We start from the raw sequence: 252,736 nt of genomic DNA, 5'->3' as shown, positions 1-252,736 counted from the left end.
CCCATAGACTCAACACTGCCCATAGACTCAACACTACCCATAGACTCAGCACTGCACCATAGACTCAACACTCTCCATAGACTCAGCACTGCCCCATAGACTCAACACTGCCCATAGACTCAACACTACCCATAGACTCAACACTGCACCATAGACTCAACACTACCCATAGACTCAACACTGCCCATAGACTCAACACTCTCCATAGACGAACACTGCCCATAGACTCAACACTGCACCTCCGATTAGCATGGTTAGCTACGTACGGCGCGAAAGAAGTTCAACAGACACGCGTGCCGGTGTGTTGGAGAGTAAATCGGGCGGTGTGTTGGAGAGTAAATCCACAACATTTACAATTTGAGTAGTACGACGTTTCGCTTGTAATTACATCAAACAGCATCATCGGGCGATTTGCCAGAATCACCAACTAAGTGGTGTTTTGTTTACGTGTCAAATTCTTTACTAATTGGCTGTGTCGGGTGGTGGAGGGTTACGACACATTTATACTTACGCGATCTAACCCAACAACCTTTATTATCAATATTGGTCGCGAAATATCCCCACGTGTTAATCGATTTTGAGTCAACCCGCAGTATGGATAAACACAAAGACAAATATCCCCCGTATAGCCTTAACAGGCTGTTGCGACAAGTGCTGTTAGCGAGTAGCACCTGTGAAGGCCCGAACGGCACACGAGGGGGTAGGTGGGCCAACACCACGCCCGGCCGCCTTTGTCTTCCCAGTGGCGATGTTTACTACATACTGCACCAGGTACTCATTTGAGGCTGAGTCGACCTAGGTGAGGCCCCATAACCGGTTCACATAATCGTCACTGGGTGTTTGTGGCCGTGAGCGGGAATCGAACTCGGGACGCCTGTTTCATAGCGCAGCATAGCGCTAACCACTACAACAACAACCGCCATTCGCCACTAAGTGGCGGTGACGTCACCACGACGCTTGTGCCAGGCCATGTGCACCTTGAGGCCACGTGAAGTGTCGAACGTCCGCTGGCAGGAGGTCACGGGCCAGACCCAGGTGCCACGGGTCGACTGACTGAGATGACCGAGATGACTGGCTGATGCACCACCTGTGCCCCCTACTGTATCAACTTGCTGTGCTTTAGTCACCCGGCGCTCGGCTCGTTGTTGTGAGCATCGCTCCACCGCCCTCCGTTGTTGTTGGAGGGCGACTGCCTCCAACTGCCCAGTAGCGTCCTTCACGAGCCTCCTCCACTGAGGCCGATCTTGACACCGCTGGTACCAGTCATCGACAAGTCCACTCAGCTCCACGTCCTCCTGTACCACATCACTCCATCTCTTCTCTAGCCCGTGCCGCGCCCGTTTAGCCCCCTCGATCCGGCCGAACAAAAGCTGTTTAGGCATGCGGTGGCTGGGCATGCGGGCTACATGACCCAGCCAACGCAGCCTTGCCTACCGGAGGAGCTCACCGATGGGACTTTGCCCAGACACACTCAGACAGACACACACAGACACACAGACAGACACGCACATAAACACAGACAGACACACAGAGACACACAGACACATACAGACACAGACAGACACACAGAGACACACAGACACACAGAGACACACACAGAGACACACACAGACACACACAGACAGCCACACACAGACACACAGACATACACAGACACACAGACAGAGACACAGACAGACACACAGACACGTACAGACACACACAGACAGACACACACAGACACGTACAGACACACACACAGACACACACAGACACGTACAGACACACACACACAGACACAGACAGACAGACACAGAGACACACAGACAGACACACACAGACAGACACACACAGACACACAGACATACACACACACAGACACACAGACAGAGACACAGACAGACACACGCACAGACAGATACAGACACACGCGCAACTCCGTCCAGGTTGGCACGGTAATAGATCAATAAAATCGTACGCCCGACAAAATCACCGATCAGAGATTTGCCCACATATGGTCATTGTGGATCGTTCATCCAAATCAATGGTATCGATCCCGCTCAGTCGATTTATAATAAACGAACATCAAAACATACCGGGGTCAATCGTAATTTGCGGGTTAATCGCTCTGTTCATTAAATTGCCCATCGATCGGTGGATCGAGTAATGATGTGACGCGTCCCCCACCCCTCCGCCCCCCTTCATTTGATTGTCTAATATCAGCAGCAAGATCGACGATCCCGTGGGCTTCGATTGTGACCACGGCGCTCCACGTTGATTGCAGCACGTGGCTCGATAAGGGGTCGTCCATAAATGACGTCACGCGATTTTGGACGTTTTTTGGCCCCCCCCCCTTCGTCACACGGCGTCACAAAAAGTCAGACCCCCCCCCTCAAATATGACGTCACAAAGCTCTTCCGCCCCCCCCCCCCCCCAAAATAAAACATGCTTCAAATCGCTTTAAACTATTGTCACTGTAGTGCGTATTTAATGTGGCGCTGCACTCTGATGTTGTAGGAGAAAACATTTATTAAGAAGTCTGTTTAATAAAGTAGAACGTGTTGTCTATATTTATTTAAAGTTGCGCATTTTGATGTGACGTCACATTTCTCACACCCCCCCCCTCGTCACAAATGTCTGACCCCCCCCCTAGGTGTGTGACGTCATTTATGGACGGCCCCTTGCCCCACGGTCACAGGAATGTGGTGAAAGTTTCCAGAACTTGGATGATCTGAACCGGTCCTGGGCCTCTCCTATGTCGACTCAGCCTCAAATGAGTACCTGGTGCGGTGGGTAAACGTCGCCACTGGGGAGACAAAGGCGGTCGGGCGTGGTGCTGGCCACCCAACCCCCTCGTGTGCCGGCTCTGGAGACCACCTGGAGAAGATTCCGGGCACGCGTTGACATTGACGGCGAAACACATTCCTGCGGAGGGAGCTGGTAGGAACGTTGGTCAATGACCAGGGTCAACGGCGGCGTGGTGTATTCCGCAAATATGGCCGACTGTGAGGGCGGGCACAAGTTGGCATGAGTAGGTTAAACGTTGAGTTTTATAAGGGCATCACGGGGTGACCAGCCCCTCCCCACCCAGCCACACCCCTCCCACCCCACCCAGCCCCTCCCCACCCAGCCCCTCCCCACCCTCCCCTACCCACCCCTCCCATTTTTGGATGCACAACGGACGGACGGACACAATAATCCCATGTGGGCTGGTGGCACCAGGTGGTTCCTACCAGTATAAGTGGGCGACTATTTTAAATTTTTAAGCTATTAACATTTACATTTGTTATCACCTTACCGTCTATTATTTCCATCCGTTATTTTCCCATTAAAAACGATAGCCCCGTATAAATGTTCCAAAAAATTCTAAGCACCCTGTCTGTACAAAGGGTACGGCGGCGCGTCATCGCGTCTTTGTTGTCGGCGGTGGTTGAAGGTTGTTGTTGTTGTTGCTGCTGTCACAGACCTTGTGCGCGCGTTCTCTCCCGCGCGCGCGTCGCACGGACGTGTTTAATTGCCACGTGACACCTCCGCGCGACACTTAGTGCGCGCGCACTCAAGCTGTCAGATAATTGATCAGTTTATGGGGTGTTGTTTTTTCTTTTCTTTTTACGGGAAATTGATGCGGTTAGCCTGACACTAATTTAACCCGTGAGCCTCGCCTCGCCTCGCTGTTCAGAAATGTTACAATTATTCAGGACAAATGAAAGCATTTTTAAAACGGCACAAAGACAAAGATCCCTCGTGTAGCCTTGATAGACTGCTGGGGCAAGTGCTGTTAGCAAGTAGCACCTGTGAAGGCTGGCACGGCACACGAGGGGGGTGGGTGGCCAGCAACCACGCCCGACCGCCTTTGTCTCCCCAGTGGCGATGTTTACTACACAGCGCAGCCTCAAAAGATACACACGAGGATAAATGAATGAATGACTTAAAATCGAATCTTACACTCAAAAATTATATGAACAATTTACAACCCTTTGTCAATGTACTGCACTCGTGGTTGAGGGTGGGAGTGGTGGGGGGGGGTGTTGACCATACTTCACCACGCCGGTTCGCGAAGGGATTGAGGGGGCAGCCGGTTTGAGATATCGCTCAAAGCCAATGTTGACAGTGACCCGATTCGAAGCCCACAGTGTGCCAACCTTTCGATTTAAAGCTTTCGTGACTGCAGGGATTCATCTTCTTGGTTCTTTCGGTAAAGTCACGTAGAAGGGAAGTAATAAAATAATACAAATAAAAAGTAATAAAATAATTATCTGGTGAGAATCATTTTATTATGTTTTATTATTTTATTAGTTCCCTTCTACGTGACTTTACCGTAAGAACCAAGAAGAAAAAGTGTGCCAACCGTTGCGCCACCGCTCCGCCCGATGCTCACAGACACGCGCAAGTCGCGTCGCGAGTGAGAGTCGATCGCTGTTCACCAAAGTTGGAAGCAATGGACGTGCGCTGGTGGTTCACTTCACGCCAGCGAAGTGAACCAACAGCAGCCTTTGCAGAACGAGGTACAAACAAGGCAGTAGAAATAGGACAAAATGTAGACCGTGTCCATGTTTAGAGCTGTGACCCCCCCACGTGGATTGTGGCGATCCAGCAGGGACGGGTAAAGGTTGACGAGAGAGAGGGCACGAGGTAACGTGTCTCGTACGGCTGATGCCGACGCAGATGAACAACCACATCGAAGCTTTGTCGTTCGTGGCAGCTTTGCCAATGGGGTTTAGGACGAGCACCTCTGACCTTGTTTGGCACAGGGCGCAATTATACCATCACCACCATCCCACCACCATGTTTGTTTGTTGTAGTACAGAGTTAGACTGATGGCCTTAATCTAAGTTGTCTTGTGGTTGTTGTTGTTGTTTGACTTGCATCCCACTGGGATTTTTGCACACAGCGTTGGTGTACGGTTTTTTTTCTGCAATATGTTGCTGTCTTTTCTTGGATTTTCTGTTTGCACTTAGTCACATATTCACTTTAAGATGTTTTTTGTTCATGTTTTTGTTTTTTGTTTGTTGCGGTTGCACCCGATTCAAGAGCCGAATGGCTCACAGGGCTATACCTAATAAATGAACTTGAATTTGAACCCCACCCTATCCATCAGCCCCGGTGTTGATGCGCGTGAACACATCGCGTTTGCGGTCGGGAATTGTATTGTCCCGTTGGGGGGGCGGGGGTGTGGCACTGTTGTCAAGCAGCAAATTGTCATCCATCGTAGAGGTTTTTTTGGGGGGTTAGATCGCGTAAAAATATAAATGTGTCGTTAAACCCACCACCACCCGACACAGCCAACTAGTAGGGGTTGTCACGTAAACAGAACGTGGCCAATTCGTTACTGGCACAGCAGCACCGGTGTGTTGGAGAGCAAATCCACAACATTTACCATCGGAGTACTCGGATTATATATTTACGCGATCTAACCCAACAAGAACCTGTACCACGGATGATATTGGGTCGCGAAAACCCCCACTTACGTGTTCAACCGTGGGAGTGGCAGTCTCTTTCTCTCTCTCTCCCCGTGGTCGCGTGGATTTTTCTCCGGGGCCTCCGGTTTCCCCCCTCCACATTTAGAAGCATACATTTCCGTTACATTTCCACGCAATAAGCCACTTCGTGAGCTATCATTTGTGGCCAGGTTGCTTCTGAAAAAACAGAGCTATCTGCAGAGCTCAATGGGTCTGACCTGATGAAATAAAAATTGTTTAATTTAGTTGTAGATAGCCTCCACTGGTGTTGGCTGTGAGGAGCAGCAGCTTTGTGGCATCACACAGCAGCAACAGCAGCAGCATCGCACCTCCGATTAGCACTGTTGGCTACGTACGGTGCGAAAGAAGTTCAACATACATACTACATTTTTTATTTAAAGCTTTCGTGACTGCAGGGATTCATATTTTTGGTTCTTTTGGTAAAGTCACGTAGAAGGGATTTCACACCTGATGATGATCGCTTGTGTTGCAGTCGAAACGTCGTGAGAATTTGTATTGTTTAATATTGATATTATTTTATTATTTCCCTTCTACGTGACTTTACCGAAAGAACCAAGAATATACATACTACACTATACACTAAATACACTACGCCATACACTACACTACTATACACGACACCGCTGTACTAGATTGAACACTCATTTCTTTACAACTGCTTCTTGTATTTAGTTTGTTGTCCTTCCCCCGCACGTCCGACTAATTAGCGCTGTTGACTACGTACGGTACGAAAGAAATTCAACATACCGTACACACACACACAGCAGCGGACAGGCAGATATGGCAGTAGGGACCTCGTGAATAATTTAGGCGCGTTCATGAGCACGGCGGCTCGTGAATTATTCATGCGCCATCGGATATAAAACGCTCCCCCTTATTATCTTCCAGAGCATCTTAGAGATGTATGGTTTTTTTGTGTGTTAATTAGCTATTTCAGAAGAAAAAATACAAACTGTTGGTGCGTGATTTGCTAGGGGAGTTTCAAGTATGGAATTGCAGCTTTAGTTGATTGTTGTTATGGAGAGAATATAGGCACAGCAGTTGGGGGCAAGCGGTGGCACATCGGTTAGCACACTGGCATCTCCACACGCTGTGTGGGTGTCTCTTAGTCACATCTAGACACGCTGTGGGTGTCTCTTATTCACATCTAGACACTCTGTAGGTGTCTCTTAGTCACATCTAGACACTCTGTGGGTGTCTCTTAGTCACATCTAGACACTCTGTGGGTGTCTCTAAGCTACATCTAGACACGCTATGGGTGTCTCTAAGCTACATCTAGACACGCTGTGGGTGTCTCTTATTCACATCTATACACTCTGTGGGTGTCTCTTAGCTACATCTAGACATGTTATTGGTGTCTCTAAGCTACATCTAGACACGCTGTTTGGGTGTTCAGTCGCCTTGGGACTTCCACAGTGGCCGCTATCCGCGTGCCGTCTCCGCTATTCTCGGTGACTTCTTCAATTCCCCTCCCTCCCTCCCCCCTGGTGTGCCGGGTGTGAGCTTGGCCGCCGCTGGGGTTGGTGATCAATACGCGGCTGCTGAGCCATTTCTCACCGTCTCAGCATCACGTATCACCTGTGACCCCAATCCCCCCTCCCCAACCCCCCCCCCCCCCCGCGAAAAAGTGAGCCCACAAGATGTGCAGGTCTCCCTCTTTTCGCGGAGCGTAACATCACAAAGGTTTTTTTTGGGGGGTTTAGATCGCGTGAATATATTAATGTGTCGTTAAACCCGCCACCACCCGACACAGCAAATCAGTAAGGGTTGTCACGTAAACAGACCGTGGCCAATTCGTCACTAGTACAGCAACACCGGTGTGTGTTGGAGAGCAAATACACAAATTTCACAATCTGAGCACGACGTTTCGCCAGTAATTACAACTAGCTCCAAATCAGGAGGATTTCTCCACAAATCTGGCTGTGGCCTGGTGAAGCTGGTTGGTAATTGCTGGCGAAACGTCGTATTCAAGATAGTTACGTCCATCGGCACACACTGAAGCGTTTGTGCTTTCGCTACGTTGTCCCCACCTGAAGAAGGACGCTTGTGTTGCGCCCGAAACGTCGTGATTTAATTTATTTGTTTTGTTTTTTAACCTACGTGACTTTAACAAAGAGTTTGTACTGTAATCTCCAATTTGTTCGCCATCATTGTCAACGCGTGCCTGGCATCTTCTCCTTGTGGTCTCCAGAGCTCGGAGGAGGCAGCGCATTTCTCAACGGTATTGTTGCAAATTCTCTGAAGTGTACAAAACATTTTTTCGAAGCAACACCATGAATTTGCGACGCTGCGGGCCTGGATGGACGTAACAACCCTGGGCCCTCTCGCGGAAATCACGTCGAGTCGCTGGGGGTGTGGGGGGGGGGTCCTTCGTTACGTTTCTGCAATGAGGCTCCCGACAATGTCCCTGGCTCTTAATGAGCATGCGGGCGGTAGTCACCTGCTGTGCGTGCAGGGCTTGGAGCAGGCGTGGGAAATGCCACGTCCCGATGGCGGGGACGCGAGTCTACTCCAGAGGACAAGCACTCCGTTTAAAAAAAAAATATCGAGACAATGTGTGGGCCCGTTACATCACTTTGTAACGCACGTGTACACACACACACTGTCAACGTTAGCCAAACCGGTTATGAAAAGCAGAGGAAGGGGGGGGGTTATAGAAAGATGTGGGGGGTGGGCTCGCTGCCCCAAACCATACGGGGGGGGGGGTCCCACCCAAGGGGGAAAAGGTGACTTTTTTTTAAAGGGGAAGTGATGACAATGGGGAGAGAGGGGATAGAACCGAAACAGACATTGACGTAAAGAAAATAATAAAAACATAAGAGGCGACCTAAACGACCATTTTTTCTATCCACCCCTCCGAATCCGGCCCCTCGCCCTCGGTCCCTGTCCCAGGAGCAAGCACTCTTGACGTCCGCACAAATTGGTGCTCCGGTTTATTGACCCCCGGAGGGAGGGAGGTTTGATGGGCTGAGGTGAATCTATGTAGGCTACTGGTTGGATAACGTGGCCTTAAATTAAATGCAAAACCCATTTTTTTTATTCCATACGGGGATATTTATTTTGTGTGTTGCAGGGTGAAAATTGTGCTGAGACCGCCGCGCGAGCCCAGTTGGGTTACTTTTTTGTTGTTGTTGCAATTATCTCAGCAGAGCTGCGTCGTGGGTCGTGTGGCTCTGCACGTGACGCTCTGCTTTTCTGGGCACCCACGTGATCATTCCCACCCGGCAACCTCCCCACGTGATCATTCCCACCCGGCAAACCCACCCACGTGATCATTCCCACCCGGCAACTCCCCCACGTGATGATTCCCACCCGGCAAACCCACCCACGTGATCATTCCCACCCGGCAAACCCACCCACGTGATCATTCCCACCCGGCACCCCCCCCCCCCCACGTGATCATTCCCACCCGGCAACCCCCCCACGTGATCGTTCCCACCCGGCAAACCCACCCACGTGATCATTCCCACCCGGCAACTCCCCCACGTGATCATTCCCACCCGGCAAACCCACCCACGTGATCATTCCCACCCGGCACCCCCCCCCCCCCCACGTGCTCATTCCCGCCCGGCAACCCCCCCACGTGATCATTCCCACCCGGCAAACCCACCCACGTGATCATTCCCACCCGGCACCCCCCCCCCCCCACGTGCTCATTCCCACCCGGCAACCCACCCACGTGATCATTCCCACCCGGCACCCCCCCCCCCCACGTGCTCATTCCCACCCGGCAAACCCACCCACGTGATCATTCCCACCCGGCACCCCCCCCCCCCACGTGCTCATTCCCACCCGGCAACCCACCCACGTGATCATTCCCACCCGGCAACCCACCCACGTGCTCATTCCCGCCCGGCAACCCCCCCACGTGCTCATTCCCACCCGGCAACCCCCCCACGTGCTCATTCCCACCCGGCAACCCACCCACGTGCTCATTCCCGCCCGGCAACCCACCCACGTGCTCATTCCCGCCCGGCAACCCCCCCACGTGCTCATTCCCACCCGGCACCCCCCCCCCCCACGTGCTCATTCCCACCCGGCAACCCACCCACGTGATCATTCCCACCCGGCAACCCACCCACGTGCTCATTCCCGCCCGGCAACCCCCCCACGTGCTCATTCCCACCCGGCAACCCCCCCACGTGCTCATTCCCACCCGGCAACCCACCCACGTGCTCATTCCCGCCCGGCAACCCACCCACGTGCTCATTCCCGCCCGGCAACCCCCCCACGTGCTCATTCCCACCCGGCAACCCACCCACGTGATCATTCCCACCCGGCAACCCACCCACGTGATCATTCCCACCCGGCAACCCACCCACGTGCTCATTCCCGCCCGGCAACCCCCCCACGTGCTCATTCCCGCCCGGCAACCCACCCACGTGCTCATTCCCACCCGGCAACCCCCCCACGTGATCATTCCCACCCGGCAACCCCCCCACGTGCTCATTCCCGCCCGGCAACCCCCCCACGTGCTCATTCCCGCCCGGCAACCCCCCCACGTGCTCATTCCCGCCCGGCAACCCCCCCACGTGATCATTCCCACCCGGCAACCCCCCCACGTGCTCATTCCCGCCCGGCAACCCCCCCACGTGCTCATTCCCGCCCGGCAAACCACCCACGTGCCCATTCCCACCCGGCAACCCCCCCACGTGCGGCTCGCGCTCTCCACGGGCTCGTTAGGAGCCACCCCCCTCCACCCCTCCGCACCCCCCCCCCCCCCCGGTGTCCCTCGTGTGTGGCGGTGTTGTGGTCGCGTTAATTAGCACGGCGCTCAGCAGGGGCGCATTTCGTTGCACGTTACCGCGATGGAGTGTGGTCGGCTCCAGGAGGAATGAGCAAACTAAAGCGAAGGTTTAAGAGCCCCAAGAGGCAGCTCAAGGAAGGGGGGGGGGGGTGAGGGGGGGGTTGGGAGGAGGGGGGGCGGGGATCCGAGATCCGTGTAATAAAAAGGGTAGCACCAAATTACTGTATCCGCTCAAACTCAGATGCTAATTAGCATTCAATATTCTTTTTTTAACAACCAGAAATGATCGTAATTGGTATGTTTAACTCCATTATTTCACACGGCTCTGATACACAGTATATTTATACATCTACCGTCATTCTGCGGATTAAAAGACGAGCTCAATATTTGTGCCCGGGGTCAAAAAAAACGTTACACAAAGACAAAGATCCCCCGAATAGCCTTAACCGACTGTTGGGGCAAGTGCTGTTAGCGAGCACCTATGAAGGCCGGAACGGCACACGAGGGGGTGGGTGGCCAGAACCACGCCCGGCCGCTTTTGTCTCCCCAGTGGCGATGTTTACACAACACTAATGGTTATAACAACACTCCTACACCATCATAGTGCAGCGCCACATTAAATACGCACTAAAATGACAATAGTTTAAAGCGATTTGAAGCATGTTTTATTTTCAAAATGGAAATATGCTTTTGGGGGGTGGGTGGGGGCAGATCTTTGTGACGTCATATTTGAGGGGGGGGTCTAACTTTTGTGACGCCGTGTGACGAGGGGGGGGGGTCAAAAATCGTCCAAAATCGCGTGACGTCATTTATGGACGCCCCCTTAAGAGGAGGGCGTTCTCCTGTCTGTGGGTGGTTTACGTACACACGTGGTCCGCACAAACGTGGTCATAGATACCGCATTCGTTGTTGTTGTCGTTGCTCAAATGCAATATTTTAAAAGCAAAGCATGGGCCACACACTCAGCGACTGTACGTACGCACTCCCGTCAGCTGTTCTCGCGGCGCGCCCTGCACATTTTCCCTCGATTTCCTTTGCTCTAAACCAGACAGTTCTCAGCGATATTCTTGGTTCTTTCGGTAAAGTCACGTAGAATGGAAATAATAAAATAATAATAATTAAAACATAATAAAATAATTCTCGCGACGTTTCGGCCACAACGCAAGCAGCCGTCCTCAGGTGAAGAACAGGTCCGTCGATAAGACAGTCTCTGTCTTATCGACGGACAGAGTTTCTGTCTTATCGACGGACCTGTTTTTCACCTGAGGACGGCTGCTTGCGTTGTGGCCGAAACGTCGTGAGAATTATTTTATTATGTTTTATTTTTATTATTTTATTATTTCCATTCTACGTGACTTTACCGAAAGAACCAAGAAGATGAATCCCTGCAGTCACGAAAGCTTCAAATCGAAAGTTCTCAGCGATGTTTAAAAACGCAAATCATTAATTTGCCAGATGAGGGATTGTCAAAAGACACATGATGTGAAACATTTCTTTAAATTAAACTTCCGTGAGGGCCCCATCGTGCATAGCGCAGTCCCCATCCACATCGCTCTCGCTCCCGTTCGAACTCTCTATTCTCTGTGCATGAGGGCCATTGCCCGGAACGTTGCCTCTTGTGTACACCGTGAGGCTGTGTTATCGAACATAGAATGTCTCTGGTTGTGTTGTTCATTGTGTAGTGACAGGGTGCCATCTGTTGACCAGGAGGGGTAATTACGGGTATGGGTGCGTTATATAACAGCCAACCATAAGGGGAGGGGGGTGTAACTGGGTTAAAGGTCAGAGGCGGGGTTCAGTCGGGAAGCTACTGGAACCTGCAAGAGAGTTCTAGAAGGGGGCGTGACCAGAGGCGTGGCTTGGCCACGCCGAGGGGGTATATAAGCGGGACGTGACTGGAGGTTCGGGTCCCGGCTGCTATCGCCCTCTTCGCCGTCATCTCTTCTTCATCGTCCGGCCGTACGGTCGATCCGCTGTGCGGCTCCCATCGTCGTCGTCGTCGCTGTATAAAAGTCAACCAGCTAGAAAGTTAGACGCCGGCGATGGGGCTGTATGAGTGGATCAGCTCGACGTAGCCCAGTGCGTATGTCGCTCAGTGATTCTGCCTGTCAAGTGCGAGAAATTAAACAAGAAGCCTTCAACACGTCTCACTACAATTGTGCTTGTGCACGCCACTGCCAACGCAGCAGCATCAGCATCGCGCGTGTTCTTCCTTCAAGGGATGTTATTTCGTGTATAATTCCCCATTCGTTTAAAAAAAAACATGTTCAGCACTTACCAGAATTTCCAATTATTTAGCCGCGCGAAGCTGCAAGCAATGCGTTTACTTTAATCACTAAATGTTCAAACGGACTGCAATATTCCTCGACGCGCTGAAAAATTCCACGTTGGCAATTTACGCGACCGATCTCGCAGGGAGAGCGGTTGGGATTTTTCTCCTCCTTCTGCTTCCCCAACACGAAATTCTACAAACGATCGCGGCCAGAGACGTCTGTGACATCGTGCGAACTCCGGTCACCACCCTCGCTGCGGCAGTAGCAGCAGCGGATTTTGGCTCACCTTCGAGCAAAGACGGTAGTCACCGCATCGCCGCGCTTTTCAGGTGCGCTTCTCTGCGGCCGTCTGGAACGCTCTTCCTTCCGACGTTAGGAAGCAACTGGGAGCGATGCAATTTTCAATCGTCTCGATTGAAAAGTGCATAGCTCGTCTCGATTGCATAGCCATAGCTCGTCTCGATTGAAAAGCAATTTCACGAGAACTGCTTTTTGTGTTCAGTTACCCCCCCCCACCACCCTCACCTCCGAATAGCGCGGTCGCCTACGTAACGGTGCGAAAGAAGTTCAACATCGGGAGCCTCCGGTGACCGTGAACTATCCCGTCTCAGCGGCGGCCTGTGAATTGAATGCGGGAGCGAATAATGAAATACTCACGTTTAAAATGCGGTTTGAGGTCACGTGACGGTACGATGCGAGGTGATGGCTCTCGCTGAGCTATTCATTAACCTCACTTCCCCCACATTACCCCCCTCCCTCCTCCTCCCACAACATCCCGATGTGTTCATTGTTATATCGGTCTGCGTTTGACGGGCGCCTTCATTACGCTTCGGTGGCTTCAGATACAACAACAAATTCACACGCTGTCTTTCCGACAGACCTGTTCTTCACCTGAGGACGGCTGCTTGCGTTGTGGCCGAAACGTCGTGAGAATTGTATTTTATTATGTTTTATTATTTTATATTTCCCTTCTACGTCACTTTACCGAAAGAACCAAGAAGAAAAATGAAACAACAACGCAAAGGGCCAAGCACGGAGCCTATTCGAGGCCAAACCCTTTAACATGCTCAGGGCATTTTCTTGGTTCTTTCGGTAAAGTCACGTAGAAGGGAAATAATAAAATAATAAAAATAAAACATCATAAAATAATTTTATTATTTCTAGATTTGAAGCTTTCGTGACTGCAATGATTCATATTCTTAGGTTTTTTCGGTAAAGTCACGTAGGTAAAACATTTAAATTAATAAAAAAACATTTTTACTTTTATTAATTTTAATTTTTTACCTACGTGACTTTACCGAAAAAACCTAAGAATATTATTTTATTATATCATATTATTATATTATTTTATTATGTTTGATTTTTATTCTTTTATTATTTCCCTTGTACGTGACTTTACCGAAAGAACCAAGAAGATGAATCCCTGCAGTCACGAAAGCTTTAAATCGAAAAATATGCTCAGGGCAGTGGGGTTATAGACTCAACACGACCACTGGGGGTGAGAGATGACCTTTCTGGGGAGCGCGAGACGTGGACAGATTTTTTTTTTCGAAGCTAAATAATCGACACGCAAATTAAACACGGGCACGTAATCTACTTGGTTCTTTCGGTAAAGTCACGTAGAAGGGAAATAATAAAATAATAAAAATAAAACATAATAAAATAATTCTCACGACAGCGTCTGAATGACGCTGTCTTCCCGACAGACCTGTTCTTCACCTGAGGACGGCTGCTTGCGTTGTAGCCGAAACGTCGTGAGAATTATTTTATTATGTTTTATTTTTATTATTTTATTATTTCCCTTCTACGTGACTTTACCGAAAGAACCAAGAAGATGAATCCCTGCAGTCACGAAAGCTTTAAAACGGGCACGTAAGTTACAACTTACTTCGTTTCATCAAACCCCGATGCATTTATTGACATTCTTTCATTCTCTTAACGATTGAGTTCCACCGGGGTGCAAGGCTGTGGCAGTCGAGATTCAAGGGGTGAAGCTGTCGCTGGGGTAGCAGCCGTCTGCCTTGCAACGAGGGGGGCAGCGACTAGCAGAAACGTTCCAAAGATAAACTCCCGATTTTCGCTCTATCTTGCTCTTCATTTAAATTACACTTAATGCACATGTAGAATGTGTGATGCACGGGTGTGATGCACGAGAGGGATACATAGACGCTGGACTTCCGTGTGGGGGAAAGAGCTTCATGGCTCATCGGATTCCTCCAGTATCAATACAATTGTGATTCTGCGACGCGAGGTACGTCCCAGGCACACGCGCCCAGAATGCACTGCAGAGAGGCAACGGTGAGAGCGCACACGAGGAGATGGTGATGTCACGCGTGTGCCTGTGGGATAACCCAGTAAGCATGCAACGTTGCGTCAACGTTGCCTCAAAAGTTCCACGTTTGCTGGCAAACGTGACGACTGTTCGTGGAAGTTTATGCAAAGTCCTCACTGCGTGCCACGCTCGCTGAGTGCCAATTTGTTGAGTTTTAGCCACCCCGGTGCTCTTCTCGTTGTTGTGAGCATCAACCATCGGAGGTTGTGCGGGGGGAAATACGACAAACTAAAGGCAAAAGCTGTTCTAAAGAAGTTAGTTTTAAATCTAGGTGATTTCAAAGTGCATAATTCCAGCGGCTTCTTCATATCGGAAGGAAGAGCGTTCCAGACGGCCGCAGAAGCGCATCTGAAAGCGCGTGATGCGGTGACATCGGACGTTCCCAATAGAGGGTTTCTGGTTACAAATGTGTCGTGAAACTCACCACCACCCGACACAGCCATTTAGTAGATTTGCCGCGTAAACAAAACAAAACCTTACTAATGGGCTGTATCGGTGGTGGCGGGTTTAACGGCACATTTATATATTTACGCGATCTAACCCCCCCAAAAAACCCTGCATTATGAATGATATTGGTCGCGAAAGCCGACAACGCGTTCAACTTACGCCATCACCTTCGCTTGCCCCATGATCACCAGGCGGCGTCAGTAGGGGGCGCAACAAAACGCGTTGCCGCCGTGCGGTGGAGGAGCGGTGGCGCTGTGGTTGGCGCAGTGCATTTTGAATCCAGCGGCCTGATTTATACGTCCACTGCGCCCACGGCCAACATCAGTGGCGAGTGATGTCCGAATCGGTCACTGGAAACCCCTCTTCGCCAGCCTGCAACACTGTCCAACCAGCGTGGTAAGGTATGGTTAAACATCCACGTGGTATCGGGCCGTCCGTAAATGACGTCACGCACCTGGGGGGGGGGGGGTCAGACATTTGTGACGATGTGTGACGAGGGGGGGGGGTTGAGAAATGTGACGTCACATCAAAATGCGCAACTTTAAATAAATATAGACAACACGTTATACTTAATTAAATAGATTTTTAATAAATGTTTCTCCTACAACATCAGAGTGCAGCGCCACATTAAATACGCACTACAACGACAATAGTTTAAAGCGATTTAAAGCATGTTTTATTTTCTAAATGTAAATATGGTTTTGGGGGGTGGGGGGCAGAGCTTTGTGACGTCATATTTCAGGAGGGGTCTGACTTTTTGTGACGCCGTGTGACGAAGGGGGGGGGGGGTAAAAAATCGTCCAAAATCGCGTGACGCCATTTATGGACGGCCCCTATCATGTAGGTTGTTCAACCACGTGGTGTGGGGAGTCCATCATCCAGCAGTGGATATGTACAGGGGATAAACAAGGATTATTACTTTATCTGCTGACATACACGCTCGGTTGTCGTGGAATTATGCATGCGTTCTCGAAGACACAATTGTAACATCGTTTGTCTAAATTCCAGCACCGATAATTAAATGCATCCGTTTCATTGTCATCCAACGAAAGCGTCAATCTCATATGTAGAGTGGGTGCAAACGTGTCATGCGACTCTGTGGACCAGAGGTCACTTCGTGGGATATCGGAAGTAGCTCAGCGATATCCACTTCCGTGGGCAACTCTCTAAACACGCAGGGCAAAGCCTGCTCTGCAAGGGATCTGAACGGAATAAACACATTCCTGCGGAGGGAGCTGGTAGGAACGTTGGGTTGCTCGGTCAATGGCCAGGGTCAACGGCGGCGTGGTGTATTCCGCAAATATGCCCGACTGTGAGCGCGGGCACAAGCCGGCGTGAGTAGGCTAAACGTTGGGTTTTATAAGGGCACCACGGGGTGACCAGCCCCTCCCCACCCAGCCCCATCCCTCCCTCCCCACCCAGCCCCCAAATGGTTAAGAACATTTCATCCGACCGAGCTCAAAATAGTGGGAAAGCGCTGTATAGTTACGGAGCGTTCCAATACTCGACGCACAGAAGCAACCCCTGGACTTCTTGGAATCGTCGCCTTTACCACGACGGAAATTTTTACTCGGCGCTTAACGTCTCGCTAGAAATCCGTTTTTTTGGGGGTCACTGGTCGACTGGAGGTGGCACGTGACGAGTCGTAGACCTACAGCCATTGCAAGATGAATGTATTTTGAACTTAGTTCGCATCTTCTTGGTTCTTTCGGTAAAGTCACGTAGAAGGGAAATAATACAATAACAAAAATAAAACATGATAAAATACAATTGTTAAAAAAAAACAATTATTTTATTACTTCCCTTCTACGTGACTTTACCGAAAGAACCAAGAAGATGAATCCCTGCAGTCACGAAAGCTTTAAATCGAAATTTAGTTAGCATCGTACGTAGCAAACCGTGCTAATCGGATGTGCTGGAAATAATGGATGTGGTGTATTGGGTGTCTAAAATATATTTTTCTAGGTCGCCTTAAAGAAAAATGTTTACAGGGACTCTTCACTTACAAACATTTGACTTACGAACTTTCAGAGATACGAACAAACCCAGTCCGTATGTCCAGTTGCCCGTTCGGACCGAGAGTCGTAAGTTCAACCACCGCGCAATAGATGGCGGTGGTGGCATCTACATCTACAGAACATGAAGAACCAGTGGCATCTACATCTACAGGAGATTATACAGCTTTTAAAGCCATTCCCCGTGTTGAGTGTACACGCCGTGCAACACGTTTAGAATCGACATGAGTAAAGTTGGACTTACGGACAAATAGACTTACGAACAGATCTCTGGAACGTAACCCGTTCGTAATCAGAGGAGTCCCTGTAATAGGTGACGTTTTGCCCAACGGTCCTTCTTTTTTGCTCCGGTTTTTTTTCGGGGGCAGTGTTTTTGACATATGTGTGTGTTAAGTTCTTGTTATTTGGGCTGTGTGCATCACTGCAAATGGAGCATCACCAAACATGTTTCGAGCGAGCGATGGAATAATTTCTGTTGCAAGGCACGAAGTGGAAGTGTCGTAACTCGGGGTTCATGAGAGGTGGTGGTGGTGGATTGAGGAGGCCTTCATCCAGCAGTGGATTGACTGTGGGCAATGAAAATGAAGTCAAGATATATACAGTATAGATGTTAAAATAAATAAGCAGACTACATCGCTGCCAACCCACACGGGTTACACGTGTTCTTGTACAAAGAAATTTGGTTTTCAGGTCCATACGGCGTACAGCTTGTTTCAGTACGGGCAAAACAAGTTTTTGTCTATTTGTATTTCTCCCTTGTGATAGAACTTTGTAGGATGAACGTTGATATTTATAAGGGACGCGGGGTGACCAATCAGGTCTGAATTGGTCTGTAATAAGGTAGGGCACTGATAAGGGATTGACAGGTATGAGAATATGTATGAAGTGAACTTTAAACTCAACAATTTTACCAGCTAAGGCCCACTGAGCTATATAGACATTGCTTACTTATTTCGTTATTTTCCTACAACGACGCAAAATATTATTTTAAGTCACACTGCACTGTACATTATTTTCGTGTAACTTTACATCGCTGATAACCCGCGGAGTTCTGATAAAAGAGTTCAGTTGAAAAAAAAAATTCAGTTGAATTTTTTAGTTTTAAAAATGCTGCTCACAGCGAGCAAACCCGTTTCACTCACACGGTGGACAGATTCCTCACGAAGCTGGTGGCACGAGAGGCAACGTTGCACTTGCACCGGAAGCGTAGTTTTCCACATGTCATCGGGAGTGACTCGCAATAGGGGATTTTTTTGTTTTTAATTGCACTGCATAGACCAAGGGCAGACATTCTGCTGATAAAATAACCACGCTTACAGAAATGGTTAAATATTCCACGCCGAGTGTACGATGGGTGACTCATGGGTGAGCGCAGTCATGTGTGCGTCGATAAAGTTGAACAATTATAGCGAGGAACTCGGGAAATTTGAGCGCCACGGTGGCTAGGAGATGTTAACTACCTCGCCTGTTATGCAGGTGGCCATGGGTTCGAACCCGACCCAGACCCCGACGCCTGCTGTATATTTGGAGTTTGCGTGTCTCTCTCTTTCCCCGTGGTCGCGTGGATTTTTCTCCGGGTCCTCCGGTTTCTCCCCTCCGCATTTAGAATCAACATCACGCGTTCAGAATATTTGGCTAATGCCATAAATTTACACGTGACGATAAGCCACTTCGTCGAGCTAGTATTTGTGATAGCCAGGTCGTGATTTATTTTACTTTACCGAAAGAACCAATGAGCATAATGTACTTCATTGGGAAAACAAATGACAACATCGTCCCTCTGGCCTAGTGGCAGACCAGATGCCCACTTGGCAAGCCCGGTAAACGCGTTCATCTTGCGCCACGCAGGAAGAGCTGCTCTTGGTGGAGTTCCGGGGGCACATAGAAGTGCAGTAGAACGATAGTTTTTGGATTTCCCAAAAATTATTGCTGTACGCTCCGGATTATAAGATGGACCCCACCACCACCACCACCACCCAGATGCATTTCTTATGTTTATATTTCACACCAACATCTCTCGACTTTCCTGGGACGTCCAATGTTTCTGGAAATGTTCGAGACAGCGCCAAAGTTCCGAGTGCATCTTTACCTTGGGCGGCGTCTTATATTCCAGGGGAATACCGTGAGCAGGTTGTCAGGGGTCGATGGAGCAGCCGTTGTTGGCGTTGTATGAAAAATCTGTTCGTGTTTTTAGTTTGTTGACCATCCGCCCTCTCTGACCTCCGATTAGCACGGTCGACTACGTACGGTGCGAAAGAAGTTCAACATACATGCATGCATAGCAATATTGGCTACGTACGGTTATATCATAATCCACGGTCTGGACAGCCAGTCAGTTAGCCTGCCGCAGCAATAAAGCGATTGGGAGCCCTCAACACACAAGAGTGTGCAGTGTCCCAAGTACAGTAGACTCTCGATTATCCGCGTGTGGTTTATCCGATTTGCGGATTAACAGCACACCTGAGATTTTGACACAAGTGAATAACTGATGGATTTTCCCTCAAGTCCAAATTAATAATGTAAAAACAGTGAAACAGGGTTATTCTTGGAAATGTTGACGACAATTCACGTGCTTAAACCGAACAAATACGTGCTCCGGTTAATCCGAAATCCGCGTGATCACCTCTACAGCACAGTAGTTGCATATCTTTACAACAGCGGGGCGGAGTTTGACTGATTTTGATTGGCGTGGCTCTGCTATCATCCACTTAGTGGGCCTAGTCTTCTACACAGGAGCGGTAAAGTGCACGCACATTGATGGGTCGACCTTTAGTTTTTGGCATAGAGATCCGCGGAAAATGATTATAATTTTGGATTATATCCGCGATTTCGAATTATCCACGGCCATCCTCCCCGTCATTGGCGCGGACAATCGAGAGCCTACTAGAATGCAACAAAGCCTGTTGCCCGGGCTCCCCCCACTTGCTCCTCTGGCCCCGCGGGCCCCAATGCGGTGACACCACCCGCGTACTTCGAGGGCCGTCGGGATACACGTGGAAGGTCAACGGCAATCCATCCGGCGCCTTCTGTGCAAAAGCACTGCGGCCGCTCGCTCCCCGCCGCGGTGGATGCCAGAGCACAGCGTGGGGTTTGGCCGGTGACTGCCAAGAGCGCTCAACTTGTCACCGTCGTGTGTCACAATGCTGGCCACCAGATGCTCTGCATTGTCGGGCGTGCGAATGGGAAACAATGGACTTATTTAAAACCTCCGCAGCTAGGTCTCCCACTTGTCCGGCCCTCTCCTCGTCCTCCCGTTGACGTGAATCGGGCCTTCTGTGGGGCGGCGTTAAATGAGGTGGAAAACTGCGTGACGCCCACACGGCCCCACGGAACGGCTTTTGTGGAGCTGTTGTGAATTCCGTGGCTTGAGCGGGCAACCCGATGTTCCCATTATAAGGCGGCTCACCAGATTGTTTCGCTCTAGCGTGGCTGGCAAGTTAACACGCCCTACACAGTACGCTAACTTAATTCAGCTTGTGTACAGGTGTTGGGGTGGATATTTGTTTGCGTTGCAAGGCCTTTAGAGATGGTGATGGCCTAGGGAGGCCTTCATTCAGCAGTGGATTGATCATAGATTATGATGATTTTAAAATAAAAATTTTAGGCTGCTGTGGGTTGAGTGCTGGACTCAACGGTCACGAGAAGGTCGTGAGTTCAAATCTCGATCAGGACTCAACTCAGCCAATCCCCCTGGGGGTGAGTTAAAATAAGTACCACTTTGTGGTCGTTCAGAGGAATGTGCCATTTCCGCTATTGGCCCACATCCACCCATGTAGACGAATAACTGCCCAATGCTCATTTGACAATGGAGACATTTCAATTTCGATGATGATATTAACATTCAGTTTCAACTAACCGGGTGTGCTCGTGTGCGTGTGTGTGCTCAGTGACGGTGGTGATGTAGTGGGGAGCGGTGGTGTAGCGGTTAGCGCGCTGCGCTACAAACCCGGCGACCCGAGTTCAAATCCCGCTCGCGGCCGACACCCAGTGACGATTATCTGAACCGGTCCTGGGGCCTCTCCCCTGGGTTGACTCAGCCTCAAATGAGTACCTGGTGTAGTGTGTAAACATCGCTACTGGGGACAACAACGGTGGTCTGGGCATGCATGGTGTTGGCCACCCAGCCCCTACGTGTGCCGTGCCAGCCTTCGTAGGTGCTGCCCGCTAACAGCACTTGTCCCTGCAGTCTGTTATGCCGATACGGGGCAGTGATGTATGAAACTAGGGCTGCCACCCGTCCGGTTTTTCTCGGGACATTCCGGATATTGGCATCTGCATTCGGTTGGCAGGAATTAATTTGCACTGGTGCCGGTATTGCCGTGTTGGTTTATTATTCATTTTATGTTTTAGTGACTTGCTCACCATTTTCTCAATTTTGCACTGCTATCGCTGCTGCTGCTGCTGTTGTTGCTTGCTTGCTGTTGTAACTTTTCAGACACCGCCAATAACCGGAGGTCCGTGGAAAAATAACAAAAAAGGAAAACTTCACAGCTCATCGGATTCACCCCGCAGCCTAAATAAAAGATTCTGGACCGAACACTACCACGGCTTCCCTAGACAGACGGGCCTGGTGCTGAGTTTGAGAAGTCGCGTCTCGGTGTGTGCGGAAATGTGACGACCCCACCCCTCCATCTTCCTTACTCTCTGCCCCCCCCCTCCAGCGTTGCTTCAATTTCCTTCTTCCTCCCCCCACCCCACTGCTCCATCTACAGCCTCCACTCTCACGATTAGCACGGGTCAGTACAGCACCATAGCGCACCATCTGCTTGCGTATGCTGCCAGAGATTCAGCCACCCTCTCTCCCCGCGCCCATTATTTATCCCATTGTTTGCCAGCGTCGCGGGTCAAGTGAATCCGCCGCAATAAATATGTAATAGCCTCCGAAAGGAACACACACACAAACAAAACCCGCAGCCCACTTTGTTAACGGGCGTTTATGTGGCCAGTGAATGGCGGCGGAGACAGACATACGATTCTCGTGGAGTGACTTCTTTTTTCGGGGGGGGGGTTCGGGGTTTGGGTGTGAATAAAAAAAACAATGCATGTTGTCAACCAAATGTGTGCGAAGTGTAGGCAGCTTTACGCGAGTTACTCGCCACAGAGCAGCAGCAGCAACGTCGCCTATCCGAATCGAACATTTATTGTTTTATTTTATTTTACCCACTGAGCTGCGTAAGCTCTTTTGATCAGAAGCTGACCTGGCTATCACCAATGATGGCTCGACGAGGTGGCTTATAGCAGCCAAATACTTCAAAGCGCACGTTGATTCTAAATGCGGAGGGGAATACAACCCGAGGGTCCGGAGGGAAAGCCAAGCGGCCACGGAGAGAGACATGCACACTCCAAATATATAGCAGCAGGCGTCAGGGTCACGATTGAACCCACGACCTCCTGTAAACCAGGCGAAGTATTTAACATCTCGCCGCTGACTTGAATCTCAAGTCACTAGCTTCTGGGGAAGACGTATTTTACATAAAAGAGTGATTAGGAAATTAATTACGCTTTATTAAATACAGCAAGTAATGTAACCCACGATCTCCTTGTATACCAGGCGAGGTAGTTAACATCGCTGGGGACGGAGGTACGGGCGGTGATGTGAAAAGGTCGCATATCTGAGCATCTGTATAAAATAACAATAAAATCTCAAAAGTGCGTGCTTGCAATGAGAGGCAAAAAAGGGAATACATGGATCAGAGAATGTATGTATGTAGGACTTCTTTCGCACCGTACGTAGCCAACAGCGCTACTCGGAGGTATGTAAGTTAGGTACGTATTCATGATCAGTGGTTCTTCACATTTATTGCAGCATGCAACCCTGTGGTTCTCAATCGTACAAAAAATTATCATGATAATAAATGCATAGGGGTTTGATGAAACAAGTAGTTGTAAATTCCTGCAGTCACGAAAGCTAAAAGTCAAAGTAAGTTGTGCTTATATGTGCCCGTGCTTAATTTTTTCATGTTTTCGATTATTTACCTTCTAAAAAACATCTGGCCACGTCTCGCACCCCCCAGAAAGGACATCTCGAACCCCCAGATTAAGATGCACTGCTTTAAATAATAAGTAAGCAGGCTTGGGCAGGGTCAGTTCCAAACGCAACTTCATACCAAAATTGTATAAAGTATTATGCGAAAGTTATCCTGAGCCCCTGCTCCAGACAGATGGACAGAGCTCACGTGATTTGGTGCCTTTCGGGCACACGTGGCCAAAGAGAGTTTACGTGGAAAACCGATCCCATATTTTGTCCGCGTGTTCTCTCGTGTGAACATCCTGGGATAGACTGGACATTTTGTCCAGGGCCGGCAATGTGCAGATGCCCCCCCCACCACCACCATCACCCAGTACGCCCCCACTGTCAAGGCAGCGGTAAATATAGAAAGCGTGTGTGGCTGGATGGGGGAGGAGGGAGGGGCAATGGCTCGTGGTGTTGGAGCTCTCTACTCGGGCTTCCGATCATCGCAGATGGAAGCCTCAAAGTGGCCGCAGGCTTCTCAAAGCATTGCTGTGGAGGCAGAGGTTTATACTCTTAGGGTTTTTCGGTAAAGTCACGTAGGTAAAAATATAAATGAATAATAAAAATAATATAAATAATGGTAGAAATAAAATAATATCATTATTTCTATTGTTTGTATTATTCATTTTTATTTTAACCTACGTGGCTTTACCGAAAAAACCTAAGAGTATGAATCCTTGCAAGTCACGAAAGCTTCAAATCTAGAGGCAGAGGTTTGTTTCCCCGGGGTGCAAGCATCTCCCTGGGGGTGCGAGATGCCCTTTCTGGCGGGTGCGAAACACAACTTCAGCACGGGCACGCAAGCACAACAACTTTGTTTCATCAAATCCCTATGTATTCACATTTTTTTTGCCATTGAGAACCAACTTTACTGCAAAGCTGCAGTAAAGGAGGCAAGGCTCCCTTCCCCTACCCCCTCTCTCCCTTTGCCGCTTGCCCACCACCCTCGTAAAAAAAAGTGCCATTGTCAACAAGATGAGTGCACTCGGCTCGTTCTCTCATCAGTGACAACGACTCCCACCTCCCCGCGAGACGCGTGATCACCCATGCGATACCCCCCCGCATGAGAATCATCAGAATACGTGTTTGTTACCGGAGCAATACGATGAGCAAAAAGCTATTTTTTTCACAGATGTCAAGAATCAGAATATGTTTTTTATACTGAAGGAAACCTATGAGTTATAAGTTATTTTTGCACACATGTCTAGAAACAGAATTGTATTTATACTGGAGGAATCCGATGAGCAAAAAGCTCTTTTTCACAGATGTTCAGAATCAGAATACCTTTTATACTGGAGGAAACCTATGAGCTATAAGTTATTTTTTTGCACATATGTCCAGAAACAGAATTGTATTTATACTGGTGGAATCCGACGAGCTATAAAGCTCTGTTTCACATATATCCAGTAGGGGCACGGGGTGAGAACGTTCCAACAACAAACGATACAAAAACACGATAGGAGTGCTACGTATTAAGTAAACAAATAACTTGTTTGTGATTTTATCTTTCCGGGTAAAGCCCACTGAACTATTTATTAGCTTCTGTTTCCAGAAGCGACCTGGTGGCCATGAATGATAGCTCAACGAGAAGTGGCTTATCATCATTGTGTGGAAAAGAAAATTATAGCGGCCAAAATACTCTAAAACGCGTGGCGTTGACTCTAAACGTGGAGGGTAAGAGCGTGTGGCATGTGAGGGCATTGCATGCCAAGATTGTGTCCTAGGCACGCCGCCGGCTCTGTACAACTTTTCCAGCAGTGTCGGAACGCTGTTAGCAGCACAATTATATCGGCACGTCACATCCATCCTGCCTTATTTTGCTGCTATTTTAGGATTTGCAGGAATAATATCGAATTATGTCCCCGCGACCTCCGATTAGCACGGTTGGCTACGTACGGTGAGAAGGAAGTTCAACGTACGTACGGACGGGCGTATGTTGCAAATCTAGTGGTAGTGCCTTATGCCAACAGTCCATACTCCAAGCCAAGCGTAGCGGCATTCCGGAAAATATGGAGTGAAATTAAGCGTGGTGTCGATCAGGGTTTGTAGCCCAGAAAGTTCGCCTATTGACGCACATATTTTTAAAGAGGCACAAACAATGTCTGCCCGCATACAAATAAGATGGCACGTTCGTGAAAATACTTCTCAGGAATGTTCAAGCGGAGGTGGAGTGGCATTTGTCTCACTGCTGCTGTATCAACAACAACCGCCATTCGCCACTAAGTGGTGATGACGTCACCACAACGCTTGTGCCAGGCCATGTGCACCTAGAGGCCATGTGAAGTGTTGAACGCCCGCAGGCAGGTCACGGGGCAGACCCAGCAGGTGCCATGGGTCGACTGACTGAGATAACTGAGATGACTGGCTGATGCACCACCTGTGCCCCCTACTATGCCAACTTGTTGTGTTTTAGCCACCCGGCGCTCCGCTCGTTGTTGTGAGCATCGCTCCTCCGCCCTCCGTTGTTGTTGGAGGGTGACTGCCTCCAACTGCCCAGCAGCGTCCTTCACGAGCCTCCTCCACAGAGGCCGATCTTGACACCGCTGGTACCAGTCATCGACAAGTCCACTCAGCTCCACGTCCTCCTGTACCACATCACTCCATCTCTTCTCTAGCCCGTGCCGCGCCCGTTTAGCCCCCTCGATCCGGCCGAACAAAAGCTGCTTAGGCATGCGGTGGCTGGGCTGTATCGCCACCTCCTATATCAGCATCCTTCGCAAATTTTCCGAGGGGTGTGGGGGTCACTTTCGCCGATAGGACATCATCAGACTATGAGGCATCTCCTTTACCAGTGGCAAAATATAGTAATAGGTTTTTACCCTTTCAACTGGTACAAAAACTGACACCTTTATACAAGGCATCATGTTTGCAATAACCACAACACACGCAGTCAAAATGCAAACAAAAATAAACAACTCTGATAATGATATGCACTGTCCTCGAAGTTGATTGGTCCACACCAGAGACAGAGTTGTACGCCTTTTGGTGTCATCTGGTCCAACACCAATTGAGACTAGGCTCTAAGAAAAGCTGTCTCTTGTGTGGACCAATCAACTTCAAGGACAGTGCATATCATTATCAGAGTTGTTTCTTTGTGTTTGCATTTTGACTGCTTGTGTTGTGGTTATTGCAAACATGATGCCTTGTATAAAGGTGTCAGTTTTTGTACCAGTTGAAAGGGTAAAAACCTATTACGACATCATCAGTGAGGGCCGACACTCACTATTTGAAACCATTGGGGGGGGGGGGGGGGGTGACAGCAACACGATGATGATGGGGGGTGAGAGGGGGGGTCGAGTCCACCACGTGGGAGGGGGGGGGTCCACCACGTGGGGGGGGGGTCCACCACGTGGGTGGGGGGGGGGGGTCCACTACGTGGGAGGGGGGGTCCACCACGTGGGAGGGGGGGGGTCCACCACGTGGGAGTAAGGGGGGGGGGGCAAGGCGAGGGGGGTGGTCACCACCACGCGGGGCAAGTTTTGAATGGGCGAGCTCGCTCCCGTGATGCCCCGCGCGCTAACGGCTTCCCCCTCCCCCCTCTCCCCCCTCCTCCTCCCCTCACACTCAACGAGGATCGCGATGGCGTCGGCAGCGACGGACGCGACTCCGGCCACGCCGAGCCGGCACGAGAAGAGCCTGGGACTGCTCACCGCCAAGTTCGTGTCGCTGCTGCAAGAGGCGCCGGACGGAGTGCTCGACCTCAAAGTGGTGGGGCGCTCCTCGCAATACACGGCTCGGTTGTTGTTGTTGGTTGTTGTTGGTTGTTGTTGTTGGTGGTTGCGCGGCGGATTTGACCACTCGCAAATGACCGCCGCCACAGTCACCGCTTATGCGAGGATTTGGTTAGAATATCTTGGTGGTGGTGAGTTGAGTGAGGTGAGTGAGGCGAATCGATATTAACCAAACGCTCGCTCACCATCACCTCAAAACCCACGTCGCAACGCCATACGATTCCGGTCAATTTTGCTTTTCGAACGAATCGATAATTATCGCGTGCTCTGGATGTTGTTTTGTGTGTGGACACTGGGGAGACAAAGGCGGTCGGGCGTGGTACTGCCCCCCCCCGTGTAACCGTTCCTGCCTTCGTTAGGTGCTAATACTCGCCAACAGCACTTGCCCCAACAGTCTGTGAAGGCTACACGGGGGAGCTTTGTCTTTGTTTCGTTTCGCCGGTTGTTGTAGGCCGCGCAATCAAATGCTTGTTGTGGACTTTGTCAAACAATCAAAGATTAAATTGGTTGTGTTATATGAAGTGATCGATCCGTGGCCGTGGTGAGGATACAAGGGAGGGGTGGGGATTGTCTTGGCGTGAGGATCGCCTCGCCACCATTGTCAACATCGTTCGCTGCCGAATGACAGCCGAAGTCGCCGATTTGAGTGCAGTGGGGGTTATCGATACAGGGGGGGAGGTGGTGAGGTTTAAACCCGGAGAAGACGTAAGACACGAGGAAGCCCTTAGCTCCGTTGTTGTTGTAGTAGCCCGGACGCGTGTTAAGGTTCCACGTGCTCTCGTGATAGCGCAACGACGCTTACTTACACTCCCATTGTTCAAATTAATCGCAGTCAACTCTCTGTCTCTCTCATACTAATGTCAAACGAGGATTGCGGCCGTGGTTAAATAAACTGGGTGGGTGGTGGTGGAGGGGAGGAATTCATGCTGGGGGTAGAGGCTGGAGAGAGATCCATTTGTGTATCGTGGCCCCTCGTGTTGACTTCATCATGAGCGAGCTTCAATGGGGATTTAACTGCAGCGCCTCGCTTGTTACCAGATCGGAGGTTTTTTTTAAAATATCCTCACGCCCCTTGCAGGGCTCTCCGTGTTTTGCACATGAATTAAAGACACTAATACACGATTACCAAATTATTGGAATTTTTTTGTGGCTGAAACAATTGAGGTTTGCAATTAAGACGCGGAATTATAATTTTAAAAAAATCGGGATATTTATACTGCAGGAGGAATCCGATTAGCTATAAAGTTTTTTTTCATAGATGTCCACTAGTTGGCACGGGGTAAGAACGTTACAACGACAAACAATATACAAACAAACTCGATATGAGTGCAGAGTACAAGAAAGGTAACCAAATCACCCAAACACATAGAAATAAAACTAAAGCATCGCCATCCTACCAGGCAAAGCCCACTTCGGTATTCATTTATTTTTCAGAAGCGACCTGGCAACCACGAATTATAAGCTCAACAAAGTGGTCCCCGTCATTTGGATATTTGTAGCAGCAAATCGATCTAAATAATCTCAATGCGTGTTTCTAAATGGAGCACGTGGAGAAAAAAAGCCACGCGACCACAGGAAAGAGGGACACACGCAAACTCCAAGTATGCAGGCAGTTTCCCCAATATTTTTTACAAGGGAAATCCGTGGTGCCGAGTGAAGCAACACCGCATTTTTGGTTAAAAATATCGCCAGGAATTGATGTACTTATAGATACTTTTTGTTTTCTATTTCGTGACTTAGCTGAGCTTTCATTTACTTTGTACTCCTATCGTGTTTTTGTTTTGTTTATTGTGGTAACTTTTTGACCCGCCCCTACTGGACATGAGTGAAAAAGAGCTTCATAGTTCATCGGATTCTTCCAGTCTAAACACATTTTCCGATTCTGAACAGCAACAAAAGCGTAAATATGCCAGAGAACGAGTACTGGGTCCTTAAGGAATATCGCAACAAACGAGTTATTTGACAGTACAGTATTAAACATTGATCTTGAGGTTCATGTGGAAATGTCAGTACTTTGTTCACCCCGATCCGGTGAGCGTGAAGACGCTACCAGTCTGATTACAGCCCTGGGCCACTGTTGGAAATTCCACATTATTATGGTGAGATCGAGGACAGATGCTGTTGACTTGCACAGGTGACACTGCATTTTTAAAAAATATAATGAAATATGAAGCAGAATAGCCATCCTGTGCGTCCAACTATTAACCATCCTGTGCGTCCAACTATTAATAAAACTAGTTTTTTTGTCCTTGTCCATCCGCCTATTGTTTTTTTAAGGTCAATATTGTCAAGCTGCAGTTGTTTAAGCAAACTAACCCTGGACAGGTTTATACCTTATTGAGGGTTTCATCAGCAAAGTTAGGCTCACTGGCTGGAGGACTCCATTTCAAGTGCTGGACGTCGTACAACACAAAAAGCAATACGGTTATTAACGTGGTTTTTTTCTGCTTTGAGATATATATTGCTGTTAAAGAGTAGTTGAAATAGATGTGTAAGCCGATAATTTAACTTGTTGAAAAAATCTCTTCAAGATTTCTGGCCAGCATGGAAGAGTAGACCAATGTTCCCTTACAACGGCTCTATAGAGTTCTCCTTTGCTGAGGCCGTTCTTCTGCCAGCAGTGACGTGAGCAAGAAATTTCAGGGCTGTCCCTTTACCTTTAAAAAAAATCTAAATAGCAATGCTTGTAATAAGGGAATGAGCATGCTGGGAATTTATTGAAGGTGCTGAGATTCTATGTTAATGTCACAACAAGTGGCCACTGGACAGTTTTACCAGGTCATTGTGTATTTAGATTGGCAGAGTTTTACTTGATAGCGTATAATTCAAATGTTGTGTTCTAAACTGGACAGGCAATAGCTTTGCTGATGTCATGCCTGCCGATTAACCAATTATCGAAGTTTTATGTGTATTTATAAACGATTAATTGCTTCAGCGCTGATGTTCAGTATATACACTGAGGGGAAAATGCTAACATCACTTAATTCCTCTCCTTTGCTTGATACGAAGGGTAACAATGTTTGTGATTGTTGCTTTTGTCTTTTAAAATGTTCAGCAATTCGATTCGCAGATTCCCCTTGTTCACCGTTGGCCCGCAGCTGAACGCCTCCGTCAGCAGCGTACATCACACGTGCGCGGTCTTGACCCTGCTGAATACATTCGTGAACAACGTTGTGTGGCGATGCAAATATTTTTTTATGACACGCTTTGTATTCACTCTGTTATTGTCGTTGTTGTGTCCTCAAATCTTGTAACTCAATTTTAACCCACTTCCCAATGTGGTATCGACTGCAAACGTGGTATACTTATGTCATACTGATGACAATACTATAATATATCATTAAAAAAATCAAAAAAACATTCTAAAACATTATTTTTGATATGTTATGTTTCGGCTTGGCTCTAATTGTCCACGGTAAACTCACGTTGGCTGTAAATGACCACGGCCCCTTACGTTATGGCAAGCTTCGGGCCCACTTCCTGGAGTCTTGGAGTTCTTCCATTACAAGTACGGTACATTTCATAAAAGTGTGTTTAAAAAAAAAGTTATTTTTAATATTACTTATTTTGTTAATAGTGCAGTGGTCCAGCACTGCAGTGTATTGAAGCAGTGCGTAATTCACGGCTGTGTTAATTTATAGGACGCAAATTGTGAAACGGCTCTGCGGACGCGCGTATGCTGCACGCGTGCCCCCAGGGCTGTGGGCGTTAGGAAACCTCTGCCGCTTCACAAATGCGCATTAATCACAGCTACTTGCTATAGCCCATCTCCACAACGCAAGGAACTCGTGCGCTGTCACAGAGGAACCGTGAACAACGTTAATTAATAAACAGACAAAGGTCAGCAGCAGCTTGGGGCCTTCATCCAGCTGTGGATTGTCCATGGTTGATGGTGAGATGAGTCTATCTCCACATGAAAAAAATATTTTTGAATCCTTCAGTCTGTGGGTACTTCTGGACCATTATTTACAGGATCATCCGAAGCAGAAAACCCAGGACCAGTATTTGACTTTCTTAATATCATCTGTGGAGTCAAGCTTGTGGTTATTATGTTGCCAGATGTTATTGGCAAGAGCCATCCACCTACACCATAGAGCCCATTCAGTGCAAAACAGTTTTATACTGGTAGGAACCTCCTGGTTACACCAGCCCACAGGGGATTATTGTGTCCGTCCGTCGTGCAGGGAGAGGCTGGGTGGGGAGGGGCTGGGTGGGGAGGGTGGGGCTGGGTGGAGAGGGGATGGTGGGGAGGGGCTGGGTGGGGAGGGGCTGTTCACCCCGTGGTGCCCTTATAAAACTCAACGTTTAACCTACTCACGCCGGCTTGTGCCCACCCTCACAGTCGGCCATATTTGCGGAATACACCACGCCGCCGTTGACCCTGCCCATTGACCGAGCAACCCAACGTTCCTACCAGCTCCCTCCACAGGAATGTGTTTTCCAAGTTATCCAGGTTACAAGGTATGCGTAGTTCTATAGCTGCACAGAAAACGTGTAGAGGATGCTAATAAAACACAGATGAGTGGTGCCCCACACTTCACCATTATTATTATTCTTTATTCGCCCCAAAAACGACACGTGAAAGGCAAACAGTGCAAATAAAAACAAGTTAAAAGATGTGCAGGTGAGGTTGGAAACCCAAGAGGGCTTATATGAAAACCACAGCAAAACAAAAAGATCAACGTAAATGCAAAACAGATTGTTCAATCATGCTGTTCACTGCAGAGTTGGTGAAGACGGAAAGCCTACTGCCGCTTCTGATATCGGGAATTGAACCTCAGATCGCTGGGTTCATGTCGCAGTATGTTAACCACTGCTACAAACCGTATCTCCCTGGGCACAGTATTGCACATATCGCTTCATTGCTTTTTGACACTCGCCAGATAGATTTACTGAAATTATGATGTGGTGGATAATTGAAACAATGCAGCTGTGACCACTAATGATTGCTATTACTGCTCTTGGAAATGTGCAATTATATGCGCTGACTAGTACAGCGTGAGTGAGCATCTACAGCTTGGTGTGTAATCATTACAGAAGCCTGCAGTCATTTATCCCTGCCCCGCAGCTGATGTGTCGTCCACTTCTGTGTTCTCTGCATATTTCTCTCCTCGTGTTCCTGCAAGTCTCCTCACCTCTATCACCCCCCTTTTAAACTCTCACTGCTCACCGGTTCTGACCGCGCCTTAGGGTCTCACCTCTGAGCTCCCTAACATCAGTTTGAGATTTAAAAAAAATACAGGGCTGAACCTTTACCGTTCAAGCGGATGGAATCTACGAGCCGGAACAAATTATTACATAACATGAACAAGATGCAGTCCAAATAAGATGCTAAAAGGACAAAATATATATTTTAAATCAAATCGTACAGCCAAGTTAGACAGGTTATTACCTTTTTAGGGAGGGATGGTGGTGGGTTGAGGCTGATTCTATAGCAGTCGGTGCACTCTTGCAAATTTAAAATGTTAATGTGTAGAGTAATTACATCAAGGGGAGACATTTGTAAGATCGTATGGTATGAGATGCACAACATACGTGTTGGGTGACGCATTCATCCTTGTTGTAGGTTTCATGGGCAAATGGGGCCTACGTGAACATTATAAGACATGCTCGAGGGCAAATGTTCATCAATTAAAAAAATAATAATTCTGTGTTGGCTGGATGACATGGTGTGTTTTGTATTGTGTGTTATGTATGTGTATCCTGAAATATGTGGGGGCCTTTTTGCTAACACATAGACCACTTGTCTCTTACACCAAACTCAATATCCACTTTGATTGCAGGCAGCAGATTTTCTTGCCACGCGGCTGAAGGATAAACGTTTTACTTTTTAATCTGTATTGGCTCTCGCACAACGAGTACAAGAGGCATTCTGTTGTGTATGTGTCAACGCAAATGTGTGTGCGCGTTTGCTTACGAACAGACCACTTTGTGCCTTACACCAGGCTATGAATGTCCACTGTGTTTACAGGCAGCAGATACCCTTGCCGTACGACAGAAACGGCGAATATACGACATCACCAACGTGCTGGAGGGCATCGGCCTCATTGAGAAGAAGTCCAAGAACAGCATCCAGTGGAAGTGAGACTTCGATAGCTCTTGCTTTACCTACATTTATGTTTAAACACGTTCCTTCGGAGTGGGCAAGTAGGAACTTGGTTGGACAGCGCATTCGTGCACGACAGACAAATATGCACGACACAGACAGACAAATAATCCCTGGTGGGCAGTGTGGAACTTGTTGTTCCTACCTGTATGAATAAAACATGTAATAATTGTCCACGATAAAGGTTTTTTTTGTTGGCTTACGTCACGTTGATATACATGTTTCGTTAACCCGCCACCACCCGACAATTAGTAAGGTTTGTCACGTAAAACAAAACGCGGCAATTTGGTTACTACAGCATACTGGCGTGTTGGGGAGTAGACCCTAAACATTTACAATTCGAGTACCGTGACCTTTACGCTGGTGATTACAACCAGCTTGATCAGGTCATTTTTAGGTCTTAAATACGGTAATAATGGCTTTTGACCAAATCAAAAGCCATTATTATGTGGGGGAAAGAGCGGGGGATGTGGGGGGGAGAGTGGGGGATGTGGGGGGGGAGAGTGGGGGATGTGGGGGGGAGAGTGGGGGATGTGGGGGGGGTCTGTCTTCAACTGAGGGAGAGGGAGTGGCGATGTCAGAATCACAAAGGCGTTGAACGCCCTGCACCCACAATTGATCTTAAATCAAGCGGCATTTTTTCGTAGCACGTTTAACAATTTATTGTACGCGACTAACTGATGCATAAAATGTATAGCTTAGTCTTTTTTTTATAACATTTCAGTAATCACAATGTTGTATTGTGGGGTTTTGTAGTGAAAATTGATCTTCCGATAATGAACATTATCCGCGTGCTAGTTACTTTTCTGACAATGTGAAATTACAAAAAATAAGAAATAATTTAAGCATTATTTATAATTCATTTTGATGGTGAATTGTATACTTGGCAAAAAAAAAACAAGCGTCAATGAAATCACGAAGTTACTCCATAATTTAAATATTAATGTTAAAGTGGCTCTATTTGAGCAATTACACTTAGTCAACTCGGCACCAGACAGGCAAAACCGGTTTCTGTCGATAAAACCTACTGGTGTGAGCTACAGCCATTCACAATTCAGGATGCAGACAACCAATGAGAGCTGACCTTGCTGATGGGTGTACATTTTTCAAGCACGTGTACCAGCGGTCTGCCATCTTAGGTAGGGCATAAAGGATGCTGGATCATCTCTGGTACCCTGGTACAACAATGGTTGTCTTGTGGATAAATTGCCCCCTGCCATAGGAATGTAGAATTTCTGCTGTTGGAGATGAGCTTTGCCCCAGGCTCATCAACAACTGCAGCAACAATCGGCCATTCGCCACCAAGTGGCGGTGGCGTCACCACGGCGCTTGTGCCAGGCTACGTGCACTTTAAGGCCACGTGAAGTGTCGAACGCGCGCTGGCAGGAGGTCACAGGACAGACTCGGCAGGTTTACCTTGGGTTGACTGACTGAAATGACTGGCCGATGCACCATCTGTGCCCCCTCCTATGCCAACTTGCTGCGTTTTAGCCGCCCGGCGCTCCGCTCGTTGTCATGAGCGTCGCTCCTCTGCCCCCGTTGTTGTCAGAGGGCGACTGCCCCAGGCTCATCGAGCAGAGAGAGATTGACATTATTGTTTGATGTTCACGAAAAATAGGTAAAGTCTTTAAAAGGATCGATATTAACACATTTTTTATTATTTTTTTAAATCGTCCTTTTAAAATTTAAACTTTCAATTGATTTGCTAGGTTAACTTTATTTTATTATTTTTTCTACCTACGTGACTTTACCGAAAGAACCAAAGAGTATGGGTTCCTGCAGTCACGAAAGCTTCAAATGAAGATAGATTAACCGTTTACATTTTTCCCGTAGAGGAGCTGCAATTATGCCCATATCCTGACAACAAATATTACTCCAAATTTCCCTTTTAACTTTGTACCCATGTTCATTGTATATACTAACAGGTACAATCTGAGTACTGTCACCACCCAGCAGTTTCTATATATGGATACTCCACACTTAATTGATCACCATTGGAACCTCCTTTGCCAGTAGCAAAATATGATCATTGGTTTTTTACCCCTTTTATCTGGCAACAAAACTGACACAGCGTCTATGCTGTTTGGGTACAGGGTGGGTACTGCCACTGTGCCCAAAAATCTATGGCTGGCGTGGAAGAGTAGGCCAAAATACTCTCTACGGGTTCTCCGGCGCTCCCTCAAATGGAGGCTCTTCTGCCAGCAATGGCACGCCGCAAGAATTGCGCCCCTTTACGTTTTAAAAAGCACTCTTGTCATTGAAGGGCCCCTCACATTCGCGCAGTCCGTTTCCCCCGTCGTCTGTTGAGTGGGCAAGTGGCTGCGCAGGTGCCAGGCGTGCGTTTGCAGGTGAAGCCGCGTAGCCGTTGCCTCGAGCGTTTGAGGCGAGCGCCGCTTTTAAACGACGAGCCGTCCTCTCGAGCCGCGCCGTGGCGGCTGTGGCAGGTGCAGGTGCACACACACACGAGCACACACACGAGCACACACGCGCACGCACACGCACACACACGCACACACATGCATACGCACACACAACCGCCATTCGCCACTAAGTGGCGGCGACGTCACCACGACGCTTGTGCCAGGCCATGTGCACCTTGAGGCACGCACGCACACACGGTGGTCCGCTCTGTGAAAGCATCGCCGTCGTGGAATGTTGGCTTGTGTATGCTGACGCGGTGATGAAGCGACTTGTCCAGAGTTGTAATTGTCGAGGAAAAAAGTTAAAATATGAGATGTACATTTTTTTTAGTAAAAAAACATAAATTGTGTATGCTAAACACAATGTAAACCGAATGTATGTGCATATGTTGAGCTTCTTTCGCACCGTACGTAGCCAGCCGTGTTAATCGGAGGTGCGGGAATGAACAGTCTACAGAGGAATCCAGTTGGCATGCGTTTATTTCGTCTGACAGCATTTCTCTTGACAGCCGATAAGGCTCACATTTTTTTTAACGTCAGTGAATGTTGCTATATATATCACATCGATATTATGCGTCTGCTTGATATGAGCACGGTCGTGTGTTCTCTCCACACGTGTAAACGTGAACTTTTTATTGCATTAATCCTCAACAGACTCGCCGCCCCCCGCATGACACTCCTCTCTCAACTCGCATTTGTCTTCACCACCTGCCCTCAACTCCAGCAACCAAATATCCTTTCGTCAAAGCCCCAAGTCAAATCACTGTTCAGTGGGTTCATCACTCATTTTCTGCTGTTGATCCCACGGTCTGGAATGTGTCCTCCCTCTGGCCACCTTAACTTGCTCTCTCTCTCCTTCTCTAGCCCAGGCTTAAGTTTGACTCTCTCTCTCTCTCTTGCTTGCGACTGAACATGTCTGTGTCTCAAGAGACAGATAATTGTATTGTCTGTTAAAAAAAAAAAAGTTTTCATTAAGTGATTGTTATCATTCTTTAATCTAGTTTTGAACCTATTTCGTTTTCTGAAATTTACCAAAATTAAAGTTCACTGTTTTAATTCAAGGGGAATGGCTGGCATGGCAATTATATGACGTCATTTCGTTTGTAGGCGTTATGGATTGTAAAGTAACAAAAATAATTTGCAGGCCTTTAAGGCAACTGCAGTTGAGGTACTTTTAAGCAGTCTTTGTTCGTACTCTAAGTACATCATCGCACTTGAGCAAAGTGGGAACATTTGGAGATAAAATTACAAAGTTAAAGGAAACTGACATCACGATAATCATCACAATCGTAAAATGGAACATCGCATTGTATCATGGAAAGATTAATTTTCGCAGCAACAATTCCAATGACCCTTTTAGAAAGTTTGACCAAACTTCCAAGAACCATATATTTATTTTTGGAGCAATTACAATCTTTTAGTTGCTCTCAATTAAATGCATTGGACTGTAAAATTGCTCCGGATCATTTTACTACGACCAAAACAGTTGTGCAGCCTCCTTTGAGCTGTCTCTGGCATCGTGCTCAGAACCTTGCAATCATGTCTTCAGTTCACTCCCTACTGGATGTGAGAGACATTGCCAGTGTGTAATGACTGATAGAGGATGCATATTGGTTACAAAGGGATCATTGGACATTACTAGCGCATTAGCAAGTGTACACGCTGTATACTCATGATGCAGGCAGCCAGCCAAAGCACACCTTAACCGTCAAGGTTGGAGGGAATTGATGCATATTGTACACCGTTTAAAAGTCATTAAATGTTGATAAAGTTCTTGCTCCTAGAAATAATTATTTAAAGTACTCTATGATGGTTAGGAGTGTTGGGAGAAGCCATGTGTGGTTTATTTTTAATCTTCAGAATAATGAACGATGCCAAAATGTTGCCACAAAATGGTAGCTCAACGAAGCGGCTTACCACGTGGAAATTTAAAGCAGCCAAATACTGGAAACGAATGCTGATTCTAAATGTGGAGGGAAAAACCGGAGGACCTGGAGAAAAATCTACACGACCACAGGGAGAACATGCAAACTCCAAACATACAGGCATCAGGGTCAGGATCGAACCCACGACCTCCTACTTACCAGACGAGGGAGTTAACATCTTGCACACCGGTGGCACATTCTAAGTGTGCCTTGCCTCCCATTTTATAACAATCATAAAACTTACCCCAATGGTTAGCAACTGGAAAGATGGTGGCAAGATTTGGAAATCCTGTCGTTTTTTTATCCTTTTGTCTAGTTTCGGAAAACTTCAACCTTCACGGCAGTGAACCATATCCAGTGCAATGCTTTGTCCTGCACGCTGACAGCATTTATCGCAGGAAGGAAAACGGTTTGATGAATATGTCGGCATGGGTCTTGGATGTATCACACAAGCGCGTGAACTTTGCCCGTAGGCGCTTATTTGTGGTCTACCTTGCTTGTGGTTTGTTGACTTTGCGGTGTTGGGGTTTCAAGACAGAACCTCAGGACATTAAACACACACGCGGCGGCGTTGTGGTGTGTAAAAGTTTACTCTCGCTCCGTTTGGCTCCCCAGTGTTCCCAGTGCTCTTATCACTTTTTTTTTACAACCGCTGTTATCCGACAGTTGTTGCCCAGGTGTGGGCATTGAACTTTTTGTGAGTACGTAAAAGTGAGGCTTTGTTTGGTACACTTTTACTGCAGAGTGCACAGTCTATTTACTTCTCTCTTCGTGTGTTAACTCAAGAAAAGTGCCTATTTATTAATATCACATTTTGTGTAAGGGCACATTTGGTATTCACACATTATAGCCTGATTCGTACAAAGCCAACGTCGGTGAGAGATGGATGATGGTATTAAACAATCAATATATGTATCCATAATATATGTATGTATGTTGAACTTATTTCGCAAAGTATGTAGCCGACCGTGTTATTGTTGTCGAAGAGCAGCCTTTATAAACTTGAGCAATTGGGTCTGCTATAACGACACGCAATGTCTACCCTCGACACTTGACGTGGGGTAGAGAGGCTGGCCCCTGCTCTATTTTGGAGCTCGATTGGTGCTGGGTGAACCTCGATATAAATTGGGAGTTGAAAGCGGGCAGTGTCGGACGTGCTCCCGTCAGAAAACAAGTTGACCGTGCAGGCCTGTAACAACTGGCTCGTGCGTGGTGGTTACCCTTCCAGGCACTATCTGGGGTCAGCCCTGCTTACCTTCCTAGATCCGATTATATTGCATGCATTGCAATTGAGTTTGGCATATGCATGCAAGTTAAATACCTAAGGTTTATTGCACGTCAGTTCCACGGCAACCTTAGTCGTTACGATCGATCGTGCCGTGGCTCGTGTTTAATCTTCCAAGGTTGATTGGAAGTGCTTTCTCGTTCTTGTTGACTCATGATCCAAGGAAAGTGTGAAGATCACACTCACCACCTTGAAGATCCTTCATGGCAGCGTTCTTCACAAATTTTGAGAGGGGGGCCCACTTTCGCCGAAAAGGCATCAGTGTGAGGGCCGTCGCACATTATTTGAAACCATTTGGTGTTTGACAGCATGATGAGGTGTATTCACATTTGTGTATTGTCGGGGGCCGCACTAAAGGCCACCAGGGGCCGCCAGTGGCCCACGGGCCTTGCAATGCAGAACACTGCTCCATGGAGTCCCCTCTGCCTCGAACTATTGCCTCTCATCTCACTCGACTATCCTCTACACACTCTCGACTCCAATGTCCAAGGCGTTATTTTGTAGTTGCCATCGCTTGCTGGGATGTCACTAACTCTCCAATGCTGTTCCAATATTTTGATCTGTCTGTGCTGTCGACTCCCCTGCCTCCTGTTCAAGTCAATGCTCAATACTTTTCTTTTTGCTCTGCCTATGACTTTGCTATAGACAGAGAAAAAAAGCCCACTGAGCTATTGAGCTCTTTTTCAGAAGCCATCTGGTACACAATTGATAGTTCAACGACGCGGCTTATCACGTGGAAAATATATAGCAGCCAAATAATCTAAATGCATTTTTATTCTAAATGTGGAGGGAAAAGCCGGAGGACCCGGAGAAAAATCCACACGACCACAGGGAGAACGTGCAAACTCCAAACATTCTGGCGTCAGGGTCGGGATCGACCCCACGACCTCCTGCATACCAGGAGGGATATGTAACATGTCACCACCATGGCGCCCATATATATCATCTTCACTTGCAGTGCCCATGTAGATATGGTACGAATCCACATTGCATGTTACGGTGTTGAGACTACAGCTCAAACACGTCTATCGTGCCGTGTGTCCCCATGGTTGCCTGTGCGTCCAATTAAAAGGGGGGTGGGACCCGGAGCGAACACGCGGGAGATCTCCGATCGGCTCGTGGAGATCAAGGAAGAGCTCGAAGATCTGGAGCAACGCGAGAGGGAGCTGGATCAGCAGCGCCTGTGGGTGCAGCAGAGCATTCGCAACGTCACGGAGGACTCTGACAACAGCAAATATCCTTTGTGGACGTGCGCGCGCGTGTCTGTGTGTCTGTTTGTGTGTGTGTGTGTGCAGCCCTGTGTGGGGAGCGGTGGTGTAGCGGTTAGCGCTACACTGCGCTGCGAACCTGGCGACCCGAGTTCGATTCCCGCTCACGGCCAACACCGGTGACGATTATCTGAACCGGTCCTGGGCCTCCCCTAGGTCGACTCAGCCTCAAATGAGTACCTGGTGCGGTGTGTAAACATCGCCACTGGGGAGACAAAGGCGGTCGGGCGTGGTGCTGGCCAACCAACCCCTCGTGTACTGTTCCGGCCTTCATAGGTGCTCACTAACAGCACTTGCTGCCCCTACAGTCTGTTAAGGCTACACGGGGGATCTTTACCTTTGTGCAGCCCTGTGAGTAGTTGCCGGATGTGTGCCATCGCTTGAGGAAACGCGAAGGGGCAGTCCAGAGCCTGAGAGGAGGTGAAGCTCCGGGCAGAGATGACTTATCAAGCGAGCTGCTGAGGGGGTGGTGTCTGTGTGCAGACTGCCCTAGGTGACAGCATTTGAACCTTCTGGTCCACAGGATGGGTTTCCCGCAGGATTGGAAGGATGCTGTATGGTGCGCACCGTTTAAAAAAAGGGGAACTTTCACTGAGTGAAACGACTTCTTGGGTATCTCCCTTCCATTCCAGTTTGCCAGGAAAACTCTCGGCAAGGATTAGTCCTCGACGTCACCTCTCCAGGCATGCTGAGGAGAGAGGCTTGACTTTACGGGTGGAATTTCAATCTGGTATAGATGCAATAGGTCTGGCTCCCTATTGGTGAATCATGTTATGTATGCTGATCTGGCAATTGCTGCTTACCCTGAGAAGGAGTTTGAGATGCTACTGCTGAGCCTGAGGCATGCTACTCAAAAGATGGGGCCTAACCATCAGCACCGACAAAAACAAAGCACATGTCTGGGTATTTTATATCATCAATACTCCCCTGCCACTACCTCCGCCCGCTCTGCACGAGTGCTGGGGTAGTTGAGGATAGAGTGCAGAGGTTTCCATAACTGGGCAGTCGGCTTTTGACTAGCTCCATCTTCACAGCAGAGGTCTCATTCCGAATCAGTCGAGTGGCATCTTTTCGACAGCAGCGTGTAACCCTGTGTGGAAACTACCCGGCTTACCGCTCCATACTAAGCTGGTTTTCGAACCGTGTACCTCTGCAATACCGTTCGACCACTTGGCCTGCATCTGCCTACCTATGCCTGTCATACTTGTCAACCCATACGATTTACCTGTATTCTTGAACAGGGAAACTTGAGTTTTCAGGTCCATACAGCATACAGCCGTCTCAATATGGGTGAACATTTAAGGTCTGAATTGGTCTATCGCAAGGTAGGCACTGATAAGGGGTTTACAGGTATGGCATGTCGCCAATGACTCACAATAGTCCTCAATATGTGGCGCACGTATTCATATAATGTATTTCCTCATTAATTGTTGCCTTGTAATGGTTTCCAAGTTGATGCAGTTGTTATTAAGGGCGCAGTTGTGTAGCTTTTATTGAACCGTTGTGTTTTGCCATTGCATTGGAAGGTATTGAAGGAACTTTTGTTTCGGCGATATGGCTGTGTGCCGTGTGTAACGCTGAATGTCACACAGACATCTTAAGTTTAAAATGGATTGCTCGGGTGTTTTTTTTTTTATAAGAGTTTGATTTTGCCGATTGCTTTCCTGAACACACCCCACGTCCGCGTTCCTCACCCATGAAGATCTCTGCAAATGCTTCAAAGGTGGGGGATTGTATTTACTTTTTAAATGAACACGGTTGACACATTAAAGCAGTGGCTCTTAACCTTTACTGCAGCCTTGCACCCCTTTGGATCTCAAACGTATTTTTTTGTAATGTTCATAAATACACAGGGTTTGATGAAACAAAGTAGTTGTAACTTACGTGCCCGTGCTTAAGTTGTGTGTCGATGATTTACCTTCTAAAAAAATCTGGCCATGTCTCGCATCCCCCGTCCCCAGAAAGGGAATCTTGCACTCCCATGGGGGGGGTGCGTGCACGCCAGGTTAAGAACCACTGCTTTTAAACGATGATTGTGCTTTTCATAAGGAGTGCTTACCAATGTTACGTGAACCTAATTGGTGTCGTAACAGAATAAATAAATAAGCAGACAGTATGTCTCCTTCACATATCCATACCAAATATTTGTAGGTTTAGGAATTTTTGTTCTTGTGATTTAATGGTGTCAAAAGTACTTTTTTTTACCAAACATTAATTTAAATAATGTATACTTATGTTGGGGATTTGTAGGAGTGTAATTGTTGAACAAACTGGACTTGCAATGCTAAGGTTGCTGGTTCGAAACCCTATTCTGACACAGCAGTTGAAACACGAATGCAAATATTTTTAAATCACCCACCCTCGACGGCCAGCAAACTTTGGACCGGTTTTCGGCATTCATTGTCTCATAAGCAGTCAGGCTTGCTTGAATCGATATCGGTGAACTGCCCGTCCAGGCAAGGACTCTCCCCTTACGTTATGGGATCTTTCGCAACCGGTGTTATAAAAGAATTGCAAACAAAATATCTGTCCCAGCCCATCGTATGGATGGCGTAAACCTCATTTTCAAAACTACGAAAATGAATTATCTGAAGCATCATGCTTCGCCCTCCACTATGATTAATAATGATGCATCATGGCATCATTAATAATCATTATTTGCACTTATAAGGTGCCTTTGACACGTAGGTAGAAAATTAATTAAATCACGACGTTTCGGAAGCAACACAAGCCTCCGTCATCAGGTGTAACCGCTCCAGTAAAATTGCTGTAGCGTTCCTGATGACGGAGGCTTGTGTTGCTTCCGAAACGCTTTGATTTAATTTATTTGGAATTTTCTACCTACATGACAAAACAAAAACAAAGAGTATGAATCCTTGCAGTCACGAAAACTTCAAATCTAGAACAGCATTATCACAAGAACATTACAGCCACATGTGCCTGGGCTTCCTCTCCTGCCGTGGTGGCTACTGCTGATTTATTCCACCGCTGGTTTACTTTGAAAGTATTTTAGCAATGCTTTAACAGCTTAATTTCAGTTTAATGTGGAAATTGCTCCGTGTTAAGGGTTCAGGGTTGGTATATTATTCATTAAATTTACTGGCTATTGCCTGGTTCTTGTAATTACTGGCGAAACTTACTCGAATGGTAAATTTTCTCTGTTTACTCTCCAGCACACGTGTGCTGTACTCGTAACAAATTGGCATGTTTTATTTACGTGACAAACCTTACTAATTAGCTGTGTCGGGTGGTGGCGGGTTTACCGACACATTTACGCGATCTAACCCAAAAAAAAACCTTACAGTTAATTGACTGTTGGAATGGCTAGGATAGATTTTTTTAATACTTTTTTCGGCCACTTGGTGATCCAAAAGATAACATGCCACAGTGGATAATGGAATTCACTGATAGGGGGATGGCAGCTTAGAGTTGATGCGCTGTTGTGTAAAATATTTTTTTTGTTGCCATGGAGAAAATAACACGAGCTCTTTGAATCGATAGTACCTGCCGTTCTTGACGGAAATTGCTAAAAAAATTCACATCCAATTCCAAATTTACACTGTTGCAGTTATAAATATCCCACTGATTTCTCATTTCCCCTCTTACTCTTTGGTTCTTTCGGTAAAGTCACGTAGGTATACAATAAAATAAATCGCGACGTTTTGGGCGCAACACAAGTGTCCGTCATCAGGTGGGAAAGCGTGGCCTGCTGCTGAGGCAGACTGTTTTATTCTATACTTACGTGACTTTACCGAAAGAACCAAGGAGTATGGATTCTTGCAGTCAAGAAAGCTTCAAATCAAGATTTCCCCTCTTGTTTTATTTTCAAGAGGTCATTGACCCTGTGTGAAAGCAATGGCTCCGAGTCTTACAAAGGAGAGAGCGCATTTATTTGAATCAGTTTATTGAGATTAGATGGAGACATGTAGAGGCCATGAAATAATGTTGTTTTCTCTGTACTATCGGAATCTGAATATTTATTAAGACTGTAGGAATCCGATAACCTATGAAGCTCTATTTCACAGGTTTTCAGTCGGGGCGGGTCAGCAAGTCTACCTAGCATTACCTAGAAATAGATCGCCATGTATTTGCGATGCTTGCAAATAATAAGGTGCATTTTAACACGTGGATTTTCGCGACCAATATCCATAATACAGTTTTTTTTGGGTCAGATCGTGTAAATGTGTCGTTAAACCCGCCACCACCCGACACAACCAGTTCGTAAGGTTTGTCACGCAAACCGAACATGCTAATTCGTTACCAGTACAGCACAACGGCGCGTTGGAGAGTACACAACATTCACAATCTTGAGTACGACGTTTCGCCAGTAATTACAACGAGCATCGTCGGGCGACAGCCAAGTTTGCGGAGAAAGCCTCCTGTTTTGTTCCTTAAATAGAGGGATAGATGGTGATGGCGTCACTTGTGAGCTCCCGACGTGGGGTGCATCTCAGGTGTGATTGACTGTGACTCGAACGCCATGAGAAACGTGTTGTTCTTCGTTTAGGCGACACGCTGCTGGTGATCAAAGCTCCTGCTGGGACCCACCTGGAAGTTCCGGTCCCCGAGTCGGTAAGGAAAAGCGTTCTCCACTGTCTGACAAAACAAACTCGGTCTGGGCGCTGACGTCGGAGGCGATGCCATGGTCGGGGTGATAGCGCGTTGATGTTGCAGAAGTTCGCAATTTGTACCCAGCGGCCGCCCTGGTTAACCCTACCCCGTTCCGATGACGTACGCGTACATTCGTTCGCATCGTCAGTTTTTCTTGCGATTCCGTTCAGATGACGTACACATACATCATCCATAATAGAGGTTTTTTTTGGGTTAGATCGCGTATAAATATATAAATGTGTCGTTAAAACCCACCATCACCCGACACAGCCAACTAGTAAGGGTTGTCACGTAAACAGAACGTGGCCAATTTGTCACTAGTACAGCACGCCGGTGTGTTGGAGAGCCAAGCCACAAAATTTACAATCTTTGAGTACGACGTTTCGCCAGTAATTACAACCAGCTTCATCAGGCGACAGCCAGATTTGTGGAGAAGTCCACCTGTTTCGTTCCTTGTATAGAGGCCTAGACGATGACGTACTTGTACGGAATCGGAAGAAAAACGAAAATAACTTCATCGGTACCGAGGCTCTCACAAGGCCACGCGGTGTGGTACAGTTTGGTGCCGGCTACCATATCGAGTGTGGCGGTCATGTCGCTACGGTTCTCTATGGTCCGAGTACAATATCTTTTAAAAACAGCGGCGCTACTATGCCTCTAAATAAAATTAACGCTAACCCGCTTGCGCGTTCCGAGATTCAGCGGTGAACGGGACACCCACCCTGCAACTTGCAGACGTCTCGGCACAGGAAAGGGTTAATGCTCCGGGTGTATTTACCAACAAATACTCGCCATCGTGCTTATTTCCAGTGGATCTTGAAAGATCCTGAGAAATAATTAGAATCAAGTAGGCCGTGTGTGTCGCTGGCACGGTTACAATTTCAAAATTGCTCGCAAACCTAATTGGGTAATTTCCTGGTAATAAGGGAGCATTGCATTTTACAGTTTTAATTCAGTTAAAGTTAACTCAACACATGAATATTCGCATTTTCCCTGTCTGCAATCTGCTTTAGACAAACTAATACATTTATGCTTTAAGCTGGCATGTAATCATCTAGACATGTTTGCACGTACAGTTTTTTTACGTGTTCGTGTAACTACATGTTTGTGTTGTACACACAAATACTTTACAAATATATTGCATCACAAAAGGCATTTCACAAAGCGTCTTTAGTCCCATCGCCAGTGTCCATTGTTTTAGTCAGTAGTGCCCCTAGGTGGCACTGTGTCACAATCTCTGAATCCTGTATATGGCTTCATTACTGGCTGTCTTCTCATTGTAAAATAATACATTTCTATGGGTTTAACGAGGTCGTTAATATAAAACTGGATTTAAATCTTTCAGCAAGTTGTAAGTTGCAATCCACCTCGAGGGTACTATACATGTTTTGAAGCGATGTAAAATTTTAGGATTTTCTCACGTAAAGTCCCAGTGACAAACTTGAATGTGCAGCCATCCCACGGTCAACTCTGGGTTCAGAGGTCGGCAGTGGACACGTGAAGTGTGTGAGTGCAGCGTGCCAACAGCGAGATCCGACCGTGTCCCTCTTGTGGGCTTCAGGTTGCCAAACGAGTACATAAGAAGGTCGCACTCATTACACACAAAATGCTTGGCACAAGTGAACCACAACACCGTGCTGATCTCGTCAAGGAACATTAGCCACCATCACGTGAAATCCGGTCATCCTCGCAGCGGCGGCTTTTGGCTGGCCACCAAACGGAGAGGGTCACCCCCATCGCGCGCTTTCAGATGCGCATCTGCAGCCGTCTGGAACGTTCTTCCGATGTTAGGAAGCCACTGGAGCTTTGTATTTTTAAATGTAGATTGAAAACTCATTTCTTTAGAACTGCTTTTTGTGTTTAGTTTGTTCTTCCCCCCACACCTCCGATTGGCACGGTTGGCTACGTACAGTTCAACATACAACAACTGCACCACTATTCCCACCCCCTCCCTCACATGGCACCCAAGATAGCCGATGAGAATGCATTGGAGGTGAAACTCTTTGGGATGCGCGTCTCTCGTTTCGTGTCCGTGCCTTTGTTGTTGCAGAGCTCTAATGGCCACAGAAAGTACCAGATCCACCTGAAGAGCCAGTCTGGACCGATCAACGTTCTGCTGGTCAACAAGGAGTCGTCGTGCAGCCCGGTGGTGGTGCCCGTGCCTCCCCCGGACGACATGGCGCAACCCACACGGCACCTCCCGCCCCTCCCTCAGCGGCCCAACCCTCCCATGCCGACAGACGGGCTTCTCGGTGAGCGGACGTGCGGGCTCGCCGGTCGTGCGGCCTCGTCGGTCGTGCGGCCTCGCGTGGATTTTGTGTGTGTGGGGGGCGGCTCTCTCGCTCTTGGGGCTTCCGGGCGACGAGGCACACGCTGAGGATCTTGCGGCCAGGGACGACTGCTGCGTGTCGGCCTCGCAGGAGGACTAATTGTCCCCCCACAGCCGCACCTCCGATTAGCACGGTCGGCTATGCAACATTGCATACGTACATACGTGCACGACAAACAAACGCAAGGAAGAAAAAGCATGCGCGTGTGCGGACGGATTTTTCGGGACGCTTTTCGACGTGTGTTTGTCCTCCACATACTGTAGTTCATGAGCAGGGTTCCATCTTGGCACAAACACTATTCTTACATAAGTGATATTTCGAGGAAACGAGCGTATGGAACGCCTTGTCAATTGACATCGGGAAATCTGAGTTGGTTGATATATTTGAGTCTGCTTTCAAAATCCACCTCTTTAAAAGTGGCCTTCCCTCTTGAGTATCGGTCGGTTGCCTGCCCCTGGTCCTGTTTTTGTTTCCTGCTTTTCATGCATTGCGCATTGGAATACTAGATTGGAATGGCCATTATACATTTTAATTATTATGCGGGATGACACTTTCATCCTCCGTTCAAGTGATCACTTTTTTATATACACGCGGAGCGCGTTCTCACACACTTGAGTACGACCGTAAGTTGTGAACACTCTGCCTGACATCCTCAATAAAACGTACAGTAGAACCCCTCTTAACGACCACCCCTCTTAACGACTAACCATTTTAAAACGGGCCTCCGTAGAGCCCGATGTGTCCTGTATAGTAGTTTATTGTATAACGTTCAAGGCCGTGAGTGTAACGATCATGTGATCATCCAAGAAGAGGCCACGATATACAATAGCCTCGAGGTTATTATACAGAGTGCTTCAAGAAAATGTTAACACTTATATGGGACTATCGTTTTAATGGAAGTATGTAACATGATAATAAGTGTATGTTAATCGCTTCAAAAGGTAAGAGAGTCTCCACTTGTTCGCCATCATCGTCAACGCGTGCCTCGAATCTTCTTCAGGTGGTCTCCAGAGCCCGGAGGCACATTTCACGTGGTGTTGCAAATTCTCAGAAGTGTTAAAAACATTTGTATATCGAGACAAATAAAATCGTGGGCACCCCCCCCACCTAACCGATTTCCGCACACACCCCGAGCCGATGTCGTTACCACGCCACTGATTATGACATACGAGACGTTTGCATTGAAGCCGTGCGCGTTGTGTGTGTTGTGCGTTTTTTGTTGTTGCTGCAGCAGGGAGCCTGACGCTGAGCGACCCCCCGTCGCCGATGAGGGGGCAGGCAATGTGCACCCAGAGTCCGGAGAGTCATGCCCTCTCTGGAGAAGCGCAAGGCAAGCCGCAACCCCTGCACCTGGCGCTGGAGCCCATCAAGGCGCAGACGGTGGAAGGTGAGGGCCGTCACGTTTCCGTCACGAGAGGATTTTCCACAAAAGCTCATCCACGTTTTCCTCCCCGCCCCCCCCCACCCCGTCTCGCCGCACGCCAGAGGTCGCAACCGGGTACCCGATACCCGGCTACCCGTACCCGGCCGGGTACGGGTACGGGTAGCCGTTTACGACCCTGGTGCGGCCGGGTACGGGTACGGGTAGGCCGTGAGTCACTGGCGAGTAGCCGTTTGTCACTCATTTCGGGTAGGGTACGGGTAGGGAACGGCTACCCGTACCCGGCCGGGTACGGGTACCCATTTGCGACCCTGGTGCGGCCGGGTACGAGTACGGGTAAGGAATCAAAACCCGTTTGCGACCTCTGCCGCACGCACTGGGGCTGCCGTCGCTGCCTGAAAGGACTTGAGTTGTGCAGCATGTTCGTCGTCTGTGTCGTTGGGTACAATCCGCTGTTTGAGATGAGGGCCTCTCCCCAGGCCTTTGTGTTTTGTAGTGGTCATATGGCCACACTTTCACACGTGAACGTGGGAGCCCTAGGATCACAGTACAGCAATGGACTTTGCCGCACGACCCGATTGTATCCCGACCACCTAGCCCCGTAAGCCATATGACAATCCATTTGTGCGTTGTGGTCACCCATCCAATCACTTTGCAAGCGCAGACATTGTTAGCTTCTGTTGAGGCTTTATTGCGGATGATTTAGACTTCATTTGATGGTGTGGACGCAGTTTGGAATGCGGACAGTTCTGTTTCATGCATATATTTGAACACGAGTTTGGCACATTTTTGTTGCTTTGACCTGAAGACAGCATAGGTGCGAGTGAACTTAAAAATTCAAACATGCGTCAATTTCCGTAATTTACATTATCGTTCATGGATGCATGTTGAAGGTCTTTCGCGCACTGTACGTAGCCAATTGCGCTAATCTGAGGTGCGACATTAGACAACTGAAACATCACCTGATACGGCCCAGGTTTTTATAAACTCCATCCAAGTTATATAACTTTAAATATAATGTATCCTTTAACTCTTTGTCATTTTCATTACCTTCTGATATTCGAGTTGCAGCTTCAACGAGCACGTAAAATAAAGACGTTAGTTTTGATTTCCGATGCAAAATGCACGTTTTCCCCATGAATCTTCGCGCACACGTTGTGTTATTCAACAATGCGTTTTTATATATACGAACTCCATCGTTGGTGACCCGTGTACACAGAGGGTGGTGTTCAAGAGAACACAACGGGCAGACAGTGTTAGGCAACAGAGATGGATGGAGGTTTAGGCGTGCACGCCAGCTACACGGGGGTAACTCTTTTTAAAACGCATGATGGACCTCGACGGGGAATAAAGGTTTTGCATCTCTAAAACCCGTCGCCAATCGGGGGGGGGGGGGGGGTGCCATTGTATGCCCTTGGCACGGAATGAGTGGCTCCAGTGTTGGTAGTGCACAATGATGCACGTTGGCAGCACTTTCTCCATTTCATAAGTTGGCACTTCTTTTTCACGTTTTCATGCCACCGTGGACGAGCGACGGGCCAGCATTTCTGTTGTTGTGCGCCTTTTCAAAAGAGGGCTTTAAAAAAAAAAAGGCAGAATTCAACGTTTTGTGTCGTACATATGGACTGTGTAAATGAGTAAAAGGCGACCCTCGGCTGCGGAAACACACGGGGACGGATCTTTCGTGTAGGTTCTCCGAAATTAAGCAAGAATACTTATTGGGCATAATAGTTTTTTTTTGGGTTAGATCGTGTAAATTTGAATGTTTCGTTAAACCCGCCACCACCCGGCACAGCCAATTAGTAAGTTTAGTCACATAAACAGTACACACCAATTAATGTTTTACGTAACAACCTTACTATTCGGCTGTGTCGGGCGGTGGCGGTTTTAACGACACATTTATATTTACACGATCTCACCCAAAAAAAGCTCTGGATAATAGTGGTCGTGAAAGCCTCTGTGTTGAACAGTACTTATTGGGTTTTACAATATTTTTATCTGCATTAAATGAAATGTTCTAAAAATTATCATTATAAATTGTGGCCATTTCGAGGTCTCTCTGGGCCATTGTCTGTGGCCAACTTTTGCCGTTGTCATACTTCAATGACCGTGCGGAGCTGCACAATGGGACTGTGTGAACGTGCCAGTATTTTTGAAATGGGTAAATAGTGTACCGATTTTTTTTTTACTTTTTCTTGAATTGAGATTAAATGGCATCTAACGCTCGGCCAGTTGATGATTTTGTTTCACGTGGTTTGAGATTGACTATTATGAGATACAAAACCAAGTTATACATGCGCGCACATGTTAAATATTAATGATTTAAATGCAGTTTTAAAGTAAATTCTTACGTGTATACTGTTGTAATATTTATTTGCAATTATTTTAGCACTAACATTGTGCAGATACTAAACAGATATCCGCGTGATTTGATCCAAAATTTATATGACATGTGATATATCATCATCTGGAAGTCTAATCACGAGTAGATTCGATATCAGAATAATACAAATTTTTTTACAAGGTGCAATCTTTTCGGAGGATTATGGATTTAAGTTATAAGCACGCAAAGCCCGTAGTGCGTGAAGGATACCTATTAATGGCTTTCATTTTAACTTTCAGGTCTGCAGCTGCCGAAAGATATATTCGAGCCGTCAAAAGGTATACTCTTCAATCCTTTTCACTTGCGTGCACATTAAACATCGTCGCTTCCACCAGTTGTTGCACAGCATTGCTGAGTGGTCTGTGTGCTCTGTATAACGATAACTAATACTGGTAGGAACCTCCTGGTTACACCAGCCCACAGGGGATTATTGTGTCCGTCCGTCGTGCAGGGAGGGGCTGGGTGGGGAGGGAGGGGCTGGGTGGGGAGGGGAGGGTGGGGAGGTTGGGGCTGGGTGGAGAGGGGAGGGTGGGGAGGGGCTGGGTGGGGAGGGGCAGGGTGGGGCCGGGTGGGGAGGGGAGGGGCTGGTCACCCCGTGGTGCCCTTATAAAACTCAACGTTTAACCTACTCACGCCGGCTTGTGCCCGCCCTCACAGTCGGGCATATTTGCGGAATACACCACGCCGCCGTTGACCCTGGCCATTGACCGAGCAACCCAACGTTCCTACCAGCTCCCTCCGCAGGAATGTGTTACTTAGCTTTCCTTCGGAAGTTCCAACCTCAATAGTCCTAACGTGTATTGGTGGCAGACCTTGTTGTCCCCGTAACTTCTGTTTGTACGTTGACCCAAGGTAATTCTGCCATTGTTGCGTTTCCTTACAGCGGGAGATTTCATTGATGAGCTCATGTATTCGGACGGTGAGTTTGTCGTCATCACTCCACCCCTTTGCCATTCAGGGATCACACGAATGCAAACACTGCAAGGATTCTCTCCTTGCCTCGAGCGTAATTGAGAAAACGGCTGTGAAAAGTGATTGAGTGTTAACACGGCATTTGAGTTTTGTCGATGGGCGTACATGGGTCATGAACGACTTAAACTAGAATCGTTTTCCTGGTGCGGTGGTTGGCGGCCCACACCTGTGATCCATCCCTTGCGAGAGGTGGCCTTAGTGAGTCTTGCAAAGATATCACCTAGCCCTGTGTAGGTTGACGTGGTGGACAGCAGATGGCAGTACAGCAAAATGGGTTTGTCTACCATTAATCTCTGGAGATGTATTTTAGTGTTGCGTCATTGCTCGTGTAGTTTCTCTGATTATGCCCAGTTTCCTTTTCACATTTAATATATCCCAAATTAAGATCCTCTTTACAAATGTACGGGTAAATAAGTGATGCTGCATTACGATTAATAGATATTCTTCACCATGTTGTAAGTGAATATTTATCTCGAGACTAAAGGACATTTTCTGAGCAAGGACATTTATGAAATTGTCTCGTTATATAACCAGGCATAAAATTGCATGCCCTTTCTAGATATATATATTTTTTTACTACTTTTACTTAGTCCGTGACTCTCACGGTGTAAATCTTTGCCTGGGTGATGACGCATAACAACCTGTGCGCGGTACCCCCCCATACAGCCAGCACAAAGTATGTATTTTGAACTTCTTTTCCACCGTACTTAGCCAACCGTGCTAATCAGAGGTGCTGCGGGGGAAGGACAACAAATTTAAACACAAAAATCAGTTCTAAAGAAATTAGTTTTCAATCTAGATTTTAAAAGTTCACAGCTCCAGTGGCTTCCTAATATCGGAAGAAAAGAGCACTTCAGACGGCCACAGAGGCGCATCTGACAGCACACTGCCACACTGCTGTGGCGCCGTCTTTGTTGATGGTTGGCCAAAAGCCGCTGCTGCTGCTGCGAGGATAAGTGGAGTTTGTGCTACCCCACTAAACTTGCCGTGCTTTACATGCACACACAAACAACAAAGATCCCCCGTGTAGCCTTAACAGTCTGTTGGGGCAAGTGTTGTTAGCGAGCACCTATGAATGCTGGCACGGCACATGCGGGGATGGGTGGCCAGCACGACGCCCGGCCGCCTTTGTTTACAACATTAACGGTTCAGATAATCGTCACTGGTGTTGGCCGTGAGCAGGAATCGAACTCGGGCGGCCGGTTTCATAGCACAGCACCCTAACCGCTACACTACCACTCCCCACACTCGCACACACGTGCCCCGGTGTTCACATGTAAACCAGAGGTCGCAACAGGGTACCCGATACCCGTACCCTACCCGATACCCGGCTACCCGTACCCGGCCGGGTACGGGTAGCCGTTTGCGACCCTGGTGCGGCCGGGTACGGGTAAGGAATCAAACCCGTTTGTGACCTCTGATGTAAATTCTAACACCCGTGTGCGTGCGTGCCCCCGCTCCCATTTGGTCACTCTACCGCGCGCAGTGTTCACGCCACTGCTCCGATTGTCTCCCCCTCCTGCGGACCACGACTACTACTTCAACCTGGACGAGACTGAGGGCGTTTGTGACCTCTTTGACGTGCCTATCCTGGGAATCTGACGCTCAGTGCCGTCCACCGTTTGAAGGTTTTCCCGAGGCGCGCCATCGATCCTGATTTCCACGTGCATACGCTCTCTTCCCACCCTTCTCTCCTCTTCAAAGCGTGAGACAGGATGGACTGAGCGAAATACAACGGTGACATTGAGAGACTCGGAACAGATTCTCAGTCCTGCCAAAATGTTTTTGATCGAAGTGCCTTTACCAAGACTACTGCCCTTCCTACTGCCCTAAGCGGTCTCGGTCCACACATTATGTTATAATTTCTAAGTCCCATTTTTCAGAATGAAAAGAGGTTTCACTTGTTGCAGAGGCCTTAAAACATGGCATGGAATTGCCAGTTCCAAAGGTTTTCTTTACAGGGTACGGATTTTCAGACAGTTCTTAGAGACTGGATTTTTTTGGTCTCCGGGAATCGTAGATCAAATAAACTGTAAAGTCACCTTGGAGTGAACAGTGTGGCCAGATGTTTGAGCTCCGCTTTCACGTGCCAAATTGAAACAGAAGAAAACGGTCAGTCACAATGTTTTCTTGATTTTGTCATGTTGGTTTGATGTAACCTTGCTATAAACATTGCAGGCTTAAATTTGGAACCGCATTAAAATTAGGAACCGGGAATTGGAAATGTTTTCGCATCATTGTGATGAGATTTAACATTGTGTGCCCTTGTTGTGGATGGGACTATTCATGGCATTGAATAGACCATGGAAACTGATGTACATTTTATTATGGCAACAAAAAGTATGCTTAATTTACTGCTTACTACGGGAAATTGTGTTCTTAGAGGTCTCTGTATTTTGGTCGTTGAATATTTTTGTTTGTACATTTTGTCGACATCGGTTGCAAAAAAATAAGCGGCAGAAATATTTCACAGCAGGGATATGGGGAGGGGGGGGTAAGTACAGGGCATCTGTGAGATTATTGCGTTCATGCAATAAAAAGGTTAACCGAGTTGAGCGTGGTTAGAAGTGTTGTTCAGATGTCTTGTAGTTGCTCAGTCCTAAGTTTTGAGATCACTTATTTTCCCCCGGGACCTCCTACTGGCCCAGCGGTTTGATTGTTGGGGTGGGGGGGGGGCGGTTCTGCCTCTGTCGCACACCTTGTTTTGCGAGTCGGCAAGATCAATGTTTGAGAGCGAGTCAACAGGCACAGACCCTGTTCATTACTTGCTTGCTCATGACGCTGCTGGCAACAAGGGCCTCCGCTGCAGGCGACTAAAGAACAAATCTACATGATGGGTATATGGCCGACTCTTCCATGCTCACCTGATGTTTTGAAAGAGGAAACGCAAATCACTATTCCAATTAGACTGGCTTTTCCACAGCTATGCATAGGGCATGCCTTTTTATTTTTTACATAATTTTCACCATCCACAGGACTCTTCACGTTCATTACATTTCGCCTGATCCCCACGGGGCAACGGAACGTGCAGAGAGTAAGCCTTCGGACTGCCGTCTTTGTACACGTCGACAAATGCGATTATTACGTGGGCTGTTGTATTCCATTTAAATTGTACGTTGGGATAGTACGACCCATTTGATAGTGTCAATAATATCTCAACCGACAATATGCTGCTTGCCTCTAAAAACAAAGGACCATGACTGAGGAAGACCCATATATATATGACTATTTTATTATGATTATGTTCATCTCTTTGTTTCGAATTAATTATAGCAAAGCTTCACCTGCCAGTGGATGTGTAGACTGTACTTTAATTGGGTGGAATGTATTCGGTGTGAGATGCCTTAAAGAGAGCTGTTATAATAAGGGACGTTCGATATTGGGTCAGAAATGTTGACATTTGAAATGTGGTGACATTTGCTAGGGTGCTTGGCCTATCTATAAGTTCGGCGTTTGTATTACGTGAGTTTCGTTTTTTATTTTTATATTCACAATGGCAAGAGTAGGGAATCTAAAGCTGATAGAGCAGGCAAGGGTGTTGTTAATTGGTTGCCTTTCCAACGAGATTGGACCGGCGATTCAACGTTCAAGTGCGAGTGGTGAATCGCAAGAAGACCGAAGCACCGTACGTTTGCCACTGATACGGTGCAGTGGGGGGGGGGGGGTGGATGCCTGTTGGTTATTTTGCGAATTGAACGGATGTGTTTGTCGTCTCGGATGGCAACAACAGCCACTCCCCTGGCAGTGACGAGGTCAACTCCATTGGTCGTGCCACAACAGAGCCAAGTGGAATGTAGCAAAATGGTGAAATGTACAATTATTTAGTACCACACTTTATCCATGCCTTTATACTTTCTGTACATTTATTTTTTACTGTGACATTTTATGTGATGATGTTTTTTGTTTGCGGTTCATTGCGGTGATTATTTTTACTTTACTGTGTGTGTGTGCGCACGCGTGCGTGTGTTGTTTTTTTACTAAGATACGTTTATGTTAAGCACCCAAAGCTTGCTTTGGTCGTGCTTATTTATTAAATTTCTTTGTCAGACTTTGTTTAATCCGTCCTGATTAATCCACATGAACCTTGCAGATTTTTTTTTTTCAAAGAAAAGCACAGGTCCCTTGTCTCTGCAACCCCTGGTGAATTTATTGGTTCATCCGTGTTCAAACCTGTGTTTGAATGGACTCGGGTGGAGCGGGCTCAGTGAACTATCACAGCACACACATCGGTGTCATTGAAATTCCACCAAGTGATTGTTGTCAAAGCTGCAAATGTAGTGCTCACATTTGTACCGATATCACACTCAAAAGCGATTAAAATCAAAAAGCTTGCAGGTCCATATTATATGACCGCTAAGTCGTCATGGCAACTTTTAGTCCATGGTGTTTTCCGCATACTGGGTTCACCTAATTCAGAGGCCAGGCAATTTACCGACTGTTATATGCTAGCAGAAATTGAGAGGACCAGGTTAATTATCAGTTTGCCGACAGGTGTGATGTTGTATGTATGTTGAACTTCTTTGTCACCGTGTGTGTATCGAACCGTTGGAATCGGAGGTGCGGGTGGGATGCTTCTAAAACTGTTTTGGAAATTCACCAGAATCCAGCTGTCGATGCAGAAATATCACCTTTCATAGGCCCTCGTGGGTCACGTTTGTAAAAATTTTTATAATTTGCATCGGGACAGGAGTGGTTAGAGATCGAAAACAGAGTTGCCAACGTTCATAAGCATACTTTCTTGAAGAAGTCATTTTCGATCCGGGTCTGTTTATCTTGCAACTTGTATAAAATAAAGTATCAGTGCAGTGGCTGCACCTCTGTACGTTCGTTTACACAACAGTTCTTGTTTTTGCATTAACGTTGGTCTCTGTTCATGAGCCGTAGTCTGAAATGCCACATCCGCATTTCTGACAACATTCGTTCTCGTCTTGTTCGAATAATGAAAAACAGTTTGGAGGTTTAGAGACGTCAAACCTTTACGGCGGCGGCCGCTGCAAAATGAGCGGTACTTTGGCCTCAGTCGCATGCCACTTCTTGAACAGATCTCGTTGAATAAACTGTCGGTTAAATAAACTATTCGCCACATTACACCTTTGGCAATTCAACACAACGGTTGTGTAACTCGGTAGTGGGGGGTGGAGTGAGGACCCCTTAACCAGATAAGCTGCGTTGAGCCAAATACCGTTATAAAGTGGTGTTACCAACATACCCTGCTTGTTTATTTGCGAGTATCGAAAGCATGCACAAACGTTGACTACATAAAACCTGTGAATTTACTCCTTTTGTGAATTAAGAATGCTGTGATGTGTACGTGTGTTGCTTAGGAACTCTGCTTCTCAGACTCCCCACTTTGTTGTTGAAGTTTACATTTCAAATGCGACCCTGTGTGGTTCTGTAGCGCGTCACAAAGTAAGCGTTTTTAACAACCAAATGTTGTCCCTTCTGCTTTAAATGTGAAGGTGTGCACCGTCCGTACGAAACGTCTCGCCGTAGTGGCGAGATGTTTATTACCTCGCCTGGTATAAAGGAGCTCGTGGATTCTATCCCGACCCTGACGCCTGCTGCTGTATATTTGGAGTCTGCGTGTCTCTCCCCGTGGTCGCGTGGATTTTCCCCCGAGTCCTCCGGCTTTTCCCCTCCACATTTAAAATCAACATCACGTGTTTTAGAGACTTTGGCTGCTATCAATTTCCACACGATAAGCCGCTTTGTAGAGCCATCATTTGTGATAGCCAAGGTCGCTTATGAAAACGAGCGGAACTTACGTGACAATTTTTTTTTTTAAACACCACTTCCCAGTTCACTTTGAGCAGTTGCTTAACGTTAAGTGAAATATAATCGAGGCTACATTGTTACTTGGGATCGTTTTCATTTTTTACAATTTAGCATGTGCTACGGAAGAGTCCTCGTAATTTCAAAATGCATGATATTTTTTTATTTTACAATGTCACATCTGTGCGGAGTTTTGCAGATGTTAGTATCATTTGCAATGCGTAACGATTTTAAATAACCATCGGAAACATTGTGACGTGACCTGATGCAACTCGACATCACTGTTTGGTGGGGAAAAGCTGAAATAGTGAAGTCTCACGTTTGCGTTGTCATACGCTCGGATGAACCAGACTACCATCCCCCCCCCCAAATTAACTGAAATGTTTTATCTAGGGAGGTTTATATTTTCAGATTTTACAGATTAATCGGACAATTGGGAACACGTGTCTAACCATGTGGTGACGCTGAATGTAAACTACAAACGAAGCTATTTTATTTTACCAGGCAAGTTTCACTGAGCTCTGTAGCTCTTTTTCAGAAGCGACCTGGCCACAAATGACAGCTCAACGAAGTGGCTTATCACGTGGAAATGTACACCAGCCAAATACTCTAAACGCGTGACGTTGATTCTAAATGTGGAGGGGAAAACCGGAGAGGATCTGGAGAAAAGTCCACGCGGTCACGGGGAGAACACGCAAACGCCAAATATACAGCAGGCGTCTGGGTCGGGATTGAACCCATGACCTCCTGCACACCTGGCGAGGCAGTTATCATCTCACCTCCGTGGCGTCACAATGAGCGAATTCGCACAATTTGTAAACGATACCAATCCGTGGATTCTTCATCTATCAAGGATGAGGGGGTGGTGGGCCGCTCAGGTTATGACAATTGGCAGAACAGCAGGGCGCAGGACGTTGTTTCACGGTATTGTAAAACAGGACTACATTTTGGGACCCGGATCAACCTTTTGTGTCCTTACACTAAAATTATATACAAGTAAATGGTGACGTGTAAGTCGAGTCATGTCCTTGTAGTATAAAAATAATGGGTGTAAAATTACGTACACTTTCACACGGGAAAATTGATTGGCCAAGCTGGAACTGTGACCGCTCTTGCGTCAAACTTCCATCGTCGCGTCAAAATGATTGCCTCGTTGCGGCCCCGTCGTTTGACATCCGTCACGCACCGAAATGACAAGCGGTGGCAAGTGACTCCGGCTAAAAGAGAAAAATCCCAGACTGCCGTGCACACATCGCAAATATAAAGGTACCCTCCCCAACAGCCGTCAATCTCAAAACATCGCTTTACCAGTCGTCATCCTCGCTATCATCTGCACGACCTTGAAATCCTACGCGGTAGTACAAGGCATCTTATTGTAAAGCGAAAGCACACATGAAAGCTGCCTCGTCCGTGTTGACATAGATTGGGATACAATGGGACGTTTTTTGCTACTATCATATGGAAAATAACAATAGGTTTGACATTATTCTTAGGTTTTTTCGGTAAAGTCACGTAGGTAAAACATCAAAATTAATGAAAATAAAATAAAAACAAAAAATCACGACGTTTCGGAGGCAACACAAGTCTCCGTCATCAGGTGGGACCGTCACAGCCAGATTAGCTGCATCACTTGATGCATCACTTGATGCAGCTAATCTGGCTGTGACGGTCCCACCTGATGAAACGTGATTTTTTGTTTTTTATTTTATTTTATTTTCATTAATTTTGATGTTTTACCTACGTGACTTTACCGAAAAAAACCTAAGAATATGATTCCTTGCAGTCACGAAAGCTTCAAATCTAGAAATAGGTTTGACCCTTTATGGAAATAAAACAGGAGGTGGTAGGATGTTCAAACACTAAATAGATACCGTTTGCGAGGAATCAAGTCTGCAGTAACCGCACACGTACTTTTGGTGAACATGCAAACTAACATCGTCTGATAATATTGGCTTTGAAGCTGATTGGGCCTACACCATGCTTGCATGTTCACCACAGTCACGTGTGGTTAACGCAGACTTGATTCCTTGCGAAAGGTTTCTATTCTGTGTTTTATTGCCAGAAAGGGTAAAACATTATTTTTCAAACATGGATTTGGATGCCACTTTGTCAACTTGACTCACTCGCTTTGTGTGTCAGTCTCTGGTGTTGTGTCCATAGCGAGAGAACTGTTCGCTTTACTTGGGGGTCATGGTGAACGCAGCATCACTTAAACTTATTCTACTATAGACGGAAAAGTCTCAATATACAAACCCATCAATACGTTTATCAAGAAGGTATTGTTTTTGTTAGTTTTTACCATTTGATGCTTATGAATTGTCCACAAAATACATTGCAATTCACCACGAATACTGATTTCATTCACCTGGCCTCTTTGGAGCCGTAAAGTAGTGGCCGATTCAAGGTTTAACTGCACAGTTGTAAAGAGAATTCATTCGTGAAAAAAGATCGGCGTGTGGTTTGCAAGCTTTGCAATGTATCGTGTTCAAATTTAGAATTCTGTGCTCAGCGAAAAAAGCAAATGCACAAAATAAGATATGCTTCATTCAACAAGTGAAACGTGTCAGTGGCTGTGGATGGCTTCGGGGGCGACGGGGTCGGAGCACCGAGCCCAGCAACGCTGAGAAATCCTGGGTTCAAATCCGGGCAGCCACCTTGCGATTTAAACCAGGTTCTCAAAAGTGTGCTGAATTGGTGGTCTCAGTTGAGTCACCTATGGCTGCACAGGAACAAAAAAAGCCGATATAAAAATTATAGTTTTTTTGTTGTTTTACTTCACCTCGATGAATTACCTATAGGTAATATGTTCGGGAGTTGAATGCCAGTGTTGAAGTCTTGCTCGCCACGAGAGGGCTTCAGGAGAGAGAGTGGATATTTGGTGGCAGAACGTTCAGGGTGCCGTGCGATTTGGTGTGGTTTTCTGGTGATGATGCCGCATTGCGTTATTTAATTCTGCATCCGGTAGTTTTTGTGTACAAGTTCCCTGACCAGGCCGGAGGGCATACACACTGCCAAGCTGGTAAATCGGCGATCGAGTGCCCGTTGGTAGCACATCTGAGGAGGCGCGCTCCAGGTCATTCCTGCAAGTTTCCGGAGCAGAAGTTATTTCTTAAATACCCACAGGTTTTTATGTGGGACTTGGGAGGCCAGGCTTCTATCCATGTTAACCCCCCCCCACCACCCAGACATCTGGAGATTTTGGGGTCATAGCACACTGCTCCACCACATGACACGTAAGAAGTTGCATCTGTTGCACAAATTGTTCAGGTGGAAAGCGCTTGCGGTTTTTAGAAGGAGTTGGTCAGTCTCCAGCGATGGATATATGCCTCCGATAATATCAGATCGGCTGAGTATTTGCAATGTCCTCGAGGTTTGTGTGCCCTGTGCAGCAAGAACTATATCATCTGCTTATATTAATTAGCAAGATGATGTTCTCATGGCGGTGCACTTATACTTTGCAACGGTGATGGTGCTAGTACCCAGGCTTGATTGTGGAAGGCCGTTGTTCATAATTCTCTGGTGGCTGCCTTTGCAAGCGAGATGTATCCCAGAGGTCGCAACCGGGTACCTGAAACCCGTACCCTACCTGATACCTGGCTACCCGTACCCAGCCGGGTACGGGTACCCGTTTGCGACCCTGGTGCGGCCGGGTACGGGTTGACCGTGAGTCAAAGTAAAAAAAAGTCAAAAGTCACTTTATTGTCAAGTGTGTTACATGCATGACATACAACACAGATGAAATTACAGTCCTCTCTCTTGGTCCCACGGTGCAACCAAGCAATTAAAAAATGAATCACAATTAACAGACATAAATAAACAATAAACAATCGGCGATCAACACAAGATAAATAATCAAAAATGTAATAGACTTAACATTTAACAGTCACTGGTGAGTAACCGTTTGTCACTCATTTCCCAACGTCTTGTCTCTTCCCACAATTCAAGTTCTTAGAATCAACCCACCCGCGCCTGCAACATGGCTTCATCCCAGAGGTCGCAATCAGGTACCCGATACCCGTACCCTACCCGTACCCGGCTGGGTACGGGTAGGGTACGGGTACCCGTTTGCGACCCTGGTGCGGCCGGGTACGGGTATGGGTAAGGAATCAAAACCCGTTTGCGCGACCTCTGATGTATCCTGATTAGCACGGTTGGCTACGTTCGGTGGGAAAGTTACCATACGTTACATACGAAAGTACGGTTGGGTGTTGTGGGAGAACGGCATCTGATGATGTTGGCCAACCTCGGCAGCAGGCCATGACGACAAACCGGTGTGATGGTGCAAGCATGAGAGGGGAGAGGTCGATCTTGGGCTGTGCCAGATTCCCGTCGTCGGTGGGAACCAGTTTCCTTGTTATGAGGGCGGCGAAGGCAAACAATTTGTTGTTCCCGGCAGCCGTGGCCGGTTTTTTTGGAATCCGATATTCGGCTGGGCTGATCATTTTAGGCGGAGCTCGAATTATCGACGTCCACGTTGTTGACCGAGATGTGACGGTCTTGCGTTTGAAGGTTAACTGACGAAGACCATTGCACGGGAGAGCCACTGGAAGGCTTTTGCAGGCTTCCATCTCGGTATGATAATTAAGACGGTGAGTTGATTACCGTGCAGAAATTGCTCTCCCTGGCGTGTGTGGATGACGAGGTCACTTGGAACGAATCTCCCGCCTACTGTTGACATTTTCAGTTGCGCCGTTCCCGTATAACCCGGGGCGTGATGCATTGCTCTGGAAAAGAGTTCATAATGGATAAACTTTGTCTCGTAACATCTTCGTCAATTACATAATTGGAACAAAAATGTGGGGGGATGTGTAAAAAAAATGTATACAAATGCTGCCACGTGATGATGATGCGAATGTCCAGATGTCCATGTGCCTTTTTGGAGACTCAGGTTTCTGTGTCACTGCCTTATGTGCATCTCTGGTGTCTGACTTTTATTGGACTGTCTTCCCACACTTCAGAACTTCAATAAAGTTAATTCGTGTTTTTGCTGGTTTTGGTCTTTTGTGCTTTACTTACACACCGTCCTGCAATTCATGTATGTTTGTTTGTATGTGTGTCGAACTTATTTCGCACCCGCATGTACGTAGCCAACCGCGCTTATAGGAGGTGTGGGGTGGGGGGGAAGGACAACAAACTAAATAACTCCGTTCTAAAAATTTAGTTTTCAAAAACCGCCGCTCAGAACAGAGCAACACTTCGGTTTCTTTACTGCAAATACACGCGGCTTAAGAGTTAAATACGTGTTATATGCATTTTTCTCTCGTTATATATATAAAATCTTTGCCAAGTAGTGGGGTTTTATTTTTGTCTTATGTACAGAACTGGATAATTGATGTGCGGCGTTGTGGGATGCAATTGCATGAATGACGCTGAATAAAATGTAATTATTATCAAGGATGGAGTTCAAAATCACCATCCTGTGCCATCGAGTTCTTCAAGGTATCCCGCCATACCTCCTCCACCGCTCTCCAATAATAAGAGAATATCCATAGCGACCGTAACATCTTACAGAGCACGTTTAGCAATCTGCTCATCAAGTTCATTTATTTGGTATAGCCCTGTGAGCCATTCGGCTCTTGAATCGGGTGCAACCGCAACAAACAAAAAACATGAACAAGAAAACATCTTAAAGTGACTGTGCAAACATAAAATCCAAGAAAAGAGCAAAATATTGCAGTAGTATCTGCACACATGCGGCGGGAGGGGGGATAAGAGGACTGCTGCTGGCTGAGAGACCCTACTGCGTAGCGGCACCATCCCCTACTGCGTAGCGGCACCATCCCCTACGGCGCACCATCCCCTACTGCGTAGCGGCACCATCCCCTACGGCGCACCATCCCCTACTGCGTAGCGGCACCATCCCCTACTGCGTAGCGGCACCATCCCCTACTGCGTAGCAGCACCATCCCCTACTGCGCACCATCCCCTACTCCGTAGCGGCACCATCCCCTACGGCGCACCATCCCCTACTGCGTAGCGGCACCATCCCCTACGGCGCACCATCCCCTACTGCGTAGCGGCACCATCCCCTACTGCGTAGCAGCACCATCCCCTACTGCGTAGCAGCACCATCCCCTACTGCGTAGCAGCACCATCCCCTACTGCGTAGCAGCACCATCCCCTACTGCGTAGCAGCACCATCCCCTACTGCGTAGCAGCACCATCCCCTACTGGAACTCTGCCCATGCTGCACACGCAGCATCATAAGCGAAAACGGAACTCAATGTGCTGATGGTGCAATGTCTTTGTGCTGTGACCGCCTTTTGGCGTCCTCTGGTCTAACACCGTTTGAGACGAGGCTCTAAAGAAAGCTGTCTCTGGTGTGGACCAATCCGTTTCAAAGACTGCAGCATATGCTACCAGAGCATGTTTTTTATTTTATTTGCATGTTCACCAGTATATGTGGTTAATGTAGACATGATTCCCTGCAAAAGGTTTATGTTTGGTGTTTTAACATCTTAACACCACTGTTGTATTGCCAGAAAGGGTAAAACCTATTTTTATATTTTGAACTGTTATTTATTTGACCAGGTAAGGCCCACTGAACTGTTAAACTCTTTTTTCACAAGCGATCTGACCACGAATGATAGCTCGGCGAAGTGGCTTATGTGGAAATGTATAGCAGCCAAATACTCTAAAAGGAGTTGTGTTGATTCTAAATGTGGAAGAAAAAAACCGGAGGACCCAGAGAAAAACCCACGCGACCACGGGGAGAGAGGCACGCAAACTCCAAACACGCAGGCGGTCAGGGTTGGGATCGAACCCACGACCTCCTGTATACCAGGTGAGGGAGTTGACACCTCGCCAACAAAGCTCTGAAAATGTGTTCAAACACACACGAACCTCCTTTTGAATTATGAGACGCGCCCCCAAATATTGCTTTCAAATATAGGGAAACTGTCTTGTGATATGAAGAATACCATAACAAGTTTCGATTTAAAGCTTTCGTGACTGCAGGGATTCATCTTCTTGGTTCTTTCGGTAAAGTCACGTAGGAGGGAAATAATAAAATAATAAAAATAAAACATAATAGAATACAATTCTCACGACGTTTCGGCCACAACGCAAGCAGCCGTCCTCAGGTGAAGAACAGGTCTGTCGGAAAGACAGCGTCTGAATGAGACGCTATCTTTCCGACAGACCTGTTATTTTATTATTTCCCTTCTACGTAACTTTACCGAAAGAACCAAGAAGATGAATACCATAACATGTTTACCAAAACCAAATGTCAAACTCCACGATTCAACGCCCAATGCATTTTTTTGCATCGATATAAAACACGTTTGTACATCATGGGGTATACACTGCAATCTTCTCTTTCATTGTTTTAAAATCGTCGGTTTTAAAAGCTTTCAAAAGTGAAATTATATATTGCTCATAAGGTTGCTTCTCTGCCAGATGAGGTTCTATTCGAAGTGCACCACTCTATCAAGCACTGACGTCTCTTGGCCCTGCTGTCGTTTTTGTGCCACTCGAATTTCGACGGCTCACGGCCCCCGTAAGCCACCACCTCGTGCGGGGGACGTCTCGGCGCCTCGCCCGTCGCACTCACTGATGTCCTCTTCCCCCCCCCTCCCACCCGCATGTGTGTGCAGATACTACTGACTAATGCATGTAGGGTGTGTAGGTATATAGCAGGAGATACTATGGAGTCGGTAGATACTACTGACTAATGTATGTGGGGGTGTGTAGGCATACATGCATACAAAATAAGTATTTTTCTGGGGTGGGGGGGGTTGACCATTGTAACCCTGTTGGATCAAATTCATATTATTGGTTCTTTCGGTAAAGTAATTTAGATTGAAAATAAAAATAAAAAAAATCAAATCACAAAAATACAAACAAATAAAATAGTCAAATAAAACAACAAAAAATAAAATACAAATGAATTGAAAATAATAAAATCAAAAACCCACAATAAAAATTACAATAGTAAAATAAATTTCAAAATTAAATAAAAATCTATTGAAAATAATAAAAGCAAAAAACCAACGACGTTTCGATCGCAACATATCTCGGTGGGGGGCGGGTGGGTCCACTTTCTACAGCTTTTTGGTTCAGGCCTTCTGAAAGGCTCCCATCATTTCGTTGATGGCCAAACGGGCACACGGAAGGCCGGGCTTTCATAATTGATGTTGCTGTCCGCATTGATACACGTGCTGATGTTGGTGACGCTGCGGTGGTGAGATGTTAACTACCTCGCCTGGTATGCAGGAAGTCGTGGGTTCGATCACGACCCTGACGCCTGCTGTTGTATATTTGGAGTTTGCGTGTCTCTCTCTCTCTGTCCTTGATGAGATGTTAACTACCTCGCCTGGTATGCAGGAGGTCGTGGGTTCGATAACGACCCTGACGCCTGCTGTACATTTCGAGTTTGCGTGCCTCTTTCCTCGTGGTCGCGCGGTTTTTCCCTCCACATTTCGAATCAACATCGCGCGTTCAGAGTATTTGGCTGGTTTAAATCTCCACACGATAGGCCACTTCGTTGAGCAATCATTTGTGATGGACAGGTCGCTTCTGAAAAAGAGCAACATAGCTCAGTGGGGCCTGACCTGGTACAATAACAATCCTTTCATCTTCTTGGTTCTTTCGGTAAAGTCACGTAGAAGGGAAATAATAAAACAATTAAAATAAAACATTATAAAATACAATTCTCACGACGTTTCGGCCACAACGCAAGCAGCCGTCCTCAGGTGAAGAACAGGTCTGTCGGAAAGACAGCGTCTGAATGATTCCGACAGACCTGTTTTTACCAACACCTGCGATTCTAAATATATTCTGCGAGAATTTCTCAAAGATATTCCGTAAGATTTGGAACGACTGCTAAACGTGAAACCTTATCTGACTGTACGGTTATTGGAATTCAAACATTTATTGTTTTCCTTTTACCCCCGCACATCTTTCCATTTAGGACGTGGTTTCACGAATGTTTGCATTCACATCAGATTACACCAACACGAGAAATTATATAACCCCGGGTGTCTCAGGGGTCACAGCTTCAGGGGCTCAGAGCCTGTACATCTCAAGGCTCCTGGGTTAAATTCCAGGCACATGTCTGTGATCACGAACCGAGTTTCTCGAGGGTAGCGAGTTCACGGTCTCATCCTCGGTCGCCAACGACTACGCCTCGATGTCACGAAACGTTGGGCGTGAGAATGAAAAGTTGGTTGGCAATCGTGTGACAAACATTAAGTCTTCTGGTTTGAAGCTTTCGTGACTGCAGGAATCCATACTCTTTGGTTCTTTCTGTAAAGTCACGTAGGTAGAAAAGAAAATAAATCACGACGTTTCGTGCGCAACACAAGCGTCCGTCGGAACCAACGAGTCTTCTGGTCAGGAGTGCGTGGGAAAAGTGTCTCTTCCTAACTCGCGTGGACCTTAATGCCACTTGACGGGATCTCCGAGGGAGCTCTGTGATATCTGCTTCTGCGGGACATTCTCCAACACGGAAGTGTCGCACTGCACTGCGAGAGATCCGAATGGAATCTTCTACCTTTTTACACGTTTTCATTTAACTATCTCTGTCTGTTCTTGTCGTTGTTGTTGTATCCTCAAATCTTGTAACTCAATTTTAACCCACTTCCCAATGTGGTATCGACTGCAAAATATGATCATTGTTTTTTTACCCTTTTATCTGGCAACAAAACTGACACCTTTTTTTACAAGGAGTCATGTTTGCATTGACCACAATACCTGCGGTCGGAATGCAAACAAAAAACACAACTCTGATAATGTATGCACTGTCCTTGAAATTGATTGGTCCACACCCGAGACAGCTTTTCTTAGAGCCTAGTCTCACATGGTGTTGGACCAGATGACGCCAAAAGGCGCACTGGTAAAGGAGGTTCCAATGGTGATCGACTGCAAACTTGGTATACTTATGTCATACTGATGACAATACTATATTCTATCATAAAAATATATATATTTAAACATTATTTTTTATATGTTATGTTTCGGCTTGGGTCTAATTGTCCACGCTCAACTGACGTTGGCTGTAATTGGCCACGGCCCCTTACGTTATGGCAAGCTTCGGGGCCACTTCCTGGAGTCGTGGAGTTCTTCCATTACTAGTACATTTCATAAAAGCGTGTTTTTAAAGAAGTTTTTTTTTAAAATACTATTATCTTTACGTTTGTTGTCCCTCCTCCGCACCTCCGATTAGCACGTTTGGCTCCGTACGGGTGCGAGAGAAGTTGTACATACCGACATACATCTCATGACGCCACCCCTATACGACTATCGGCGGATACAATCTGGACGAAAAATAAATAAAAAGGATTAAAGTAAATTGCATGAGCCAAGACATTTGGTAAATACAAAAAAACTGTTTTTTTTTTTGCGATGAAAGAAGCAACAGGGATGTTGTTTAGTTTCTCTGCACGCTTGTGATGGTTCGGTTGTTGTTGTCCGACCTTTGAAGATAAAATGCCACGGGGTGCGCAGACGCTGCGTCGAATGCACGCACGCACGCACGCGCGCTGCGTAAACACGCAATCACCGAGTCGTATTGATTTGATGACTCCAATATTGGACCTTTAGTTGTGCGTACGTTGAATTTCTCTCGCACCGAACGACGCAAAACCGCGCTAATCGGCGGTGCAAATTCCAAATCTCGTGCTGATTCTGGTTCCGCTCTCGGTATTAAGGGGGCCCGCCGCGATTTTGGCATCCGTGCTGACACTGCGCAGAGGATGAGACCTGCTCGTCTGCCTCTTCGTGTTCTCGGGACCACGCTGCCAGATGGGTGAGCGCTGAACTCGAACAATCCCAATTCATCTGCTTGGTTCTTTCGGTAAAGTCACGTAGAATGGAAACAATAAAAATAATAAAATAAAGCATAATGAAATGATTCTCACGACGTTTCCGAAACGATGAATCCCTGCAGTCACGAAAGCTTTAAATCGAAACAGTCCCAATTCCTTGTGACGATCTGATCATACCCTCCCTCCTGTTGCGGCTCCAACAATGAACAAAGTATCCATAATAGAGTTAATTGTTTAATTTTTACCCTTTAATCTGGCAACAAAACTGACACCTTTTTTTACAAGGACAGTGCATACATTATCATTATCAGAGTTATGTTTTTTGTTTGCATTATGACTGCAGGTATTGTGGTCTATGCAAACATGACTCCTTGTAAAAAAAGGTGTCAGTTTTGTTGCCAGATTAAAGGGTTAAACAACCAATTATCATATTTTTTACTGGCAAATGAGGTTCCAATGGCATAATAGAGTTGTTTTTGGGTTAGATCGCCTAAATAAAAGTGCGTCGTTAAACTCGCCAACACCCAAAACAGCCAATTGGTGAAGGTTTCGATTTAAAGCTTTCGTGACTGCAGGGATTCATGTTCTTGGTTCTTTCGGTAAAGTCACGTCGAAATGCTTGTGTTGGAATCGAAACGTCGTGAGAATTTAATTGTTTTATTTTTATTATTTTATTATTTCCCTTCACAACTCCCAGGGGCTAGGGCCCTAATCTGAGTCTGGGTCCCTGCCGGCTAGCTCCGGTCTCTCTCTCTCGTGTCGGATCGTGGACTCTGCCGACTCCACCGACCGGAGAGAGAAGCACCACTACGGCTACCACCGGCTTCTCCCCAGACTCACCACTCGATCCCTCTCTCTACCCCTGGTTCCCTCTTCACCCTGCTTACTCTACCCGTTGCCACAGTGACCCCGCTTACGTCACGGGGTATCCCTTAAGTACCCAAGGAGACGTGACGTCATAGCACTGAACGGCACACCTGACGTCACGTCCCCATTTTACTCCTCTACAATTGTAACGAATTGGCACGTTTTGTCGCGAAAACAAAAAAATGCCCTCGTCGTTCAGCGGCACTGCCAACAACTGTTGACAATGCAAATTTTTCTGTCGCTACATTATAACTATCATTGAATTGCAGTGGTATGCAACGCGGCTGTAATGACTCACCAAACGAAGATGACGACGCGTTACAATCAGCCTGTGCGCTCTGCCCCCACCAAACAGCCGACGACAAATTTAAAACACAAAAAGCAGCTCTAAGGAAATGAGTTCGTCACCCGAGGTGATTTAGAAAGTGCGTAGCTCCAGTGGCTTCCTCATATCGGAAGGGAAGAGCGTTCCAGACGGCCGCAGAAGCAGCGTCTGAAAGCTTCGCGCGATGCTGTGGGCCCCGTCTTTGTTCGACAGTTCTCCGAAAGCCGCCGCTGCTGCTGCTGTGAGGATGACCCGCGTTTGTGATACTCCCCACTGTGCCAACTCGCCCTGCTTTAACGTATGCAACACACAAAATACAAAGATCCCCCGTGTAACCTTAACAGGACTTTGGGCAAGTGCTGTTAGCGAGCACCTATTCAGGGCTGGCATGGCGTACGAGGGCGGTGGTGTGGTTAGTACCATGCCCGACCGCCTTTGTCTCCCCAGTGTTGGTGGTTACACCTCGGCCAACTCATTTAGAGGACGGCTCAGAAGCGCGAGAAGGAACCACAGGCCAAGCGGGAAGGCAGCGACGCAGTGAGCCGGCGCCAAAGTTCCCTCCCAAGCTCTGCGGCCCTCTATATATCAAGGTGGTACCGGCCAATGAACATGTGGGGGGGAGGAAACCGGAGCACCCGGAGACAAGGCGCGCGTGCGAGGGGGCAACGCTCTATCCCGTGGAGTTGGCGCACGTGGAGTCCGACGACACGTCTGGCCACGTGCGCGTCGCACGCGAACTGCTGCCTCGTGATAAGACGCATCAGCAGCTTCTGACTTGAAGCACGCGGGAGTCGTTCCGTGTGACGATCCGGGAAAAAAAGAAAACACGGTGTCATTTTTTTGTGTGTTTTGCACAGAAGACCGGTGGTGTCTGAGCGCGAGTGATATTCACGCAGACGTTTGCCTTGACACCGTCAATATTGATGCGCTCTAAATAATATCCCCGACATTACATTTGTCAGAGAAGCTCTGTGCCATTCCCTTGACATTGTATCGGGGGGGGCGGGGGGAGGGAGACATGCAACGTTTATGGCATTTACCCGTCAACAAAATGATTGCCCAATTGTTGCTCATGTCATTGGCAATGGGATGAGCTTATTCGAATGCAAACTATCACATAGAGAACACCCCCCCACCACACCCGTGTGTAGCCTGCATGGTCTGTTTGGGGCAAGTGCTGTTAACGAGTAGCTCCTATGAAGACCGGCACGGCACCACACGAGGGGGTAGGTGGCCAGCACCACGCCCGGCCGCTTTTGTCTCCTTCGTGGCGATATTTTACACATCGCACCAGGTACTCATTTGAGGCTGAGTTGACCTAGGGGAGGCCCCAGGACCGGTTCAGATAATCGTCACTGGGTGTTGGTGGCCGTGAGCGGGGAATCGAACTCGGGTCGCCGGGTTCGTAGCGCAGCGTAGCGGTAACCACTACACTACCGCTCCCCACACTCAACTATAAAACACACACAAACCACACACAACAACAACAACAACAACTGCCGTTCGCCACTAAGTGGTGGTGACGGCACCACGGCGCTCGTGCCAGGCTACGTGCACGTTGAGGCCACGTGAAGTGTTGAACGCCCGCTGGCAGCAGGATGTCACGGGGCAGACCCAGCAGGTGACAGGGGTCGACTGACTGAGATGACACACGCACACATTACACACACCACACTACACACACCACACACACACCACACTACACACACCATATAAACACACCACACACTACACACACACTACACACACCACACTACACACACTACACACACCACACACACCACACTACACACACCACACTAGACACACCACACACACCACACAAACACACCACACACACTACACACACCACACACACACCACACACACCACACACTACACACACCACACTACACACACCACACACTACACACACACCACACACCACACTACACACACACAACACACCACACACTACACACACACCACACCCTACACACACTACACACACCACACTACACACTACACACACCACACCACACACGACACACACTACAAACACCACACCACACTACACTACACACACACTACACACACCACACACACCACACTACCCACACACCACACACTACACACACACGACACACACCACATTACACACACCACATTACACACACTACACTACACACACACCATATAAACACACCACACACACCACACACTACACACACCACACACACTACACACACACTACACACACCACACACCACACACACCACACTACACACACACACCACACACATTCTTACAGTGTAACACATCGCGGTCGCACGCTGTCTGTCGGTTTGCGGTATCTGCACTTTGCCTTTCCCAGCGGTCATTCATAAATTAAAGCGGTCGGCCACTCTGACAGTCTCGGCTTGCTGCCCTGGCCACGTAAGCCTCTGGGCGATGGGCCAACCCCTCCTCCTGATACGCGGCTGCAATTTACTTGAGATAATTTTAAATACGGCGTTGTGACATCGCACGGACGACGAACGTGGCAGGCGTTCAAGAAAGACACCCCTGTGGTAGGCGTAATAAACTACTAAACTGAAATAAAACTAAGTTTTATTTATAGGGGTTTTCTCCTTTTTTCTGGAAACAAAACTGTGTGTGCATTAAATCGTGTGTGCATTAACCACAATACTTGCGGTCAAAATGCAAACAAAAAACACACTCTGGTACCCACCCCCTTGGTTGCCGTTCCGGCCTTCATAGGTGCTCGCTAACAGCACTTGCCCCTACAGACTGTTAAGGCTATATGGGGGATATTTGTCTTTGTGTGTGTGTCAGAAGTCAGTGTGCGTGTGTGTGTAAGTCAGTGTGCGCGTGTGTGCGCGTGTACGCGCGTGTGCCCGCGTGTGTGCGCGTGTGTGTGTCAGACGTCAGTGTGCGTCGTAGTTGATGTGATCATAACGCCGTGCCGCTGTGTGCGTGTGCACCATTGAAAGGGGCTCGCGGGGTTAAAGTTTGTGATTGTTATTTAATTTATATTTGGCGAGACAATCTTTGGTGCGCACTGGTTCCCTTGCAGGTTTCTTTTGGGGATTTCACTCGCCACACCTGGTCCCGCAATGTCGTCACACAGCCGGTGAAATTTGTGGACACAGCACACACAACTGTGTACGCAACAACGATGACTCGTCGCGAAAATAAACAAGCGGACAATTTGTGCTACCCACATCTGTCCCGACCGCATTAACAAAAATAAAAATAAAAGTTTAAATGCGCACGCATCCCATCAGCAATCGAGTAAGCTGCAAGCCCCCCGTGGATTAGAGTGCTCATTTTACTGCCACTTACGAATAAAAAAATATAAAAAAATTTGTGAGTGAATTATTCATTGCACCTCGTTAAAAGTGACTCAAGCACAGCTAAGGGGGGGGGCACACGCGGGTGGGAAGCGCCTCGGAGCCCCCCCTTGTTCGCGACACAAACACGCGACTTTGCGTGGTTTACGAGATACACAGGCCCGGGTCGACGGAAATTGCTTCTTGAAGAATTTGTATTTGGGGCCGTCCATAAATGACGTCACGTGATTTTTGACGATTTTGGACCCCCCCTGGTCAAATCTGCCCCCCCCCCACAAAAAAGTAAAACATACTTCAAATCGCTTTAAACTATTGTCATTGTAGTGCGTATTTAATGTGGCGCTGCACTCTGATGTTGTAGGAGAAAACATTTATTAAAAAGTATATTTAGTTAAGTAGAACGTGTTGTCTATATTTATTTAAAGTTGCGCATTTTGATGTGACGACACATTTCTCAAACTCCCCCCCCCCTTCGTCACACATCGTCACAAATGTCTGATTCCCCCCCCCCCCAGGTGCGTGACGTCATTTATGGACGGCCCTTTGTGCTCGTCGGCATCTCGAGATGGTTGATCTCTAGCCACTCCGGTCCTGATCCAAATTAGAACTTTTGTTCCCCCGCACATTTCTGGATCGACAGCGAGGTTCTGGTGAATTTCCAATGCAGTTGAAGCATCCCACCCGCGCCTCCTATTCGCACCGTTGAATACGTACGGTGCAAAAGAAGTTTAACATACAGCACAAACAAAAATACTGTGCATAGTCTAACACTACCCATAGACTCACACTATACATAAACTAACACTGCCCACAGACTAACACCGCCCATAGACTCACACTATACATAAACTAACACTGCCCACAGACTAACACCGCCCATAGACTCAACACTACCCATCCGATTAGCACGGTTGGTCGACGTACGGCGCGAAAGAAGTTCAACAGACACGCGTACAAGAGGCGGCTATTAACGTGAGCGCACGCTCCAACCGTGCGGTCGTCACATTGACCCCCCCCCCCCCCCTCTAGTTAAGACCGCAACGGGAGGAGGATCTCCCACAATTCTGGCTGTCGCCTGAGGATGCCGGCTGCGAAACGTCGCGCGGCGCTCGAATCGTAAAAACGTTGCGGTGGGAGTTTTACAACCCAGCACACCGCCTGTGCTGAACCCGTAACCCATTGGCACGCTTTGTGCACCGCGAGAAAACCCTGGGTCGTGGCGGGTATTGCCGACACATTAAACCCCCTTCACTACGAACGCGTTCCGGTGCATCCGGCCGTGTCTCGTACACGGCAGACAGCAGCAGTGACAACAGCAGCAGCAGTGGCAACAGCAGCAGCAGCAGCGCCAACAGCGGCAGCAGCAGCGGCAACAGCGGCAGCAGCAGCGGCAGCAGCAGCAACAGCAGCAGCAGCAACAGCGGCAACAGCAGCGGCAGCGGCAGCAGCAGCGGCAACAGCAGCAGCAGCAACAGCAGCAGCAACAGCAGCAGCAGCAACAGCAGCAGCAGCAGCGGCAACAGCAGCAGCAGCGGCAACAGCAGCAGCAGCAGAAGCGGACGAACGGAACGCGCTTCGGGCGGGATCTGTCACGTGTGGCGACTCGGGTTCAATGCGCGTGCGTGCGCGTGCCACCCTAGACGCCTTGCGCGGTGCCGATGAAACTCGGGCCGACTCGATCGCGCAGGTCTGCGTCTTGCCGCTAACACACGACCCCAAAGGCACATCCCCCCCCCCTCCTCCAACCCCCCACTCCGTGTGCATCGTTTTACTATCTTGTTTCAGTGTCTTTATCTCTCTCTTTCTCACCTGAAGACGGTGGCTTGTGTGTTGCGATCGAAACTTCGTGAACGATTAATTTTCTATCTACGTGATTTTGGGGCCGTCCATAAATGACGTCACGCGATTTTGGACGATTTTTGGACCCCCTCCTCATCGTCACACGGCGTCACAAAAGGTCAGACCCCCCCCCCTCAAATATGACGTCACAATGCTCTGCCCCCCCCCTCCCGCAAAATAAAACATGCTTCAAATCGCTTTCAACTTTTGTCATTGTAGTGCGTATTTAATGTGGCGCTGCACTCTGATGTAGTAGGAGAAAGCATTTATTAAAACGTATATTTAATTAAGTAGAACGTGTTGTCTATATTTATTTAAAGTTGCGTATTTTGATGTGACGTCACGATTCTCAACCCCCCCCCCCCTAGGTGCGTGACGTCATTTATGGACGGCCCCTTTACCGAAAGAACCAAAGAGTATGGATTCCTGCAGTCACGAAAGCTTCAAATGAAGACTTAGACTTGTTGGGGCAAGTGCTGTGAGCGAGTTGCAACTACGTCACGCACGGCCGCCTTTGTCTCCCCGGCGGTGATGTTCACACGCCCGGGTACTCGTTTGAGGCTGAGTCGACCTAGGGGAGGCCCCAGCGCCCGCTTCAAATAATCGTCACCGGCGTTGGCCGTGAGCGGGAATCGAACTCGGCTCGCTGGGTTCGTAGCGCTAACCGCTACACCCACCGCTCCTCATACCCATACGGGGGGGGGGGGGACAAACACGTGGTACGAACGTCACAAACGTCACAAAGAGAAAGGGCAGCCGAGTCGGGAATCGAACCCAGGCGCTCTCTTGCTGTGCGGCAAACGCGTTCCGACTGCGCGACACCGCGCACCGTGCCACCACCCTAAGGCGCATCAAAGTGTCGCTTCATGGACACCACGCCACCCACAGCACGCACGTGTCCAACCCAGCGGCTCTTCACCTTTAGTCTGCGACCTTGCAACCTCGTTGTGTTCTCAATCGTAAGACAAATAATAATAATTGTACATTTTTCGATTTAAAGCTTTCGTGACTGCAGGGATTCATCTTCTTGGTTCTTTCGGTAAAGTCACGTAGAAGGGAAGTAATAAAATAAAAAAATAAAAAAAACATAATTAAATATTTTATCATGTTTTCTTTTTTATAACTTTTTATTATTTTTAAAATAAAAAAAACATAATAAAATATTTTATCATGTTTTCTTTTTTATTATTTTATTACTTCCCTTCTACGTGACTTTACCGAAAGAACCAAGAAGAATAATTGTACAATGTCAATAAATGCGTAGAGATTTAATGAAACAAAGTCGTTGGCACTCACGCACCCGTGCTCGATTTGCACGGGGGAATCTCACTCGGGTCGCGAATCTTATCACAACAACAACACCCCCACCCCCCACCATCACCACGGTGCCAGGCTAGGTACACTTTGAGGACACCTGAAGCAGCAGCAGCAGCAGGCCAGAGCTCGCTCGGTGTAGGATGTCACGAGACAGATCCAGATGCTGGCGGGTTACGGGGCGAGACGGTGGGGGGTGGTGGGGGGGCGGGGGGGGGGTTGACTTGGCAGAACGTGTCAAGGTGACAATTTCGCGGACTCTTCCGGATGAACCGAGAACCGACGATGACACGGCCGAATGTAACGTGGCCGTGTCAGTGTCACCGAAGCGTATCGTCATCAGACGCGTCGGGAAGAACTTGACGGGGTGAGGGTGTGTGTGGTGGGGGGGGGGGACGGGTTTTGATTCCTTACCCGTACCCGGCCGCACCAGGGTCGCAAACGGGTACTCGTACCCGGCCAGGTACGGGTACCCGTTCCCTACCCGTACCCTACCCGAAATGAGTGACAAACGGTTACTCACCAGTGACTCACGGCCTACCCGTACCCGGCCGCACCAGGGTCGCAAACGGCTACCCGTACCCGTACCCGGCCGGGTACGGGTAGCCGGGTATCGGGTAGGGTACGGGTATCGGGTACCCGGTTGCGACCTCTGGGATGGATGGAGCAAGCCCGTCAAGTTGTTTAAAAAAAAAATACTCCCCGAGTGGAGAGGTACACAGCGAGATGAAATCGGCCAAACTCTGCCCTGAATTCCACAAGAAAACTCCCTCCCCTCCGAAGGCCGCCGTCGTCAGCGCGAAGGCCCGAAGCCGCTGTGGCCCAGGAAGGGGTTTCGTGTCGATGTTCGAACACGAATGGAGGACGCGTCAAGGGAGTTTGGTGGCCGAATGGAGGGCGGCTCTTCGAGACGTGGACGTTCAATTGCTTACTCGATTGCTGCGTCTGAGATGCGATGCACACACGTGGTACACACAATGGGCACACGTGACGCACACAATGCACACAATGGGCACACGTGGTGCACACACTGCACACACGTGACACACACACTGCACACACGTGATACACACGTGGTACACACACTGCACACACGTGATGCACACAATGCACACACGTGGTGCACACACTGCACACACGTGACACACACACTGCACACACGTGATACACACGTGGTACACACACTGCACACACGTGATGCACACAATGCACACACGTGGTGCACACAATGCACACACGTGATACACACAATGCACACACGTGATACGCACGACGCTACTATGGTCGCTGTGGCGCAAGATCAATTGTTGTGCTGTACTTCTGCGCTCTCACGTCTACGCTCTCAGCCATTACCAACACGCAGTGACCAGCGGGGTGAAGTATGGTCGAACAACGCCCATGAGGTGGGGCGAGTTCCAATGTGTGTCGCCGTCATTTATTTATAGGCACGGCAGCACCGAGATGGCCAGAACACATTTTGAACAAAACACGCAACATTTTAAATGAGGTCAGAAATATGTAACACGAATCACGTCAATTATTAAGAACGCCGGGGCCACGGATCAAATTTGAAATGAAAGAGAACGCGCAAGGTTTATATTGATTTTAAATATTAATACGGTAACATGAATTTACTTTTGCATAGGCACAATTGCAGAGAGGCACAATCGCCAACGTTAGGCAAATTCCATGCCAACGTTGGCCCTACGTTGGCACGGGGTTTGGAAGACGTCACCCACAGCACGTGTCCAACCCAGTGGCTCATAACATTTTGTCTGCGACCTCGCACTCCTTTGGTGCTCAATTGTCAAAGCAAAACAGTAGAATTATATTGGTAGGAACCTCCTGGTTACACCAGCCCACAGGGGATTATTGTGTCCGTCCGTCTGTCTGTCGTGCATCCAAAAATGGGAGGGGTGGGGCTGGGTGGAGAGGGGAGGGTGGGGAGGGGCTGGGTGGGGAGGGTGGGGATGGGCTGGGTAGGGAGGGTGGGGGGACTAGGTGGGGGTGGGAGGGGTGGAGCTGGGTGGGGAGGGGCTGGTCACCCCGTCGTGCCCTTATAAAACTCAACGTTTAACCTACTCACGCCGGCTTGTGCCCGCCCTCACAGTCGGCCATATTTGCGGAATACACCACGCCGCCGTTGACCCTGGCCATTGACCGAGCAACCCAACGTTCCTACCAGCTTCCTCCGCAGGACAATGTGTTAATAAACACACAAAGTCGTCGGCACTCACGTGTCCGTGCTTAATTAGTGTTCTCGATGATTTACCTTCTAAAAAAATAAGTAATATTAAAAAAAATTAAAAACGCTTTTATGAAATGTACTAGTAATGGCAGAACTCCACGACTCCAGGAAGTGGCCCCGAAGCTTGCCACAACGTAAGGGGACCGTGGCCAATTACAGCCAACGTCAGTTGACCGTGGACAATTAGACCCAAGCCGAAACATAACAAATGCAAAAAAATGTTTAAAAATATATATTTTATTTCTTATGATAGAATATAGTGTTGTCATCAGTGTGACATAAGTATACCAAGTTTGCAGTCGAAACCACATTGGGAAGTGGGTTAATATTGAGTTACAAGATTTGAGGATACAACAACAACAGGCAGAGTGAGTTTAAAGAAAGCGTGGAAAAATAAATGTGGCCATGTCTCGTACCCCCCCAGAAAGGGCATCTCGCACCCCCGTGGGGGTGCAGGTGGCTACGTGCACCCCAGGTAAAGGACCACTGCTCTAATCCTTCATTGCAGTGACAAGTTGATAACCCCCGTGCCATAGAGACTCCTGCAGTCACCGCCGGAGTGAGACCCTCTCGCCTGGCTGATGGATGTCACCCATCCCCCGCCCCGTCCTTGTTTTTCCATCTATGTGTGTTTCTCTATCTCATTTGGTGACCTCCGATGACCCCACCGCCCCTGCCTTGGAACACCGCTTTCATGGTTGCAGTCCCCTGCCCGACTCGCTCCGGTTCATTTAGAGGCGAGTGCGCAAATGCCTGGCGCAGTCTCGCTCGCTCGGGTTCAATGTCGCTCCCTTTTCACTTTTCATTTGCCCCGCTCGCAGTTCCTGATTGCCCGAGCCGCGTTAGCGCAACGAGGGAGTTCTCAACCTCTTCAGTACAATGTACACAACCACCACCACCACCTCCACCTCCACCACCACCACCTCTTCCACCACCACCTCCACCACCACCTCCACCTCCACCACCACCTCCACCACCACCTCCACCACCACCACCTCCACCACCTCCTCCACCTCCACCACCACCTCCACCACCACCACCACCACCACCACCTCCACCACCTCCACCACCACCTCCACCACCACCTCCACCACCACCACCTCCACCACCTCCTCCACCTCCACCACCACCTCCACCACCACCACCACCACCACCTCCACCACCTCCACCACCACCTCCACCACCACCACCACCTCCACCACCTCCACCACCACCTCCACCACCTCCACCACCACCTCCACCACCACCACCTCCACCACCACCTCCACCACCTCCACCTCCACCACCTCCTCCACCTCCACCACCACCTCCACCACCACCTCCACCACCTCCACCACCACCTCCACCACCACCTCCACCATCACCTCCACCACCACCTCCACCACCACCTCCACCACCACCACCTCCACCACCACTACCTCCACCACCACCTCCACCACCACTATCTCCACCACCACCTTCACCACCACCTCCTCCTCCACCACCTCCTCCTCTCTCTCTCAATCAACACCACTGGTTCCTGCCAACTCAGCCAGCATGATCATCATCATCATCAACAGCAGCAGTAAAAACAACAGCCGATGTTGTTCGCCTGCTGAGGCTGGTTGTTGTTGTTGTTGTCGTGACCGGTACTCGAATTGTAAATGCTGTTGTGGGTTTACTCTCCAACGCACCGGTTAGTGCTGTGCTAGTAACCAATTGGCCTCGTTCTGTTTCCATGACAAACCTGAACTAACTGGCTGTGCCCGTCGGTGGCAGGTTTAACGACGCTACGTTAACGCGATTTAACACAACAACAAACCCCCTATCATGGACACCATTGGTCGTGAAAAGCCTCCTACCCACTACGCGTTTCGCCGACACTTGACGACGCACACAACACCGAGAAATCTAGTTATTTAAATGTATAAACATGTGTGTGCGTGTGCACGTGGACGTGAAATGTGGTCGACTCAGCCTCAGATGAGTAGCGGGAGACAAAGGTGCAGAAGAACAAGATAGAGCCGATGTGTCTTTGGTTGTCTTGACAAAGACAAAGATAAAGATCCCCCATATAACCTTAACAGACTGCAGGGGCAAGTGCTGTTAGCGAGCACCTATGAAGGCCGCAACGGTACACGAAGGGGCCAGCACCACGCCCGACCGCCTTTGTCTCCCTAGTGGCGATGTTTACACACCGCACCAGGTACTCATTTGAGGCCGAGTCGACCTAGGGGAGGCCCGCAACCGGTTCAGATAATCGTCACCGGTGTTGGCCGTGAACGGGTATCGAACCTTGACAACAACAACCGCCATTCGCCACTAAGTGGCGGTGACGTCACCACGACGCTTGTGCCAGGCCATGTGCACCTTGAGGCCACGTGAAGTGTCGAACGCCCGCTGGCAGGAGGTCACGTGGCAGACCCAGCAGGTACCACGGGTCCACTGACTGAGACACACACAAACACACACCACCACCCATTCCCTGCCATATTTAATCAATCGGCTTTACGTGAAATTATGATTTAAGTTTGTTTAATTTTATTTTTTTAACTGGCTGTCCGCATGGGGGTGGGGGGGGGGGCAGCCAAAGAGGGCCCCCAGCAGGTTACCGACACCCTGAGCACGAGGGGACTGACCGCTTGGCTTCTTACCGTTGGAAGATAAAAAAAAATGAAATTTATAAAATATAAACAACAACAATCGACTTAGCGAACAGATAAACGGGAACATTTCTACCCCCCCCCCACCGCCGAATAGGCGACTCGTGTTGTGAATAGATGACTTGTATCCGGACACGGCATGCGCGAGAACGCAGCAACATCTCTCGAAGCCGAACTAATGAACATGAGTTACAAATAACTCAACTTTTGCCATAGCTGCATCAGCAGTAGTAGTGCTAATGCCTTACGCCGATATAATCCGTACAACGCCATCCATCCCAATTTTTGCGGCGGCGTTCCGGAAAACATCGCGAGAGCGAGAGACACGCGCAAGGACCCCTCTGGGCGTCGTGCTGAGAGGTCACTTCAAAGCGGCAAGGCGAAAAGCCATCGCCACGATGCAAACGAGCACGCAACGACGCAAAGACGCACGATGATGAATGCGATACGAACGCTAAACGTGACCTCAGACTGTCGCCGAGGTCACGATATTAACTTGAGACGACCGACGCTGCGGGTGCTTGGGTTGGGGGTGGATGGAAGAAGTGGTGGGGGAGGAGGAGGAGAAGTGGGGGGAGGGGGTAGAGACGCAAGCGATGAGAGAGCGCTTCGGGGGCTTGCTGCAGCAAAAGTTGTTCCAAGGACACACGCACAAAAGAGAGCAGTCTTCCGCCAAGGGTAAAACAAACGTCCCCCATCCCGTGTAGCCTCCGAGGGGCTGTTAGGGGGCGCAAGTGCTACTCGGCGAATGATCACTCACAAAGGCAAAAACCTCCCCGTGTCGCCTCGAACGCGCGGCTGGGGCAAAGCGCTGTTTGCGAGCACCTCTGTGTTGATATTTAAAATGACGGTGATGCTGCTGCTGCTGCAGCTGTCGCAGCGTTGGCGGTGGTGCACGAGTAAACACGCCACCGTGGCTAGGAAATGTTAACTATCTCGCCTGGTCTACGGGAGGTCGTGGGTTCGATCCCGACCCTGACGCCTGCTGTATGTATGGAGTTTGCGGTGTCTCTCTCTCTCATCATCATCACTGTGGCTAGGAAATGTTAACTTTCTCGCCAGGGCTACGGGAGGTCGTGGGTTCGATCCCGACCCTGACGCCTGCTGTATGTATGGAGTTTACGGTGTCTCTCTATCATCGTAATCATCACTGTGGCTAGGAAATGTTAACTATCTCGCTTGGTATACGGAAGGTCGTGGGTTCGATCCCGACCCTGACGCTTGCTGTATGTATGGAGTTTGCGGTGTCTCTCTCTCATCATCATCACTGCGGCTATGAAATGTTAACTATCTCGCCTGGGCTACAGGAAAGTCGTGGGTTCGATCCCGACCCTGATGCTGTATAGTTTGAGTTTAATTTTTCTCCGGGTCCTCCGGGTTTCTTCCCCTCCACATTTCGAATCAACTTCACGCGTTCGGAGTATTTGGCTGCTGTGTAAAATTTCTCCACGGCGATGATAAGTTAGCCACTTCGTTGAGCTTTCATTTGTGATAGCCAGGTAGCTTTTGAAAACAAAAATAAATAGGTTCATGAAATATCTCAGTAAATGGGCCTTTAACCGGTAAATATGTTTTTGAATCCGTTACCAGCTTATAGTTTAGTTGTTGAAGGCGGCGATGCTCGTGCGCGGCACGAGGGGGTGCCCTGAGCCTGTGATGGATGCAGTCACTCTCCACGTGCACCACCGACACCACCGACACCACCACCACCACCGCCGCCACCACTACCACCGACACCACCGACACCACTACCACCACCACCACCACCACCACCGCCGCCACCACTACCACCGACACCACCGACACCACCACCACCACCGCCGCCACCACTACCACCGACACCACCGACACCACTACCACCACCACCACCACCACCGCCGCCACCACTACCACCGACACCACCGACACCACCACCACCACCACCACCGCCACCACCACCACCGCCACCACCGCCACCACCACCACCACCACCACCGCCACCACCACCACCACCACCGCCGCCACCACTACCACCGACACCACCGACACCACCACCACCACCACCACCACCGCCACCACCACCACCGCCACCACCGCCACCACCACCACCACCACCACCGCCACCACCACCACCACTACCACCACCACCACCACCGCCACCACCGCCACCACCACCACCGACACCACCGACACCACCACCACCACCACCGCCACCACCACCACCGCCACCGCCACCACCGCCACCACCACTACCACCGACACCACCACCACCACCGCCACCACCGCCACCACCCCCACCGACACCACCGACACCACCACCACCACCACCGCCACCACCACCACCGCCACCACCGCCACCACCACTACCACCGACACCACCACCACCGCCACCACCACCACCGCCGCCACCGCCACCACCACCACCGCCACCACCACCACTGCCACCGACACTACCACCACCACCGCCACCGCCACCACCACCACCGCCACCACCACCACCGCCACCACCACCACCACCACCACCACCGCCACCACCACCACCGACACCACCGCCACCACCACCACCCCCACCGCCACCACCACCACCACCGACACCACCGCCACCACCACCACCACCGCAACCACCACCACCGCAACCACCACCCCCACCACTACCACCACCACCGCCACCACCACCACCGCCACCACCACCACCACCACCACCACCGCCACCACCACCACCGACACCACCGCCACCACCACCACCCCCACCGCCACCACCACCACCACCGACACCACCGCCACCACCACCACCACCGCAACCACCACCACCGCAACCACCACCCCCACCACTACCACCACCACCGACACCACCACCACCGCCACCACCACTACCACCGCCACCACCACCACCACCGCCACCACCACCACCACCGCCACCACCACCGACACCACCACCACCACCGCCACCGCCACCACCGCCACCACCGCCACCACCACCACCACCGCCACCACCACCGCCACCACCACCACCACGACCACCGCCACCACCGCCACCACCGGCACCACCACCACGAGCCGCCCCAGTGATCCCCACGCGGCCAGCTCAGCCAGCCCTCGACTTACATCGGCAGATTCACACAACGCGATGTATTCACCAATGACTCTCACGGATGATGTAATTTCACACTCTACAAATGTGAGAAATAAAATGCACGAATAATTAACACATTTTTTTTTTTAATGTTGCTTTTACCAATTGTCAATTTTGCAAGGCATATCCCTAACTCGCTCAGCAAACTGCAAACGAATAAAAAAAATGCGCGTCACGTTATTTGTTTACGATCGATGAGTTTAGAAATGTCTTTTAAAACGTTCTAGGTTATCGCGTGGAGTTCAATTTCACCGTTGTTATTTTACATTGCCAAATTCACACAACGCGATTATTCACCGATGACTCGCGCGCGTATTATATAATTCCACACATTTATAAATCACCCCACGTACTTCCCCCCACCCCCGCCGTCCCCCTGGGACATTGCCACGCGTACCCCCACGGGGGGTCCGCCTACCCCCTGTTGACAACCCCAGGTACCCGAGGGGGTGACTAACACCCCCCCCCCACGACACAATTAAGCGCCCGTGTTTATCGAACTTCTTTTGAGCAAAACACAACGGAGGGCGAGAAGTCCAGCAGCGGCAGGGGCACGCGCGCGCGCGCCCGTGACCCCTGACCTCCGCGGAGTACGTCTTGCCGGCCACGGTGTGCTCAGAGCCGCTGCCGTCCACAGCCCCCCAGTGGAAGTGGAACTGCTTCAGCTTGTACGGGTTGGGCAGGGGCCCCCCACTCAGCACTGCAAAGACAAAGATCCCCCCTCGTGCCGTTAGCGAGTTGGCGTCTGCGAAGGCCGGCACGGCACAAGAAGGAGTAAGGGGGGGGGGGGCTGGGCAAGCAGCACCACGCCCGGCCGCCTTTGTATCCCCCGGCAGTGGCGACGTTTACCCACCGGAACCAGGCACTCGTTTTGAGGCTGAGTCGACCTAGGTGAGGCCCGGGACAGGTTTGGATAAATCGCCGTTGAACCCCCCCCCCCCTCCAAAACTCGGTGTGTAGCCTTCGACCCTTCGGGGGTCGCCGTGATGAGTTCTGTGGTGAGGAGTTGGAACTCTCCGTGAAGAGTTCTGTGGACAGGAGTTGGAACTCTCCGTGATGAGTTCTGTGGTGAGGAGTTGGAACTCTCCGTGGTGAGTCTCTCCATTGGCGATGTTTAACACGCACCGCACCGGGTACACATTTGAGGCTGAGTCGACCTAGGGGGAGGCCCAGCAGGGCCGAGTCAGATAATCGTCACTGTGTGTTGGTGGTGGCCGTGAGTGAGAATCGAACTCGGGTTCGTCGGGCTCGGAGCGCAGCGTGGCGCTAACCACTGCGCCACCACTCCCTCACTCCAAACGCAACGCACAGAGTCACCGCCTCAGTCAGTCTCACGCAGTCAGTCTCACGCAGTCAGTCTCACGCAGTCAGTCTCACGCAGTCAGTCGCAAGTCACAATGATCCAACCCAGTCTCTCGCACAGAATGATTGCGCAAGGCACCTTCCAAATTAATTCTCGCCCCGCCTCCTCCTCCCCCACCGCCCCCACCCCCGGCCCCTGTCTGTGCTCTAAAGCCGCTTGCAAAAAGCCGCCGGGACTCGAGTAGAAGAAGTTCGCTCACAAAGCCAGGGACCTCACCCTCCTCGTGTGCGTCCACGCATCAAACCTCCCCACCGCCGCCTCTTCGCGTCCCACCTCTCCCTCGCTCGCCCTCTCTGTCTTTCTCTCTGTGTCTCTCTCTGTCTCTGTGTCTCTCTGTCTCTCTGTCTCTCTGTCTGTCTGTCTGTCAGCCCAAGGGCGCTCGTGCCAACGCAGAGGTTTTGCTCGTCAGAGTTCAGTTCGCAATGTCCGGACATCACTGGGGGTATGGCGAGAAGAACGGTGAGTTTGCTCCTCTCGATCCACCGTGTGCGCTCGACGTTCATTTTGATGTCTCGTTTTGTTGTTGTTGTTCGCTGATTGTTGTTGATTTCGCTGAGAGGAAGAGCAGGAAAGATGCAAGCTCTCGAAATTACATAAGCGCCTTTTTTCTCTCTCTCTGTGGTGGTGGTGGTACTGCGTTGTCACCGGAGCACACATTCCACGTTCCCATGACGGGGAACGTCTTCTTTTATTTTCCCTTACGTGACATTATAACTGAACACTTTCGTCATTCACATTGCCCTAAAATGACAACATATAATTGGCGACGTTTCAGGCAATGGCTCTTCATCGTAGCGGAGAGGAAGCTTGTAGATGTTGTGAGTCTACTCTCAAGCTGAAGTCGTAATTAATTGGTACGGTTTGTTTCAGTGACAAAGCTCACTCATTGGCTGTGTCGGGTGGTGGTGTGTTAACGACACATTTCTATTTATCTAACGCTAACAAAAAACACTTTATTAGGGCGATTCAATTGGCGAAAACGTCGCCTATTGTTTATTTTTCCTTCGAGGGCAGAATTTTGTTCATGAGACCCAGCAAAGTGGAACCCGATTTAGAGTTTTGCTTAAATGATTGCCCGCTGCTGTTCGAGCTAAACCGACGGGCTAAATAACACCAATAGACTTCATACATCAACGTTTGTCGATGGGGGGGACGTAGGTTGATTTATTTTTTTGATGACTCAATCGCCGTCAGTTTTAACAAATGTCGCATTCACTGTGGCCCAGAGGTCGCAACCGGGTACCCGATACCCGTACCCGATACCCGGCTACCCGTACCCGGCCGGGTACGGGTAGCCGTTTCCGACCCTGGTGCGGCCGGGTACGGGTACGGGTAGGCCGTGAGTCACTGGTGAGTAGCCGTTTGTCACTCATTTCGGGTAGGGTACGGGTACTGTTAGGGAACGGGTACCCATTTGCGACCCTGGTGCGGCCGGGTACGGGTAAGGAATCAAAACCCGTTTGCGACCTCTGCTGTGGCCGGCAGCTGGGAGAACGGCAATGTGCGTGCCGGGTGGCCCAAAAGTCAGGACACATCGAGTTATTATATTCATGTTGGCAAGTGTACGTGGGGTTGCTTAATTGATTTGAACAAATGTTCACACTGACTTCCACCAACATTGATGGGTGCGTGGAATGGTCGAACGTTCATGAAACTTTGTTGCTATTTATTTCCTCAATTCATTCCCGTGTGCGCTCAGTCGATGTTTCCAAAACGACGAATTCGAGATGGTCGCCACGGGAAGGAGAAAAAAAATAGACACGAAGCATCTTCTTGGTTCTTTCGGTAAAGTCACGTAGAAGGGAAAGACAGCGTCTTTCCGACAGACCTGTTCTTCACCTGAGGACGGCTGCTTGCGTTGTGGTCGAAACGTCGTGAGAATTGTATTTTATTATGTTTTATTTTTATTATTTTATTATTTCCCTTTTACGTGACTTTACCGAAATAATCAAGAAGATGAATCCCTTCAGTCACGAAAGCTTGAAATCAAAATTTACACACGAAGCAGTGATCAAAGATAAAATATCAACTTAAACAATAATGTTTTAATGCCGGGTGTTAAAATAAATAGGGAATGCCGGGATGTCTTTGCCTGTTGGGGCCACCCGGTTCGTTTAAATCCCATAACTCCCGCGGTACGCCAGGCGGGTGTTCGTGAACCCATCTGTGCGGACCGAATTAAATGATCGACGCCTCTCGCACTGGGGCCTCTTCCTCCGCGTCTCCTCTCCGGCTTTTCCTGCCCACCAAGGCCGTAGCCATGGAGTCAACATTGGGGGGGGGGGACCAAATCTTCCAGGGCCCCCCCCCCCCCAGTAGAAACATCTAAATTTAAAAACGAATTTCCTTCCAAAAATATAGAAAAATGCACTAACACATGGGATGGACTTTTTATTTATTTTTTACAGTAATGTCTAGTAGTGTGTTGTATTACATTGCTCTGTTGTTTTACCTTTTCTTGTTTCATTGTATGTAATGGCAGAGATTAGGGCTTAATAAAGTACAACCATAACCACAATCATATCAACAGAAATCTTTATAAAAGCAATCTATTGGGGGGGGGGGGGCATTTTGAGCATTTTATAATTACGGCTTTGCTTGCCCACACGCCGACAACGATCGCCGTCCTTCCCCCCGAGTGAAAGAGCACGCCCCAGAAAGTTCACCAACAAGCAGAAAGACGCGCGCGCGCGCGCGCTCTGCCGCCTGTCAATGAGGCGATTCGAATGCGGCCGCGCGCACACGCGTGTGCATGTACGTATGTTTAACACACCTATGAAGAAGGTTAATTGCTCGAAACGTCGCCTATTCTATATATATATTTTTTATTTTTTTTTATTTAAGACCAGACCGTTTTATTGGCGAAAGTGTTGAGTTTCCTTTGTCGCATTGGAACTGCGTTGTTGTATCGTCGTGCGTATGTTGGACTTCTTTCGCACCGTACGCAGCCCAAACCCGGGTCGCGTGATCGCATTGCTCCCTCCCGGCACCCGCACGCAGCAGCTAACGCACACGCAACCAAGTCTGCGCACACGCGTGACCACACACACGCGTCTTCTCCGCACTGCGAGTGCGCTCCGGGAAGTAAGGGCGCACCCAACGTTGCGCCCGGTGGCAATCAACTTGTACAAATCTGTTCTAGATTTGAAGTTTTCGTGACTGCAAGAATCCATACTCTTTTGTTTTATTCGATAAAGTCACGTAGTTAAAAAAAAAAATAACTTGTGTTGCGCCCGAAACGTCGTGATTTAATTTAGATGTTTTTCATTTTTATTTTATTTTTTTACCTCCGTAACTTTACCGAATTATACAAATCTGGTCAAGACAACGACAAAGACCACCCCGTGTAGCCTGTAACAGACTGTAACAGACTGTAGGGGCAAGTGCTGTCAGCGAGCAGCTAATGAAGGCCGGCTCGGCACACGAGGGGGTGGGTGGGTGGCCAGCACCACGCCCGACCGCCTTCGTCTCCCCACTGGCGATGTTTTACACACCGCACCAGGTACTCATTTGAGGCTGAGTCGACCTAGGGGAGGCCCAGGACCGGTTCAGATAATCGTCGCCGGTGTTGGCCGTGAGCGGGAATTGAAATCGGGTTTGCCAGGTTCGTAGCGCAGCGTAGCGCTAACCGCTACGCTACCGCACACCCTCCGGTGTGGTCTCACACAACACACCACACCGCACGCACCGGATTATAGGAGGCGCCCTCAACTTTTGCTTAAAAATCCAGGAGAGCGGTGCGTCTTATAATCCCATCGCCGAGGCAGCAAAATGTGCGCTTATGGCCAAAGGCCGGGTGGGTGCTCTCTCCATATCCTTTCTGTCTCTTGCGTTGTCCGCGATGCAACGGTTAGAAAATTGGAATTGGGATCCAGAGGTCGCCGCGAGGTCGATCTCGCTGCACGGTAGTTGACACAGTGACTAAGTTTCCAAACTTAAATCTACCCCCCCCCCAACACCGCAACCGCACACGAAGCCACCCGTCCCTCGCACCGCGCCGTCTCTCATCCACCCATCAGCGGAACAAATAGACGGGGTCCACCAGAGTCAATCGGCGAGGTAAAGCGTGGAGTGCTCTCATCTCACCGCAGTTTCAAGAGTGGTTCGATCTGCCAGCGCAGCAATTGAAACGGAGTGGACGAGGCCGGGGGGACCTTCTAGCGAAGAGCCCCGTCTCGTGGAAGCCCTTCAGCCAGCAGTGGCATAGACAAGCAATTGCAGGGCCGCGCCTTTGTCTTTGTGCAGAATAAGTTAGAATTAAACTACGTAACGTTTTTACAATTTTATTTTATCAGGCCAGGCCCACTGAGCCATGTAGCTCTTTTTCAGAAGCGACCTGGCCACAAATGATAGCTCAACGAAGTGGCTTATCACGTGGAAATGTACAGCAGCCAAATACTCTAAACGCGTGATGTTGATTTTAAATGTAGAGGGAAAAACCGGAGGTCCCGGAGAAAAATCCACGCGATCACCCACGGGGAGGAAGAGAAAAACACGCAAACTCCAAACATACAGCAGAAGGCATCAGGGCCAGCATCGAACCCGCGACCTCCTGCACACCAGGCGAGGTAGTTAACATCTCCAAGCCACCGTGATGATGATGATGAGAGAGAGACACGCAAACTCCAAATATACAGCAGGCGTCGTCAGGGTCGGGATCGAACCCGCGACCTCCTGTATACCAGGCGAGGCAGTACCGCGGGCGAGACAAGAGGCAAAAAGTAGGGCGCTCAAACGAAACGTCGGAAGGTAGTGGCTTCCCATTCACTGGCGGTCGTGAAGCGATGGTGGAAATTCCACATTCCCAGGACGGAAGACAGTCGTGCCACACGGGTGGTTATAACTCAGCGCGTTCGTCAACAGCACGAGCCTCGGTCTCGTTTAGCGTGGCTCACGTAGATGCGTTTTCACAACTCGGTGCTCGTTTTATCGACCAGGGGGGTGGGGATGATGGGGTGAGTCTTGGCCATTTCACCACGGCGAATATTAAACGTTGAAACGAGGCAATGAGCCGCGGATGTAGGACTCAATGCCAAATTCTCCGCATTATCGTACGCACTTGCCCCCCCCACCCCCCAATTAATGTTAACGAACAAGATTTGGTGCGGATTTAAATTCTTCGCGTGCGTGCGCGCGCGTGCGTGCGCGTGCGTGCGTGAGACCAGATTTGTATAACTTTATTGACACTGTTCTTTGGTTCTTTCGGTAAAGTCACGTATAAAGATAAAATAATAAATTAAATAATTTTTTTTTTTTCATTTTATCTTTATACGTCACTTTACCGAAAGAACCAAAGAACAGTAAAGTCACGTATAAAGATAAAATAATAAATAAATAAAAATATTCTTTTATCTTTATACGTGACTTTACCGAAAGAACCAAAGAACAGTAAAGTCACGTATAAAGATAAAATAATAAATTAAATTACATTATTTTTTTTATTTTATCTTTATACGTGACTTTACCGAAAGAACCAAAGAATAATTCCTGCAGTCACGAAAGCTCCAAATTAAGTTTATTGACACTGGGCACGAGTTTGCAATGCGTCTTACTCTCCCGCGCGTACGGTCTCGTAAGGCTCAAGACGTCTTTGATTTTAACGGCAAAGCTCGGGGTAAAAGTAGAACCTCAAACAGATTGTGGGGGTGATGGTTACTGCTGCTGCACTGGCACAATTAACATAAAAAAACAAATCCATTAGTGGGCTGTCCATAAATGACGTCACGCACCTGGGGGGGGGGGGGTCAGACATTTGTGACGATGTGTGACGAGGGGGGTTGAGAAATGTGACGTCACATCAAAATGCGCAACTTTAAATGAATATATAATTGTTATAACACTAATTGTGACAACAACATTAGAGTGCAGCGCCACATTAAATACGCACTACAATGGCAATACTTTAAAGCGATTTGAAGCGTGTTTTATTTTCAAAATAGAAATATGGTTCTGTGGGGGGGGGGGGCAGAGCTTTGTGACGTCATATTTGAGGGGGGGGTCTGACTTTTTGTGACGCCGTGTGACTTAACAGAAAAAATATGTAATAAACATTTTTGGGTATTGCTCCTTTTTCATGTGCGCTATAAAAATAAGTAATTCGCCTGAAACGTCGCCAAATGTATATAATTTTTTTTGTATATATATAATTCTTGGTCATGCCACGGTGTTATTAAATGTGCTGAGGTTTCGCTTCAGCGGAGCTCGAAGTTACACATCAATGAAAGTCATCAATGAGTTCACAGCGAGGGGGAGCAAGGTTCAGGGTAAGGGGACAGTGTACCTCCTCGTCATCATCATGAACCCCGATATCCAGCGTGGAGAAGTATACATACATAATACTGGTAGGAACCTCCTGGTTACACCAGCCCACACGGGATTATTGTGTCCGTCGTGCAGGGAGGGGCTGGCTGGGGAGGGGAGGGTGGGGAGGGGCTGGGTGGGGAGGGTGGGGAGGGGCTGGGTGGGGGGTGGGAGGGGTGGGGTTGGGTGGGGAGGGGCTGGTCACCCCGTGGTGCCCTTATAAAACTCAACGTTTAACCTACTCACGCCGGCTTGTGCCCGCCCTCACAGTCGACAATATTTGCGGAATACACCACGCCGCCGTTGACCCTGGCCATTGACCGAGCAACCAAACGTTCCTACCAGCTCCCTCCGCAGGAGGAATGTGTTTAGTCGCCGTGTGAAGCGGTGGTGCAATGCGTGGTCCGAACACTTCACTTTGCATCGTCGTGACCCGAGTTCCATCACCAGGCACGGCTAACATCGTTGACAAAGACAAAGATCCCCCGTGTAGCCTTAACAGACCGTTGGGGAAAGTGCTGTTAGCGAGCAGCACCTATGGAGGCCGGCACAGCACACGAAGGAGGGTGGGTGTCCAGCATCACGCCCGACCGCCTTTGTCTCCCCGGTGGCGATGTTTGCTACAAAACGCACCAAGTACTAATTTGAGGCTGAATCGACCTAGGGGAGGCCCTGGACCGGTTCAGATAATCATCACTGGTGTTGGTGGCTGTGAGCGGGAATCGAACTCGGCTCGCCAGGTTCGTAGCGCAGCGCGCTAACCACTACACATGACACCCTCCAACCTACACTGACCAACGTGGTGAAGTATGGTTAAAAATCCACCCCTCCCCCGACCGCGCCCTCCCTCTCTCCCACACATCGTGGGGAGGCCCTCATCCAGCAGTGGATTGACACAGAAGGGACTTGACACGTACCTGTACCGTACGTCGCTGCCGATTGATCTAAACGGGGGAGGGGGGTGGGTGCAAACAACGGAGGAACCTGGAGAGAAGTCCACTTCGTCACAAGGAGAGAGAGCGAGAGAGAGAGAGGGAGAGTTCACGCAAACTGTGGGATCGCACCGACCACGACCTCCTGCGTAGCTGGCGATACAAGATGACGTCTCCTGGCGAGCACAGCGCCCCGTGATTGTCACGGTCAAATATTTGAGCAGTTTGGAATTTAGCTTTTTTGTACAATTACATTTTGTGGGAAACACACGGAGGAAACATCGCCCTGCTGCTGCTGCTGTCAGTAGCCTAATGTCCACTTTGCAGGCCCGCTGCTGCTGTGCTGAGCGTGCAAGAATGCACGTTGAACTTCTTTCGCACCGTACGTAGCCAGCCGCGTTGATCGGAGGTGCGGGAGGAAGGAAAAAAAACCGAACCAAAGCAGTTCTAAAGAAATGAGTTCGTCAAACTAGACGATTTAAAAGTGCACAGCCTCCAGTGGCCTCCTAACATCGGAAGGAAGAGCGTTCCAGACGGCCGCAAGAAGCACGTCTGAAAGTGCGCGATGAGGTGACCGTCTTTGTACGATGGCGCTATTTAAGACCTGAACAGTGAGTGTGCTTGGCACTGTGGTGGCAGAAATGGAGGGGACGGCGAGGCTTTTAGTGAGTTAAATTGAAGCCCACGTTTGGTAGGGAGAGCGTTCCAGACGGCCGCAAGAAGCTCACGTGGCAGCGCAAGCCGGCCACAAGTGACTGTCGTTGCGAGGATGCTGACCCCTGTGCCTTTGCGCACAAAGACAGCTGACAACTGGGGGAGAGGGGAGGGGGGAGGAGGGGGAGGAGGGGGGAGGGCCCCCCACCTCCCCCCGCCCCCCTAGGCAAAATAAAAACCTGCTCTCTGAGACCTTGGTCACATAGCGGATGCAATTTAAACAAACGCGAGTTATTTTCTTTTCGTCGCTCAGCTTTCAGCGCGCCGCTTTTGACCGCAACGAGGGGAGCGCAGCGTCCCCGGGTCAAACGGTTCCATCCGTTGGCTGAAGGAATCGATGCGCGGCCCTCTGTCGACAAATCCACTGCTGGATGAAGGGGCCTGCGCACACGCGCCCCTGGCACGGGTCGTGGGCAGGGCCCGGATCAAGGCGTGGGGGGCTTTAGGGGCTGGCAGCTCAGGGGCCTCCGTCAGCTGGAGGGGTCCTCCAGAGATGAAGTGAAAAGTGATTTTGTTTGTGAATGCTGAATTGTATTTATAATCAACGTTTTTGGGTTTAGATCGCGTTATTTATAAATGTGTCGTAACTCTCCACCACCCGACACGACCAATCAGTAAAAAAAGTGTCACGTTGACAAAGGACAAATAGTTCACTGGGTAAAGCACATTTATAAATAACACGATCTAAGCCCAAAAACGTAGATTATGAATAATATTGGTCGCGAAAGCCTACGTGTTAAACTGAATTTTATTTGTTAGCCTTGTAAAAAAAAAATTCTATTTTTCTTTAACTTTGTTTTCATTTTGATCAATATTACTGGGGGGGGAGGGGGGTGGTTGGCACCGTGGTGGGCGCGCGGCGCTTACGAACCTGTCACAGCTGAGTTTGACTCCCGATGTATCGTGGCTAACAGTGGCGAGCGACGTCCGAATCAATCCCAGCCCTACCACTACCTCCCCCCCCCCCTTCCTCCCCAGTGGTGAAAGATCGTCCTCCCCATTTGCGAATTAACTTTTTTGGCCAAATTTTTTTTGGGGTTTATTTGTATTTTTTTGGTGTTTGCAATCTGCACGAGGGTAAATTTCCGGGAAGACATGGGCGGTGGTAAACACGCTTCGTTTGTGCTTACTTCGCCAGCTTTAATCGGCGGCCTCATTTGCGTTCGCAAACATAAATGCACGGAGCACTGTGCACGGCTGATAAACAAAACTGCGCCCTTGCGCCGGCCGTTTCGTCGTGAAATAGACGTCGGAAAACCCCGTGACATGCTGCTGATACGGACACGTACATGCGTGTGCATGAACTGCACAGCCAGCTAGTTATTCTGACGTGCGTCAATGCTGTTACTCCCTCCTCCCCTCCCGCCGTGAAATCAGAATTTGAATTTGGGCTGGAGGAATCCTATGAGCCGTGAAGCTCTTGTTAACAGATGTCCCGTGGGTGAGTGCCATCCAGGGGTCGGCGACTAATGGGAAGACCCCAATGCCAGATAGATGGTGGTGGTGGTGGTGGTGATGGTGGTGGTGGCGATCACATTTTTTGAGAAAATCTATAAGGGTGGCGCTTGAACGTTGAGTGTTGACTGCACGAGACAGTCGAAAGATTTGGCAGAAGCAAGGAGGCTTCGCCAGGGCCCAGTGGCCTTGACATTAGCGCGGTTCGCAACGTACGGTGAGAAAGAAGTTCAACGTACACACACACACACGTACATGCCTCTTGACCATGACTTGCTTCGTGATCGTTTCCACTCTGCCGGAGCAATATTGACATCACCACGCACCGCGTTGTGTACACAAGCAGCCTCGCCCGCTCATTAATTCGCAAATGTTTGCTTAGGCCCAATCGTGGCAATGTTACGGGGAAATGCTGTTGATGTTTTTATATTTATCACAACATTTATATATATATAATCAGATATACAAATACTAAATGTTTTAGTCTCCAGTCTATTGTCTTTCAAAATCAATATTTTCCATCAGGATTTGTTCAATGAGAAAAAAAAAACTTGACCGGTTTCACCCTTTCGAGTTTCATCAGCAAAGTCAATTTTGGAAAAAAAACACAACTCATTCTGTGTATACAAAACTCATTCCGTGTGTACACAAAACTCATTCTGTATGTACACAAACTCATTCCACGCGTACACAAAACTCATTCTTTGTGTACACAAAACTCAGTCCTACGTGTACACACAACTCATTCTGTGTGTACACCAAGCTCATTCTGCGTTATTGCAGAGACGCGGCACGGCGTTTGGAATTTTGTTGCGGGACAAGCAGTGCTCTGGAACACCAATGCGCTGATGACCAAACACACACACACACTTTGTTGACACGTAATCACACGCGTATAAAGTATACATATTTACACACACACACATATACATATTCACAACAAGGAAACGTTTACACAATGCCCAGCAACCCTCAAGTTTCAATTTCACATGCTTAAGGAAAGAGAGCGATGGGTTCAAATCTGGAGTTTCAAACCGCCAAGCAGCGATTCAAATGAGGCCTTCACTCGAGGCGAGCCGGCGGTCTGAACCTGGACACCGACGAATGGGGGCTGCAAGCTGCACCTCGAGGCCACGTGAAAGTGTCGAAGGCGACTCGCTGCTGGCAGGGCAGTCACGGGACAGACCCTGCAGGTGCCATGGGTTGACTGACTGACTGACTGGCTGACTGACTGACTGGCTGGCTGGCTGACTGGCTGACTGACTGGCATGACAGACTGACTGACTGACTGGCATGATAGACTGACTGACTGGCTGGCTGGCTGACTGACTGGCATGATAGACTGACTGACTGCCATGATAGACTGACTGACTGGCATGATAGACTGACTGACTGACTGGCTGGCATGACTGACTGACTGGCTGACTGGCTGACTGGCATGATAGACTGACTGACTGCCATGATAGACTGACTGACTGGCATGATAGACTGACTGACTGGCTGGCATGACTGACTGACTGGCTGACTGGCTGACTGGCATGACTGGCAGATGCCTCACCTGTGCTCCCTACACTGTGCACAACTTGCCGCGTTTTAGCCGCCCGGCGCTCCGCTCGTTGTTGTGAGCGTCGCTCCTCCGCCCTCCGTTGCTGCCTCTGCCTCCAACTGCCCAGCGGCGTCCTTCGCGAGCCTCCTCCACGGAGGTCGATCTTGACATCGCTGGCACCCATCTTAAGAGGACACACAACGTAAATTCGCTGAACATCACCAAATTTTGCAATCGCTGGAAGCTTCGTGCCAAGTCAAAAGTTATTTCCTGCTCAAATGAGATTTTTTTAGCAAGACTTCGCACTGCTCTGCGAGATTTCTAACGGGATTCTTTATCCTGCGGGCATCACGGTGGCTAGGAGATGTTAACTACCTCGCCAGGTATACAGGATGTCGTGACTTCGATCCCAACCCCGACACCTGCTGTATATTTGGAGTTTGCGTCTCTCTCTCCGTGGTGAGATGTTAACTACCTCGCCTGGTATACAGGATGTCGTGACTTCGATCCCAACCCCGACACCTGCTGTATATTTGGAGTTTGCGTCTCTCTCTCCGTGGTGAGATGTTAACTACCTCGCCTGGTATACAGGAGGTCGTGGCTTCGATCCCGACCACGACACCTGCTGTATATTTGGAGTTTGCGTCTCTCTCTCCGTGGTGAGATGTTAACTACCTCGCCTGGTATACAGGAGGTCGTGGCTTCGATCCCGACCACGACACCTGCTGTATATTTGGAGTTTGCGTCTCTCTACGTGGTGAGATGTTAACTACCTTGCGTGGTATACAGGAGGTCGTGGCTTCGATCCCGATCGTGATGCCTGCTGTATATTTGGAGTTTGCGTGTTCGTTCTCCCCGTGGTGGCGTGGATTTTTCTCCAGGTCCTCCGTATTTTTTTCTCCACATTTAGAATCAACATCACGCCGTTTATAACAATTTGGCTGCTATACATTTCCACGCGATAAGCCACTTCCTCGATCGGTCATTTGTGACCAGGTCGCTTCTGAAAAAGAGCTGCATAGCTCAGTGGGGCCTTACCCGGCAAAATAAAATAAAAAATAGTTTAGAGTTGTATCGCACGGACAAATCTGCAGGGATTTATGTACAGGACGATTGTACTTCAACACTTGATTGACATTCCACTCTTGAAGCCTCACCGCTCCCCAATTGTCCAATCCCTCGCCCCTCCCCTCGCCCCTCCAACTCCTTCCCATCCCGCCCGTACCCTTTCGCGATCCTTAAGTACCCCCTCGATCGCTGTCCCTCCAGCACCTCCGATGAGCGCGGTCGGCTACGTACGGTGCGAAGGAAGTTCAACAGACACACGCTGATCGATCCGTAACACGCCTCCCCCCCCCCCCCTTGTCAACGGCACCATTCCGTTTTTGCGAGCGGTGTGACAAATGCCTCGAGCGAAGACGCTCTGTAAATATAAACTGGGTTATGTAATGCATTTGTTTATACTGGTAGGAACCTCCTGGTTACACCAGCCCACAGGGGATTATTGTGTCTGTCCGTCCGTCGTGCATCCAAAAATGGGAGGGGTGGGGCTGGGTGGAGAGGGGAGGGGCTGGGTGGGGAGGGGGGTTGATTTTAAATATTAATACGGTAACATGAATTTGCTTTTGCATAGGCACAATTGCAGAGAGGCACAATCGCCAACGTTAGGCCAATTCACTGGGGCATCCTGGCGAGGATGCCCCAGTGAGTCTCGGCCAGTGATGCCGAACCCTTAGAATGTCTGCGCTGACTGCACGGGGTTAATACCGTGCTGCGCTGTGAACACAGATGTCCAGTTTACAAAAGTTTGGATTTGAAACCCAGAACCCCAATGCACCGCAGCCCCACGTGCTCCCCACGCTCGAATCTACGGAGCGGTGGATTTGGTGCCCCGCTCAGCGGCTAACATCAGCGGCGGGTGACGTCTTAACCTGTCCGCAGAAAAGATCTGCACTGACCGGCGTGGTGAAGTATGGTCAAACAACTCCCATGACTTGTAATCCTGTATAGCGGATGCATTCGTGGGGGAAGTGGTGGTGGTGGGGTATCAGCGTGGAAGTTTGCCGGGAGCGGTAATTGGATTGGAGGCACCAGCCCCCCCTCCCCCGTGACATTGACCTTGCGAGCGTGAGCTACAAGTTTAACCCAGCGCCTATGCAGCCGTCAAATTATGATGAAGTAGTTTTTTGGGGGTGGGTGTGAGTGGGTGGTGGTGGCAATTATTGTGGTTTCTCGAACACCGGCTTGAGCAGAAATGGGCCGCTGTGAAATAAACCCCGAGCCGCTGCAGTTCTGTGACTTTCATCGCTAGCCGCGTGCAGGGCTGAAATAAAAAAATGTGCTATGGTGGCTGCCGTCATTAACACGTGCCCCGCTGGTGATGGGTCAAAGGGGATGAGGGCCGCGACAAGAGATGTTGACTACCTCGCCCGGTATACAGGAGGTCGTGGGTTCGATCCCGACTCTGACGACGCCTGCTGTATATTTGGAGTTTGCGCCTCTCTCTCCGTGGTGAGATGTTAACTACCTCGCCTGGTATACAGGAGGTCGTGGGTTCGATCCTGACCCTGACGACCCCTGCTCCTGTATATTTGCAGTTTGCGGCGTCTCTCTCTCATCATCATCACAGTGGCTAGGAGATGTTAACTGCCTCGCCTGGTATACAGGAGGTTGTGGGTTCGATCCCGACTCTGACGACGCCTGCTGTATATTTGGAGTTTGCGCCTCTCTCTCCGTGGTGAGATGTTAACTACCTCGCCTGGTATACAGGAGGTCGTGGGTTCGATCCTGACCCTGACGACCCCTGCTCCTGTATATTTGCAGTTTGCGGCGTCTCTCTCTCATCATCATCACAGTGGCTAGGAGATGTTAACTGCCTCGCCTGGTATACAGGAGGTTGTGGGTTCGATCCCGACCCTGGCGCCTGCTGCTGTATGTTTGGAGTTTGCGGTGTCTCTCTCTCTCTCATCATCATCACGGTGGCTAGGAGATGTCAACTACCTCGCTTGGTATACAGAAGGTCGTGGGTTCGATCCTGACCCTGACGACCCCTACTGCTGTATATTTTGAGTTTGCGTGTCTCTCTCTCTCTCTCATCATCATCACAGTGGCTAGGAGATGTTAACCACCTCGCCTGGTTTACAGGAGGTCGTGGGTTCGATCCTGACCCTGACGCCTGCTGCTGTATATTTCGTAGTTTGCGTGTTTTTCTCTCCCCGTGGTCGCGTGGATTTTTCTCCGGGTTCTTCGGTTTTTTCCCCCCTCCACATTTTAGAATCAGCGTTTGGCTGATATACATTTCCGCACGAGGGTGATAAGCCACTTCGTTGGGCCATCACTTGTGGCCAGGTCCAGGGGCGGTTTCTTCATTAGGGCGATTGGGCGACGCACCACCAATGTCATTCAACCACAGAGTCACGCTAGCCGTCACTGTGCCTCTGGATATAGTCCAATTAGCGTCATGTCACGTTCTGTGGAGTACCGCCTCTTTTTGGGCGATTTCCCTCCAGCTGAGAATCGCCCCGAGTGTTCCCATAGACTTACATTCAAAGATGTTTTTTTCGAACGGGGGGGGCGCTGCAATGCATTCTCTATGGCTTCCGGGAGGGCTCGCACTAATGTGCTTACGTCATCATACGTAAGCACGTTTCATCCAACAATATAATTTGTCGCCACCTAGTGGAATCTTTAATAAAAGAAACTTGAGTGGTTTGTTTTAATAGTGAGTATAGAAACAAACAAGATGTATTGTAAGAGTCACTTTATTTTTCATTAATATTAAATAAGTGAAGTTGCCTTCACATGCTTAAGCTGTTAATTTATCCATTGCATGGGTGGACCTTATCCTTATCAATCATCCAGACATTTGCCCCCCCTGAGAGATTTTGCAGGAGCCGCCACTGGCCAGGTCGCTTCTGAAAACGAGCAACACAGCTCTGTGGATCCTGAACTGATCCATTTTAAAAAGAATAGTTAATTAATAGTTACGTGGCGAGCTTTAAGGGCTGCAGCCCAGAGGCCTTGCCCACCCCCTCCTCCCCCATACACAGAAAACCAAAACGCATTATCGGTGCTTAATTTTAGCCAGATCGGTCTGGACTGTGGAGTCTGGAAAGCTGTTCTCTAGCAATGACGTTGAGCGCATCAACCAGACGCACCTCATCCTCCGTTGCACTCCGTTGTTCACGCTACGTTCCTACATATATACAGATACTAGCTGTACTACCTGGCTTCGCCCGGGACTTGGATCCACCACGCCCGACCGCCTTTGTCTCCCCAGTGGCGATGTTCACACACCACACCAGTTACTCGTTTTGAGGCTGAGTCGACCTAAGGGAGGCCCAGGACCGGTTCAAATAATCGTCAGCGGTGGTGGCCGTGAGCGGGAATCGAACTCGGGTCGCCGGGTTCGTAGCGCAGCGCGCTAACCACTACACTACAATGCGTAACGCTTCCACATGCGCGGGTCACGTGACAGATTTGACGTCACAGCTCACTTGCTGTGCAAAAATCTCTGCATTATTGAGCTCCCCCCCCCCCCCAAATAAAAAAACAAAAGTGTATTTTTTGTTATTTTTGCATGGTGTACAGTCTGGAAAGTACCTACATGGCAATTTCCAGTTTGTTGCATGTCGGGAAGTACGCTAAACATTTTGAACAGACACACATATTCACAACTTTGCCAATTATATGTATATATGGAGATAACAACAACAACAAACACCATTCTTTTCATAGGATTATAGGAATATGACGATCAACAGCAGAAGACGAGTGTTGCGAGTAAGTGGACCTTGTACTCTTAAGTGGCAGCGCATCATGGGACCTCCTTTGCCAGTACCAAAATGTGATAATAGGTTCGTTACAACACTGCAGCAGGAGTGCGATACGGCTTGCACGCACCTCGGATAAATCCTGTTGAAAATGTGGGTGGTGAATGCCAAAGCATCTCTCTCTCTGTGTGTTCATTACTGCCGGATTAGTGCTGAATTTCAATCTTTTTTGTTTGTTCGCGATAACCTTGATTCATCTGCACAATTCGCGTAGAGTATCTCACTTAAATAAAATAAAAACTAAATTGTCCCCCAGGAGGCTCATGTTGTTTGGGAATCAGTTGAACACGGAGTAGTCGCAGTCGGCTTTCACGACCAATATAATCCATGGTGGAGGTTTTTTTTGTGTGTGGGTTAGATCGCGTTAATAGAAATGTGTAGTTAAACCTGCCACCACCCTACACAGCCGATTAGTAAAGATTTGTCGCGTTTACAGAAGATGCCAAGTCGTTACTAGTACAGCAACACCGGCGTGTTGGAGAGTAAACCCACAACACTGATCTTCGTATGCGCTAACAGCACTTGCTCCAGCAGTCTGTTGAGGCTATACGGGAGAGGAGGGGGATCTTTGTCTTTGCTTTAATTGTGCTGTGATGCAACACCGCCGACGCAGCGGCTGCGGCGGGCATCACCAAAATCATGTTTCACATCGCTTGCGTGCTCAGTCCATGGACGCGAACACATCTGTCTCGCCGAATCGAACCGAAAACCGTAGCTGATCGATCTACCCATGGGGTCCCTTCCCCGCGTCGATGATTATGGAAGCGCCTCCAAAATCCATTTTTAGTTTTTAGTTTTTACCGACACTCGATCCCGGATCTCGGCGTCCGCAACTGAGCGATCGGCTGCTCACAACGCGTTCGGAGAAAAAGAGAAACACAGACTCAACCCGCACAGCGCCCGCCGCATGCAAATCCCCGCGTTACGCAACGCAGCCGCAGTCAACCCACGGGGAGCGGGGGGGGGGGCGGGGGGGTCGCAATTCTTGAGCCCCCCCCCCCCCACGTGCCCCCCCCCCCATCCTCCCACTCTCCGCAATACGTAACGAGGCAAGGTTGCGGTGGGGGGATGATGGAACGGAGCTGAGAAAAGCGCTTCGGAGCGACAGCGGCCACGCATACCGCAGCATTCCGAGACGCGGATCAAGGTGTCAGCGCGCCCCCCCCCCCCCCGCGTGCCCCCCCCCCATGGCAATCTTTGCTCACTCGCGCCTCCACTCGAGTGAGGTCGAGAGAGGGCCCCCTGCGTGGGGTGTTTGGCCTACTCTTCCACACGCAACAAAAAGACAGTTTTGAAGCGCTGGGCGTACCCACACTTTACCCCACCAAACCCAACCTCCCAATTAATTTACATTGCTGGGTTGACAGAGCGGGGAGGGGGGGGTGTTTAAGAAAATTTCACCGTTCTTGCAACTGCCGCGCCGAGCGATCGAACCGGTGAAGTGACTCCGACGCGCTGTCCATTCCACCACTGCGTCAACATCGCTCATGTCTGAGTGTTGTTTTAATATGATTTGAATCATTCGGGAGCCGCGGTGGCACAGACCTCAATCTACATCGGGGAGGTTGTGAATTCTAATCCAGGTTGGGGGGCCGACTCAGCTCAGCATCCCTCCGGGGCTGATAAAACTAGTTCCACTTTGTGACACTCAATTCAAACCATAAACTAAACTCTTACGAAACTAGCATTTTTATTTCACCGGGTAAGACCCCACTGAGCTTAATGATTAATCTCGTTTCCAGCAGCGACCTGGCAATTACAAATGATAGCTCAACGAAGTGGCTTATCACAGGGAAATGTCTAGCAACCTAAAACTGTAAACGCGTGATGTTGTTTCTAAATGTGGAAGGAAAACCCGGAAGACCCGGAGAAAAATCCACCCCAGCACGTGGAGGACATCCAAACTCCACATATAAAGGCGTCACGGTTAGGATCCAAGCCACGACCTCCTGTATACCAGGCGAGGTAGTTAACATCTCCTAGCCACCGTGGCGCCCGCAAGATGAAGAATCCCATCAGAAATCTCGCAGAGCAGTGCGAAGTCTTGCTCAAAAATACTCATTTGAGCAGGAAATGACTTAGCACGCAACTCACAAACTCCAAATATACAGCAGCAGGCGTCAGGGTCGGGATCGAACCCACGACCTCCTGCACACCAGGCGAGGTAGTCAACATCACGCAGCCGCGAGCCCCTTTGGAGAGACGCTGCTCACCGCGATGTCATTTTTTTCTCGAGCCGATATCACGTATCGCGATCTGGACGATCAACGCGATATCAGTTTCGCCATCACGTTCTAAACGCATTTCACAGTTTTAGAAACGTGTTCGTTGTGCGTTGCTGTCCAGCACAGTACTTGCAGCGTGTATGAACGCATGTATGTGTGTTGAACTTATTTCGCACCGTACGTAGCCAACCGTGTGTTGAACTTCTTTCGCACCGTACTCATCGGAGGTTGCTGTGGAAGTACGAACGACGATGGCTTTGGAAGGTTCTCCAATCGCGATTCATTCACTCGGAGCCTCCCGCCTTATGCCTCGCAAGTCGAATCATTGCCACTGCACAACCTCCGAGTGCTCGTAACGAACCGTGCCGTCATCATTTCCACGAAGGAAATTATGACGTCCTGTATCTGCCATGCCGCCCCAACGATCTCATCGGTGGCGTGAGGTTCAATGCGCACGATGCGAGCGAGCGAGGGAGAGAGACGGGAATTGCATGGCCGGGTGATTTTATTTTTTTCCGGAGGGGAGTTGGATGAGGAGTGGGGAAGGCTGCGAGTTGAAAGGAAATGCGCAGTGCGGTGAAGGTTGAGAGGACACATTCACTCGCGTCTTGGAAATGTAGAGAATCGCAGTCAGAGGCAGCAGAGGCAGCATCGGCAGCAGCGGAGGAGGAAGAGGAGCAGGAGGAAGAGGTGCAGGGACGTACGGAATCTGGGCGTGGGTAAGGCGAATGGACCGTGAACCTGAAAAGCGCGAGCGATGCGGCGACACGACGCCTTTGCTCGACGGCATCATTCAAATTTGACCTCAATAGTGAGTGTGCTTGGCACTGCGGTGGCAGATGGGGGCGGGGGGGGGGGCTTTTAGTGATTTCAGTTGATGTCCACGTGTTGGTAGGCAATGCCACGGACCGTAATGAGGGCGCACCGTCTGCTGCTGCTGCTGCTGCGGGGAGAAAGAGAGGGCACCAATGTCCCTGTGACGCCGGGAGGGAAGCGGAGTGACCCAATTTTTTTCACCCTCCCATTTCGCTGGAATTAGCCAAACAAAAAAAAGAGGTTTGCTTCGCAAATGAGCATCGAGGCAGGGGGGGGGGGTTCGTCGCTTGTTTACAGTGCCATGGGCCAGCGGTCGACATCCCATATTACTATGGCAGAGACAAGTCTATCCATGTTGACTTCCCCACAAAGTGGTGTCAATTTTACCGACAAGTAAGATGATGGGCTGAGTCAACCCGCCACCCCCCCCCCGCCTCCTCCAACCAGGGTTTGATCTCGTGACCTTCCGAGGCGCTGACTCTGCCGCCACACTTCACGATGAACTTCGCAACATTTACAGCCCTTCATCAATCCACTGCTGGATGAAGGGTCCACCTCCATACCGTGTTGGTCAAGAGCCGTGTTTGTCTCTCTGTTACATTGATTACTGGTAGGAACCTCCTGGTTACACCAGCCCACAGGGGATTATTGTGTCCGTCCTTCCATCTTGCAGGGAGGGGCTGGGTGGGGAGGGAGGGGCTGGGTGGGGAGGGGAGGGAGGGGAGGGTGGGGAGGGGCTGGGTGGGGCTGGGTAGGGAGGGGAGGGTTGGGAGGTGCTGGGTGGGGAGGGTGGGGTTGGGTGGGGAGGGGCTGGTCACCCCCTGGTGCCCTTATAAAACTCAACGTTTAACCTACTCACGCCGGCTTGTGCCCGCCCTCACGCCGCCGTTGACCCTGGTCATTGACCGAGCAACCCAACGTTCCTACCAGCGTTTTATGGAACGAAGCAAGTGACTCAGAGGCGTGGGGAGGAGCCAAAAACACACGCGACGGTATTCAGGTGGTGAAGTGTTAACTCCCTCGCCAGGTATGCAGGAGGTCGTGGATTCGATTTCGACCCTGACGCCTGCTGCTGTATATTTGGAGTTTGCGTGTCTCTCTCTCTCCCCGTGGTCGCGTGGATTTTTCTCCGGCTCCTCCGGTGTTTTCCCCTCCACATTTAGAATCAGCGTCACGCGTTCAGAGCATTTGGCTGCTGCTATCAATGTCCACGTGACAAGCCACTTTGTCGAGCTGTCATTTGTGATAGCCAGGTTGCTTCTGAAAAAAAGCTACGTAGCTCAGCGGGGCCTTACTTGGTACTATAAAAAAAATCGTTTAGTCCATAGAGGTAGCTCCAACGATTGCCCAAGCTCTTCCGTCCTCTACATATACAAACGCGTTATCGGCCAATTGCAAGTGGGAGGAACCCGGCAGCGCGCGGAGAAGACCCCACGCTGTGCAGGAGGGCGACGCTCTCTCGATCCCCGTCCAGTCGCACGCACGCACGACGAACTTCTTTCGCACCGTCCGTAGCCAAACATGCCCGCCGCCTTCTTCCCAGGGTACGGCGGCGCCTCCTCGACATCCCCCGGCGGGAGGGGAGTCTTTCGCGAGACGCTCGCGCGAACGAGCGATCCGCCAACCCTCCGCGATGTTTCGCCCTGCGCGCAGGCCCCGCCGAGTGGCACAAGGACTTCCAGATCGCCAAGGGGGAGCGGCAGTCGCCCATCGACATCCAGCCGGGCAAGGCGACTTACGACGCCACCCTGAAGCCCCTGGCGGTGATCTACGATCCCGCGTCCGCCCTCAGCATGGGCAACAACGGCCACTCATTCTCCGTGGAGTACGACGACTCCGGCGAGAAGTGCGGTACGTGGCCGACCGATCGGGCGGGGGTGGGGGGGGGGTCAACGGCGATTTATCGGAACCATTCCCGGGCCTCACCGAGGTCGACTCAAAATGAGTGCCTGGCTGCGGTGGGTAAACGTCGCCACTGCCGGGGGAGACAAAGGCGGCCGGGCGTGTTGTTGCTTGCCGTGCCGGCCTTCGCAGACGCCAACTCGCTAACGGCACGGGGGGTGGGGATCTTTGTCTTTGTCTTTGCAGTGCTGAGTGGGGGGCCCCTGCCCACCCCCTACAAGCTGAAGCAGTTCCACTTCCACTGGGGGGCTGTGGACGGCAGCGGCTCTGAGCACACCGTGGCCGGCAAGACGTACTCCGCGGAGGTCAGGGGTCACGGGCGCGCGCGTGCGTGCCCCTGCCGCTGCTGGACTTCTCGCCCTCCGTTGTGTTTTGCTCAAAAGAATTTAAATAAACACGGGCGCTTAATTGTATCGTGGGGGGGGGGGGTGTTAGTCACCCCCTCGGGTACCTGTGGTTGTCAACAGGGGGTAGGCAGACCCCCCGTGGGGGTACGCGTGGAAATGTCCCAGGGGGGCGGTGGGGGAGGGGAAGTACGTGGGGTGATTTATAAATGTGTGGAATTATATCATACGCGCGAGTCGTCGGTGAATAATCGCGTCGTGTGAATCTGCCAATGTAAAATAACAACGCGATAACTTAGAACGTTTTAAAGGCATTTCTAAACTCATTGATCGTAAACAATGCGGTTGCCAAAAGTCATCGGGCAGCGTTAACAAATTACGTGACGCGCATTTTTTTCATTTGCTTGCAGTTTACTGAGCTAGTTAGGGATATGCCTCTCAAAATTGACAATTGGCAAAACAAATATTGACGTTCATTATTCACACATTTATTTATGGGAATGATGTTGGGTCAGGCAAGGAGGGCGTGGGGGGGGGGTGTTTGGTTGAAATAAAATTCAACAAGGGGGGGGGGGGGGGAGGTAAGGTCGTAGCCAAACAAGGTTGAGAACCACTGCTCTAGAGACAAAGCGAATCTCGAGTGATGCTTCGTTCACATTCGATCATCCTTACCCAGCGTGCCCCCCCCCCACCCCTCGCATGCCCAAAACAATAAAACTATATAAAAATTGAAACAATTTAAAAAATAATTTTTAAATTCTACTTATATAAAAATTACAAGATGCAAATAACATGAAAATTATGATAATATAAAAATGATATCTAAATTGTATAATAAATTATTAATAATATAAAAAAATTAATATTATATATAGTAATATATAATATTAAATTCATTAAAAAATAACATAATAAAAAAAATATGAAAATTATCATATAAAAATATAATAAAATGATAATATAAAAATGATAATACCGTATAAACATAATATAAAAATTATATGACAAATTCGAATATCACATAATATAAAAATGATAATATAAAAACGATAATAGAATTGTTTAAAATAATACTATAATAATTATAACAATAATAAAGGACATTATTGTTCCCGTCCCTGCTGTTGTGCCCGCTGCAAAGCTGCACCTCGTGCACTGGAACTCGGCCAAGTACAAAAGCTTCGCCGAGGCGGCCAACAAGAGCGACGGCCTCGCCGTTCTGGGCGTCTTCCTCGAGGTGAGTTCCCTTGTGTGGAGAACTTCCCTCCAGACGGCCGCAGCACCAACATCACCACCACCACTACTATCAAAGACGAAGACCACCCGTATAGAGTCTTGCACAGTAAAGTAATTGTACTTTTTCATTTGCTATACAGCCGGATAATAAGACAAATCGCTAACCTTAAACGCCCAGTCGTTCATAAAAGTTTAAGGCAGGCAGTATAGTACTATAGTAATAGAGCAAGTACGGAATCACTGAACTAGAATTGATAGCTTGAAAGCATTTAGCGCGGGGACCTTGAGAGTGCGGGGCCCGTAGCTACTACACATGTAGTAGCTACTACATATGTAGTAGTAGCTAGTAATAACTACATATGTAGCAGCTACTACACATGTAGCTACTTTTGCCACTAGGATAATCCGGCACTGGTCATCAACGTAAACATCCCCCATGTCCTCATCATGCAGGCACCTTCCTCGACATCATTGGCATTGCCATTTAGCTCCTGAACATATTTCCGCTGCCATCGTGCGCAAGAAGAGAAAGCAACACGCTTTGAAATCCACAACGAGCCGAGCCGGGTGATGTACCAGCAGCCCGTGTCCACCACGCCGCAAGTCCATGTTGTTGTCCTTCATTCCTCCACTCTCCACCCCCTGATGTCGTTCAAATATTTTCTCACGTCCGCCGAAATTCCTGCTCATTTGTAAAATATATATATATTAAAGCCCATGCCCATTATTTTTTTAAAAATACAAATCGTTTGACCTTTGACACTCATCCCGCCAGCAAAGTCGTCTGCGGTACCCACTGTGGCTGCTGTTGATGATGAAACCTTCTTTCATAACTCGTAATACAATTTGGGAAAAATACGTGCTTGCGCGTCGTTCCCAAGTGAATTGCTAACTCGAGCATTTGCGTTTTCGCTCGCCTTCTTCTGTGATTGGTGGAGTAGGCGGGGGCAGAGAACCCTGGTCTGAAGAAGGTCACGGACACTCTGAACATCATCAGGAGCAAGGTGAGTGACCACGAATCTCGGGCTCCATCGTCGGTGCGACGGTTCAAGCGGCCTCGCTGCAACACCGCCAACCCACATGGTCTCCACTCCCCTATCCATGCACTCTCCTAGCTCTCCCCTGTCACCACTGGGGTTCGGCCGCCTCGAGCAAAGGTAGAGGCGCAGCCCTGCAATTGCTTACTCATGCCACTGCTGGTGGAAGGGCCTCCATCCAGAGGTCGCAAACGGGTTTTGATTCCTTACCCGTACCCATACCCGGCCGCACCAGGGTCGCAAACGGGTACCCTTACCCTGCCGGGTACGGGTAGCCGGGTATCGGGTAAGGTACAGGTATCGGGTACCCGATTGCGACCTCTGCCTCCAACTCCAATGAGCTCTCGAGAGCCCCTTCCAGAGGGTATTTGGCCTACTCTTCCACACTGCCCACACTTAACCTCGATCGACTTTGCTACTGCTCCCCGCAGACGGACACACAGCGCACACACTCGCACAACCATTTAAGCAATCCTGACTGCAAGGCCATCGAAACCACTTGAACGTAAACTCACAAACTCCTGCGGGGCAAATGACATTGGCTGAAGTGACGTGCTGCATGTGTGTGTGTGTTGTATGTATGTTATGTGTGTGTGTGTTATGTGTGTGTGTGCGTTATATGTGTTAGGTGTCTGTTATGTTGTGGGGAGTTGTAGTTTAGCGGTTCGTGCTAAGTTGCACTTCTAACATGACGACCCGAGTTCGATTCCCGCTCACAGCCACCGAAACCAGTGACAATTATCTGGACCGGTCCTGGGCCTCCCCTAGGTCGACTCAGCCTCAAATGAGTACCTGATGCGGTGTGTAAACATCGCCAATAGGTAGACAAAGGCGGTCGAGCGTGGTGCTGGCCACCCACCCCCTCGTGTACCGTTCAGGCCTTCATAGGTGCTCGCTAACAGCACTTGCCCCTACAGTCTGTTAAGGCTATATGGGGGATCTTGTCATGTGTGTGTTTTACGTGTGCCATGCTCTCAGGGAGCCAAGGTGGACTTCCTCGACTATGACCCCTCGGTTCTCCTGCCCAAGTCCCTGGACTTCTGGACCTACCTGGGCTCGCTCACCACCCCGCCCCTGTTCGAGAGCGTCACCTGGATCGTGCTCAAGGAGCCGATCTCCGCCAGCAAGGAGCAGGTGAGACGGCGGCGTCGCTCGCCAGAGTGTGCAGGCGGTGAAACTGCAATCGCGGTCCCCCCGTGTCTTCGACCGCCGTCGGTGTATGCGTCTCTGCCCCGTGTGCGTCTCTCTCAACCCATGCGATTTTCTTTCTTTGCCGCGAAGTAATTCCCCTCCACGCTTCTTTGGACGCTTTTCAGTTTCGTTCATATTTTTTTGTTTCGGTTAATGACCTGGGGTGTTTCTGATGTTGTGTCCTTCTCTCGGCACATTTGGGGTATGTTGCTTGTCGTTATCAAGATCGGCTTTGCGGAGGCAGGGTGGTAACGCTCAGAATCGGAACATTTATTTATAATGCAGGAGGAATCCGATGCACTATAAATCTATTTTTCAGGGGCGGGTCAAAACGTTACAACAACAAACAATACAAACGCATGATAGTAGTGAAAAGTACAAGAAAGTTAAACACGTACAAACAAAACTCAACCATCCCCATCCTACCAGGCAAAGCCCACTGAGGTATTAACTTTTCAAAAGCGACTTGGCCACAAATGATAGCTCAACAAGGTGGCCCATCATTTGAACATTTGTAGCACCAAAATAATCTGAATACCTCGCAGTACCTGGGTTCGACTCTCTGTGTGGAGTTTGTATGTTCTCTCCCCCCGCTCTTGCATGGGCTTTGCTTCGGGTTCTCCCATTTTTTTATTTTCTCCCAAATCAAAAAAAAACACACAAACCACAAGTGCCACCGGTGCTGGCCAATATGCTAATGTAGCAGGGCCCTCCTGAAAAAAATCCGTTGGACACGGTGTAGGTTTTCCTGTGTAAACAGGTAATTAATATCATGAATTGCGAACGCACTCAATGTTGCTCGTCTCCACCTATTTGTTTTTATAAAACAAAACTAAACTTTTTATACGACCAGTTAAGACCCACTGACCTGTTTTTCAGAAGCGACCTGACCAGCGATGAATGATCGCTCAACTAAGTTGCTTATCATTGTGTGGAAAAGAAAATTATAGCAGCCAAATACTCCAAACGCACGTTGATTCTAAACGTGGAGGGAAAAACCAGAGGACCCGGAGAAAAATCTACGCGACCAGGGGGAGAGAGAGGGACACGCAAACTCCAAGTATACAGGCGCCAGGGTCGGAGATCGAACCCACGACCTCCTGTATACCAGGCGAGGTAGTTAACATCTCGCCACCGGGGCGATTTGCTGCCCGCCCTCTGTCTCTCGATGTAATTGTTGGGTTTTCTTTGAGACGCGTTCCTTTTGTCGAAGAGAAATTGTACGCGAGGTCGACCGTTGTCATCGTTCCAGACGCAAACAGAAACGAGAGCGAGAGGATTAAAAAAAACTTTCCACGGCACCGCCGATTTTTTTTGTGAGCGCGGCTAATAGCCGTGGGTCGAGCAGGCGCGGGAGGCCCGGGAAAGAAAAAGCGAATCCCACCACAGATTGCATCGCCAGATTCCATCAAATTGCATCACAGTTCGTAATTGCAGCGCTTTATAAACACTTGGATTAAAGAACCTGAGCGGTTTAATTACTTCATTCTCAGCGGCAATAGTAAGAGGCTCGTAATTGGAAAGTTGCCAATTCAAATCTATGGTTGGGGGCATGGGGTTGACTCAGCCCATCATCCATCCGGGGTCGATAAAATTGCTACCACTTCGTGGGGAAGTTAACAGTGGTTGCCCTTACGAAGAGACTCGCCTCTCGCCACCATCGGAAGGTGACTTTTCCACCTCTGGCTCAGGGCTCATATGAGCGGGAAATCACTTTGACTTTAGAAACTCAAGCGGTGCCCTTAATTGCTGTGAAAGTTTTTTGTTTGTCGCCGTTCCAAGCGAGCCATCGGAAGGCGTGAGAGGTGAACGTGCGGGCGAGTGCAGGTGACCCGTGATTTATCTTTGTTTTGAATGGAGCAACAAGTCAGCCACGGCTCCTTGAGTGGTTTTCACCGCGAGTCGCTGAAAATAAGCCTCAAGTGCTTAGTCATTACCGGCCGCACGTCGCTAATAATGTTTTAGTGCCCCCCGTAAAGCCGTGCTGGGCACACTCGGGGACAATAAAGGGCACGGCCCGTGCGGTAAACCAACAGGCTAATGGGCAACACGTGAAACTCACGCAAATACAGATGTTGTCCTCCCCGCCGCACGGTTGGCTAGCTAGGGTGCGAAATAAGATCAACATACAAACGGTGCGTACAACAGGCAGGGTAGCGGTCGCACAATGCTTGGAGCACACTGCACTACGAACCCGGCAACCTGAGTTCGATTCCTTGGGGATGGCTAACATCGCAGAGCGAGTGACAGCTCTACCGGTCCTGGGCTTGATTTGAAACGCAGACAGTATGTTGCGTGTCTCTGTGTTGTCTCTGTCTGCTTGTGTGTCTGTCTGTGTGTCTCCGTGTCTGTGTTTTGTCTCTCTCTCTCTCTCTCAAATTTAGTTCTACCTGATGACGGTTGCTTGAGTTGCAATCGAAACGTCGTATTTCATTATTTATTTTATTTTATTTCTACGTGACTTTACCGAAAGAACCACGGCTCAATAAACCTCCCGCATGCCTGGTACGGCACGGATAATCCTTCGTCCACCTAAGGGGCTCGCAAAATTATTTAATGACGTTACAACAGGTAGGGAAATGTAACTGACAAAGGCACTTACGGAATAAAGAGACCAGAGCAGGTTTGTGAACAGGCCCTAACCGTCCAAGCGCAAACACCCATCAGACCTCGCAAACGATGAAAGAATGGGCACGGTTATAGCCCAATTCGGTTCGCAAAAATTGTCCAAGCAATGCCGATACGCAGGACCACTGTGCGATCGGATTTGGCCTCCGGAAGTTGCTACCGTTGAACTACTTCTGAGAGTCTCCGTTCGCGCGCCTCTTATCCGCACTCGGGGGCCGTCCATAAATGACGTCACGCACCTGGGGGGGAGGGGGGGTCAGACATTTGTGACGATGTGTGACGAGGGGGGGGGGGTTGAGAAATGTGACGTCACATCAAAATGCGCAACTTTAAATAAATATAGAAAACACGTTCTATTTAATTAAATAGACTTTTTAATAAATGTTTTCTCCTACAACATCAGAGTGCAGCGCCACATTAAAAACGCACTACGATGACAATAGTTTAAAGCGATTTGAAGCATGTTTTTTTGGGGGGGGGCAGAGCTTTGTGACGTCATATTTGAGGGGGGGGTCTGACTTTTTGTGACGCCGTGTGACGAGGGGGGCGGGGGTCAAAAATGTCTCTGTAATTAGTGTATTGTAACTCTCATAGGTGTTGAGCCTCGTGTTAAATCACTTCATTCTACTCGATAAAGGTTATTGTCACTGTGAATATGGGGTAGTTACGTCGAATGACAATACACTATAGCCCTCGTGTCATGGTGAGGTTATTCGAAGGCGGTTTAATTGCAGGAGGATCGCATTGAAGGCCGAGGTGTAAAAAAATTAACCCGTAAAAACTAAGTTTTTCACTATAAATCCTTTATATGCGTGGCGGCTAGAGTCCTCTCGTCCTCTGGCTTGAGATGGCTGCCACCTATGGGTCAGATGATTGTCTGCCAGCATTAAGCAATTGGTAATTAAATATTTAATTTTTCCCCTAAACAGTGTAAAATTTAGGAAATTTTTTTGTCGAAAATTAATTGTCACGCACAACGAGTCTGTGTGGAAAATGTCAGCTCGATTGGATCACGGGAAGTAGGTTATAAAACGACCGAAATATTTGCACGGTCGTAAGCGAGCAAGCAAGCAAGCGAACTTAATATAAAGGATTTAAAAAAACGGACCGCTGCTGGTGTAGGCCAATCAGTTGCAAGGACGATGCATGACATTGTTATCAAAGCTTGTCTGTTTATATATTTGACAACGAGGACGCGTGGTTGATGCAGACTTGATGCCTTGTGATGGGTGTCTGTTTGATGTTTGAACATCTTAACACCACCCGTTTTCTTGCCGGGACGGGTAAAGCCTATTATTGTTTCATCAATGTACAGTCATCAGTAACTGGGATGAAACTGGATTTGAACCCAGGCTCGCCGATGTTCTGGATCAGTGTCCTTACACAGGATTAGCCTTCTAACACACCCAGCCACCTCCACACACACATATATATATGAAATATACGTGGTGATTCATATATTTAAGCACATGTCAACCACTAATATACGCAAATTCCTGGACTGCATTACTCAACAATTACAGGGTGGAACAAAGTCTGCACAATTACCACGTACACCGATTAACGTACGCGTGTAGTAGTGTAATCTAAGATTAACCTACATACACTGTAAACGTGTACCTTAATACACTAAACTAAAACGTGTTTTTTTTTTATTTTACCAGCGTAAGGTAAGGCCCATTGAGCAATACAGCTCTTTTTCAGAAGCGACCTGGTCACAAGCGATAGCCCAACGAAGTGGCTTATCATTTGGAAATTTGTAGCAGCCAAAGACTCTAAACGCGTGTTTCGAAGTGTGGAGGGAAAAACCAACAGGGAGAGAGACACGCAAACTCCAAATATACAGCAGCAGGCGTCAGGGTTGGGATCGAACCCACGACCTCCTGTATAGCAGGCGAGGTAGTTAACATCTGAAATATCCATTTAGGGCGTGTGCCCTTGTGATAGCAGAGGAGTCTCCCAAGCCTCAACGTATTACGATTTAGTTTATTTATATCAATCGAATGTTGAACTTCTTTTGCGCCATACGTAGCCAACCGTACACATCTGAGGTACGGGGGAAGGACACCAAACTAAACACAAAAATCTGTTTTAAATAAACGAGCTTTGACCATACCTCACCACGCTGGTTAGTGCGGGTTGGTGAAGGGAGCAGCACATTTTGAATCGCGTCTCGCTGAGACGGTCACCGCATTGCTCGGCGCTTGTAGATGCGCTTCTGCGGCCGTCTGGAACGCTCTTCCGATATTAGGAAGCCACTGGAGTTATGCACTTTTTAATCATCTAGATTGGAAACTCATTTGTGCACAACTGCAATTTGTGTTTAGTTCTTTATCTTCCCCCCCCCCGCACCTCCGATTAGTACGGGTGGCTACGTACGGTGTGAAAGAAGTTCAACATATATACGTCCGTCCATCCGTGAGAGGGCACAGGAAGGTCGCGTGGAGAGCCGGTGCCAACCAGCCCCAGGGCAGGATGGGGGGGAGGGGGTCTGGCTCCACGATCGTTTCCGTGCCCGGAGTATCCTCTCGGCGCGGTGTGTGTGCGTGCGTGCGAGCGTGGGGGTACGAGCGACGCTTACTATAAATTGATGTAATTTCCCATGGTTTAGCGTGCGCCACATCAACCCAGATCTAAACAGCGGCGATAAATAAAGGGAGTTATGTAATCGCGCGCGGACGCTGGGTACTGCGCCGTGAGCTGGAGCTCCGCTCGGGCACAGATGGGGTCTAAGCGCCCCGTGGGATAACGTGTAAAACACGGGCGCTGTCCACGCATCGAGGCAGCGTCCTCTCTCCGTCTGAAACGTCTGCGTTCCGCCGAGAGTTGAAATCTGTAAATGACGAGGAAAACCAGGAAAATTAGCCTGGGGGGAAAAACCCCCAAAAAATCATTGTTTACCGCTGCCTGTTTGGGAAAGCCACGTTTTCCAAACTCTCTGGGGTCGGTCGGTCGGTGGGTCCAAGCGACACAGTGGTGACGCAATTCAGATATCTCAAGCCGGTGGTCTGGGGAAGGCAGTGAACATCTCTGTGTGTGTGTGTGTTGTTCAATCCAGCCGCCCAAAAAAATGTCATATTAATCTCGTAAAAGCTCGACTGGACATCTATGGAAAAGAGCTTCATAGCGCATCGGATTCCTCTAGTATAAAGATTCCGATCCTGATCAAATATTCTAATTCTGAAAGCCACAGAGTGCTGTTTATGCATTTTGCCACTCGCAATCATGATTAACATCAATGCTAGAATTTCTGCATCTCGTATATAATGCCGTGCTATAATGGTCAGCACACTGGAATTGCAATACATTGGTCGTCGCTTCGATCTCTCGGCGTGGCAGTGGGTGGCCAACACCACGCGCGGTCGCCTTTGTCTCCCTAGTGACGATGTTTACACATCGCACCAGGTACTCATTTGAGGCTGAGTCGACCCATGGGAGGCCCAGGACCGGTTCAGATAATCGTCACTGGTGTAGGGCGCGAGCTGGGATTGAACCCGGGTCGCCACGTTCCACTACTGCTCCCCAAACACACACACGCACGCAGCTAGACTGACGCCCATAAAATACTAACCCCAAAACAAAAGATTCAAGAAATAAACGGGAGGGCACCACAGCCGATCGGCAGGTTGCGTGTGGTGGGATACAGTGTGGGCACTCCCACTTCTTCCGAGGCGTCTGGCCAGCGTGGAAGAGTAGGCCAAGCACCCAATAGATGGGTTTTGCGGAGCTCCCTCTGGAATTGTCTGTGCATTGAGGCAGAGTTCCTCTAAGCTTGGAGCTCTGGGACATCGATGATTTAGAAGGACCAAGTGTGCTGAAAGCCAAGGGGATCGCTCAATGGGCTCTACCTGATAAGATAAAACATAGTCCAGTTTTATTTTGTATATGTTTTTTAAGTGATGTGTTTACCTTTCCTATACATTGCACTCCAAATTGTATTTTTGTAATGTTTGTTGTTGTAACGTTCTGACCCGCCCCGACTGGACATCCGCCAAAAAGAGCTCTATAGCTTATCGGATTCCTCCAGTGTAAGTAAATATTCTGATACTGATTCTGATTATAAAAACACACACAGCCTCACCAAGGGCCACTGATCGTGTGCGGGGTGAAAGTCAATCAGGTGAGCCGGTGCCAACACGAAATTATATATTTTATATGATAATTATTTTTGCTCCAACTTTGCTGTGTGTATAAAAGGGTAAGGTCACCGCTGACTGTGATCGCATTCCCTTCTCAAGGGCAGCTATGCAGCCCATTAATGATTCTCTCGTTGTGGTGCCACGTTGCTCACGGCGAAAGGGGGCCCCAATTCCAGCCCCAAATCCACGGTCACCAAAGACAAATACGCACTAACGTTCTCCATTACACCCTCTTACAGCCGCTTAGCGCAAATGGGATGGTGCTGTTATTGTGCTTAATCTGAACACAACCAGCGGGTGCCTGGTAGGCCCTGACAGGGAGAAGTACACTTATCGGAGGTTTATTGTATTTACGTTATAATGAGTGTTCAATCATTTACTAGCTAAGTCCTTCCAATAACCAATCGACATGGCTCGCGACCATGGTGTAAATGGTTAACGTGACACACTTGCAATTCGAAAGGAGTGATAAGATTTTTTGTATTCCCACATCCCCCCTGAATATTTTCAATTCCCACCTCCCCACCTCTGCCCACCCATCAATTTATAAATGGATAAACTCGAATAAGTCAATCGGCAGGTCACGCGTGTCGTGGGATAAAGTGTGGGCATTCCTTGCCTCGTCGAAGACGGGTTTGTTTACCGGCTTGAAAGAGGACTCCACAGGACCCTACACATTGACCACATTGAGTAAACCGCTGTGGTCTGTTTAACACGTGGCAGGCTTTCGCGAACAATATAATTCACAACAAACGTTTTCGGGTTCGATCGCGTTATTTATAAATGTGTCGTAACCCTCCACCACCCGACACGGCCAATCAGCAAAAAAGTGTCACGTTGACAAAAGACAAAATAGTTCACTACTTTAGCCCACCGGTGTGTTGAAGCGTGAAACCACAACATTTACTATTTTTTAGTACGACGTTTCGCTGGTAATTGCATCCAGAATGGTGAGGTGAGGCTCTGCTCTGGCTCCCGGTCTTAAATAGAGCAGCATCAGGGTGACGTCATCATTTAACTCATCAGGTGCAACGATTTGAGGCGGAGGGGGGGGGTTATTGTAATTATATACTAGATTAGCAATCAGGCAATTGTTACGATGTGAGTTGTAAATTAGTAATCAGTTGCAATGTGTGTTATTGTAATTATATGCTACGTTAGTAATAAGTTAATTAGTATTTGTTCAATGAAGGAGGAATAGCAAAACAACACCAACTCTCTATCTCCGGAAGACCTCTCGTCGTGATCCACCACCAGACCTCCAAATTGGCCCTTCAACTCCTGAACAATATCGCTGCCATCGTACGCAAGAATGTCATGCATGCCACGAGGCGTAAAGTTGGAGAAAAAGACGAGACATCTTTTGTTGTTACGAACTCGCCAAACGGTGTGTTCCTGAATGCTGGTGTAAGCCTCATGAGTTGCATGCAAGCGCTCATGAAGCTCTTTACAGGTAATGAGCTTTGTCGCTGACGCACGCTCTCCGCTCTATCATAAGCTGGGGGGAACCCCCCATTAACGAGCGATTGAACTCCCACTGAGAAGCCCTCTCTCTCTGCCACGGAGCTCTCGAAATGAACGCACAGGTTCGCAGATTAAACCTGTCCCACCGACCCATTTTCAGCACGACTCTCTATTTAAGCGACTATTTCACGGTCAGCTCAAATGTGTCAAGATCTCGTTCTTGACACGGGTGTCTTGACGTTTCGCTGCACGTGCTGAGAACTTGGAGCCTGTCGGAGCCCCTGGGGTTTGTTGGGAGGTGCTGAAGAAGCTCCCGGGGGCACGTGGAGCGAAACGTCGGGCATCGTGCCAAACAACGAGCGGTACAACCCGAAACCCCATCGGAAAGCTGTAGGGCACAACCACGAAAACCTATGCAGTTGTATTTCTGTTTGCTGTAACAGTACGAAGGAACATTAGAACATTGAATTTGTCTGTTCTGTTATGGATTGATTCAATGATGGAGTATTTTAAGAGTTTAGTTAACCAGGCAGAGGCCTTTATCCAACTGGGGATTGACAAAGAGCTGCAGATGATTATCTTAACCAAAGGGACTCTTGAAAATCACGTCTCAATTCCAAGGGGGTTCTGGCAAGACGGCAGTGATATATACATTCGCCATTCACTTACATAATCACATATATAACCATCTAATTATACCCCCCAAAGTAATACATGTAAAACATGTATACATTGCAAAGATGAGGACAGTAAATGTTATATATGAAGATTTCTTACAAATATATATTTAATATACGAGACATTATGGATGGGTTTTTTTCAGGTCTCTGCATTGTGATATTTGGCAATATTGGCTTCATGTGGGGTGGGAAGGAGTACAAATATAAGGGATACAGGCTCACAACTCTGCACAGATGGACACAAGAATCCATGTGCTGTGTTGGCAATCTCCTTGTCCCCACACAGCCCCACGCCTCCAAACACATGGCACATTCTCGTGGTCACCCATGCAAGTACGAACCCACTGCGCTTCTGAATGTGCCCCAACTTATCAGACCCTGGGAGCTAAGCAGGCGGGAGCCTGCTTGGCACCGGGATGGGTGACAACCATGGCTTGTAGTTGTTGTTTTTGTTTTTACAACGATTAATTGAATCGCAAGGGAGAAGTGAATGATGACAACCACGTGGTGTGCTTTGAAGCACGCACCACTCTCAATGAAGTTCACGAAGTTAAGAGTCGAGTTTTTAAAAAATGAACAAAAGTCAGATGCCTAGTCCCCGGGTTCAGTTATGGATCGTGATGAGCCGAGAGCGTCCGTCTCGTTTGTATTGTTTGTTGTTGGAACTTTCTGACCCCGTGCCCATACTGGACATGTGCGAACAAGAGCTTTATAGCTCATCGGATTCTTCCAGTCGAAATATTCTGATTCTGAATACGTAAATGCCAACATGACCCCAAGCTCCCTGTTCCCATGCGATGTATCCGTTTAACCCGGGGTTTAAAAAAATAAATGTTAATAGTTTGCAACTGTCTGCCGTAACACCGAGCTGATACATTTTGACGTTATGGGAGGCCGTGACGTTGGATGTGAGATTCATTTGGACGTTTTTAAATGCAACATAGAGGATTTCAATGCAACAAAAATTATTTCAATGCAACAAAAATGATTTCAATACAAATCTACGCGAGTAGCGAAACACAAACAGCGGGAACCAATCGAACCGACACGGCTGAGAGAGAGGAACCCGGTTACAATGCCGACGATTTACGCCAAAATCCTCAAGTACTGTTACTCCCCTCAGGATCGACAACAACGAAACAACAATAGAAATAAACTAAAGGTATTTAAATACAATATACACGAATAATGGGACGTAAATAGCGCTGATAAGAGAACAATTCAGAAGCCATACGGCTGAGGAGGTCCGGTTACAATGACGACGATTGGTGCCAAAATCCTCAAGCTCTGTTACCCCCTCCCTCCCCTCAGGATCGACAACAACACAAATAAAAAAAATTAAATAAAATCTACACGAATAGTGGGACACAATTGGCGCTGAGAAGCGGATAATTCAGAAGCATTTCACCAACGAAGGCGCATAAGTTTCAATGACAATCGGTGCGCCAAAAAGAATTATCTCAGGTTTTGACAACAACCACCACCACAACAAAATCCATAGAGGCGTTGTTACATAATCACTGCCTCAAAGCGAGCATTACTCACGCGATTACACGGGCACGACTTTGTGTGTGTGTGTGTGTGATGGCATTATGGGTGGTGGGAGGAGGGGGAGGTACAATCTTTTCTTTATATTCGAACGTTCGGCTTAAGCTAATAATTATTGTGTACGTGTGCGTGACACGGCAGCGATGGTGGGTGTTTGTGTTCAGTGGCATCTCTCCCACATTTCTTGCTGTGGTGTTCACACCTGATGATGATGATTGCTTGTGATGCAATCGAAACGTCGTGATTACATTTTATTTTTGTATCTTTTTTATTTTTTATTAGTTATTTTATTTACCTATGTTACGTGACTTTACCGACATAACGAAGAGTATGGTGTTTGTGTTGTTGTTTGGTTTGGTCACCGCATGCGGTAACTGCGCGAATATTAAAACCCCGAATGTCAATCGGCGAATTCCCTGGGACAAGAGTGTCAGTCTTTCAACCACCCAACCACAACAACCACCACTCTACCCCTTCTCCCATCCCGGTATTGAGACCACAGTGGGTTTCGTTTTTTGTAATATATCCCGAGCGTCCTCTCACATCCCCTCTATTTGTGTGGCGTCGTTCGCCAGGGCGAACGTCGCCACACGAGGACAAAAAAGGCCCCTTACGAGGACGTCCACCTTGGAGATGGAGTTGATGATGACATCGGTATCGCGTTGCGGGTAATAGCCGTGGCAGACGAGGATGCCTGATGCACAAATGGATCATTACAAAAAAAACCTCTCCAGTCAGTATACCTGTCAACCCCTTATCAGTGCCCTACCCGATTACAGACCAATTCAGATACCTTATTGATCACCCCGTGCCCCTTATGAATCTCAACTTTAATCCTACAAAATCCCATCACAAGGGAGAAACACAAATAGACAATCACCACTAGTACACTCACCACCGCTACACTCACTACATAAATGTCAACCCCTATCAGTGCCATACCTGATTACAGACCAATTCAGACCTTACTGGTCATCCCGTGCCCTTATAAATCTCAAAGTTCATTCTACAAAGTACCATCACAAGGGAAAAACACAAATAATAGACAATCACCACTAGTACACTCACCACCACTACACTCACTACATAAATGTCAACCCCTATCAGTGCCATACCTGATTACAGACCAATTCAGACCTTACTGGTCACCCCGTGCCCTTATAAATATCAACTTTCATCCTACAAACTCCCATCACAGGGGAGAAACACAAACAAATAGACAAAAAAATGTTCTGTTGCCCGTATTGAAACGGCTGTACGCCGTATGGACCTGAAAACTCAATTTCTCTGTACAAGAATACGGGCAAACCAATGGGTTGACAGCTATGATACCTGATGCAGAAATGGAACATTAAAAAAACAACTTTCCGGTTAGTTATGCGACTGTGGTCATCCAGAACAGACCATATACAACGTATTATAACGACGCAATGCCCCGATCCACAAATACGAAGGAAGGCATCACGACGATACACTCCGCTTGCTCCTGACTCGGTTATCTGAACGTGAGATTGTAGTTGTTGCGTTGCACCTACATCAGCCATACAAAAGAAGAAGACAACGCGGGTGATATTTTTTTTTAATCGAACAATCATGAGGACATAGCAATGAATTTCGATTTAAAGCTTTCGTGACTGCAGGGATTCATCTTCTTGGTTCTTTCGGTAAAGTCACGTAACTTTACCGAAATAACCAAGAAAGAACCAAGAAGATGACATAGCAATGGCTTTTGTGCGGCAAGATTTCATCCGGCAGTGGAATGATCATGGCCGTCAGGTGTAGTTACAACTCAAAAGTGCCGTCGATTTAGGGTCAGCGAGGTTCACATTCCTCGTTGCTCATCTCTTGTGCGTGGTGGTCTCCCATCCAAGTACTATCCAGGCTCAACCCTGCCTAGATTCCGAGATCTAAAACTAAACAATTTGTATTTTACCAGGTCAGGCCCACTGAGCTACATAGCTCTGATTAAATTTCGATTTAAAGCTTTCGTGACTGCAGGGATTCATCTTCTTGGTTCTTTCGGTAAAGTCACGTAGAAGGGAAGTAATAAAATAATAAAAATAAAACATAATAAAACAATTCTCACATTGTTTTATTATGTTTTATTTTTATTATTTTATTACTTCCCTTCTACGTGACTTTACCGAAAGAACCAAGAAGATGAGCTCTGATTAAATTGGGCACTTGCTGGACATCTGTGGGAAAAAAAATCTTCATAGCTCATCGGATTGTTCTAGTCGAATTAAAGTTTCTGGTCTCGGATGAATTGATCATAGACAGGTATACGAGACAAAGATTCCCTCTATAGCCTGAACAGACAGTTGGGGTAAGTTCTGCGAGCGAGCAGCAGCTATGAAGGCCAGCAAGGCACATGAGGGGGTGGGTGGCCAGCACCATGAACCGGCCTGCCTCTGCCTCCGCAGTGGCGATGTTTACACAACCCCCCCAGGTGCTAATTTGAGGCTGAGTCGACCTAGTGGAGGCCCAAGACTGGTTCAGGTAATAGTCATTGGTTTTGGTGGCCGTGAGCGGGAATTGAATTCGGGTCGCTGCGTTCGTAGCGGAGCGCGCTAACCGCTGAACTACCGCTCCCCACGGATATACATTACACACACACACAAATGGCTACGCATGTCTGTGTATACGCATATACGAGCCACATACAAATTCATGTCTGCATATTAATGCATTCTTATAGCAGGTGCAGTAATCAAAATGTACGCCGTGGAGTTGTGAAATTATTGGTAAGCAAATGGGAAATTGCAGTCTTTCTAAAATGTAATCATCTCTACAGTAACAGTTCAATCAAATGTTCTTTATTTCACTAGATAGAAGCCCATTGAGTTGTGAAACCTCAATATATCCATGCCAGTTCAAACATTGGACCCATATATAAGGGGTAAAATATTCCATCTGGCAATGGCTCTTCACATGCACGCTGGGAAAGGCGCGTTTCTGAAATACATTTTTTGAGGCAATACCAAAACACATTTTCGGTTTCATAAATGTTTTGTTAATATGTAAGGGCAAGTATTGAAGATGGACCAGGACCAAAATTATTGGGTGTGTCTTTTAAAAGTACTGTATAGCCAGGTATATTTAAAACAAATACACACCCTATATAGCAAGCTAAACTCTGACTTCAGTGCAAAAATCTCGTTACCGGGCAGGCTTAGCTACATTTCCATTCCCTGGATAGCTTTGAAATGAAATCTTTGACGAGTATGTGAATTTGTTAACGTTTGAATTTGCGAATGTTTGCCAATGTTTTCTCTCTCCACGCTGCCATTGTCCGCTGTTCGCCACGAGACGCGGTTCGTGCGACGACCACAATGCCCAATAAAATGTTACAAATAAAAGATGTGATTATTGATTACAAAAATATATATTTAAATTTGAGTGATGCAATCACAGGTCTGAATTGAAACTACTCAGCAACCCGTTTATATATATAAGGTGAAGTATCCACCCATTCTGAATGGTGTTACACTATACCATGCGGTAACCCCACATGGTATAGGGCAGGGGTCGGCAACCAAAATAACAAGAAGAGCCATTTCTTTCCAATTCGGTACAAAATTCAGTATTTCAAGAGCCGCAATGCATTGCATCTGAGTACATACGTACTCATCGTCAAGAAGCAGCCCGTAAAGAGCCGCATGCGGCTCCGGAGCCGTAGGTTGCCGACCCCTGGTATAGGGTCACACCAATAGTGACTGATGGGGTTATACTCGTAGGAACCTCCTGGTTACACCAGCCCACAGGGGATTATTGTGTCCATCGTGCAGGGTGGGGCTGAGTGGGGAGGGAGGGGCTGGGTGGGGAGGGTGGGGAGGGGCCGGGTGGGGAGGGTGGGGCTGGGTGGGGGGTGGGAGGGGTGGGGCTGGGTGGGGAGGGGCTGGTCACCCCGTGGTGCCCTTATGAAACTCAACGTTTAACCTACTCACGCCGGCTTGTGCCCGCCTTCACAGTCGGCCATATTTGCGGAATACACCACGCCGCCGTTGACCCTGGCCATTGACCGAGCAACCCAACGTTCCTACCAGCTCCCTCCGCAGGAATGTGTTTAATTCTTATTCTTTTTTTTTGTCGTTGCTGCTGCGTCTTCCCACAGTTGGCCCGCTTCCGCGAGCTGCTCTTCACATGCGAGGGGGACAACGAGACCTGCATGGTGGACAACTACCGTCCGCCACAGCCCTTGGGTGGACGCAAGGTGCGCGCCTCCTTCCAGTGAGGAGCGCAGCGTTGGGGAGCACGGAGAATCATCATCACCCACTGCCCGTGGCTTCCCAACCACCAGCGGGGAAACACAACCCTCGCGCACACGACACCTGCACCGCTCGCTCGTGTAGCCCCTCTCCTCCCTGCACCCAGTGCCGGATTACGCTAGTGCGGGGTTCTGCAGCGTATGTTATGAAGGGGCCTTAAATATAAAAAAACACGCATAAATATGAAACACACATTTTTAACTTGCATAGGAAAGTAATTGTATTTTTACATTTGCTATACCGCCGGATAATATAATACGACAAATCGCTAACCTTAAACACCCAAGCGTTCAAAAAAGTTGAAGGCGGTATAGTACTATAGTAAGAGCAAGTGCAGAATCACTGGACCGGAATCGATAGCTCGAAAGCGTTTAGCGCGGGGCCCTTGAAAGTGCGGGGCCCGTAGCTACTTATGTAGCTACTTTTGCTTCTAGGATAATCCGGCACTGCCTGTACCGCTTGTCACATGCCATGCCCGTGTGGATTATCCGCGTGTCTGCTCACGTTTAGGGGCACTTAGAAACAGGAGTGCCAGTCACTGCGGTGGGGGGGGGGGGTTCGTGGGTGATCGGACACCCGTGGAAGTGGATTGGGTATGGATGGCCAAGAGACATCCACACAAAAAATACATTTGGACGAAAAAATTGACGGATCGGTCCTACGTTGCATGTTGCCGTATGTTGAACTTCTTTCGCACCGGACGTGGCCAAACGTGCTAATCTGAGGTGCGGGAGGGGGGGGGACGGGGTTTAAGGACAATAAACTAAACGCAAAAAATGCATCGACCTAAACTAAATGCAAAAAATGTGTTGAGTTTAGGTCGTTGCATTTCGAGTCCACACATCGTTGCCCCTTTCAACAAGGTCACGTAAACGCCGATTTGTGCCGATGATGGAATTTTTTGCACAGCCAGCGCGCAGGCGGCAGGCTCGGAATGCCGCGTCAGTTGCCAGTAATTGCGTAGATTGGACGTAATAACAGTACAAGTAGAACTCCTCTCATCCGTGATGAAGTGGGGAGTGTGCACTTCACGCATCCTGTGTGTAACCTAACCAACAATCAGGGCACCCACCCCGACTCCCAAAGTGTGGCTTCGCCCCTGCTTATAAGGCCACGGATTGCCGCTCTTAAAGCACCTTTTGTGCTTAGAGCAGGCGTCTAACGATGCCATCTAGAAGCGTGCCACCGATTCACAGTTGAGTGTAAATTCGTGACACTCGCGAAACTAACATGCTCAGCATCACGCGTGTGATAACTGATGGTGTTCTATTGTAACGCACATACTATACAACTTATAATACAATAGAGGCTATCGGAGTGAGAGAGAAAACAAACATTCAAAATAGACAGTGAAAAGAAAATAACTAATAATCGATTCTTTATTCAAAATCATGACCCTCCCCCCACCACCTACACAAAATCATCGGCCGCTGGGATGGGAGATATTTACACGCCTGGTTTCTGGCCTCGGAAGCAATTTGATGACTTTCAAGCGCGGCTCAAATTGTCTCACAGCCAATGGATTCCTACATCTCAACGTTGACACATACCCCGGTAAACCTGAAAACTCTGGGCCAACATTGTTGGAAGCATCTGTGGACCAACGTTCCACGCTTACTGGGCATGGACTTCCGTACGACACAATGTGCACGTGTGTGTGTGTATATGATCGCTAACAGCACTTGCCCCCTACAGTCTGTTAAGGCTATATGGGGGATCTTTGCCTTTATCTTTGTATACACATTGCACATGTACAGCCCGATTGTCAATCATACACTGCTGTCTGCACGAGGACCTCCCAACGCCTTGCGGGCCACGAGGGGTTAAATGACCATACTTCACCACCCTCGTCAGTGTGGGTTGATGAAGGTGGTGGGGGGGGTGAAGAACAACAATGGATCTGCTACCCAACAGCGCCCACTACACATGTCTTTCATTGTGGTGGTCTCCCATCCAAAGCACTCTCCAGGCTCCAGCCTGCTTAGCTTCCGAGATCTTGATGAGATTGGGTGCACCTTGGGCGAATTGGCCATAGGCACGTATGCATTGCACACACTTAATTGGCTATGCATGTACACGTAAACGCTTAATACAGCCCACATACAAACCCACGTCTGCATATGCATGCATTATTTTAGCACGTGCAGTCATTGTAATGTAAGCCGTGTAAGTGTGAAATTAATGGTAAAGCAATGAGGACATTACGGCATTACGAATATGTAATAATCTACGCAGTAACATTTCAATTCAATGTTCTTCATTTCGCTAGGCAAGAGCCCATTGAGTTGTGTTGGACCTCCATTAGCCATATGTTGTAAGAGAGATCCTTCTGTAAATACTTTTACAATTGGACAGCTATAGTCTCATATCGGTTGGAGGCTTCAATTCAGGCTGTGACACTGAAACATAATAACTTACACTCGCCAATTACGTTACAGAGTAAACTGGCACTGGGTAATTTAGCCCCACTAATCCCAAGATAATAACCACCACACACATACAGTATGTCACGTAATAATACATAAAATACACACATACAGTATATAACATACAGTACTGTATATAACATCAGTGTAATGTGATGAACACGCTTAATTTTAAACACCTAATGTGCTTAGAGGTACAACATTACACGAAAAAATCCCAACCTGTAATCCGTCGCTAATGATGAGCGACGCTCTCTAAGCAGCTCCTAAGTAGCTTAGTGTCTTTGCTTGCTTTTAAATTGAGTTTGATTCAATGTGGTACTTATCCCCTGATGCAGCTATTAAATAAAATAAACCCCAACACATTCATATGCTTGGTTCTTTCGGTAAAGTCACGGAGAAGGGAAATAATAAAATATAAAACAATAAAATTCTCACGACGTTTCGACTGCAACACAAGCAGTCGAACCGTCGTGAGAATGTTTTTAAATATTTTCCTTATTTTATTGTTTCCCTTCTACGTGACTTTACCGAAAGAACCAAGAATAGGAATCTCTGCAGTCACGAAAGCTTTAAATCAAAACTCAACACCTTCGTCAACAACAATGTGCGGCATTCATAGTACAAATATAAAATAGGCGACGTTTCGGGCAACAGCCCTTCTGTAAAGCACAATGAATTGTACGTGCTATGAAGTAGGGACATTTTTAAAAAATGCGCCTATAATTTTTTTTTAATTTTAGAGCCACGGTGTTATTGATGAACGTGTTGGTTGTGCCTGTGCGAATAGCGTCACCAATTAACATGGCAATATTTCAAACTATCCGCAAGCTGTACATCGATGTCAAACACATACGATAGGGGGCTCAAACCCTTCAGACAGAACGGAAAACGTCGACCTGCCATTACGCTTCTCCTCCAGTCCACATCTAAGATTACCGTCACGGGCTGCCCGCGACCAAACCGCGTGAATATTTAACGCGTGGCCGCCAGCTCCATCGTTGATTTCTGGATGGAATCGCCGCTCGAGTGGTTTGCCGATGTGTGTCGTACAATCCTCCTCACCTCCACGCCGACAGCCAAGGGGTGGACGTGTCCACGCAATTTGGCAATGGTTCAAGTTCATTTATCAGGTATAGCCCTGTGAGCCATTCGGCTCTTGAACCGGGTGCAACCGCAACAAACAAAAAACAAAAACATGAACAAGAAAACATCTTAAAGTGAATATGTGACTGAGTGCAAACAGAAAATCCAAGAAAAGACAGCAACATATTGCAGAAAAAACACCATACACCAAACGGTGTGTGCAAAAATCCCAGTGGGATGCAAGTCAAACAACAACAACAACCACAAGACAACTTAGATTAAGTCCATCAGTCTTACTCCGTACTACAACAAACAAACATGGCCAAACCAGTAAACTTTTCGAAATCACCAAAATAAAGCAATGAAACAGTGATCATAGGAACTGTGACGGAATTTTCACAATAAACGACAAACAACATCTACTACCAAAACCCTGCAGCCATAGCTGGCTGCATGAGTCACTCCACAACAGCAGCAGGAGCATCAATCGGAGTATTATAATTTTTCAATGCACCTTTAAGATCAGCACACTAAATCAAAACACGGGTCATACTTTGCAGCGATCATCAATGGTACGGACAACAACACCCTCGGCTCGTGCACCACCTCCGCCGTTGCTGGTGGGCGATGCGACGCGGACGGTGTCAAAGTTTCGAAACGAACGAAATGCGTGGACCCATTGCGTAGGGCACGTGTTGTGGGTTGCAGAGGGGCATTGCGGCGATACCCATCGCTGTGCTGTACTTCGACGCTCTCACGCCGGCTCTGCCTGCCTCCGCCGATCAACGATCGAGCCACCGGTTCGGGATTTTAATCGCACACATTGGCAAAAGTAAATTGCGAATTACGCGAACGTTCTCAAAACGTTGTAACCACTCGCAAAGGTTGAACGAGCGAAAAGCAACGCAGAGTCGGATGTAGACGCGGCAAACTGTGTTCGCTGTGTGTCCACATTTTCACCTGCGAGCCTATTCATCTTTCCAGAAACAGATTTACGATGGCAAACCTGCTTCCAAAATGTGGCCTTTCTTCACGCACTTAGCTGCCATGGAGGAGGGGAGGGTGGTGCTAAAAGCACACGCACTGTTTAAACAAGCAGCATCGTGCAATCTGGTCACGTTTTATATGAGGGTGGCTTCGCATTGATGTGCGATGTCTCGTTTGTCCCAAATCAACTGCTGGAATTTTTAGTCTGGGGCTAAAGCAGATTCTCTATTAGAGTAAGGTGTACCAACAGTGACTTTGTAATTGAATGGAAACGTGTTCTTTCCCAGTGATGGACAATCATTATCAGTTTAATTAATTTGGAAGTTATGCAGAGTAAATTGCAATACGTGATTGGGCCTGCTGCTCGCATTCATTGATTCTTAATAGACTCGTGAGTGATTGTAATGCCTTGGGAAGCCTTCATCCAGATGGATTTATCGTGGCTGATTATGATCACGATCGTCATCATCGGCCACGATCTATTCAAAGAAGAACATGTGGTTTGTTCCAGGGCATCCCTGATTTATCGCACGGCATAATATTTTGTGATTTAGCAGTATGTGGTAAAGAGAATATGCTTTTGCTGTCTACTATAACACATTCCTGCGGAGGGAGCTGGTAGGAACGTTGGGTTGCTCGGTCAATGGCCAGGGTCAACGGCGGCGTGGTGTACTCCGCAAATATGGCCGACTGTGAGGGCGGGCACAAGCCGGCGTGAGTAGGTTAAACGTTGAGTTTTATAAGGGCACCACGGGGTGACCAGCCCCTCCCCACCCAGCCCCACCACTCCCACCCCCCACCCAGCCCCACCCTCCCCACCCAGCCCCTCCCCACCCTCCTCTCTCCACCCAGCCCCAACCCTCCCATTTTTGGATGCACGACGGACGGACACAATAATCCCCTGTGGGCTGGTCGAACCAGGTGGTTCCTACCAGTAAAACAAATGCATTACATGCGAATAGTTCACTGATATATTGTCGGGTTGTAGATCGTGTTTTTCTGGCCTGAGCGAACTAATCTCCCAGCACGTGGGGCAAAACGTCGGACAATCTTGGTGAGCCATCGGAGACACGGATAAACCAAGCCCGTAAAATAACACTTTGATAAAGACCACACGAAAAATACACAGCTTATGTGTGTGTGTGTGACTCCACGAAACTGCACTCTTTAAATGCTAGCTTCTTATTCTTTATTTCATATATCTATATCGAGTATATGCATCTGTGTGTGTGTGTGTTTGACTTATACGCATTCCGAAAGTTATTGCACAATTGAAGCACTAAAATTGGCAGCGGGCACGTGTAAACTGTCATGTCGAGTTGGTGTCGCGCTGGCAAAAGTTATCTTTAACGAGAGTGGCACGCACGTATGTGCATGTCCCACATGCTGCACTGACGATTCTGCACTGCCCGGTGTAGCCGTTTGGTCACTGGCTGGCAGCTGTTTTAGGGCTTCCTATTAAAAAAAATAATGTTGTTGCTGTTGCGCAGATGAGAGTTAATCGCTCATACATGCACATTAAAACACAATTTTGCGAATGTGATTCCCGGAAGGGTCTATCTATGCGTTGCGCAATGATTTCCATCGAACGATCTGTCCCGTGTTATCTTGTTAGCAATAAAAGCATCAACGAAATGGCCAACGTGTACTCGCTTGTGTCAGAGGGGGGCCACTTTGTGTTTAATGCGGCGCGGTTAAATTAATGTTGTCTGCATTTATTATGTTTTTTGTCCGGGTTTATATTCAAAATCAAATGAAATTTTAAACGTGGGCTTTCATGACCAATATAAGGATTAATAATTAAACAAATATTGGTCACAATATATCATCATAAATATAATATGCTTATTTGTCCAGGAAAGCAACACTGAGTTGTATGACTCTTTTTTTGCAGGGTCCTGCATTGGATATTGTTTTAAATATGTTTTAGCCAGAACTAAATATAAGAATAGGTGTTACCCTTTCTGGCAATACAACAGGTGTTAAGATGCTCAAACACCAGATAAATACAGTACTTGCCAGGAATCAAGACTGCAATAACCACACATACGTGTGGTGAACATGCGGAGAAACATGCTCTCATATTGTATGCATTGTCTTTAAAACTGATTGGCCTACACTAGAGACAGCTTTCTTTATGGCCTTAATGAAAATATGTTTAAGACATTTGTTTTTTGGGAACATTCTTAAGACAATTACAGTCGACAGTAGTTTCACAGTAGGGGTGGTGGTGGTGGCGGGCGATGTTGCTACGTGGTTTTACCCAATTAATTTATTTGCGAAAAATATTCAAATTCGGACCGCGACGCCAGCACACGCGGCTCACTCCTTTGATCGAATAACGTGACGGGATCTCTCACGGACATTACGATACAGACGGCGTATATTTAACATACTGCTAGTATTAACAATGGGGGTATTAACCATGGGGGTTAACACTGCCGCCTTTGTATCCCGAGTACCCGATGTGTACACGCCATACTCATTTAAGGCTGAGTAGACCTAGGAGAGGCTCAGAAGCAGTTCATATATCAGACATTCGTCACCGAGTTTGGCTTTGAGCGGCAATCGAGTTCAGGTCGCCGGGTTCGTAGTGCGGTGCGCTCACCACTACACCACCGCTCCCCTCAATAAGGAGAAGCACTGATTCACAAACGATGGGGACACGTTAATGGGCCCTCTTACCAACCCGTCAACGTTTCACTGCCTTGAGAAATTAATTTCACAATTTGCCACCGTCTAGACAATGCAGCAGCTGATTCAGCTTTATCTCGTGCGTGAAGAAATGGCACTCACTTGCAACACGGGGGGCTGGCTGCTGTGCAATGCCCTCTTTCCTAACTCTGGCCGTGTGTGACCATGGGCTTTTGGCAGTGTCCATGTGCAAAAAAAAACCCCTTGTAATGCAGTCGTTTTTGTTTTGTGAGTTAGAAGTACATTGTTAATACTGCGTGTGCGTTAAATATACGCCGTCTGTATCGTAATGTACGTGAGAGACCCCGTCACGTTATTCGATAAAAGGAGTAAGCCGCGGTCCGAATTTTAATATTTTTCGTAAATGAATTAATTGGGTGATCCCTTTCGAGATTCCCCACTGGAATGCCTTGCGTCCTTCGCGACGACTGACTGAATACGACAATACGTACTGCGAAAGCAAAGGGTTTTTTCCGTCTTGCTGAGGAACAGGGAAGGAAGGTGGCAGCATGGATGGCGATTCACAGATCTGGGACTCACACAAAGATCGACGTGACTTTACCGAAATAACCAAAGAGTAATTCCTGCAGTCACGAAAGCTCCAAATCAAGTTTGTATCCTCCGTATAGCCTGTAACAAACTGTTGGGGCCAGTGCTGTTAGCGAGCACCTATGATAGCCGGCACGGCACACAAGCGGGTGGGTGACCACCAACCACACCCGGCCACCTTTGTCTTCCTAGTGGCGATGTTTACACACCGCACCAAAGGTACTAATTTGAGGCTGAGACGACCTAGGGGAGGCCCAGGACCGGTTCAGATAATCGTCACCGGTGTTGGCCGTGAGCGGTAATCGAACTCGGGTCGCTGGGTTCGTAGCGCAGCGCGCGAACCGCTACACCACCACTCCCCCCTCCATATATACATACCCTGAGCTGTTTGAATCGGTCCCACAATTGTGCGCACAGGTCTCGTAATTTGCAAGGCGTGGCAGGGTGAAGTGGCAGCTGCGGATGTGAAACGCCAAAGCGCTTGCGACGGCTGCAATTCAGTGTGGCTGTGTACTCCCTCCTCCGCTGCAGGGATTTCCAGATTGGATGCACGTCGCATCAGTTACTCATTTGAGGCTGAGTCGACCAATTCAGATAATTGTCATGGATGTTGGCCGTGAGCAGGATTCGAACTTGGGTCTCCAGGTTCGTAGAGCAGCGTGTAAACCACTCTACACTACCGCTCCCCATGTGTCTCTCTCTCTCTCTCACACACACACACCGCGTCTCTCCCAGACATGACAGGCGTGTGCCACCGCGAAGGCAAAACGATGTACAAATTCATCTTCTTGGTTCTTTCGGTAAAGTCACGTAGAAAGGAAATAATAAAATAATATAAATAAAAAATTACGCTGTCTTTCCGACAGACCTGTTATTCACATGAGGACGGCTGCTTGCGTTGTGGCCGAAACGTCGTGAGAATTATTTTATTATGTTTTATTTTTTATTATTTTATTATTTCCCTTCTTCGCGACTTTACCGAAAGAACCAAGAAGATGAATCCCTGCAGTCACGAAAGCTTTAAATCGAGATGTACAAATTGTGTCGCAAATTCTGTGACATGAGTTCGATTGCAAAGTCGAGAAAGCCAGGGAACCACAATTGTAGGGACTGATGAGAATGTGCTGCGCATATAGGATGCTGTGGTTAACAGCCCTCAATCACAAACTACTGTATTATGAATATCATATTCTAAGGTTTTCGGTAAAGTCACGAAGGTAAAAAAATTACATTTAAATTTATTTTACTTTTATTAATTTTAATTTTTACCTACGTGACTTTACCGAAAACCTTAGAATATGAATCCTTGCAGTCACGAAAGCTTCAAATCTAGAATGTATTATGAATCTCTAATACTTTAGCGGGCAGCCTATAAATGGATCACCCTGTATAACAAGAAAGCTAAAGCAGAGGCTGTAGTTGTACATGCAACGGCTCGTAGCTGGTGGTGGCTGCATATCGTTGGTCTGTGGCAGAGCGCTCAGCTCACAGCACGAAACATCCTGGGTTCAGGTCTGCGTTTCAGTCATGCGTAATTAAAGAGGGGTCTCAAGTGAAGCGATTTTAATGGTCAAAGCCCGGTCACCTTGCAATGACTGCACACAGTAATTTTATATCATTTGTTTTTCACATAATTTGGCATAATCCAGCTCTGAGGATGAAGTTAATGGTCCTTATTGGATGAACACTCTTTTTGCAAGAATTAAAAAAATGGACACGGCCCCCTAGCATGAACGAGGCCATTGATAAAAACATCATCGTAATAGAATAACAATCCCAATGATTTCACGTGGCAAACTTACGCCCGACACAGAATGGGAAAGCTTTAATCGAGCAGTGGATTGACAAAGGGCTGTAAATTATTATTATTATTAGAAGTAATACCACATAATAACGGGCAGGTGCCTAATCCCAGTTGTGCTAAGGTAATGCTTTGGGGCACAATGTCTATGGAGGCTTATTATTTATTTAGTTTTCAATCTGCTAATTTAACACAGGTGCAATCAAACTCAGAACTCACGAATGCATTCACTCTACCGGGGGAAACACGGCTGTCAATTACCTGCGATGGGAGAGGGGGAAAAAAAGGGGGGGGGGAGAGGGAGGGAAAAAGGGGGGGGGGGAGGGGGGACTGCATCACGCCGGTAACAACCGTGTTGAAATACAGCTCCAGGTAGGGTCAAAGACCCAGTGTAACCAAATACGACGTAAGAAAAAAAAACCTACGACTCCCCGTTTCGCCTGCAACGCATGGCGGGTGAGAAGCAGGTGAAACAGCACGCAACCAAACAACAGGAAACAAAGCCCCCGTTGACATGAGACACAACGATGAGAGATTGGGTCACCTTCAACATAATCACCTTTTCCACTTTGGGAAGGCTGCGGTCGTGCGTTTAAACCTTGGCGATAAAAATCACCCTTAAGAATGCGGACAATCTTTTCCATGCATATATTTAATAGAAAATGTACGAGGTCATCTTCTTGGTTATTTCGATAAAGTCACGTAGAATGGAAATAATAAAATAATAATAAATTATTAAAATGAAACATAATAAAATATTTTATTATGTTTTATTTTTATTATTTTATTATTTCCATTCTACGTGACTTTACCGAAAGAACCAAGAAGATAAATCCATGCAGTCACGAAAGCTTTGAATCGAAATGTATGAGGTATTTTTGGGTTAGATCGTGTAAATATACAAATGTGTCGTTAAACCCGCCGCCACCCGACACAGCCAACTTAGTAAGGGTTGTCACGTAAACAGAACGTGGCCAATTTGTCACTAGTACAGCACTAGTGTGTAGTGTATAGTGTGGTGTATAGTAGTGTAGTGTATAGTGTAGTGTATAGTAGTGTAGTATATAGTAGTGTATAGTGTAGTATACTAGTACAGCACTAGTGTGTAGTGTATAGTGTAGTGTATAGTAGTGTAGTGTATAGTGTAGTGTATAGTGTAGTGTATAGTGTAGTATACTAGTACAGCACACCGGTTGTATTGGAGAGCCAAGCCACAACATTTACAATCTGAGTACAATGTTTTTGCCAGAACTTACAACTAGCTTCATCAGGCAACAGCCATATTTGTGGAGGGGTCTTACTGTTTCGTTCCTAATTTAGAGGCGTAGATGTGATGACCACGCTTCTGCGCTCTTGTGCAAAGTGGGGGGGGGGGGGATTGCTGAGTCAACGTACATTATGCATGTGCATTTTGCGAGCACTTTGATCTTGTCCTTTCGTGGTCACCACATCTACGCCTCTATATGAAAAACGAAACGGACTTCTCCACAAATCTGGCTGTCGCCTGATGAAGCTCGTTATAATTACTGACGAAACGTCGTACTCAGATTGTAGATGTTGTGGCTTGGCTCTCCAACACACCGGTTAGTGCTGTACTAGTGTACTACACTATACACTACACACTAGTGCTGTACGAGTGACGAATTGGCCACGTTCTGTTTACGTGACAACCCTTACTAGTTGGCTGTGTCGGGTGGTGGCGGGTTTAACGACACATTTATATATTTACGCGATCTAATCCAAAAAAACCTTCTATTATGGATGACATTGGTCGCAAAAGCCTACGTGTTAAACTGAGAAAATTTATCATTTCATAAAACAGGAATACTTAAAATATTGTATATTACTTACGTCCAAAGTCATTGGTTTACAGTCTCTATTGCACGTCTTTATCACTTGCGCTGAATGGCATCTTTCCAGACATCTCGACTCACTTCCACCGAGGTAAGAACGGTGTAAAAGTGTGAGAGCCTGAGTGCGGGCAGAAACACAGCGCACGGGAAAGCGGCACAGCGTGAACAGGGCGCCACGCAAAGCACCTGGAGCGGCGTGGTACGCGCACGCGGACAAACGGTCGACCACGCGTCGTTCAATTCTCTCTCACTCCCCCCCCCCCCCCAATAATTGACGTGATAAAAACAAATTCGATAAAGTGAGAATTTAACGCAATGTACATCAAATACGTTACGGCGAAAAAAATCCACATTTTGAGTTGTATAACGAGGGATGACTGTATAGTTACATGATCATGCACCCGTTTCAGCCCATTACATGCTATGCTATTGCATGCATCATAAGTCAAGGTCGTACTCATTACACACAAAGTGTTCGATACAAATGAACCACAATACCTCGCCATTCTCGTCAAGGATCATAAACCATCAAGAGAACTCCGTTCATCCTCGCAGCGGCTTTTGACTACGGTCACTACATCGCGCACTTTCAGATGCGCTTTGGCGGCCGTCTGGAACGCTCTTCCTTACGATATTAGGAAGCCACTGGAGCTATGCACTTCAAAAATTTGTAGCGTAATAGCGTCGGCTGGTGGACAGCAGCGGCAACTGTGGTGGACAGACAGCACACACGCCGGTGAGGGCGTGAGCACGGTGTTGGCAGAGCGGAGGAACTGGGGCAAGGGTCACGGAGGACCCCATCTGGAGGCCCCTGGAACCTGCTGGCGGGTTCGAGAAGGGAGGCGCGGTCAGGGCGGAGCCAGGCCGCGCTGGGAGCATAAAAGGAGTTGAGAGCGGGGGGCTCAGGGCTGCCGGTTCTGGGAGTGGACTCGGGGGGAGTGTCTGACACACCACCCTCAGTGAGGCAGATGTGATAGCGGCCTCCCCTGGTGCTTTTTCATTGCAGTTTCATAACGAGACCAGCGAGCCTAAATAGCTGTATACACATACGTGAAATTAGTTACCTGGAGTATGGAAGGCGAGGACATGAAATGAAGGGGTCTACAAACATCACATTGGTGACATACTGAGATAGTAACGGAAACGCGCTTATTGCCCGCGCTTCATCCAGTTTCTGAGGGGTTGCACAATCAGAGGGGAGGCTGAGCTCGTTGCTGCCTCACCTCTCATCTCTTCCTGTATTTATAGCGGAGCTCCGCAAATTTGGCGATTTTGATTATAAAAATTATTGGAATCGTACAGCAATGCCATTTATAACACAGATCAGTAGAAAAAAAATCTGAATTGTTTAGTTTATTATTTTTTACTTTTCGTAACAGCTATTTCTATTGGAGCATGACAGGTGGAGGCTGTGCCTCCCCTGACCGCACGCCCCTGATGGAGAGTGTGAGGACAAACCTGTGAAGTGTGGACTTGTCAAATAAAGAAGGTGCCTCCTGGAAACCCTTGTCTCAGAATCATTGACACGACACATGCATAGAACAAGTGTTGATCTGTGGTGGTGGTGGTCGTCTGAAGTCAGTGGTGAAATCGCATGTACCAATATCGGGGACCTCTCCGTAGCATGACCAAATTTTACATCCCCAAACACTGGTGCCCATTATATTATCATAATAGAATTAATCAACTTCCAAAAGTTACAAAACTGGCTGTGAGGTCAACTGAAATTTGTACAATGTTAAATTTTAATATCCTTGCTATTTATAATGCCTTTTTGAGCTGCGTTGCTTAGACACTTACCAATGCATGCCCACTGCATAATTGCCACACCACAAAACATATAAGTTAGCAGAAAAGGAGCATATCAACCAATCAGCCACTGCACGGCTTTATCACTCCAACGAATGATTTTCAAAATATTTACGATCTCAACAAGTTGCAAAAACAGATGTAAAAAGTAGTTTCACATACGCAATTGATTGCACAGCACACATCGATCAACAAGAGCACAGATGTCCAGAGTGTGTTTTATTAACGAATGGTGAGTGAGCCGATAAACACCTGGACGGATGGTTCACGGCCAAAGCAAAAACTCAACTCAAAACCCCATTAGGATAAGGAACAATAGAACCTGCCCACAGAGCCACTTGAAAACCGATCTCCATTCTGCTCACAAGCAAACGGGGGCGATTCCACCTGCTGTTTTACACAACAGAACCAACAGGCTGGTGAATCAATTGCAATTCGCACATTTGCTCACATTCAATGCGGACCTGCCATCAACAACAAATCCCTCAACTCTCAAAGGCCACCCACCCACACACACAACACACAGAACAGTGAGCACCACAACCGTATTTCTAAACTGCACATGTCAGTTATATTGCATAATGCAGGCTTTTTTGACAAAACCAAGGTGAGTTCCTGCTCAAAGTCACAAATGAACACCATAACCCCCCCACCCCCTTCCCTCTTTGAAGTCAAACGGACTATTGTTTTTTCGACGGAACACTTCAATAAGCGCTGGACTCGGAAACTGCATTTCTTCCTGGTAAGTTGGTTTTGAGAGATTAACCGTCTGATACCATGAATAACCTAACTTAGCCCCTGGCCGATTCAAGTTGAGATTTAAGCCATGCCCAGATGTAACGGTTTAGCGCAATGCACGGGTTGCCGGTTCAATCTCAACAGCGGGAAATTTTCAAACAATGCTTGCAAGTTTCCTAAATCTCCCCCATCACCCTCTGTCCACCCGGCAGTATAAATGGGTTGACCACACACAGTTAGTCAACGTAAGGGTTGCGTGGCGGAGGGTTAAAGTGTGAGTTACTCCCACCTCTTCCAAACAATTCTGGTCAGCGTGGAAGAATAGGCCACATATGGCTAGAGAGGGGGTCTCTCTCTGGTTGTTTTGTTTAGTAGAGGTCCTTCCACCAGCAAAGGTGTGAGCAACTACTGTAATTGCAGGGCTGCACCTTTACCTTGTTTGTCATTAGTCGTGGCCAGTGTGAGGAGTCCCAATTACAGGGCTCATTTACCGGACTAATGCCCGGTTGCCTGGTGGCTAAGCTCCACTCTGGCAGAAGCTTAAAAACGGCAACATGCTGCCACGTTTTTAGATTTATCCTGCTCTGCAAAAAAACAGATTTCGGTTTTAAACAAAAATTATCCCCAATGTACTTATGCCAAATATTTTTCATTGAATTTTTTTTTTTTACATTTTCTTCCTCTGGCCAATATCACACCATGATCAGTATCCATGCTTCGTCCTTTTTTCGTCAATTAGTTGACTCACATAAAAGCACTTATTTTGGATCACACTTCTGCTTTTGAAGAATTGTATATAACACCTGCTTAGATTAATTACTGTATATGAACATGAATTAATGAGCCACACTACCAGCAGTGCTCACTAGTTATTCTGATGTTGCGTCAACGCCATCAAAGAGAGCTGTGTGGGCTAACAAACCTCAAGAGCAAACCGTGTAGTCTCGAAATATATCAAGGCTGCGTGTATGTTGCCTCATCACTGCCAACAGCTATGATCAATCCAATACTGGATAAAAGCCTCCCCCACGTGGCATCTCCATTCCTCGATCTTGCGATGACAATTTATCCATCTTTGCTCCATCTAGCCGGCGGTAGTCCTGTTGGGCGCGTTCTCTATTTAGGCTGCATCACCTCATCCCCATTGGACTCCCAGTTTGCCAGAACGAGCTCCCTGGACAGAAGCTTCCTTCACTCTGCTGTCCGGACATGGAACTGCCTTCCCGAACACATTGTCGGCGAGATCACCGATTCCGGTGGTCAGCCTTCAAATACCAAGCGCATGGGCATCTCCTAACTTCACCACACACCTTGTAAGAGTGAGCATTGGAGCTGCAGTGAACCAATTAATATGCCAATTAGATGTACTACTGTCTGATATGGCTGTTGTTCACAATTGCACCCAATATAAAAAAGATGTGTACAATGCACATCACTTAAGGTGTTCATTATTTGCAATGACTACATCGTAACCAAGACTCAAGGCTGAAGCGTGTGGAAAAAAAAGTAGTAATAACTTGATGCTCACATGAGCATGGGGGCTTGCCATTCACCTTCTGTTAGAGCCGTGAACCAGTGGTATAAATTCACCATTCCTTTGGCAGGGGTGAAACTTACATCGCTCCAGTCGGGATTTTAACTCTCAAACTTTCCAACTGTACCTTCTAATTTGTGTGCCACCAGTCCAGATTGACTTAATATAACCAAACAGAATATTTACAAGTATTGCCATGGTTTGTAAATCAGCTTGCTGAGCAGCAAAACCACTCAGAAAAGTGAGAATCCTATTTACACAAAACTACAATATACACTAGACCAGAACCCAAAATAAAACTAAGATACTACACTGCATTTACAAAGAGGGAAATACGTTTCCTGGCAATACAGCACTCTTTAGTTTTATATACACACACACTTAGGACATCGTGTCTAATCCTGTCGCCGTTACCCATGGGGGCGGACACCTTTCACGAGCTCGGGCCATGCTTGCTGCACACCCAGCGCAGGTTGGATCCAGGCTCGGTGGGCTCCTGCACGGAACGCCAGCTGCACTGGCAGGCATACGCCCGCGTGCCCGTGCGCCGCACCAGCTTCGCTCGCAGCTTTTCCACGTCCGGCATGTTGTTACTGCAAAGACAAAGACCTCCCCCGTATAGCCTCCGTAGACCGTCAGGGCCAAGTGCTGTTAGCGAGCACCTGTGAAGGCCGGCACGGCACACGACGGGGTGGGTTGCCAGCACCTCGTCCGGTCGCCTTTTGTCTCCTTAGTGGCGATGTTTACACACCGCACCAGGTACTCATTTGAGGCTGAGTCAATCTAGGGGAGGCCCAGGACCCGGTTTAAATAATCATCACTGGTGTTGGCCGTAAGTGGGAATCGAACTCGGTCACTCGGTTCGTAGTGCAGCGCGCTAAGCGCATCACCACAAAAGGACAAAGTCACACAAACATTAATTCGTAAAATGTTCTGATCCGAGGCAAAATAATCTAATCCATGATGATGTCTTCCACTGCTTCTTTTAGTATCCGTACGTTCTTCCTTGTTGAACACCATCTAGCATTGACCATGGACCAGGAGAGAAATCAGTACCACGTAAGGTAGCACAATCTTAGTAGTACCAATTTGTTTAGTTGACCAATAACATTGAATTATTTCATAACCCACTCATTTCAAATGGTTATCACATAATCCATTGTTATTGGTCAGGTAAAGAAATTGGAACCTCTAAAGTTGTGCCACTTTAGTAGATACTGAGAAGTGCAATGCCTGGCCTGGGCTTATTCCTCTCAGTCTTTTGCCAAAGAATCTTCCGTCAATGGACTTTGGAAAGCCCTCTCACACCAATCGCCTCCTTCAGCTCCTTCCATCTCACTGCCATCTGCTCAATCCAGCTTGTGTTCTTATTCTTAATTGTTAAAACGAGTCCACGTACTTCTCATGTTCTTTTTTCTGTCTGGCTTTTTTCATAACTCTCCGCCAAATCCACATTTGAAAAATTCCATTCTCATTGTATTCCTTTCTAATTGGCCACGCGTCACAGGCATACATTGCCAAACACACAACCTTAATATAATATTACAGGTTGCAGGGGTAAGTGCTGTTAGCAGCTACGACGGCCAGTACGACACCTGGGGAGTGGTGAGGCCAACAACACGCCCAGTGGCCTTTTCTCCCTGGTTGCTGATGTTTACACAACATATCAGGTGCTCACTGAAGGCCGAGTGGACCTATAGGCTAGATCCACCACCGGTTTCAGCCACAAAATACAGGCCACAGCGTTCCTCATCCAGTTCATGACCCACTGTATCACTGCTCCCCCCTGCATCGTACAAGTGTAAACACACAACTGTACACAGGCACTCGCATATACAAATACACCCACACGTACACGCAAGCAATGCACGTACTTGTACAAACAATATGAATATAATGCATACAAGACACAGATCCCCCAAAAAGCCTTACCAGAATGTCGGGGCAAGTGTTGTTAGCGAGCACCTATGAAGGCCGGCACGGTACACGAGGGGGCGGGTGGCCAGCGCCACGCCCAATAGCTTTTGCCTCCCCAGTGGCGATGTTTCTACGCAATACACCGGGTACTCATTCTGAGGCTGAGTCGACATAGGGAGGCCCAGGACTGGTTCAGATAATCGTCACTGGTGTTGGCCGTGAACGGGAATTTTGCCGGGTTCGTAGTGCAGCGCGTTATCCGCTACACTACAGCTCCCCACAATGCAATGCACAAAAAAAGGATATAGATCCCCCGTATAGCCTTAACAGACTGCTGGGACAAGTGCTGTGAGTGAGCACCTATGAAGGCTGAAACGACACACGAGGGGGTGTGTGGCCAGCACCACAACCGGCCACCTTTGTCTCCCTAGTGGCGATATTTACATACCACGCCAGGTACAAATTTATGGCTGAGTCGACCTAGGGCAGGCCAAGAACCGGTTCAGATAATTGTCACTGGTGTTGGCTGTGAGCAGGAATCGAAGCGCAGCTCGTTAACTGCTATACTACCACTCCCCACAATGCAATGCGCACGCACACATACACACGCAAGCAGGAATAAGCATCCGCTTACAATTACAAAGCGACGTGTGTCATGCAGTGGGAAGGGAGTGCTCACCGAAAGAAGAGGTAGTCACACGAGTGATGCCACTCCATGTTGTCAAATGTCACCACGCGGAAATCACACACTGTGCAGTGCAGCCTGTCACATGCCCTGCACCACAGAAACAAACTCATCAGGCTGTCCAAATAATATTCCAATCAATCAGTAATTCAATCGAAACACCTCCTAGCTCCTCATTCAAGCCATCAAGCAGGCAATCAAGCAATCAACTATGACTTGGAAATCAGTTTTACACCCAGTCAGGAAGGAAATGTTTTATTCAGAAGAGCGCACGAATGACAGAACACCACCTCAACAGTTGCACCCACTCGTAAGAAGGCTGGAGGGGAAGTAATAGTAATCATGATGATGATGAATGTCAAACCCAAGTATTAATTCATTACATACAGGGAAAGATACAAACTATAGAGTGTTTACCGTGTTATTGTGGAGGATGAGGAAAGGGTTAGGGTTAAATGCAAACAGAATCTTCTAGCGATCCAATTAAATCTTTGTTAAATCGTGCAATACGGCTGCGATCAACTGTTGGCTGCCCTGAGCCAGTGGCGAGAAAATGTCACGCACATTTTACAAACACTGTTGGCTTCCCACAAACTGGTGCTCATTTTATCGATGCCAGGCAGATGATGAGCCGAGCTAATTCCCGAACAGGAGTTGAACTTGATTTGAAGCTTTCGTGACTGCAGGAATCCATACTCGTTGGTTCTTTCGGTAAAGTCACGTAGATATAAAATAAAATAGATCACGACGTTTCGGGCGCAACACAAGCGTCCCTCACCTGATGACGGATGCTTGTGTTGTGCCTGCAACGTCGTGATCTATTTTATTTTATACCTACGTGACTTTACCGAAAGAACCAAAGAGTATAGGAATTGAACTCGCAACCCTTCAAAATGCGATAACCACCGTGCCACCCAGTTGGACTGGAATAATGGCAGTCGCATTTAACTTCCAGTTGTTGGTGAATCAAGCTGCTCGTACACGGAATGAATTCCGTTTCCCAAGCGTAGTTTAATCACTGAGCAAATCAATTACAGTTCATTGGATTCTACATATACAAAAAAATTGCAATTAGCCAATCAGTCACTCAACCCAATCTCCACCACAACCTACAAATAAAGCAGCTATTTGTTCAATGTACCGGGACAATTTCTGTGCATATTGCTTCAAAATGTTAATAGTACTCTTTGATGCAACAGAAAGGCAACAGAGGGAGATGCATAGAGAGGATGGGGATAAAGGACGTACAAATGTTAAGGTTTGGGGTAAGATCAGCATATACAAAATCTTATATGAATGGCAGAATGCCGATATTTTATTCTGACATATGAGAAAGCCAAATTGCACACAATAAAATTGACAAAAACCTTAGATGTCACGAGAAAATCTAATCAATGCTTCGACATGTAATGAGGTTTTGAGAATACAAGTCATTTATGATGTTCAATATGCAATACACCGTAATATCTAAGGGGGATGTGTGATTATAAATATGCAATAGAACCTTTAAAAAATAATGTTATATATGGGTTTCCCTAAGTTCCAATAAGTAGCAGAAAGAAATGACGTGTTCAATGATTAATCTACACAGCATTGCACCAGAATATGGGGAGTTTGTTTTGGACTATGAGACCTCCTTTACCAGTGGCAAAATATAGTAATAGGTTTTTTTACCCTTTCAACTGGTACAAAACTGACACCTTTATACAAGGGATCATGTTTGCAATAACCACAACACAAGCAGTCAAAATGCAAACAAAAAGAAACAACTTGTTGTGGTTATTGCCAACATGATCCCTTGTATAAAGGTGTCAGTTTTGTACCAGTTGAAAGGGTAAAAAACCTATTACTATAGTTTGTTTTGGATTTGGGAATGCCAAACAATGATTGATCAGATGTTAAATAAGCGTTATACTACATAATTAAAACCATGCCGAGCTGTGTTATAATCTAACCCAACTTATGTTTTGTCATTTGGAATAGACTTTACACAAAGGTATTGAATATAATGGTTTCTTTGAATATACAAAGACTAAATGGGCAGACCATTTCCATCGCAAGGGAAAACTGTGAAAAATAAATAATATACACCTATAACATTGTTTAGATGCATAAGTGGGATTTAGAGAAGTAGTATGCAAATGCTTTCCATGATAACACAATTGAATATAGGTAACTTACTTAATGTATACATAGCTACATTGTTCGAAAAGACTAACTTATGCAAACGTTCATATCATATGATTAATAACATCCTTGTTAAAATATTAAGCAATAATGGAGAGAAGACACGTGTGGAGAACATCTTAACAACCAATACAGTTACATGCAAATATTATTTTGGAACATTGTGTTTTTGTTTCCTGTTCACGTACTCTTATAAAACATTTACACGCATGTGTGTCAAGCAATGAGTCATTGTAAGATAATAAATGTAACAAAGCTAGCGCAAAATAAAAGATGAAGAGAGGATTAAATTGTATTCCATGACACTGGAGCATCACGTGTATTAGATTCACTCGTAGGATATGGAAGATGGATTTTGAGTCATGTCTCAACTGGCATGTTCTATCTTGTGGACTTAGCAATTTCATAAAATGCAACTGTAAGGACTTGTAAATGTGCCTTGGAAGAGCAAGTTAAATCACCACCACAATTTTCTTTGAATGACAATGGAAGAAAACTAAAATGAGTGCAATGTTAATTGGAGACATTGGATGTAGTGGGGTATTTAAAGTTGAGATTGGGCTGAATATGATGCAATCAAGAATAGCCATTCAGGAATAAGTGGAAAACTCATAAAAATGTTGTCATGAAAACCTAACATGAATGCTTCAAAATGTAATGAGGTTTTGTGAATGCAAATTATTGTTTAAAAATGAGCATAGCCATTTTTAAATGTAGTTTTGCATTCATTCCGTACAAGGTGTTTTAGAATAGCTGAAGAAGCATTCTCAATTTGGACCCACACACTTTCTTCTCAGTACTGTTAAAAGCAAAAAACTGTATTAGAACAGCAGGAATGGGGAACAAAATATGGAATGGAATGTTATTTAGACAATGCAATAAAAAAACTAAATCGTCATAAACCGAATTGGAGAGAACAAAATGTTTTTGGAACAAAAAAGGAATATTTGCAAAAAATTCCCATTCCCCTCTTGACTTAATTGTTACGTAGCTCTGGAAATAAAACTGCCTGACAAACTATATTACATCTTTAAAATGTGCGGATCCCGCTAGGTTTGTGCAGCCCTTCGTGAAATACTAAGAGAACGTTTATATTAAATGTTGTACATTGCACGCAGAGTGCTGTGGCCAATTGGAATTTTCAAACATCATCCAATCCCTTGTAAAATTTTCTAAATTCAGACAGGTAGCAGCAGCAGGACAATTCCAATTGCATCTCACAGAAATATGCATTTGACAAGGGAGGAGTGATCGAATGCTCTGCAGCTGAAGGTTTTTACCATTATGCCTTCATATGTACAGTTATATTTTTGTTGTGCAGAATGCGTCGATGTGAGTATTGGAATGTACGGTCAGAAAATCAACATTTTATATAGAGGCATATCAACAACTGTGATTGCAGTGAAAATTGTGAATGTTTATTAACAAATTTGGACATTGAGTTGTCTTACTCGTGGACTTACATACTCAAAAGGTGCAATCATCAGCTGAGGTCTAACTTCAACAGTTCCAGACCACGCACGTGCTTGAGAGCATCGTACGTAGCCAAACGTGCTAATCGGAGGAGCGGGAAGTGTGTATGTACGTTAAACTTATTTTGCTTCATATGAAGCCAAATGTGCTAATCGGAGGAGCAGGAAGCATACAAAGCCATTGCAAAGATTAGGTGGACTCTGCTCCCCTACTCAGCCCAAAACCCAGACATGGAAAATTAATTTCAGTCCACTGAACGATAGCCCTCATGAACAAAATTCTGACAATGTAATTTCCATAAAGGAAATTAGCCAATGGTTGCATGATGCTGCCAAATATATTCCCCATAATAGCATACACGTCATTGCTTCACGAGCACAAATATATAGTAAAGTATATTATCTGGGGAAAATGAAGAAATATCTTCACATTCGAAATTAATGTCTGCACAGACATGTTTTTGAGGAATTAACTGAACATTGTAGTAGGTTTTTACCCTTTTAAACTGGTACAAAACTGACACCTTTATTTTGTACCAGTTTAAAAGGGTAAAAACCTACTACTATATTTTGCCACTGGTAAAAGAGATCTCATAGTGTAACTGAACATTCTTCAAAACCATTTAGAGTAACCGACTCAAGTAATCCTTGTACACCACTGGGTTATTATACATTACAACAAAGTAATATTTCTCATAATTCACGATGTTTCTTTCAAGTACTGCTTTGAACATACAGAGGGGTAACCCGAGCCATCACCCAAGATTGACGAGCGGACTACTACTCAGATGAGATAACAAATCTACTACAGCCAAGTGACAAATGATGAAGGTGAAACTGATGCCATTAAAATCGCGAACCATGTGTGTAAGGAAGAACCACAGCAATTGTGAATATAATGGATAAATCACACACAAAAAATCAGCAAAGTTGAGCACCTTAGACTTGAATTGAGACCTTTTTTTGATTGCCAAAGATAAGAGCTAGTTGCTTCTTTTATGTGGCAGAGTGTTTATTGGAAATTTCCTATGTTCATGATCTAGTAGTTGTGATGTGTCGTCTGGTTACCGTGCATCTACCAGTATAAGCTTGGTACCTGCATGAAATGGTAGTTCCCAGTCCACATGGAAGCTTGCTTCCCCCCAGATAAACGGGGCAGCACCTTGCATGAGCAACACACAAGACAGCAGCAGCAGGCAAGCGATCTTACAGCTCAACAGCGCCACACTCAGGAAAACATCATGCAAAGCATGGAATGCGGGCATATGTTGACGTTTAAATTGGTTTCACAGGTACTATTAAAAACTATTTTTTATCTTACCAGGTAAGGCCCACTGAACTATAGAGCTATGTTTCAGAAGTGACCTCGACGCAAATAATAGCCTTAAGAAGTGGCTTATCATGTGTAAATTTATATAGCAGCTAAATATTTTAAATTCATGTTTCTAAATGTGGAGGGGAAAGAAATGGAAGGCCGGGAGAAAAATCTACGCGACCACGGAGAGAACATGCAAACTCCAACGGTTGGGATCAAACCCAAAACCTCCTGTATACCAGGCAAAGTAGTTACCATATCGCCACCACGGCACCAGGTAATGAGACGTGCCGGAAAGAAAGATTTACAACTAAATTTATCTTTGCTGTCAATACAGTTATACAAATCTGGTCAGACACACAAACCAGTTTATGAGACGCACCACCAAACTCTTTCTTTCAAGTACAGGTGAAAAAGTGCATCTTGTAATCAGGAGAATATTGTGATCAATATAATTATTCATGTACAGTACATAGCATACTACACTGAAGGAAGTTTGAAAAACACTTTAATATACTGGAACTATTTGGATTTTATCGTAAGCGTTTTTAAAAATGATGTTTAAAGAAAACCCTTAGCCAAATGCAATTTTTAGCCCTATCCTTCAAGGATTTTCTCCATACTTCGAAGTTTCTTACGCTCCATCATCAAATTCCTACCATCCGCCACAGGCACATATGTTCATAAGCCAGAAATATAGTCAAACATTTCTATTATCTAGGATCCAGCTTTGTGGATTTTAACTAACAGTCTAAATTGTGATATATCTACTGCAGCAAATTGGGGTTAACCCCCTCTGCAAACTCATTAGTTGACAATCCATCTGCCCAATATGCTAAGGCATGTAAGCCTCTATATCCAGCTTACCTGGGTCTATTTACGTTGTTTAAATTACGCCACATATAATGATACCATAAGTTAATTAATAGGCAGCACTGCCTAACCTGCCTGATACTAGAGATTTCTGTGATTATTCCAGACATCTGTAAATATCCCATATTTTACTCCATCAAATTAATGTCACTTAACCCTGACTTCCACAACAGGTGACACAAGGTTCACAAACTCACTTTTGCAGAATCCATCGCACCCGAGTAAAATGCACACAGCTTGTATTGGTAGGAACCTCCTGGTTACACCAGCCCACAGGGGATTATTGTGTCCGTCCGTTGTGCAGGGAGGGGCTGGGTGGGGAGGGAGGGGCTGGGTGGGGAGGGGAGGGTGGACAGGGGCTGGGTGGGGAGGGTGGGGCTGGGTGGGGGGGGAGGGTGGGAAGGGGCTGGGTGGGGAGGGTGGGGAGGGGCTGGATGGAGAGGGTGGGGAGGGGCTGGGTGGGGCTGTATGGGGGGTGTGAGGGGTGGGGCTGGGTGGGGAGGGGCTGGTCACCCCGTGGTGCCCTTATAAAACTCAACGTTTAACCTACTCACGCCGGCTTGTGCCCGCCCTCACAGTCGGCCATATTTTCGGAATACACCACGCCGCCGTTGACCCTGGCCATTGACCGAGCAACCCAACGTTCCTACCAGCTCCCTCCGCAGGAATGTGTTTAACTCGGGAGACATCAGAGAAAAATGTGAGTGCTCATGTTATGGTGTGGCAGGTGATGGCTTTAAAAGGAGACTAAACATTAGATGGCCATTGGAATAATAATTTTTAAGGATTCCTTTATAATCGCATTTGTAAACTATGGCTATTACTTTCTCCATGTTTTCCTGAAGAAGGCAATCATCTTTTATTTAAACAAATCTATTAATAACTGGAATGTTTTGCCAATGGCTTTAAGAAAGTGGACCAAGAGACCGATATCTCCTTGACATTAGCTTTGAAATATAATATTCATACTATTTTATTAATGAGTTTAATCTTATAAATATTGCCACCTTTTGGACTCCTCACCTACACCATTAGAGATTATATCGCCGCAATCTTTAAATTCCTGCAATGGCTCCCAATTCAATGTTGAATTAACTACAAGGTCGACCACACTATTGTCAATATTCTTTGTGAACTCAACCCGCATGCCTCACTTAACTCATTCCACTCTATTCCCCTTACTCGACCCTTTGCTCAAACAACTAAGGCTTTCAAGCGAAACCTCCAGTCATCCTTTGCTCAATGGCAGATTACTCCTTTTCTGATGCTGCTTACGTTGTCCGAAACTTTCTTCCTCAGGTCGTCTGCACTGCCGACTGCATCCCTATTTGTCTTGTCCCAGTATCTTCATTCTTACCTACACTGGACTGTGGTCTTCTATCCCTCAACACCCCGAGCTTTCGAATTCTTAAAGCTTCTGCTTCACCCCCCTCTGAATAAAAGCATATTTCCTGATTTGTTTTAAATCATCCTCTTTCCCCAGCTCTCTCGACGTGTCGATCTCACACTTTCTTATGCCGTGTTTTGAGATGTGGCAGCATTTAGACACTTCACAAATCCCAACTTTATGGTCCTGCCGTCTTGGTAAGCTAGGGGAGTACCTGCTTGCAGAGCTCCTCGTAGCTTCTTTGGTTGGATCCACATGGGCCACCTGTGCCAGAGGAACACGGCCAGCTCCACAGGCTTTAGGCTGTGGGTTATATCATAGGGACAGAGACTTGGTGGGGGTTGTAACAGCAACGAGACATTTTAGCTTTTATCAGATAGAAATCCCCAAACAACGAATTTAAGATGTTCTTGGGTTTTTTCGGTAAAGTCACGTGACTTTACCGAAAAAACCCAAGAATATGAATCCTTGCAGTCACGAAAGCTTCAAATCTAGAACTGAAGATGCTTTGAAACATGATTGGTCTTTGAAATATGTTATGAACGGAGAATGTCCTACATGCTTTAAAAGCATCATTTGGAATATGTGCATTTCAGCAGTCTTTTGTTTAGTAACATAATTTTTGTCTATTCGTTTGTGTTTCTCCCTTGTGATGGGACATTGTAGGATGAAAGTTGAGATTTATAAGGGTACGGGGTGACCGATACGGTCTGAATTTGTCTGTAATAAGGTATGCACTGATAAGGGGTTGACAGGTATGAGCTAATGTATATATAGATCAGTCCTCATAATCCTCCATAATGTAGCTTTTCATAGCAACCTTTTCAATTTATATACACATTGAGCCAACCACTGTAGTGGAGCCACAAAGCCAGAGTTTGAGAAACATTATATTTGATAAACTAGCCTTGCCATCCAAAAGAATGTCAGTAAAACCCAATTCTACTCTAATAATGACCGTGAAGCAGTGCTTCTAATCACTTTCCCCAAGATCAGAGCGATATCAATAAAAAATCAAGCAGTGAGTCCTCATGTTGGGACTACTAGGTCACATCGCATGCTCACCAATGGCTTATCTTCCACTTCTAAGAGCTCTTCCAGGAGGGCCTCTATGTTGTCTTCATCTTTCTTCTTTTTAACCTTCCTGAGGATAACACGGTGATTACGTTACGACAAAAAGATTACTTGGGTTATGACTCGGGCAACATTTTCTCTTCTATCACACTTTAAGATCTCATTGCTCTTACCGGTATATATAACATAATTCTAAATTGTCATAACCCTGATAACATGTAGTCCTCAGGGTTATTTTTTTACACTATTCACTCTTGCGGACACACTCTTTGAATGCTATTCACATGTTACAATAATGGCTCCGTGTACCAAGAGCATTTTACCGGCTTTACGTAACATTAAGGCGTTTAAACAATTAAAATTTGTAGGAGAAAAAAGTTACACCCGATAGATTTGAAGAAATCATGTTACACTCCGAGTGACGAACAACATGTTGACGATGATCACGCAATGGTGTACAGCGTGGTACAGATATGTATTTTTACCCACAATTAATTGACCACTAACATTTTTCCCCTTTGCTTATAGATTTCTGTTTTTTTAAATAAACCTTACTTTAAAAATTATAACGGTTTAGATCATTAAATGAGCGTCACTATACATCTGGACCATCCTGTATATCTGGACCATCCTGTATATTTTAGTGCACGTTTGCAAAAATACTGATACATCTTTGCACATTGACAGCTTACATACACTTGGTTCAAACACCAGGCCAAGTGTAGAGATAGGGATGTGGACTGGAAAACTCCGTGCATGTTTTCAACTACTATAAATGTCTACAAGTTTAACAAAAATAAAATGTCGCTGATAAAAAAAATGTCGAATTATTTGAACAATCTTCAAGAACATACAACCAATACCCATCAGGAAATTGGTCAAATATCCCAATGCAACACCGGTATTGAGATATTCAGGCTTTACTCGGGATTCTGTGGATATAGTTTATTGTAGACAAATGCGTGTATATAATTGCCACCTTCCCATCGTCAATGTGACACTCCACACAAACTCCACCTCTTGAGTTAAACGGCCAAAGTAAAGTGCCTTCTTTCTGAAGGCCCCTTCATCAACGGCCCTCTAAAATATATCGACTTCTCCGAATTATAAGACGCTCGGAAATGGAACACGCACTCAAAACCTGTGCCAGGTGTCGATACAGTTAGATAAATTATGTTCTCGCACACACACACACGGACAGGATGAGCATATTCGTCAATAACATATAACTAGCGACATTTCGGATCATGGACCTGCTGCATTGCACCAGGGACCGTTTCCCGAAACGTCGCCTATTATATAGTGTTTTTACTTTGAGGGTAGTGTTATTGACAAATGTGTTGCGGGTTTGCTATATGCACAAATTCACGAGCAACGCCGTCGCTTGTCACAACAACCGGACTATGGGACGCACCCACAAGGTGCGGTCTTATAATCCGAAGAACACGGTACCATCAGGATTAAAACTAAACTATTCTAATGTTAACAGGTAAAGCCCACTGAGTTGCGTAGCTCTTTGTCAGAAGCGACCTGGCCACAAATGATAGTCCCACCACGTGGCTTATCGCGTGGAAATTTATAGCAGCCCAATACTCTAAACGCGTGTTGTTGATTCTAAATGTGGAGGGAAAATCCGGAGGACGCGAAGAAAAATCCACGCGACCACGGGGGCAGAGAGAGAGAGACACGCAGACTCGAAATGTACAGCGGGAGTCAGGGTCAGAATCTAACCCACGACCTCCTGTACAGCAGGTGAGGTAGTCAACATCTCCGAGCCACCGTGATGATGATGAGAGACACGCAAACTTCAAATATACAGCAGCAGGGGTCGCGTCAGGGTCAGCATCCAACCCACGACCTCCTGTATACCAGGCGAGGTAGTTAACATCCCCTAGCCACCGTGATGATGAGAGATGCCGCAAGTTCCAAATATACAGCAGCAGGGGTCGTCAGGGTCGGGATCGAACCCACGACCTCCTGCATACCAGGCGAGGTAGTTAACATCTCCTAGCCACCGTGATGAAGAGAGACACGCAAACTCCAAATATACAACAGCAGGGGTCGTCAGGGTCAGCATCCAACCCACGACCTCCTGCACACCAGAGGTAGTTAACATCTCATAGCCACCGTGATGATGATGAGAGACGCCGCAAACTCCAAATATACAGCAGGCGTCGTCAAGGTCGAGATCAAACCCACGACCTCCTGTACACCAGGCGAGGTAGTTAACATCTCATAGCCACCGTGATGATGAGACACGCCGCAAACTCCAAATATACAGCAGGCGTCAGGGTCGGCATGCAACCCACGACCTCCTCCATACCAAGCGAGGTAGTCAACATCCCCAAGCCCACTTAGTGGGTGTTGACTAGCGACTGTAGCCGAAAGAAGTGGGGGGTGGTGAGGGGCGGAGAGTCTCACTTGTCTGGCCCCGGCGCCGACGACGCCGCCGCGGTCTCGGCCTCGTCGAGAAGTCGGTCGAGGTCGTCCAACATCGCGCGGCCTTTGGCCTCCTCCTCCACCCCCCGTGGCCTCCTTCCCTCCGCCCAGAGAGCGCGCCGAGGCCTCCGTCTCTCGCTAGCCCGACGGGCCCTCGCCCATTGGCCCCAGCGCGCAAGCCCCGCCCCCTCCCCACCACCGCGTGACGGCGACCGACCAATCCGCGACTCGGAGGGTCCGCCCGGTGTGCAGTGGGGATTTGGAATGGCGCCGCGTCGTTGCCCCTGGTTACGGGGGGATGGGCTCGCGACGCCCGGTGTCAGATTTGCGAGGTTTTTAACCTCCAGATGCTGGGTTTACAATGTCAAAATTCTCAATCCATACCGTGTAAGGCAGTAAGGGGCCGTCCATAAATGACGTCACGCGATTTTGGACGATTTTGGACCCCCTCCACCCTTAGTCACATGGCGTCACAAAAAGTCAGACCCCCCTCTCAAATATGACGTCACAAATCTCTGCCCCTCCCTCCCAAAATAAAACATGACGTCACGCACCTGGGGGGGGGGGAGTCAGACATTTGTGACGATGTGTGACGAGGGGGGGGGTTTGAGAAATGTGACGTCGACATCAAAATGCGCAACTTTAAATAAACATAGACAACACGTTCTACTTAATTAAATAGACTTTTTGATTAAAAAAATTCTCCTACAACATCAGAGTGCAGCGCTACATTAAATACGCACTACAATGACAATAGTTTAAAGCGATTTGAAGCATGTTTTATTTTTTTTAGGGGGGGCAGAGCATTGTGACGTCATATTTGAGGTAGGGCTCTGACTTTTTGTGACGCCGTGTGACGAAGGGGGGGCGGGGTCAAAAACCGTCCAAAATCGCGTGACGTCATTTACGGACGGCCCCCATAGACGCTCGCCAAACAGCACTTGCCCCATAGGTAAAAATTTTAAATTAATAAAAGTAAAATAAAAATAAAATAAAAATCCTCTCACTTGATACAGCTATCGTGCTGTGACTGTTACACCTGAAGACGGAAGCTTGTGTTGCCTCCGAAACGTCGTGATTTTTATTTTTATTTTTTATTTAATTTTTATTTAACTTTTATAAATTTTAATTTTTTACTTACGTGACTTTACCGAAAAAACCTAAGAATATGAATCCTTGCAGTCACGAAAGCTTCAAATCTAGAAGCACTTGCCACCGCAGCCCGCCGCAGCCTATACGGGCGAGCTTTTTCTTTGCGGCGGGAACAACGGTCGTGACGAGGAGGCAGGCGCGCGTCGCGATTGGCTCTCGCGGCGGGTCAAGGGTTAAAGGCCCTCTTCGCCCCGCCCCCCGTCCCACCCGGTCCCCGCGGTGACAGGGCCGAGATGGCATCACGCGTGTTGGCCTACTGGTGCAGTGCGTCTATCGGTAATCATTCATTCGCAACGCCTTATCGATATATACCACCGCATTTGTGGGGGTTTGTTTTTAACTTTGCTTACAGTGCGTTTCGCCGACGAGGAGGTGGTGGTGGTGTTATTTGTAAGAAAGAGAGAGAGGTGGGGGTGGGTGGAGGAAACGCACCCATTGTGGTTTGTTTAACGGGGCCACAACGCTGCTGATGAGACTTAGAGAAGGCGAAACTTGGCCTGGCTTCACTGCTGCCCCCCACCACGTTATTTTGGGAAGGCGTAGAGGTTTGCGGACTGATTATAATGTTGTAACGCCTCCCCCCCCCCCTAAACACACCTTCCACGTGGTGAAAGAAAAGCAATTCCTCGTATCCTTATTCAAATGTGTCCTTTATTATTTCTCATGATTTGTTTTGTGTATCTGCCCTCCCCCATACGGCAGTGTTGGCGTTCGTGACGGAGTCCGCGGCCTTTGCCCTCGAGCTTGGAGAATCGTGAGTCGTGCACCCAACACCACACACACACAGCAACGCTGTAGTAGCAAGCCAGAACGACATGGCCTGGGACAGAATGTTGGGTCCAAGTGCTGTTTGCGACCAGCACATATGAAGGGGCGGTTGTGTTAAACATCCCCGAGCGGGCGATGTTTACTGCACACCGCAAACCGGCTACTCGTTTGAGGCCGAGTCGACCTAGGGGAGGCCCACGGATCTGTTCGGATAATCGCCACTGATGGTGTTGGTGGCCGTGAGCGGGAATCGAACTGGGGATCGCCGTGTTCGTAGGGAAACTCGCTCACCGCAACAAGGGGACAGACCACTCGCATAGACCGCTCTGACTAGCTGCCTGGCCTCTGCGAATTCGCAAGATTTGTTCGTGAGAAGGACACTGGGTAGCCCTTTGAAGTAAAGCTTCACGTTCGTAGCATTGGCATGCTTCATCAGCACCCATTGCCTGCCCACCGCTGGATGATCGAATCTCTCCCACGCCCTCGGCAAATGGAACTCTTCTTCCCCATCCTTCCTCCCGTCTCCGCAAGATGTGCAGGCGGCGACGCCGGGGTTGGTGACCTCTATTGACCGTTCTCCTTGGCCATTTTCTCTCAGTGGTCTCGTACAATTGGGCCCGTCGGAACACGTCCGTCGAGCGACGTTGTATTGCACTCGCAGCGTACGCAAGCTGGGATGATGAGCGCACACGCACGAAATTCCGGGTCACTTCTCATCTCGGGCATGGGCAGTGGTTTTATTGGCGAGTGGTCGTTGCGCATGTAGAGGTGGACCTCGCAAAGGTACGAGCTGTGTGAGCGCCGTCCCTAACACAAAGCACTTTGCCTGACATAAAGTGCGGCAGAAATACTGTGCCGCCGTGTTAAAATACGCTTGGGGTGTGTGCATTGCATGGCCGTATTTCCATTTGTACAGCATGCAGTCTGCCTTTAGTGACAGTATTGCTCTGTAAAGGAATTTCTGTATTAACAGTTGTGTGTCATAAGCGCAGAGCTCTATATTATGTACACGAACAGCCCTTTGTCAATACGGCTTAGTGAAGGCAAAGTTTGTGGGAACATAAGTATGATACTACAGAGGATTTTACTCCGCTGCCCATAACGTTACTGGATAGTGTATATTTGTACACATTAATATTAAATGCCCCTTAAAGGGGTTATTATACAAAGTACTGTTATAGTTCTTAGGGTTGAGCTATATATTAAACTAGCGGGAAGTACCCGGCGTTGCTTAAATTACTTGCATACAATATACCTTTTTATATACAGTATGAAAGAACAGCTATACTGTAAGCAGGGGATAGGATAAGTAATTTGGAAGTTAGGAATAGAACATTGCATGAGGGCATTGTATGCATAGTCCAGAAGAGGAATTGCGATGTTGTGGGGCATGTTGTGCAGGATATATGAGGTCAGGTTATCGCCACTAGCAGTGGCTTCCAACACTCGGAAAGAAAGAGGACCTACACCGGGAGAGGTGGTATACAGATGCAATAACTGGACGTCAGATTACAGTTGCACAACAGTTTCAGGATCTGGAAGAATAAGGAAGTAAAAACAAGGAGGCATGGTATAGGCATCAACGACAGTGTCCATTATGATTTCTTTATTATAAAAAAAATTAGTTAACCGAATGTTTTCCTTAAACCTCTGGAGCGAATGGTTGGGGTTGCCATGGGTGGATGGTTGATTGAGGCCACTTGGGTATGATTGAGGTAGAAAGCCAAACTCAAGCAATTTTAGGATCGATAATTGGTTTTTTACCCTTCTATCTGGCAACAAAACTGACACCTTTTACAAGGAGTCATGTTTGCATAGACCACAATACCTGCAGTCATAATGCAAACAAAAACACAACTCTGATAATGTGCACTGTCCTTGAAGTTGATTGGTCCACACCCGAGACAGCTTTCCTTAGAGCCTAGTCTCACATGGGTTGGACCAGATGACGCCAAAAGGCGCACAACTCAAAGACAATGCACCATCAGAGTATGAGAGCTCGGTGTAAGCATTTACACCATTGGAACCTCATTTGCCAGTAAAAATATGATAATAGGTGTCAGTTTTGTTGCCAGATAGAAGGGTAAAAAACCAATTATCATATTTTTACTGGCAAATGAGTTTCCAATGGTGTAAATTTTAGGATCCTTAGAATTCAGCATGGACGATTGAGAACCACTGGCTCTGATCACAGGAGAGTACAATTCGTCTTCTTTTTAGCATCGATGTACAATGTGTTACTACCACTTGCTGGCTAAGCTTGCTGGCCTAATTTAGTTGATGCTAGGTGCATAACATAGTGAATAGTCAAGTGAGATTTTCTCATGAAGAAATATGGCATTCCTACAATTGCCCCAGCAATGCATCATATCATGGTAAAAACATTGATTTGGAACTGACTGCACAGATTTTCCCGCACCTCCGATTAGCACGGTTGGCTACATGCGGTGCGAAATAAGTTCAACGTACATACATTTTCTTGGTTCTTTCGGTAAAGTCTGTCGAGAAGACAGTCTGAATCCCGACAGACCTGTTCTTCTCCTGAGGACGGCTGCTTGCGTTGTGGCCGAAACGTCGTGAGAATTATTTTGTCATGTTTTATTTTTATTATTTTATTATTTCCATTCTACGTGACTTTACCGAAAGAACCAAGAAGATGAATCCCTGCAGTCACGAAAGCTTTAAATCGAAATCCTACATACATTGTTAGCACAAGATGGAAATTGTCAGTCTGAGGGGAACTCCTCCAAGATGCCAGTTGACATACCTGCAAGAAGCAATCCTCAACAGTGATCACCAATAGCTGGGGTTTTTATTGCACTTGATGTCATTGAAAATACCCGCGTCCTGCCTTGAAACATCTTCGTGATGTAAATTGTTCAGCTTGAGAACATGCTTTTTAGTCTTGAGAAAGGGAAAATATATCAGAAAATGATTTCTGAATTCAAGGTTAAGTAATTGTAATTTGTATTTATTTTATTCTCTCCAGATTTGCGGAGCACAAAAATGACGGCGTGTGGTTGGTTGACGTAAGTATCATCTCATTTACACACACGCTGTCATTTCAAAGTCCTCTTGATGTTCCAGGACACATTAGAGAGCACAATCAATACCAGTGAGACATGCGTCCACGTTCATGTCTTGACAAAGCACAGCGTTCATATCTGCATTGTTTTAAATTGTTTTGAGAATCTCGTTCTGAAATAATTGTATGAAATGTAGCATTGACTATTGTTGTGCTTCGATGCTTCCATGGACTTCCGCACTGCATCACAGGCACAGTGTGTATTACGTACCACTTATTAAAATCGAATAACCCAAGGTGTTATTGTACGTGCTTCGGCAATGTCACCTGGGCATTGGACCCCTTCCACCATATTCAGTCCACAGGAGGTGCTAATAACACTCACTCCAGTCCATTACATTAAGGGCTGGAGGTGGGGGTTTAGTGTTTCCTGGTGTGAAGTGCTTATTCTAATGTGTGACTTGACACAGGTTTCTTTTTTTGTATGTACGTACGTACGTATGTTGAACTTCTTTCGCACCGTATGTAACCAACCATGCTAATCAGAGATGTGTGGGGGGGAGGGGAGGACCGTATAACTATACACACAAAACATGTTCTAAATAAATTAGTTTTCAATCTGAATGACTTAAAAGTGCACAGCAGCCGATGTCAACTGCCATCGACATTGTTTTGATAAAGGGAAAAGGAGCAACCGTGCAATAGCAGCTCCACCTGACTGCTGGGAGAAGGGCCTCCAATACACAGAAGTTTAGAGAGCCTCTCTGGATGGTATTTGGCCTACGCTTCCATGCCAGGCAGATATCTTTGAGGAGGTAGGAATAACTACACTTTACCTCCACCGCACGCAACCTGCTGGTGGCACTACCTGAGGTTTAACCTTTTTCTACCTCTGCCACTGGATGGACAGAGGTGAGGAGAAGATTTAAGGAACTTGCCCTTTGGTTCAACTGCCACGCCAGGAGATCGAACCTACGACCTCTTGATTGCATGTCAAGTGTGCTAACAATTGCACCAGGACAGCATACCATACGTGAAAGTACAAAGTGTTATTATTACTACTATAGGTGTATGTGGAGTAGTGTGCACCTGGAAACCGGAGAACACTTTGCTAAAATAAAGAAAACAGCAACCAGTTATGTGTTGGGTTTTAAAACTCATTTCATAAGATCTTCTTTTTGTGTTTAGTTTGTTGTCCTTCCCCACACCTACGATTATCATGGTTGGCTACGTGCGGTGCATAAGAAGCTGAATATATATTAATCGTTCCTTAATGGAACATAAGATGAGATTCATAAGATAGGACAGGACTCAGAAGGATGAGCTTTGGGGGATTGGATGATGAGCACTGTGGATTGTTGTACCAGATGCTGCTTAATTAATTCCCATTGGTGCATAGCTTGCACTGTAAGGGATTAAGCCATGGCTGGATAATGTAATCCATGTAGCTAATTTTCCATAACTTTTTGGGTATATATAAATACAGTGGCACACCTATGCGAGGGTTAATAAAATCTTTGGAATCTCTGTCGTATATTTTATCGAGTAAAGTTTAGACAATTTCTTTTTTAAACAAGCTATTGTCTTGGCAAGGCATTGACACATTGGTCAGCTGTTTATAAATATGGGAAGCGGTTGGTTATCGTTCCAATCACTTCATTATGATCTCAAGAAACGAGGTTAATTTTTATACAATGGATATTCTAAGTGGTACATGGTATCTGGACCTGCCATGGGCCTCCCCTAGGTTTACTTGGTCTTAACTAAGTATTTGGTGTGGTATGTAAGCATCATAAGAAGGCAGACAGGCATCTAGACAGGGTCCTGTCCACACCACAACTTGTGTGCCTCCTTCTTGGTTCTTTCGGTAAAGTCACGTAGAAGGAAAATAAAAAATAAAAATAAAAAAATTATTCTCACGACGTTTCGGCCACAACGCAAGCAGCCGTCTTCAGGTGGAGAACAGGTCTGTCGAGAAGGCACCTGAAGACGGCTGCTTGCGTTGTGGCCGAAACGTCGTGAGAATTATTTTATTGTTTTATTTTTATTATTTTATTATTTTCCTTCTACGTGACTTTACCGAAAGAACCAAGAAGATGAATCCCTGCAGTCACGAAAGCTTTAAATCGAAATTTTACTTGTGTGCCATTCCAGCCTTAGCAGGTGCTAGCTAAAACAACACTTGCCCCGAATATTCAATAAGGCTAAATAGGGCTCTTTGTTTTTTGTGTGTGTGTGACCGTAAATATTTCTGTTTTTGGCGTCGTGTGATGATAGTTCTATGCACCGTGGTGCGGCCACTGCAAGAAGCTGGAGCCGGTCTGGAACGAGGTGGCCCAAGAGATGAAGGCATCGGGCTCTCCCGTCCGCGTTGGAAAACTGGATGCCACTGCACATTCTGGTATTCCTGCGCGTCCAGACCTGCTGCTGTGTGAAACGTTTGACGTGGAAAATAAGACAGAATCATCATCGGAATCTTTATTTATCCAGAATATCTATTTATCCTGGAGGAATCTGACGAGCCGTGAAGCTCTTTTTCCACGCATGTCCAGTACTTTTCACAGATGTCCAGTTCAATCTTAATTTTGGAGCTTTCGTGACTGCAGGAATTATTCTTTGGTTCTTTCGGTTAAGTCACGTCTAAAAATAAAATAATAAATTAAAATAATAGCGACGTTTCGATTGCAACACATGCAATCATCATCAGGCATAAAAGAAATAGCAATAAAAATCTAACTAGAAAACTATAGACAGACATACAAGCAGACAGACATCACAAGGACACACAGAGAGAGGACACATATCGGCACAGAGAGAGGGGTCGTTTCTGTGACGGTCCCTTAAATATAGAGAGGGGGGGGGCGGGGACGGAGAGAGGGAGGGGGCAGAGAAAATTAGCATATCAATGAGTGGACGGCAACGTGTTGCTGCTGCGCAAGTAAGATGACGACGTGGCACGGCACACAAGCTTGAAAATTAGGAGAAAGGCACACTAAAATTAAATAACCTCGCAAAATATCGAAATGTGATGTAATGCAACACAGAGAGAAAGATGTCCAGTTCATATTTTTTGTGTCTTGGGAGGCAACGCTCATTTCTCATGAGCAGTTGCTGCCGCGGTGTAATGGTTGGTAAACTGGACTTCCAATCCAAAGGTCGCCAGTTCAATACCCATGCACAGAATTGGAGACAATGTGCAAGTTTATTAGACCCCCCCCCCTCTGCCCACTTCTCTCCACGCAGCAGTATAAATGGTTGATCGGTAGGCCGAGCGTGGTGGTATAAAGTGTGGGTACTCCCACTTTTTAGGAAGTCGCCCATCGTTGTTGCATGGAGAGACCGGCCTCAATCGTAAGTACGTGGAATTTTCTCCACTGGCTCTGGGCCATGGGGGCTAGTGCTTGTTTGAGCTAAAATAAAATGTTACTTGGCTTGATATATTCATATATGAGACAATAGTAGGTATTCATATTCTTGGTTCTTTCGGTAAAGTCGCGTAGAAGGGAAATAACAAAGAACCAAGAATATGAATCCCTGCAGTCACGAAAGGTTTAAATCGATATAGTAGGTATGTTGAACTTCTTTCGCACCGTACGTAGCCAACCATGTTAATTGGAGGTAGAGTCTAAATGCGGTATGTTATGTTATAAGGTCGGTGTCATCAGAAAGCATGCATATTTTCTTTTCTTGGTTCTTTCGGTAAAGTCACGTAGAAGGGAAATAATAAAATAATACAAATATTAAACAATACAAATTCTCACGACGTTTCGACTGCAACAAATATAAAACAATAAAAATTCTCACGACGTTTCGACTGCAACACAAGCAATCATCATCAGGTGAAATCATCATCACACCTCATGATGATTGCTTGTGTTGCAGTCGGAAACGTCGTGATCATTTTTATTGTTTTATATTGGTATTATTTTATTATTTCCCTTCTACATGACTTTACCGAAAGAACCAAGAATATGAATCCTTGCATTCACGAAAGCTTTCAATCAAAATATTTTCTTTTATCGCCAGATGTGTCCTGTTTGCTCTTGTTCTCACCTCCGATTAGCACGGTTGGCTACGTTCGGTGCAAAGAAGTTCAACATGCATACGTACAACTAAGGGTCCAATCATTGGCTCATCAAATTACTTGGAACAGTGATGATAATTTTCGCCCGTGACTTACGCAATGCGACTTAAACATGCACATGTTTGCGTGTTTATGCAGCGCAGTGTCATCTAAGAAAAAAATGAACTCCCTCGTGATGCTCTCTTAATATTTGTGTCCTCTAAAACTGAACTATTTAGTGGAAATATGAACTGTGAATAAATGTGCGCATTATTGCCATTCCGTAGGTATCGCTACGGAGTACGGCGTCCGTGGATACCCAACAATAAAACTGTGAGTCTGTCGTGCACTGTCGTAAGTGTTTCGGTGGATTGTGCAGTGTTCTGTTTCAACGAGGGATCATTAAATTGAAACCCCACTTGCTCATTACGATGTGGCAGGATTTGGGTAGCAGATGTCCCCAGGTTAATTTTCCCGTGTTCTTAGACCAGGGGTGGGAAACCTATGGATTGCGACTTCGCCTGCGAATAGCACGGTGGGCTCCGTGCGGTGCGAAAGAAGTTCGGCAAACTTATATACGTACAGCTGGTGGCAACAAGAGGTTTACGACTTCGAAACGTTTCAAGTTTGTAAGTTTACTTTGTGTAAAAAGGTGAGAACTCGGGAGACCAGGATAATTGTCGTTCGCCAGAGTGAGAGAGCGACCTGTTTAACACGTAGGCTTTCGCGACCAATATTATTCATAATCAACGTTTTTGGGTTAGATCGCGTTATTTATAAATGTGTCGTAACCCTCCACCACCCGACACGTTGACAAAAGACAAATAGTTCACTGCTTTAGCTATTTTTGAGTAGCACGACGTTTCGCTGGTAATTGCATCCAGCATCATCGGGCAATTCGCCAGAATGGTGAGGCTCTGCTCTGGCTCCCAGTCTTAAATAGAGCAGCAGCAGAGTGACGTCATCATTTAACTCATCAGGTGCAACCTGGCTTACCAACATGACAAAAGCAGAACAAATGAATGACGTTAATGAAGCAAATAGAAATAGGAGTAAAAAAGAATAATTAATGAATCACTGCAATAATTCTTACCCTACACCTCCGATTAGCATGGTTGGCTACGTACAGTCATACCTCGGTATACGACCGCTTTGGAATACGTCGAGTTTGGTATACGTCGTGTTTTGACGAGAGAAAAAATGTCTTGGGATACGACGTCTTGCTTGGGATACGATGCGCTTGCTAGAACTTGTATGGGTCGGGATGAGTCACCGCGTACCCGCCGCGTATACCCCGTTCACGACTCCTCCCCTTCCTCACCACCATCCTCGAAGGCTATCTACTCCTCTCAGCAAGGTAAAGTGACGTTAAATTGCATTTTTATTTAAATTTATTTTAATCTATTTATGCATTTATTTAAATTTATGTATGCATTTTAGTAATAAGTAGTGTCTACATTATTTTATACAACCCCATTAATGTATAATATGCCATATAAAATATAATTTCTTATACTCTGGAACGGATTATTTCCTTTCCGTTTATTTCTTATGGGAAAAATTTATTTGGTATATGTCATTTTCGGGAAAAGTCCTACCTTCTGGAACGAATTAACGACGTAGACCGAGGTACCACCGTACGTTGCGAAATAAGTTCAACATACATCTTAATCGAGTACACGAGAGCTATGAACTCGACCAGTTTTATTTAGCACAGTCATTCACTTCCGTCAACGCAAGGGCCCGCATCTTGCAGTGGCAGGAGTGACTGAGCTGTGTGTGTGTGTGTGTTAATGTGTGATTCATTAAAGTTATTTAAAAGTCATATTCAACCCTCGGTATAAGGAAAAGGCTTCCCCACCTATGCCTTAGGCCACAGGGCCTGCACGGACACGAAGTGGTATTTGCATATTTTTGGATAACAAGATGTTTAGCACAACCCACATAAACCGCATCGAAAGCTTTTCCTGTGCAGTGGTTTATTCAATGCAATTAATACATTCAAACCGTGCATTGCATTAAAATATATTCACACGATGCATGTATACACACTATTGAAGGGCCACGTTGGCGAGTTGTTTTTTCTGCTGCCAAATGCAGCATTTTCATTGCGTGTCTTCAATTTACATCGGGGGTTCAGTTCAGCATGAGCCTCTGGCACGCATAATGGTGTTACTTCTATCGTTTAGAATTAAGGGGGACCTGTCGTACAACTACAAGGGGCCGCGGACCAAGGATGAGATCATCGCGTTTGCCAACCGCGTGGCCGGGTGAGTGTGACCACAACTTCCCCGCACCTCCGATTAGCACGGTTGGCTACGTACGGTGCGAAAAGAAGTTCAACATACATCCGTACGTACAACCATTCAGTCCTCCTATTCGTTCTTCAGAAACGTTACATCCAAAGTCAGGGTTCGATAAGTCAAGGTGTCTCCTTGCAGGCGATGCACGTCTGAATGTGCAGTGGCAATTGCACATTCTTGTGATTTGGGTCAGTATATGCATGGAGAAGCTACAGATAACAGTAAACCCATTCCTGCGGAGGGAGCTGGTAGGAACGTTGGGTTGCTCGTTCAATGGCCAGGGTCAACGGCGGCGTGGTGTATTGCGCAAATATGCCCGACTGTGAGGGCGGGCACAAGCCGACGTGAGTAGGTTAAACGTTGAGTTTTATAAGGGCACCACGGGGTGACCAGCCCCTCCCCACCCTCCCCACCCTCCCCACCCAGCCCCTCCCCACCCTCCCCTCCCCACCCAGCCCCTCCCCACCCAGCCCCACCCTCCCCACCCAGCCCCTCCCCACCCTCCCCTCCCCACCCAGCCCCTCCCTGCACGACGGACGGACACAATAATCCCCTGTGGGCTGGTGTAACCTGGCGGTTCCTACCAGTATAATGTCCCTTATCCAGAGCATAGGAGTGGTAGGGGTACACAGGCAGGGATAGGACTCGGAGGCGGTACGTGACAATCATAACGGTTGGAATCACTGCTGTCTGCGGTGTGCCGTGTGCTGTGTGTTCGTGTAGGCCGGCCATGCGCCACCTCTCCACGCCAGCGCTCTTCGCTCACACACAGAGCCGGCATGACATCTTCTTCCTCTACGTGGGTGGAGACTCCAAGCTCAAGGTAAATCATAAGACTCCTAACTGAAGGTAAATCGTAGACTCCTATCTGAAAGTGAACCGTAAGACTCCAAACTCAAGGTGAATCGTAAGACTCCAAACTCAAGGGTCAATTGCATCACACTTGCATGGAGCTACAGACATAGAGTGTGACGGTACAATGGATCTTCTCTCGTAATTTATCTCTCAATCCTGACACTGAAGGTAACACTAAGATCAGCAATTCATACGTGTGTATGATGATCTTGAACTTCAAATGCAGATGATGTTTACGGGATGTGAATCGCCGTTGCCGTGGCGTACCGCAATGTACTACGCGATGTCCTTCGGTGACCGTGATGAGCTCCGTCGGAGACCCACGCAATCGACGGGGGTTCCCTAGCCGCTTATTCTCCAGCGTAGCTCCACGGCAAGAGTTGAAGCGACGTCAAAATCCCCATCTGATTTGCCGGCTGCATGACAACCCTGGCAATGCCATGCCAGGGCTAAGGGAGAGGACGCACGCGGGGATTGCGTTGCTGTGACAACGCGATTCCTTCGTGAGATTTTAATGTTTCCCACTCGCTTTTTCCGCAGTCCAGCACACAGGAGAGATGCGACGTGGGTCTTCATTGTGATGTTTTTTTAAATTATATTTTTTGGGTCGCGGCACGTCGCAGCTCGGGGCGATGGACTTGGCCAAACCTGGCAGGGCATTTGCTGCTTGTCGCAGAGGTTAGCGGATTCTAACCGCCACGGCCACCCCTGGTTAATAGCCGGGGGTGCGGTAAATAAACAAATTCGCGCCATCTGCTTCTTGGTGGGCGTTAAAGATCTTGTAGGGCATGTGTGCCGGCGTCGCGGTCCAAATGAGAGCGTGACGGTTGAGGGGCGCGTGACAGGTTTTGTTTTTCCTTTCCTGTTGCTGTATGCCCCCCTGTACCGTACCGGTTCCATTGTTGATGTGCGCTGATACCCACTTTATTGGGAGTGATATTGACACGTAAAATAAAGATTGATTGAAATGTGCCAAGTTTGATACATTTTCGCAAATGTATTAATTGGGAATAACCAAATTCTTGGACCTCCGATGAGCACGGTTGGCTAGATACTGTGCAAAAGAAGTTCGACTTACATGGATAGCATCGTTGGCTACGTACAGTGACAAAGAATGTCTACATACATACAAATAGCAACATCGCCCCCCTACTGTGAAGCTACTGCGTGCGATACTCATCCGTGAAACATAGCGCCTTGTATATATATTTGTGCTGTATGTTGAACTTCTTTGCCACCGTACGTAGCTAACCGTGCTAATCGGAGGTGCAGTGTTGAGTCTATGGGCAGTATTGAGTCTATGGGTAGTGTTGAGTCTATGGGTAGTGTTGAGTCTATGAGCAGTAGGTACATTTATGCTGGATATAAAATTTATTTCTCACCGTACGTAGCCAGCATGCTAATCGGAGGTGCAGTGTTGAGTCTATGGGCAGTGTTGAGTCTATGAGCAGTAGGTACATTTATGCTGGATATAAAATTTATTTCTCACCGTACGTAGACAACCGTGTTAATCGGAAGTGCGTGAAAAGGTGCCTTCACGATAACCTTGTGCTGTCAGAATAGCGCAAACACAAACGTGTGCTCATGATTTGACGTGTACGTTTAGATTGGAAACTCAACGTTATTTGAGCCGGGCGGGTCACTCGAGCAAACTCTGTAAGTTGGCAGGCTGCATTCTTATGAACAATAGCGCTGTCTTGTAACCTGTCACTGCAAGACCCATGTGAGCTACCCTGGGGCTATGTTTTACAACCACTGAGTAAACTTAGGGTTAAACGTTTCCTATTCGTTGTGTGCGTGACCCCGGTTTCTATAACTTCATTGCTGCGAAGAGGCATTCTGACGTTTCGATCTGGTGTATTTTTACAAACGCATTATGTATATTCTCCGTTCTATTACATTTTTTGTTCCCTGTAACTTGAAAAAAAATATTATAAAAGGGCAGGAGGAGATGAGTTTCTGGTGCTTCAAGTTTACACTTCAACTGGTTTGTCATGCAGTGGAAATTTACATATTTGATCGTATCTTGTATGAAACGTATTGTTTTACGGCTATCACCATTATTCTGTTATGATGGGGTTTCCTCATCACATACAGATGTTATATATTGTTGGCATTAGAGCCAATGGTGCGGATGTGGGGACCGAACTTCACGTATGGTTCCCAGAGGCAGACTTTGCATCCGTGAGCGGTTGGTCACAATACCGTGCCGATGAGTTCTAATTAGAATGAAAATTGGTCCACAGTTGTCCATCACTGCATCACTGTTGCAGTCATTAGGTAACATATTCGAACATTTATTTTGACCGTGATCTGAGACAAAAGGTCCACAATGCACATCTTCATGATATGCCGAATGGTCTTTTTGCACTTGCGCGCACAAACGACTGTGCTTATTTGTACGCATATTTATCCGTCTCATTTAAAACCTGCGGTTTATCGGGCCTGCACTGCTTTTTCTGTTTACGATGTTTCTTCTTTTTTACTCGTAATCCACACACATCCGATGCGGCGTAGTGAGTGGCGCATTTGCCCCGTGCGGTGTCGTTGTCTGCGTGCAGGAAAGCTTCACACAGGTGGCGCTGGAGATGGTTGTGAATGCGTACTTCTTCTCCACGCCGGAGGAAGTGCTCCCCACGGTAAGCGTCGCCCCCCCCCCCACACCCGTCCGCATCCTGCTGCCGAGGCTACGCCGTCATCTTGTTGCGAGTGATGGCGACAGGTTCGGAAGCTGAATCCCAATGTTGACGTCTGCCAGCCACAAGAGAGGGCTTCAGGAGAGAGAGAGAGTTCGTGTCGTTGTGCTCTTCCTCCTCCACAGTGACGAGATGTTAACTACCTCGCTCGGTATACACGAGGTCGTGGGTTCGGTCCCGACCCTGACGATGTCTGTATATTTGGAGTTGGCATGTCTCTCCCCATGGTCGCGTGGATTTTTCTCCGGGCCATCCGGTTTTTCACTTCACATTTAGAAACATGCGTTTAAGAGCATATGGCTGCTATACATCTCCACATGATAAGCGACTTTGTTAAGTTATCATCTGTGGCCAGGTCGCTTCTGAAAAAAGAGCCAAACATCTCAGTGGGCCTTACCTGGTAAAATACTAAATTGTTTAGTTTATAGTTTCGCTACATGGTGCACAATTTTGGTTGCATGGCCACAGTCACGCTACTGTGGCTTTGTCTCCAATTTTCCATTTATGAAGGCGACGTGCGCATTGGCCTGTTGATGTTTCGGTGATGGGGGGGGGGGGGGTGGACCAGGATCGGTTCGGTTCAGATATCACTTGTGACTTACGTATGTATGTTGAACTTCTTTCACACCGTGCGTCGCCAACTGTGCCAATGTGAGTCGTGGTAGGGAATACAATTGGTGGCGCTGGGTTCTCAGCAGAGGTCGCAACCGGGTACCCGATACCCGTACCCTACCCGATACCCGGCTACCCGTACCCGGCCGGGTACGGGTAGCCGTTTGCGACCCTGGTGCGGCCGGGTACGGGTAGGCCGTGAGTCACTGGTGAGTAGCCATTTGTCACTCATTTCGGGTAGGGTACGGGTAGGGAACGGCTACCCGTACCCGGCCGGTTACGGGTACCCATTTGCGACCCTGGTGCGGCCGGGTACGGGTAAGGAATCAAAACCCATTTGCGACCTCTGGTTCTCAGCGCAGTCCTCTAACCACTGCGTTGCCGCTCCACCGCGGGTACCTGTAACGCGGCCTAAACAACTTATGGGTTGAATGGTTCACTGAATTGTCACGATTCAGGGTCGTATATAATTCAAGAATCGAGTCTTGTTCAACATTGATCGGTCGCTCTTCTCATGTCCGCAGGGGTAATGTGTACTTCAACGTATACGAATGGAAACTCCAACGCGGCGGCAGCAGCAGCATCGCCAAATAATGTTTACTATTCCGAGCTAGCATTTTCCTTAACTTTTGATGACTCGGTGAGACTTTCGCCGGGTAAATACTGTACGTGAAAATAAGTTGGTACCATGCATGCTCTTATTGCACGCGCGTATGCCTACGGGATGGCATTCCGCTTCGGGGGCGTTGACGCGCACGCCGCTGACGCGCCGTTTCTCTCGCGTGTGCAGAATGTGCACGTTCACGAGGCGCCTGCTGCCTTGGTATTCAAGGATGGAACGTATTACGAGTATGATGGTGAGTAAAAACGCCCCTGATTTACGAAGACAAAGTTCCCCCGTATATACTTTATTTAACAGACTGTTAGGGCAGTGCTACTGTTGAGCACCTAATGAAGGCCGGCACGGCACACGAGGGGGTGGGTGGCCAGCACCACGCCCGGCCGCCTTTGTCTCCCTAGCGGCGATGTTTACACACCGCACCAAGGGACTCATTTGATGTTGAGTTGACCTAGGGGAGGCCCAGGACTGGTTGAGATAATCGTCACCGGTGTTGGCCGCGGGCAGGAATCAAACTCTGATCACCGGGTTCGTAGCGCAGGGTGCTAACCGCCGCTGCACTACACACACGCCGACACCTAATGACGGGTGCAATGGCCCAGCAGCAGCGCGTTTGCCGCTTGACGCCGAGGAGGTTCACGGATCGGATCAAGCGGCCGCCCTGATTAATACCGGGGGTTGTATTTACAAAACAAATACACGCCATCTGCTTGGCAGTGGACGTTAAAGATGCCGTGACGTCATTCACAAGAGTCGGCTGTTGTGTGCCGGTGTCATTGTCCGCATTTGCCTAAAAGAAATTACTGAATTGGAACCCTGAAAAAGAGTAATGAGACTCAGAGGCTTTCCTGGGTAAACAAGCATAATGTACAAAAATGTTGGAAGATACTATGTTGCCATGAAATCGTTTTTCACGGTACGATGCAATATTAAAAGTAATATTACGATGTATAAGACCGAAACAGGAGGTTTTATTCACAAATCTGGCTGTCGCCTGATGAGGTTGGTTGTAATTACCAGCGATACGTCGTACTCGAATTGTAAATGTTGTGGATTCACTCTCCAACACACTGATGTGCTGAACTAGTCACGAATTGGCATGTTTTTTTTTACATAACAAACCTTACTAATTGGCTGTGTCGGGCGGTGGGGGGTTTAACTACACATTTGTATTTACGCGATCTAACCCAAAAAACCTCCTATGGATAATATTGATCACGAAAGCCTCCTAAGTTATCGTAATATCTTGAAAATGCTGTTAACTCCGAACGATCCCTGAGATTGTGGCGTACGTGAATGCTCGGCCTAGTCATCTCGAGTAGCCCGAACGAGAGCGTGGCGCAACTTGAAGCGTGCATCGCTTTGCACGCACGGTTCAGCGGTCGGTTGGTGGTCGTGCGTCTCGTTGCCGGTGCTCAGAGTCCGACGACGGTGACCTGGCGACGTGGGTGCGGAGGGAACGCTTCCCCACGTTCCAGGCCATCGACGGCTACGCCATGTACGCCATCTCCGACACAGGTGAAGCATGGGCCTGCCCGCGCGCGCGCGTGCGTGCTGTGCTGTGTGCCCCGCACGCTCCTCTAATTAGCACGGTTGGCTACGTATGGTGCGAAAGAAGTTCAACATATAGTAATAGGTTTTTACCCTTTCAACTGGTACAAAAACTGACACCTTTATACAAGGCATCATGTTTGCAATAACACAAGTAGTCAAAATGCAAGCAAAAAGAAACAACTCTGATGATGATAATGATGATATTATCATCATCAGAGTTGTTTCTTTTTGTTTGCATTTTGACTACTTGTGTTGTGGTTATTGCAAACATGATGCCTTGTATAAAGGTGTCAGTTTTTGTACCAGTTAAAAGGGTAAAAACCTATTACTATATTTTGCCACTGGTAAAGGAGATGTCTCAAAGTTCAACATACATACTTACGTATACCTGGGTGGGTATTTTACAGATGCTTCAGTTTCCTCTCATTCGTATAAAAGCTCAATAATTGGCCGATAACTCCTTCATATTTAGAGGATCGCAGAGCTTTGGGAGGGGGGGGGGGGGGTGGAATTTGGTGCTGGCTAGCAAAAGGTGGTTGTTGTCTCTCTTGTTTGTGGTTTCTTGTACCCAAGTCACTCTCTCTCTCTCTTCGAGAGCGAGCGAATTCTGTGCAGCGTCTTAACGAGTAAAAGAAAATCAAATCGTATTTATAACTACTTGTCATTTGCTTCTGCACGTGTGCAAGTCGGTGTGTGCATTCTTGTTCAGGCGTGCGAGCGTGCACGGGTTCAGTTAGCAACCCCTTATCAACGCCTACCTTATCAGAGACCAATTCAGACCTTACTGGTCACGCCGTGACCCTTATAAATCTCAACGTTCATCCTACAAAGTCCCATCACAAGGGAGAAATGCAAACAAATACGAGAAAAACATGTTTTTGTTGTTGCCCGCATTGAAACGGCTGTACGCCGTATGGACCCGAAAGCTCAATTTCCCTGTACAAGAATACGGGGTAAAACCGTATGGGTAGACAGCTGTGCCGCTATAACATCAGCTTAACTGTGTATGCGACCAATAAACTTTGATTACAAACAAAGGAGAACCATGCGTTGCGTTGTGGAGATGTGGATATTAAAGGGCGACAACACCCCCCATTCGCCACTAAGTGACCGGTGACGTCACCACGGCACCTGTCCCAGGCTAGATGCATGTTAATGCCACCGAAAGCACCGTTATGAACACTTTGCCTGTTCGCGTCATCGCTCTCTCTCTCTGTCTGTCTTGCACAGGCAAGTTGGTGGTCCTGGCGATCGTTGACCCAATGAGCACCGAAGAAAATCACAGCAGGTGAAGTCCCACTGTGCTTTGACTTCACTCGGACTATTCATTAACGCGGCCTTTGAGAACGTTCAATCTAGATCTTACGTTCACCTTTGCAGGCTCGCCCCCGGGATGCAGTTGCATTTATTGTATGCCACGTGAATGATTGTATTGCATAGTGCCGTGCGGCACATGGGTTTGGCTCATTCCCTGTAAGCTTGTGGTGTTTAGGTTGTGCTGGTGCTGTGACCTTAATTAGCTGAGTAAGTTGTGCTTGGGCCTGGTTAGAAGAAAGTTATGGTGGTGTCGTATGAGACGGGGAAGACGAAGCATCCAGATGGTAATTGTCCTCGTGGTTAACATGAGCAGTAGGGGGGTTGTGTGATTGATTTTACGAGAGGAAGGAACCGCAGTGCCGGTAGTGTATCGGCAATAGGCGGTCAGGCCATGTGGCTGCACCGCCAATTAGCACGGTTGGCTACGTACGGAGCAAAACAAGTTCTCCATACATACGAGGGCATGTGCACGCGTGTGTGTGTGTGCGGGGAGCAGTGGTGTGGTGGCTAGCGTGTGCTGCGTTATGAGTTCGATCCCGCTCACAGCCAACCCCTGTGACAAATAACTCAAGCAGTCCTAGGCCTCCCCTGGGTAAACTCATCCTCAAATGAGTAACTGGTGTGATGTGTAAATATCACCACAAGGGAGACAAAGGCGGCTGGGCTTCATGCTGACCACCCATCCCCTCGTGTGCCGTGCCGGTTTTCATGTGCTCGCTCACAGCACTTGCCCGAACAGCCTGTTAAAGCTTCGTGGGGGATCATTGTCTTTGTTTTGCAGGCTCAAAAAGCTGGTGGAAGATGTTGCGCATGAATACCGGGAGCATTTCCATCGGTAACATTGCACGCATGGACACATCACCAGCACAGTCATTCATGTACCACGGCTGCGAGACCGCCCAGATCACCGCTACTACTTCACCACTACAGTCGAATAATACCTGCCACTGTCCGAAGTCTAAGCTGGCTTAAACACATTCCTGCGGAGGGAGCTGGTAGGAACGTTGAGTTGCTTGGTCAATGGCCAGAGTCAACGGCGGCGTGGTGTATTCTGCAAATATGCCCGACTGTGAGGGCGGGCACAAGCCGGCGTGAGTAGGTTAAACGTTGAGTTTTATAAGGGCACCACGGGGTGACCAGCCCCTCCCCACCCAGCCCCACCCCTCCCACCCCCCACCCAGCCCCACCCTCCCCACCCAGCACCTCCTCACCCTCCTCACCTAGTCCCTCCCCACCCTCCCCACCCAGCCCCTCCCCGCCCTCCCCACCCAGCCCCACCCTCCCCACCCAGCCCCTCCCCACCCTCCCCTCCCCACCCAGCCCCTCCCTCTCCACACAGCCCCTCCCTGCACAAGAATCCGCTGTGGGCTGGTGTAACCAGGAGGTTCCTACCAGCATTATCACTGATCTGTCGAGTTTGACAGCCAATACACCACGGCAGGATCCTGTTTTATCAAAGTGACTGTCATTATGTCGAAACGAGTATGACTGTGCAAATGAAGGAAACAGCTCAGGGTACCTAATATGTATGTTTGCATGTATGTTGACCTTCTTTCGCACTGTACAAAGCCAACCGTGCTAATAGGAGGTGTGGGGGAAAGACAAGAAACTAAACACAAAGAGCAGTTTATCACGGTTGACTTCATACAAAAAAACTAAGACAAAGCTCCCCCGTATAGCCTGTAACAGACTGTTGGGGCAAGTGCTGTTAGCGAGCACCTATGAAAGCCAGCACGGCACACGAGGGGGTGGGTGGCCAGCACCACGCCCGGCCGCCTTTTGTCTCCCCAGTGGCGATGTTTACACAACCGCACCAGGTACTCATTTGAGGCTGAGTTGACCCAGGGGAGACCCAGGACCAGTTCAAATATTCACCACTGGCGTTGGCCGTGAGAGTGAATTGAACTCGGGTCGCTGGGTTCGTAGCGCAGTGCACTAACTGCTACACTACCGCTCCCCATTACATACACATACACACATGCCCAGAGCTATTTAAATCGGTCCCACAATTGCGTGCACAGGTCTCGTCATTTGCAAGACGCACACACACACACAGAAGTGGATGTGAAACGCCAAAGCACCTGCGAAGGTTACGATTCACGTGTGTGGCTGTGGTACTCCCTCCTCCCTCCCCCCGCAGGGATTTCCAGTTTGGATACGTGGACGGGGCAGAGGGCTACATGAACAACCTTCTGATGAGGTGAGCCAACCCAAACTGCATCCCGTAGCATTGGCATAGGCTTTTTACTTTGACCCTTTTCTAGCAGTAAAACAGGGGTGGTGTTGAGATGCTCAAACACAAATAGACACCACATCATTAGACCTCCTTTGCCAGTATCAAAATATAAGAATAGGGTTTTTCCCCTTTTTTTCTGGCAACAAAACTGAAACCTTTTTTTACGAGGAATCGTGTGTGCATTAACCACAATACTTGTGGTCAAAATGCAAACAAAAAACACACTGATAATATATGCATTGTCCTTGAAACTGATTGGTCCACACCAGAGACAGCTTTCTTAAGAGAGCCTATTTTGGCATCAAGTCTGCGTTAACCACACTACCTGTGGCTAAAACAAGCAAACAAACATGCTCTCATAGTGCATGCATTGTCCTTAAAACTGATTGGCCTGCACCAGAGACAGCTTTCTTGATGGCCTAGTCTCACCGGTGTTAGACCAGAGAACGCCAAAAGGCGTGACCAGTACAGGTATTCCTCTACTTACGATGGAGATGCGTTACGACGACCCCATCGTAAGTCGAAAATATCGTAAGTCGAAGATGGCCTCGCCTACCCCAGGAGTCTTCAAGAATGGTGATAATTTAGCAAAACAGAGCAATTTACAGTACCGTACTGTATAAACTATATAATGTGTGTATTTACTAATTAATATACTGTGTTGCACAGTAAAATGTAAAGTAAAAAAAAACAAGGTAAATTCTTAGCCTACCTATATGAACTGCAATTTAATGGAAAGTTTTTTCAGGAAACAATCCTATCTGCTATAAAAAAAACTTTTGACATGCATTGAACGTATTGTATCGTGGTAACCCTAAAATGAAATCGCTAAAGCTACGTATCATGCATGCATTGAACGTATCGTAACGTATCATATTGTACTGTACTCACCACGATTTGTACCTCGTACGCTGCTGCGTTTGCCTGCCGCGCGAAATTTAAAATATTTTACAATTTTGTCGTTTGGCTATCGCCATCGTAAGATCGAAATATCGTAAGTCGGACCATCGTAACTCGGGGACTATCTGTACAAAGGCAATGCAAGTTTCAAAGTATGAATGGCTTGGGTTGAGCAGTTCTATCTATGGGGCCTTTTTCCCAGTATCAAAATAATGAAAAAATAACAATGGGCTTTACCCTTTCTGGCATAATTTTTGATACTAGTATCGCGCGCTTTCAGATGCGCTTCTGCGGCCGTCTGGAATGCTCTTCCTTCTAATATTAGGAAGCCGCCACTGGAGCTATGGAACTTTTTAGTTCAAGATTGATAACTCATTTCTTTAAAACTGCGTTTTGTGTTTCGTTTGTTGTCCTTCCCCCCCGCTCCTCCGATTAGCACGGTTGCCTACATACGGTGCGAAAGATGTTCAACATACATACATACTTATTGCCACTCCTAGCGGTGATGCCACGCAGAGCGTGACATTCCCTGCGTACCTCTGTTGCAGTGACGTTGAGGCCCCCAGCCTCCTGGTTTTCAACACATCGAGCCAGGAGTACTACCTGCCCACTGAGCCGCTGCTCTCCAATCAGGACCTGCTCAGCTTCATCAACAACATCCTGGACGGCTCCGTGCCCGTGAGTAGCAAATCTACGTGCGTGGCGACGCGTCCTTGTGTCGTGCAGCTGAAAAATGTAAAGTTTGGTAAACGCGGGCACTACTTGGGTCGGTTTTTTTTCACCAAATATACGTGGTAACTGCCTTCAGTAATCATATTAAGCATTATGGCATCTCAATGATGATATGGCTTTGTGTGTACGTGTGTGTGCGGTGGCGAAATTGTTAGCGCGCTGCGCTACGAAACCAGCAACCCGAGTTCGATCCCTGCTCACTACCAATAACAGTGGTGAATATTTGAACTGGTCCTGGGCCTCCCCTAGGTCGACTCAGCCTCAAATGAGTACCTGGTGCGGTGTGTAAACATCGCCACTGGGGAGACAAAGGTGGCCGGGCGAGGTGCTGGCCACCCACCCCCTCGTGTACTGTACCAGCCTTCATAGGTTACTCACTAACAGCACTTTACCCAATAGCCTCTTAAGGCTATATGGGGGATCTTTGTCTTTGTGTCTTTATACTCTCTTTGCATGAATGCATATTTAACCTCTGCTTGTACCAGGCCCATGGAGGGGATGGCCTCGGCCAGAAGATTAAGAGAATGCTGTTTGAGCTGAAGGCCACAATCACTGTGAGTGTATTAAGCAGCATTCCATATGCGCACGCACGCACACACACACACACAGCACATGTGTACTGAGCGACTTCCGCGGCACGTCGTGTAGAGGGTACTTCTTTTATTTCTCACACTGGGCACAACACAGGCCAACACTTATTCTTCTTCACACTGAGTACAACACTCTATTAACATCTCTCCTGGCTACACACAGCCGATCACTCGGCGTGGTCCCATCGCCCTCACTCGGCCACGCCGCTGACTGGCGGCATGACGATGATGACGATGGAAACCCCGCAGGAGATCTTCCACGTGACCGGACGACGGAGAGAGATGTCAGTGAGCAGCGACGTAGCCAGGACCCAAGAATCCACACATGAACCCCGAGCCCCAGGTCCGCTCCCCCTTATATCCCCCCAGGCGTGCCTAGGATCCGCCTCCGGCCACGCCCTCTCGTGGAACCTTCGAGCAGGTTCCCAGAGCATCTCGGCTAACCCCCCACCTGTTACCTTTGCCCCAGATGCACCTCCTTCTCTGATTGGATGTTACTTTAAACTTGCCCGTACCCGTGCTTGCCTTTCCCAGCCAGCAGGTGTCACCATGTCATTACACATGTTTCCAGCGGTCACCTGTGTTCGACGTGAGTGTGTGTGTGTGTGGACTTGAAAGTGACGTTGTTTGGTCTCATCCCAAACCGCCTGCGCATCATAGGGGGCTCCCCTTCATCATCTCCAGTTTGTACGAGTCGATGCTCGCTTGTATGAGAGCGCAGCCAAAGTTGTGGAGAGCCAGAGGGAACCCAGATATTTTACACCGCCTACCCCCCCCTCTCTCTCGCCTCCGATTAGCACGGTTGGCTACGCACGGTGCGAAAAAAGTTCAACATGCGTACATACCAATGCACTGCCGTCCTAGGTCCCAGCAGTTTTTTGTCCCAGTTTAAATCATGTTTGAGATGCAGCATTGGCAAGTGATGCTTAATATTTAAATCCAGTTATGCAGTACATTTCAATAACATGTATTGTTGTGTCCGATTATATGTACAGTAAAACCTTGGATTGTGAGCATAAATCGTTCCGGAAACGTGTTTGTAATCCAAAGCACTCGTATATCAAAGCACTCGTAATATCAGTTGTGATCACGTGACGCTCGGCAGACAAAGCGTATACCGTACGTACTACAGTACTCGTATTGCAAGACCTCGCTCGTTTATCAAATTAATATTTATTTAAAAATTTTGCTCATCTTGCAAAACACTCGCAGACCAAGTTACTCGCAATCCAAGGTTTTACTGTATATATTGGGGGTCGGTTTACTAAGACAGGCATTGGAGTGGGCACCCAAATGTTGGTGACCGAGAGGGAAGATGTCAAATCGGCCACAAAACTCCCCGAGCCTGGCACGTGTGTTGTGGTGATGGCACCACTACTTAGCGGTGAATGGTGGTTGCTGTTCTTCTGTGAAGCCTGTTACAGTAGTTTTGTGCAATACCCGACAGACATCGCCGCCTGGGTTTTTTGATTCCCTGTCGCAGATGACATATCGGCGCCATGTCGTATCTGAGCCTACATTGAGCCTCCCCGCTAGGTTGGCTTAACGGTAAATGAGGACCTGGTTTAGGGTGGGGAACTTCAACACTAGGTATGCAAAGACAGCAAGTGTGCTACTTAGACCAGCCACCCCGCCCCCCACGCACTATGGCAAACTTAATAGGGCACCGCCAGTGGTGAGATTTAAACTACCTCGCCTGGTATACAGGAATTTGTGGGTTCGATCCAGAACCTGACAATGCCTGTATATTTTGAGTTTGCATGTCTCTCTCCCCGTGGCCACGTGGATATTTATACTCTTAGGTTTTTTCGGTCAAGTCACGTAGGTAAAAAATAAATAAATAAAATAATAATAAATGAAAATAACTAAATTAAATCACTTGGATGTTTCTCCGGGTCGTCTGGTTTTTCCTTCCATATTTTTAGAAACGCACGTTTAGAGTTTTTGTCTGCAATACATTTTCACGTGAAAAAGCCACTTCGTTGAGCTATCATTTGTGGCCAAGTCGTGTCTCAAAGAAAGCTATGCAGCTCAGTGATCCTTACCTGGTAAAATAAGAAATATTTTACTTACTAATAATTATCTTTGTTTACCAAATAATGCCCCATTGATTCTTAGGACTTATTTTGGGGAATATCCCACATTGTGATGTTTGTCCAATTCCATTAATTCGCATTTGGCATGTGGGAGCAAACTCGCATACATGAGGGCTAACACTCAAGCACAGATTGAAGATGGACCGATAGATCGATTGTTAGATAGATCCATTGTTATCCTGCCATCTCCTCATCACCTGCTATCCCTCACCTACAACACCGCATATATTTCACGGCACTTTCCCATCCACGTGTTAACCGGGCTCGGCTCTGCTCTGCTTCTGAAGTATGACAAGATTGGGCACATTCAGGGCATTGTTCAACTGTAATGGTTCAATTTTAATAATTACATCTTAATGTGCACTTTCATTTATGGGCTGTGTGTTGTCTTGGTGTGATCTGGAACAGTTTTTGTTTCGTTTTGCTGCCTTGCCCAAGATTACATTTGGTGTTTGCATTGTTTGTTGGTGATGTTGTAACCTTCTGACCCGCCCCCCTCTACTGGACATCTTGTGAACAAAAAGGCTTCGTAGCTCATCGGCTTCTTCCAGTCTCAATAAAGATTCCGATTCGAAAGTAGCTGCCCCCTTCCAATCCACGGTGCGCAAGCGGCAGTGTGCGAGGTGGGCGCGGGGAGATTTTTTTTGTCCCGGTCTTTTCTCATCCCCTTCCCAAACACACGCCACGCCCCCTGTCCGCCCCGTGTGTGCCGGCGCGTCGTCTCTCGCAGTCCGTGTTCAGGGCGTCCCCGCTGCTGGCCTGCGTCCTCTTCGGCCTGCCACTCGGGGTCATCAGCACCATGTGCTACTGGATGTGGACGGCAGACGGCGACTACGACGAGGCGGGGGCAGGAGGCGCGGGGGGCCAGCGCAGGGCGCTTGCCGCGGACGATGACTCGAGCGACGAGAGCGGAGAGGATGAGCCCCGGGAGGAGGCAGTGCAGGAGGGGGTACGGGAGGAGGAGGAGGAGGGGGAGGCGACGAGCAAGGCCGGCGCCGATGAGAGCGACGAGGCCGAACCCGAGAAGCCGGCCGTCGAGAAAAAGACCGACTGACGTTTGCACAAAACTTTGAATCTCATCCGCTCATGTTAAATTCCAGTCTAAGATGAATTTCACCCCCCCACTCCCGCTCCCTCCCTCCTCGCCTGGGAAACGTGCAGGGACAAGAATAGAAACACATGCTAACATATATAATGATCGTGTTGTTCAGGTAAACCGACGTGGGAGAAACCACACCACTAGCTTACCGACGACACAGCGACCGACGGCCACTGCGCATCGTGGGCACGCCATCGTACGAGGGTGACGTGTGTTTCTCCTCCGGCGTTTAACAGCCTGGACTGTAATGCATTGTTTTGTGTTCTTTGATATGAACTTTTATTTCTGTAGGGCATGCTTGAGTGCTAGGATGTGGGGGGGGGGAGTGTTGGATAACATTGGTCAAGATGGTTGGATAATTCCTGTGGATAGTGTTGCTACAAGTGGGTGGTCAAAAGATATCTTGAAAAGTAGTGAAATAGTTGGACCAACTTATGTTAGGCATCAATGTGAGCAGTTGCTATATTGGGAATAACTGTGAGTGTACGTGGCTTAAATATTTCATTCTCAGAACGTTTTTGACTACCTAGCCGCGCTCTTGAGCTGCATTTTGTTTCTTGGAAGTTGAACAGGGGATTCTTCATCACACTGTAACACATTGGCAACGGGTGAGGTTTCAATTAGTAAATGCAAAATTGGATCACCATTTCCAGAATCTATAAGCGGGACTAGTCAAATGGGCTCCTGCCAAACTTTTGTTCATTAAAAATGTAATTTAAATGGAATACTTGTCAAAACAACTTGCTCATTTTGTGCACGCACTTGTATTGTGCTCGTGTGTTTACAAGAAATGACAAGTGGGAAAGCTTTATAATTCTAGATTTGAAGCTTTCGTGACTGCAAGGATTCATATTCTTGGGTTTTTTCGGTAAAGTCACGTCGGTAAAAAATTATGTGACGGTTCCACCTGAAGACGGAAGCTTGTGTTGCCTCTGAAACGTCGCGATTTTTTATTTTACTTTTATTAATTTTAATTTTTTACCTACGTGACTTTACCGAAAAAACCCAAGAATATGAAGCTTTGTAATGTTATAAACATGGGGCAGCTCCTTTGATCTGGTCTTGTTCCACGTACCCACGGAAGTCGTCTCGTGAACCCTCCTTGCAGACTGACTGCCTTCCTTTGGAGGAGCGTTAATGATTTGGCCATTTCATCTTTAACCACTCAAAAGTGAAATGCTGACCAACCTTTCCGGTTATCTTCTACTTCCCTCTTGCCATCTCGCCCAAGTTCTATATATGCAGGGTGCTTCAAAAAATGTTAACACTGATATGGGACTATCGTTTTTAATGGAAAAATGACGGATAATACACTGTAACATGATAACAAATGTGATGTTAATTTCTTCAAAAAGTCAGTCGCCCACTTCGCCATCATTGTCACCGCGTGCCTGGCATCTTCACCAGAGCCCGGAGGCGAAACATTTTTCGCGGTATTGTGGCAAATTCTCAGAAGTGTAAAAACATTTTTAAACACTCTGTATTTACACAAACTTGCTGGAAACGTATATCCAGCAGTTGCAATACTTTAGCAATTCACTCGCAAGGATGTCACCGCCCAAATGCTGTCGGAATACGATTTTGTGAAATCATGACCGAAACAACCCCTGGTTTGGTCCAAGAAAAGCCAAAGCAGTGTTTAATTTAACCAGGCGGAGTGCCCTTACGATGTTTTACCTTGTGAAAAGGAAAGGCCTGGGTGTGATCATTATAGTTTGTGGGAGACGTTAACTTTTTCTACGCAAAATATTGAACTTTTTTTTTAGATTGGGGCAAATGAGGTGGTGGCGATGGTGCTTGCGTGGTGATGAAAGATATAACGGACTTGACGGCAGGATGGGGTTAGCCTTGGCGCAGTTCCGTGCTGCTGTGCCAATCCGTTTCTCAACGCGATTACGAACTTTTTACACTGGCACTCTGCTTCAAATCTACCGCGGCACCTCAACATGTACCACTAATTATGTATACCATTGACACGTAATGAGAGATGGTATAATTTGCTATTTTTTGTTTAATGTTCATTTCATGTTTTGACCACTTCTGCATTGTTAGGCCCTTACAGCCTCTGCAATGAAAAACATCTAATAAAAAATAACTCTCCCAAAGTTTCAAAAACTGATGAGTGTTGTGCCTGACCTCGGCAGCTCGGTGAGCACAAAGGGAGCCTCTCCTGTGCCCAGTGTGGCACAGTCTAATAAGAAGGTCACTTAAATTGTAAAAACTAACTTTTCTTTTACCAGTTTAAGGCCCACTTAGCTTTGCAGATTTTTTTCAGAAGCGACCCATGGTCATCATTAAATGACAGCTCAACGTAAGTGTCTTATCATCGTGTGGAAACTTATTGCAGCCAAATACTCTTAAACACACGTTGATTCTAAATGTAGACAGAGAAGCCGGAGGGCCCGGAGAAAAAAAAATCCACCCGACCACAGGGAGAAAGACACGCGAACTCGAAATCTACAGCTGGCATCCGGGTCGGTGTTTGTACCCAGGCGAGGGAGTTAACATCTCTGCCACAGCGGCGCTCTTACTTACTCGGCCGGGCAGAGCTGAAGAACAATTCACGGACTCAATTGGCACGCGGGCGTGTGTGTATGTACACGTACAGTGGTACCCTGGAGATCGAACTTAATTCGTTCCAGGTCATTCGAACATCGCTTTGTTCGAACGCCGAAATTAATTTTCCCCATAAGAATGTAATGTAAATGACATTAATTGGTTTCCAGACTCAAGAAATCTCTCATAAAGCATTTTTACACGAAGTTTACAGTAAAATCATATAAAAAAAAAGAAACAATAAATAAATGAATAAACATGGAATAAATTAAATAAATTAACATTGAACTTCACTTTACCTGTAGTAAGGAGAGTTGATGGCTTGAGTGGAAGGTGGTGAGGAGGAGGTAGGTGGTGGTGTTATTGTTTGGAAGGGGAGTCCCCTTTGTCTGGGCAAGCGTCATGCACGCTGGGCCATACGCGTCTCAGCCGTACAGCTCCTTTCAAGATTGCCCGTTCGACCTCCGAATTTCGTTCGGTTTCCGGGGCAAAAAAAAAAAACCGTTCGGAAATATCGTTCGAACACCGATTTGTTCGAGTTCTGGTGCGTTCGATCTCCGAGGTTCTACTGTACGTTGAATTTCTCTCGCACCGTACCTCGCCCATGGTGCTCATCAGAAGCTGCGAATGAGTTCCACGAAACGAACACTCGTCCCTCGAGGGTGTTTTCGGCGCATCTTCGCGTGCGTCGTGAATTCACGCGGTCCGAACAAAAAACGGCTGCTTGCCATAGATTGCTGATCGCGTATTCAATGGCTGAGAGATGCCGAGTCAATGGGCTTTGGAACACTGCCACTGCTCAACGCGCATGAGCGCGCACCCGCTGTAGGTGTTTGTTTATGTGAGTTCTCACGCACTCCCACGCAGTTTGTTTTGTGTGTGTATAAATGTTCCTTCACGTTGCGTTATGGTGGTGTGTTTATAATGCATGTGACAGGTGCCTTCGATGATGCTAATGTACGCAGCCCCCCCCCCCATTAAAGAATCCAGTTAATTTCGTGCAAATGCAGACTCCGTTGGGGCCGCTTTCATGCAGTGTGCAATAACTTCTGTGACCGAACGCCGGGGGGCTAAAACACAGCAAGTTGGCACAGTAGGGGGCACAGGTGGTGCATCGGCCACTCATCTCAGTCAGTCAAACCGTGGCACCTGCTGGGTCTGTCCCGTGATCTGTCAGCGGGCGTTCGACACTTCACGTGGCCTTAACGTGCACGTAGCCTGGCACAAGCGCCGTGGTGATGTAACCGGTCACTTAGTGGCGAATCAAAGTTTATTGGTCGCATACACAGGTAAGCTGATTTTGATTTAAAGCTTTCGTGACGGCAGGGATTCATATTCTTGGTTCTTTCGGTAAAGTCACGTAGAAGGGAAATAATAAAATAATATAAATATTTATATTATTTTATTATTGAACACGCGCGCCCCTACAGGCGATTACATCCTAACACGCGCACACGCCACAGCTAACGCTGCAGCAGCTGCGTGAACACGCGCGCCCCTGCAGGCGATTATCTCACTCACTCTCGCCGCGCGTCTGCCCACGCAGCCGCTCCACACACAAATCGCAGACGCGGCACCAATGCCCTGTGCTAACGTTTGTTCGCGGCGTAAACCCTGCACTGCCTGGAGGGAATATTGTGCGATAGAGTATCTTTACCAGTGGTTCTTAACCTTTACTGGCAGCCTTGCACCGCTTTGGATCTCCATCGTAAATACTTTATTACAATGTTAAACGCATAGGGCTTGATGAAACAAAGTTGTACTTGCGTGCCCGTCCTAATTTATTTTTATTTACCTTAAAGGGCATCTCATACCCCCAGGGGGGTGCGTGCACGCACCCCAGTTTAAAGAACCACTGCTTGAGGCCAAATGCACTTGTCAGCCAAACATCGCATCGCTGATGCGATTTGTCCAATTATTGGCGATAATACTTCAATCGACACTATTTCACTATTTCGTCAACATGGGAATTCTTATTTTGTTGTTGGATACCTCCTCTGGGCCACATTGACAGATGGAAACGTCCCGGAACACGAATTTGTAAATGTTGTGCGTTTACTCTCCAACACACCGTTGTGCTGAACTAGTAACGAATTTAGATTTGAAGCTTTCGTGACTGCAGGGATTCATCTTCTTGGTTCTTTCGGTAGAGTCACGTAGAATGGAAATAATAAAACATAATAAAATAATTCTCACGTTTCAGCCACAACGCAAGCAGCCGTCCTCAGGTGAAGAACAGGTCTGTCGAGAAGACAGTCTGAAGTTTTCAGACGTCTTCTGAAGTTTTCAGACTGTCTTCTCGACAGACCTGTTCTTCACCTGAGGACGGCTGCTTGCGTTGTGGCAGAAACGTCGTGAGAATTATTTAATGTTTTATTTTTATTATTTCCATTCTACGTGACTTTACCGAAAGAACCAAGATAGTAACGAATTGGCATGTTCCGTTTACGTGACAACCTTTACCGATTGGCTGTCGGGTGGTGGATTTAAAGACGCATTTATACAATCCAACCACAAAAAACCCTCTTATGGAAGTAGTAACTCATTGGGCACGTTTTGGTTATGTGAACAAACCTCATTGTCTGTTGGGTGGTGGCGGGTTTAACGACACATTTACACAATCTAACCCCCCAAAAAAATCTCTTATGGATGACAGATCATGCTTATTCCTTCTCCAGTAAAAATCCTGGCTGCCGCAAATTTCATACATTCCAACTTTATCTTTATTATCAGCTCTTTGTTGTACAACACATACACACACAGGTGACAAGTTTGTAATTGGAAAAAGTTTTATTGTACACAAAAGCAGAGTCAGAGGCAACGGGTGATAATTTGAACCAAAGATTATCAAAAGGTGACAAATGTTCAACCTTTCAACGCAACCTTGCAGTGAATTTACAAACATCACGAATACCATTTCCACCCGAAAAATAAAACAATCCCCCACATTGCTGTTAACCGACTGCAAATCAAGTAAAATTCACTCGTTAAACGCTCGTTTTCACCAACACACCTCAATTGTATTCATTTAGAACAAGTGGACTTTACTTCCATAATTCACTGTGTAACAAAAAACATTCTTTGTCCCTGGGTAGTAAGTGTTATTATCTAATTGCTTACGCCTCAAAAGTACAGAAAATAGCTATTATTCCCCACAAACTTTGCTTTTGTGATCAGGACAGTGATATTTAGAAATGTACCTATTTTCAAATGGGAAATCGTGGTGTGCATTTGTGTCATTCCTTCACATTAAGTCCTGGTCACAAAAGCAATGTTTGTGGGGGAATAGTCATTTTCTATACTTTTGAGGAATAAGCAATTAGACAACAACACTTACTACCCAGGAACAAATCGTGTTACATAGCGAATGGCAGCTAAGCAACATCAGGTTCAAGAAGATGATCGCTTTAAAGAAGCCTCAACAGTTCCCATTTGAAAATTTGAGCAACGGCCACATTGTGACGACTACTTCCCAGTACGTTCGACCTTCTGCTTAGACCTACGGAAACAAACACAATAAATTCAAACTCTTTAAAACATGAAATAAGAACCTGACCCACATGGGAAGCCGACCAAAAACAATACTGCCGTTTCCTTATCTCGTTCCACAGAGTATTTCTCTCCCAAGGTTCTTTTACTGCCCCGCACCATCAACTAAAAACTCGTGCAAGTTGGTTTAAAAAGTTGTGTGATATCCAACTGCCAGCATGCTCTTCCTAACCCATGCAGCATCTGGCTGACATCGAGGCATCTATATATATAAACCATAGGTCCTATCGTACAATTTCGGGGAACGTTGCCAAAATGGGTCACAAAATCGGCTATGGTATATGTATGGAGACAGAACTTACGTTGGGGATGGTTAACCCAACTTGTTCTAGCATATCATCTTTACTACTCGACACAAAGTGAGGCATATAACGCGAGAAAAAGTGGGAAGAAACAAGCCTCTTTAAAACGTGTAAAACAATACTTGAACGGCGCTACGCTGCTCTCATTACCAAGTGCACACGGAAGCAAGTGGCACATCATGAAACCCAATGGCTTATGGGAGTTACGATTAGTTTACGCACCATTCGCTAACCAAATTGTTTTTCATGTCGGCGAATTGAACGTTTCCGTCGTTCCGTAAGACTGCGCACGACAGATGGAAGGAGGCTTTTACCATCACGCCACTGGACGTTCGGGGCCAGCCATCACAAGTCAAAGCGATCGGAGAAGCATGGCGAGCGTGGATTGGTGAGAGGACGACTGCTCTGCTGTATCACCACAGCCTTGTAGTGGCGCACTGGGTTGGCTTTGTGCACCTGAGGGAGGAGAGGGGGGGGGCAGATGAAGGCAACGAGTCATTTCTGAAAACGTGCGACTCTCAATTCAGAGAACACGGTACGACACGCGGGTTTGTAGGCAACGCATTCGCCATCTCCGCCCAGTGCTCAAGTACTGTATGTTGAACTTCTTTCGCACGGTAACGTGGCCAACCGTGCTCTTTGGAGGTGTGTTGGGACGGTGGTGCAGCGGTTAGCGTGCCGCGCCACGAACCCGGGGACCCGAGTTCGACTCCCGATAACGGCCAACGCCGGTGACGATTATCTGATCCGGTCATGGGATTCCCCTAGGTCGACTCGGCCTCAAATGAGTACCCAGTGACGATGTGTAAACATCGCCACGCGGGGACCAAGGCGACTGGGCGTGGTGCTGGCCACCCACACCCTCCCCATATGCCGTGCCAGCCTTTCGAAGGTGCGATTCGCTAACAGCACTTGCACCAACAGTCAGTCTAGACAGGGAACTGTCTTTGCGTGTGTGTCGGGGGGGGGGTAGTGTCGTGGTTAGCGCTACGCTGCACTACAAAACAGCGGCCCGAGTTTGATTCCCGCTAACGGCCAAAATCAGTGACGATTATCTCAACTGGTGCTGGGTCTCCCCTAGGTCAACTCAGCCTAAAACGAGTACCAGGTGCGGTGTGTAAACATCGCCACCGGGAAGATAAAGGTGGCGGGGCGTGGTGCTGGCCACCCAACGCCTCGTGCACCTTTCTGACCTTCATAGGTGCTTGGTAACAGCACTTGCCCCAACAGTCTGTTACAGGCTATACAGGGGATTCATATTCTTAGGTTTGTTTCGGTAAAGTCACGTAGGTAAAACATTAAAATTAATAAAAGTAAAATAAAATAAAAATCACGACGTTTCGGAGGCAACACAAGCTTCCGTCTTCAGATGGAATTGATAGACAGCCAGGCTTGTTTTACCATGTTTAGTTTCTTTTTTCACACTATTGTTATGTAGGCCAGGCTTAGTCACAAACCGTACCTCTCCATAACAAAGGCTCAGCCTCTTAAGCCTCACCTTACCATATTAATAAAAAGTGTGCCGTACTTGGCCCTTCCCCCTTTCCAACCATTATATATACGGAGTGGTAGCTCTTGTAATCTCTCATTAACTTGATACAGCTATACCTGAAGACGGAAGCTTGTGTTGCCTCCGAAACGTCGTGATTTTTATTTTATTTTACTTTTATCAATTTTAATGTTTTACCTACGTGACTTACCGAAAAAACCTAAGAATATGAATCCTTGCAGTCACGAAAGCTTCAAATCTAGAATTATACAGGGGATCTTTGGGTGGGGGGTGGTGCGTGGGGGGCAGCAGCCTTACAACTTCTTTGCGCTGCTGGAGGATCATCTGGCGCTCCGCCTCCGCCTGCTCCTGCAGCCGCAGCTCCCACGCGGCCTCGTTCTGCCGCCGCTGCTCTGCGAGCTGGGCATCGTACTCGGCACGCTCGCGCGCACGCCGCACCGTGTTCAGCTCCACGTTCTCCACACCTGCTGCGGCGCACAGGCACGCATTCGGAATGTGTCGATGCGCGCATAGCGGTTGAGTGCGCTGCGCTCCGAACCCGGCGACCAGAGTTCGATTGCCGCTCGCTGGACAACAATAATGGGACTCCCCCTAGGTCGACTCGGCCTCAAATTAGTCCTTCGTGCGGTGTGTAAACATCGCTACTAGGGGGAACAAAGGCGGCCAGGGATGGTGCTGGCCACCCACCTCAGCCTTCATTAGGTGCTCACTAACAACACTTGCTCCAACAGTCTGTTAAGGCTGTACACGGCTGGATCTTTGTCTAGAGATGCGCGATTTAACTTATTTTGCACCGTACAACGACACACCATCACTGGTCGAGAGCTTTGCAATTGGACACTTTGAAAACCCACGAATATGTTCACACTTTAACCCCGAGCAACGCAGCACAGCAATACCCCGGTTCACGTCGGGTGGGGAGGAAATGCATTCCGGAAAGATACGACGACGAATATCGGAGCGACGTTAAATCAAAGCGACGTACAGGGTAGCAGTTGGCTGGTGGCGGTTGAGGCGAACGCTGAGAGGCGACTGATAACAAGAAAGGACGGACTGGTGCCGTATCAGTGACGTGAGTGTGGGGTTGGTGCGACGCTAATCGGGCCGCGGTGTTGATAACAACGCGACAATGGTATTTGTGAAATGACGTATTAATAATAATTTAAATTCACAAAGCGTCCTTAAACAAACCATTCTCAGGGTGCTAACGGGGGAAGACGTAAATCGGGGTATGACTGCAGAGAATCAGAACACATTCCTGCGGAGGGAGCTGGTAGGAACGTTGGGTTGCTCGGTCAATGGCCAGGGACAACGGCGGCGTGGTGTATTCCGCAAATATGCCCGACTGTGAGGGCGGGCACAAGCCGGCGTGAGTAGGTTAAACGTTGAGTTTTATAAGGGCACCACGGGGTGACCAGCCCCTCCCCACCCAGCCCCACCCCTCCCACCCAGCCCTCCCCACCCAGCCCCTCCCCACCCAGCCCCTCCCCACCCAGCCCCACCCAGCCCAACCCTCCCCACCCAGCCCCTCCCTCCCCACCCAGCCCCTCCATGCACGACGGACGGACACAATCCCCTGTGGGCTGGTGTAACCAGGAGGTTCCTACCAGTATTATCACTGATCTGTTGAGTTTGACAGCCAATACACCACGGCAAAGTGACCCTCCCCACCCAGCCCCACCCCACCCTTCCCACCCAGCCCCGTCAACTCACGGGCGAGGATGCGGTTATGGCGTTGCGCCACAAAGGGCGCGGTGGTGGTCACACGGCACGGACGGGCGCGGAACGTGGCGTGCTCCTTCAATTGCTCCTCCTCCTCCTTTAACTGCTCAATTCACACACGGGTAAACACACACACACACACAGGTCCGCCAAATTAGGGCTTGATAATATATACATTATCCTTGAAACCTAATTGGTCCACACCAGAGACTTTCTTTAGAGCCTAGTCTCAAAGCATTAGACCAAGAGAACGCCAGAAAGCGAACAGCACAAGACGATGCATTATCAGAGCACTGAAAGCATGTTTTTTGTTTGCACGTTCACCACAAGCATGTTGGGGGTTAATGCAGACATGACTCCTTGCAAAAGGTGTCCCGTTTGGTGTTGTGACATCTTAACACCCGTTTTATAGCCAGGAAAAAATGGTAAAACATATTCTTATAACGTCCATCATGACCACGCACCAATGGCATGCACTTGAACAATAAACTATACAACTACCAAGATTTTTTATTTTACCAGGCAAGGCCCACTGAGCAATGTAGTAGCTCTTGTTCAGAAGCGACCTGGCCACAAATGACAGCTCAACGAAGTGGCTCATCGTCACGTGGCAAATGTATAGCAGCCAAATACTCTGAACGCACGTCGTTTCTAAAATGTGGAGGGGAAAAACCGGAGGACTCGGAGAAAAAAAAAAATCCATGCGACCACAGGGGGAGAGACAAGCAAACTCCAAATAAACAGCAGGAGTCGGGGTTGGGATCGAACCCACGACCTCCTGCATACCAGGCGAGGTAGTTAACATCTCCTAGCCACCGTGATGATGATGATGATGAGAGAGAGACGCAAACTCCAAATAAACAGGAGTCTGGGTCGGGATCGAACCCTACGACCTCCTGCATACCAGGCGAGGCAGTTAACATCTCGCCACTGTTGCAATGGAAGGGTGACCCCCATGCCATATCTAAGTGCCCGCACCCCCCAGTTATGTAAACGAGGGCTCTGTGCGTGGTGCAACTCAAACGTCCAGCGAGACATTCCCCAGATGCATTCTGGGCGTGCAGCGGCAGCGAGTCACCTTCTTGTTGAACTGCTCGGTCTTGATGGAGCCACGTTCGTCGACGCGCAGGTGGAAAGGCTCTTGCTGGGTGAGCGGTCGCAAGTGCTTTTCTGGCAGGGCCACATGTTCCAGGTCGGGCACGGGCTGCGCCTTGAACTGGGGGACCTGTCGCACAAAGATAAACGTCCCCCGTGTAGCCTTAACAGACCGTTGGGGCTAGTCCCGTTAGCGAGTAGCACCTACGAAGGACGGCACGGCACACGAGGTGGGTGGGAGGCCAACACCACGCTCGGCAGCCTGGCGATGTTTACACACCACACGAGGTATTCATTTGAGGCCAAGTCGACCTAGGGGAGGCCCAGGACCGGTTCGGATAATCGTCACTGGTTTTGACCGTGAGCGGGAATCGAACTCGGGCCGCTGGATTTGTAGTGCAGCGCTAACCGCTCCACTACTACCTCTCCCCCCAACCTGCACCAACGTCACACATGCGCGCACATGTGCGCGCACACACGCACCACATTGCCAAAACGGGTCAGAACAAAATCAGCAACACGAGCTCATTCCAATTCAAGTCATCGTCATCAGCCGTGGTCCATCCACTGCTGGACCAAGTTCTCCCCGATCCGGTCCTGCGATGCAGCAACCGCTGCCAACACAGTTAAGCCGATGTCATAGCTCCCAACAACGCCGTCTCTCTCGACGTTTCCACTCCTTGTCCGCTACTCCCGTCACCATTCCGGACCACCGGCGGGGGCGGTCATCATCTCTTCAAGCGCTGTGCCCAAGCCCATCTACTTTCCTCAACGCTTTACCCAAGCTCTTACAACCTTGCTCAGTTTTAGAAGTGTCGACGCCTTTCTATTAGAACTTAAACGGTGTTGATTTGAAGCTTTCGTGACTGCAGGAATCCATACTCTTTGGTTCTTTCGGTAAAGTCACGGAGATAGAAAATTAATAGATCACGACGTTTCGATCGCAACACAAGCGACCGTCCCACCCGAAGACGGTCGCTTGTGTTGCGATCGAAACGCCGTGATTTATTAATCTTCTATCTCCGTGACTTTACCGAAAGAACCAAAGAGTATTAAAGCATTGTTTGTCTTGTGTCATTGCCAAGCAACCATTTTCAAAATACAAACCCTATTGGTCTTTGAGGCACATTGTACATCTTGTCTGTAACCCAGTCACACTTGTACACACGTGTACCCGAGTTCGACAAGCAGTACACAGTGCCGCAAAACGAGTACACATAAAAACGGGTACCCGTGTCCATGCAATCCCACGGGCAAATCCACAGGCACATCCTCTCACATGACCGCCCACCCACCCTCCCGACCGCCCCCCCACCCACCCAACCCCCCACCCTCCCGACCAACCACCCCCCCACCCTCCCACCAACCACGGCACCTGCTCCTCCAGCTGGCGGATCTCCTGAATGCGACGCTCACGCCGCTCGGCCCGTTCCTGGTCACGAGCGTCGAAGGAGAAGGGCTCCGGCTCCAGCATGCGCATCTCTAGCCGGGGCTGAACGGGCATCCCGAAGTACGGCATCGGGTTGGCTCTGGTCACAGGCCGAGGCGCCTCCAGCTGCTTGAATTGACAACAAAGACAAAGGTCCCCCCCCCCACCGTGTAGCCTTAACAAGACTGTTGGGGCAAGTGCGGTTAGCGGCACGACCTGGAGAAAAACACAGGTCCTTCGGTGTCCAAATGCTGCTTGGATTTCTCTCCGGGTCCTTTGGTTTTTCCCTCCACATTTTAAATCAACATGCGCTTTGAGAGTATTTGGCTGCGAGACATGTCCACGTGATAAGCCACTTTCGTCGAGCAATCATTTGTAGCCAGGTTGCTTCTGAGAAACGAACTGTATAGCTCAGTGGGACCTATCTGCTAAAATACTAAATAGACCCGGAGGAAAATCCACACGACCACAGGGAGAACGTGCAGACTGCAAATTTACAGGCGTCCTCTATACCGGGCGAGGTGGTTAGCATCTCGCCACGGTGGCGACATGCGTTAGTAGCCAAGACAACTCAAAAGCATCGGTCAAAAACAAAGGGAGTACCGATAAGTCCTTGCGGGTGAGCACACGATGCTTGAGAGTAAAAGCCGGGGACTCCGGGATGGTCATGGGTAGGGTCGCCTTCTCTGGCACTCCCTGCACAAGACACGGGGGACGTAACACATCACCCGCCGCAAGGAGCCGAGCGCAAGTTCCAGCAACGGAAGACGACGACCGAGCAATCGTTCCGCAAGGAGATTTTGCGGGTGGTGTCCAGATCACAAGTCGTATCAAACGTCCTCATTTTCAGCAACACACAAGGGAGGTGAATTAACACGGCACACAAGACTACGCTTGCGAAGCTCCCCCACGGGGGATTCTGCAACTCGTGGACTAAAGCGGCTCCCGTGTGGCCCGATGGAGAAAAGTGCACCATTGCGGTACCAAGGAAACCCACAACGCTCCGTTCATAATCCGTAATGTTTAAGATGGGCCAGTGGAATCAATGGACAATCTCAAATATATATTGGCAGATTCAGGCTCCACAGAACCGTTTGATTTTACAGGAGTGATCTGTAGATACGTGTAAAAGTGTGATATGTATTTAAATTGCACAGTCCTTTCAAATTAAATTAGTACATCTGGAATTTGCGCCATTGTTCTAGCAGTTTCACAGTAGGAGGAAAAGTTGCTGTGCGTGTTTACCCAATTAGGTAATGCGAGCGATTTAAAAATTTGGACAGACGCTAGCACACGCAGCTTGCACATTTTAGAAAAATCTCAAGGGAATATTTTTTTACGTCAAACGTGACGACTGCACGCATGCAGAACTTCTTTCGCACCGTACGTAGCTAACCATGCCAAATCGGAGCTGCAGTGTTGAGTTTATGGGCAGTGTTGAGTCTACGAGGAGCACGTATTTCTAGATTTGAAGCTTTCGTGACTGCAAGGATCATACTCTTTGGTTCTTTCGGTAAAGTCACGTAGGTTAAGAAAGAAAACAAATAAATTAAATCACGACGTTTCGGAGGCAACACAAGCTTCCGTCTTCAGGTGAAACCGTCAGCAAATGATTTAATTTATTTGTTTTCTTTTTTAACCTACGTGACTTTACCGAAAAAACCAAAGAGGAGGAGTACGTATGTTTATACTGTATGTTGAACTTCTTTCTCTTAGTCAACCGTACGATAATTGTTTGGTTAATGTACCTGCAGTATAAGTCAAGGTAGCCACTGGGCCCGAACCACGATTGCCAAAAACAAGCAGCAAACACGCTACCGCTCGCCATGTCACTGTCCCACGCGGTCTTACGCCTCTTCTGTGTGGCCTACATTTTTTCTCTCAATTGTGCCTATGGAATAATCTCCGAACATTCAAATTCGTGACACCAAATGCCAAAATGCAGTGTCCTCCTGATCTCTTGAAGAAGAACAAAACACACGAGGCCGCTCCAAAACCGCATGCCGTCCCTGTAAACAAGCAGTTGCGGCGGGGTGGTTAAACATGTCAGAAAAGATTTTGTAATTTGACCGATTATTACTTTGAGCTGTGTGTGTGTGTGGTGGCAAAAATACCAAAGATCCCCCCCCCCTCCCTCTAAAGTATTCCCAGGCTGCCGAGGGGAACGGCAGTATCGTGGGGGTAGTAGCCAGCCCAGCACCATGAACCCAGAATAAATCGAAATCAATTCACCATCACGGCCAATGTCAGCGATTGGCCGTGGCCTGAAATTAAAACCTTGCGCGATGCGCAAACGTTGCAACGATGGAGACGAAGCCGACCGGGTGCGGTGCCAGAAACCCCCCCCCCCCCCCCTTTGCACCAATGCTGGCCTTCATTAGGTGCTCATCGACAGCACTTGCCCCAAACAGGTTGCGTAAAGGCTACACTGGGGGGGGATATGATCTGTCGTCTGTGGTGGCGGCGGTAGAGCGCGTGTTCCCGCACCGATACTTGCTCCAGGATGGCGACGGGCAGTGGGCGAGCGTGGAACTCGTGCATGGCGCGCTCCTTCAGGCGCTCCTCCTCCTCGAGCCGCAGACGCTCCTCCACGCGGTCGCGCACGCGCTTCTCAGTCTCCGCCGCCAGGCGGGCGCCTTCGTGCGAGCGGCAGCGGCGTCCGATGGGCACAGAGCCCGGCTCCAGCAGATGGGGGTCCAACTTATGTGCCTTGAACTGGTGCCTGCGGAGCGCACGCCATTTCCAGTTTGTACGTACGTTGGAACTTATTATTTTCGCGCCGTACGTAGCCGACCGCGCTTATCGGAGTTGAGGGGTGGACAAACACAAGGGATGATTTACAAGTGCATAGCTCAAGTGGCGGCCTAATATCGGAAGGAAGAGCGTTCCAGACGGCCGCAGAAGCGCATCTGAAAGCGCGGCAATGCAGCGACCGTCTTTTTTTGTGCAGCTCTGAACGGACGCGCGCCTCGAGTATTCCACACACACACTAGCGTCTTGCTGCGCTCAGACAAGCCGCGTGGGTGTGCACGTCGATGGTTCTTACACCACCGCGCGGTACGCCGAGGTTTACGTGGAAAGTCTGTGGCGGTGCGACAAAACTTCGCACTGAAGGTAATCAAACGCATCCAACGCAGGGCCAGTTAAACGAGTCGGCGCGCACTGCATTAAGATGCCGAGTCGCAGCGACACACTGCACCAGCAGCGCACAACTTGAAAAGCCCGCGGACACCGGCGATACACTCGGCGAGCCGTTCACCACTCCGTATTCGCAACCGTGACCGTCACGCTGGCAAAGTTTCAGTCACTCTGCCCAATGCGCCCCGCACTCTAGAAAGGTTGCACAGCCCCCTTTCCTGCACTATGTCCAGCGAGAGCCCGTGCGTTGGCTGGCCCCGGCACTCACGCTTGGATGCGCTCCAGCTCCTCCTGTTCCAGCTGCGCGCTGCTCTTGCACGTGGGGGACCGTTGGCGCATGCGCGTCACCAGGTGCGGCGTCATGGGCATCGTGCAGGAGTCTGGCCGGGCTGTTATCGGAGAAGGACCTTGGAGAGGGGGGGGGTGTGGTGGAACGGTGAAGCAACGTCCATGCCAAAGTCACGCCACATTGTACAGCATCCCACAGAATCGGTTTGTACCGTCGGCCTTCAACTGGCCCCCTTTTACTCACCGCTTTGTTATCACAGGGCTGCAATTACCACTATCGGGATGGGTAATGTTGAAGCCAACCAACTGGAGTAAAAATTAACCCGTAAAAACAAAGTTTTTCACTCTAAATCCTTTATATGCGTGGCGGCTAGAGTCCTCTCGTCCTCTGGCTTGAGATGGCTGCCACCTATGGGTCAGATGATTGCGTGCCCCCATTAAGCAATTGGTAATTAAATATAATTTATTTTTTCCTAAAAAGTGTAACATTTTGGAAAAAAAATTTCACGAAAATAAATTGTCACGCACAACGAGTCTGTGTGCAAAATGTCAGCTCGATTGGATCACGGGAAGTGGGTTAAAAACGACCAAAAGATTTGCACGGTCCTAAGCAAGCAAGTGAACTTAATATAAAGGATTTAATAAGTATAATCCGTAAAAACAAAGTTTTTCACTATAAATCCTTTATATGCGTGGCAGCGAACTTAATATAAAGGATTTAAAAATATATTCGCCTGTGGAGGACGCGGGGATCGATCCCGCGACCTTTGGCATGGGAAGCGAGGGCGCTACCAACTGCGCTACTCCGCCACGGCCTGTGGAGGGGTTACGCTCTGGGCTCTTATACTGTGACGTTCAGCCAAAGCCATGAATGCGTTCTATTTGAATATATGTAAAATAAAAAAAATTTTGCCTAAAAAGTGTACAATTTTGGGAATTTTTTTTCACGAACATTAATTGTCTGTCACAACGAGTCTGTGTGGAAAATGTCAGCTCGATTGGATCATGGGAAGTGGGTTAAAAAACGACCGAAAGATTTGCACGGTCGTAAGCAAGCAAGCACGCAAGCAAGCACGCGAACTTAATATAAAGGATTTAAAAATAAGTGTCACATAGATTTATGATCTGCACAATGCTACAATATACAACAGAACATAGATTTACTCAATAACTTCCCAACTTCATGGTGGAGATTCTGGGATACAGAGACATATTTCGCATTTCCACAAGGGGAGGGGGAAGTTGGCAGCGATGGATCTTCATCAGTGTGGTAGGACTGCACTGCTCCAGATGCCAAGACACTTCCAAATCCTCACGTTGACAAAAAGGACACGCATTGCGAGTGGATAGTCCATAGGCCCGAGCAAAAATTGGTACCACCGCAGGAAGCAAAAGTATTTCGGCATATCCATTTAGTTACACAGCTAAGAAGAGAGAATTACTTGACCACCCGCTAATTTCAAATGGTTAGCACGAAAAAATTTGAACCGCTAAATGTATGCCACCCTGGGGAGATACCGAAAAGGTGGAACATCTGGTCTGTGTTAATGGTCCATGGTGTGGGCCCCACGTTGGTGAGATGTTAGCTACCTCCCTTGGTATACAGGAGGTCGTGGGGGTTCGATATCGACCCCGACACCCGCTGTATATTTGAGAGTTTGTGTGTTATCCCTGTGGTCGTGTGGATTTTTTCTCTCTGGGTCCTCTAGTTTTTTTCCCTCCATATTAATCAACACGCGTCAAGGCATGCATTTCCACACGATAAGCCACGTCGGTTGAGCTATCATTTGGGGCCAGGTCGCTTCTTAACAAGAGCTATAATATATATCACAGCTCAGTGGTCTTTACATGGTAAAAACACGTTCCTCCGGAGTGGGCAGGTAGGAACTTGGTTGGACAGCGCATTCGTGCACGACAGACAGACAAATATTCCCTGGTGGGCAGTGTGGAACCTGCCGTTCCTACTTGTAGTGGAGAGCACAAGGGTCCCTCAGGGCAGCAGTGGACGGAGCACGACTCTGCCTCACTAACTCACCCGTCTCCTCTGAGCTGCATGCGATTGTGTGTGTGCGCGAGTGTGAGTGAGCTGTGTGTACGAGTGAGCCGTGTGCAAGTGGATCGACCGTCGCTTTCCGTGGCTGCGTCTCCGGCGCTGTGGCCGTCATGTTGCGGGCTTCTCGGGCCTCCGAGGTGCGGGGCGCACCACAACAGGAAGTGGCCAGCTCGCGGTCACATGACACACTTTAACCAATCCAGGAGTGTACATGTTTGGGAGGGGCTATGCACGACAGACAAATAATCCCTGGTGGGCAGTGTGGAACTGTTGTTCATACCAGTATAAAATTTTTTAAAAAATTGGTTGCCGGGTATACATCGCAGACGTACCTTTCTCCAAATCCTTGCGGCTACGCAGGTGGAACCTCTGCGGCGTGCGCCGCTCAAACTCCAGCAGCTGCTCCGCCATGCTCTTGAATGCTGCAGTGCCCTTCGTGGGATGGCTGATCAACCTGCCACTCTGCAGCGCCTCTTCAAACTTGCGCTTGCTCCCACGAGTCATCAATTTGAACGGCTGGATCACTGTTCTGCTGGGCTGAGCCTTCTTCGTCTGTTGGAAGCCGGATAAATCGCACACCGGATAATTTGATGATCAACTGTATTTCATACGGCACACAGCCACATTGGTTTCACCACTTCTTAGAAACGACCCACGAGTGACAATTATCCGTCAACACTGCAAGCATCAAAACACCCACGCTAATAAAGCGGTACGGGAGGAGGGGAATCTTGTAGAACTGGCGACAGCCGTGTTCATCAAGTTCAGTCACTCCCGTCACTGTCAGGACCTCTTATCGTGGCAGAAGGCACTGCGCGTTGTGTGTCAATGTTGTTGCTGCCAAACAACATGTGCAAGTCATGTTTAACCCACAAAAAAGGTCCCCCCATTCTCTTGTCACTTTTGTACAGCTTCGAGAGGTTTTACCGTACGCTTGTGACAGGGCATGCTTTGCTCATCTGGCGCGATTCGATCGTCACAAACCGACTTTCTCACCTGTACCCAAGTCTCACTCGCCACTTCACCTTATTATGCGAGATTCAACGCGTTTATGTAACGTTACAATAAGAATAAGATTTTCATCAATTGTTACATGCCAAGTGATGACCCATCGACAGACCACGTAAATCATTTAAATGTATAAAGCATCCTTAAACAATTGTTCTCAGCTATGAATTAAAAGGTAGAAATAGTTTAACATCAACCAAAGAAAGAAGTAGTGAGAAAGACGTTTGAAAAGAACAAGAGAGGATGCCATTGTAAACGGATGCGTTTTTAGTTGAGATTTAAAGATTTGTCACGCCTCAGAAGTCCTGACCTCGAAGGGGCAAGGAGTTGTAGGGACAGAATTTGGTTGTCACTATGCAGACACAAGGAGGGGGGGGGGGGGGGGAGGCTCTCAGGGCCGTATTGCTCGACGGTCGTAACCTCATGGTGACGTACCGGGGAAGCGGCCGATGATTTGCGAAGGTTGGCAACGAAGTCAACGTGGTGATACGGCTCGCCAACTTGATCGCTCGCCTTTGCCCGTTTATCCGTGTGGAAGGTGAACGTAGAAACTGTGGACGTCACCGAAAGACACAGGGTGAGGTCATTTTAATTCCCCCCCTATGCCCCGCGTTAACACCTCCTCTCATTTTCCGAACTATACCCTTGTACTGGTAGGAACCTCCTGGTTACACCAGCCCACAGGGGATTATTGTGTCCGTCCGTCGTGCAGGGAGGGGCTAGGTGGGGAGGGGCTGGTCACCCGGTGGTGCCCTTATAAAACTCAACTTTTAACCTATTCACGCCGGCTTGTGCCCGCCCTCAGGTCGGGCATATTTGTGGAATACAACACGCCGCCGTTGACCCTAGCCATTGACCAAGCAACCCAACGTTCCTACCAACTCGCTCCGCAAGAATGTGTTAAATGTTGCCATTTCGATACGACGGAAGATGTTCCTTCCAGCTCAAATCCTGATCGTCTTCTTGAGAGACGTTCAAGAACAAGGCGCGTTAATGCCGAGAGCCCGCAAACATTCCTGCAATATCACTTTAAACTTATTGAAACCATCATCATCATTCGATTATGGATTTGCATAAACTGCAAAGACTCGCACACACTAACGTTTTTATCTTAGTGCAATTCTAGTAATTATTCACAGGTACAAACACAAATGGCCACTGACTTTTAAAAACTACGGATTGTATAGGTCATATATGTTGTCACTTGTAGCAGAAGCAATTGATAACCCCACGTCCGAGGGAGCCATCCCAGCTGTGCTTACATCCAAAGTGCCCCCTCGCCCCACCCCCCCCGCCCCATTTGTGTGTTGTACGTATGTAGAACTTCTTTCGCGCGGTACGTAGCCAGCCGTACTAAAATCGGAGGTGTAGGGGAAGGGCAAGAGAGCGATGATTATATCAAGGTCTGCTAATATCCATTTTATATTCTACCAGCTGAACTTCTCTTCAGTCTCTGGGGCGCCTGCTGCTTGGCTTCCACTTTCTCAGGCTCCGGGTCCTCCGCCGACTTGGTCGACCTACAGCAGCAGCACCACACGCAAACCTTGTTCACACTCAAGTAGACGCAAGTTTTCTATAGTGTACTGAACTGTTATTATTTTTATTCTTAGGTTTTTTTTCGGTAAAGTCACGTAGGTAAAAAATAAAATTACTAAAATAATAGAAATAAAAAAAATATAAAAAAAATCACGACGTTTCGGAGGCAACACAAGTCTCTGTCATCAGGTGGGACCGTCACAGCTAAAATTACTGCATCAAGTGAGGCAAAATTCCAAGAGACCAGCCCTTAAATACAAGTTAAGGGGGGAGGGGCTTATCTGAATGTGGTAGCCAGTGAATGGAGCGTGGGGGTGGTGGGCGGGGCTACAAGAGAAATTGGCGAACGTCGTCAATGTGTGCAAGAGAACAATCAGTGTACCTCGACCTAAACCGGTGTTGATTTGAGAATCCAAATACAAAAAAGCAGTACTGTTATTATTTATTTTACCAGGTAAGGCCCACCAAGCTATGCAACTCTTTTTCTCAAGTCACCTGGCTATCTCAAATGATGGCTCAACAAAGTGGCTTATCGTGTGGACATTCATAGCAGCCAAATACTCGGAAACGCAGGTCGATTCTAAATGGAGGGTAAAAAACGGGAGAACCCGGAGAAAAACCACTCGACCACCAGGGAGAAAACGCGAACTCCAAATACACAGGCGTCAGGGTCGAGATCGAACCCACGATCTTCTACCAGGCGAGGTAGTTAACATCCATTAGCAATTACAGTAGAATTGTAATTTTGTTCAACCTGTACATGTAACATTGCAAGGCTAACCTTAATTGTAAAAATCAATAAAGGTACAAGATAAGAATTGGATGAATTTTTTTACGCCCGAGGACGACCGCTTGTGTTGCGATCGAAACGCCGCGATTTATTTTATTTTATACCTACGTGACTTTACCGAAAGAACCAAAGAATATAGATAATACAGACAGTCCCCGAGTTACGATATTTCGATCTTACGATCGCGATACGATACTTTCAATGCACGTTAAAAGTTTTTATAGCAGATAGGATTGGTTCCTGAAAAAACTTTCTATTAAATATAGGTAGGCTAAGAATTTACCTTGTTTTATTTAGTTTACATTTTACTGTGCAATACAGTATTGTAATTAATAAATACATACAGTATATAGTTTATACAGTACGGTACTGTAAATTGTTCTGTTTTGCAAAATTATCACCATTCTTTAAGACTCCTGGGTAGTCAATGCCATCTTCGACTTACGATATTTTTGACTTACGATGGGGTCGTCGTAACGCATCTCCATCGCAAGTAGAGGACTACCTGTTTATATACACACGACTCTGGTAGTTGATCCTTACAAGACACTAAAATGTGTTGTGTATGCTGCGGGCTGGGTTTTTATGCACACCAAGTACCTCAATTTCGGCTGGGCAACTTCAGCTGCAGAGCTTTTAGACAAAGATCCCGATCTAAACAACAACAAAAATATTCAATATGATCATAGGTTTGATCAGAACAACAATTTCTTCCAAATATACTATGCACAGAAAATAAATAAAAACCCCGATTTTGTCAGCAAATTTCAAACTAAACTTTTGCTTCTTTCACCGCCCAAAAAAAAATGTTGTGGCTAGGATATCAAGCCTCCAAAACGTGTGCTAGGGCACTGTTAATCCCTTCAAGCAGGCTGTAATCACCAGCGAGACGTTGTACTCAAATTGTAAATGTTCGCCTTTTGGCGTTCTGACATTGGTGAGACTTGGCCCTAAAGGCCGTCTCTGTTGTAGGCAAATCAGTTTCAAGGACAATGCTGATATCATACTCTTAGCTTTTTTGGTAAAGTCACGTAGGTAAAAAAATTGAAATTAAAATTTATAAAAAATTAAATAATAAAAAATCACGACGTTTCGGAGGCAACACAAGTCTCCGTCATCAGGTGGGACCGTCACAGCCAGATTTACTGTTTTACTGTATCAGCAAATCTGGCTGATGACGGAGACTTGTGTTGCCTCCGAAACGTCGTGATTTTTATTATTTTATTTTTATTAATTTTATTTTTTACCTACGTGACTTTACCGAAAAAACTAAGAGTATGAATCCTTGCAGTCACGAAAGCTTCAAATCTAGAATTAATGCAGATATTGTCAGACCATGTTTGTTTGCATGCTCACCACAGGTACGTTTGATTATCGCAGACGTGATTCCTTGCAAAAGGTTTCTATTTGGTATTTTGACATTTTGGCACCTCTTTTGTTGCCAGAAAGGGTAAAACCTATACCTAGTTTTTTCATACCTCGAATTGTAAATGTCGTGGGTTTTGCAATCCAACACACCGGTGTGCTGAACTAGTTAACCAATTGGCACGTTTTTCTTATGCGACAAACCTTCCTAATTAATTGGCTGTCGGCGGCTTTAATGACATTCATATTTACGCGATCTAACCCAAAACTACTTTATTATGGATTAAGAAACCTTTTTACAATGGAGGGACAATAACAGCCACCATCAAAACCCTGTGGAAAAAATCAGTTGTGATGCAAGTTTGCAGATTTGTAAGTCATATTTAGGATACCACTCATTGATGGTTCAGGGTTTGAGGGGACTGCAGACCATATATATGGTCATGGTCTCCCACAGGGTTACACGCTGAAGATTTGTGTTTAACATTTACGTTCCAATTCCAATTGGCAGATGCATTTTGCGCCACTTATTTGCACATTCTAAGACGCACCACTACCATCCTTACTTTGGCTCCTGTAGCTTGTTAAAACAAAATTAATGCATTAATATGGCCCTACTGTGCACAAGTCCCTTGTAGCAGTACTATTGATTATACCATTGTTGATATTTGAAATGCTCGCACCGTGTGCAATAATTTAGATGTGCGAGTATGTGCACTTTGGCCAATTGCCATAAGATTGTTAAATGAAGAACCTTCTCACGTCATTGCCATCCTTCCACAATCTATCTCACTCCTGCACGTGAACTGCTGAGATGGTCATACTCGCCGACAGCGAAATCGCTCCTTGGCTGCCATTTTGTGACCACCAGAGTTACCCAGACCCTTTTATTCAAAAATGTAATGTCTCCGATTAGCATGTTTCCCGATCCATGCGCTCATCTTACTCTCGTCATTCACGGCACATCTCTCCCACGCTCCTTGGTATACACTGGTTCTTGTCAGTGCCCAGAATTTGTACTCGATGTCATCATTGTTGGCAATATGCACGGAGCAAAAAGGTTGGTCTACTTCGGGAACATTGGTGCATTGCTATTAGGTCTTGCACAACCTAATTTCTAGACATTCTTTTTACAGTATTCCTATCAGCTACCCCTAACCATTAAATATGATGTCACATTAAAAAGCACACGAACTGACCACAATTATAGTACTAAATTATATCTTTTTATAGGGCATACACACCACCTGTTAGGACATAAGGTTGAGAAACATGGCAATTTTAACATGGAACAAACAACTGAATCGTGTAGAAAGAGTAATGCATGCTTGGAATTATATTGAGACACAGAAAGAGAAAACGCGGATTAAAAGGTCCATCAGCAGGTTAAGGACGTTATTAAAACGTATGAAAAGTGGGCTGGGGTAGGAAACGTTGCAAGGAGAGTTGGCCGATAGTCAATGAACACAACGCAACTGAGAGTACATGTCCTCCGCAAAGATGAGGAAGCCTTCATCTAGCAGCGGTGCGATCATGACCGACGATGACGATGATCAGGGGTCGGCAACCAATATAAGGAGAGCTAATTTTTTTTTAGAATTCAGTAAATACAAAAAAACCTCCATATTTCAACAGCCACAACACGCGCATGTGCATAACGTCACGAAGCGGTCCTTAAAGACTCCGGAGCCGCAGGTTGGCGATGCCCCCGAGGATGACCATTATGAAGGCACAAGGGCATCAGGATCCGCACCTTTTGCTTCTCTTGACGGCCGGAGAAGAGACTCTGCTGCTGGCAGTGGACGCGACACTAATCGTGCGTCTCCCTGCACGGATGTTGGTCAACTGCTTTCGCACTGAGGCACGATTCTTCTGGCCAGCCAACGGATCCAATCTGCGCACGAGGGACGATACACACACGCTGCAATGCATAGACCCTCAAATGAATAATCATCATGAATAAAAACAAATAAAAGGGAAGAACATACGTAGGATGTTGCCTTAGAGAAACATTAATTTGTATATTATGTCCCAAGAGCTAATTTACAAATACACTTTGCTTCCCACCCACCCACCTAACCAGGGTGAGGAAAAAAATATTAGGAACGAAATACCCTCACAGAAACAAACTTTATATCCCCCCTTGACTGTTGTGATTAATCGGAAACCTCCAGTCACATTATCAAACAATTCTCCCCTTCATCTCAAAACCAGGTTATAAGATACATTTTCCCGTTCCTGTATTTTATACCAAAAATTGCTGGTACATCTTATGCACCTGCTTTGCAACACCTCCGATTAGCACGTTTGGCTATAAATGGTGCACGCGAAGTTCAACGTACGTACACACACACACACACACGCGTACCTTGTCACAATAGCACTCCGGCGGGTGGCGGGCGGAACGACAGAAGCCACCCGAGCGCCTGCGCTAACGCCAGTGCGCCACTTCGTCACAGACCTACACAGGTTGAAGAGGTCTGTGCCTGGCTCACGAGTTTCTTCCGGATCGTTTTCTGCTTCAGACCGAGCCGCCACCACACTCTTCTCTTCCGACGACTCATCGTCGTCATCACCACGGAGGTCTTCCTTGGCGGAGCCGTTGCCTTCAGAAGGTTGTTGGTTCAAATGAATGCCGCCGTCTTCCTCTGCGGCCTCACACTGGTTTACTTTCGCTTCTTCCTCGCGCGTTTCTTCAGCAGGACAAGCAACGTCATATTGTGAATTTCCCACACGCATGGGGATGATGTCCGCTCCCTCCTCCACGGTATTATCTGCCGCGCACTCAACATCCATGCTGCTTACTGATGCACGATCACCGTCACTCTTTTCAACTCGGTTAGGGGCATCGAGCGTGTCACCTCCCTGGTCCGAGAGTTCATCTTTAGCAGGGATCATCGCTTCCATCGCCAACTGTGCAGCAACACGACTATACCCTTCTGCAGGCTCATAGGTGCCCGGAAGCTTCTCAATACTTATCTGTGGAATGTCAGCACGGGTTTCCTTCGCGGCTACGTTGTCCGCAGACTTGGCATTCGACGCCGTTCCCTCGCCTGCCTCAGTCTCGACCTCCTCCTCATCAAGCATCTCTTCATCCGGCAGTTCTGCCCCCTTGTCTAGTGATAACAAGACACCGCACCTCCGATTAGCGCGGTTGGCTACGTACGGTGCCGAAGAAGTTCAACATACGTTCAGAAACTCAAAATTAAAACGTGCGTTTCGTCAAGCAACACATTCTTTCGTGATGCATGCCCGTTTTCTAGAAAATATGCATCTTTAGGACGACGTATTGTGATATTCGATTGAACACTTTTTTATATACAATATAATGGAATCACTCCATAAAATAATGTTCATTCATCTATGTTCATCGATATCTGTGATATTCTTGATTTGAAGCTTTCGGTAAAGTCACGTAGATAGATACGTGACTTTACCGAAAGAACCAGAGTGTATCTGTGATATTAATAATCAGTGCTGTACTAAACATCAATGACATTCAGGCAAGCGGCACAGACAATGACCGATTTATATTGAAACATTTAAATTAACCCCCCCCCCCCAAAAACCACAATGCTAATGCTTGCACAGGAGTTGTGAAAACGTACGTTTCATGGCCAAACCAGGCAATATTTTATGTTGTACCTGAGTCCACGTTGCTCATCACCGGCAGGTCCTCCACAAGCAATTCAGCCCCTTCGTGGAAAACCTGGTGTTCCTCTTGTCTGTTATCTATCCCCACGGAGAGAGAAGCATGTGCAGCATTAAATGGGTGTTACCTCGGCTACTGTCCACGCTCTACGTTGCGGGCACAAGGCCGCGATGAAAAACCCGGTGTTGTACTGTACATTATAAGGGTCGCACACTCATCACGCACAAAGTGCTTGCCACAAATGAACCACGATTTAATGCCCATCTCGTCAGCAAGCAATAACCATGCCACGAACTTCAGCTAACCTCGCAGCAGCGGCTTTTGGTTAGCCATCAGACAGAGATGGCACGCTTTCAGATGGGATTCTGCGTCCGTCTGGAATGCTCTTGCGTCCGATATTAGGAAGCCGCTGGAGCTACGTACTTTCAAATCCAGATTGGAAAATAATTTCCTTAGAATGGATTGCGTTTAGTTTATTGTCCTTACCCCTGCACATCACCAACCTGTACCAGACCAGTGTGAAGTATGGTCAGATCCAGAGGTTGACAAAAGGGCTGCATATGGAGCAAGGATTTTAACTTCCCTCTGCATTCCCCTCATGTGATAGAGAACGTGTGCAGCACCCGCACAATACCCAGGTCAAATGCAACATTTAATCAAATGTACTACAATGGCCTTTGCAGATGATAGCCTAATCGAGTCTCATGACTAGATCTGTATATTCATGCATTGGCATGTGTGGCCTAAACCTCCGAAGTGTTTTTGCATGTGGTAGTAAACTGGCGATCCTGGAGAAACGCCACTCAAAGCTCCGCACTGATTTATTGAGTCAATAATTAATATCTTCACTGGCATCTCTCCCTAGCCATATATAGCAACGCAAGCCCATGCATATGGTGGCTTTAAGTAGTCTCCCACGGCACGCACACGTTGTACAGTAAAACACAATTGCACGGAAGGGTTAAAGATGATTTATGGGCAAGTTTAAATTATTGTGGCCTTGTTTTGCTTGGAATGTCAGCTTAGAGTAAGGCTCCACGTTGCAAAACTCAGTTCAAATCTTTGCCAGGGTCAAATGTGCCCACGCATATACTGGAACAGCTCCATAAATACCAAAGGTTTTTTGGGGGTGAGATCACGTAAATAAAGTGCCGTTAACCCGCCACCAGAGCCAATTAGTAAGGTCCGTCACGTAAACAAAACGTGGACACAATTAGTTGCTAGCACAGCACACCGGTGTGTTGGGGAGTAAAAACCCACTACAACATTCACAATTTGGGAACGACGTTTCGCTGGCTATTTCAGTAAAATCAAACCGACTGCAACAGCTGACAATGGGCCATGCAGAGGGACGCGCTGTGTTTGGGAGGGAGCATTGCAAACTATGAACACGGCAATCGGTTTGTTCGTTTTATACTACAACGGGTAACGTCTGCGGCGAGTGAAATCCAACAAAGCCCCTATGTCACACTTCTTCACCAACTCGCATTGACCGGCGTGGCCCACGTATGGCCAAATCCGCGTCTGTATGTTGCAACTTCTTTCGCGCCGTACGTAGCCAACCGCGCTCATCGGAGGTGCGAGAGGAGAGGGGGGGGGGCGAAGGACAACAACCTAAACACATGAATCAGTTGTAAAGGAATGAGATTTCTTCAATGTAGATGCGAGTGCATTAATATCGGAAAGAAGTTCCATGCGCGCCCTTCACCCAGCAACAAGGCGCTGCGGAGAGGCCTTCATCCAGCAGTGGATTGACGCAAAGGGGCTGACATTGTATTATTACACACAAACTGATGCATTTGCTATGGTCCCCGGGTATAATGGTGGGGGGATTATCCACCACCACCACCAACCCACAATGCGATGTCAACTTCGCGGGTGCCAGAGGACCGTTGTTGCGCACTTTCAAAAACATGGCGGGAGTTATTGGGCGCGTATATTTATTTAAAAACAAACACTACCCCATTGCGTATTAACAATTAAGACAGAAAAGCAGGGAGACACGAGGGCGAATGCACAAGGCGTACGTTCGACTGTAAGAAGAAAGGGTTCGTGACGAGCGGCGAAGATGGCCGATCGTCAAGACGATTAGCACCAGAATCAGCACAACGCATTAGCAATATTATCGCGTCTTAAACCTTTTACAACACCGCATATACATTGTGACCATCTCAAGGATCGGCGAGGGTTACGTTAACGGCGGACCACCCTCCCCCCCCGGTGGGAAGAGGAGATATCAAACGTAGCAGTGGACCGACATTTGAAACATCCTCACACGAAACTCACCAAACCACGCGTCCGCGTTGTCGTTGTCCACCACGCTGCCAAAGTCCCCGCAGGTCGGCGCGTCGAAATCGTACACGTATTGGTTGCTCATTGTCGCGAGAGAGAGTGAGCGAGATGTTATATTATATGCGGCGTAAAATCCGCTACGAAAACAATAAGAATTTGAAAAAAGTGGTTCCACCAAAGGCCACCGACCACCGCCCTCCAAACCAGGGCCCTCTCACTGGAAGTTAAAAAATTTAAACGGTAACGGCCGCGCGATTGGACCAATCAGGACGCGGCAGCGGCCAAACGGAGCACGCTGATTGGACGGACCCCAAACGGAGCCCGCCGATTGGACGAAGCCTCCGGCCCCCCCACCCCGCCGCGGACGAAACCAACAGCGCTCTCCGTTCAAAAATACGAACGTCGGATACTTTTTAATTTTATTAATTGTATTACTTGTATTCTTTTATTATGTTTTATTCTTATTCTTTTATTATTTCCCTTCTACGTGACTTTACCGGAAGAACCAAGAAGATGAATGCCTGCAGTCACAAAAGCTTTAAATCGAAATTTTAGTCGGATACGTACTGGCATTATATACCGTTTTGTACTCGTTTTTTTTGCGACACGTTTCGTTTACAATTTAATCAAAGGCGCAACAGTGTGCGCTTATAAGTTTACGTAAAAGTGAGAATGTTTTATATTAGATGCGGGCAGTGAAAAAACTGCGAGGTTTGTGTAAAGTGTGACCCCCCCCCCCCCATGTTAATGTGGGGGGGGGGAGTGGGGGACTTGGTTTCGTCCACATTCGTTAACAACGTTGCCTGAAACATCCTGTACACAATAAACACACAATGGGCGCAGAGGTGGAAGCCTTAAGCGACGTTTCGGGCGATGACCCTCAAGAAGGATCATTACTCGACACGTTACACACATATATAAACGTCCTTATAAGGCCACGGTGCTATTAAGGCTTTTGTTTTCTTAATTATATTTGTATGGCAATGCAGCATTACCTAAACAATCTTTACTGCTGGAGTGCGATTATAATTCTGTAATATAAACTAATACAGTATGTGCAATGCGTTATTTATGCTCACGGTACCTGAGTTGTGAAGTAAGAATAAATTATTAAAATATAGGAATAACGATATTTTGTTATACTGTAGGAATCCGATGAGCAATAAAGCTCTTTCACAGACGCTCAGTAGATATAAGCAGACTTGTACTGGTAGGAACCTCCTGGTTCCACCAGCCCACAGGGGATTATTGTGTCCGTCCGTCGTGCAGGGAGGGGCTGGGGAGGGAGGGGCTGGGTGGGGAGGGAGGGGCTGGGTGGGGCTCGGTGGGGAGGGGAGGTTGGGGAAGGGCTGGGTGGGGAGGGGCTGGGTGGGGAGGGTGGGGCTGGGTGGGGGGTGGGATGGGTGAGGAGGGGCTGGTCACCCCGTGGTGCCCTTATAAAACTCAACGTTTAACCTACTCACGCCAGCTTGTGCCCGCCCTCACAGCCGCCGTTGACCCTGGCCATTGACCGAGCAACCCAACGTTCCTACCAGCTCCCTCCGCAGGAATGTGTTTATTTTTTTTTTATATCTACGTGACTTTACCGAAAGAACCAGAGAGTATGGTTTCCTGCGGTCATGATAGCTTCAAATCAAGAATGCTCTGGTAATATATGATGAATTGTCTTTGAAACTGATTGGTCCATTCCAGAGACAGCTTTCTTTATAGCCTCGTCTCAGTGTCAGACCAGAGGACGCCAAAAGGCGAACAGCACAAAGACAATGCATCATGTATTACCAGAGCATGTTTTTTTATGCATGTTCACCACAAAGTATGTGTGGTTAATTCAGACATGATTCCTTGCAAAGCGTTTCTGTTTGGTGTTTTAACATCTTAACATCTATATTTTGATTTCAAGCTTTCGTGACTGCAGGGATTCATATTCTTGGTTCTTTCGGTAAAGTCACGTAGAAGGGAAATAATAAAATAAAATAAAGATATGTTTCCTTTCTACGTGACTTTACCGAAAGAACCAAGAATATCTTAACACCTAAATTTCGATTTAAAGCTTTCGTGACTGCAGGGATTCATCTTCTTGGTTCTTTCGGTAAAGTCACGTAGAAGGGAGATAATAAAATAATAAAAATAAAACATAATAAAATAATACAATTCTCCTTGTAAAAAAGGTGTCAGTTTTGTTGCCAGATAAAAGGGTAAAAAAACAATTATCATATGATTAACATAGTTTGCCCGATGTCACCTTATCTCTCACCCATATGGGAAGCCCATGGCAAAGTCACCCTCTCGGTGTCACCAGGATATAAACTCGTGTGTGGAAGATCAGGGACTAGAGTCAATGGTGTCTGTGATAGAAGCACAGGTGGTGCATCTGTCAGTCAACCCATGGCACCTGGGTCTGTCCCGTGACCTGCCAACAGCGAGCCTTCCCCCACTTCACGTGGCCTCAACGTGCACCTAGCCTGGCACAATCGCAGTGGGGACGTCACCTCCACCATTGTGGCGAACGGCGGTTATTATTTGTTGATGATGATGATCGGATCCCCCCAGGTAAGGCCACAGGTTCACCGCAGCCGCAGGTGCTGCGGCCATACAGATCAGCCGTCATGGCATTACACATCAGCTGTGCATGTGGCATTCCCTGTACAATCTAATGGCTACATGACTGTCAACCCATACGGTTTTCCCGTATTCTTGTCCAGAGAAATTGAGTTTTTAGGTCCATACGGCGTATGGCCGTTTCAATGCGGGCACATTTTTTTTGTCTATTTCTGTTTCTCCCTTGTGATGGGACTTTGTAGGATGAACGTTGAGATTGATAAGGACACGGGGTGACCAATAAGGTCTGAATTGGTCTGTAATAAGGTAGGCATTGATAAGGGGTTGACAGGTATATGGCTATTTGCATCATATTTAGCATTTGCCATTTTGGTTATCCAGCTCCCTACTTGGTTAAAACAAATGCAACTTGAACGTGTACGTTTCATCGACTCAAATGCATTTTCAGTCTACAAAATTAATCCACAATGGAATTAGATAAGGGATGTGGGTGTTTTGTTATGACGTAGTATGTGGTCAATGGTCTCGTTGGTTGACCTCCAATTCGACTATCATTTGATTCTCTATGATCGTCAACAACGGTTTATATGCATGTGGCAAAATACTAATGGGCCCGTGATTCTTTCAAATCAATGTTCTTTTATAAATAGCAAACTATTCTTAACGATGAATTTTGGTTTATTTTTAACGGCTTGAATGAAGTGCGGGTTTGAGCGCCTCCTTGCAGAGTTTTTCAGCCATGTCACGGCGGACTGAATGGATATACAATGATGTATACACCATGAGTAAAGTACTATATTCTCCAGAATGTGATGAACATTTTCTACATTTAAAAATGTTTTTGGCGATGCGTCTTATAATCAGAATGTTGTCTTCTTGAAGACATGTTTTAATCTAGTTGTTCAGAATCATCTTCCAGAAGACGACGCTCCATAGCAAAACGTCATGAGTCTCATGCTTTCATGGTTAAGCAAGTGTAATCATACTACATCATCACCCATAGTATAGGATACCACCAACAAATGTTCAGAATCTTCCAGAAAAGCTCTCCCCATTTTAAAGTATCATGTTTATTTTCACCTTCTAGAAAATGGCTCCCCATGGTACCATATTCTGTAGATTATAAAACCCAGTTTTTTTCAATAAGACCCCAACATTTGGGGTGGGTCTTACTTTGCGGACCATCCTTTAATCTTGAATATACGGTATATGAAACATCTTTAATTTTTTTTTAATTCCTAACACCGTACAGCCACTAAACTTCACTGTAGACTTGGGTCAATAGTGACCCCCAAAAAGGCTGTTTATTGTATTAATTCGCGCTTTTTTTCGATATATGAGACCTCACACCCTCGTGAACTGGAAACAACCTCTTGAGATTAGAGGCCATGTATTTATTTAAACATTCACCTACCGTATAAAGACTAACGTTACACAAGTTTAAACTATGTCAGATAAAGAAATAATTACACTGCTTAAAATTGTCTATGCATAACACATCACAATATATGCAAAGTGGAGTCCAGCACAGTCATTGCAATGTACGTGTTATTATGCAGAAAATACAATTTCATACACTTAAAAATCAGTAACGTTGCTATGATTATACATTATTTAAATCTAAAGTAATTTTTGTTCTTGGGCTATTTGAGTATTTCCTGTCAGGAAAATGGTTTTGTGTTAACCAAAGCAGGGCACTTGTGTACAGCAGGACAAGACTAGCAACCCGGATAGCCACGTATATGGGAATACCTTCGTTGAATCCAACCAACATAGTCATAAAAGCGTACCAGATTATTATTTTTAAATGTTAAATTAAAACGGTAGTTTCATAATCAACTGCAAAATTAATAACTTCCATTTGCAGATAAAAACGTGCGGCTACAAGACAGCTAAACAACATTCTGCAGCGACAACGAGAAATGTATTGTGACCGCACCTCTATAGTAGTGTAAACCTACCAAAGCTAAATTTCGATTTAAAGCTTTCGTGACTGCAGGGATTCATCTTCTTGGTTCTTTCGGTAAAGTCACGTTGAAGGGAAATAATAAAATAATAAAAATAAAACATAATAAAATTATTTTAAAGCTTTCGTGACTGCAGGGATTCATCTTCTTGGTTCTTTCGGTAAAGTCACGTAGAAGGGAAGTAATAAAATAATAAAAATAAAACATAATAAAATAATTCTCACGAAGTTTCGGCTACAACGCAAGCAGCCGTCTTCAGGTGCTTGCGTTGTGGCCGAAACGTCGTGAGAATTATTTTATTATGTTTTATTTGTATTATTTTATTACTTCCCTTCTACCAAAGCTAGTTTATTCTTTTGGGCAGTGTCCGATTGTGGCCGCAGTTAAATGAGACGGCAAATCTTTGCTCGCGTTTTAGAGTCTGTGCGACCGCATAGTGGTGGTTTAAATGAAAACGGTCATTTGGACGAGTCCTGTGACTTTATCAGTTCCCAGACCACACTATTTATCCTTGAATATGCACAACCTTCGAGGAAAGCTGCTTTGGTGGCCACTTAGTAGTTTTAGGCACTGTAAGTGCAATTTATTATTCTCAAAATTGTAAAATCCACTTTTTTAAGTGACTGCCAAGGCTTTGAGGGGTATATTCCTTTCCAGAGAATCTTATAATCCTGAGAATACAGAAATGTGGACGTTTTCCTAGAAATGTTTGCAAATCGTCAAATTAATTTGCCGGTAAACATCTCATTACCACAGCACACACTGCCACGATATAATCTGATGTGCATTTCAGGTGCTTTGACCAATATTTATCTTAATCAAATGCAACAACTCCCTTCCAAACGTTATGTTTGTCACATAGAGTATATGAACACAACACAGCTGACTTATACAAGTGCTACACTGGCCACAAAGCAGTTTGATTTCCTGGGGTCCTCTTAATTTTTCCATTGGGTGTTCTACTTGCAAAGCTTTGTGTCACAGAGTTGATGGTAAAACACCCCGGACATAACTTACAATGCAAAGCCAGTGACTGTCAATTATGAAGGTCCAGTTTTGCTTCAATTAAAACAGTTGTCTGCAAGTAAAGAAAATATGCCTACTACGTTCAATGTTCTATAGCCAGTTAAGTTTACATAGCAGTAGAGGTGCTGTGGCAATATCGTTTGTGCTCCGTGTGAGAAGAACGTGGTATTCTGGCTCCACCGACTTGCCCAGCCTCTGCTTGCCCAGCCTCTGCGGAGAAAACAATTTTTTAAAAGAATTAAAACGAAGCTTTTTTTTTACACGCTTTTTATTAACTCACTCTGTCTGCTGTTGTTGTATCCTCAAATCTTGCAACTCAATTTTAACCCACTTCCCAATGTGCTATCGACCGCAAACTTGGTATACTTATGTCATACTGATGACAATACTATATTCTATCATGAAAAATAAAAATTATATATTTTAAACATTCTTTTTTATATGTTATGTTTCGGCTTGGGTTTAATTGTCCATGCTCATTTGACGTTGGTTGTAAGTGACCACGGCCCCTTACGTTATGGCAAGCTTCATGGCCATATCCTGGAGTCGTAAAGTTCTGCCATTACGAGTACGATACATTTCATGAAAGCGTGTTTAAAAAAAAGTTTTTAAAATATTACATTTTTTTTTTACAATAGATACATACAAAAAACATCGTTTCACAAACGCGGTCACATTTCCACCTGCTGTCGCATAGTTTTACTACAGCCAAAACAGAAAATGAAGCTTGCGTGTACCAGTTCAGGTGAACCATAATATTGAGAGCCCGGATTCGAATCCAGGCAGACGCCTGTTATTAAACTGGGTTTCTCGAGCGTAGTCACAAATGACTGCACAAAAAACAACATATATTTAAATGTAGGTCTACTCCAGCACCTTCGACAACACCACCATCAGCAACAACACCCTGGTGTTGTGGGTGGGAAAGTGCTACCCTCTACTGTGTGAACCAGAGGTCACTTGAAAATATCTTAGAGGCAGCCCTGTGATATCCGCTTCCGTGGGTCATTCACTCACAAAGCATTGCACTGCTCTGCGGTTACTTCGTGATGGCATAACAATGGGCAATATGAAAGTGTTTACATGAAAACAAGGTGCAAAGTAGGAAACTTCAGTGTAAAAAGCCAGGTCTCCAACCTGGCTGATCAGTTGCATGCAACCATGTCACTTACATGTAAATGTCTCTGCAACTACAGTAGTTGCAACCAGTTGCTTACAGCAGACTCGACTTTTAAGTGATCCCAGCGATTTAGAGTAACGCATTTATATCACGTGGACAATTGCGAAGTATGATTGGTTGTTACAATCCGGATACAGGTAGGAACAACAGTTCCACACTGCCCACCAGGGATTATATGTCTGTCGTGCATAGCCTCTCCCAAACATGTACGCTCCCGGATTGGTTGAAGTGCGTCACGTGACCGCGAGCTTTCTGTCGTGCACGAATGCGCTGTCCAACCAAGTTCCTACCTGCCCACTCCGAAGGAACGTGTTAATGCTGTTTTATGTTCTTGCTGCACAACTACTCGCTCAGATGTGGACAAAGCAATTGTGGGCGATTGAAGTCGCGCGACTTGAGCCTCCTGGCTCCAGGAAACGTCAAGTGTCATGCTTTCACACACCTACTCTTCTTCTTGGTTCTTTCGGTAAAGTCACGTAAAAGGAAAATAATAAAACAATAAAACTAAATCATAATAAAATAATTCTCACGACGTTTCGGCCACAACGCAAGCAGCCGTCTTCAGGCGGAGAACAGGTCTGTCGAGAAGGCAGAGTCTGACCTGTTCTCCACCTGAAGACGGCTGCTTGCGTTGTGGCCGAAACGTCGTGAGAATTATTGTATTATGTTTTATTTTTATTATTTTATTATTTTCCTTCTACGTGACTTTACCGAAAGAACCAAGAAGATGAATCCCTGCAGTCACGAAAGCTTTAAATCGAAAAATTACACCTACTCTTGCCATCACTTCCCAGACGATGTGGTCTGCTGCACAGCGCGCCGCGTGGAGCTTGCCGCTGGGAGGAATGTCACCACCTCCTCCTCCTCTTCGGCATCTGTTCCCAACGTGGAAACAATAAAATCACTTGCACTATTCCCCATGCACTGCTGGATGAAGGAATCTCTTTTTTAAATCCTTTATATTAAGTTCGCTTGCTTGCTTAGGACCGTGCAAATCTTTCGGTCGTTTTTTAACCCACTTCCCATGATCCAATCGAGCTGACATTTTCCACACAGACTCGTTGTGCGTGACAATTAATGTTCGTGAAAATTTTTTCCAAAATTTTACACTTTTTAGGACAAAAATATTATATTTAATTACCAATTGCTTAATGGTGCAATGCAATCATCTGACCCATAGGTGGCAGCCATCTCAAGCGAGAGGACAAGAGGACTCTAGCCGCCACGCATATAAAGGATTTATAGTGAAAAACTTTGTTTTTACGGGTTATACTTGTTCGCTATTATCGCTGGGCCATGTGACATTAAACAGTCTGGCTTCTTCCTTGATATTTATTCCAACTTACTGGATCTTGTCCTGGTGATGCTTGACGCAGTCTCAAGCGAGAAACATCGTGTATTTATATTCTTGGGTCTTTCGGTAAAGTCACGTAGATAGGTTCAAAGAAAATTAAAAGAACAACAAAAAACTACGTTTCGATCGCAACACAAGCGTTCGTCATCAGGACGAACGCTTGTGTTGCGATCGAAACGTCGTAGTTTTTTGTTATTTTCTTTGAACCTATCTACGTGACTTTACCGAAAGACCCAAGAATATGAATTCCTGCAGTCACGAAAGCTTAAAGTCAATGGTATATTTAATTGTTTAATTTGGTTGTGAAAATTGTTCTTAAACTTACCTGTGATCTGATAGAATAACACCTGGAGCGGTTAACGCTTGTACATGTGACAATTTAATTTGGCGATGTTGGGTGGTGGAGGGTCTTAACGACACAAATATGGCCAGATCATTACATGGCCTAACCAAAATAAATCGACAACGAATTATAATACTGTATTGGTTCTGAAAACCTGTGTTTTTAATTACATTTGGCTTCATTATTTCAAGAATTCTAGAAATCCCGACCAGAACTGGAAATGCTCTCCCTAAAATTAACATTTCTATATTCTGCAACGTCATTCATGTAAGTTTACATCTCAAAACACTGTAGAATTTGCAACAAGAACGGTTTTCGCACGGAGGCGCGGGACCCCACAGACAAGCAGGGAAGGCGGCCAGAATCAGCGCCAAAAAAAAGACAATTCAAAGCTCTACGGCCCTAATTTTGGATATTTGGTCAACTCGAAGGCCGACTTTGAAAGGTTCTACTGCAATGTCAGAATCAGATCATAATATTTGTTTATACCGGAGGAATCCCGATGATATCGCTGCTACCCCTGCACGTGTACCTTCGCGGTGAGGCTCCGGCACATTCTGTTGCGTCTGCTCGGACGCCGCAGCCTGGGAAGTTGCCTGCTGCTGCTGCTGATGGTGGTGGGAACCCGCCTCCGTCTCAGCTTCTACAGGTAAACAATTTCATTCTCTCTATGTATCTCTGTGATATCTGTCTGCTTATATGTTTCTGGTTAGATTGTTGTTTCTATTTCATTTATACCTGATGATTATTGCTTGTGTTGCAATCGAAACGTCGTATGCTATTATTTAATTTATTATTTTATCTTTATACGTGACTTTACCGAAAGAACCAAAGAGTAAGAAGAGTTTTCTATAAGCATTCACCCGAATTGTTTTTTTGACTATCATGTGGGTCAAATTTCGATTTAAAGCTTTCATGACTGCAGGAATTCATCTTCTTGGTTCTTTCGGTAAAGTCACGTAGAAGGGAAATAATTAAATAAAAAAACATAATAAAATACAATTCTCACGACGTTTCGGCCACAATGCAAGCAGCCGTCCTCAGGTGAAGAACAGGTTTATCGGAAAGACAGCGTCTGAATGAACACCACCAAGCTTGGCAGCGTATATTTAAGCTGGGTTAGAGGAGGAGGGCGCCTTGACAAAGGATTTGCATATCAACAGAGGGATTTAGCATATTTATGGAAAATGCAGATATGGGATTAGTCACTACTTGTGGAATGTGTAGGTGAAGGGGGGGGGGTCTCAAAGTCATATTATGCTCGTGTATTATGTAGGATTAGTAGTCATAAAGGGAGGAAGTAGGGTTAGCAACAGTGGCGGCTCCTGCAAAATCTCTCAGGGGGGGCAAATGTCTGGATGATTGATAAGGATAAGGTCCACCCATGCAATGGATAAATTAACAGCTTAAGCATGTAAAGGCAACTTCACTTCTTTAATATTAATGAAAAATAAAGTGACTCTTACAATACATCTTGTTTGTTTCTATCTCACTATTATTACAATCCACTCAGTTTCTTTTATTAAAGATTCCACTAGGTGGCGACAAATAATATTGTTGACTGAAACGTGCTTACATATGATGACGTAAGCACGTTAGTGCGAGCCCTCCCGGAAGCCATAGAGAATGCATTGCAGCGCCCGCCGTTCGAAAAAAAACATCTTTGAATGTAAGTCTATGGGACCACTCGGGGCGATTCTCAGCCGGAGTAAAATCGCCCAAAAAGAGGCGGTACTCCACAGAACGTGACATGACGCTGATTGGACTATATCCAGAGGCACAGTAACGGCTGAGATTGGTGGTGCGTCGCCCAATCGCCCTAATGAAGAAACCGCCCCTGGTTAGCAGTAATAAAGGGAAGGAATTTTAATAGTAAGGAGCTGCAGCAGCTAAATCACGTGGGTCTCCCAGTCAACTTTTTGTCCTTCAAATGTCGTACGTTTATGTGCAAGGGCTTTGAGCTCTTTAAGAGTCCACTCACCAGGTTCTTCAGATGGATCAACTTCTTTGGAAGCAGTGGTAAGAGCATGCGTTGGTTGGATGTGGCCTGGAATCAACAAGAAGTAAAAGGGCGGTGCATCTATAATATACACTGTTAAAACGTAAACTTTTTTTTTTTACCAGGAAAGGCCCACTGAGATTTGTAGCTCTTTTTCAGAAGCGACCTGGCCACAAATGATAGCTTAACGAAGTGGCTAGTCATCAATGCACGTTGTTGATTCTAAATGTGGAGGGAAAAATCCACGTGACCACGGAAAGAGAGACACATACCAGGCGAGGTAGTTAAAATCTTTTCTCTTTGGTTCTTTCGGTAAAGTCACGTAGGTGAAAAAAAAATTAAATCACCACGTTTATTTATTTAAAATGTTTCACCCACGTGACTTCACCGAAAGAACCAAAGAGTATGGATTCCTGCAGTCACGAAAGCTTCAAATCTAGATAGATACGTTTATATCGTGGCGATGTGAAGATGTGCAGTGTCTTGGAAGCCCTGACCTCGAAGGGGCAAGGAGTTCCTGAGTTTAGGTGGCCCGCAATTGCAAAGATCACCCCAAGTGCGTGGCCTAGACCGTGGTGACAGTGAGCAATGCACAATCTGATGATCCTAATGATCTCGATGGAGTATTCGTAGTTGAAATAAGCCGTGAATGCTGGGAAGAGCAAGTCCATCATCATTTTCCATCCGTCCATTCCCCCCATTATTGGGGTCGTCGGGGGAATTCCATCTCAATCCCACCACCAATTCGATTCGTCTTAAGTTTGTGTTGTCCTCTTCCCAGCACACATAGCCCTCGCAAGCCACACGGGTTTACCCAGTATTCTTGTACACGGAAATTGAGTTTTTAAGTCCATACGGCGTACATCCGTTTCAATAGAGGGGCTTTGTTGGATGAACTTCGAGATGTATAAGGGGCACGGGGTGACCAATAATGTCTGATTGGTCTGTAATGAGGTAGGGCATTGAGAAGGGATTGACAAGTATGGGAACTGATGACAACAGTATACAAGTAGGGTACCACTGGAGGTGAAACTGATTGTCTGAAGCTGGTTGCGTTGGCAGTGGTGCAGGAAGCACAACGAGGAAACATCTCAAGACGTGGATCAATAACACCACCGCCGTGTGTTTGTGGGGGGGGGGTCTGAGAAGCAAAATTATACAACTGCAAACGTGGCAACCCTTTATCAGTGCTCTAGCTTATTACAGATCAAGTCAGACCTTACTGGTCACCCCGTGCCCCTTTAAAATCTCAACTTTCATCCTACAAAGAGTCCCATCACAAGGGATAAACACATAATAATAGACAATCACCACTAGTACACTCACCACCACTACACTCACTACAACACATTCCTGCGGAGGGAGCTGGTAGGAACGTTGGGTTGCTCGGTCAATGGCCAGGGTCAACGGCGGCGTGGTGTATTCCGCAAATATGCCCGACTGTGAGGGCGGGCACAAGCCGGCGTGAGTAGGTTAAACGTTGAGTTTTATAAGGGCACCACGGGGTGACCAGCCACTCCCACCCCCCACCCACCCCACCCAGCCCCTCCCATCCCCACCCATCCACACCCCTCCCAACCCTCCCCACCCCACCCTGCCCCTCCCTCCCCACCCAGCCCCACCCACCCCACCCAGCCCCTCCGCTCCCCACCCAGCCCCTCCCCACCCAGCCACACCCCTCCCAACCCCACCCAGCCCCTCCCTACCCTCCCCTCCCCACCCTGCCCCTCCCTCCCCACCCAGCCCCTCCCTGCACGACGGACGGACACAATAATCCCCTGTGGGCTGGTGTAACCAGGAGGTTCCTACCAGTATAAATGTCAACCCCTATCAGTGATTACCTGATTACAGACCAATTCAGACCTTACTGGTCACCCCGTGCCCCTTTAAAATCTCAACTTTCATCCTACAAAATCCCACCACAAAACACAAATAAAACGAAAAAAAATGTTGCTCGTATTGAAACGGCTGTACGCCGTGTGGACCTAAAAAGTCACACTCCTCTGTACAACAATACGGGGTAAACCGCACGGGTTGACAGCTATGCAATCGGCGACGTTTCGGGCAATGACCCCTTCTTCAATTGCACGCACCACCACCACCACCGATTCGATTATCTCGTGAGCACGGACAAGGGATCGATTCCTCTCTCGCATCCCGTTATTTGAGTCTTTTTTGAAACGGTTGCTCAACACAGGCCCCACCGCAACACGTTAAGCGGACGGTAACAAACGGCGCTCTCGTTGATGGACCACTTGGGGTAAGAGTTAACACGTCGATTACTCCTCCCAAGGTGATAACTTGAAGCTCGGCGGTTTGTGAATTTCAAAGTCGATTCGTAATCAATTCCGATTCCCCTATGTTGCCGATAGGCTTTCACAACATTGGAATCGATTCGATTTACTTCGTCGCTGGTGAGCGCGTGTTAATCGGTTCCATGTGTTCTGTATTGCGGAACGAATCGTGAAGTCCGCGGTGAAAGAATTCGCGAATCGTTTCCGAAATTAACGCAAAAAAAACAACCCCCCCCCCATAACTCCACCCCCCGGCGGAATCGACAGCCGACTTAATCAACAACCGAGGGGAATCGCTTCAATCCCGGTTGGGTTGTAGCCCGTCAGCGGGCGGAATCGACGAATCGTCCAAAAACGACACCAACCCTAAACAAACCGCGGGAGGAATCGATCGCTCGTTAATCGACGCTCCTCGATCCGGATGTTGTTTTACTGTCGATTCCATACGCACAGGAGGAGGGAGGTTGTTGGTTTGAGGGTGGGTGGTGAGGAGGTGGAGTGAGGTGGTGAGGAGGTTGAGGAGTGAGGAGGTGGTACTGGTGGAGTGAGGAGGTGGTGGTGGAGTGAAGAGTGAGGTTGGTTGGCTGGTGGAGTGAGGTTGGTTGGAGGAGTGAGGAGGTGGTGGGGGTGGAGGAGTGAGGTGGTGGTGGTGGAGTGAGTTTGGTTGGGGTGGAGTGAGGAGGTGGTGGAGTGAGGAGGTGGTGGAGTAAGGTTGGTTGGGGTGGAGTGAGGTTGGTTGGGGTGGAGTGAGGAGGAGGTGGAGGTGGTGGTGGAGTGAGGAGTGAGGTTGGTTGGCTGGTGGAGTGAGGTTGGTTGGGGTGGAGTGAGGTTGGTTGGGGTGGAGTGAGGAGGAGGTGGTGGTGGAGTGAGGAGTGAGGTTGGTTGGCTGGTGGAGTGAGGTTGGTTGGGGTGGAGTGAGGTTGGTTGGGGTGGAGTGAGGTTGGTTGGGCTGGAGTGAGGTTGGTTGGGGTGGAGTGAGGTTGGTTGGGGTGGAGTGAGGTTGGTTGGGCTGGAGTGAGGTTGGTTGGGGTGGAGTGAGGTTGGTTGGCTGGTGGAGTGAGGTTGGTTGGCTGGTGGAGTGAGGTTGGTTGGGGTGGAGTGAGGTTGGTTGGGCTGGAGTGAGGTTGGTTGGGGTGGAGTGAGGTTGGTTGGCTGGTGGAGTGAGGTTGGTTGGGCTGGAGTGAGGTTGGTTGGGGTGGAGTGAGGTTGGTTGGGGTGGAGTGAGGAGGTGGTGGTGGTGGAGTGAGATAGAAGAAGGTGGAGGAGGTTGGTTTGGTGGAGTGAGTGAGGAGGAGGAGGAGGTCGGTTGAACGAGGTGAGGTGGTGGTGGTCGTGGTAGTGGACGAGTGAGTGAGGAGGTGGTAGTGGATAGAGGGGAGGTGGTGGTGGTCGTGAACGAGTGAGTGAGGTAGTAGTGGCCGTGGTAGCGAACGAGTGAGTGAGGACGAGCTGGAAGGACGCCCTCTAACCGGCGTGAAGATGGCCGAGGAGGAGGAGGGGGGTGGTGAGGAGGAGAAGGACTCGAAGCTGGCGGCCGCCGCCTGCATCGTGGCTGCCGCCTACCTGGGCACCAACAAGCGGCAGCGGAGCCGCGGATGGGCCATGAACTGCGGGAACGGAGGAGGAGGAGGGGGCCGAGTGAGGTCCGTGTGGGATGCGAGCCAGGAGGTCTTCCTCATCGAGTGGTTCCACGGTGCGGATCGTAGCCAACACCAAATGATGATGATGGTGGTGATGATGGTGGTGATCGTTAAATGCCAAACAACAACAGCAGTGGAGGAGGATGACACTCCACGAGCGTAATGTGTTCAGCGCGCAGCGTTTTCGCACGCGCCGTGAACGCACGATAGCAAGCCACGGGGTGTATAACGTACGTGGATGGGGGGTTACATGGGGTCTGTAGGGGTTTGTGGACGTGCGTGCAGGTTTTTGTGGGATTCACGTGTTTACGTGTGTTTACATGGGTTGATGTGGGGCGTTACGTGGGGTTTCGACGGGTTTTTACATGGTGTTTACATGGGACTCACATGGTGATCACGTGCGTTTATAATAGTTTCACGTGGGTTTATATGGGTTTTCACGTGGGTTTATATGGGTTTTCACGTGGGTTTATATGGGTTTTCACGTGGGTTTATATGGGTTTTCACATGGGTGTTTACACCGGACTCACATGGTGATCACGTGGGTTTATATGAGTTTCACGTGGATTTATATGGGTTTTCACGTGGGTTTATATGGGTTTTCACGTGGGTTTATATGGGTTTTCACATGGGTGTTTACACCGGACTCACATGGTGATCACGTGGGTTTATATGAGTTTCACGTGGATTTATATGGGTTTTCATGTGGGTTTTTATGGGTTTTCGCATGGGTGTTTACACGGGTTTGGCATGGGTTCCACATGGGTTTACAAGCAATTTCCATAGGTTTACTTGTGATCAAAATCGATTGTAATAGGATCGGTTTTCCTGGAATATAATTTTCCTGCGTCGCGTTTCTGAGAGCGCACGTCCAATGAGATGGAACGATGAAATCAGCTCGCGTGCAGGTGCTCGGTGAATAACATCGGAGGATCACCCAGCAGTGGATTGACTATGACTGACGATGACATTTCGTGTTGGTTGGGGGGGGGTGCCGGTGGTCAGCCCCTGGGGGAGATTACGCCGAGGGACTATGCGCCCCCAGAGGACGTCCACCATGGAGATGGAGCGAGCGACGGGATCAGTTGGTTGTGGTTCGTGCGCAGGGAGTAAGATGATGGGGATAGCAGCAGCAGCGCTGGAACGCTAGGGATGGTAACGCCGTGCGCAGTAGGTAGGGTTGGAGGCTTTAATTCTGCAGTGGATAAGACATTGGCTGCTGTTGCTGCCACTGATGTTGATTACAGTGGTATTCGTGGTTCACGAAAAGTCCAAAGGCGAGTCCACACCTGAGTGGTCAGTCGTGGAATCAAATCGCTTTCGATAGCGAGCAACTTTGTCCGCTAGTAACTTGCTTTGTACACATCCCAGCGAGTAGTTGCGCTAAAAGGGGTGTGTGTGTGTCTGTAGTATTGTCTGATTTTAATTTTGGAGATTCACCCTTAGCGCTGTCAACTGCTTTAAAACAAATTTCGATTTAAAGCTTTCGTGACTGCAGGGATTCATTTTCTTGGTTCTTTCGGTAAAGTCACATAGAAGGGAAATAATAAAATAATAACAATAAAACATAATAAAATTCTCACGACGTTTCGGCCACAACGCAAGCAGCCGTCCTCAGGTGAAGAACAGCGTCCTAACACTTTCCGACAGCTCTGTTCTTCACCTGAGGACGGCTGCTTGCGTTGTGGCCGAAACGTCGTGAGAATTTTATTGTTTTATTTTTTATTATTTCCCTTCTACGTGACTTTACCGAAAGAACCAAGAATATATATGCTTCGTTGATTACCGATGAAGAGCTAGAACAAAGAATATAAATGTTTAGTTGATTACCGATGAAGAGCTAGCGGTTTTAGTCTACTCGTGTGCGAATTTTGTATCAGTTGTTCAAGAGCACGATTTGTCATTCCTTTTACCACAAAATCTCTCGCAACAACTTGCTATCCTCGTTCTTTCTGGATCGCTATTGAACCAAGTCGACCGAACCCGAGCGATTCGTGAAGGAAATTGGTTGTGTGCAACCAAATCGCTTGTATGCGGACGTCTTCGCAACCAGCAGACAGTGGTTGCGCAATCGTGACCAGTTACCCGCAGTAACGGTTGGGCAACCATACTCTTTGGTTATAAATAAATTAATAAAATAATTGTATTATTTTATTTTCTACCTACGTGACTTTACCGAAAGAACCAAAGAGTATGGATCCCTGCAGTCACGAAAGCTTCAAATCTAGATGGGTTGCGCAACCAGTTACCAGCAGATGTTCGGGATCAATCCTTGAGTCTTGCAACAGACTTAAAAACAGTGTACTGTAGTTTCAAAGGGCTTACCGTGTGTGATGAGTTCACGTTCGTGATGGACTGGACTTATAACAAATGTTTAGACCTACCAACTTGGTTACACGCAGTGCAAATAGACTCTACTTTAAAACGATGTGCTCAGCGAATTTTTTTTTTTTAGCGCCGTATTTCATCACGTGGAGTGCAATTGCCAAATGCGATCGGTTATAATGTTACGTGCACCGTTTGATTTGCTGTTATGAAGATGGTGGTATATAATATTTAAAAGTCGACTGAAAGGTACTGAGGAGTGGAGGTCATCAACCATTCTGGAGAAATATTGCCATTGAGAGAGGTTTTGTGGAAAATCAATGACAAGCCATGCTGCGAAAATCAATTTCGGATGAGACGGCTACAAAGGCCTGCTCTTCATGTGTAATTGATGAAGTCATTGTTTAAAATAACTGCCAGTTCCAGTTACCATAAAACATGGGTAGACTAAGATGAATGACAGACCAAAAATGAATGGCCATAGAATATAAAATAGCCTAAATGGAATGCCCATTCTAGTCTTTTGCCTTTCCTTTTCCTATTATAGTTTGTGAATTCTTTTTCACATGAGCGTGTATAGATGTATAAATTCTCTTTTTTTTGGAAATAGCGCCCTATGCTGTGGGACGTCTCAGCAATGGACGTTAAGTCTCGTTTCAGTACATTGCCAAAGGGCACCCCCAGTGGCAGATGTCCCTGCGAGGCACAAGGTGACTGAGCACCTGGCAATAGTCTGCGATTAAGGGGGCGATGATTGCTGCGTATAATCCCTGTTGAGTGATTTGTGGGTAATTTTGGAATTTCAGCCAGCCAGCAAAACTTTGTTTTAAAGAATATAGCAGGATATGAGGTGTGCAAATGCGTGTCTAGTTGGTTAGTTTGGTGAAGGATAAAGTTAGATTCTCATCTCTGATTACCTACTGTGCTCTGCCCATACACCTTATGCCCCCTCCCACATAATTTATAAGAATTGCACTTTAATTCATATTTGCTTTTCACACATGCAGTTGCTCTTGTATTATTTGACGATATTGGACATGGCCCCATTACCCCCCCTCCCCCACTGCTGTTTACCCCCACTTGTCCAATAATGCCTCCAAACCCATTAAATAATCCCTCCAAACATATAAATGAGACTCTCCTGGTCTCCTGAGTTCTCACCTGGTTTAACCAATAAACTTGACTTGATTCTAACCATTCCCTCTCCATATTTCGCACCACCTTGAGATACAGTCCAATCTGGATAACTACGACCACAATTTATCGGTGCTGGAAGGAAGTTTTGGATCTTATTCTGTAAAGAGAGCCACCATGTGGCCAGCATTGTGGCCCAAATTAAAACTTCTAAAATTATAGCTGTGGATTATTGTCAAATTGACACAATGTGCCAACAAACCCTGACTCCTACTAATTTTGATGACAAATTTCAAACGGAGAGAAATGTTCATGTTATTGTGAACGTCGAGATTTTGCAGTGGTAGTGCCATTATATTCTCTCTTTTTGAATTTTTTTTAACAGGTGGTGATTTTCACATTTGTCCTTTTGGCTATGACAACTTTTAGACGACTTTTAGACAACTGCTTGCTATAGTGAATTATGGCAAAGGAAACAACATCAATTTTACAGCAGCTGCTGCTGCTGCACGAATCCTCCCTGTGGCCTGTGCCAAACAGGCCGAGTGGCAAGCTTACTATCCAGCCGGGCTTCTTCAAATTGAAATCTCACAATGCATTAAATGTTTTCTTGTTTACTCTACGCAGATCACCGGTTCATGTGGGATCCTTCAAACCCAGATTATTTCAAGAGGGACAAACGCAACAGAAAAATGAATGAACTCTGCGAGCAGCTGGGCGGTGATGCCCACGGGGTACCCTTCACAGGCAAGCAAAGTGTCACACGTGTTCTTTGCGTGTTCGTTCGTCCTTCTGTTTGCCTCTGCTTCTCGCGCGCAACAAGTTTGTTGTTCCCAACCCAGTCACGAGCGACTGTAAAAATAAATCTGCCGTGACAATTCAGCAAGTGGATTTTTGTTTGAATGTATATTTTTCGTAATTTTTCCATCGCTTATCTTTTCGTTTCAGCGTGACTTAATTTACTTAATAGTCACGCTGAGTGTCTGTTGCGGTGTCTTGTACAGTGCTTTGAGGTCTTAGTTTTATATTCGAATTAGGTAAGAAATGATGCATCAATTAAAATGTATTAGTCGACTCATGATACATGTATTAGATTGTGCATGTGAGAATTGGTTATATTTTAATTAATGAAAATTCTTTACGAATCATATATTGATGTTACATTTAAGCTAAAGTAACAACAAAAATACCCCACTGAAAGCAAGACAAAAACATCTATAAATAGAAAATAAAAATGGTACAGCAGTCATACCAAAAAAGAAAGGTGTTGATTCTTGACTCAAATTGCGACCCAAAATCGTCGACGATCCATAAAGTCGCCGGAAATGGTGATTTTGTTGAGATCCAGTTTGAAATCCAGTCGCCCAGCGGCTTGTGCCGCACATTAGTGGCACTGGTGGGACTTCTGAGTCTGGCAACAATGGTGGGACACCCGGCAGTGTTGATGTTCACTGTTCAAACTCAAACGAGGACTGGTGCGGTGCTCATTTTATGTTTGCAGGCCATGAGCCAGCGATGGGAGTTTCACATTTCCACGGGGGCCAATCTCTCCGATGAATTGTACGCACGCCAGAGGGATAATAAGCAATAATGTTGTTCAAGAATGTGGAAATACTTAAAACATTTTCTCCCTGGTTACCGAGAGCATCATTTTTACGAAATAACAAAACAAAAATGTGCAATAATATTACCGAAGGTCATGCCGAGTTAGGCATTAAATCAGAATGCTCGAGACGGTACAAGGTTTACGGGTGAATCAACATCAACATTTCCAAGGCATTTTTTTATGGCAGGTTCTTGTCTGACACCTAGTGGTATAAACACGTAAATATAAGGAATACAGGTAGTCCTCTACTTAGGATGGAGATGCGTTACGACGACCCCATCGTAAGTAAAACATATCTTAAGTCGAAGATGGCCTAGCCTACCCAGGAGTCTTAAAGAATGGTGATAATTTAGCAAAACAGAGCAATTTACAGTACTGTATAAACTATATACTGTATATATTTATTAATTACGAGCCAGCGATGAAGATCGCGCACAGTAAATGTAAAGTAAAAATCAAACAAGGTAAATTCTTAGCCTACCTATATGACCTACAATTTAATGGAAAGTTTTTTCAGGAAACAATCCTATCTGCATCACACAAGGCGGGAGATGCGCACATCCCGGCAGCGTCCCCAACGTACAGTATCGTACCTCGTACGCTGCTGCGTTTGCCTGCCGCGCGAAATTTAGAATAATTTAAAATTTTGTCGTATGGCTATCGCCATCGTAAGATCGAAATATCGTAAGTCGGACCATCGTAACTCGGGGACTATCTGTATGTTGATAACATTGCAACCACGCAGTTTGGCCTGTTTAGTTTATACTTTTTTAATAAAGGATGGCACCTTAATGGGACAGCCTGAAAGTTCTGTAATTTGTTTAGGAATGAGCATGATCTATCGCAACCGATAAGCAACCGATTACGTTAAATGTAACGCGTGTAGGCTTTCACGACCAATATTTAGATGAATAATTTATTCTCGGGTCAGAAGATCACGAAGTTAAAATGCTAAAATGTCTTTCGTACAGCCTCCTCCGCCTGAAGCAGCCAATTGAATCTTATGGCGGTACCCCGGGGTATGATAGTACCCCGGCTCTCGCATGATGTCCGTGATGCAGTCATTTTTAGTCTGTTGATGGTCGGCGATGCGGCAATCGACTCATCTCGATGAGCTGTACACGATGCACCACCACGGTGCGTACGAGCGTTCAGGGTTTCAGTGCACGCAATCGTCCTCGCTGTGTTTCGACATCGTGGAGTAGTACTGATTTCGGATTGATTGGTACCCCAGTAGCGGAGTTAAGTCCACCCCTGGGAAAAAAATAGTGTCCCAGAAATAAAATATTTAATTGCCTCCGACATTTTGTATTATTTGGTACCCCGGGGTACCGCCATAAGGATCAATGAATAAAGTTATCATCTGAACGAACGTGCCAGTTAATTACCGATTCAGCACTCCAATGTGTTGGAGACTACTTCAGAACATGATTAGGTTTGCAGAGGTATTACAGGGTCTTTAAGGTCCCACTTTACAAAACAAAATTACCAGGTGACAGTGGCAGTAGTACCACCACATGGGCACACAAACCTTACGTAATGCTGTACCGTCGACGTCACGTTTCTCAACGGCGCAAAACAAAATAAAAATAGCATGCAAAAAATGGCTGCAGGGTGCGAAATGATTTGACGTCGTCTTCATTCGCAGGGGAAGAGATCAAGTTTAAATGGAAGAACTTGCGGAGCATCTATTTCAGAGAGGTGAAGAAGGTGGAGGATGCAGACCGGATGGGAAGTGGCCGGTCAAACGGATACTACCCCAAGTGGCATCACTTTGAGCGGCTCGGCTTCTTGCGAGAGGCTATGCAGTCGCGGTGCGGACGGTACACCTTCAACCAGTCGGCGGCAAGTAGTAACGCTCCCACAGCCGCACTCGGTCAGGGGAATCTCTATATATCTAGATAGATATCTAGATAGATAGATATATCTATATTTGTTCTTATGGCTTTACCGAAAGACCCAAAGAATATTAATTCGTGCAGTCACGAAAGCTTTAAGTCAAGATCCTAATGGATTCTTCGTCTTGCGACGTGACTCCGATAGTGCAATCGGGAGCAAAAGTTGGGGACAAATTACGACAAAAAATCAATAGTCTACAGCCTCTTGCAAATGTTATCCTAACGTTCGTCTTTCTTTGCAGCTGGACAAATTTGTAACCGACGTTCCCACGCCCGCCGCGCCCTCGCCCAACACGCCGTCGTCGCCGGCACGCTCACCCACGGAGCTGGCCGCGTCGCTGCAGGCCATGCCCTCGCCCTGCCCGCCCTGGGCCTCGCCCTCGGCGCAGAGCATGAGCGGCACGAGCTGCCTGTCGGACGAGGACACCAAACCCCTGAGCTGCGTGCGGCAGCTGCGCAACGACGGGCTCGTCGTCGTCGGCGGGGGCGGCAGCGTAGGAGGCGGACGCGACGTCATCGGCGATGTCGGCGGACTCGGAGGTGGGGCGGGAGGCCGGGGAATTGGAGGCGGCGGGGGGGCGGGAGTTGGGAGCGTCCGCGCCGAGCAGCTTCTGAACACGGCCATGACGCACCTCGGCGCGTCGCGGCGGGGGACGGAGAGCGCCGACGACATTTTCGGGAAGTACATCGCCATGTCGCTGCGCGAGATGCCGCCACGGAAAAGGGAGCGGGCGCGACTGGCGCTGCACAAGACGCTGCACGACATCGCCATCAGCGACGATTAACGGCCGCCAATCCCCCCCCGCACAGGATCGTCGCAACGTACCGTGGAAGAGGGCGATGGGATATTTTAGTTTTTTTGCGAACAAGGTGGGCCTGCGGAAAGCCGCCAGTCGGAGACGGCCTTACACTGGGTCCCGTTTACCCTTCGCAGTGGCGTCGCTTAAATGGGCTATCGCATTTTGTTCGTCCAGGCTCGGGACATCCATTCGGTCAAGGGAAGGTGCTAGAGACTTGATTTTAGCGAGTGGACATTTGGACGTGGATTTTATCACTGTGTAGCATGTAAGCGCAGAAGAGTCTGCGAATAGAAATAAGACTTAGAAAAAGGAAGCCATGTGGTTTTCTACATTAATCGATTTGAAATCAACTTTTGGTATTTATTCAACACCGACATGCGCGACTGAACCATTTTTCTGAGTCGGCATTTGAACATGAATATGTATTAGTACATCAGCCTATTAGCGTTCCAGACCAACATTATCGAGCAGCATTTGTTTAAGCAAGCAAAACTATGGACAGATGTCGATGTTCAGTCACATCAGCAGTCAGGCTTGTTAAACATGCTGCTGGGTTTCCAGATGGTATTGGCGAGAGCACTCCATATAAAATACGTGACCCCATTCAATGCAAAAAGCAACAACAACTGCCGTTCGCCGCTAAGTAGCCGTGACATCACCACGGTGCTTTTTCCAGGATAGGTAAACTGTAAAGGCTGGCAGGCAGGTCATGAGACAGACCCAGCTGCCATGGGTTGACTTACTGAGATGACTGACAATTGCACCACGTGCTCTCCACTGTGGCCAGCTTGCCGAGTTTTAGCCGCTAGGTGCTCGGCTCGTTGCCGCGAGCATCACACCTCCACCCTCTGTTGTTGCTGGAGGGAGGCTGCCTTCAACTGCCCAGCCGCATCCTTCACCAGCCTTCTCCACGGAGGCCGATCTTGACAGGTGGTGCCCATCGTCGGCAAGTCAAATCGGTTCCACATCATTCTGTACCGCATCAGTCCATCTCTTCTCAAGCCCATGCCATGCCAGTTTAGCCCTCTCTATCCGGCCAAAGAGAAGCTGTTTGGGGATACGGTGGCTAGGCATGTTGGCTACATGATCCAGCCAACGCAGCCTTGCCTGCCGGAGGAGATCGCTTAGGGAACTGTGTCCAGATCGTTCGAGGATCTGTGAGCTCCTCGCACAATCCAGCCTGGTTAAACCCAGGATGGATCGTAGGCAGGCCAGCCTGAACGTTTCAAACCGGTGCAGATGTTCCTGTATGGTGCTCCGTGTTTCGGGAAGACCCAGACTTACATTACTCTCTCAGCCTCCCTCTATGGTACACACACACAAAATGCTAAATTAAATACCCTACACACTCATGTGTTGCCATAGTGAAGGTCAAATCCGGTCTGGAAAGCCAATTAGCCTCTGGACTAACACATTTTTAATTTGTATGTGGAGATACTCAATGGAGTTCGGCTTATTTATATTTTTCCATGATCATTCAGCCCCCTCCCCTCTCCTCCCGGTAGTTAATACAGCAGATTACCAAAGCACACCGATAGCTGTAACGTAGACGGTAACAATCCCTGCGTAGTATTTTGCAAGAGCGGACCATTGCACACCCTTATGATCTGCGGCAATCTTTGTAAATAACCTGCAAATTGTACAAAAAATTAACAATACGTCTAACTCTGGATAGCCAGATATCTTTTAAAAACCGTGTTCTATTTGTTTGCTTAATTGATGAAGTAACACAAATTTGTTTATCGTGAGAAGATGTGAGTGTTTAGCAGCGTCCGCTTATGTGGGTGCGATGACAAAATCACCCGGAATGTGCCCAGTCTCACTAGATCTCGGAAGCTAAGCAGGCTTGAGCCTGGTTAAGTGTGGGGGAGGGTGACCGCCACGCACAGCCGGTTGCGATAGGTTGCTGCGGACGCTATGTGGTGGGCAGCGGAGGGCATTGCAGCAAATTAATTTGTTGGCATGTGCTTCCTACGTTTCCACATCTGTGCTTCCCCCACCTTCAAGTCGCGCTGACTGCCACGGCGAAGTATGGCGAAACAAAACCGAAAACCCCGACGGCGTAGAGAGGCCCTCATCCAGCAGTGGATTGACAAAAGGGCTGTACGTTTACAGTTTGAAAATGTGAGCTCCCATTTAATTTCACTATTCGACCACCTCTGGATCATGTGATTCGAGCGGGGGGAGAGAACATTGTCAGCAAAACATAGAGAAATGTTCGTCTGTTTTTTGTAATATTTAACAAATAGTACCTGTACATTTTAGCATATGAAGTTTATACAATTGTATTGAGCACTGTTTATTGAAAGTAAAAAAAAAATCTCCACGGGCTCATTCAAGATAATACATATTCCCACCACTCAGTGTTATCCAGGTGAGATTCACGTGGAAACTGTCAAGAAAATTCTCACAAATCTTATCAGAACACCATTAATCACCTTAAAGTGTAGCCGATGTCATCTGCTTTCGGAAACCAAGGTTGGTTGTGCCTGGCTAGCCCTTCGATGGGTGGCCACCAAGAGATGGCAAGTATGAGACGGCGAGGTAGGCTGGGAGGGGAGCCCCGCGGTGTAGCGGTTAACGCGCCGCGCTACGATCCCGGCGACTCGAGTTTGATTCCGTCTCGTGGCCAACACCAGTGACGATTGTCTGGAACTGGTCCTGAGCCCTCTGCTACATCGACTCGGCGTCAAATGAGTACCTGGTGTGGTGTGTAAACATCCGTTACTCGGGAGGCAAACGCAGCCGTGCGTGCTGCCGGCCACCAAGCCCCTCGTGTGCCGTGCCGGCTTTAATAGGTGCTCGCTAACAGCGCTTTCCCCCCACGGTCTGTTCAGACTATGAGGGGCATTCTTTTATCTTTGGTGGCCAGGAGGTGGTAGTGTTGGGTGCTCCCGCTGCTATTTGTGGGTTTCCCCCGTGTATTCCCAATTTCCTCCCATATGGCAACCCCTTGTATTTGACCGAACATCCAACGCAGGACGCTGCTTAAACATGTTTTGAGGTTTGGTGAAGATATCCTGGGTAAATGATTGGTGTTATGTTTTTTCTACTGCATTTTAAATATCTGCATGAACCGTCCGATTCGGTTCAAAAGTGTTAAGAAAGAATGTTTGCTTTGTGTTGCACCACACACTACCGCCGCAGTCAAAAGTATTGAGGAGCGGCTTGCCAGACAGACATCTCTAGGTCAGCACTGCTCAGAATACCTTATCATTCCCCGTACAGATCTTTCTGGCGATCCACATTTCAAACCTGCGTAGTTTTTTTTGCGGTCTATACCTGAGAAATTTTATTTCAAAAAATAACTAATTGGTTACCCGATTATACTCTCGTTCCGTGGTTCAGAACAATTTAATTAATATGGGAATTGATTTAGTGAGTAGTGTCGACTTGGCTGATGTGCAAAGAAGTGGATTCTTCACCCCACGTTTGCCCAAAGCATTCCTTAAAATGTATTTTGTGGATCATGTCATCAAATTGGCAAATTGTGATTTGTCCGAGGTGAGCGTGATTTTCTACTCTCTGCGTTTGTCTCATTGTCGTTCTGATGTTTGGCCACGTCCAGGTAAGCGACTGTACCGCTTAGGCCTGGGTATCTGATGCTCGTGCCGTTGAAACGATAACGTAACGTGCGACTGTGTGTAACCCCCGTGATTTTATTTGGCACACGTCATGTGACGGGTAACTGCAAGATCCGACCGTGTCTGTCCAGTGCTGCTGAGCTGCATTCGTTTCCGGTTTGCTGAAAGAATACGTTATATGGTCGCACTCATTAAACACATTGAGCTTGCCACAAATGAACCAGAATATCTTGCCGATCTCATCAAGGTGCAATCAACCATCACAGAAACTCTGGTCATCCTCGCATCGACTTTGGCCTAACCATCAAACAAAGACGGGTCACCGCATCGCGCGCTTTCAGATGCGCTTCTGCGGCCGTCTGGAACGCACTTCTGATATGAGGAAGCCACTTGAGCTATGCACTTTTAAATCTAAATTGAAAACTAATTTCGTTAGAAGTGCTTTTTGTGTTTAGTTTATTGTCCCCCCCCCCGCACCTCTGATAAGTACGGGTGGCTACGTACGGTGCGAAAGAAGTTCCACATCATGGCTGACACAAGTAATGGTTCTCAAGCTATGGACGTTAAAGAACGGAGCATCGGAACAATTCCACGGAAGTCATTTTCATTGTTAAACCTGTGTCACGAAGAAATAATGCCTTGAACGGACACCCGTGAACATGACCCGCGTGGTTGAACGCCATCCACCACGTGACAATACGTTTAGAGGCCTTACAATGTAATCTCTTGCCTGGCGAGTGAGAGTTCGGAATGGCAACACGAATGCTGTTAAAAAAATGAGTAGTCTTGTGCTACTTTACCATTACCAGAATATAACGTATCGAAACAAATGGTCACTTCATTGCAAGATGTTGTCGACAAGCTGTGTCATTTTACATTTCACTAATTGCAATAAACTTGCATTTGCGCAATAGTACGAAGCCCGTCCACGGTTTTTTTTATTGTGCGTGACTCGGGACACACCGTCGTCGAGATTGTGGTGTAATAATTGCTATTTGCAATGTGGGAGATCTCTTGTAAGGGTGCGTGTGAAGCCTTCAATTAGTATACAGGGACTCCTCTACTTGCAAACATTCGACTTACGAACTTTCAGAGATACGAACAAACCTGGTCTGTATGTCCAGTTGCCTGTTCCGACCGAGAGTCGTAAGTTCAACCACCGCGCAATAGATGGTGGCGGTGGCATCTACATCTGCAGAACGTGAAGAATCAGTGGCATCTATATCTACAGAACATGAAGAACCAGTGGCAACTGCATCTGCAGAACGTGAAGAACCAGTGGCATCTACATCTGCAGAACGTGAAGAACTAGTGGCATCTAAATCTGCCGAACGTCAAGAACCAGTGGCATTTACATCTACAGAACGTGAAGAACCAGTGGCATCTACATCTGCAGAACGTGAAGAACCAGTGGCATCTACATCTACAGAACGTGAAGAACCAGTGGCATCTACATCTGCAGAACGTGAAGAACCAGTGGCATCTACATCTACAGAACGTGAAGAACCAGTGGCATCTACATCTTCAGAACGTGAAGAACCAGTGGCATCTACATCTGCAGAACGTTACCGCATTGTAACGGCACGCGTGTTACGTTGTAAAGGTGCACGCTCCGTGTTGTAACGGCGTGCGTTCCACGTTGTAAAGGTGCACGCTCCACGCTATAATAGCGCGCGTTCTAATGGTGCACGCTCCGCATTGTGTCTAAAGTGTTCCCGAATAGGCGAACCCCGTTGTCGCGAAAAAATACGCGTTTCGGAGAGAACTTGACCGTAACGTGATGCGGATATGGGAACGAGCGGCTTACTGTGATTGGTGGTGTCTTCACCCACATTCTCTTCGATCGCTTCCTCGGCGAGCGTGGCTGCTGCTGTGCTCGGCTGCACGCTTGGCTCATCGCGATCGGCGCCTTCAGGTAGAAAAACAAAAGAAAATGTATTGAAAACTTCTAGCACAGCGTGAGCAAAAAGGGGTCACCGTGGAATGTACTCCAGGCTTTGTTCAACATCAGGAAATAAATAGAAACAGCGATGAAACGAGATTAGGTTGACGCCAGTTTATTTGGAGTCTGCATTTTCTCCCTGTGCCACGCGTGGATTCTTCTCCGGGTCCTCCCGTTTTTTCTCTCCACATTTATAATCGACGTGTGTTTAGAGTATTTGGCTGTTATCAATTTACACATCATAAGCCACTTTGTTGAACTATCATTTGTGGCCATGTTGCTTCTGCAAAAAGAGCTGTATGTGCGGCCTCGCCTGGTAAAACTAAAACAAAAAGTAGTAATATTCTTGGTTCTTTCGGTAAAGTCACGTAGAAGGGAAATAATAAAATAATATAAAGCAATAAAAGTAGTAACTTTAGATTGGTTTTGATTTCGCTGCATATAGATGTCAAGCGATCCCTTAGGAAGTGTGTGGTGCTCACCAGTGCTGCCTGTACGTGGAGTGTGGGCCTCGTTTCCCGGTCCTCCGACCTCCGGCGCTGGGCTTGACTCTAGCTCTGCAATACACAACCCATGACAAGGCTCGATTGCGGGTGCTCTTTTCGCGAGGGACAAATCGCGTCGCGATACGTTTAGCTGTAAACGTTAAATGTCGCGGCGAGAGCAGCGGTGGCCAACCGGCGTCTCGCGAGCCGCACGCGGTTCTATCGTAGACCAGGTTACCACGTGCCCAAAACAATGTTTTTTATTTGCTTTTGTTGAACGTTTCGTGAGACGGGATGGGCCGAAGGTCATCCGGCAGAGCGTTCCCGCACCGATGATGGAGAGGCGGCGACTGGAAATGCTCTATACTCTTAGTTTTTTCGGTAAAGTCACGTAGGTAAAAAAAAAAAATGAATTTTTTTTAAATAAAAATAAAAGAATAAAAAATCACGACGTTTCGGAGGCAACACAAGTCTCCGTCATCAGGTGGGACCGTCACAGCCGGTTGAATCACTTGATACAGCAAATCTGGCTGTGACGGTCCCACCTGATGACGGAGACTTGTGTTGCCTCCGATACGTCGTGATTTATTATTATTGTATTTTTATTAATTTTTATTTCATTTTTTTACCTACGTGACTTTACCGAAAAAACTAAGAGTATGAATCCTTGCAGTCACGAAAGCTTCAAATCTAGAATGGAAATGCTCTGCCGGTATCAAGGGAATCTTTAATGTCCACTGTGCAGCTAGACGGTGTGTATTGTTCAGTCCAGTGGCTCTGAACATGGGGTGCACGCACCCCCTGGGGGTGCGAGACGTGGCCAGGTCTTTTTTAGAAGGTGGATTATCGAAACACAAATTCAGCACGGGCACGTTAAGTACAGCTACTCTTGTTTCATCAAATGTATGTATTTATTAAAGTGATCAATGTTTTTTTACCGATTGAGAACCAAAGGGGGTGCAAGGCTGCAGTAAAGGTTAAGAACCCACTGGTTTAGTCGATATGTGCGCAGTATTAAGCAGGGCGGCTGTGGGGCACGAGCCGCAACCCCCCCCCCCCCCCGCAACTAGCAGCAAACCCGCAAGCCGCTCATTTACGACGCCGACCCCGTAAGAGCGACTCAGTTTGATTCTAGATTTTAAGCTTTCTTTAAAACAGTCTGTATCAGCAGTAGGCCATGCTTTCCCACCTGATGACGGACGCTTGTGTTGCGCCCGAAACGTCGTGATTTCATTTATTTGTTTTCATTTATTTAATTTTTTACCTATGTAACTTTACCGAAACAAACCAAAGAGTACGACTCAGTTTGAGTTCAGTATCTCATTCGTTACATGTGCAATGTAACGACTCCAGAGACATTGACTGTAGGGACTCGCACTCGCACGACTGCAACTCGGTAGCACTTATATAACGCTGCCAGTCTAGCGACGACAACGCCGATTCCTAGATAGCTGGCCGACTACGAGCGAGCGCCGTCGACGCAGCGGTGGCAAAGACGACAGCGACGACGAAGACGATTCTGATTCCCCTCCGGCGCCCCAAGTCCCATTCACCGCTCCCTTTTATGCTCCCAGCGTGTCCGTGGCTCCGCCCGGGCCACGCCCCCTTTCTCGAACTCTCCAGCGGGTTCCGGGAGTGCCCAGATGGTTGCCCTCGTTGAACCGTGGCCCAGCTATCTCCCCCTCTGGCCCTTCCCGTGTATACTGTCTTACCGTCTTGCCCATACTCTTTACGCACACGCAATTTGCCCCTGCGGCCGCTAGTCAGCGCACCACTCTACACAGGGATTGTCCCGTTTAGCCAGTTGCCCGGCTATTTTACAGGGGAGATTGCTGCGTGGTGCTGCTTGAGCACAGCAGCGAACAAAATAAAAGACGGAAAACATCGACATCGCACGTTATAAATTTGTGCGATCATGCGCGATTATAAGTTGTGTTTTACCTGTGTGGATTGGCCTGGTCTTGAACTCGATGCCGTCTTGATAAAACTCTGCAACGTGAACAGAACTGCCTTTTCCTCCAGCTGAATTCACAACAAATAACCGCACTCTGACGTGAGTGGCGATGTACACGGGCAAGACGATAGTCCCACATGTGATCAAAAAATATATAAATGTTCGCACAACTCAGAGATTTAGCAAGTACCCAGGCGACTTTAATTGAACTTTTCAAAAAAATATAAACACACTTTATTTCCCGAATAATTCAAAACACTTTTAATTCACTTTTTTTCTTAAAAATTGTGTTTTAAGTTGTGCATTTAACACATCCGAACCAACGGATATTCGTTTATATAATCTGTTACAACTGGCCCTTTCAAAAAAAAATTAAGTTTATTTTATAAGTGTCTCATCTCTCAATTTTTTCTTAGCAAATCATGTAACAAAAAAGTGGTGAACGAAGGGCGGGGGGGGGGGTGCAGAGATATGTATGTAAGAGGTGTGATGAGGTATATACGAGGTATGTATGTGTAGTGTAATAGCGCCGGCTGGTGGATGGCAGCAGCAACTGTGGTGGACAGACAGCGCACACGCCGGTGAGGGCGTGAGCACGGTGTTGGCAGGGCGGAGGAACTGGGGCAAGGGTCACGGAGGACCCCATCTGGAGGCCCCTGGAACCTGCTGGCGGGTTCGAGAAGGGGGCGTGGTCAGGGTGGAGCCAGGCCGCGCCGGGAGCATAAAAGGAGCTGAGAGCGGGGGGCTCGAGGCTGTCGGTTCTGGGAATGGACTCGTCTCGTCGTCGTTGTCGTCTCGTCGCCGTCATCTTTGCCATTGGTGTGATGAGGTTGGCATGCGAATGGGCTACCGTGCTGGGAGCCGATGTCCTTGCTGTCTTTGTTGTCTTCCATGGAGAGGAGAGCTGGGATCCCTGGCAGAGAATCTGGCTCACGGACAGGACGGAAAAACAGTTTTGTGATTTCCAATGTCCATCGATGTTGGGCAATTCACTCGTAATCGGTGCACCTCACCGTGTGGGTGGCGTGAGGGCGAGTGAAGTGAGTGCGAGTGGGGTGAGTGCGGGTGGGGTGAGTGCGAGTGGGGTGAGGGTGAGTGGGGTGAGTGCGGGTGGGGTGAGTGCTGAGTGGGGGGAGGGTGAGTGGGGTGAGTGCGATTAGGGTGAGTGCGGGTGGGGTGAGTGTGAGTGGGGTGAGTGCAGCTCACCGCGTGAGTGGGGTGAGTGCGAGTGGGGTGAGTGCGAGTGGGGCGAGGGTGAGTGGGGTGAGTGCGGTGAGTGTGGGTGGGATGAGGGTGAGTGGGGTGAGTGCAGCTCACGGCGTGAGTGCGAATGGGGTGAGTGCACCTCACCGTATGGGTGAGGTTTCCCACTTCCATTTACTGCTGCCGCCGCCGGCGTCTGCGGCGCGCTGTCGAGCCGCGGAGACGGAGGCGACACCGCTGCACAGAAGCGTGAGGAGTCAACGTACCCCACTTCACCCAGCTTCTACCCCTCTGAGGACTTTTGGGTTTTTGCCCTGAAAGATGCTTTGCGCAGCACCAAGCGAAACATCGTCTCGAGCCGCGACAATTTTGGCCTTTGAGAATTTGTCCCTCCGACTTAGCGCCGGCGAGCTGAAAAACGATAACTGGTGCATTACAGGGACTTCCCTACTTACTAAGATTCCACTTACGAAAGATACGAAAAGAACCTGGTCCGTATGTCCAGTTGCCTGTTTGGACTGAGAGTCGTAAGTTCAACCACCGCGCAACAGATGGCGGCGGTGGCATCTACATATGTAGAACGTGAAGAACCAGTGGCATCTACATCTGCAGAACGTGAATAACCAGCGGCATCTACATCTGTAGAACGTGAATAACCAGCGGCATCTACATCTACAGAACGTGAAGAATCAGTGGCATCTACATTTGCAGAACGTGAAGAACCAGTGGCATTTACATCTGCAGAACGTGAATAACCAGCGGCATCTACATTTGCAGAACGTGAAGAACCAGTGGCATCTACATTTGCAGAACGTGAAGAACCAGTGGCATCTACATCTGCAGAACGTGAAGAACCAGTGGCATCTACATCTGCAGAACGTGAATAACCAGCGGCATCTACATTTGCAGAACGTGAAGAACCAGTGGCATCTACATCTGCAGAACGTGAAAAACCAGTGGCATCTACATCTGCAGAACGTGAAGAACCAGTGGCATCTACATCTGTAGAACGTGAATAACCAGCGGCATCTACATCTACAGAACGTGAAGAATCAGTGGCATCTACATTTGCAGAACGTGAAGAACCAGTGGCATTTACATCTGCAGAACGTGAATAACCAGCGGCATCCACATTTGCAGAACGTGAAGAACCAGTGGCATTTACATCTGCAGAACGTGAAGAATCAGTGGCATCTACATTTGCAGAACGTGAAGAACCAGTGGCATCTACATCTGCAGAACGTGAAGAACCAGTGGCATCTACATCTGCAGAACGTGAAGAACCAGTGGCATCTACATCTGCAGAACGTGAAGAACCAGTGGCATCTACATCTGCAGAACGTGAATAACCAGCGGCATCTACATTTGCAGAACGTGAAGAACCAGTGGCATCTACATCTGCAGAACGTGAAAAACCAGTGGCATCTACATCTGCAGAACGTGAAGAACCAGTGGCATCTACATCTGCAGAACGTGAAGAACCAGTGGCATCTACATCTGCAGAACGTGAAGAACCAGTGGCATCTATATCTGCAGAACGTGAATAACCAGCGGCATCTACATCTACAGAACGTGAAAAAAAGCATTTCTAAAGAAGTAAGTGTTGGGCAGCACATGGCATCCAGCCGGTCAGAACCGAGCGCTGGGTGTCACGCGGCCTGCCAGCCAGAAAACATTTTTGTCTCTCTACATATGGTATGATAATGATAAGCGCTGCGGCTGTGACTTCTAACTTGCACCATGTCTCACCGTCAGCAACACCAGCGGCGTCTTCTCCCTCGGCGAGTGTCAGCGTCTGGCCATCCACGATCATCATCATCCCTGAGCGATTGAGAGAGAGTGAGAGAGAAGTGGAATCGTAATCATTTGAATTCCGTTTCACACCCCCCCCCCCCGCCCAAATCCCATCCCACGTGATGAAAATTAAGAGGCAACGGGCGTTTGCAACGATGAGGCACAACGGGATTGTGAGGTCAGTGGATGCGACTCGGGAGAAGAGGTGCAGAATAGAAGCTCATGGAGGGAGGAAGTCCGAAAAGCGCCCCCCCCCCTCCCTCCCCTTGGATGAGTGGGAATTATAGCTTCGTGAGACTATGGGTCTTTGTACGTCTACGTAAGTGTGTGGAATGCTGTGTAAGTTCATGAGTCTCTATGTAAGTGTATGGGTCTATATTGACGTCTATGTGAGTCTATGGGTCTCTGTAAGTGTATGGGTCTCTATGTAAGTGTATGGGTCTCTATTGACGTCTATGGAAGTGTATGGGTCTCTATGTAAGTGTATGGGTCTCCATTTACGTCTATGGAAGTATATGGGTCTCTATGTAAGTGTATTGGTCTCTGTGTGAGTCTGTGAATCTCTAAGTCAGTTGTGTCCGAGCGCGGTTGGCTACGCACGGAGCGTACGTAAAGGGAAAGAAATTACAGAGTCGATGAAAACTCGCAAAATATGAAAGCTTGAAGCTCACCGGCTCTCTCCGCCTCCAAGCCGTGCGGCCCAGACCCGTCGTGTGGGTGACCCTGCGCTCCTTCTCCGTGGAACGCTGAGGAGGGAACAGCGCCACTCAATTCACCGCCACTCCTTTAGTCACGTGGGCACCCGTGCAGATCCCATGGCAATGGATTTGTGCCGCGGTTTGCGAGATTTCTTGACGAGCAGCACATCGCACGCCCCTTGGACATTACCATCCGTCCCTCCCAACAGCCAGCCAGCCAGCCAGCAAATCTTTTTCCAATATATTATGAGAAACTGGTGTGGCAGCAAGAGCAGTTGATGCGAACGCCGCCGCAAGATGTCACACGTTTGGCGCGACGGCCCTTCGCGGACCACGCGTGATGATGACGAGTGAAATGAAGAGTGAGCGAATGTGCTCGGGCTGGACGCGTCGCGGCTATCGCGTGACGATGGCCGATGGCCAAGCGTAACGAGCGAGCGGCAGACAAGGAACGGAATGCTTCCGAGAGCACGTCTGCCGGGGACATGGAGCGGTGAGATCACCTCCTGCGCAAGGTCCGAGGCGAATTGTTGCATCGCGCGATTAACTGGGTTTGGAGAAACATTTATCCAGCGGCGGACTGACCGTGGCGAACGACAATCGATTCGCGAGCAGTTGAGAAATTTGCGGGGTACATCTTTTCAAACGTGGCAAATTTCGGAGGCGCGGCGCCAGGCACACGACGGCCTGCTGATTGTCGAATGACGTCGCGGAAAACTCGATGAACGTTCACTGTGAGGCGGGAGGGGCGCGTATTGACGGACAATGCGCCCGCAGCACTGACCGGGGCGGCCGCTGGGCTCGAACTGCGAACCTCCGCAACGAGGTTCGCTTGATCGTGTCGCCAGGCGCGAGTGTGCGCCACACGGCTTGCGCGAGTTAAATTACTGTACCTGAATCAATTCCAGCGCCACCACCGCCGGCATCACCCAGTCCATCGAATAAACCCAGCGACTCGCCGCCGTCTGCACCGTGGCCTGACACACACATGCACGCGTTAATTGAAATTTAACAAGTAAAAATATATATAAAACACCGAGGTATCCGTAAAAAAGGGGCATCTTTAGCTAATTGTAATCAAGACAGCGGTTTCACCCGCGCGGTTAAAATGCTGGCAACGTGCATTCGGCGAAAAAACACTCAACACATTTGTCACGAGCACACTCAGGCCTTTAAATGACCAACTAATGTGCATATATAGCGTGCTTCACAAAAATGTTAACACTTATATGGGACTATCGTTTTAATGGGAAAAGAACGGATAATAAAACGCATACTCTTAGGTTTTTTCGGTAAAGTCACGTAGGTTAAAAAATAATAGAAATAAAATAATAATAAATGAAAATAAATCAAATTGAGCAATCATTGGAAAGATGTTATTAACCATGTAAAAAGACTTAACTACGCATATTTGTACCATCTTATTTGACAGGTACTAGTCTACTTTACCGAGTGTTGACATCCCCAGCGTTTAACAGTACTTTTGGATTTGGCAGCCAACATAGGCCGTAACCCCGGGCTGAGGTGCTCCAATTGTGTGCACACTTAGAGGAGACGCGAGATGATCGCTGAGCGCACGTCGTCTTTTTGCCGAAGTACCCGGCGACTGCCCCGCATCCACGCCACGAGCCTTTTATGCACACAAAGGCAAAGATACCCCGTATAGCCTGAACAGACTGTTGGGGCAAGTGCTGTTAGCGAGCACCTATGAAGACCGGGGGGGTGGGTGGCCAGCACCACGCCCGGCCGCCTTTGTCTCCCCAGTGGCGATGTTTACACATCGCATCAGGTACTCATTTGAGGCTGAGTCGACCTAGGGGAGGCCCATGACCGATTCAGATAATCGTCACTGGCGTTGGCCATGGGTTTGTAGCGCAGCGTCGCGCTAACCGCTGCACCACCGCTCACCACTCATCATTTTACCTGCGTCAATTCCAGCGCCGGCACCACCGATCCCGTCGTGCGAGCCAGGGGTCTGGCCTCCATCCCCACCGTAACCTGACCCACACACACACACACAGATATCCATTAACATTAAGTGGCACAATATCAATCTAGATTTGAAGTTTTTGTGACTGCAGGGATCCATACTCTTTGGTTCTTTCGGTAAAATCACGTAGTTATAAATATTTTTCTTGCTGTGGTTGTCCCACCTGATGACGGACGCTTGTGTTGCGCCCGGAACGTCGTGATTTAATTAATTTAATTTTATACCTACGTGACTTTACCGAAAGAACCAAAGAGTATGGCACAATATCATCCATAATAAGACAATCGTAATTATACGGCAATGTCATTTGTTAGGTTAAAATTGTTTGCAACATACTCCTTTCCATTTAAGTTGGGCTTTGTTTTTCGTGTATAGCACGTGTAAGAATCAACACTCTTTAATTCGTATAGAGGGTATTGTACACGGTACGTCAGGGTTCTACATCATCCTCGTGTAGTGTGCTAATTCACAGACACTTGTAGGAGGCACTCTCTCTCTCTTTTATTCCGGCCTTCACAGCCTTGGGGGATAACCACATGCCGGCTCGGGACAGCCAACATGCTGCCAGACCCACAGCTTGAAGAAGGCGAACATCACGGCGATGACGGCACGCCGAGCTCCATTCCAGCTCGTAGCAGCCCCGACTGTGAGTCGGAGCTCGCCTTTTATCCTGCCCAGCGTGGCCAGACTCCGCCCTCGGCCAGGCCCCGCCCTCAACCAGGCTCCGCCCTCGGCCAGGCTCCGCCCTCGGCCAGGCTCCGCCCTCTGGATCCCCCAGGTGGCTCCGTGCCTTGCCCACAGGTCCAACTGGTAGAACGGGCTGCTACCCATAATTATATCGTCTACCAATCTCCCAGCGGCACGCGCTCCAGTGACTCATTCGACGTCACTACACTTGTAACCACGGCCCAGTTCACGTGCCAACGTTGGGATTAGCCTGGAACAACACTGGGCCGATGCTTCGTGTGTACCAGGGAGAGAGGAGCGACCATGATTTATAACGAGTTTGTTTGGGGTTAGATCGTCACGGGTGTAGGTGCGATGACTTTTATTTGTTTTACGATGAACTCCTCCAGCACCCAGCAGAGTCAATCCAATAGAATTGTCACGTGGGGCAAATGCGCCAAATTGATGCACTCTTTTCTTGTGCAAAACCCTGAGGAACTAAGAAAAGCGATTGACATTCTGACAATTTGAATACGAGGTGCTACTATCCACCGCAATGTAAGAACGAAAAGTGCTAATATATATTTGACTTCATTGAAATTCCACAATAGATGCATTTTTGACGGTTATATCGCTTAAATATAAATGTGCCGTTAAACCCATTATTAAAATAGTTATTCATACTCTTTGGTTCTTTCGGTAAAGTCACGTAGTTAGAAATAAAATAAAACAAATCACGACGTTTCGATTGCAAAACAAGCGGTCGTCATCGTCATCACATTTGCCTGATGACGACCGCTTCTGTTGCGATCTAAACTGCGTCACCGCGGAAACCGAGGACTGTATAGCCACAGCAGTCTTGCCGTAGTTGTTTACTCACAGTGAACATTAACAAGTTGGGCCAACGTTGGGCCCAACGGTTTCAAACCGCCGGGTAGTGACTTACCGAAATCGTCTACGATGGGTCCCGCGTTCCCATATCCCATCGCTCCACCGGCCGTCGCCTCCGCACCTCCAAAGTGGCCTGGTGGGAGAAAGGCCACAACGCGGGGTGCAGTGGCGGCACTGGCCAGATTAACACGCCGAAAGGACAATCAGTCGCGCGTCGTGCCGCGCGTCGGTCGGTCAAACCCATCACTCGCTTGGCAATTTACGCCGTTTCATTGGCGACGGAGACAATGCCACCCACGCGTTCACGATAAATTGGACAGATTGGGATGTGTGAATGAAGTATAGGGGGGAGAGGTGGTGAGGGAATTGAGGACAGAGGTGATGAGTGGGCAAATGCCAGGACTGCACGTTTTCCACCTGAGAAACCGTGGGCCCTTTGTGACGGACTTACCTCCATGACCCGCCACGAAACCACCGGCTTCGTCAGCCATACCACCGGCAACTCCAAACGCACCACCGACTCCTCCTGCCGCACCATTGGCTCCTTCAGCAGCTCCATTGGCTTCACCAATCGCACCACCGGCTCCACCAATCGCACCATTGGCTCCTCCAGCCGCATCATTGGCTCCACCAATTGCATCATCGGCTCCACCAATTGCACCATTGGCTCCACCAATCGCACCACCGGCTCCACCAATCGCACCACTGACTCCACCAATCGCACCATTGGCTCCTCCAGCCGCATCATTGGCTCCACCAATTGCACCATTGGCTCCACCAATCGCACCATTGGCTCCACCAATCGCACCATTGGCTCCTCCAATCGCACCATTGGCTTCTTCAGCCGCACCATTGGCTCCTTCAGCAGCTCCATTGGCTCCTCCAATCGCACCATCGGCTCCACCAATCGCACCATTGGCTCCACTAATCGCACCATTGGCTCCTTCAGCAGCTCCATTGGCTCCACCAGCTACACCATTGGCTCCTTCAGCAGCTCCATTGGCTCCTCCGTCTGCACCACCGGCTCCACCAACTGCACCGTGACTCGTATAATCGAGCGTCATCCCTCCCCCAACTCCGGCTGTGTCCGTCGCCATCCCTCCCTGTAGCTCTCCCGTGGAATCGCGCGCCACGTCCCCCGCTGTCCCGCCAACCCCAGCTGCCCCTGCTCCCCCACCTCCTCCAAGTCCTCCTCCTGCTGCTGCTGCTGCCCCAACAGACGCTGCGGCTTCGTTGGCTGCTGGAGAAGAGGCGGTGAGATCAGCCGCGTGGCGATGGAAACAATCCACGCCGCAGTGACAGAAGAGACGTGCCCATTTATCAAATCACGCGGGATGTGCCCAGCCTCGGAAGCTACGTAGGGATGAACACTGCACGAGTCTGGATTGAAAACTCATTTCTTTACAAACTTCTTTTTTTTCTGTGTTTAGTTTGTTGTCCTTCCCCCGCCCGCACAGCGTCGCGCCCTTTCAGATGTGCTTCTGCGGCTGTCTGGAACGCTCTTCCTTCCGATGTTCCGAAGCCACTGGGCAGAGGTCGCAACCAGGTACCCGATACCCGTACCCTACCCGATACCCGGCTACCCGTACCCGATGTTTCGGCTTGGGTCTAATTGTTCACAGTCAACTGACGTTGGCTGTAAATGACCACACGGCCCCTTACGTTATGGCAAGCGTCGGGGCCACCTCCTGGAGTCGTGGAGTTCTGCCATTACTAGTACATTTCATAAAAGCGTGTTTAAAAAAATAGTTTTTTTAAATATAACTTATTTTTCATAAACGTTAGCTCAACGAAGTGGCTATTCACGTGGAAATGCATAGCAGCCAAATGCTCGAAAAGCGTGATGTTAATTCTAAATGTGGAGGGAAAAACCTGAGGACCCCGAGAAAAATCCACGCGGCCACGGGGAGAGAGAGAGACACGCAAACTCCAAACAGCAGGCGTCAGGGTCGGGATCCATATCTGTGAACCCACACAGTTTACCCCGTAATCTTGTACAGCTAAATTAAGTTTTCAGGTCCATACGGCGTACAGCCTCACTGGACATCTGTGACAAAAAGAGCTTCACAGCTCATCGGATTTCTCCTCCAGTACAAACGAGCATTCTGAAGTCCAACATCGCACGGCTCCGTCAGATTCCATTGCGAATGGGTGACGCGGTGGTCGACGATGCCTGGGGACTGACCTGGCCGCTGCGGTTCTTCAATTCCAATACGGTCGATGCCCTCTCCTCCGAACGCCCACTCGGCACCTGCCTGCTGCGCGTCTGGGTACCGAGGCATTCAGTTCAAATGTCGTCAGTTGGCCGTTCGACGCGCCGGCTCGCACGCGACCGCTGTGACACTCGTCGCGCCGTTCGCTCTGTCCGCGTTGCCTGGGGACGCACCTGAACTGGTCGGATCTCCGGTTAGCACGGTTGGCTACGTACCGGTGCGAAAGAAGTTCAACGTACGTACGTACAGGGATTCCTACGAATTTTCAGAGATACGAACAAACCTGGTCCGTATGTCCGGTTGCCCGTTTGGACCGAGAGTCGTAAGTTCCACTGCCGTGCAATAGATGATGGCTGTGGCATCTACATTTGCCGAACGTGAAGAACCAGTGGCATTTACATCTGTAGAACGTGAATAACCAGTGGCATCTACATATACAGAACGTGAATAACCAGTGGCATCTACATCTACAGAACGTGAAGAACCAGTGGCATCTACATCTGCAGAACGTGAAGAACCAGTGGCATCTACATCTGCAGAACGTGAAGAACCAGTGGCATCTACATCTGCAGAACGTGAAGAACCAGTGGCATCTACATCTACAGAACGTGAAGAACCAGTGGCATCTACATCTGCAGAACGTGATGAACCAGTGGCATCTACATCTGCAGAACGTGAAGAACCAGTGGCATCTACATCTGCAGAACGTGAAGAACCAGTGGCATCTACATCTGCAGAACGTGAAGAACCAGTGGCATCTACGTCTACAGGAGATTTTACCACTTTTAAAGCCGTTCCCCGTGTTGAGTCTACACGCACGCCGTACAACACGTTTGGAATCGACAGGAGTAAAGTTGGACTTACGATCAAATCGACTGGTTAATGCAGACATGATTCCTTGCAAAAGGTTTAAGTTTGGTGTTATAACATCTTAACACAACTGTTTTATTAGTAGTAGTAATAGGGTTTTACCCTTTTATCTGGCACCAAAACTGACACTTTTATACAAGGGATCATGTTTGCAATAACCACAACACTTGCAGTCAAAATGAAAAAAAGAGACAACTCTGATAATGATATGCACTGTCCTTGAAATTAATTGGTCCACACCCGAAACGTCAGTTTTGGTGCCAGATAAAAGGGTAAAACCCTATTACTATATCTTGCTACTGGCAAAGGAGGTCTCATAATGTAACTGTTGTATTTCCAGAAAGGGTAAAACATATTCTTCTATACTGATACTGGCAAGGTCAAGTAACAAAAGGATCAACACGTTTCTGGGTTGCACCACGAGTTTGTTCGGCGTGATGCCCGACGTTTCGCTCCACGTGCTTGGGCCTTCTTCAGGCCGAGCGAAACGCCGGGCATCACGGCGCTTACCGCGCGGTGCAACCTGAAGGACGAAACCAGCGGTCGGGGAGCTGTCGAAAACAACCGTGGACATTCGTTCAAAGCTTCTAACGCGCGGCGACAGTCATTGACAGCCGGATGACGGACGCACCTCTGTTGTTTGACGGGGGCCCGTTGTTTGCGCCGTTCTGCGAGTCTGAGGCAAAGCACAAGGGGAATTAGTGAAGAGCACGCGAATCTGGGGAGTGCGGTGCGCGTGTAGGAGGTCACGGGGTTAACGGATGCCTCCTTGCGGCACGAACGTCGGGTTTTGCGCTGCAGCTAATTTTCAAGTGGGGACCATTTGTCAATTGCTTCATTGTAAGCGAATTTTATTGGAATCCCTTTTTAATATGTATTTCGGTGATATCTTCACATAAAGAGATTTTATTACTCCTAAATATATTTTTTTATTTAGGTCTTTGTTGGTGAGAGATTTGGACGGACGAATGGTTATATTTCTCATGAGTTCCGTGGTTTAGCAAAGGCTAGAGGTGCAATGTTAATCGATATTCATTGTTGGTCTTTACTAGAATCTGATTGATTGTATGCGTGTGCTCAAATGGTAGAGAAACCTTTCCTAAAGCCTGCTTGCTGCCCTGATCGGTTGCCTCCAATTTGTTCATTAATCCGCGTACCAATGATCTTTATGAACAATGAATACAGGCGTGATGAGAGGTCTGTCCTTCTACAAGCCGGTTTTGTTGTTGTTGTTATCATCCGTTACGAGGCATTGGATTTCTGTGTAAACATTCCTCGAACAGGTCTTGCTCATCTTGTCCCAGCAGTTGGTTCCACCTTCTCTCACGATGTCCGCAGTAACAAAGGATCAACACGTTTCTGGGTTGCACCACGAGTTTGTTCGGCGGGATGTCCGACGTTTCGCTCCACGTGCTCCAGGTGCTACCCCGTCTACTCATATCGCAAAGGGCAGAGTTGACTTCTTCCAGTGCAACATTTGTGACTCTCCCCTCTTCATACGATTGCTGGCCTTGCTCCTGGGCTCGACGCATTTCCTTTGCTACGGAGATTTGCATAACATCCCCACCAACTACTTTTATCGATAGTTGCACGTCAATGTGCCATTTATCGATAGTTCAATATCAATGTGTCATTTATCGATAGTTCAATATCAATGTGCCATTTATCGATAGTTCAATATCAATGTGCCATTTATCGATAGTTCAATATCAATGTGCCATTTATTGATAGTTCAATGTCAATGTGTTATGCACTGATAGTTCAATGTCAATGTGCCATTTATCGATAGTTTAGTTCAATGTGCCATGCATCGATAGCTTAGTTCAATGTCAGTGCACCACTTATCGATCATTCAATGTCATTGTGGCCATTTTATTGAGGCCCTCCTACCGCTGCGTGGCGCCATCTTGGTGTGGTCTGGGACTATTTTGTTGTCACTGTTGCTGCCTTACCAAATATTGACAAATCGGGCTTAGATCTATATATAATGTATTTATTACGATTATTTATATTCAGTAACTTGTTTACCTTTACTCTTTGGTTCTTTCGGTAAAGTCACGTAGGTAGAAAAATTAATAGATCACGACGTTACGATCGCCACACAAGCAAATCGTCTTCAGGTGGGGAGACGATTGCTTGTGTTGGAATCGAAACGTCGTGATCTATTTTTACTTTATTTCTACCCACGTGACTTTACCGAAAGAACCAAAGAGTATGGATTCCTGCCGCTCGACACACCTGTGAAAAAGAGCTTCATAGTTCATCGGATTCCTCCAGCACCAAATCAAGATTCTGATTCCGATCAAGATTCCATCTGTGTCGTACAACTACGGTTCAGTGTCTCTCTCTCTATCTCTCTCCCTGTGAAGGGTTCACAATTTTAAAGACAGCTGAGAAAGCCCCAACAGCGATAGCTGGAGCAATAGCGATCATATCAAACGGACGTCAATAGAGTGGCGGATATCAGAGCACGCTGTTCGTGTTAGCTGGCTTATTAGGCCTTCTTCTTGGTTCTTTCGGTAAAGTCACGTAGAAGGGAAGTAATAAAATAAAAAAAATAAAAATATCTTATTATATTATTATATTATTTTATTATGTTTTAAAGAACCAAGAAGATGAATCCCTGCAGTCACGAAAGCTTTAAATCGAAATTTATTATGCCTTGTTAAGGAGAGGACTTTTAGCAGGAATATTAGTAGGGGGGCGGGCGTGGGGTGGGTGTGTTCGAAGATTCGAAAAAGTAGATAATTGATTTGCTTTTACGCGTAGAGACACACGTGGCAAATATGGTGGTGGATGGGGGGGGGAGAAATTCGACGCGGATTATTGAAGAGCGGCGTGGAGTTGTCGTGCCAAGCGAGGGTCGTGGTGCGCCCCCCACCCCACCCCCCCCGTGCCCCCCCCCCCTCCCGTGCCCCCCCCCCCCGTGCCCCCCCCAGAATCTGCCGTGTGACGGAACTCACAGACGCCGCCGCCTCCGTGTTCACTGGACTCGGACGACATGTGGCTGTCAAAGTCACTGGTCGAATCGGGCTCCCTCGAATCTTCAGAAACGTGCAAAATACACAAACAAAAAAGACATTCTTTGGGTCTTTCCGTAAAGTCACGTAAGTAGGTACATATTAATAAAAATAATAAATATGCGCTACGAAACCATCGACCGGAGTTCGATTTCCGCTCACGGCCAATACCAGTGACGATTATCTGAACCGCTCATGGGCCTCCCCTAGGTCGACTCAGCCTCAGATGAGTACCTGGTGCGGTGTGTAAAAACATCGCCACTGGGGAGACAAAGGCGGTCGGGCGTGGTGCTAGCCTCCCATCCACTCGTGTGTCGTGCCGGCTTTCATAGGTGCTACTCGCTTACAGCACTTGCCCCAACAGTCTGTTAAGGCTATACGGGGGATCTTTGCATTTGCCTTTGTGTGTGTGTGTGAGCAGATTTGTTTAGCGCCCTGAGAACGATTGTTTAAGTACGCTTTATAAATGTAAATGATTATCTTCTTGGTTCTTTCGGTAAAGTCACGTAGAATGGAAATAATAAAGTAATACAAATAAAACATAATAAAATAATTCTCACGACGTTTCGGCCACAACGCAAGCAGCCGTCCTCAGGTGAAGAATAGAAGACACATTCAGACTCTTCTCGACAGACCTGTTCTTCACCTGAGGACGGCTGCTTGCGTTGTGGCCGAAACGTCGTGAGAATTATTTTATTATGTTTTATTTTTATTATTTTAGTATTTCCATTCTACGTGACTTTACCGAAAGAACCAAGAAGATGAATCCCTGCAGTCACGAAAGCTTTAAATCGAAATGTAAATGATTACTTAACTCTTTATTTTTTTGACACCGGGCACAAAGCTGTGGGTGCGTCTCACGTCCCCGGGACCCCTTTATAACACGACCACACGTGTTTTCGGTGTGGACGGGGGGCCACCAAAGTCCACAATGTACCTTCCTCGGACGTGTCGATCGCGAATGGGGAACTCGAGGAGAAGAGCAGAGCCAGCAGGAGGACGATCTCGAGGCTGCTTGCACACACGCAGGCACCATGG

General features: G+C 47.6%; 6 protein-coding genes and 2 long non-coding RNA genes across 15 annotated transcripts; 4 read left to right on the top strand and 4 right to left on the bottom strand.

The window, feature by feature from the left end:
* Positions 1-26,852: 26,852 nt before the first annotated feature.
* On the top strand, positions 26,853-59,048 carry LOC144949613 (transcription factor E2F5-like). Its single transcript, XM_078879581.1, has 10 exons — positions 26,853-26,994; positions 32,989-33,098; positions 39,826-39,987; positions 41,701-41,744; positions 44,529-44,593; positions 46,683-46,884; positions 48,194-48,349; positions 50,966-51,004; positions 51,610-51,645; positions 53,185-59,048. The coding sequence occupies exons 1-10, from the start codon at positions 26,866-26,868 to the stop codon at positions 53,298-53,300; spliced, it is 1,059 nt and encodes a 352-aa protein (XP_078735707.1). The 5' UTR covers positions 26,853-26,865; the 3' UTR covers positions 53,301-59,048.
* A 26,382-nt stretch (positions 59,049-85,430) lies between these two features.
* On the top strand, positions 85,431-125,109 carry LOC144949614 (carbonic anhydrase 2-like). The gene is made up of 7 exons (XM_078879583.1): positions 85,431-85,737; positions 105,752-105,949; positions 106,187-106,305; positions 107,486-107,581; positions 108,522-108,584; positions 109,596-109,751; positions 124,382-125,109. The coding sequence occupies exons 1-7, from the start codon at positions 85,701-85,703 to the stop codon at positions 124,499-124,501; spliced, it is 789 nt and encodes a 262-aa protein (XP_078735709.1). The 5' UTR covers positions 85,431-85,700; the 3' UTR covers positions 124,502-125,109.
* A 12,839-nt stretch (positions 125,110-137,948) lies between these two features.
* CFAP418 (cilia and flagella associated protein 418) lies at positions 137,949-153,508 on the bottom strand. The gene is made up of 6 exons (XM_078879584.1): positions 153,344-153,508; positions 150,914-150,992; positions 150,063-150,151; positions 147,370-147,435; positions 142,609-142,704; positions 137,949-140,605 (listed from the first exon to the last, which is right to left on the bottom strand). The coding sequence occupies exons 1-6, from the start codon at positions 153,415-153,417 to the stop codon at positions 140,446-140,448; spliced, it is 564 nt and encodes a 187-aa protein (XP_078735710.1). The 5' UTR covers positions 153,418-153,508; the 3' UTR covers positions 137,949-140,445.
* Positions 153,509-154,691: 1,183 nt separating this feature from the next.
* LOC144949611 (protein disulfide-isomerase TMX3-like) lies at positions 154,692-180,700 on the top strand. Of its 4 annotated transcripts, XM_078879579.1 has the most exons (17): positions 154,692-154,789; positions 155,216-155,267; positions 158,271-158,310; positions 160,584-160,707; positions 162,657-162,702; positions 164,559-164,639; positions 165,396-165,495; positions 168,089-168,166; positions 169,626-169,692; positions 170,874-170,972; positions 172,239-172,296; positions 173,107-173,160; positions 174,466-174,525; positions 176,010-176,139; positions 176,679-176,747; positions 177,033-177,126; positions 179,610-179,870. In XM_078879579.1, exons 1-17 carry the CDS (start codon positions 154,747-154,749, stop codon positions 179,771-179,773), a joined length of 1,359 nt encoding a protein of 452 aa, XP_078735705.1. In that variant the 5' UTR covers positions 154,692-154,746; the 3' UTR covers positions 179,774-179,870. The 4 variants fall into 4 exon arrangements, with proteins under 4 accessions (XP_078735705.1, XP_078735704.1, XP_078735703.1 ...); XM_078879578.1 differs by lacking the exon at positions 177,033-177,126 and having other exon boundaries at positions 179,610-180,700; XM_078879577.1 differs by lacking the exon at positions 179,610-179,870 and having other exon boundaries at positions 177,033-179,603.
* Positions 180,701-185,322: 4,622 nt separating this feature from the next.
* Positions 185,323-208,474, bottom strand: LOC144949608 (targeting protein for Xklp2-like). 3 transcript variants are annotated; one of them, XM_078879573.1, is made up of 16 exons: positions 208,258-208,474; positions 205,965-206,051; positions 204,688-205,435; positions 204,073-204,213; positions 201,555-201,608; positions 200,060-200,145; positions 199,064-199,179; positions 197,953-198,172; positions 195,548-195,686; positions 194,629-194,863; positions 192,745-192,837; positions 192,088-192,270; positions 190,696-190,842; positions 189,609-189,720; positions 188,193-188,362; positions 185,323-186,841 (listed from the first exon to the last, which is right to left on the bottom strand). In XM_078879573.1, the coding sequence occupies exons 1-16, from the start codon at positions 208,346-208,348 to the stop codon at positions 186,731-186,733; spliced, it is 2,733 nt and encodes a 910-aa protein (XP_078735699.1). In that variant the 5' UTR covers positions 208,349-208,474; the 3' UTR covers positions 185,323-186,730. The 3 variants fall into 3 exon arrangements, with proteins under 3 accessions (XP_078735699.1, XP_078735700.1, XP_078735701.1); XM_078879574.1 differs by having other exon boundaries at positions 188,193-188,359; XM_078879575.1 differs by having other exon boundaries at positions 192,088-192,267.
* Positions 208,475-213,388: 4,914 nt separating this feature from the next.
* Positions 213,389-222,529, bottom strand: LOC144949610 (uncharacterized). Of its 3 annotated transcripts, none has more exons than XR_013640294.1 (5): positions 222,455-222,529; positions 218,674-218,739; positions 217,225-217,335; positions 215,771-215,870; positions 213,389-214,025 (listed from the first exon to the last, which is right to left on the bottom strand). It is a non-coding gene; the product is annotated as an uncharacterized LOC144949610 (long non-coding RNA). The 3 variants fall into 3 exon arrangements; XR_013640293.1 differs by lacking the exon at positions 222,455-222,529 and adding an exon at positions 220,533-220,867; XR_013640292.1 differs by lacking the exon at positions 222,455-222,529 and adding an exon at positions 220,018-220,183.
* On the top strand, positions 222,039-234,874 carry LOC144949609 (uncharacterized). Its single transcript, XM_078879576.1, has 4 exons — positions 222,039-222,678; positions 226,712-226,831; positions 229,339-229,535; positions 229,831-234,874. The coding sequence occupies exons 1-4, from the start codon at positions 222,465-222,467 to the stop codon at positions 230,371-230,373; spliced, it is 1,074 nt and encodes a 357-aa protein (XP_078735702.1). The 5' UTR covers positions 222,039-222,464; the 3' UTR covers positions 230,374-234,874.
* A 6,448-nt stretch (positions 234,875-241,322) lies between these two features.
* LOC144949538 (uncharacterized) lies at positions 241,323-243,010 on the bottom strand. Its single transcript, XR_013640285.1, has 3 exons — positions 242,942-243,010; positions 242,022-242,096; positions 241,323-241,377 (listed from the first exon to the last, which is right to left on the bottom strand). It is a non-coding gene; the product is annotated as an uncharacterized LOC144949538 (long non-coding RNA).
* Positions 243,011-252,736: the final 9,726 nt, after the last annotated feature.

The sequence above is a fragment of the Lampetra fluviatilis genome, chromosome 54, assembly GCF_964198595.1.
Source record: "Lampetra fluviatilis chromosome 54, kcLamFluv1.1, whole genome shotgun sequence".
Taxonomy (NCBI): Eukaryota; Metazoa; Chordata; class Hyperoartia; order Petromyzontiformes; family Petromyzontidae; genus Lampetra; species Lampetra fluviatilis.
This window is presented reverse-complemented; position numbering and strand designations above follow the sequence as displayed.

Bases quoted from the DNA above. Each gene is read 5' to 3' on its own strand.
- LOC144949613 (XM_078879581.1), top strand. From the start codon at position 26,866: ATGGCGTCGGCAGCGACGGACGCGACTCCGGCCACGCCGAGCCGGCAC. The intron at 44,594-46,682 runs GTAAGGAAAAGC...TTGTTGTTGCAG, and splicing joins AAGTTCCGGTCCCCGAGTCG to AGCTCTAATGGCCACAGAAA. The intron at 51,005-51,609 runs GTATACTCTTCA...GTTTCCTTACAG, and splicing joins TATATTCGAGCCGTCAAAAG to CGGGAGATTTCATTGATGAG.
- LOC144949611 (XM_078879577.1), top strand. From the start codon at position 154,747: ATGGCATCACGCGTGTTGGCCTACTGGTGCAGTGCGTCTATCG. The intron at 155,268-158,270 runs GTGAGTCGTGCA...TATTCTCTCCAG, and splicing joins GCCCTCGAGCTTGGAGAATC to ATTTGCGGAGCACAAAAATG. The intron at 176,140-176,678 runs GTGAGTAGCAAA...TGCTTGTACCAG, and splicing joins TCCTGGACGGCTCCGTGCCC to GCCCATGGAGGGGATGGCCT.
- CFAP418 (XM_078879584.1), bottom strand. From the start codon at position 153,417: ATGTTGGACGACCTCGACCGACTTCTCGACGAGGCCGAGACCGCGGCG. The intron at 150,993-153,343 runs GTGAGACTCTCC...TGTTATCCTCAG, and splicing joins TCGGCGCCGGGGCCAGACAA to GAAGGTTAAAAAGAAGAAAG. The intron at 142,705-147,369 runs GTACCAAGCTTA...TCTGTGGTGCAG, and splicing joins GGAACTACCATTTCATGCAG to GGCATGTGACAGGCTGCACT.
- LOC144949614 (XM_078879583.1), top strand. From the start codon at position 85,701: ATGTCCGGACATCACTGGGGGTATGGCGAGAAGAACG. The intron at 106,306-107,485 runs GTCAGGGGTCAC...CCCGCTGCAAAG, and splicing joins GCAAGACGTACTCCGCGGAG to CTGCACCTCGTGCACTGGAA. The intron at 108,585-109,595 runs GTGAGTGACCAC...CCATGCTCTCAG, and splicing joins TGAACATCATCAGGAGCAAG to GGAGCCAAGGTGGACTTCCT.
- LOC144949609 (XM_078879576.1), top strand. From the start codon at position 222,465: ATGGCCGAGGAGGAGGAGGGGGGTGGTGAGGAGGAGAAGGACTCGAAG. The intron at 222,679-226,711 runs GTGCGGATCGTA...TACTCTACGCAG, and splicing joins CCTCATCGAGTGGTTCCACG to ATCACCGGTTCATGTGGGAT. The intron at 229,536-229,830 runs GCAAGTAGTAAC...CTTTCTTTGCAG, and splicing joins ACACCTTCAACCAGTCGGCG to CTGGACAAATTTGTAACCGA.
- LOC144949608 (XM_078879573.1), bottom strand. From the start codon at position 208,348: ATGAGCAACCAATACGTGTACGATTTCGACGCGCCGACCTGCGGGGAC. The intron at 201,609-204,072 runs GTGCGGATCCTG...GTTGTTGTTTAG, and splicing joins GCCGTCAAGAGAAGCAAAAG to ATCGGGATCTTTGTCTAAAA. The intron at 200,146-201,554 runs GTACTTGGTGTG...CTGCTGCTGTAG, and splicing joins GTTGCCCAGCCGAAATTGAG to GTCGACCAAGTCGGCGGAGG.